The sequence below is a fragment of the Eretmochelys imbricata genome, chromosome 3, assembly GCF_965152235.1.
Source record: "Eretmochelys imbricata isolate rEreImb1 chromosome 3, rEreImb1.hap1, whole genome shotgun sequence".
NCBI lineage: Eukaryota > Metazoa > Chordata > Testudines > Cheloniidae > Eretmochelys > Eretmochelys imbricata.
The window spans coordinates 170,431,210-170,719,567 of NC_135574.1; the positions used below are offsets into that span (position 1 = coordinate 170,431,210).

A 288,358-nucleotide genomic window follows, 5' to 3' on the forward strand; every position below is an offset into this window, starting at 1 on the left:
TATTACCAGGGCTGCTCAGAACTTTTAAACTATACCAAATGAGCACACAAAATGGAGTGCCAGAATTGCCATTGCCCCATCTGCCATTGTGCATGCAGAGGAAAATGCCAATGAACAAACCAACAGCTTAAGCTTCCTATAATTTCCCTTGTTCCTAGTTGTAATAAACTGTGCAGTCAAATGGCTGAGAACAGTGGGACTTTGCCAACAACCTCGCCAACAGGCTGGAAACAAAATCCAACCAGGATTCAGCAGACAGGACACCAGAATTCCACATCTCCCTGCTCTTGTTTATAAAGAAGTCCTTCCCAGAAACAGTGACTGAGGAACAGTTCCTCAATGGAGAGTTGCCAAATTACAGCAGATTAGGATCTGTCCCTAAATGTACAGTAAATGGTTTAACTTGCCTATCCAATTAATAGCTGTGTCTTTCAATTGCAGCAGTCAGAACATGACAGATATAATAGGGCACACAGACCAAGAAGGGGTTAATGAGAGCCTATGGGCCCAATCAGACCCACCCTGATAAACCTGTGTTAGGTGTCAAGTCTGGAAGGAGGAGTTAAACAAGTAAGAGTTCAGCTCACTAGTGGTTGACTGAGAGAGGACTTCTTGAGCTAGTCCTATAAAAGAAGGGCTCGTTGGGGTCAGAGTTCCTTGGAGCTGGTAGGTCTGGTATGGGACCTTTTGTTCCCCATAACTAACGTTTCCCTTTTTGGGGACGTGTAGAAGAGTCAGTCTGGGAAGAGATGGTGAGATAGGCCCAGCTGCAGACAATGGTAGGAAGAAGCTCAGGGATACAGAAGAGTCTGCACAAACATACTTTATCTGCTCCATACAGAGTTCCTGGCCTGGAACCCAGGGTAGAGGTTGAGCCTAGGTTCACCTATTGGCTTCCCCAGGGTGGTGGGGTGAAGACCCCAGAGCCAAGAGTTGGAAAGCCTCCAAAGTCTGAAGTTGGGCTAAAGGTTTGGCATGATGCTGCCAGGCTATTGGTCTGTTGGACTTGGTTTTCAGCAGAAGAGGCAGGACTAAAAGTAACCTGGTTGGAGGGTTGAGTCACAGAAAGAGGCGGACCATCGCAAGGCCAGACTGGGGAGCTAAAGGAAAAGAGGGGTGTGTGCCTGTGGTGAGTAGACTTACACAGTAGGTCAATAATTTCAAGCTCCAAATCAAATTTATCTCTGACCCATATAAGCCAGATGTCTTCTTGCTTGTCTGTGCAAATTGTTGACATCTTCAATGTTGAAGCTAAGGTTAAAGGAAACCCTGTGGATGGGATATAGAAAAGGTCATTTCAAGGTCCCTACTCCAATTTCACGCTCAGTCTACCTTAAAACCTCCAGAGCTCAGGGGGTGTGAAAAATCTACACCCCTGAGTGCAGCGGCTGTGCAAACCTAACCCCCGGTACAGATGCAGCTAGGTTGATGGAATAATGCTTCTGTTGAACTGCTACCATCACTTGGCATTCCTACAATGGAAATATAGGAAATGCTGGAAAAACCCCTTCTGTTGCTGTAGTTTTCATCTGCGCTGCCAGGTTACAATAACATATCTACAGCACTATAGATATGCCACTGGAGCACCCATAGTGTAGACGTGGCCTCTGTTCGGGTTGCTGTTGCACGTTAATAAATCCAGTGTTACCTCTTCTACTGGTAAAAGGTTAAGAGCTACAGTAATAGCACAGAATGTCTGCTTTCAAAAGGGCTGCTTCTTCTTCTTTGTGGAAAGTGTCTCTGCTTTTGTATATTCCACTAACATACAAGCTAATAGTGCTGTTTTTTAAATACTACAGGTCTCAAGCTCTCCTTACTGACCTAACATTACTCTTCAGAAAGTTATCAGATGATCAGTACAATTTTCCCCCAGTAGATTGTGTATATGACTTTTTTTTTTTAGAAGCTATTTCATCTTGAGAGATTGGTGCTGCTGGGTAGACTTCAACAAAACGGAGAAGAGTCATCTTATACTTTCAGTGCCCTGTCTTCTTGTTAACATCCATATCTTTAATTCATTAAAGTACATCCATAGCTTTCTTTGCCCTTTTGTCTAACATTTTCTGATAGTTAAACTGGTTTCTTTTCCAGAAGGAAAAAATAATCTGAGATCTTTAGAGTTAAGAACCAGAAGGAAACTTATTAGGTCTGTTTAACAAGTGCCTGTTTTGATGGATGAAACGGTAAAACAATTAGAAAAAATGGCAGTGTAAACTTTCAACAGAAAGGAAAAAAAAAATCTTAACCAGTTTTTCCACATACAGGCTCCCTGAAGAATATCTCTTCTGGGCAAAATTGGCAGCTGCAAAGTGGTCTGAGTAATATATTTTGGTGAGCCCACAAATGAGTTGTTGTAATAAGGACTGTCTCTCGTTTCAGCTCACACAATTCAATTACAATTCCCCTTGGTTTTCCAGTGTATATGATGAGCAATATTCCATATTGAGTACTTTCATGGTCCCCATTACTGTTTCTTTGAATGCCTCACAACCTCACCGTGAGGTAGGGCAGTGCTATCATCCCCATTCTATAGAAGGAGAACTGAGGCAAGGAGATACTAAGTGACTTGCCCAAGGGCACACAGGAATAGAGCCAGCTGAAACCGGGTGTGGGGTGAGGAATAGCAGCGGGTGTTTCTGTTGACGAGACATTTCAGTATTTCCAAATTTGCTTTCACTCTGATTTAGAACAAAAGCAAATTTGGAAATACTGAAAAAGCATTTACTGAAACTTCTCAGTGAATTGGAGATCCCCCAAAATTTCATGTTGGAAACACTGAAATATAGTGTTCCTGAAACAAAATATGTGAAATTGACGTTCTTGTCCCTTTCATGGCTGCTATTCATTGAAGCAGTTTGGTTTGTGGAGCAATCACTTTAACTGTACGTTTCTGCCAAAATGCTCAGCAGTGAAGTAACAGAAAGTGCTGACATTTTAATCATTGGCTTTAGGTTTCAGGGTTAACCCCACAGTGAGATGAATGAGGCTATTCACACCTCTCAGAACCACTGTTTCATGCTGTCTGCAAACACAGGATGACATTACTGCTTCATTAACATTTTATATTATAAATACAAAATTATTTATATATAGCTCCTTTCTTTACAATGGGATGTGTTATATCTCCCTTTTACAGGGGGGAAACTGAGGCACGTTAAGTGGCTTTCAGAAGGTCACGCTCAATTGACACTCTGTTCATGTTTTCAAGGTTATTTTCACCAACATAAGAGCTAAAATCATTTTCTTAAATGAAAGCTTAGATTCTGCAGTACAAATCTGCAGCAAGAGGTAGAGTTCCAATTTACTTTGGGCACAATAATTGGTCCTTAATACTTAGCATTATAAAATGTGAAAAAACACCCTGAGCGATGCAAGTTTCAGCGCTGTAAAGTGGCAGTGTAGACAGTGCACCAGCGCTGGTAGCTACTCCCCTCGTGGGGGTGGGTTTTTTACAGTACTGGGAGAGCTCTTTAACGTTGGCAGTGAAGACATACCCTTAGGGTATGTAATCTAAGAGTGGAATTTAAGACATCACTCAAGACTGTCAACATAACCACTAATAGTATTACATAATTGAATGACATAATTTGATGACTGTATCAAGAATGATCAAAAGAAGTGAAGAAATCAATGCCATGTTCTTACCAAATTGTTACTATAATAATCATGCAAATAAAATACAGCTCTACATTCAAGTAAAGGAATAATGACAATCGGTTATTATACTCAGCTCAAAATTAACAATCTCAATATGTAGGATGTCTGGAATCTGGTAATTGATTTTTGAGAGTGAATTTTCATCTGATAAGGGTGATTGTGTGCCTGGTAGTGTTCTCCATCCCAACCCTTGTGTCCCCCACCCAACAGATCTCTGGTAGTAAAATCTTGTGTTCTAAAACAAGCGTGTATCAGTATTATTCACCTTTGCAATAAATTGCCTTTAATTCCCATTTCATAACTCAAGCAGTCAAATGTGAATTCCCTTATGCTGCCAAGTACTGAAAAAGGTTCATTCTGAACAATCTGTTGTGTGTCCGTAAGCATCGCCTGTAATAGATGGTTTCTGGATTAACACCATGCAGGTGACGACCTGAATGGTAAAGATGCAGAGCCAGATTCATTCTGCCCAGTACGAAGAGCTGCTATTTGCAGCTCTTTGAATCAGTGAGATCCCAAGCACTCAAGGGGAAATTACACTGGTAGGAGCTGCTGCTTGGGGTCAGCTGTAGTTTCAGTCAGGGACTTTATAGGAGCTCTGCTGGAGGAGGCTTCCAAACAGATTCACTAATCCAATGCAGCCCCTGGCCTTCTCTGCTCCCCAGCTGATACACAAAGAGTGGATGGTATCTCTAAGCCCGCTCTTCCCAGTCAATGTTGTCTGTGGTAATTTTGTATGGCCACAACTTCCCTACCTAGCATACTTTCTGCCTTGGGGCCCGGACAATCAATATTGATAAATGCAAAGTACTGCACATTGGGATTATGTTTTCCAACTATACATCTAAAATTATGGGGTCTAAATTAGCTGTTACCACTCAAGAAAGATATCTTGGACTCATTGTGCATAGTTATAAAACTGGAAGGGACCTTGAGAGATCATCTAGTCCAGTCCCCTGCTCTCATGTCAGGACTAGGTTATCTAGACCATTCCTGACAGGCGTTTGTCTAACCTGCTCTTAAAAATCTCGAATGATGGAGATTCCAAAACCTCCGTAGGCAATTTATTCCAGTGCTTAACCACCCAGACAATTAGGATTTTCCTAATGTCCAACCTAAACCTCCCTTGCTGCAATTTTAGCCCATTGCTTCTTCTCCTATCCTCAGAGGTTAAGAACAACAATTTTTCTCCCTCCTCCTTGTAACAACCTTTTATGTACTCAAAAACTGTTATGTCCCTCTTAGTCTTCTCGTCTCCAGACTAAACAAACCCAGTTTTTTCAATCTTCTCTCATAGGTCATGTTTTCTAGACCTTTAATTGTTTTTGTTGCTCTTCTTTCTCCAATTGGACTTTCTCCAATTTGTCCACATCTTTCCTGAAATGTGGCACCCAGAACTGGACACAATACTCCAGCTGAGGCCTAAATAGCATGGAGTAGAGCGGAAGAATTACTTCTTGTGTCTTACAACACTCCTGCTAATACATACCAGAATGATGTTCACTTTTTTTGCAACAGTGTCACACTGTTGACTCATATTTAGCTTATGGTCCACTGTGACCCCCAGACTCCTTTCTGCGGTACTCCTTCCTAGGCAGTCATTTCCCATTTTGTATGTGTGCAACATATGTGATTGTTCCTTCCTAAATGGAGTACTTTACATTTGTCCTTAGTGAATTTCATCCTATGTACTTCAGACCATTTCTCCAGTTTGTCCAGATCATTTTGAATTTTAATCCTATCCTCCAAAGCACTTGTAACCCCTCCCAGCTTGGTATCGTCCACAAACTTTATAAGTGTACTCTCTATACCATTATCTAAATCATTAAGATATTGAAAAGAACCGGACCCAGAACTGATCACTGTGCACTCGTTATGCCCTTCCAGCATGACTGTGAACCACAAATAATTACTCTCTGGGAACGATTTTCCAATCAGTTTTGCACCCACCTTCTAGTAGCTCCATCTAGATTGGATTTCCCTAGTTTGTTTATGAGATAGTCATGCGAGACAGTATCAAAAGCTTTATTAAAGTCAAGATATACCATGTCTACCGCTTCCCCCCCCCCCATCCACAAGGCTTGTTACCATGTCAAAGAAAGCTAGCAGGTTGGTTTGACATGATTTGTTCTTGACAAATCCACGCTGACTGTTACTTATCACCTTATTATCTTCTAGATGTTTGCAACATGATTGCTTAATTATTTGCTCCATTATCTTTCCGGTACAGAAGTTAAGCTGACTGGTCTGTAATTCCCCAGGTTGTCCTTATTTCCCTTTTTATAGATTGGCACTATATTTTCCCCTATTCCACTCCTCTAGAATCTCTGTCTTCCATGACTTTTTAAAGAGAATCGCTAATAGCTCAGATATTTCCTCAGGCAGCTCCTTGTGTATTCTAGGATGCATTTCATCAGGCCCCACTGACTTGAAGACATCTGATTTGTTTAAGTAATTTTTAACTGGTTCTTTCCCTATTTTAGCCTCCAATCCTACCTCATTTTCACTGACATTCACTATGTTAGACCTCCTATCACCACCAACCTTCTTAGTAAAAACTGAAACAAAGAAGTCATTAAGCACCTCTGCCATTTCCACGTTTTCTTTTATTATTTTCCCCCACTCATTGTGTAATGGACCTACCCTGTCCTTGGTCTTCCTCATGCTTCTAATGCATTTGTAAAATGTTTTCTTGTTACCCTTTATGACTACCTAGTTTGATCTCTGAAAACATCCACTCAATTTGCAGCAGCAGTCAAAAAAGCGAACAGAATGTTGGGAATCATTAAGAAAGGGATAGATAATAAGACAGAAAATATCATATTGCCTCTATATAAATCCATGGTACGCCCACATCTTGAATACAGTGTGCAGATGTGGTCACCCCAACTCACAAAAGACATATTAGAAAAGGTTCAGAAAAGGGCAACAGAAATTATTAGGGATATGGAACGGCTTCTCTATGAGGAATGATTTATAAAACTGGGACTTTTCATCTTGGAAAAGAGACGACTAAGGGGGGATATGATAGAGGTCTATAAAATCATTACTGATGTGGAGAAAGTAAATAAAGTAGTGTTATTTACTCCTTCTCATAACACAAGAATAGGGGTCACCCAATGAAATTAATAGGCATCAGGTTCAAAAACAAACAAAAGGAAGTATTTTTTCATACAATGCACAGTTAACCTGTGGAACAATTTTCTAGAGGATGTTATGAAGACCAAGACTAACAGGGTTCAAAAAAGAATTAGATAAGTTCATGGAAGATAGCCATTGATGGACCTGTTAGCCAGGATGGGCAGGAGTGGTGTCCCTAGTCTCTTTTTGCCAGAAGCCGGGAATGGGTGACTGGGAATGGATCACTTGATTACCTGTTTTGTTTATTCCCTCTAGGGCAGGGCAGGCAAACTTTTTGGCCTGAGGGCCACTTCGGGTTTCTGAAATTGTATGGAGGGCCTGTTAGGGAAGGCACAGCCACCACCCCCCCTGCTTCTCACCTCCTGCTGGCCCCCCAGGACTCCTACCCCATCCAACCCCCCCTGTTCCCTGCCTGCCCCCCAGAACCCCTGCCTGCCCCATCCAACCCCTCCTCTCATTCCTGACTGGCCCCCCAGGACCCTTGCCCCGTCCAAGCATCCCTTCTCACTGATTGCCCCTGGAACCCCTGCCACCCCATCCAACCCCCCTCTCCTTCCTGACTGCCCCCCTCCAGGATCTCTGCCCCCTTTCAATACCCCTGTTCCCCACCCTCTGACCGCCCCGACCCTATCCACACCCTTCCCCCCGACCACCACCCTGAACTCCTCTGCCCTCTATCCAACCCCCCTGCTCCCTTACTTCATTGCCTGAAATGCCAGTGGTGAACGGTGCTACAGCTGAACCGCACAGATCACCAGGACGGGCAGCCACTGCACAGCACTGAGCAGCGGGCCAGGCCAAGGCTTTGCAGCTGCGCTGCTCGGCAAGAGCTCGCAGCCCCACTGCCCAGAGCATTGCACTGGCGGTGCAGGGAGTGGAGGCTGTGGAGGGAAAGGGGGGAACAGCAGGGGAGGGGCCGGGGCTAGCATCCTGGGCCAGGAGCTCAGGAGCCAGGCAGGAGGGTCCCGTGGGCTGGATATGGCCCGTGGGCCATAGTTTGCCCACCTCTGCTCTAGGTCACCGACCATTGGCCACTGTCGGAAGACACGATATTGGGCTAGATGGACCTTTGGTCTGACCCAGTATGGCTGTTCTTAATCCTTCTGAAATGCCTTCATCCCCACAAAACACCCAGATGACCTAAGATACAGGTATTTTGAACAGAAGCAACCTTATAAATGAATTGCTTTGCAAAAAACTTTGAGATATTAGACTGTTTTGAGTTATGCAGTCATTAAAAACACAAAAACCCCACCACACTTTACATTCATACAACCAGAAAAATAACCTTCTAGGACAAATTTCAGCCCAGCATCAACTTTTACTGCCAAGTTATAAAATCTTATAGAGGCTGATAATGGAAATAGTGATGGAGAAAACTTTGGAATTATAAATGGTGACACAATGGGACCTCTGTGCCCAGAAGTTCTGCACACAAAAGGCTGCCAGGACTGGAATCTATAAAATAATATAACATTTTCTTTTTTCCTCATTCAAAACAGCAGCCTCTAGCAGAAAGCTAATACTTGGATGTAATATTCCATTTTACAAAGAACATGCAGAATTGTAATTTTTCTTCTGTCCTCTTTGCTGGTGAAACAATTTTGGATGGAATGTAGGGAGGCTTCCTAATTAGCCAGTATACAAAGATTAGCTGTTTTCTATGAACACTGATGTTGAACCATGCATTACCACCTTCAGAAACAGGAACTCATTGAAAATTAATTCAGTAACAAATGTTTCTTCCAATCCTTAGAAGACTTTTTATTTTCTGAATTTCAAGGTTAAAGAACCACCTGGTCAATGGGGCAATTTCTCTCAAAAGAGGAGCTGAAATCACAACTAAATACTGTTAATTTTCACTTATACCTTTAAAGAGACATGTATGGGTGGGGAGGGAATACAGGAGTCAAAGATCTGTAAAAATGGGAGGTCACTTTGAGTCATGGTGTCATTAAGCCACACAGGATGATAACTTACAGCAAGAGCCAAGACAGAATTCAGAAACTGCTACTTGAGCTAAAGGAGAATCTTTTAGTAATTAGCAATATAGAGTATGGTACCCAGCTGAGCAGTTCTGATTCCATCCAGTGGAGGATAACAGCATACATAAAACTGCCAGCTCATTACAGTATGATCAATTCATCTCTTATGTTTTCTCAACAGAAAAGTTGGATATTGAGACCATCTTTGCCTTACTTCCGGAACAGTAGTTTTTGGATGGCAACAGTCAAACACCACTACCACCCTAAAATGTAGGGCAATACTACCGAAAGCTTCATCAAATTGTCAACTGACATTTTTCAGCCAGCTCTGCTATTGAGTGTCTGTTAACATTTTTATAACATTCATAATTTAATATTTCTTCCTTTTCTCATTGAATTTGATGGTACTAGTCTCACTATAAGCAGAGAAGGATTTGACCTTGAATTTATGTATATGGAGCCCAATTCTGCAAGGTGCAAAGAGCCTTCTATTTCACACTATGTACAACTCCCTTGGTTTCAGCTGACTTTCAAGAAAAAAACCCCACCACCGCCACGAGGGGTATAGCGCCAAGCGATGATGCACTGTCTTCACTGGCACTTTACGGTGCTGAAACTTGCTTCGCTCGGGGGGGTTTCCACACCCGAGAGAGAATGTTGCAGCGTTGTAAATTGCCAGTGTAGACAAGTGTTTAAGCACTCTCCTCTGGGCTACACCAACTCTATCTTTGCATTTCAGATATTTGCTCCCCAGCTTCTGAATCTCTTCAAAATGTCTTCCTGATTATTGGATATCCATGGAAATCCTGGATCCTCTGTTCCCAAAGCAACAGGTCCAGTGTGCTACAGTTTACCAGTTTTATCTTAGGCCACCACTTGTGTTACGCACAGTTCTTGAGTTCAATTCAAGAACAGAAGGAACCTTATTGAAGAAAGACTAGAGACTGAAACAAAAAATGATGGGAGATGGAAACAAATGGTTACATATAAACAAAATCATAACACGCATTCTCAAGCCTAAACTTAAACAAATTATCCTCCTGTCTAACGAAGTTTAGCTCACCCCAAGGTCTTCGCCGCATTTTCAGCCAGCCTGACTGTGATCCCTTTTTTATGAAGTAAGCCCATTGTCAGTTTACTTACTAGGCAAAGGACGCCAAGGTGTCCAGAACTGACCTTTAATGTTCACCTCAAAATAGGGTGTCTTCCCTGCCCCAGCTGTTTACCTCTTCCTGTTAATTTCCTTCTGAAATCTCCGCCAGTTCTTCATTAGCGTTGGTCTTAGAATGATAATAGACACATACTACACAACGATCCACCATGGAGATAAGCATCTCCCACCCTAGCTGGAGGAGTTGTCTCAAGAGACACTGCTTTTAACTACAGAGCTAGAGAATGTCATTAGCAGTAGATATACATAACTCCGCATATTTACTGTACTTATATTGCACAATGTTTATGATGATCACTGTGACATAGGCTTTACATGACCCATTTTGATGAATACATGGGATCCTATACCCCTGTGTACATCTGTGACCTCTGCCAGATGGCATCAAGAGGTCCTTGGGTTACAGCCACAGTGATGCGTGCCTTTATAAATATGTTAATACCATGGGACAATGTCTTTGGTTTACTATATTTGTACAGCGTATAGCATAATGGGGCCCTGGTCCTTTTGATCTCTCGGTACTACTGCTATGTAAATGGTAAAGAATAGGAGCAACTCATATCACATGTAAAACCACAAAGTACTCTCTCGATCTCCTGATAGATGACAATATTCTAGAGTATATTTGGAATACTTTGATAATCTTAACTATCAGTTTCCTTGCCTTTGTGGAGAATTATCATCGTTGCGCCTTTGGCCCAAGAATTTTAGTAGAGAAATTGATCAGAGTCAGTTATATTCTTTGATGCAATTCTGTTTACAGAATGTACACAAAGTCCTCTTTCCCTGAACATACTAGAAAGGAACAATAGGCAGTTTCCTTGCTCATTTTCCAAGTCTGTATTTGGAGTCAGTTCTGTGACTCAAGGAGTTCTGCTCCCTCACAGGGCCACGGTCATGACTGATTCTCTGCTGGCTTTCCCCTTGGTTTTTGTTTCTGTCTCTAACACACATACAGTTTGTGAAACAATCCTCTAGTCCTTGCATTTGCAACTGTGGAATCCTCAGTCAATATTGCAGCAGATTTCTGTCACCTGACGCCTCAGGCAGATTGGTAATCAGACTAAGGCCACAGAATCATTAGGGGACGAGATGACAGAGCATGCCAAGTAACTGAGTTTTAAAGCTTTATTGATAAAATAATAAGACAGCGGAGAGCGCTGGGGGTGGGGGAGATGGTTCCCCACGTCACTCAGAGGAAGGAAGAAAGCGTTCGTGCCCCAAGCCCTAACCCACTTTCATACTCTCACCCGCACTACCCAAGGCTGGCCAAGCCTGGGTGTAATGTAAGAAGAGGGGGTGGTATATGGGAGTTCTTGTCCCGGGTACGGGTCGTCCAGGGTCTGCTGTTGATCTCCGATTTGCCTCAGCTCCTGGGAGGGTTTAAGTCCCTGGGGTCTCTTGGGGGCATCTCCTTCCGGGACCTTTGTTCCCCAAGCTTTGTGTACCAGTTCAAACCAGCCTTCCGTGGCTTCCTCAGCTTTCCCAAAACACACCAGCTTTAGAGATGCAAGACTGTTTTCCCTCTCACTGGCCTTTGCTGTCTCCTAGTTTTTGCAATCTCTGCAGTCCTGTCTGGCTTGTTTCTTTTTTCTCATGGTTAGCAGAGGTTCAGTGAGATATGGATCCAGCGGCAGGCTTCTCGGCTGTAGTGAGTTTGTTCGAGTGCAGTGACCTTGGACTGGGGCCAGCGTCTTATCTTTAGGCTGAGCTGAAGGGTTGAGTTAACCCATTGTCTTCTCTCCCCCTCCCTCTTTGACCTTGTACTACCTGCAAAGGAACCTTTCACTTACACTCACATCTTTAACCCTTCCCAGAATACTTTGCAATACCTGCAACAGCATTAGCAACATACAATGCTGATCTGCCTCCCCAGGGGACCCCCTGAGGGAGTGGGCCATTGGGTTGTGGCAATAGGATTTCACTTCTGATCAGATTTTGTCATGTGTCCTATTGCCTTGGGGGAGTGCTTCTGTTGTCTCCAGCTATCTTACTACATGAAGGGGCTTAATTTCTCCTTACTTTTAGTCTGAAAGAAGGGTGCTTAGCACACTAATTAGAAAAATCAGACTTGGTTAAAACCATAGACAAAGACCTGGTTGATGGCAGACATTGACTGCTTCCAGCATGGCATCCCTATTTTCTCTTTGTGCATTCTCTTTTCCTGCCCCCATCCCTTTGTACACTGACTTCTATAGCCAATCATCCAGCCAGAAAGTCTTTTAGCCCTTCAGAGTGGTAACTGCTTACACTAGTGCTAAATTTGGCCCTGAAATTCACCAAACCATTTCAGGACCAAGTTCTCTTACAGCAAGAGAATAGTGTGCTATTGTCATATCACCAAACTGGACTATAAAACAACTAGCTACATAACAACTTTAATTAGGATTTTAAATTTCTAAAACCTGGCTTAGAACCAAAGGGCACTAAGTGGAAACAGGAAGCAATGCTTGTAGGCAACAGTTGAAGAGCTGTATGCTCCCATTTAGCGATATAACAAAGGTACTGGGATACTGGATGTACATTTGATCAACAAATTACATTTCAATGTTCTCTTTCTGCAATCATTCAATCTGCAAGGAAAAAAAATGAAATGAATAGATACTGAGTCCTTGAGTAAAATTAATTCTGTTCAATGAATGTACTGTGCCATGTACATTGGTCAAACTGGACAGTCTCCACGGAAAAGACTAAATGGACACAAATCAGACGTCAAGAATTATAACATTCAAAAACCAGTTGGAGAACACTTCAATCTCTTTGGTCACTCGATTGTAGACCTAAAAGTTATCATTCTTCAACAAAAAAAAACTTCAAAAACAGACTCCAAGGAGAGACTGCTGAACTGTAATTAATTTGCAAACTGGAAACAATTAACCTAGGCTTGAATAGAGACTAGGAGTGGATGGGTCATTACACAAAGTAAAACTATTTCCCCATGTTTATTCCCCCCCCCATCCATTCCTCAGATGTTCTTGTCAACTGCTGGAAATGACCCACCTTGATTATCACTACAAAAGGTGTCTCCCCCTCCCCCTCCCCCCGCGCTGGTAATAGCTCACCTTAAGTCATCACTCTTGTTACAGTGTGTATGGTAACACCCATTGTTTCATGTTCTCTTGTTGGATCATATTAAAGATCTTAAGATCTTAAAGATCATATTAAAGTTCTGTATTAAAATCACAAATGAGTTTGATTCCCCATAGTTTAAATTCCAGGGTATTACTAATTAAGAGGTCTCTTGGTTTTTGGTACTGTTTCTCTCCCTCTATGTGTGAAACTTGCAAGCTGCTAATTGCGTTAGTACATTCTAAGACAGAGTCCGTTCTCAAAGCAATTCACACAGAGAGAGACTCAAAGCAATACTCTGTAACAACAGAAACAGCACCCAGAGACTCCCCACCCTTTTGTTGTATTAACAATTGTGATTAAAATAGAGATAGAGGATGTATGTGGATGGATGCTTGGTGTGCATAATAACTGAATGATCAGGGAGGTGCCAGCCTAAGAATCCAGTGTCCATCAGCTGAAGAAGGCGTCAAGTGGAAATAACCAGAGGACCCCCGGAGGGCAGACTGGAATCCACCCAACAGCCTCAAGAATGGGAGAACCAAAGAACAAGATAACATCTTGGAGCTGTCAGGAATGTGCTATCTGCTGATTGATTCAGCAACAGCATGATGAAGCAATTCCCATAGACTGGCATAGGAAGAAATTCCTATAAAAATAGACTCTAAAAAGTGAGAACTTTGGGGTCTGATTCTGCAAACCAACTTCCAGGAGCATCAGAGGAGCATCTGACAAGGCCCTGCTCCCTCCTCATGTCCAGGCCACCTGGCCAGTGGCTTGGCATGAGCAACTCTAAGGCTGGTAACTATGATAACAACCTTGAAGAACCTGTGTGTGTGTGTTTGTAGGAATGAATGTGTAAATAAATATGAGATTGAATGGAATGTTATAGCTATAACTAACTGCTTACTATGATTCTTTCTGTATTCACAATAAATGTGGTATTTTGCCTTTTCCCGTTTTATAAGATCCTGCTGGTTTTTATTTTATTGGTATAACACTCTATCTATATAAATCTCCACACTGTATTTTCCACTGAATGCATCCGATGAAGTGAGCTGTAGCTCACGAAAGCTTATGCTCATATAAATTTGTTAGTCTAAGGTGCCACAAGTCCTCCTTTTCTTTTTGTACTTAAAATGTGTGTCATTAAGCACCCGTAACAGCTTTTTAAACAGATGTTGAGTAGGAAAATAGATCAGTTGGGGGAAAAAAGACAAAAGTAAAATCCATGTTGTGTTTGATCCATATACAATATAATTATCTTTAAGCAAAAATGGCTTCATTTAGGACTGCTGCAGGTGTGTCTCTGCACCATGGCTGTGACTCTCCCTGATTCTCAGTTTCGCGTCACAGATGACCAAAAAAAAAAGTATAGAAATCTAATCCTGCTCCCCTTGAAGTCAATAGCAAAACTCCCATTGACTTCAGTGGAAGCAGTATCTGGCCCTACATCTTCTATCCACCAGCAAATGAAAAGGGCTGCAAGTCTGCACCCTAAAACCTCAGGCTGTTACTGTTCTGGGCTGAAACTCTCATAGGATGGGAATTGAAACTGTCTTGGCAGGTGTAATGAAAGTTCTGGAGGACGAGACTGATAAAGGAAACGTACAGATATTTTAATCCTTACATCATAATCCTTAAACCCAAAGAAGAGCTCTGTATAAAATCAAAAGCTTATCTTTTATTGGACCAACTTCTGTTAGAGAGAGAGAGACACACATTACCTCACCCATCTTGTCTCTAATATCTTGGGAAGAACACGGCTACAACACTGCATATAGCATAATCCTTACTCACACTGGGATTACTTATGTGAGTAAGGATTATTCATATGGGGAAAAAGCAGCTTTCTTGCACACTGAAAATGGAATGTTTAGATAAATAACAGTTTTCCCCCCTCATCTAAAGCAGGTGAATGAATGCCATTAGATTGGTTTTCATTAATGGAACTAATCAATGAAAGACAACATATGTGGGTGCAAGGAATATATAGTTCGATGCTAACAACCAGTCTGTGGGGCCAAATCCCGATTGCCTCACACAAATATTCCCACTGACTTCAATGCAAGCACCTGCGTGAGTAAGGTGAACAAGGTTTGGCCTCTGGTCAAAGGAGTGACCTGTACAGAAAATAGTTGGCATCTATTCATGCACATATACAATATCCTATATAGATAACTGTTCAGTCATAATTACCAATTTGCTATATTTGCAGAAACTGTCAATTCATAAAGATTGGCCTGCGTTGTTATTGACATAAGCACCAGTTTTCTATGAAGTATAGAGACATATGGTGCCATTTTTACAGCATTCAACTTAAATGTGAAAATCTAAATATGGGCTCGTAATTTAATTGCTGAACCATTGTTTTCATATTTTTAACGAAAATACCTACATTATATTTAGTCACAAGTCCTTTGAGATATCTGACCCATACATATGTAAAAATATATACAGTACTGTTGATTGTCAACAAAAGATGCATTTCTTCTGTGGCAGTTTCTTTACTGATTTCTAAAGAGGTCAGGCTATTTGTTTCTGTCTTCTGAACCACGGTCATAAATAGGCAGGGCCCTACCAAATTCACAGCTATGAAAAATGCATCATGGACCGTGAAATCTGGTCTGCCCCCATGAAATCTGTTCTTTTGTATGCTTTTACCCTATACTATACAGATTTCATAGGGGAGACCAGAATTTCTCAAATTTGGGATCCTGACCCAAAAGGGAGTTGCAGGGTAGTCACAAGATTTAAGGGTGGTATTGCCACCCTTTCTTCTGCACAGCCTTCAGAGCTTGGCTGCTGGAGAGCGGCGGTTGTTGGCTGGGCACCCAGCTCTGAAGGCAGTGCAGAAGAAAGAGTGGCAATACCATACCCCGCCAACCCTTACTTCTGTGCTGCTGCCTTCAGAACTGGGCAGCTGGATAGTGGCTGACTGAGGGCTCAGCTCTGCAGACAGCACCACAGAAGTAAGGGTAGCAATATCATTCCATGCCATCCTTACTTCTGCGCTGCTGCTGGCCGCGACAACTCTGCCTTCAGAGCTGGGCTCCCGGCCAGCAGCCGCCGCTCTCCAGCTGACCAGCTCTGAAGGTAGCACCTCTGCCAGCAGCAGTGCAGAAGTAAGGGTTGCAGTACCGCAATCCCCGCTTACAGTAACCCTTCCAACCCCCCCACCCCTACCAACTCCTTTTTGGGTCAGGACCCCTACAATCACAACACTGAAATTTCAGATTTAAATAGCCGGATTATGATGTTTAAAATCCTATGACTGTGAAATTGACCAAAATGGACTGAATTTGATAGGGCCCTATAAATAGGAAATAGATGCACAGACAGGTGTGGGATTTTCTTAGGTCCAGGGTTTGTTTTTACCTATGGCTCTGTTCTCTCCCTTTCACTCCAAGCAGGTTCAGTAACGGAGCAATTACAAATTATAGATACTGGAGGCTTCAAATCCACATGTGTATCTACTATTATAGAAAAGTAGAATAGGCGTTATACAAACACTGCTGCTCCTGGGAGTGGAGGAGATAAGGATCCAGAAAGTGGGAGTGCTGTCTCCATGCTGCTCTCTCCCTCCCATCATCCACACCTATAGAACAGGTTCCATAGGGCTTGGGACCAATCTACTGAAGGGGTTAAGCCAGAGGCATCAGACTCTCTCTTGCATCACCCACCTCTGTGTAGCTCTGTCAAATCAATCAAACTTCCATACCAGCATTCACTTACCTGTTTTCCCCACCATCCTATGGAGACCCTCCTTCCGCACAGGAAAATCAATCTACGTTGCTGTGTCTAAGAAGGTCATGGTACCCGGAAAATTAGAGATCTTGAGCACGCAACATTTCCTGTTTAATCAGGGGAGCGCCAACCAATTTCGGGGACCTTTTGTCTGGCTTTCCTGGTTAGTTCGTTTAGAATCACTTTGAAATCCACCCCTTTCATGCCAGAGGAAAGGGAAATGATGTTACTTTATTGTGTTAGACTTCTAATTCTTGTGGGTGGACAACTGTTTATCCCTTTATTCACAGGCTGTACAGTTAATTGCTTCTCAATAGATTAAACCTAGAGACAACAAAAGATCTGATCACCACTTCAGGTTAAGTGGCTCATCTTAACTCTTTACTTAACCCTATGCTCCCCCAGTTTGTCGTCATTGGAAAATTAGTACACATTAGAACAGGACTTTGAGGAGCCATATTGACTAACAGGATGTTAAATACAACTTTGCAGTCAGTGTAGAAAGGGTCAAACTGTGTTTTAATATTGTCAGCTGAATAGTTATCCAAGTAAATAGTACTTGTGACTAGAATTCATTGAACAATTTCAGATTTTTCAAAGAAAATTCTCTAAAATATACACACACACACGTGAAATTCTCTAATTAGCTAAAAATTGAGTTACCAATTAGCAAAAATTAGATGCATTTTTGGGGAAAAAATTCATGAAACGTTGTTTTCTTTCTTTCTTAAAAGAATTCTACTCCAGACAACTGATACAATGTTAAAGACAATGGCTTTTATATGCGGACCACTAAGTCTTGTTTTACATCATGTTGGCTAACATGACTCCTCAAGGTAGTGTTCCAATACAACTTTATTTTCTAGGGCAAGCAAGTCCTAAGTGGCACAGAAAATCTTTTCTTCCACTTTCAGATTCAGGTTTCCAATCTCCCAAGTAGTAACTCAGCATTAAAAAGACAGAAACCTCTTTTTCCTGAAACCTCATATCCCTAGTTGTTGTTGTGATTGTTGGGCCTACAAATTTACTCTAATTGTGATCTCAACAGTAAAACGTATGTGAAAGTTGATAGGCACTGACTTTTAGTTTTCCCCAGCTGCATTCCTCCCACAGTCCACTGAGCCCTTGCTCCATTTCCTCCCCAAGGCTCTGCCCTTGCCCTGCCTCCACTCTGCCCCTTCCCAAGACCCCGCCTTTGCTTCACCTCTTCCCACCCCCGCTCCACCCCCTTCCTGAGGCCCGCACTTGCCACTTTCTGGCCTCCTCCAAGCCCCTCCTCCAGCTGCCAAACAGCTGATCGCTTGCAATCAGCTGTGCCTGGTAGATGTTGAGCACCCAATTTCCGCCCCCCATAGGTGCTCCAGCTCCGAAGCACTCATGGAGTCGGTGCCTATGAAAGTTCATAAGATATCACATTAACCTATAATAACAAATGTTGATGGGAAAAGGTATGAAAGGGAGGCAGAGACTAAATTAGACCAAAAAGGTCTACTGATATAACTCAAGGACTGCGTTAAGATCAAATTTGGTAAACAAGAAGTGTGGAACCAAAAATCACTGAACCAAAATTGGTGTGTTGGAAACTAGGCCTAATTGATGGACAAAATAATGAGGGGATAGGCTTTTCTGTCTGCCATTCCCTTTGTGAGTCCTTAAAGGAGGAGACTTTGAGGAGAGAGCATGCCTACTGGAGCAAGCTTCACCATCATGGCCGCAATCCACACCATCTCCTAAGACCCTGGACCTTTTTCCATCCTTGTTTGAGAAATGTCCTCACCAGATCAGGCCAGAGTGGGGGACTCAGATGACATTGCCACCTCTACCAGCTCCAGCTGAATCCCAGTCACCACCTGGGATGAAAGAGGATCGAATTTTAGCAGCTGCAGCAAAAACCGGTGCAGCCCATTGCAACTAACTTCTTTTCCCCAAAAGGACAGTTATTACCCTCTGTCCTCTGAAAGCTAAGAGACTTTCAGCCAAAGGGATTTTTCCTTTTAAAATCTTTCCCTTTAGCTGGAGAGAGTTAAGAAAGGATGTTAAAATTAAAGACTTAATACTTTACATTTCAAATGCTTTAACTGTTTTCCTTTATCTTTAATAAAATGTTTAAATAATTTTTAATGATGTTTCCCATAGTATTACGTTGGCCGAGGTCTCTATACGAAATGCTGAACTTTGTCCAAACAAACAATGTTAAACAATGACTGGGTTATATTAATACCTTTGGCTCATTCATTCCATCTAAATTAATACATCACAATTTCTCTGTAGCAATCACTCAAGTGGGCACTGTGACACCAGCAAAAGTGACAATGTGTTTTCCATCTTCAAAAGAACTGTGAAGTGAAGTTGTCAGCCAGAGACATATTTGGACTACATGCCTCCGTTAAGGATACTTCACAAGGGAAGTATATCACATCGTGGAACAGGCCACCCAAATACCCAAGAGAACCTGCTTCAATATGGCAGTGGGGGAGAACACAACCCTTTAACTGCATACCCATACTTGAAACCTACAATCCCACACTGGAACCCATATGGTGTATCATTAAAAAATTACAACCCGTACTCGATGGGGACCATGTTTCGAAAGAGATCTTTCCTGAACCCCTTCTTCTGGCATTCAAACAACCCCTCAGCCTTGTCAATCACATCTGCGGAAGTAAGCTCCCAATAGACCGGAACACACCAACTCAAAGTGGCACCAGACCTTGCTAGAACAATATGGGCGGCTCATGCTGCCTCTCCTCTTTCACTGCCCAAAGAGGTGTTCCCCTAGCAAGATCTGATTCTGCAAAGAGCTGAGTACCTCTTGGAATGTATCCTTGTTCCTTACCAGTGAATTCCAAAACTCCCACTGGAGTCAATGGATGTTTTAAGGTACCCCAACCCTGCACAGTACCAAGCACATCTCAGTCAAGGTGCCAAACCCCTCCCAGGAGGTGGTCATTACCTTGCAGGGTTGTGGGCTCAAAGCTTCCATTCTCTTTAATAATAATGGCATGAAAGTAAGAAATTGCAAGGCCTTTACGATAAATTCACTCACGTGGAGGACTCTTTGTAGTTAAAAAGTGTCCCAAACTACGTGGGATATGGCAAAGTTAACCATTTTTGAACATACACCTGAGAATATTTATAAACAAGACCTCTAAAAAGCATTTTTAAGCTATTGAATTGTGAGTCTGATCCTGCAACCCCTTACGCAAGTTCATAAATAAATAGGATCACTCATGTAAATATGGCCAAGGGTTGCAGGCTCAAGACCTTATTGCTGATGAAAGGTGCTAGAGTGAGATCCTTGGGGACTGAAGCTCTATTTAGACCAGAATAGAACACAGGATGACAGCTAGAGTGGAAGTTCCCCTCCTTTCCCCATGATAAAATACCTGACCACTTGTAAGGGTGAAAGGATAGTTCAAGCCTTTTGAAACCTTAATCTCCACTCTGAGAGGGTGGTGGTGGCAGCAGCGGCAGTGGTTGACTGTAATATGAATACTTTTGGGAACTGGCCTGAGCTCACCAAACTCATTTTATATAGGCCACTGAATGGCCAATGATTGGGAACTATATTTGGCCATTGCTAACCTTGGATGGGCTTTAAGGCAGATACCTAGGGATAAGAGGCTCTATACACATTATCAGTCCCCTAAGCCATCCAATCCCCCATGTGAAAAAAAGAGATTTTTGAAGACTTTCTATTGAGAAATTCTAAGAGTAAAATTTCCTTGGTAGAATTTTATGCCTTTGAGGGCTACATTTCACTATTGCATTTTTAAAAAGAGAGACAGTATTATGCTGCCCTGGTTAGCTTAACAGATACTTATTCCCTTTATACAATTTAAAGCAGCGGGGTCAGAAGTACTTACAGTGAAAGAGGCAACCAGGTGACGCCGACAAACACTTAGTGAATTTGCTCTTCTCGCAGAGATGGCGTCTTTTCTAACCATTGTCTACAATAAAATGAAAGCTGCTTCTATGTCATCAATAAAATACACAGCTCTTTAAATAAAGAGAGTTGCGGCTGTGGTACAATCATTTTCACAAAATGTAGAGTATATGGTCTGACGCTTTAGGGTTTATACCATACCAGTAAGGGGCTGTGTCACCACTTGCCCTGCAACTCTGGGTGCCTTAAATATTAGGCCGCTGTAGCTCACAGCCCAGACACCAACAGCCAGACTACAAGCATAGAGGTCACACCCTGACTTCCCCTGCTCAGTTATTTTATGCAGGGTGACTCCAACACCTCCCCAGTTCCAAATTTACCCAAAAACGCCTGCCCTGCAGTGCTCAGCGCTCTCGACGAACTCTGATAGAAGTTATTAAGAGACAATACACTGCAGTGCGTTAGTTTAACGAAGGTTTAACAAACACTCTTATTTCAATAACAGCACTGAATTGGTTTATAGTTAGGGCCCTACCAAATTCACGGTCCATTTTGGTCAACTTCACAGTCATAGGATTTTTAAAGAATAGTAAATTTCATGATTTCAGCTATTTCAATCTGAAATTTCATGGTGTTGAAATTGTAGGGGTCCTGACCCAATAAAGGAGTTGGGGGGGGGGTCTGCAAGGTTATTGTGTGGGGGGGGTGGGGGGTGCGGTACTGTTATCCTCACTGCTGCAGGTGATGGCGGCGGCGGTGCTGCCTTCAGAGCTGGGCAACTGGAGAGTAGTGCCTGCTGGCCCAGAACCCAGCTCTGAAGGCAGAGCCGCCACCAGCAGCAGCACAGAACTAAGGATGGCCTGGTCCGGTATTGCCACCCTTACCTCTGCACTGCTGCTGGCAGAGCCGGGCCCTCAGTCAGCAGCTGGCACTCTCCGGCCACCCAACTATGAAGGCAGCGCAGGAGTAAGGGTGGCAATACCATGATCTCCCCCTAAAATAATCTTGTGACACCCACCCCGCAACTCCCTTTTAGGTCAGGACCCTCAATTTGAGGAACACTAGTCTCCCCCATAAAATTAATATACTATAGGGCAAAAACACACACAAGACTAGATTTCACAGCTGATGGCACACCCCATATTCTTCATATGAATGTTATGATATGAAGATGGCATACCTAAAATGTTTCATGCAAGATGGATCATGTAAGGTATCATTGGAAAGGTTATGTTTTACTGAATATGATTATCCTAGTTGTATAGGAATCATTTCTGTATCTGAAGTTAGGAATACTGACTAACAATTACAACTGTGGTTACACCTGGGAAACACCCACCACACAGTATGCAACCAGCCTGGATGAGCCATTAGGAAAGATGATGGGTCTTTGAAGATGTTGATCTCATCCTCCTGAAATTCCTTCCTGTGGACATTACCAATAAACCTTGTCTCATGGTGCTTTAACACTGCAGTCATGTGATGTCACCTGGTATGGAGTACCACCTTGGACACTGCTAGTATTTTTCCACTGGGGGAAAGATTCCTGCCTTATGTAAATCCTACTTAAGGCTGGAAAATGAGTCAATCAGGGCTCTTCTCCACTGCATCCCTGCCCAAGAAGGAAGACTGCTAAAAAACACCTGAAGAAATAAAATGACAGGTTTCAGAGTAGCAGCCATGTTAGTCTGTATCTGCAAAAAGAAAAGGAGTACTTGTGGCACCTTAGAGACTAACAAATTTGAGCATAAGCTTTTGTAAGCTACATCCGATGAAGTGAGCTGTAGCTCACGAAAGCTTATGCTCAAATAAATTTGTTAGTCTCTAAGGTGCCACAAGTACTCCTTTTCTTCTTGAAGAAACAAAGAAACTAAGTTGGAGAAAAGCAAGGGCTGAGTCCAGGCTGAGACAAGGGTCTAGCCTGTGAAGAGGAATAACTGGAACTCTGTGCTGCAGAAACTCTGCACCCTGCCTAAAACATTTAGAGGGAGAAATTACTATTTGTAACATGTTTCTTTAACGTATTAAGCTTAGTTTGCGTGTTTTGTTTTATTTGCTCAGTAATCTGCTTTGTTCGGTTTGCTATCCCTTATAATCACTTAAAATTTACCCTTTGTAGTTAATTTTATTTGTTTATTCCAAAACTCAGTTTGTGCAATTCATATGGGGGGGGGAGGGCAAAAAGCTGAGCATATCTCCCTCCACACTGAGGACAGGGGCAATTTTTATGTGCTTGCGCTGTACAGGTCTCTATACAGCAGAAGACAATATTATTTTGGGTTTACACCCCAAAAGGAGGTGCGTATGTGATGCTGGGTAATGAGCATATAATGGACCCCAGTATATCAGGTGGCATCCGGGATGGGTCCAACCCATCACAATGGGGGGAGACCAGCTTTCATAGTTCAAGATGCGTTTTTCATGGCCGTGAATTTGGTAGGACCCTATTTATAGTAAAAGAAAAAACAAGTTTACTTAAAAGGGATAGGATTAAGTGATACCAACTACAAACAATTAAGACAGAAAGTGTTACAAGTAAACAAAAGTAAAAAATATGCTTCTAAGATTAAAATTTTTCAGCAAGTCACAATCTCTGCCTATGTATGTTTAACTAAACTCAGTTCCCAGAGACTTCAACACCCCCTTTATGGAAGGATCCCATGCGCTGTGATTTCAAGTGCTCTCTAGGCCCTTGAATCCCTCAAGTGATGGTTACCAAAATGGCTTCCTGTTTCTGCTTATACCTCCCAAAGATCATGGACTGTTACAAGAGGCAGGAAGGCTTCCTGCTGTTCTTCCCTTCTGGTTGACTTCCCATCCTCCTACTGATTTGTATGTAAATGGAGCTCCCATTGTTTCAATTCCATAATGCTCAATTTACATTGGAGACAGGTAGATAGCGGTCTTCCCTCCTGTCTGGGAGAAAACCTGTTTCTCCCTATGATGGGACAGACTTTAAAGCACATAAGTGAGTATCCATATTTCCTCATATAATGTTAATGCACACATTTAACAATATTAATCAGCAGCGTGTCCCAGACTTTCAGAAAAGACCTTACTTGATGCCCTTTTATAATACAGTAATATGATATACCATCAGTTGATTCAATTACTTTTCATTTAAGGTTCAGACCCCCCTGACTTTATAGACCTGCAAACCTTTAAAATGTATTCTCAGATAAAGTTCCTTTTCTCCTGCTAGGATGCAGATGCCATGCTATCCTCTTCTCTGCTTGTTAGTTTTGTTTATCTTATATGTAAATATACCTTCATTGTCTCTGCATGATGACAAGACTGGTCAGACAAGCAAATACACTAGCACATTATGTACTTCAATATTATTTACTGAATGTCTGCTACCCCAATTCCTTTATATAAGGCAGGCTGTGCTTATGCACTGCTTGCCAAACACATTTTAAGAACATAATTCTAGCACATATTTATGATTTTGTACACAGCTTGTACATACACCATGCAAAAGTATTAATGATCAGTGGGTTATTAGTTCTCCAATGATATATTACATGTCACCTTTTGGGTATATATCACGACAATCATGCGTTAGAGGTAGCGAGTATTTCAGGCCTGACAAGAGTTACTGACACAGAACAGTTAATTACCAGTGGGCCTCTGGGTCACAGATGGGCAGGGCCACGTATCTTCTGTTTCTTCCCCCCCCCCCATCAATGCCAGTGATAAAATACTCCCTGCTCTTTTCCATTTTAGTTACGGTAACTGGTCTAACCTGTTTTTCAATATTTACATGGGTTTACACTCTCCACGCAGTGCTCAGATTTTGTAAGTGCTTGATTTTAAATTCCCCGACGCAGACAAGTTTATTAATAGTTGAATAAAATTCATTATAGGATTAAGACAGAGCCTTTGCACGAGCCTTAAATCACAGAAATTGGAAAAATAGGGGAGGAAAAATAAGTAATAAAGCATCTGGGTTGCATTGTTATATTTTAGTTCAGAACCCAATTGAAAGTTCCCAGAGCTCATTTAAGTTTTGTGCTAGTGGATCTCATGGAAAAAGAACTGGATCAGTGAATTTGCAGCCACCTCGTACAACTGAGGTGTGTGTGGAAACTCCTGCCTCTTAACACACACACACAGGCTGTAAAACTGAATATGTCTGCTACCCCTCTTATACCTCAGCTGCCTGGGGAGTTCCTTAAAGGCAGGATTTGCAACTCCCTTACACCTTGTTTAATCACTTACACCTGTGTAAAATGGTATTTACCATTCATTTAGGACAGGTGTAAGTGACTACAGGTGTGAGGAAATAGAGAACCAGGTTCTGACTTCTGAGGCTCAATATTGAAGTACATTATCACGCCTGCTCTGTATGCTTTGTGACCCAGGAATTCTTGAAGTCTGCCCCGACTAAAACCTGGATGGGTTCTCTGAGGTAACCTCTCTTTTTTTGGTTGTCCTTGTCCTTCTCAGGAATCTGTGGAGATTGTCCTCAGGACATTACACCTCCCATGTGCTTGAAGGAAAAGTGTATTCTTCAACCACCCTCTTCCCTTTGCACATATAAATATGCATCTTCAGCTTGCCTTTCCTGCCCATGGAAGAAAAGCCCAGAGACCGACTCCTGAAAGAATGTGAGAATGAAAGAGTGTGGGGAAATAAGGTGGATGAGGTAATATTTCTTATTGGACCAACATCAGTTGGTGAGAGACACAAGCTTTGGACTTTTACATGTGTGGGGGGAACTCATCTAGAGTTGCAGTGCAAATTTGGACTAAGGAGAAGAGCTCACCGGCATTTTTAAAGAGTGGTAATGACTACATGGAACAAGCCTAATCAACCCTCTGAATTAATTGTTTTCTTGCTTGCCAAATTGCATTTCCTTGAGCCTTCCATGTTATTTAATCTTTTGTATCATTCACTACTTGGAGTGTTAAGCAGTAGGATTCTTTTTTGAATTCCAGGTGAGGTGCCAGTGTAGTGTCAGACAGTTCAGAGAAATGTATGCTAAAGTACAACTTCTGCTCTCTGAATACAATTTCTGGGACATCCCCGGTCATCTCCCACTAGCACATTTTCCTTCTAGTGGGCAGGATAGGTGAGGAATTCAGATTTCCCTTTCAAAATGTGGGGCTCTCTCGTTTTTTTAAATGGGGGTGGGATGATAGGTGGCTCTATAGATTTCATGCACTCATTTAATGTGTTGCAGTAGCAGAAACACTGAGTTGCTCTTGTTTTCCATTGGAACCACGTACACAGGAAATGAAAAGTGCACTGTTCAACAACATATGAGAAATCTTAACCTAATAGTTTCAGGCTCATTTAATAAAAAATGATGTCGGCATGCGATTAGCTTAAATATGCACTGAAGACAAGAAAAAAACCCTTATATTTATTATGGCTATTGATTCCTCACCCCTAGCGCCTCCCCCCCAGCTTGAATTCTACGCTACATTTCCCTTTAGATCAGGGAAGAAATGAGATGCCAGCTTGAAAGAGTTCAAGACACACAAACAGAAATTCTGGGACATGAAATGAATGACCCATGATCCTTTATGTAAGAAACCCCTCCCACCCCAAACCAGAAGCTTTTCTTTTAAAAGGCAACAGTCCAAACTAGAACCCAGCTGTTAAAAATGGTTGTTTTTCATGTAATAAATTTCAAATAAGGGAGAAGTATATTTTTGTTACAAAAATATAAAAGTTGTGGAAACACTTCAAAATCAATTTGATTTGTAAACAATTCTTCAGCATTTATTGATTCTGAGATGAGTTGCTAGAAGTCCGTTTTACCTTAGCTTTTCTAGGCTATACTGAAGACTTTTCTGAATGCTTTTCACCAATGAGAAGGGTTATCAAAAACAGCAAAAGAAATTCCATATGCCACCAAATTTTGATGAATACGTTTGAGAGAAGCAAAGGAGATCATCAGTATAACCGAAGGACAGATTGTATCCTGAATAGTGTCCTACAGCTAAAACACACAAACCCAACATCAGGGAAAAAACAAATGAGAAACTAGATGTTCCAGTGAATAAATAGGTAAACAACTTTGATGATTATAGCTACCCAATGGGAGAATTTGTGTTTGATAATCACAATAGTCATTACAATCACTCTTTCTGTAGACCAAAGATGAGGTACAGCATGGAACTAAGACCCTAAACAAGATGTGGGGAAAAACAGCACAGAATGCATTATTATCTAAAGTAATTAAATTCATGTTAAGTAGAAACTATGATCCAGTGGGACAAAGAACCAGGAAGCTCTAATTAACTCCTAACTCTGCTGCTGCCGGAGCTTGACCAAATCACTTAAACAAAACTATAACCGGTTATCTGTAAATGAGTATAGCAATAATTGGCATAATAGTTATAAAAATGGGTGCAACAAAGATGGTATTTGAAATGTTTGCAAAGTTGTTGGGAAATCATATAAAAGCTGCAAAGTATAATTCCTTTAGGATAAACAGCATTATTGATTAGATCAGTTTTGCGATTCAACATTTTGATGGAAATACAGTGAGAGAACACCAACTTTCATTGGAAAGTACTATAATTGTATCTAAAACAAGGGACAATTGAAGTGTAACACAATTATCTCAAAGGAAATGCTGGATTTAAATCCTTCAGGGGGTAGCATACATACCCTTTGTGTACACAAATGCACACATGCTACAGATGCACAAACTCAGACATCTAGGCAGACAAGCTCGTAGATACCCATACATGAGTAGACACAAAAGAATATACACTCAGTCACATACACTGACCCATGTTGATGCACAGCTTCACCCCCCCTGCACAATTGTCATGCACAGACACATATTCGAATGCATCCGTGTACAGGTGCACAGTGTGCTTGTGCATTGGACAACCACTGTCCTGCTCTCACACGTCTACACTCACCTGTGCTGCTCTGCGACTCACCTATATACAGAAACACACTCACCTAGACTCCCACCCACCTAGCCACAGACCCCTCCATGCTTATGCCCACACCACCACCCCTGGCACATTCCGACCCAGAAACACACTCAGTCATAGCCTCTTGCTCTGCTATTGCATATGCTAATGCACTCACCCTCAACATACAATGCACTTCCTGCCCCCAGCCCTCCCATGTACCAGGGCATCACTGCCTCCACGCACCAATGCACTCCTGCCCCCAATGCCCCCCCCCCATGCCAAGGCCCCCCCAGGCCAACGGACTCCGTCCTCGCTTGTCCTTTTGGAGCCAGAACCACGAGGGAAACTTTTAACCCCTCCTCCCCCGATGCGCAGCGGGACACGGCGCTGGTGCAGCGTCCGCCCGGGCAGGGCCCTCCGTGCGCTGGCGCCGCTCGCGTCCCCACACGGGCAACCCAGGAGGGCTGCGGGCCCGGCGGCGCTTTAACCCTTGGCCTGCCGCGCCCCGCGCCGGGCAGCTCCGGGGAGGGCCGCGGCGGCTGGGGTGCGGTGCCCGAGGCGGGGCGGGGCGGGGGGGCAGAGCGAGCCGCTCCCTCCCGGCCCGGCCCGGCCCAGGCGGCAGGAGGAGCAGGAGCAGGGCGCGGAGCGCAGACATGGCGGCCAACATGTACCGAGTGGGAGGTATGTGGGGTCCGGGGAGCGCCGGGCCCGGGGGCGCGCGCTGTGCGCAGCGTGCGGGAGGGGGAGGAGGGAGCCTGGCGCACACCCCAGCCCCCCACGCCCGGCCCAGGCGCCCCACGCCCTCGGGGGGCCCCCAGCGGGGCCCGGGGAGGTGAAGGAGTCCGCCCGCCCTGGAAAGGAGGGAGCCCAGCCCTCGGCCTGCGCAGGGGGGGGAAATGGGCTCAGCCTCCCCCCCCCGACCCCCCGAGCGGGACAGGGGCGGCAGCACCCCGCGAGGGGAGGTGGGGAGCATCCCCTGCCCCCCGGGGGAAGAGGAGCCGCGGGCCCCTTCACTGGGGGAGGGGAAAGGGCAGGGCAGTGCCCCCAAAGGTCAAGGGGAGCGGGCTCAGTAGGCTGCGCACAAGGCGCTCACCTGTTGCCTGCAGCCGGCCACCACCAGGGGATGCAACAGGGGCAGCATCTCCCCAAAGATCAGGGGAGATGGCCTCCCAGGAGGACAGGGAAGGAGGCCACTTCTCCCGCCCCAGCATGTGCTAAACCTATCCAGTAGCAGCCCTCGAGGGGACTAGCCTCCCCAGCCAGGAAGGAGGAAAGGGCCAGGCTCAAACCAACATTGCCCAGGCCTGATGGGAGTGGGCAACCTGTGTCCATCCAGAGGCTTCTGCAGCACACAAACGTCTCACCTTGTTTATTGTTGCCTAGTGTCTTGGGCTACCTGTAAGGAACAGTTTCCATACACCCTCTCCCATCCCCCCCCCGTCCCCAAGTCAAGTTGGGCAGTTGTTATCTTGCCACCCATCAGCTTGGCTCCTGTGGGAGCTGCTGTGTTGGGTGCAGGGTGCATTGGCACAGGGGGAATGGAGGCCAGTTAAAAACAAGCAACAACAGTTTTCCACTCCCCCACAGTAAAATGCCTCATGCAACGTTTACACTCATGTGATGGTGCCAAAGGAAAAGCTGAAGTTAGCTTTTCCATACCATCTCACTGGTCAGTAGCATTCCTCTCCCAATCACTCCCCAAACCAGCATCCTACAATGCATATCAGGGAAAAAGACAAAGGACAAAGACTGGACAGGGCCTGTGAGTGTCCTGGTTTTGTCAAATCCTATGCTAACAAGGTCTGAATTAAAGATAGTAAAAGTGATGAAGGTGAGATCAGTTCCATCCTGTCTGTCCCTCTCAAGGGGTCAACTGCACAAATACAGTGTAGGAAATAACTGCTTAGGAAGGAGTATGGCAGAAAAGGATCTGGGGGTTATAGTGGATAACAATGTGGTACAGTTGCAAAAAAAAAAACCCATATAACCAAACATTGTTATGGGATATATTAGCAGGAGTGTTATAGGTGAGATGAGTAATTCTTCGTCTCTGCTGAGCACTGATAAGCAGGGTGACCGTATTTTCCCAAAGGAAAAACGGGCCACCCCCAGGCCAGCCTGAGGCATCCCTGCCACCCTACCCCTGCCTCCCTCTCACCCACAGGGGGCTGGACTGAGTTCAGGGAGGATGGCCCAAGCCCCCCTGCAGCCCACCCACATCTGCTATCTCCCCACATATGCAATAGTTCCTGTGAGCCCTGCTACCTCTGCCCGCCCATGCGTGGAGCTGCCTGATGCCTCCCTCTGCCCCTTGCACATGGGGCAGGATGGCTGGCCTGAGCTGATCACCTTAGCCCTCACTCCAGCACAGGGCTGCAGTTGCCACTGGTCCCCTTCTCCTCCCCCCACGTTCCTCCACACCCCATTAGGGGTCCTACCCCACTTTTGGCAAAATTGTGCCTCCCCCCCCCCCATTTGCTCTTGCTAACAGATGATCGAGAGCAAGTGTCCAATTTTGTCAAAAAAGTTGGGACGGCTGGGACAGGGCCTAAAAGAAGGGACTGTCCCAACTAAAAAGGGACATACGGTCACCCTTCTGATAAGACCTCAACTGTAGTACTGTGTCCAGTTCTGGGCACCACACTTTGGGAAAGATGTGGATGAATTGCAGAAAGACCAGAGGAGAGCAACAAAAATGATTAAAGGTTTAGAAAACATGAGCTATCAGGAAAGCTTGAAAAAACTGATTTTTTTTGGTCTGGAGAAGAGAAGACAGGGGGAGGTATGTGTAAAGAGTTGTTATAAAGAGAATGAGGATACATTTTTCTCCTTATGCACTGAGGACAGAACAAGTAGTAATGGGCTTAAATTACAGCTAAGGAGATTTAGAAATTGCAGGAGCGTGTGGAATCTCAATCATTTGATGTTTTTCAGAACAGGGTTAAACAAACATCTGTCAGAGATGGGCTAGATAATATTTAGTCCTGCCTCAGTGCAGCTCTCTTCCCTGGATGACCTCTTGAGATCTCTTTCCATCTTACATTTCTATGATTCTGTGATTTAGTTATAGCAACAAGCCCTCTTTCTCCAAGAGGGAATTTAGGTCTTGAGCCCATACACCCTTACTCATGTGAGTAATTCTCACAAGAGACATGAAGTCTGGGCAAGGATTTGCCCAGTCTGGCCCCTGCTGCTTAGATTTTGGATTCTCAACCTGGGAATTCTTAGGGGAAGATGAAAAAGTTTCAGGAGGTAGCAACCACCCTCATTACTAAATGAGAAGGGGTCCCAGAATGGTTTTCTGCTGTAACATGGCATCATGGTATGAGAAAAGTTGAGAACCACTAGCTTAGACTTGCTAAATGATCCCTTCTCCCACTACATATGGCACACAGTGATTACATATCTATTTTTGATCTATTAACCATACATTCTTTTTCAAACTCCCATCCCTCCCCCTTTATTGAAGCAGATATAGGAGATGTAAGATTTTTGGGCAGGTTAATCCCTGTACATTCACTATTTTTCCATGCATTAATTCTACCATGTTTCCATAGTGGTAAATTCAGACATTAGTGCAGGATACAAAGATACTGTAGCAAGGCGATGACTCACTAGTGCAGTACCTCCTGCTGGTCATCTGGGAATTAGTTCTTTCCAGCCTCAGAGTGCCCTCTGCAGGCCAGTGCCTCACCTGCCACTGGCCCCCTATGTCCCTCCCAGGCCCCAGTGCCCCTTTACCTTGGGGTCCTGCCCCCTGGCAGTGCACCCACACTCTGGGTCTTCCCTCCCAGGGGAACACCCAACCCTCTATCCCCTCCTTACTTCAGTGGCTACTGCCAGTCACCATCTAGCCCCCACACACTGGGGTAGACTGCAGTCTGTAAACCACTCATCATCAGCAAAGGGGTTGGACCAGCTGCCTCTGCCTATTCCCAGGCTACACCTCACTAGCCTCAGTACCTTTCCTGGCCTTTAGCAAGGCCTGTAGCCTAAGGGTTTTCCAGACTAGAGCGCCTCTTGGCCCTTCCCCACGCCAGGTACCCTTCCTAGCTCCCAGGCAGCTAGGTCTAGCTCTCTCCACAGATAGAGAGAGATTTTCCTGAGCACCTGGCTCACAGCCCTTTTATAGGGCCAGCAGTGGCCTGATTGGGGCATGGCCCCAGCTGTGGCTGTTTCCCCAATGAGCCTAGCTTTTTTTTTCAGCCCGGGCCCTCTCCAAGGGCTGGGTTTTAACCTCTTCTGAGCCAGAGCAGTGTGACCGCCCTGCTACAGATACATTCAAATATAAATGCAAAGTATTATTTGAATTTTGTGGAGCATCGTCTATGAGACTCTCCAAGAAAAAGTAGGTTTTGAGAGACTGAATTGAGGGAAACGTTACTTTTGTTCATCGTTATGGGTGATATATAAACTTTTGGCCATGAAAAGCTGAAGAGTCTTCGTTGTCCCTTTTGAAAATATTTTTGTAACAATGAAACTAGCTGTCATATTCAAGTACAGAAGAATCCCACTCATGAACATTAGTGACTGGGAGATTTATTGCCAATTACTGTGTTTTGCAAATTATTTACTGAACTGGGGTGTCAGCAAAAGCAAGTATGAGGCATCACAAAAGTACTTTGTTCATTTATCTGGACTACTGTACTTATTAATACTTCCAAATTTGCTAGTAAATGTCAAGTAGCATATTTTATAAAAATAACGATGTCTCAGTAATACAAAACCTCACCATACAGCACACCGAGGTTAAATCGTTTGCTGAGAGGTTGTGGGAGACTGCCAGTTTTTAAAGCAGATTTATAAAGTACGTGGATTAGTGAAGTGCATTGTAAGCTTTGATCCTGCAAAGATTTATTCACATACTTAACTTTACAGTCATTGGGAATATTCATAGTGTGTAATGTTAAACACGTATCTTTGCAGAATCAGGGCCTTAATGAGGTTCTATTTAGTTAATCCCAAGAGTTATGAGATAATTGGTTGAAAACTCAACAAATATTCAAAATGTTGTAATAACCGAGATATGCATCTGGCAGTGAATATGACTGAAGCACCTGCTTTTTATAAGCCTCTAGAGTTAGGGGAATTGTGCATTGACAAAAACAACATTCTACAAATACTGCTTTTGAAATAATTAAATATCTTTCTGCCTTTTGTTACAGATTATGTTTATTTTGAAAACTCCTCAAGCAATCCATATCTGATCAGGCGAATAGAAGAACTTAACAAGGTACATGAATATGTAAAATTCCTATACACTACTTGATAAAACGTGATGTAACGGCCAGACAAGTGCAAATGTGTAATTTTTCTTAAAACCCAAGTAGTATTTTCCCAGCTCTTGTATGATTTCCATAAACACGATTTCTGAATGCTGTGATGTTTTGGAGATTTGCGTGTACCTCATACAAAGATATTACTTGTTGAAATATTGCTATGTGATCTCTTATAATTCTGCATTACATGGAAAAACAGCCAGTACATCGTGATCAGGAAGATTCTGCTTTTTAAAATTCTAAAACCAAACCTTCCACAAGGGTGTGGGCTTGCATGCTCAGGAGATTGGTAATGGCATGGATTATTTCACCTTTCTGATGATCTAGTCCAGGATGGTAGTGACCATAAATTCTTATCATTTATTGTGTGTTCAGTGGCATATGAGAAATGATTTGGGATTCTCAGACAGTTCCCAGTGGATAGATGTCCAGATAATAAAAACTGCAACCCCACTGAAGTTATTTACACCCTTTGTTGGCAGTCTTTGAATAGGCACCAGAGATTTGAATGGCCATGGAGACTCAACTCTCTACCTTCGTCCTTAGGGAAAGTTTTCCTGTGACAGGATTGAGGCTGTTTGAGGTGGGAGTATGGGGCAGCATGAAGGCCTGTCGTGAAGTCTCATGTTACAGAGACTATGTTACTTTTATAAAACCTTCTGCAGTTTATTTACTAGTGTGCTATAAAGAACTATTATCAATACTTATAAGTAAATTTCTCATATCAAAATAAATGATGAAAGTATATTTTGTGGTGTAAAAATCTTAATTTAAAAAAAAATTTTGTAATTCACAAAATTGGTAATCTGCAAGGGGTCTTCCTCTGTATCCATCTTTAGAGCTATCTGAGACCACTGCCACTCAGCTAATACTTGCACCTCACAAATTTTATAATCAGTTTGGACTTCTATTGGAATACAGTATGTTTGATTTACTGTAAATGAAGTGATTCCAATAATGTTCTAAATGTAATGTTTATTACCTTTAAACTGGATTGCCATAATGTAATCTTGTTGGTGGGATGTAGGACACAGTCATTTATTGATTTTTGAAACAGAGTGGTTTCTAGCATTTAGTCCAGATTCCTAATGGGGAAGTATGTATCTTTCGTGTGTTAAGGGCATCTATTAAGAAGAAAGAAAACTGAAAAAAACAGGTTTTTATTTTGTTAATTAGACATTATACACACTTATCTTTTAAAAAAACAAAACTAAAACATGGCAAAACTCTCAAGTCTCACATTAATCTATTTTAAAGAGAGTCTGTAAACGGTTTGGAACACACTGCTTATTTTTAATATACATAGTGAACTATTGCACTAGATTTTGACTCTTATTCCCATAGCATGAAAACATGGGGTATGAACAACGGGCTCATGATTTTGAATAGTTGAAGTTGTTCATGGGTGATGGTGGTCACACAAAAAATTACTGGCATGTCTTTTACAAGATTATGACTACATATGAGCATTGTTGACCATGAATGAGGCTGCTCTCTGTAGGACCCCTTTTTTGTTCACTGCAGAAATTGTGAATGAGACAGGAGGATGAGACAGTGAATAGTGTATAGGGAATAAGACAGAAGGATGCAGGAAGAGAGAGATGAGAAAAATACTTTAAGTGTTAGCAGAATATTGTCAGTCTCATGCTAAGGAGCTAAGCCCCAATAGTGAGAATCCTGCAAGATGATATCCTCAAAGGGGAATTGTAAGGTAAGTAATTTTTCCATCTAGTTAGCTGAAGTAAGCGAATTTGTCAAATAGACTTTAGTGGGTTATATTGAACATAGTTTAAATGAAATTGCCATAGTAATTTGAAATGCACAGTTGCTTACAAAAAAGGAATTAAAAAGAAATGTTAAATAATCTTTTAATATTTATAGGTTACATTAAAATGAAATTGTTATTGGTCCTGTAACAAAATAATACTGTGGGTAATTTTTTGCAGTCAGTATAAATGCTCTGATGAAGTGACCTATAGTTAGTATGGGCTTGCTCCTGGAAACCCTTACTTATGTGAGTAATCACATTGACTTCATCCGTTGAAGTGAGCTGTAGCTCACGAAAGCTTATGCTCAAATAAATTTGTTAGTCTCTGTCATAAATATAAAGGGGAGGGTAAACCCCTTTAAAATCCCCTCTGGCCAGAGGAAAAATCCTCTCACCTGTAAAGGGTTAAGAAGCTAAAGGTAACCTTGCTGGCACCTGACCAAAATGACCAATGAGGAGACAAGATACTTTCAAAAGCTGGGAGGAGGGAGAGAAACAAAGGGTCTGGGTCTGTCTGTATACTGCTTTTGCCAGGGACAGAACAGGAATGGAGTCTTAGAACTTTTAGTAAGTAATCTAGCTAGGTATGTGTTAGATTATGATTTCTTTGAATGGCTGAGAAAAGAACTGTGCTGAACAGAATGACTATCCCTGTCTGTGTGTCTTTTTTGTATCTTAAGGTTTTGCCTAGAGGGATTTTCTATGTTTTGAATCTAATTACCCTGTAAGGTATCTACCATCCTGATTTTACAGAGGTGATTCCTTTACTTCTATTAAAAGTCTTCTTGTAAGAAAACTGAATGCTTTTTCATTGTTCTCAGATCCAAGGGTTTGGGTCTGTGGTCACCTATGCAAATTGGTGAGGATTTTTAGCAAACCTTCCCCAAGAAGTGAGGTGCAAGGGTTGGGAGGATTTTGGGGGGAAAGACGTGTCCAAACTATGTTTCCTAGTAAACCCAGTTAAAGTTTAGTGGTGGCAGTGGAAATTCCAAGGGCAAAGGGTAAAATTAATTTGTACCTTGGGGAAGTTTTAATCTAAGGTGGTAAAAGTAAGCTTAGGAGGTTTTCATGCAGGTCCCCACATCTATACCCTACAGTTCAGAGTGGGGGAGGAACCTTGACAGTCTCTAAGGTGCCACAAGTACTCCTTTTCTTTTTATTGACTTTATTGTGACTGCTTGTGTGATTTAGAAGTGTTCATGTGAGTAAAGGCTGGAGGATTGGGTACATACGATTCTAACAGCTCAGAGTGAGGACAGATCCTGACTTGACTAATTTATTTTATTTTCTAGACTGCTAATGGCAATGTGGAAGCAAAAGTTGTGTGCTTTTACAGAAGACGAGACATTTCCAACAGCCTTATAATGCTTGCAGATAAACATGCTAGTAAGTTGATTGTATGTTGTGTTTGATTTTTAACATTAATTGCACATATTTAAAATTGCAGTTACTATGTTGGCCATAGGAATGTTTGTTTTCCTTTTAGGTGTGAATTAACATGATTTGTGCAGTCACTGTCCATCTAGGCAGACCCCATAACCTATAAAGAGCTTTGCAGGATGCCTCATTTGTTAGTTAACTGGTCATTATGCAGTAAGTCAAAATAGAAACATTTGCTAGCTATACCTGGTCAAACATCTGCATGATGTATTCACTCTTATGCATTTGAATGGTGGTATTCTTCATAAGTTTCAATGACCTAAAGAAAATAATCTTAAACGGATTTAACATTTTCATTCAAACAATATTTTTCGTTTTTGGTCCAGAAAATATATTTGTATTTTCTCTTTACCTCAAAAATAAAGAGTAGGAGTCAAATTTATCCCAGGTATAACTCCACTGAAGCTGAGAAACTTTCATAAGAGATTAATTGGATCCATTGGCTCTTGTGTCATGGCCAAATTATTTTTGTGGATAAGGCACAAACATAAATGTATAGCTGGCATAACTACTTAGTGGCATGTTGGCTGGAGTAACTGTGTTGCAAATGACTCTGAAAATTGTGCATGGACATGAAACATTTCCTCATCTGTAGAATGGCATTTACATATGCAATTGGGATAAGTGTAGGTGTCCAGCTAGTAAAATACTAATAAGTGTTCATCTTACTGTGCTTTCAGAAAAACAAAATAATTGTGGTAGAAATGAGAGGTGCTTTTTGAATGCACACCTGCTGTTCCTTGTAGTTGCTATTCACTCGTCTCTCAATATTATCCCTTGCCCTAATTTCTTGCAGCAAAAGTGTAATTTTTAAGAAAGAGGAAAAATTGTAATGAAAGCATTTCAGATTGGGGGACTGTCTGAGAAATTGATTATTTGTAAAACATGACATTACCCTTGTAAGTATACCATGGTGAAATTTTCAAAATGGCCTAAGTGAATTAGAAAGATGAGCAGGATTTGGCTCCTGGGTTTTTCTGCTCTAGTTAAGTTGAGGAGCTATGTTAATCACAAACCTTGATTTTCAGGCTTGGATATGACATTTGAAATTGCATTGTATTGCAAAATGCAGTGTGTCACTTTTTAGAGCAAGCACAAATAGCTTAAATTTGTAATTTAACATATTTCTCATTGTACCCCAGTAAAACAATTCAAGCTCTTTAAAACACCATTCTGTGAATATCAAAATATTTTACTTCAATCAAAAATGTCCAGACAAAACATTAATGGTTTCCAAATTGAAATTTTTTGCAACTTTGGAAATTTTATATTTCAACCTTTCTTCCAGACTTGGGAAAAAAATGAAGGGGGACAGAAATTCTGATTTTTTTCACTCAGCGATACCCTTGGGTTTCTTCACTCTTTTTTGCTGGTAGAATCCTGTAAACGTAAGATCTGGTTGAAATTTTTCAGGTGAATTGTTTTTTTCTCTACAGATAGACTTTTCTATTTTTTTAAAAAAAGCATGTGTAGGATGTAAATAACCGACTAATAGGTTTTTTGGGTTTTGTGATTTTTTTTTTTTTTTTAAAAACGTTATTAACATTTTTTATGGGAATTGCTAACATTTTTCTCTTGAATCCGCCCCCCACCCGTTTAACAGAAAGTTCCAGTAACTTTTGATCAAAACATTTAAAATTTTGAAAAAATGGATCCATTTTGAACACCACAAAATGGAAACAATTTCAAAATGTTTGTGAAATTAAAAATCAAAAAAACCCAGGTCTAAGACACATTGGAGAACAGAATTTTTAATTTCTTTAAAACAATAATCCTTGAAAGAAAATTTCAGGACACACATGCTAATTAAAAAGTGCTTTATTATATAACTGACATTTTTGCAATTAAACAATATTAGGTTGGCACTGTCCCCTTAAGTTTGAAACACTTGAAAATGGTCTGAAGGGAGGGAATTGAATTTCCTGTCTGTTTCCTTGTATTTCTGTTGGAAGTGAATTAACATGGCATTTTTATTTGTCCACCAGCGTCATGGATGATGTCAATTTAGCTTTGGGAATAGTTTTATTAGCTAACTGCGGTGGCAGAGCTAGAGGGGAAAGCTCTCAATGCTATTACATGGATTATTGAAAAAAATACTGTTTTTTTTTTTTCCCCTTAATTTCTGGTATTTAAAAAAATCCACATAGAATCTAATATGATATTCTCCATTCTGCCAGAATATACAGTAGCAGCTTAAGGTGTTGTTTACACAAACATGTAGTTTGCAGCAAACTAGGGTATAAATCTACTCCACAGTAGCCTGCCATGCACTAATTGTTCGTGTGGACCCTGTGTTTTAAAGTGGAGTAGATCAACGCATATGAAGGAGTTGTTAGTGTATGTTAGCAGGGTCCATGGGAAAGTTAATGTGCAGCAGTGCTGTGTAGAGTCACATCCCAGTTTGCTGCAAACTAAAGGCTTGAGTAGACAATCCTTAAGACTGTGTCACTTTTGAGTCTGAACTGCTTTGCATAGTAAGTACCTTGTAAAGTTGTATTGTCAAAGTTGACTTGTTAAGAATTTAATTGATGTTAAAAACACTTCATTTTTGTGTCCTAATCTATCAGCAATTTAGAACGAGGGTTGCAACACAGATAAAATCCATGCTTGGCAACTTTCCAACAATGAACCTTGTATGCTTGTTTTTTTTTGCAGAAGCATTCTTATCACACTATTCTGTCTTTCTATTGGAGTGTTAGTGTTGTGAGCAGGCAGGGTATAGAGAGCAAGATTATTCTAAATGTCAATTGTTCAGAGAATACGATCCACATATATTTCAATACTCCATTGCAAGAAAGGCACAAACGCTGTCCATCTGCAATGGATGTTTGGCATTGTAATAATAAAAAAGACATGAACCATAACAAACCGTCTAGGTTAAGACCAAAGTCTAAAAAAATTTGGTGCCTAAATTTAGGCTCCTGAGACCATATGTAAGCCCTTAAGTAAAATGGCCTGATTTTTCAAAAATGGTAAGCATCTGGCCCCTCTTAATGAGTACAGTAATCGGTGAAATGATCTTGGGTTTTATAAATTTCACTGTGCCCAGTTCTGTCCTTTTCAGTTTTCAGTGGAGTTAAGGCAGGGTCCAATGAAGAACATGGAGAGAGAGGAAATAAAACAAGCAAGGAGACAGAAAACAGAAGTGGATGAGCAACAAACAAAGAGGAAGGGGAGTGGCCGAAACACACACAGCTTACTAGAGAGGGAGAAGCAGACAAAATGGAGGATAAATGACAAACGGAGGGAAAAGCATGTCCCCCCCATATTAGCAGTTCGGTGTTGTGGGTTGAAAGAAATTGCTACTCCTCATTATTTAGGAGGAAACAGGTGCTTAACATTTAGTAAACCTGTAGGACCAACCAAGAATTATATGAAAGTTGTGGGCTGAAATCCTAATACCAAGGGATGGGAATACACTGGGTTTACACCAGGATTATGCTTTTGGGTGCAAAGGAGAGGGCTCATTTTTGAAGCCTAGTAAGATGGTCTGAATAGGTTTAGTGGGTGTCTGATAAAACTGTGCCAATCTCTACAGTCTCTTATCCTTTTACCTTCTTTCTTTCCCAAGGAGCTGCTGTTGCAGTACTGTAACTGTTCATGCTCTGCTGTTGTAATGCTTCAAACAGCTCTTGTCTTTTTGACCTGCTAGTCAGAATATTAAAAAGTTCCACAATCAGAGACCTTTGCCTTCCACTTCAGTGAGTTTGTCATCAGCCTGATGTGCTCAATCTCTGACTGAATGTCCAAAATTGTTCTGAAAGTGGGTTTTTTTTTAATGTGGTGATGGGGCCAAATACTACATTTAGTTTTTGTTGTTAATACTTTAGTTTTGAAGATTTCACCCTGTTTTTTATTAATATCTGTTTATTGAATTTTGATACTTGGTGTTTGATTATGCCTTACGTTGGTGCTCTAGGATTTAAGTACCCAGCCCCTTTGAAAATTAAACTAAGGCATAATAGTTTTGGTAACTGGAGAGATCAGCAGTGGGACAGAAAAGGGTTTAGAAAAGACAATCTTTAGTCTATCTCGGCTTTCTTTGTCTTTTAATGCCATGTAAATTTTTTTTGAGTTAGCCTGTTATGTTTATTTTTCCAAGTTTTACCTGCTTTTTACGACTTTTTTCGAGTGATGCATTATAACAGACTTCAAGTTTTAACAGCTCTTGATCATTCAAGTTTCATGTGCTGCTTTAGTGGATGATGATATAAAACATTGAGTCTCTCCTGCAATGTTGAGAAGAGGGAATTGTGGGAACAAAAAGGAGAAATTACTGTTTAGTGTTTAGAGTTGGGAATTTGGGTTCTCCACTCAGCTCTGACACTGACTGATGCTGTGATCATAGGCAAGTCATGTATTCTCTCTGTGCCTAGGTTTTTCCATCTGTAGAATGTTGACAATACTTACTGACCTTACATGGATGTTGTGGGGAATAATTATCATTTGTAAAGTGCTTTGAGATCCTTTAATGAAAGGTGTATATACTAGATGTGTGAAGTGAGATGCTGAGGTTATTAATTTATATGGCAATATTCAGAATGCTGTAGCAGCTCTGCTTTTGAATTCTAGGAGTAAACCAAAAGCTATGTGGTATACTAGTATGCATCTCATTTGCTTTACGGTGCACTTTTACTACTTCTAGCATCTCTTACCTTTATTTAAGGATGGGTTTTCTTTTTTTGAGGTTATTTTGAATATTACCATTGTACATTAGATACATGATGGTTGCCAAATGTTCCAGATACATCTAACAGAAATGCAGCTGCTAATAGTTAACTATTTCAAAGGTACAATATACTGGAGCAGCAGTAGCTGGTGGAATAGAAGCTCACCAGCAAAGAGGTTAGCAGGATAAGTATGGTGTATTTTTTTAAAAAATATTTAATTATAAGACAAATTGTGTGTTGATACTCCCTGTAGCTACAGAAGGCTGAAGATGGGTTCCTTTCACACTTCTCACCAAACTGTTGAGTAGCTCATTATTACTACTACTAAAGTTTCTTAACACCCATTTATTGAGAGAAAAGTGAGACTATTTTCTACTGCATCTCAAAACTTCGAAGAACGTGGCTTGGAAAGTTGAGTGTATATTTTTTCAAAAGTATATGAAAGAAAAATGAATCGGAGACAGAGGCAGGTTTATATCTTCAGACTGTGTTTAAAAAACAACCTTCAACAACCCCTGCCTCTTAAACCCCCACAAAAAAAGATGCAGAACACATCACATACAGGACTTTAACCTAGCACCCTTAAATACCTAAATCTTTTCTTTGTTTCTAGTTCAGTATTTTAATGCCCATCTGACACAATTTGACTCAGCATAATTCAAAATATGAACAAGCCACAAAAGGAAATAGATTTTTTTATTCTGTTCCTCTGGCCAGATAATACAGCCAAAGACTTGATTGGGGGTCCTCTTAGAGATACTTGTGAGCTTAAAATAATTTCTTAGAGATATTTGTGAGCCTAAAACAGTGTGGTATCAGAAGGGGTCATAATATCTTATGTTATCTTTGGTCTCTAAGTATCCTAATTATTTTTGTTTGTTAGAAAAGTCCATAATTTTTAGTTGAGGGACTCTTTACTGCTTCATTTAAAGCATGTAACAATATCTTTGAACCAGCAGTTTTTTATGAAGCCTAAAAGTTGATTCCTTTGTGTAATTAGCTCCCCTGAGGAAACCCTCTATTATTGTTTCAATAGCTAATAGTTTAGTTACAGAGGCCCTTGTGAGTGACTGAAAACGTAAAAGGGAAATATCCATTCTTGCATGACCTATAATCCATTTTAGCCATTTTGTTCTTCTTAGATATCAAACCAGGAGGAAAGAATGAACATAATAATTCAGAAGTTGATTTTTTTTATACCCGAAGAATACTTGTATTGTTGCATTCTCAGTGCAATCTGCAGGAGTTTATCAGGGATAATGTATGACAGTTAATGCCATTTTATTCATAGCAGAGTAGAAAATGATACACTATCATCTAGGATGTCTGGAGACATTCAACGCTTTCAATTCAGATATTCTTTCATAAGAAATAAAGCCTAGTAGGGTTGCTAATTAAGCAGACCGTTCTTTGAGCAAAAGATGATCTCCTTTCAAAAACCAAAACCTTTCAAATGTTGTTCAGATTCTAATGGACAAAAACCCCAACAACACAGGAGTAGGGTAATGCAACCAATTCACCCCTTTTGATAATGACATCAAAGTGTCTTAGCCAATTAATTTATTGGTCATCAGAGTGTCTTCCGTAAGCATGCAGTAGCTGTTTCAACTTCACTAATAGAGCATGATCTCCTCCTTTCCTAGAATGAAGAAAATATAAATCCTGTTATCCTGTGACTATGTACCATTCCTCTGGGAGTAAGGGGGGCAGGATGGTGGGTAGGTCAGAAAGCGCTATAGCTCCACACTGGGATGGCAAGAGTTAACAGAAGTGACAGGAAGCAGCTGGAGCCTGTCAATCTTCTGTGGGCATTTATGAGGAAAAGGAAGTCAGAGGGTGCTGGGAGTGGGTGAGCAGTCCTGTGTGTCCCGAGCACAGCAGAAGTTTGCTTCTGACCAAGGAGATGCCACCAACCTGATTTCAAGCCTACTATAAGTTTAAGGCTGTTTGCTTGCAGCTTGCCTGTTTTTTTTATTTTTTATTATTATTGTTCTGCTCTGAGGATAAAAGAACAAAGGGCTGTGTTTGTGCCCTGCCCTCTTCCCTTTGGAAAAAGGGAAGATTTCCAAAGGACTATGGGTGTAGGAAAACTAACAAAGAACTTACTGTCTTTTCCATTGGCTTTGAAAAGGCAGGAGAAGGAAGTCTTGGGAAGCCAGGAATGTTTGGGAGAATTAAATGCAATGGCTGGCTGGGCTGAAACTGGGATTCCAGAAAGTAGGGAGGATTGGGGACCCTGTCTCTCCCCATGCTCTTCCATGTACAAATCCCGTATGGCATCCATCAGCACTAAATGGGTTTTGTACAACATCCATGTGGAAAACCTCATCAGCACTAGTAACATTATTTACCCAAAGCTGCTTTATATGTTTTCCTGGTTTCATATATCCTGGAGTCCCTGTTGTGGATGACTGTTCCTGCAGGAGACCAGTTGCCCTGAAATTAGCCATGGTGAAAATTGGAAGGATCCTATGATCCAGAAAGGGTTCTATGCCAATTCCAAATTGTTGTTGTTAGCCCTGATGAGGTTTAGTGCTATATTACTTGAGCAATGACTCTTTATGGTCAGTAGGGAAAAGTATGCTGCTGTTTTCTGGAGCTGAAGAACACAGCTGTACTCTTTCTTTTAGAGAATGGCTTCAGCTATCATTTGCAGGAGAAGGAAGCAAAGCATCTCATTTCCCAAACCTTCTGGAAAAGAGCACCATGTCCAAAATCCTGGCTTTATGTGATGAAGCAGGATTTTTTTGTAATAATTTCATGAATCCTGTTTGTGCCTCAGTGTCCCCTATGTGCTGCATTGTTACCCAGTGGGTGGAAGGAGACTGCTTTTAGGGCAGGCCTGGACACAGAGATGTGGGGTGTGCCTAGCTGTGTCTGGGCCTTAGTCTCCATATCAATGGAGTATCTGAGAAGACAATGGGAAATCCATTCACCAGGATGTTGACACCTAGCAACTGATGACGTAGAGGGATATGGACTTCTCAGCCTGTCATAAATGTAAAGGGAAGGGTAAACCCCTTTAAAATCCCTCCTGGCCAGAGGAAAAATCCTCTCACCTGTAAAGGGTTAAGAAGCTAAAGGTAACCTTGCTGGCACCTGACCAAAATGACCAATGAGGAGACAAGATACTTTCAAAAGCTGGGAGGAGGGAGAGAAACAAAGGGTCTGTGTCTGTTGGTATGCTGCTTTGCCGGGGATAGAACAGGAATGGAGTCTTAGAACTTTTAGTAAGTAATCTAGCTAGGTATGCGTTAGATTATGATTTCTTTAAATGGCTGAGAAAAGAATTGTGCTGAATAGAATGACTATTTCTGTCTGTGCGTCTTTTTTGTAACTTAAGGTTTTGCCTAGAGGGATTCTCTGTTTTGAATCTAATTACCCTGTAAGGTACCTACCATCCTGATTTTACAGGGGTGATTCCTTTACTCCTATTTACTTCTATTTCTATTAAGTCTTCTTGTAAGAAAACTGAATGCTTTTTCATTGTTCTCAGATCCAAGGGTTTGGGTCTGTGGTCACCTATGCAAATTGGTGAGGATTTTTACCAAACCTTTCCCAGGAAGTGGGGTGCAAGGGTTGGGAGGATTTTGCGGGGAAAGGCGTTTTCCAGTAAACCCAGTTAGAGTTTGGTGGTGGCAGTGGTTATTCCAAGGACAAAGGGTAAAATTAATTTGTACCTTGGGGAAGTTTTAATCTAAGGTGGTAAAAGTAAGCTTAGGAGGTTTTCATGCAGGTCCCCACATCTATACCCTAGAGTTCAGTGTGGGGGAGGAACCTTGACACAGCCTCTCCTTAGGAAAGCTGAACAACAATCCCAACTCAAGAGCAAAGGACTGAAGAGTTGGGGGTTAGGAGCTGGCTGCTGGAAGGTGTCGGTGCTGTCACCTGGAGCCTAAGCAAGGAGGCCAGATTGGAAGAGCTTGAGCCAAGAGGTTCACTGCAGCTCGGCTGGGCTTTGGGCTAACCAGAGTGGACTATGCTTGAACCTTCAGTTCCCTATACTACCCCAAGGAATTCCTATGCTGCGCTCCAGTTAACAAATAAACTCTAGTGTTTTGGCAACACTGAGTGAGTTTCTCTGCAATTACTCGGTGAGGTGCATTACTTCCTGACGAGTGTACTCCATCAGGAGTCTGGCTCAATTGGATTTGCTGAATTGAGCTCATGGTGTGAAGTAGGAGTGCAGAAGGCCCAGCGGTCCATGTAATGAGGCCAAGTGGCTTACCCTGGAGGAAGAGTGAGACCCCTCGGGGGTCTGGCACCATGAAGGGGTTCCTGCTAGAGACTTCTCCAAAGCTGAGTGTGTAGCCCATAATCGTGTGGATCTGTGACGTCTTGTAGCAAAGGGGAAGCTTATGCCAAGGCTCCCAGTTATCCTCTCTAAGGGTGCTTTGGGGGATCATAGAAATAGTGTGTTTTGCTCAGTTTGTTTTTATTCAGGAATGGATGTACTGCTGTATTTCCTCTGGGAGTAGAGCAATAAAGAAACAGTAATAAGGAGCTTCTGCTCTTGACATAATGAGAGTCTTCCTTTTGTGAATGACATTGTATAATTACTAGTTCACTGCAGTGTGTGTGTGTGTGATTAACTAGATTACTGTCAGCTCTAAGTACTTTCTGGAATTATTACCTGCAATGGACATACAGTAAATTTGTTTGGTGGAGAATTTCTTATTGATATGTTATTGTGATTGTTAATGTTGTTTTAAATGGAATAAATGGGTTCTAATCTACAGGTCCTATCTTCTAAGGGACCTCTGCTCTATTTCCAAATTTGCATGCATGAAATTGTGTACCTGGACTTTTGTGGACCAACTTTTTAGGTGCCTAGGATTTCACACATGCAAAAATAGTGGCTGTATTCAGTGCATTTGTACAATTTTGTTTGTATACCTACATCTGAATGTTTGCATGTGAAGAATCCTAGATGCCCTGTATTGAACGAACACACACACACACACACACACACACACACACACACACACACACACACACGGAATTTTAGGCACATAGATTGGGAGATTGCGTCTTTACTATGCCAAAATCTTATAATATTTAAACACAGTACCACCAAATGGATACTTATTAAATTTCGCTTTTAAAAAACAACCACCTTAGTTGGTTTCTTGACTGTCAGGCTGACTGTATCCAGCTGGATGTGTTAAGCAAAGGTTGCAGAAAATTAATTTCTTTAGCTCACTTTTAAGAGATCAGTGATCTTAGAAGTTAGTAGAAAGCTTACTAAAGTTCAGCTGCTTCCTTTAATAACTTAAATTCCCAGTCAAGCAAGCAGGGATCAGATTGGGAAACTAAAATGTGGTGGTACTCTTCTGATCTCTGTCCATGTGAGACATTAGATTGAGATGCCATTCACAGTAGATTGTGCAGATGTAAAAAATATTGTTGTGCAGGTTTCCAAGCCCTGGCTTAATGGGGTTTGAATATACCCATGGGCTCTGATAGGCTTCATGGGCTTGGCTCCTTCTTGATTAGGGAAAATAAGTGGGGGCAGCTTTCAAATTCCCCCCCAATATCCTCCGAATCAGACACCACTTGCAGTAAATTGTGCAGATCTGTGATCTTCCCTCTCCTTTCTTACACGATCACTGAAATAATATTAAGGTCAGCATAGTTAACTGTCTTCACTGAGATGAAGGTGGTAGTTCACAGCTGTGAACTATTTTCCAGGCACTCTGCAGACTCTCAAAGGGTATGTCTGCATAGCAAAAGCTGTGCATAGGCTAGCCTACTCGAATGATCTTGAATCCAGATAGTGCTGGAAACAGTAGCAGTGAAGACTATGCAATGTGGGCTTCAGAGTGGGCTAGCCAGCAGTATGTGTACCCAGGGTCCAGGCTGGGATTTGGGTTCGTAGAACCTGTCTCTGCATTAATTACTCTTGATTCTCATTTTTGAGGTTTACTTCAACCATAACAGGTGGAGACTGACTTACAGCTGAATTTCTGGAGAACAAAAATAATAGTTTCAGAGAGGTGCCGCTGCACAGCAGCTGAGTCTGAATCCTGCTGGCAAGTGATTCTGCATGTGGGATCCCTGCTCCGTTCAGAGCCATTTGCCAGACTGTGGCCTAAATCATATCATATATGTAGGGATGTGTGCTTTTACTGTCTATTCTTGAGATTCAGCATTTATTAAGAAATGGCAAAACTAAACTGAGACTTCATCTATTATGACATAGTCAATTATTGGTGATTTGTATTTTCTACTGTTAAGGCTTGTCTGCATGAAAGATTTTTGTACCAACGTAGCAACACTGAGGTAGTAATTACACCCAATGCAGCCTCCTAATATAGTTGTGATTGTGATGGGGCCCCCAGGGTACAACCTAGACTGTGGGACCGTTGAGCCCTTTTCCCCACCAACCTGAGGTATCCCTCTCTCACACTGTGATGCCCTGTCAAGCCACAAACCTCTGGCAGGTACTGCACTTACACAGACATCCACAGGCAGGGACACACCCCACTAAGTTACATTAATGCTTTCCCCAGCCGCTCATGAATCAATAATAGGATCCAGCCAACTTCCCCCACCAGTTCACCAGTCTTGCACCCCAGAACTGTACTGTCTTGCACTGGTCAGAAGCCTGGATAGAAGGTAGATTTTAAGTGGTTATAAGTAGGAGGCATGGAAATCAGAATTGGTTACTTTAGAAACAAAAATAAATTTGCAGTCTGAGTTCTACAAACTAGACAGGATTTGAATTAAGCAATGTTTCAACCTGACAAATGGTATGATCAGGTCACAGATCCTCAATACACAGGCTGGAACTTTCCAGTCCTGGACCACTCTCTCCCAGTTCAAAGTCTTTGTCCTCCAGCGTCCAGACTGTTTCCGGTGTTGAGTTGTGGGACAAGTGAGGCCAAAAATGGTGATGTCACTTCCTCGCTTTTATAGTTTCTTCCAGCTTGCTGGAAGGACTTTTTGCTGTGATGTGGGGGTCTGCTCCATTGGTCAAGCAGTCTCCATTGTCTACATGTTCTCTCTGGGGGCTTGGCTACTCTTGTGAGTTAGTGCAATAAAGGAGCCCCAGGCGCACTAGCTCACTACCCGTCCACACTGGCAGGGCACGTAGAGCGCTCTGACTCTGCGGCTACAGCGCTGCTGGTACTCCACCTCGGCGAGTGGAATAAAGTTTGCTGCGCCCTTGCTGGAGCGCCGCGGCACCAGTGTGAATGAGGTGTTGCTTTATTGTGCCCTGCTCAGCCTCTGGAAACTTCCCATAATCCCCTTAAGTCAAGTGGCCACTCTTGTCATTGTTTGGAATCGGCTGTAGGAATGTGGAAATGCCCTTTGAAAGCTCCGTTTCTGACAGCCGGCTGCTTATCTGCCCCGAGACAAAGCAAACTATTAGTGTGGAATGCTGTGTGTGAGAGAGAAAGGTGCAGGGGGGGGAGGTGGGTTTGCTGCTGTCTGAACTTACAAGACAACATGCTGACATGGTCTCAGCTCCCCCAAAACCCACTCTCTCTCCCCTCACATACACACAACACACTCCCTGTCACACTCCACCCTACCCCCCCCCCCATTTGAAAAGCATATTGCAGCCACTTGCATGCTGGGATAGCTGCCCCTAATGCACTGCTCCCAATGCCACTGCAAGTGCCGCAAATGTGGCCATGCCAGTGCGCTTGAAGCTGTCAGTATGGACAGACTGCAGCGCTTTCCCTACTGCACTCTACAAAGGCTGGTTTAACTCCAATCACTCTATATCTGCAAGTGTAGCCATGCCCTGAGAAGTCTCCATTGTATACGGTTACTAGGATAGTGGATTCTTTCCTTGATGGGTGTTAATGAACCATTAACTGCTGTTTGGCTACTCCATTGTTGTATCTGAAAGGCTGGTTGTAGGTGTGTGATGGGGTCCCTGGGGTGTCACTGGGATTTTGGGACCACTGAGCCCTCTGTCCCACCAGCTGGGGGTATCCCTCCCTCTCAGTGATGCTGTGTCAAGCCACAAACCTTTGGCTGGTTCCATACTTACACAGACATCCACAGGCAGGGACACACCCAACTAAGTTACAATGAATGCTTTCCCAGCCACTCACGAACTAACAATAGGTTTCAGCCAGTTCCCCCCAGATCGCCTGGTTTGATTATAAAAGGTCAGAGATAGTTACCAAAGAAAATAAAAGGTAAGCGCCCAGTCTAAATCTTAAATCTTATTACACTAGGCAATATTTGGGTCAAGCAGTTTTTCTCACTCCACTGGATGTTGCAGGTAGGTTATAGTTCTTAATACACAGCTTCCCTGTTAGTCCTGGGACCAGTCTCTTCAGTTCAAGTCTTTGTCTTCCCAGTGTTCTTGTTGCTTCTGCATAGGTGGGGAAGGAGAAAGGCTAAGTGGTAATGTCACTTCCCCTCTTTTATAGTTTCTTCTATCTTGCTGGAAAGATCTATGCTCGTGACATGGGGGTCTGCCCGCATTGGTCAAGCAGCCTCCATTGTCTACATGCTCTCTCTGAGAAGTCTTTTGTTATGGTCTTTGGGAGTGTGGATTCCCTTTAATGGGCCATCAGCCCATCTGGCTACTCCATTGTTGTACCTGAAAGGCTGGTTGTGGGTGTTCCTGACCTCACAACATATTTCAGTAATGAACACACAGCAAAATTTCATAACGTCACATACAATGATAGCACATACAATCCAACAGGATATTAATGTTCAATGGATCAAGACTTTTAAAATAATACCTCACAAGCCATACTTTGTACAAAACATATCAATTATATGACAGTGGTGAATATGGGGGTTCCAGGGTACTGCTTTGAGGTACAGTGTCAGAGTAATACACTAGTGTAAAGGATGGCTTTCACTGTTTGAAAAAGTGAAGAAATTCCTAATGTTGACGGGAGGCTCTTTGTTGCCAAATACTATGCTAGAATAAGAATTGTGATGTAAGAGCAGCTGTAGATTTATTTTGTGTACAATAACTTTGAAACGACGGTTAGGTCAATATGCCTTTGCAACTGTTTTTTCTCTTTCTTTCTTTTTAACAGCAGATATCTATAAAGTCACCATTCAACACTTATACTGAATTTATTTCACTACAAGGGTACAGATGTTTTAATATGCTGATTATGAATTAATTTGGAACTGAATGCTGTTGACTTTGAAGCCTTTACTTAATTGCTGTAACATAAATATGTAAAGCTCTTAATGCACATAGAAAACATGAAACAAAACAATAGTTTTCTTTACACTGGAGAAAGAGTGAGAAAGAATCTCTCGAAAGTCTGTAATGGACTCTTAATGGTTACCTAATGATTGGGTGACCATAGGCTGTAATCAAAACTTTATTACTTCTGATCTGACATGCTCACTTCTGGTGTTATTTAGTACAGGTACAATTTACAGTAAAACTTCATTATAATCTCATTCATCAAAGGTGACGTTGAATCATTTTGAAATTACTATAATGTATTTCAGAATAATGGCTTCTGTTGATACTTTCCTATTAGATCCCTCATGTTGAATGCCAGAATACATGCATGATCCCCTATGAATAAAAAAAAATCAAAGATCAGAAGTGAAATGGTATAATATGTCTGTTTTCTTTTGTATGATGTCTCCATCAGCATTCTAAGCAAGCAAAACCCTTGTTCATTCAACAGAATAAGGAGTGAGGACTTATATACAAGAATATAGTAGTAAATGGCATTTATAAACAAGGGTCATAGACAGTAACAACATTTTATTGTATTTTCATGGATTACTTATGAACTTCCAAGAGATATTAAAAAAAACCAGAAAACAAAACAGTCCCTCCCCAATAGAATACAACTTACTGAATTTGTCCAGGCTTCTTATTTAAAGGGAAGCAGTCATTTTGAAATCTAGTTAGATAAATGAATTCAGAAAGTTTAAGTAGTTTAAATTACTGCACCTGCTCCTTAATACTCCTGCCAAGATTTGCCATTCTAAAATATTTTTACATTTCAAAATATACTTTTCTCTCCCCATTGCAAATGAATTAAAGCTAATTTTTAAGAGGATCTAAACATGAAGTGTTCAGTGGCATGGGAATTTCTCTTCGAAGAATAGAAAGTAGAGTAGTCAGGTAAATTTTACAAAAAGTGACATTTTTTTTAATGATAGAAGTCCACAGAGGATTAGACTATACGTGCTCTGGGAGTTTGCCATTTATGAAACTGCTTCTGAAATTTTATTGCTTTTAATTTGATATGCGTTCATGGAAAAAATAGCCTCTTTCTTAACACTGTATTTTAGAAAAGCTCATACCAAAGAAATCTGTGTTACTAGAAAATATTATGTGCAAAACAAAATCATGAGAAGTAGCATCAGACTTCTAAAATACTAATTTGATTTCTTTTCCACAGTGTTTCACATTTTGATTTAAAAAGCAAACCTACAGTAGATCACTGTAGAAGTATAAAAGTCATATTAGGATAGCTAGTACAATGAGAATGTTATGTTTTATATTCACAGCTGAATTAATAGTTTAAAAGGTTTTAATGATTTTTAGACTCTATTCTTTTCAGAATGCACAGACACAAATATAACTCTCACTAATACTAACAGGATTGATGTACATGCGTCAAGGAAAGAATACACTCCAGAGATTAATCCTGTAAACACATCTCAACAATGGGAAAACTTCTCTTTTAAATCCCACACAGCCGCAATAATAGCATGAAAAAATCCCTGAAAATACATGGAAGAGAACCATATTGACTGGATTTTTTTGGCTTGAACTGCAGTTGTACAAATACAGTTTAATGTAGACAGAAAATTGATGATGGGTGACTATTCAGGTCTCCTGTTGTGAAATAAAATAACTATAGAGTATGCACATTCAAATACACATAATTTAATGGAGAATTAATATGATAGTCTGCCTTCTTCTGGATGAAGAGACATAGTAGCTAATTTGCTTTCCTTATCAGTGGAATGGGTTAAAAACTTCAGCAGTTCCAGGATTTATGTAAAGAACCCTTACAAGTTTTCTGATGGGCTTTCTCATATCCAAGGCACCTGTAGCATTTCTTGTCCCAAATTTCCTGTTTATGCATGGCTTCTGTTTTCTTGGAGTACACTTCTGTGATTATGACTTAGGACTCTAAATGAGAGGAGAGTTTTGTGGTGGTAATTCCAGACATTGCTTTTATCAAACAATATATGAAGCAATTAGGGTTGCAAACTTTCTCATTGCAGAAAACCGAACGCCCCTGCCCCACCACTTCTATGAGGCCCTGCCCCCACTCACTCCATCCCCCTCCCTCTGGTTGCTCGCTGTCCCCTATCCTAGCTCACTCGCTCATTTTCACAGGGCTGGGGAAGAGATTGGGGTATGGGAGGGTGTGAGGGGTCTGTCTGCAAGTGTGAGCTCTGGTGTGGGGCCGGGGATGAGGGTTTTCAGGTGCATGAAGGGGTTTCGGGCTGGTTCGTGGGGCCCAGGGGTTCAGGGTGTGGGAGGGGGCTATGCGCTGGGGCAGGGGGTTGGGGTGTGGAAGGGGTGAGGGCTCTGGATGGGGGTATGGGCTCTGGGTGGGGCCGAGCAGTTTGGAATGTGGGAGAGGACTCTGGGCTGAGGCAGGGGGTTTGGGATGTGGGCTCCAGGCAGTGCTGACTTCATGCAGCTCCTGGGAAGCAGCCATGTGTCCCTCCAGCTCCTAGGTGGATTGCAGCCAGGGGGCTCAGTCCGCTGCCCCTCCCCACAGGTCAATGGGAGCTGCGGAGCTGGTGCTTGGGGCGGTGCCTGTGGGAAGGGGCAATGTGCGGAGCCTCCCTGGCTGTCCCTCCACGTAGGAATTGGACCTGCCAGCCACTTCCTGGAAGCCGCTTGGAGCCAGGCAGGGAGTCTGTCAGCTCCACTGCGCCACCAACCGGACTTTTAACAGCCCGGTCAGCAGTGCTGACCGGAGCCACCAGCGTCCCTTTTTGATTGAGCGTTTCAGTCGAAAACTGGACACCTGGCAACCCTATATTAATCTAAGTCTGCGGCTTAGTGAACTCTTTTCCCTCTCCCCTTTCTGGTTTTCAGTTTATCAACATCCTAATGCAGCTTTTATTTTATGACAAGTATAAGTTCATTTGGATTATGTGGTCACCATTTTCAAAACACAGATATGGTGCTTTGCTGAGACTTATCTGAGTTTGTTCAAGAAACAAACGACCCCCAGAAAGCTTCAGCCAGGCTTTGCATTTTGATGTGCTGAACAGACACATTTCCCTATCTCCTCTGGCACCGCCCCAAGAAAATATCCTCTTCTTGAAGTGACTGGAGCTTTGTTGACACTAGAGAGGATAAATCCTCCATATCCAGGCAGTAAAATAATGGATCATATGCCATTCTGAGGGGGAAAAAATGTTTGTACATGTCTTTTTTTTCTCTTTCTGCCAGCAGATTTTGAAAGGCTGTTTCCTTGCCTATTGATATGAGAAGTTAGAAAACCAACTTAGGTTTGCCTAAATTTCTCTGTTGTAATCATTAGCACAGTGAATGGAAATGCCAGTGTAGACTCTGTTAGTAGACTATGGAATCATACTGAAAAATTGAATTTTAGGTGCTCTCAGTTCTTAAAACTCTGCATACTTAAATTTTTATATTTGTTTGTCAAGAGTTTGGAACTATGAATCCTGTCCCTAAGCCAGGGGTGGGCAAACTACAGCCCGTGGGCCGGATCCAGCCCGTCAGGGCTTTGGATCCAGCCCGTGGGATTGCCCCCTGTGCTGCCGCAGGCCCCCGCGCCACTCTGAGATGCTGCTGGCACCAATCCCTGGGGCCCCGGGGTGGTGGTGGCGGCAGAAGGGCTCTGCCCTAGAATGACCTTTCATAGATAGATGCCTATCACAACAGGAAAGACTATTCTTTAACAAGCTTTTATATCTAGTAGAGCTGTGTGGAAAATGTTTATCACGTTTGTTTTTTGCTGGTTCCACTTTCTATTATTTTACAGGGTGTTTTTTGTTTTGTTTATTTACTATTTTTTGCAGTACAAAAAGTAATTTTCACGCTAGAAATAGCATTTCCTGACTACAAGTAACGTTTATAGCTAGTGGAAAAAATAGGCAAGATCTCAGTTCAAAAAGAAAGTTGGGGAAGAGCAATGTGATACCTCCTGGAGAAGTTTTTATGTGTTTGTGTATTTTCTTTGGGTAAAAATCTCTTGTGGTTAAATATCTGGCAGAATAAACATTATTTTCAGAATTTATAATTTTTTCTGTGGTTTACCCAACAAATGGGGTTCTGGTCCAGGACTATAGCAATACAAATAGTAATTTAATGTCTAAATCTGCAAATGCTTGTACAGTTTACGCATATGGTTAGTCCGCTTGCAGTCAAGTCCATACATGTAACGTTAAGCACGTGTGTGTGTGTGTATATATATTTGCAGGATCTGGGCCTCATTAAGTATCAAATGAAATATAGACGGATACTAATAGAGAAGCTATGTTGTCTAGTGATTAGAAGGTGGAGTGGAAAGGCCACAGATTCCCACTGAAATGTCGACATATTATTATCTTGTGAGCTCTAAACCAATCCTCTAATTAAAGACTGGATGCCTTAAGGTATGGGTTAGAGAGAATAAAATCTCACACAGAACCCTACTCTCCTCCATCATCCAACCATAGGTGGGACACAGCACTCTGCCCTGTTTACCTTTCCTAAATTGGTTAGAGACACAGAAGTCCAGATACAACCTCAGATCAGCCTTTTCTGTATCTTCCTGGAACATACTGGTAACAGCCCCCTACTCACAACTATCCGGTGGAAGCCTCTGGTATCTGGTGTGGCAAGAGGTTGGGTGCAGGTTATATCACTGTACAACAATATACTGTATTGCCGTACTTTGAATAATCAACAAAGTGCTTAATTTATTTTGTGTGGCAGCTACCAGGATTCTCCTATCAGAAAGGAGGGGATAATGGGCATAATTTTTTACTATTTTTGGGACTTAGACTTTTTTTTAGGGCTGTCAAGCAATTAAAAATATTTATCGTGATTAATCACACTGTTAAACAATAATTGAATACCATTTATTTAAATATTTTTGGATGTTTTCTACATATATTTTTCAATTACAACACAGAATACAAAGTGTACAGTGCTCACGTTATATTTTTATTACAAATATTTGCACTGTAAAAAACAGAATAAATAGCATTTTTCAATTCATCTAATACAAGTACTGTAGTGCAATCAGCTTTCATGATAAAGAGAACTTAAAAATGTACAAAAAAAACTGCATTCAAAAATAAAACGTAAAACTTCAGAGCCTGCAAGTCCACTCAGTCCTACTTCTTGTTCAGCCAATTGCTAAGACAAACAAGTTTTGTTTACATTTGCAGGAGATAATGTTGGCCGTTTCAGGTGACACTGTAAACAAGAAAGTGAGAACAGGCATTTGCATGGCACTGTTATAGTCGGCATTGCAAGATATTTATGTGCCAGATGCGCTAAAGATTCATATGTCCCTTCATGCTTCAATCACCATTCCAGAAGACATGCGTCCATGCTGATGACTGGTTCTGCTCGATAATGATCCAAAGCTGAGCGGACAGACGCATGTTCCTTTTCATCATTTGAGTCAGATGCCACAAGCAGAAGGTTGTTTTTCTTTTTGATGGTTCAGGTTCTCTAGTTTCCGCATTGGAGTTTCTCTTTTAAGACTTCTGAAAGCATGCTCTACATCTCATCCCTCTCAGATTTTGGAAGGCCCTTCAGATTCTTAAACCCTTGGTCAAGTGATGTAGCTATCTTTAGAAATCTCACATTGGTACCTTCTTTGCATTTTGTCAAATCTGCAGTGAAAGTGTTCTTAAAACGAACAACATGTGCTGGGTCATCATCTGAGACTGCTATAACATGAAATACGTAGTAGAATGTGAGTAAAACAGAGCAGAAGACATACAATTCTCCCCCAGGGAATTGAGTCACAAATTTAACTAACACATTTTTTTTAATGAGCATCATCAGCATGGAAGCATGTCCTCTGGAATGGTGGCCGAAGCATGAAGGGACATATGAATGTTTGGCATATGTGGCACATAAATACCTTGCAATGCCGGCTATAAAAGTGCCATGTGAATGCCTGTTCTCACTTACAGGTGACATTGTAAATAAGAAGTGGGCAGCATTATCTCCCTTAAATATAAACAAACTTGTTTGTCTTAGCGATTGGCTGAACAAGAAGTAGGCCTGAGTGGATTTGTAGGTTCTAAAGTTTTACATTGTTTTGTTTTTGAGTGCAGATATGTAACAAAAACCCAAAACCTCTATCTTTGTAAGTTGCACTTTCATGATAAAGAACTTGCACTACAGTACTTCTAGGAGGTAAATCGAAAAATACTTTTGTTTGCACTTTTTATAGTGCAAATATTTATAATAAAAATAATACAAAGTGAGCACTATACACTTTGTATTCTGTGGTTTAACTGAAATCAATATATTCAAAAATGTAGAAAAGCATCCAAAAATATTTAATAAATTTCCATTGATATTCTATTGTTTAACAGTGTGATTAAAACTGCAATTAATTGCAATTAATTTTTGAGTTAATCACGATTAATCGATAACTCTAATTTTTTTAAATTATGATGTACTAATTTTGTGATTAACAAACATCTGTTTTATCATTAAATCTGAGTTCCTGACTTCTAAGCTTTTTTAATAACTACTGTACACTATTTAAGTAGTGTTTTTAAATTAAAATGTATGGTACTTACAACCTGCTCCAAATATTCTAGGTACTTTGTACACACGTAACAAGACATTTCCCTTCCAGAGAGTTTACAATCTGAATAGAAAGACTTCCGATCAAAAGTTGCAACACATCAGTTCAGCTCCTTGTACCCCACCTTTGACCCACTAATGTGTGCTCAACATTGTTTCCACAATTCCATTAGACCTTTATTTACTCAATCAACAGACTTTGTACTGCCATATAAATAGTTTCAAATGGTGAAAAATGGAAAAATCAAATATATGTACCACTGTATCTGTAACTAGTTTACAAGACTACTCAGAATATATTCTTTTTCCTTTAGGGGAAATAAATGTATCATAGTAAATTTTTTTTTTTTCAGAAGTAGCATTCATTTTTATTTGAAACTCCTCCTCCCTCCTTTCCTCTCCACCCCGCCCCCGCCCCCCCCCGGTTTTCTAAACTGGAATAATTTTTCACCAAATATTTTTGCTACAGTGTTATGATAAACATGAGAAAGTCAATTGTAATTGACATTGTAACTGTCACTTTAACACCATTTAGTAGGACGAAAGCACGTGCAGATAATTAAAAAAAAAAAAATCCGTATATTACTTGTGAATCAATATGGCTTACTGGTTTTTAATGGTTATTTAAAGGTAACTTCCTGAAGTTTCTGAAGGTTCTTTAAAAACAATGGGTCTTCTAAAAAAATAAAGTCAGAGAAGCTATGATATGAGGGAGTAAATCCTCATTTAAACAAAAATAACTAATGTTGTAAGAACAGTGGTGAAAATTTGTGAAAGGTATATTTAAGTCTGCAATATCTAAAACAGATCTATAGTATAAATGAACTTTACTTTAGATTTTCAGTGCTATCTGATAGTAGTATGTATGTAACCCACACAATGATGAGTTGTGTTAGAATAGTTTTGGTCATTCTGAACAAACTATACGATACATGTGACCTAAACTGGCATAAGCAGAGAGGGCTAGGTTGTGGAGCCCTTACTCATGTGAGTAAATGCTCACCAATGTGAGTTGTCTCACTGATTTTTGAATATTCTAGCCCAGAGTTGGTTAAGCAACTTAACTATACTGCAAAGGGTTAACTATCACGACCAATTCGGTTCAATACAGCACCTGGCAACAATCCTCATATACGCTAGGCAAATTGACTAGCTGCTCACCTGAGAGAGCTTCGAATCTGCAATGTGAACAATATTGCTCATATATTTAAAATTTCCTTCTTTGTATTTGTTTTGACGGTAAACAAAGCAATACAGTGTAGTTATTTACCTTTAGCATCCTAGCTGCAAACGCAAACTTGATGTCATTGGTGCTGCCCTTGCTAAACTGAAAAGAAATCCATGCACAGTTGTGTCTTTTCTTTGATCTTTGCAGTTAATTCGTTATTACTTAGTCACAGTATTTTTATATTCTTTTAGCTGTAGGTTCTGTGTCACGTTGGTCACACATGAAGCATGTTTTTATAAATTAAGGCTTAGTTTAGAATAAAGAGGTATGCGAGAAAGGAGAGCATTTAACAATTGTTGAATGTAAAGTTTATTCCTTTGGTCTGGTCTAAACATGAAGTTGCACATGTTTAACTAAACCAATTTAGTTAAATTGATGCAACTTCATGTGTAGATGCTGTTGTATTGGTTTAAACCTTGCTTGGGGATGGTTGTTATAGTAATGTTATGTTATAAGTTGTAATTTCATGTATCTAGTTATGAGGCTGAAAATGTGTCCTCATGGCTTAAAACAAGCCCAGGCAAAACTCTCCAGGAACACAGGGGCAGTTCACACCTCACCAGGGCATGTATGGGACAAACCCAGCCCAGCGTCACAGAAACAAAGGACACTGGCCTAGGCAGCAACAAAGGATCTGTTGGACTCTCGAGTGAGTGACACCCCTTTCCCTTGGTCAGTTAGGGACTGCGATGAGGTAATGCTCACCTGACCCTGAAGGGGGGGGGGGGGGCAAAGCCAAGAGGGAAGAAAGAACATGATAAAAGGGAGAGACTTTGCCATGCTCTTCGTGTCTCTCTCTCTCACCTCCATCTACAGACCACCAAGTGACTGAAGTGCTGATCAAAGGCGAGAGCCTGGCTGAAGGACAACCAGCCAGCCTGTGGTGAGAAGCATCTAAGTTTGTAAGGGCTCTGAAAATGTTAAGATCAGCTTTTATTTTGCTTTTATTTCATTTCACTTCACCAAATCTGCCTTCTGGTACTTTGACTTATAATCACGTAAAATCTATTTTTTGTAGTTAATAAATATTTGTTTGTTCTATCTGAAGCAGTGCGTTTGGTTTGAAGCAAGTCAGAGACTCCCCTTGGGATAACAAGCCCAGTACATATCCGTTTCTTTGTTAAATTGATGAACTCTCATAAGCTTGCAGCATCCAGCAGGCATAACTGGACACTGCAAGATGGAGGTTCCTAGGGTTGTTTCTGGATCGGGAGATGTCATAAACATACAGCTAAGTGTAGCCTAGAATTCCTTCTTACCTGTAGGGGGTTAAGAAGCTCAAATAACTGGGTTAGCACCTGACCAACAGGACCAATGGGGAAAGAAGATACTTTCAAATCTTGGGGGGGGGGAGAGGGAGGGGAAGGTTTTGTTTGTGCTCTTTGTTTTGTGTGGGGACTCTCTTTGGACTGAGAGGGGCCAGACAGAAATCCATCTTCTCCAACCCATCCTAATCCAAGTCTCCAATATTGCAACCAGTATAGGTAAGCCAGGGGAGACGGGTTAGTTTATCTTTTGTTATGCTTGTGAATTTTCCCTGTGCTAAGTAGGAGGTTTATCCCTGGCTTTTGTAATTTTTGTTTTTTCTAGAGGGAAATCCTCTGTTTTGAATCTGATTGTCCTGTAAAATTACCTTCCATCCTGATTTTTACAAAGGTGCTTCTTTTACTTATTTTTTTCTTTATAATAAAGTTCTGTTTAAGAATCTGATTGGGTTTTTAGTGTCCTACAAACCCAAGGGTCTGGTTTGTGCTCAGCTAGTTTATTTTTCAAGCCTCCCCAGGAAAGGGGGTGTAGGCTTGGGGGGATATTTTGTGGGAATAGGAACTCCAGGTGGTCCTTTCCCTGATACTTTGTCTAAATCACTTGGTGGTGGCAGCATACCTCAGTCCAAGGACAAATAGAGATTTGTGCCTTGGAAGTTTTTAACTTAAGCTGGTAGAAATAAGCTTAGGAGGTCTTTCATGCAGGTCCCTATGTCTGCACCCTAGAATTCAGAGTGGGGAGGGAACCCTGACAGGAGATATTGGCTAATGTCATTTGGTTGTACAATCTAAGCAGCTCAAATGCTAGAGGCTGTTCATGAACAGCCCAGGAGTGGGGGTTCTCACAGCAGAGCAGGGTAAGGCTGGCTCCCAGAGTCAAGGATTGGAATGACCTAGCAGATCACCGGTCCAGATAACTTTGCAGGGGAATGTCACACACACACACCTATAATTTTCAGAATAACAGCCGTGTTAGTCTGTATTCGCAAAAAGAAAAGGAGTACTTGTGGCACCTTAGAGACTAACCAATTTATTTGAGCATAAGCTTTCGTGAGCTACAGCTCACTTCAAGTAGCTCACGAAAGCTTATGCTCAAATAAATTGGTAAGTCTCTAAGGTGCCACAAGTACTCCTTTTCTTTTTACACCTATAGTTGGATTTATATTTGTGTATTTAAGGTTTTACATTTGAATGTGATTTAGAGGAATTGGGTAGTGTGCTTTTGTAGTTAATTATATGGTTGAAGTGCAAGGGAGTTGTGGGAAAGAGGAGTCTGGGCTTGTCTACACACACAAGTTATACTGGTTTATCTTAAATTAGTTTAGTAAAAGTGGTGCAACTTTTTTTGTGAAGACTCATCGAATTTAAAACTTGTTTTATCAGTTATTCTTGTGCCTGCAAATTCACTGTGGCAAGATAAACCAATATAAATCAGACTTAAAACTGATATAAAAGTGTCCATATGCAAACTTGCACTGGTTTAAATTTGTATAAAATCACACTTTTAATCCTGTACACCTTTGTGTGTAGTCATCCAGGTCAAAGAAAGCAATAATATGGGTAATATGATGTTATGGCATGTAAATGAAGATTCCCTTAACTGATGATCGTGTTGATGAGAAATAAATTAGATCAACCTCAACTCTAAGTTAGGCAATTTTTTGTCTGGGAATATACAGTATGTTAAGGCATTGAAATTAACCCTATATGTACTGTACCCTTATAAATGCTGTATGCTATATTTATGCAATATGGCCAAGTTGTGGTGGTTGTGGGATTCACAACTATGGGTGTCCATAGTTCTGTGCCTGTAAAATCTCAGGAAAAACATTGTAGTACCATTTCTTTTCTATTTATAACTACTAGTTGGTCATGATTTTGTTGATTGATTGTGTTGCCTTTGTTTTGCTACTTATATTTTACCACTTTGACCCATGATTCAATAAAGCTTTATTGAAGTAATTACTTGCTCCCATCTGCATTCTGCTAATATAGTCTTTTTGGGGGGGAAGGATGGGTATAATGGAATTGGACTTCGCAAAAGCTTTTAGTCCCTGGATAACTTCCTTAAATTATGCGTTCAGACTGGCTGGTAAACTTAAACAGAGAATTTTAATTTCTCTGCTGTTTTTCAGACTGTAGATGAAATAAAAATACCCAAAGAATGCCAAGAGCTTGGACTTGTAAACAGAAGAAACTCTAAATAGAATTGTTGACTTTTTTTTTATATTTGAAGAGGAAAAGACTGTTTGGAACTTCATTGTATATTTTGCTCTTAGGATTTGTTAGCCGAAACAAATATCGCTTCTAACAATGATTCACCTTCACTGTAGTTGTCAAACTCATTGTGTGTTTGAAAGGTTAACCTTTGACATTTTTTCCCATTGTTGTTCTTCATCTTTAATTACTAACTTCATAAAGAAGATTATAATAAAATTTTGCATCTGAAGTAACTCAAGTTTCCCTGATATGCCTATAGGGAATCAGAGAAGAAGTTAGTATTATGATGAGCCCTTGATCGCCATGTAAGAAATTTAACAGTGTGTAACAGACATGAACACTTCTATAACAATTTTAAAATATCATTGAATAGTGCAGTGTCTCCTGTACAATAGGTAAACTTTTGCTTTTTCTCTCTCTTGATTGTTAAAAGAAAAATGTGTCAATCCTTCATTCCCTTTCCTCTTTAATTGTTTTTCAGTAGCATAGAAATCTCTACAAATGTAAACTTTTAAGCTGACTTGACCTCTGGTACATTGTCTGAACAGTAAGATTCTACACAAATTAAATGGAGGAAGTAATTACCATAGTAGTACTGTGGCAACAGCTCGGTATCAAGGTACCTCATGTGCGCTCAGTGGCAGCTTGGCTCTGTTGTATTAGCTAGACCCCGTGAAAGGGTTATCGTCTTTAACGTTGGCGTATGTGGCATTGTGTGTGTTGGAGTGTCAGAACTGAGACACCTGCAGGCTCAGGTTCTTCAGGAGAAATTTGCTTTTAATTACTTAATTGTTTTGTCATATGTAACTAGGGGTGGGTGGTTTTACCTTTTCTGGTGAGGTTACAGAGGTATGTGTGGGGGTGGTGGCTGTAGGGAATGAGCTTCTTTTCTCTCACTTCCCTGCATATGCAGCCCACCCAATAGGGCAGATAGACAGATAGGTAGGGGAACTGGGATTCGATGGAGCTGGAATCACTTAAGGGAGTATTCTCCCCTGCCACTATGAGAAGAGCCACTAGGGAGCCAGAAGGGGATGAGGAGCAGATGCAGTAGGATAGCAATCTTGAATTTGGAGAGAATCATGATTCTACCATGAGAGAACATGCAGGCTTAAGAGTTTAGCATCCGTACTACATGGGTTGTTTGTAAAATATCCATGCTGCTTAGAAGAATAGATAAGTTGGCCTCAGTATTTCCTTTAATTAACTACAGGGAACACGTGAGGAACCCTGCCAATACAGAGGCAGTGTTTGCTGAGTATTCTCAGGCAAGTTTTATAGCAGTAACTCAGGATTAGAGCACTGCTTTGTATGATTTTTAATCCCACTACTGTCCTGCCCTGCAATACCTACTCCCAATCCCCCCAGTGGGATTTACCACGTGCCAAGCTGGTTCCAAAGTATTTTAGATTTATATAGGTTCAAAATATGAAGTATTTTATCAGTTTACTCCATAAAGGCCTCTGCTTTTAAAGATTAACTAAAAGGGCACACATCTTATAAAAGTCTTTAATCTTTTAAAGTGTTATATCAGTACTTATTATTGTTTTAATAAAACAAATTATTTTTATATTTAAAATTTATGCCCCTTTTTTCTTCTGTTCTGTTAAAACAGGGGTTGGCAATCTTTGGCACATGGCCCATCAGGGTAATCCCCTGTTGGGCCATGAGACATTTTGTTTAAGTTGACAGTCCACAGGCACGGCCCCCCGCAGCTCCCAGTGGCCTCAGTTCACTGTTTCCGGCCAATTGGAGCTGTGGGAAGCAGCGGCCAGCATGCCCCGGAGACCCACCACTTCCCGCAGCTCCTATTGGCCAGGAATGGCAAACTACAGCCACTGGTAGCTACATGGGTCTCTGCCTGCGGATGGTCAACATCAGCAAAATGTCTCGCGGTCCGACAGCGGATTACCCTGAATGGGCCATGTGCCAAAGATTGCCAACCCCTGTATTAGAGGGATACTGACAACTTTTAAAACATAGTGTCATCTGAAAATATTGTTAGATTATTCTAACTGAAGTCAATTAGGGGTTTTAATATTTTTCTCTGTGCAGTTTGTTTACATTGTGCATTAGGCAGTTTCGCTATTTTGTTGACTGCATGCTCGTCCCCAGGCCCTGCTATGGTTTTACCAGTAGCAGCAGAGCTGAAGCTGAACAGTAGCGACCGTGGGCAGCTGTGTGCATAATGAAGAAAAGAAGGGGAAAGGAGGTGAAAGAGGAATGGTAGTGTTCCCCTTGTGACCATCTGAAAAACTCCTAAGCACAAATAGAGGAACAGAAAACATCATTTTTAAAGGAATTAAATAACACACATAATATTTAAAAGCATTCATCCCTAGTTATTAGAATGCATAAAATGGCAACCTGTTTTACAATAATTGATGAATAATTTTCTGTAGAATGTCCAAGCAGGTTGCCTAGAGGGTTTAAAAAAAAGTGAACGTCCACAACTGTATTCCATAGCAAAGCTAATTTCATCCTGTCTTCTATCCTTGTGCAGAAGAAGTTGAAGAAGAGTCTGAAACAACAAATGAGGCTGATTTGACTGATAAACAGAAACATCAGTTGAAACACAGAGAGCTCTTTCTTTCTCGCCAGTATGAGTCCCTTCCTGCAACACATATCCGGTAAGAAACTTTAAGAAAGCTTATTTTTTTGTGTGGTTGCAACAGGTTGCCCACTCTACTCCACCCAGCTCAGCCACAGCCACTTTGGAGCTGGAGACTTATATGTAGGGTAACCAGACGTCCTGATTTTATAGGGAAAGTCCTGATATTTGGGGCTTTGTCTTATATAGTCGCCTATTACCCCCCACCCCCGTCCCGATTTTTCACACTTGCTGTCTGGTCATCCTACTTATATGGCTGGGATTATAACCCTGAGCTGTTTGAGAGGACACCGACATTTCAAAAGAAATTTCCTCCAACCTGTTTGTTACTAAATCTAAAAGACACAGTAGCTGGATTTGGCTAAATGTTGCAAGAGCATTTTTGCCATCATATCCTTAAACAACCTTAAAACTTGGGGGAGGGGTTAATTTAACATGTTATCATGTTTCTACTCATACCCCCTTTCATTTTTAAATTACTCTGATACTACTGAGTAAAGCAGAAAAGAGTTGTAGTTGGTTTCGTACTGGAAAATGCTATGAGCATAGGTGCCATCCTCACTGATGCAGGGAGCTCTGTGTTTGTTGGGAGAGAGGATCTAGAAACTAGAAGGGATGCAAGGATAAAGAGACAAAGAGCAAAGGCAAATGGAAGAGAAGGGTACAACTGTAGGTTGGTAAAGCAAAGGAGTTTTAGCTCTCCCACTACATCCAGCCCACTGGAGAAGTCATCAGTAGCTGGAAGCTCATTCACCCTGGTCAAAGGAAGTACTTTCCATTCCTCAAGATAGGGCGTTTGTGGCCTAGTGGATAGAACAGAGGCCTGGCAGTTGAATAGGACAAAAATCTTTCCCAACTCTGTCACAGACTCACTGTATGGCTTGATTAAGTTACCTAACCTCTCTACCTCAGTTTCTACATCTATGGATTGTTGACACAGGAAGTTACAGCACAGCAAGGTAGTAAAAGCATCTTTGTGCATTTGAGCTTGATACATTGTAAAATCTACTACACTAAACCACCAAGGGCACTGTGATACAGAGGGCCAGGGAGCAGTGGGAGAGTGCTAGAGGGGAAATATATAAGCTCAAGGCTAATTAAGGCGTGGTTCCCTGTAGACTAGGGAAGGTGGCTGCAGGTTAATAGGAGCACCTGCAGTCAATTAAGGCCCTGTTAGGAACCTAATGAACTCCCCTGCTTCAGGCAGACAGGGGAGGAGGAAGAAGAGAGGATAGGAGCTTGGAGGTATGCTGTGAGACTTGGAAAATCAGAGAACTGAAGTAAAGGGGATCCTGCCCCAGTAGGGGAAGGAGATTCCCTTCCCCAGCACCTAAGGACTGCAGGTACCCCACCCAAGGGGGAAGAGGGTAAGAACCTGCAGGGGTTGAGAGGGGCTGGGACTCAGAGTGAGGAGCAAACCCAGATCTCTCCCCCAATTCCCTCCTTTACCACCTTTCTGGGCCACTAGTGGGGCCATCGATACCCCAAGAACAGGGGCAAGGGGTGGCATCTTAGCTCCATGCCAAGAAAAGCGCAGGACCCACCAGACTAACATCAGCCATCTTGTCACAGCACTTTTAGCGCATGGTAAGAGTGCCCACATACTCTTAGGGTAGGGTAGTGCGGTGTAAATTCTCATCTAACTTTCTGCACAGTAACTGCCCCTGTAGACAAGCCCTATAAAATGGAGATCATAATGCTTACTCAACTTTTCATCTAACTTTGAAATCTGTACATGAAAGTCAATCTTAAGTATGATGCAGACCAAATACTTAATCTTTCTTGCCTTAGGTACCCCAGCATAGCATGAGGAAACTCACCTTTGAAAAGCACTACATAACTGCACATAATTCATTACGATCAGCTAAATTGATTACAGCCACCACTGCCACTCATAAGAGAGAGCATGTGGAATACATTATAGTTTACCAGGAAAATTTTTGCAATTTATTTTTATTGGGTTGGGTTCTGTTTTTTGATATTTTAAATTCTAAGAGAGCTCCTGCTCTAGAAGAACAAATGACCTTTGTTCACCTGCTCCAGGGCAAAGATTGCTATAACATGAGGAGTAAGTAGAGTAGAACCTCGCTATCACACACTTCACTAGTCACCCCGTAAAAATACTAGAGTATGCTGCAGCAATTACACAATATAGCGCACAGTGGTTAGTGCACTCTCCTATTACCAAACCTTAATTACTTTTACAAGATACTTTCCTGAACAACTACGTGTGCTGTAATGAATTTTCAAAATGAAACTACATTTGTCAAAATAAACGGACATAGTATTGTATTATCCTCGCTTTGAATTGTGCTTGTTAATTTACACGGTTCAAATTCCCAATAGTTCTCTGTTTTTAATGTGAATTACTGAAAAAAGAGGGAAAAAATCGGTGGGGAAGTAGAAGACCCCTCTTCTTTCTCTGCCTCCCACCCCAGTAGCACTCAAACAAAGAGCCAGAGTCTCAGATAGAAAAAATTGTCCTAGCTCCATTGAATGGAGCTGTGCTGATTTAAACCACCAGAGGTTCTGGCCCATCAAATGGGAAAGACCTGTAGTACTGATGAGAGAGGAGAAATGATGCAATGAAATAAAGGTGGTAAATGCAGACAGAAGTTGGGAGGAGTAAGAAGACGAGCCGTGCCCCCTTGGAAGAAGTAAGAGGAGAAAGTTAGAAGTGAGTAACTTAATTTTATTGGTGGTCTTGTCTTTCTCGGTTGCTTTAGGTTCCCAGTCCTAATGCAGAGCTTGAAAACTGCCCAACACTTTCTTCTATGATGAAAGCTATCTGTGTTGCTATGCTCATAAGGAAGAACAGTATTTCACACTGTTGAACATGTACTATCTTTAATTGATTTACATTGAAAACCAACTTTCTAGTTAAAAATTATTAATAATATAACTGACTACACTTCTCTTGCTTTTGTTACACCTTTTTACCCAGTTTAGCTTCACTCTGTTTTGTTCCTTCATGGTGTAACTTCTTTTTATTCTTAAATCACTGAAATGTGCTTTCTGTCTTAACTGTATTTTAACATTTGTTTTGGAATATAAATTGTTTAATTTTCTTGAAATGTAAATTTGGGGAGTGCTCTTGAAAGATTAGACTTTGTCCTGATTCTCATTTACATTAAGGCTCTTTTATGCCCTGATGGTAGACTTAAAGTGGGTGTAACTTGAAGACTTTTTGTCAGTTTGAAGTTAATGGAGTTACAGCAGTATAAAACCATTGTAAGGCCTGCAGAGTTCAAAACTTGGATTTTTTTTATTATTTCTATATTTGTTTACAAATTAATTCAGACCATTTTCCTGAAGCAGAATGAAATAAATGATGGCTGATCCCCCATTTTTAATTTTTTTTTTTTTTTTTTTTAAGTTTGAACAGTTCAGCCATCTAGGCATGTCAGACCCAAAGAGCCATGTTTTACAAGGGCTAGCTGTTTGTTTAGGGTAAGTCTTCACTGCAGTTAGACAGACATCCAAGGCTGGTTTATGGCCCAGGCTAAGGGGCTGTTTAAATGTGGTGTAGACGTTTGGGCTCGGGCTGCAGCCTGAAATCTGGGATGCTCCCACCCCTCAGAGCCCAGGTTCCAGCATGAGCACAATGTTTATACTGCAGGTAAACAGCACCTTAGCCTGAACCCTGCATGGGCCAGCCACAAGTGTCTAATTGCAGTGTAGACATGCCCCTAGTAACGTTAAGGAAGATATACTTAGGGCTAACATGGCCCTCCCTTTCTCACTGCAGTTCTAAACTCTAGTTTGATTTTGGTATTTGTGTGAATCCAAGAATGTTGAAGGGGAGGGGTAAATCATGCCTAACTGCATGTTAGTTAGTTTGACCAGCTAACCATAAGTTACTTATTTGTCAGGCACTAGACACACAGTATAAAAATAGGTTTCAGAGTAGCAGCCATGTTAGTCTGTATTCGCAAAAAGAAAAGGAGTACTTGTGGCACCTTAGCGACTAACACATTTATTTGAGCATAAGCTTTCGTGAGCTACAGCTCACTTTATCGGATGCATTCAGTGGAAAATACAGTGGGGAGATTTATATACATAGAGAACATGAAACAATGGGTGTTACCATACACACTGTAAGGAGAGTGGTCACTTAAGGTGAGCTATTACCAGCAGGAGAGCATGGGTGGGGCGGGGGGAACCTTTTGTAGTGATAATCAAGGTGGGCCATTTCCAGCTGTTGACAAGAACGTCTGAGGAACAGTGGGGGGGTGAAGGTGGGAATACACAAAGTAAAACTATTTCCCCATGTTTAATGACCCATCCAGTCCCAGTTAATTGTATCCAGTTTGCAAATTAATTCCAATTCAGCAGTCTCTCCTTGGAGTCTGTTTTTGAAGTTTTTTTGTTGAAGAATTGCAACTTTTAGGTTTGCAATCGAGTGACCAGAGAGATTGAAGTGTTCTCCAACTGGCTTTTAAATGTTATAATTCTTGACGTCTGATTTGTGTCCATTTATTCTTTTACGTAGAGACTGTCCAGTTTGACTAATGTACATGGCAGAGGGGCATTGCTGGCACATGATGGCATATATCACATTGGTAGATGTGCAGGTGAATGAGCCTCTGATAGTGTGGCTGATGTGATTAGGCCCTATGATGGTGTACCCTGAATAGATATGTGGACACAGTTGGCAACGGGCTTTGTTGCAAGGATAGGTTCCTGGGATAGTGGTTCTGGTTTGTGGTTGCTGGTGAGTATTTGCTTCAGGTTGGGGGGCTGTCTCCCAAGATCTGTGAGAGTGATGGATCATCCTTGAGGATAGGTTGTAGATCCTTGATGCAGTGGAGAGGTTTTAGTTGGGGGCTGAAGGTGACTGCTAGTGGCGTTCTGTTATTTTCTTTGCTGGGCCTGTCCTGTAGTAGGTGACTTCTGGGTACTCTTCTGGCTCTGTCAATCTGTTTCTTCACTTCCGCAGGTGGGTATTGTAGTTGTAAGAATGCTTGATAGAGATCTTGTAGGTGTTTGTCTCTGTCTGAGGGGTTGGAGCAAATGCGGTTGTATCATAGAGCTTGGCTGTAGACAATGGCTCCCGTGGTGTGGTCTGGATGAAAGCTGGAAGCATGTAGGTAGGAATAGCAGTCAGTCGGTTTCCAGTATAGGATGGTGTTTATGTGACCATCGCTTATTAGCGCCGTAGTGTCCAGGAAGTGGATCTCTTGTGTGGACTGGTCCAGGCTGAGGTTGATGGTGGGATGGAAATTGTTGAAATAATGGTGGAATTCCTCAAGAACTTCTTTTTCATGGGTCCAGATGATGAAGATGTCATCAATGTAGGGCAAGTAGAGTAGGGGCATTAGGGGACGAGAGCTGAGGAAGCGTTGTTCTAAGTCAGCTATAAAAATGTTGGCATACTGTGGGGCCATGTGGGTACCCAGAGCAGTGCCGCTGATTTGAAGGTGTACATTGTCCCCAAATGTGACACCTCTCTTTACGTCTCTACATAAAAGAATAAATGGACACAAATCGGACGTCAAGAATTATAACATTCAAAACAGTTGGAGAACACTTCAGTCTCTCTGGTCACTCGATCACAGACTGAAAAGTTGCAGTTCTTCAACAAAAAAACTTCAAAAACAGACTCCAATAAGAGACTGCTGAATTGGAATTAATTTGCCAACTGGATACAATTAACTTAGGCTTGAATAGAGACTGGGAGTGGATGGGTCATTACACAAAGTAAAACTATTCCCCCATGTTTATTCCCCCACACCACCCCCGCACTGTTCCTCAGATGTTGTTGTCAACTGCTGGAAATGGCCCACCTTGATTATCACTACAAAAGGGTTTCCCCCCTGCACCCTCCCAACTCTCCTGCTGGTAATAGCTCACCTTAAGTGATCATTCTCCTTACCGTGTGTATTGTAACACCCATTGTTTCATGTTCTCTATGTATACAAATTTCCGCACTGTATTTTCCACTGAACGCATTTGATGAAGTGAGCTGTAGCTCACGAAAGCTTATACTCAAATAAATGTGTTAGTCTCTAAGGTGCCACAAGTCCTCCTTTTCTTTTTGAGTATAAAAATAGTGTCTAAATAGCTAAGCCTTTTCTGACAGGGTTGTTTTTAAGATACCAACCTATATACTGTATGATTAATATGTCTTTTTCCCTTGTGAAATGTTTTGGCTCAAATTAATTTTACTGTAAACTGAAAAGAGAATTTATTCTATTTAAAACTATTACATGTCTGAGAGTTTAATACGGTAAGCTATTATATTACATTAGGTTTCTTTATTAACTTATAGGAAGCTTAATGCCGCAACATCTGTGGTTTTCTTTACCATAATTTGGTCTGTTCAACCATGGCATTTAAATTGGTCTTTCCGCTGGAATTGCTACCTAAGCGCACATACTAGAAAATAGAGCGTGCGTGCACTGAGTTCCGTAGAATATGGTGGCTACAATGTTTGTTGAATAAACAGAGTGTAGTCTTCTGTTTTGTTCCTTCATGTGGTGTTTCTACCTTTCATTGCTTTATCATGTGATATTCCTACACTTCAGTGTAACTTGTATGAAAAGGTTCAAATGGTTGACTATGTTTGCAGGTTCGTTAACTATTTCATATGATTGATGCACAGGATTAGTGGCGTCTTGCTTGAAATTTCTTCTTTTCTTTTTTATGGTCCCAAGAGTTAAGAGGGAATTGGGGAAGCCTGTATATGCTTAGGCTGTTTCAGGGAATTGAATTAATCTCTGAAACCATTCATAATTGCTCTCCGAACCCAAGTACTTAAAAATATTCCTTCACAACCATTTGAAGGAACATTGTTATTGCTGTTAACTTATTCAGCAGTGTGTATAGAACCTTTTTCATGGTCTTTGTTTGATTTGTACCTACTAATGTTCTGGTTCAGATATAATTTCTTGCTGTAGTGTTTGTTTGGCTTTTGTGTACCTTGTCTCCTCAGAAGTCCTGGGTAAAATAAGGTTAGCATCTCTCAGGCTGCCCTGTACAACAACTAAAAAAAAAAAAAAAAATCTTTTAAAATGTAGTGTAACAAGTGTTGTGTGGAGCCAAACAGTCTGCATGTGGTTTGGGAATAGAAAAATGTTTTAAAACCAATGGGTGTTCGTGAGAACAAGATTTCAAACAAGCAGGCTTGCTGATCTAAATTTAATTAATGTTAAATATCTTTATTGGAAAATGTCAGTTAATTGATAGATACAATTGTATGGTTTTTGTGTGGAGAAATCAATTTGGACAGAAGGGTAATAATGATAATTCTCTTAATCACAGCTACATGAGAAACAATTACCACAACAGTATCAGAAAGAAATCTGGCAAGTTATTTACTGGTCAATATTCTTCTAGGTCAGTTCAGGAGTAGTTTTAGTTCTCCCACCCAGGACTAAAAACCGGCTGCTGTTTCTTGCTGTGATCCATATGGCAGAATTTTGTAGAATTTTTTTTTTTTTAAGGCCACAAGGGACCATTTTGATTTTGTAGTCTGTTCACAAGCCACAGAATTTAATGCAGCAATTCTTGGATCAGTCCCAGCAACTTGTGGTTGAATGAGAGTCTCATCTTTTAGTGAGACATCCAGTCTTGATTTAAAAACTCTGAGGAATGCTGAACCACATCCTTCGATAACCTGTTCCAGTGCAGTCTCTTGTCACAGCAATAAACTAATCCCCTTTTTTTTTCCCTCCTGGATTTTGGGAATCTTTAGTCAGGGAATGCTTGGGTATTCCTGTCCCCAGCTAACATTGTGCTCTGGCCTGGATGGGGGAGAGATTGTTTCAAGACGCTGCAGAATTGGCTGAGCACTGTGTTCAAGCTCTGAAATCAACATAGCTGCTAACTATTCTGCATCTCCACGTGTAACCTTTTTATGCAAATTATTTAATGAACAATTAAATTGCCAATATTTAAATAACTATTAAATAACTGCATATTTGCCAATAATTAACATATAACCGTCAATTTCATCTTAAACATTTTTCCTGGCATTAGTCCTGGTTAAAGTTGTTAGTTTAACGTGCCATTGGCTGAATTATGTTCTATGTTTATCTATAGTCAGCTACAGCAAGACAAGCATCTCGCATGCCCACATCTCATCCCTTATGCAGGGTTGGGGAGAGCTTCTCTAGAGTAACAGGAGTAGCTCAGTCTCCAGCCTCTGTTAACCCTAAGAGGAGGGGGTGGGGGGGTGGGTGTGTGTGTCTGTCTCTCTCTCAAGATCCTTAAGGTCATACAGTCAAGCACTCAAAAGTTAGAGAATTAATTATTAAAGTAACTGCAATTCTATCCCATTTTGGATGTGCATTATGATAAAGTCTCTGTGACCACATACAATTTTTCTCGCTTATGTGATCTGTAGGATTTGAACCCATGATCTTCAGACGCACAGCACAGACCTCTTACACTTGAGCTGAAGAATCAGTTGATAGCAGAAGACTATCTTCTGTGTGGACCAGCCCTTTAGACAGCGTGCATATTTTGTCAGAAGGGCAAAACAACTATTTGTGAGACAGCAATGAAATGTTGAGTATCAGGATTCTTGGGTTCTATTCCTGATAGGATTTTTAAGCACATAGATATGTTACCTTCATTCTGAAAGGTAATGTTGATGAGATGTAACTCTGTCATATAACTTCAATCTCTCTGGTCAATCGATTACAGACCTAAAAGTTGCAATTCTTCAACAAAAAAACTTCAAAAACAGACTCCAAGGAGAGACTGCTGAATTGGAATTAATTTGCAAACTGGATACAATTAACTTAGGCTTGAATAAAGACTGGGAGTGGATGGCTCATTACACAAAGTTAAAACTATTCCCCCCCCCCCATGTTCTTGTTAACTGCTGGATATGGCCAACTGTGATTATCACTACAAAAGGTTTCTTCCCTCTCCTCCCCTCCGCCCCCACTGTCCTGCTGGTAATAGCTCACCTTACCTGATCATTCTTGTTAGTGTGTATGGTTACACCCATTGTTTCATGTTCTCTGTGTATATAAATCTCCCCACTGTATTTTCCACTGAATGCATCTGATGAAGTGAGCTGTAGCTCACGAAAGCTTATGCTCAAAGAAATGTGTTAGTCTCTAAGGTGCCACAAGTACTCCTTTTCTTTCTGTCATATTAGAGTCTGCCATATTATTTAGCTCTGTTTGAAGTAATATTGTGCAACCTCTCAGGTATCATATTTGTAAATGGGTAGGAATATGAGCCCTTGATCAATAGAGCTTTGAGCTTCACAGAAATATCAGCAACACTCAGGGAAAGAAAGCAGACAGGAACTTTTAGTTCCCAGCTTAGTGCACCATTACCAGGTCAAAGGGTATTTTGAGGGAAAGAATCAATCTCTCTTCCCACCTCCCCCCCAAATGTATGAGTTTTAGCCAAGATTCAGGCAGCCATGGCAGTGTTGCCAAATGGGTGAATGTCACATTAGGTCTGTGACACTTGGCAAGTCTGTGTCTGTCAGGCAACTGCTTCCAGAGCAATTGGGAGCAGAGCATGGTGTAAAAGAAGAAATCACAGAGGGATGATACATGAGAACAGCAGTGGTAGATGGGTGAGGAGGGAGTAACATAATTGTTCCTGCAGGATACCAGCGGCTGTAAACTTTACTTATCTTTTGTTTGTCTTGTTCACTGGAGTATGACCAAGCAGCCACTCTTTAAATGAGTATAGGTGCCAGTGTATCCCTATTGGAGCCACTAGGTGAGGGTTGAGGCTCTTTGGCTGAGAAGTGCAGAGATGAGGAAGCTTGCACTGCTACTTCCTTTCCTATCGACAAAAGTTCATGTGCCAAGGCTGGCAATCTTTTATGAAAGTGTACTTCGCTTATAAGTGCTTTGTTTGTTTTTTAAGAGTTGATTAAGAAGATGAGGGAAGTTTAACATTTTCACAAAATATTTGTAAACTTTAATCTAGTGCAACGTGGGGAAAAAATTACAAAGAATCTAACCACTGAGATAGTTCAATTAACTTTTATTCAAAGTTTTTGAGCAAAAACCAGGTACACTGAATTTGTTGTAGTTCAGTTCTGAAATGATGTTTACACTTAATTTAAAGTTTTCATTTTCAACCTCTAATGTTTACTTACCGTCTGTTCCCATTCTGTTCAGCACTGTGCGTTATTTGATTAGACTTTTTGTCTCCTGGGCAGACAAAAATAACATTGGTTAGTACCACTTGAGGCATGTCAGACAGTGCTCTGTCTATAGCTATGTATATACAAACACATGTGGAAGTTATAAATTAGAGTGGTACACGATAAATTTTAGATATGATAAATGAATTTATCACGTGTTTGATTATGTCATGTTTTCTGTGCAGTATCCATCTCCTCAGGAATTACACCAGCATTCTGACCGTGAGAGCTGCTTCCATCACTTGCAGAGAAACCTTCTTCCTAAATGTGGAATTTCCTCCCCTATTTAAAAACTTTGGCCTAAGGCCCAAGACAGGCAAGACAGAGGGTATACTGCAGATACCAAAAATGTGGTTTTAAAGTCGCAACATCTCGTGACCTACAATGTTATCTTGTGATCACCAATCTTGGCATTCACATTTAGCCCTCGAAGGGTTCAGTATAGAGGTTAAAGCTGGGACATTTTTAGGTATAGAAGTTATTTTAGGTCACTTTTAGAAGTCTTTGAACCATGATTTTGGGTTGCTCTTGGGACCGAATGGTTCCTGGTACAATTTCAACAGCCCTCAGGGGCTTTCTAAGTTACAGCAGCCTGTCCCTAGCTTATGGCTGTCGTCTTCAGTACCTGTGCAGGGTGAAATCTCCCATGGCTGGATATGGGACTTTTAGAACCTGCTTGTGCTACTTCAACCCCTTTACCTGATGTAAAAGGGCTGGGGCACAGGTGAGAATCTTATATATTGTAACTTAGGTACCTGACTTAATTTACAGGCAGAAGGATATGAAAAATAGTCTTTTAAAAAAATCTCTGAAATGTAAGATTTTTTTCTTCAACACACATGACATGTACACAAAACATGAAGGTTTGGTGTGATATTAAATTTTTATTGGCACTTACGTGGGATGATGTGCATTACTTATAAGTGGCCTGGACATCCCAAGATCATACTGATAAGTCCTTTATACCACACCTCTCATGTATTCGGAGTGTGTGTGTGTGTATTTATATTGCTTTGCTGAATGATAGCAATTTCAGGATTTGGAATGGGTCACTTGCAAGGCTACATACAAATACACCTCTACCCTGATATAACGCAATCCTCGGGAGCCAAAAAATCTTACCGCGTTATAGGTGAAACCGCGTTTTATATCGAACTCGCTTTGGCCTCGAGCATTTCCTTTATTAATAGTCACTTCCTACCCCATCCCTATCTAAACCCCCCCCACCCCCTACCCAATCTGCCTGTCCCCTGACTTCCCTGACCCCATCCACACCCCCTGACAGGCCCCTCGGGACTCCCACGCCCTATCCAACCCTCCCGCTCCCAGTCCCCCGAGACCCCTTGGCCCCAGCCTGGCACCCTTAACATGCCGTTCTGAGCAGCGTGTTGGAGCCAGACACGTTGACGCGCTGATCCACCCAAGTGCGTAGCCCCACTCCCCAGAGCGCTGCTTTATTGCATTATATCCAAATTTGTGTTATATCGGGTCACGTTATATTGGGGTAGAGGTGTAATTCAACTTGTAGAAATTCCAGTCAATCATACCACTGTATCGGCACCAAAAAAGTTTCCTTCTGTAAACCTGGCTATATCTATCCTTAGCTCTCAGTACACTGTTCCCTGAACCTCACCTGGTAAACTTACAGCAAACAGCTAAGATCCAGTTTACACTACAACTGGAACTATACTATAACCAGTACAGGAGACAATGGTGTTGAAACATGGTTGCACAAGCCTATATGTTGGTTTGAAATGAGAACATGTGACTTCTGATCTTCTAACTTAGTGAGTACTTCACTAGACCCTTCTCTCTGCTAGCGTATCTAAATTATTATTTAGAGAGACAGATGAAGTTAGAGGTGCTGAATTGAATGTCGGGACGAAGAAAGCAGTGGTTTGCATCTGTAAGCAAAGTAAACTATTATTGAGTAATGCAAGGTCTTTTTTTATCTGTAGCTTTTTTAAAGGTAACTTGCAGGACTAAGGTCCTTCCACCTGGGGAATATTTCGCCTTCATCTAAACTGTGTGTGGTGCCCCTCCTTGCTAAACTGATGGGAGCCATATAAATGCTAACAACATATAAAATGAATGGAATGGGCCAAATTCTGCCCTGGGATAGCTTGCACAACTCCCTTTGAAATCAGTGGCCATTTTGTACTCAAAGACAGAATTTGGTCTTTACGGTATCTTTCTGTAACTTGGAGATTTTTTGGAATTGTTCCCTTCTTGACTATTTTCTAATCTGAAACCAGACCAGTTCTACCTAAGACTGAGCCTTTGATTTTTCAAAGTGAAGGTTGGGGAGAGAGAGAGAAGCTGGAAAATCCATATCTTCTTGTATACCTATACTCAGATACTTGCACTTACTAGTTCATTTGGACATTCATAATTTGATTCCCTATGCATTCTATTTTTAAAATTATTTTGATCAAAAATAAATTAGGTAGTTCCTAGTTTACTCATCTTATTTTGGCCCCAGACATAGATCACACTTACACAATTTTGCACCCTGGCTTTGATATGCATGTCTAGACAGTGATGGTTGAGTTTCTGTGGAACAAATCCCAATAGTATTCAACCATCAAGTGTGAGAGACTTGTTCTACGACGTTTCAGGCAGCAGAATAAACTACTGTTGTTTTAATTAGTATCCAGCCAAATATAAACCAATTACAGTGCAAATCATCCCACCATTACTTTTGAGTGTCAGATGAAATTTAAAAATTTAGTGTTCGCTAATGATTCTGTTACATTCGCTAAGAAAAACCATAATATTGGCATCCCAGTGGCAGTTGGCAACTGTTTTGGACATTCTGTGTATTTTTTTTCTCTTTGCTTTTACATTTTAATTGTACAATTTGTGCTCCAAATGCACATATGCCTTCAATCTGTAGCTCCCTATTTGTAATATGGCCTCTGGCATGTGTCTCCAACAATAAGCAGTAGCCCAGACCCCTTAAACTGGGTTTGAAATACCGATGCATAAGCATGTTTGCCACTGGTTTCCCTGAAATTGTTGATCCAGCACCATGTGACCGATGGGTGCTCCTCAGACACCACTATCTCCACAGATCACAGATTGGGAATCACTTTTGCAGTTGGCTGATAAATGAAGGGCTGTTTGAAAGGGATAAGGACTAGTTCAGAGTGCATTATTGCCAAAGAGCTTAAGTGGCTCGAACTCCTCAGAAGTGATTTCAGATTCCATCCTGTCCTCTGCCAGACGTTGTTCAAGCAAACCTTCTTTATTTAAAACAAACAACCAACCACACACTCAAAAGATGAGTATGACTGCACTTAGACTCTCTAGTATAGACATAGCCTATGTTGGCATACCCCCCCCATGTATGCTGACAGAAGCAGGAGTTTTTCTTCGTGTGCTTGCTCATGTCCCTTCCACATTAGGTGTGTGTGCTCACCACATGCACCGGTGCTGGAAGTTTTTTCCTCAGCAGTATCAGTAGGGGAGCAGCTCTGGTGGTGTCTGCAATGGCGTCCGCATGGTGTGGTATAAGAGGTGCCTGCCAGCTCCCACACCCTCCGTTCCTTCTTGCCGGCAGTGACGGTGCACGGAATGTTCACTGCTCTTACAAACGAAGCCTAAGCAATGCTAGTACGAGCTAGAGCTCTTGTAAGGTTAGTGTACATAGTTAGTAGTTGAGTTAGTTAGCCCTTAGCAGTAGTTAGTTTTGTTAGTCCCATTGGGGACTTAGCCAGGGGACGGGGCATACCCCGGTCCCCAGACTTTAAGCCCTGCAATCCCTGCAAATGGCCCATGCCCTTGAGCGTTCCACACAGTAGCTGTCTCAGGTGCCTCAGTGAAGGGCAGATAAGTGTTAAAGGACTTGCAGATTTAAACCTAGGACTAAGAAAGAGCATGAGATCGGACTCCAAGTGCTCCTGATGGAGTTGGCGCTGGCTCCAGGCCCAGAGAAAGGTCCGACTCGGCACTCAGCATCGCGGCATTGGCATGTAGTGCCCCGCCAGCTACGAGCCAGCACTGATCCCTGTCTACGGCCCTGGCCAAGAAGTCAAAGAAGGCTGGTAGGGGATGGTCTCCTACTCTGTGCAAGGGGAGGGACAGGGCTGGGGGCGAGCTAAGACCCGTGGCGGGCGGCTCATCTCCCCCACTGGGAACTCAGGCCTCAGCTCATGTTGAGTGTTGCAGCCCACCCAGTTCCTTGCCTGGAAGCCCAGACACAGAGGCAGGCCTTCATCAGCTTCAGGTGCTGTTGACGCCTGAAGTGTTCCAGGCTGCAAGAGATCCTGACGCTCCTGGTGCTGCCACACCGGCCCCGGCCCAGCGATGCTCAGACCTCATGGTAAGCCTGCCTTGGGACCTGTCCATCTGCCTTCGCCCCAATGGTACCACTCCCCATCGTGGGGGATGTCCCGCCACCATTCACCCACTCGAAGCTGTCATGCCTCAGAGTTAGGGAGGCAGATGCATCGGAGCTCTCTATAGTCACTGGCCCTTAGGCACCGGCAGTGGGATTCAAAGCGGACCTTGCTGGTGACCTGCTGCATACCCACGGAGACATGTGCTCCCTGGTAGGAACTTCGGGGCCAGACCTTTGGGTCACCAGAATGCCAGTACAGATCCCAGGAACGATTGGCTCACAGCTCTGGTCCACCCTGCCAATGATTGCAGAGATGGGTGTCCTGGTACCGGTCTTGAAGTGTGAGGCGTGGATCGCCAGTCTCCTGTCGTGGATCCGCTGAGCGCCACTGATCAGCAAGGTTCTCACGGAGGTGCATGTCCTACTTGGACCAGTCCTCCTCTAGATGCGACTGCGATTGTCACCAGGCACGGAGTCGGCACTCCAGTGGATACAGGTCACCGGGTAGCAATCGCTCTGGATATGACTCCAGCACGGAGCAAGGTTACACATTGGCAGGGCAGCCTCCCAGACTCTCTGTGCCGCCTGCATCGTCAGTACTGAAACCTGCCCCATGACCCCAGGCCCAGTGGCCAGCCCCGTGATACCCCTGGAACCTGTGGGGGTTCATCCAGCCCTCCAAGCCTGCCCACTCTGTGTCAGGAGCCTTGAACAGGCCTGTGGCCTCGATGACCCCACTCCCTTCAGTGCTTGAGGCCCCAGGGGATAAGCCCATGTGGATCAAGGGGAACAGCCTGCTGGACCATCAATGGGTGCTGTGGAACCCGCAGTACCAGCTTCTTTCTCATCGTCACCAGACAAGGCCATCATGGAGCCCCCCTCACCCGGTTCCTCAGAATGACGCTAAGGCGCACCAGGAGCTGTTGAAGAGGGTCATGTCCAACCTTGGCCTGCAGATGGAGGAGTTGGAGGAGTAAGCGGACTCCCTGTTTGACATCCTTTCCTTTACAGCCCCTGCTAGGGTGGCCCTTCCCCTTCACAAAGAGGTATTGAAGATATCCAGTGCCTTGTGGCAAACCCCCTCCTCTCTGCCCCCCATTTCCAAACAGGCAGAGCGTAAGTACTTTGTCCCGACTAAGGGGCACGAATACCTTTACTCCCATTCTGCCCCAAATTCCCTGGTGGTTGAGGCAGTTAACCACAGGGAACGCTAGGGGCAATCTGGAACTACCCCAAAAATCAAGACTCCAGGAGGATGGACTTGTTTGGACGAAAAATTTATTCCTTGTCTAGTTTACAGTTGAGGGTGGCCAACCACCAAGCCCTTCTTGGCTGCTACGACTTCAATATATGGCAGACCGTAGCCAAGTAAGAGAATGCCCTCCCAGAAGGCTCCCGTAAAGAATTCTGGGTGATCCTCGACGAGGGCATGGCTGCTGCCAGGGCAGCCCTTCAAGCGGCATCTGACACAGCAGACTCCACCACTCGCACCATGGGATCCGCCGTTTCCATGCAGCAAGTGTCTAGCTGCTTCTCTCTGGGTTGTCCTCCGAGGCTCAGCAGTCGATTCAGGACCTCCCCTTCAATGGCCAAGCTCTGTATGCGGAGCAGATGGACAACAAATTACATGGGCTGAAGGAGTCCTGAACCACCCTAAAATGTGGTAGTTCTACATTCTGGGCCCAGCGCACAAGCAGTTCAAACTGCAACTTCCCCAGGGGCAAGGGAGCTAGCCCCGGAAGGACCCATCGTACAAAAAGCTCAAGGGCTATAGATGGCGCATGAACCACCCACCCCCACCCTGTGCCCGGTCGGGCTCAACCTGCTCCAAATAAGGAGCTAAAAAGTCGTTTTGAGGGCGAACTACCAATCTATTTCCTGGATCCGATTTTCCCCATTGTTTGCAACTGCCTTTACTTTTTCCTCCCGGTGTGGTCGGCGATAACATTTAGACTGCTGGGTCCTCAGTACGGTGGTGCATGGCTACACCTCCAATTTATTTCCACCCCCTCCCCGTCCCTCTTGAGGGATCATTCTCACAAGTCTTCTTGAGCAGGAGATTATGGGGCTCTTACAGCTGAGGGTGGTGGAGGAAGTCCTGCCTCCTTATCAGAACAAGGGTTTCTATTCCTGGTATTTTCTGATCCCAAAGGCCAAGTGTGATCTGCATCCCATCCTGGACCTGCTAGACCTCAACAGATACCTAACGAAGCTAAAGTTTCACATGGTCTCCCTGGCCTCCATTATCCCCTCCCTGGATCCAGGAGACTGGTATACCACCCTCGACCTGAAAGACTCATACGTTCACGTAGTGATCTTCCCAGGACTCAGACGCTTGCTCTGTTTTATGGTTGGTTCGGCCCACTACCAGTTGGCTGTCCTTCCGTTTGGCCTGGCTACAGCACCAAGGGTGGTTTACCAAGTGCATGGTGGTAGTCACGGCCTACGTCAGGCATCGGGGTATCCAGATTTATCTGTACCTTGACGACTGGCGGGTCAGGCAACTCCAAGGCTCAGGTCCAATGTGACGTTGCTGTGCTGCTCCTTGGGTCAACTACTGGTCAACCACAAAAAGTCCATGTTAGTTGCAGTTCAAAGGATAGAATTCTTCAGGGCCATGTTTGACCCGGGCGAGAGCATTCGTGCCGTTAGGCAGGTTTCAGGCCCCGATGGACCTCATAGCAGAAGTGTTTGCGTTTCCCTTGACAGTGGCTAGGGTGTACCTGCGTGTGCTAGGGCACATGGCAGCTTGCATATATGTGGTTCATCATGCCAAGGCTCCACATGAGGCCCCTGCAGCAATGGCTGGCGTCGACCTATTCCCAATCCAGGGACCACCTGGAAAGACTGTAACCATTCCTCCGGCAGTTCTCATGTTGCTGCACTGGTGGACGGATCCCAAGAAGATCCTGGAAGGAGTCCTGTTCGACAGTCCCATTCCATCTGTCGAGCTAGTGTTGGATGCTTCAGACCTCAGTTGGTGGGCACAACTTGGACATCTCCAGATTCAGGGGATGTGGACCCCGGAGGAGACAATGTTACACATAAATATCAAGGACCTCAGGGCAGTCTGGCTGGCCTGCGGGGTCTTCCTGCCACACCTGTTGGGCGAAGTGGTGAGAGTCCTGATGGACAATACGGCCTCTACATCAACAGGCAAGGAGTAGTGCGCTCGTCGGCCAAGAGGCACTCTGTCTCTGGGACTTCTGCATCAGCTACAACATCCATTTGGAAGCTGGTCACCTCCCCATCGTCAGGAATGCCCCAGCAGATCACCTCAGCAGGGACTTCTCCTCTCACCACGAGTGGTTGCTCTACTCAGAGGTGTCCTGCATGATCTTCCAGAGGTGGGGAACTCCCCAGGTAGATCTGTTTGCCGCCAGGTGAAACAGAAAGTGACGTTGGTTTTTCTCCTGGCAGGGCCCGAGCAAGGGCTCCCTCTCCGATGTCTTCCTCCTGCTGTGGACCGAGGGTCTGATGTACGCATTTCCTCTGATCCCTCTGGTCAGCTGCATCCTAGTAAAGATCAAGAGGGACAAGGCACAGGTCATCGTGATCGCCCCTGTGTGGCCTCAGCAGCACTGTTTTTTGGCAAGCTCATGAATGTGGTGGTGGCCCCTCCCTGGCCCCTTCCCTACCTTTCGGTCCTGCTGTCACAGGATCTCGGTCGGCTCCTACACCCTAGCCTCAAGTCTCTACACCTCTCGGTGTGGATGCTCTGTGGTTAAACCCAAAGGAGTGTATCCAGCAGGTCCTCCTAGGAAGTAGGAAGCCATCCACAAGACTAACTTACCTGGCCAAGTGGACGAGGTTTTCCTGTTAAGTGTCGGAGTGCGGCATTTTTCCCTCACGTTCTTCAGTGCAGTCCATCTTGGACTACTCACTGCAGCTCAGGAACCAGGGTCTAGCGCATTGCGGTCATCTCCACATTCCACCAGCCAATCCAAGGTCAGACAGGCTTTTCTCATGACATGACTGTCAGGTTCCTAAGGGGCCTCGAGAGGCTTTACCCGCAGGTCCGGGCCCCTGTCCCATAGTGTGACTGTAAATCTGGTCCTCTCCAGGCTCACTGGACTGCCTTCTGAGCCACTGGGCTCCTGCTTCCTTTCCTACTTGTCCTGGAAGGTCGCTTTCCTGGTAGCCGTGACTTCAGTGAGATGAGTCTCCGAGATTAAGGCATTGACCTCAGAACCACCTTACATGGTGTTTTATAAGGACAAGGTCCAGCTGCAGCCCCAACCAGCCTTCCTGCCGAAGGTGGTATCTTCCTTCCACAAGAGCCAGGATGTATTCCTGCCAGTGTTCTGTCCCAAGCCACACAAGACTGCTGAGGAGAGGCGTCTGCACGCGTTGGACGTCCAGAGGGCCTCGGCATTTTACTTGTCGCGTGCAAAGCCTTTCCGTAAATTGACCCAGCTCTTCATTGCTTCAGCGGATAGGATGAAGGGCCTTCTGGTTTCTTCACAGAGAATTTCCAACTGGATCACCTCTTGCATAGAGACCAGTTAAGAGCTAGCAAAAGTCCCGCTGCTGTCAGTGGTCAGGGCCCATTCGACTAGAGCGCAGGCGTCTTTGGTGGCCTTCCTGGTGCACATCCTGATCGAGGACATCTGTCGAGCCACAACATGGTCCTCGGTCCACACGTACACGTCTCATTATGCCATCACTCAGCAGGCTAGAGACGATGCTGGGTTTGGCAGACCTGTATTACAATCTGCGCAGCCATGAACTCCTATCCGCCTCCACAGGAACTGCTGGAAGTCACCTAATGTGGAATGGTGTTCTTCGAGATGTTGCTCGTGTCCATTCCACAGCCCGCCCTCCTTCCCCACTGTCGGAATTTCTGGCAAGAAGGAACTGAGGGTGGGGGGAGCTGGCAGCGTCTCTTATACCGTGTCATGCAGGCACCACTCCAGAGGGCGCCAGAGCCGCTCACCTATGGACACTGCTGAGGGAAAATCTTGCTGCTCTGGTGCATGTGGCAAGCACACACACACCTATTGTGGAGTGGACCCAAGCAACACATCTCGAAGAACAGCAGTTACGGAACAGGTAACTGTCTTTTCTGCTGGTATAGGAACATGACCTTCCTGACAACATTAGCGGTGTGCACAGAAGCCACCTTCTGTTGGCATAGCTGCCCCTACACTGGGGGTTTTGTTGGCATACCTATATTGCTGTGGGGAAGAGGATAGCATTTTTTCCCCTGACTGACACAGCGATACCAGTATACATTTTAAGTGTAAATGAGGCACAGAATGCAGACATGCTGGATTAGTGCTCTAACTGCACCCCTCATCCTTTTGCTGGCAATTGAAATAACTTAGTTTGAGCTTTTTGTTTGATATTGTTTCTTCATCAAACAAGGCCCTTCCTAAGGTTTCCTCCCGTTACCTTTCAATCCTAGAACCTGGTTCCTTCAGCCTAGAGACCCACTGCCATCTCCCTTATGTCCAGAGTGGGTTGTCATGGTAAGTCAGCAACAATCAGTTGTCATTCCCGTGCAGGGTCCCAATAGCTACTGACAAGGTGGGTGGATAGGAAACTCTGCCGCCTTGCTAACAGTTGAATTTAGCTAAATCGTTGCACATAACAATGTGGAGGACCTTGGATTTGGTGAACACAACACCATTTGAGTTCCCATTTATGATTCATCCGGATAGGCCATTTCACTGGTTGTTGAAATTTGTGTTCATGTTCATGCATAGGGTTTTTAATGTGTATCCAACTGACAGATACATTACAAATGTAATTGATTTGGTGGCAGTGCAATTTTTATTGGACCAAAGGGGGCAATGAACTCCTGAAAATCTTTAAATTCATTGTTCTTGTCCAGAATATACCCAAGTTGCGTTAGGAAGCTCATGTGGAAGGGTATGGCGCCCAGGACTGCCTTTTCCATTCTTGACTTGATTATTGTTTTGTTTCTTTTGTAATTTCTTGCTGTAGTTTTTGTTTATGTACCTGCTGTTCCACGAGATCCTCATTAAAAGAAGATTCACATCCCATGGGCTGTCTTACTCATCAACTTAAAAACAATAGTTTGTAAGGAGTAATAAAACAGGATTTGACTGGAGCCTTCTAGAAAATAGTTTTAAAAGTAAAGGGCTCTGAAAGAAGAAGGGATTTTAAAAGAAAAGGGTTGTTAATGTGGATTTCATTTAAAACAAGCTTTTTATTTTAAAAAGCCATGGTCTCATTGATATATTGGTTTTCGTCGAATGTTTGACAAAAGTTCATTATTGATTGATGTAAGAAACCAGTTAAGAGATGGTTACCAAGATAATGGCAAATTAAATTTCTACTCATGTAGTGATTAATTTCCTACTAGATCAGTAAAACATTTTTTAACAGAATGTATTACCAGGATGAAACATGGTGGTAGAACATTTTCACCAAATATTGGTAAACTGTACATTGCACTATGTTTTGATTAGTTATCAACCTGTCTTACTTTGTTAAAATAGTTCCCACTTACTACCAGAATAGTGGTGGTACTACCATCAGTAGTACTAAACATTGCTTGCAAAACGTCTCTGGATCCTATCAGTGTAATAAAACATTTGACCATTTAAGTGATCCAACTGGTATGTCCATGTTTAATTTAATTAATTTTTAAAAGCAATTTGGGCAGAATTTTTCAGTGGCTCATAGGAAACTGGTGACAATATTTGACCTACAGAAGCATTCTGGATGTATATACCCTTAGAGTGGTGGTGTATCTCTCTGTTCTTCTTTTGGTCCTCCAAAGGCTTTATGGGTGCATAGTTTCTACCATTTGGGGGTATATACTTGGTGGTAGCTTTTGTTGGATGTGCTTTTTAGGTGAATTAAGGAACTTTATACCCATGACCAGTGTGAATATTAAGTAGTTCTTAATGCTCATTTCTGTTCCTAAGAGAACTTTGTTTTCATGAAAATTAGATTGTAAATCGACATTAAAAGTTAACTTCATCACCAGTACTGAGAGTGGGCCTGTAGGTTTCATTTGATTATCTTTTGAGAAATTAGAGATTCTAATTTTCATATAAGAACAAGATTTGCCTGATGCTTCTGGTGTTAAAAACAAATCTGGGAATGTCCCATGTTGATTAAATAGGTCAAAGCCTTCCAAGGCTGAAAGATTTCTTGAAATTAAGTTTTCTTAAAACAGAGGGACCATATCATGCTATTTGTTTTAATCAGATCCTCCCACTGAAACCAGTCAAACTGATGAAGTTGTATAGTCAAGGATTACAGCTAGATTATGGTGGAAGGGAGACAGCTTCACATCTGAATACTGGCCAGACAATATGACTTTTGTTAACAATTAAACTTTGCCCATAACTTCTCACTGTATTTGGAATGTTCTCCATACATTTGAGCATTCAAGTTGTCTTTCTAACTTGTTCTTTAAATGTAAAATGTTTCTGATTATAAGTAATTATTTCCATTTTGATTTTATTTGTCATCTGAAACCTCTGTCCTTGACACATTAGTCGTAACAGAGGAAACTAACATGGATAATAGCTTTGAGATTTGGATCAAATTAAAGGTATATTGGAAATATTGGAGAGAAATGTGAAAATACAATTAGGTTAAATGAGCCTCTTGCCTTATCTTTGTTTCTTCATTTAATTCCAGTTCTGTGTTTCTAAAGTTTTTATTTTTGAAGTTTAAATGAATTGATACCATTATCTGGGAGTTGAATTGCTCTGTCTTCCCTATTACCCAGCAACAGATGCTGTACAGTTCCCTTTGGAACTTTTATCCATTGAAGTCAGCAGGAGGCGCTCAGTATCTTGCAGCAATAGGTTAAGTACACTTGATAATAGAGACTGGTGCTGCACTCTTTAAAATCAATGGGAGCAGGATAAGACCCATGGAGACTAGAAACTTCATTTTGGAGTCTGAGGTCATGTATGTGCCTGAAATTTTGAAAGCAGTTTGTAGCAGTTACATCAGCAGCGCTTGTGTTTTACATGTTATAGAATGACTGTGGTGGTGGCAGAGAGAGAGACCACACCAACCCCTTTATGATTTGATAGAACACAATGCAATTTTATTTGGAAAAATCAGTAATTAAGTTTTGGTACCCTTTGAAATCATTGCAGTTACTAAATGTTAGTGTAAATGTAACCATAACCGCATAATACAGAGTTTAATTAAATCATCTGATATCAGTGGTTGCCCCATTCTTTTCTCCTACAGACTTGCAGCTGGTTGCGGCAGAATGCACCATCCTAATGGCCTTCTATTAAAGGGGAAAAGAAAGTATGTTCTATATCCATTAGTCTTTGAACTGCTGAAACAGAGGACAGGCCTAGGCCACAAATTTCAGAAGCAAGTTAAGAATCAGAAAAGTAAAAAAAATCCCATTTATTATTGATTGATTTTTGTTTTGTTCATTGGTCTCAAAGGTTCGGCGAGTTCACATAAGAATCCAAGCTTTTGGATACTTAACTGAACAGAGTCGCCAAATATTTTTGAGCTGTTTCCGGTGCTATACAAAAATTAACAGTAGATTAAAAGAATATTATGGGTGTGAGAGAGAAAAGGTGTATATCTTGTGGGAGGTGGTGAGGTGAGCTAATCAGTGTTTGGCTCTGGAGAAAGTTTACTTTGTGCTTCCTACTCAAGGCTGCACTGGAGTAGTCTCTCTCTGCCAAATTCTGTCTTGTAAATCTTTCCCTGTGCCCTACTCTGTTATATATATTTTTTTTATTTTATTACATTACTATGGGCTCCATCCACAGCCTTAAGCTAATACAGTTAGCTCTTCCCTTTTAACCCTCAAGGAGTTCCTTTCTTGTGGAAGCAAAGTTTTGGTTCCTTACTGGGCATATGGCATGGCACCTCAGTTTCCGTGCGTTTATTCATGCTGTTAGAGCATATTTTAAAAAGCCTCGTGTACTGACGTATCCATTGTGGACCATGTTCTAATAAAAACCCCCAAATCTGAGGAAGAATTAGGGAAGTGCCATCATTTCGGTCCTTACTAATATTTTTATCATGGCATGTGAAGAAATGTTTCTGTTTGCTGAGATTTTTAGATGTAATTCTTTTTTAAACTAGGAGATGAAGTTTCATGTAGACTGGTCTTTGAGGGTGGAATAGGTGTGTGTGTGTGTGTGTTGGAGAAGCGGTTTCCTGGTAACCCCTGCATAAATCTAACAGTCATATAATGTTCCTCCAACTAAAACTTCAGTATGGTGGATGCTTCTGGGTGAGCACTATCCTGTAGGCCCCTATTAGCTGACCCATAGAGCATATTTTACTTCATAAAGCTTAGTAGGTATTAATTGGTGTGAAATATTGTATTGCAAAAAGATGAGGCAGCAGGAAGAGAGTAACTCAGAACTAATTTTAGAAAGTGCTTGCTGGTTTAGCCTGATTTATGCAGTATCACAGTCAACATTTTCTTTTGTAGTACCTAGAGATACAGATGTTCTAGTAGCAGCAGCAACTGGTGGAAGTTGTAGTAGTGTTGCATTGTTAACGGCACATCACTGGCATTTTGCTAATGGATCCTTGTATGTGTATTTACGTTCTGTTAGCTTCCCTTTGATCTGTAGGAAAATTGAAGTTACCAGAGCATATATCAAATGCTTGAATACATTATTTTAAAAAACCTGAATTTATTTTCTGTTGGTGCGTTTTTCTGCAGTTATTCTGGAATTGGGCAGGGATTCAGTAAGTAAAACACAAATTAGATTTATAAGAGGAAGCCCTCTGAAAAAAATCTTGGAATTGGATAACTCATCATAAAATAAAGTTCAAACAAGCATACTTTGAATTGGCTTTAAGCAAATCCTGTGAAAACATGAGTCTTTTGAGTGCTTCACAAAATTGGTGGAGTTACAGTATGAATTTTGACTTACCTTTGTTAATTTTCCTCTGCAGAAGTGGAAAGGTGGGTTAACAGCATATAAAGTAATTAGTCTGTCATGTGTTTGCATTTCTTTTAAATTTGTCTATTTATTGTTTGCTTTGGTGTTCTTTCATTGCTCTTCTATCATTTTGACTAAAGCTTTGATCCCACATCCTAGACTATTGCTTATGTACACTTTTGAGTGCATAGATCAGTATAAACTGTTTAGTTTGTTCCTTTTCTACTCATTTTTGTTTAAAAATATGGCAATATACATTTTTACTATATTTTCAAACTAAAAACAGAAACCTTAACTCTCTAATGTGTTTTCCTGAAAACTGTGTACCTTTTTTATGTATACATTTTAAAAAAATTATTAGCTTTAAAAAAATTTACCAGTTCTTTTTTATTTGTGTAGGGGAAAATGCAGTGTTGCCCTTCTGAATGAGACAGAATCTGTGTTGTCATATCTTGATAAAGAGGTAATACACATCACTAAATCTTTTTCGTTTACTTAGACTCTCTAGATCTGAATATTTATCTTCTGATATTTATAGTAAGATTTTAGTAAATGCAGTACAATTTTAAAAAAATCAGTTTTGAATGTCTTGTTAGAGATTTGGTGAAAATACCTCTTGGTTTCATGAGAATTATGGATTAAAGTCATTTAATCCATTGTATCTTTTCTCTTTTTATTATAATAGTCAATTAAATAGTTATTGTCACCTGGACATAAAAATTAAAATATATACTTCCTTCAGACATGTTAGGTGCTTTTTTAAAAAGTAGCTTAAAATATATTATTATAAAACCTTGAACATAAAATGCCTTTTTCAGTGGTTTTAGTTATTTCAATATTAGGCAAACACTTTTTTTGGTTTGAAATCAGTACGAGTTCATCTTCATAGTTGTATACCAGCGCCATTAATGTATTATAAGCATGACTCTAAAAATAGTGCTTAGCTGCTACTCCAGTCAGCAGAGGTAAGGGGCATACTAGTGCTTTTTTGGTGTAGGTCTTATTCAAAAATTGATGGTGTTTTGGACTGAGTTGTAGTTTGTAAAAATCTTTGAGAGGGTAATTAATTAAGGGGGGGGAAATATAATTCAGAAAATGGTTTCCATCAGACATTCCAAATTTTGGGGATAAGTAGCTGATCATTGTACCTTTTTAACGTTGCACATACACTCTTATGAAATGTCTTCCAAACAATTTTATTCAATATAAGAGACTCTGTATGAGCCATTTAAACAGGGAGACAATATTAAATTTACTTAAATCTGTATTCACTAAAATGGAGATTAATATATTTTGTAGCTTTTTATTTGCCTGTCTTGCACCCTCAAAGGGAGCTTGGAAGGTCCGTACAAGTGAATTTGATACTGAAAGAGTAGAGTGTTTTTTTTGTATTTGTAATTTTTAAATGAAAGAAGTTTATAGGATTAAAGTTAAAATGAAACAAATAAATTAATATTATTGCAAATATCTCTTCCTTTTTAGGATACATTTTTTTATTCGCTGGTATACGATCCATCACTGAAAACGCTTTTAGCAGACAAAGGAGAAATCAGAGTGGGACCTCGATATCAAGCAGATGTACCAGACATGCTTGTTGAAGGTAAATATTTTTTGGCCTTCGGGCATTTTGGGTTTTAAAAAAAAAAAACAAACCAAAAAAACCCAACATATCACATTATTATTTCTGTTGAGTTGCAAAGGTGAGATAGGTACCTTCCAAAACAGAAAGATCTTGGCTCCCTATTGTGAGGAACAGAAAAACTACATTAGATATAATGGGGCTCCAAAAGCGGGAAGATTGGGTAACCGGTGAAAGGACGTTATGACCCGGTGAGGGTTTGTGTGTCATGATATAATAAAGACCATATATATATATTTTTTTTAATTGACCATTTGTTTGGTTAAGTTGGCTAATTTCAGGTAGGCCTCACAGGAAAAGGTATCTTAAGCACGCACATTATAGACCCTATAAAGCAACAATACAAAAGAAAAATGTGTGTGCTCCTAAAAAGGCATTGCTTGCTGAACACATGACCTCCCCTTGTTAATTATCAACTTACATCAAGGTTAAGGTGGTATATACTATTGCTTTTCTATTTTGTTGTAGGGTTGAAATAAACATTTCTTCCTGAGAACAACTTGAAAATCATAGGTCGTCTTACCTTGCTCATGTAGTTGGAATTTAAGATTTGTATTAATCTTTTTTTATACATAAACTTTATTTTTTGTTTTTATATGAATTTTACATATGGTATATATTTAAAGCTGATCGGTAATGTGAGGGGTGTGAACGGTTTGCCATCTATTTTTAGTGCACATATATTGGCTTTGGAAATTTTATGAACGGTCTTTGTTACCGAGTTTTATGTTCTGATTAGAGTGGTAGTAAAGGAAGCAGTTTTCCTGAGGAATGGCTAAGATATAAATATGATTTCCCAACAATCTTGGGTGTGTGTTCCTTAATAAGGGAAGAACTTTTATGAAATTCATCCCAGTAGCACAAAGTCAATGGGAGTTCTGAGTGCACATGAAATACAGGACTGCACCCTTAATGGAATGTTAAAGTGCTCTTTTATTCCTGTCCGGTGTGCTGCTTGTTTTGTTTGTTTGTTTTAAAAACTAGTGTTCAAAGTTTTTGTCTAATGAACTATGTAATGGAAGAATTTTTTTTTTTTTCACCAAGAAAGGTAGACTGATTGTATTATAGATGCAAGTGGCAGATGACTGCATTATTATTCTGGTTATGTTATTTATTAGCTACTTGACAAGGTAAAGTAGTCATGGAAAAACTTTTTCAGTGTTGCTTGTGAACAATATACACTTGCTGCAAACATGACTGGAATATGATATAATGTACCTGGTTCTAGGGAACCAGATAATTTGTTTATTATATAAAGATTCATATGATGAAAGAGAGTGTTTACTAAGGATGTGAATAGAGAGCAACTGTGACACTTCTGGGTACAGGGTGAATCACTACCACTTATTACAGCATGAGAGATCCTTGTCTGTGCCCATTGGGGGAAACTTGCCCAAAACTACTGGCTGCTGACAATATCATTGCTGCATTCCAGGTTTCGCAAGCCCTGTTCTGTCCCTCTGCAGGCTAGCAGTTTGCACTGCCCAGCCCTTAGGCTCCCTAAATAAGTCTTTGGGGCAGAGCAGAGATTACCTGTGGCGAAATCAGTGGAGATGGTTAGTCCCAGAGTTGTGCTCTGGCCATGGGGCACAGGCCTCTCCAACCTGTCTGTACACTCCACTTTGTTGTACTTGAGTCCCTTGACTGCTGGGCACCCTCAGTGAAAGCAGATTTGCTGCCTCTGTGGAAGCAGTGCCCTCAGTTCACTAGCTTCCCCTCAGTTCAGCACTCTTCTTAGCCCACAGCACTTAAGGCTTGTTTACGCATACAGTGCTGCAGTGGTGCAATTGCAGTGCTTAGTGACTGAAGATGCTCCCTACGACGACGGGAGAGCTACTCCCATCAGCGTAGGTAATCCACCACATCAAGAGGCAGTAGCTATGTCGATAGGAGAAGCCCTCCTGTTCACATAACATTGTCTACACCAGAAGTTTGGTCGGTATAATTGCGTCACTCATGGGTGTGGATTTATGTGATGTAGTTATACCCACATAAATCTGTAGTGTAGACCAAGCCTTAGTCATGTCTGTAGTAAAATGAAATAGAAGTTTATTTGACAAAGCTTAAGATAAAAGTCCAGATAGAAGCACCTACAAGGACTGGAAACATATGGTTACAGATCAAAGGAAAATATAAAATGCAATTTAGAGCCCATGCTTATTAACAAATTCCTTTTCTGTCTAACAAGGTATTACTTAACCAATGGTCAGTCAATACAGCACTTGTTCAGTTGACAACTTCATGGTTTCACTTTACAACCATAACAGAGTTCTTTTAATATAGGTTTTTGTATGGCACTTAGAACTAGGGCCCTTCCAAATTCACGGCCATGAAAAACACTTCACAGACCATGAAATCTGGTCTTTTGTGTGCCTTTACCCTATACTATACAGATTTCACAGGGGAAACCAGCATTTCTCAAATTGGGGGTCCTGACCCAAAAGGGACTTGCAAGGGGGTCACAGTATTGTCACCCTTACTTCTGCGGTGCCTTCAGAGCTGGGTGTTTGGAAAGCAGCCACTGTTGGCTGGATGCCCAGTTCTGAAGGCGGCTCCCCACTAGCAGCAGTGCGGAAGTAAGGGTGGCAGTACCAGACCAGGCCATCCTTACTTCTGTGGTGCTGCTGGCGGCGGCTCTGCCTTCAGAGCTGGGCTCCCAGCCGGCAGTCACCGCTCTCCAGCTGCCCAGCTCTGAAGGCAGCGCCGCCGCCAGCCGCAGCGCAGAAGTACAGGTAGCAATACTACGACCTCCCCATACAATAACTTTGTGACTTCCCCCACGGCTCCTTTTTGGGTCAGGACCCCTACAATTACAACACCATCAAATTTCAGATTTAAATAGCCGAAATCATGAAATTTACTATCATAAAAATCCTATGACCCTGAAATTGACCAAAATGGACCGTGAATTTGGTAGGGCCCTACTTATATCTATCGTTGCAAACTAAAATTTAAAAAAAAGAGCATCGACGTGCCATTGTGAGAATTTAAAATATGTGTTTGTACCCATTAATTTTTAAAAAAAGCTTAGAGACTTGTATGGTTAGGGAAGTACATAGTATGTATGTATAAGCAAGTATTGAAGCAAGGGGGGGAAATGTGTTATAATGGTCACCTAGTAGTGACCATTAAGGTTTCTTTGTGACGTTGGTTATAAATATATTTTCATGTATACATAACATTCTAAACAGTTCTTCTTTGGGTTAAAAATATTCATTCTTAGTCTCATCTCGAGGGAATTCCCCCCCCCCGCCCAATTCTGTTCACCAACTATACAGCTGTATTAGGTGGACAAATATAATTTTGAATGGTTAAATAACAAACGAAATCTTCAAGATCCAATCCAGTGCTCTAGCTTCTAGTCCACAGGGATCAACTTTGCTACAAACAAAGCATGATAACCTATTGCTGCTATCAGCTACTTTGTTCTCTTAAGTGGGATAGGTCTGTATGATGGATCCACCCCTGCTGATGAACCTTGTGAGTGTCAAGACAATGCCACATGATGGAATTTCTGATTTTTTTTCAGTTTGCCTTTTAAAAAAAACCGAAGGAATTATACACCAAAAAAATGTTAAAAAACATTATTAACGTTGCAATGTCAAGCACTGAAATGTTGGAAAATGCCAAAATTAAGGGTACCTGTGTATCCTTGTGCCTATGCAGTATGATGCAGTCTCTCATTACATGATCCCATACTTTTTTTTTTTTTTTTTTAAACAATACCCCTGCCTCATTCAGTGCACAGGATGGACCCTGCTCTGGGGATAAATCCGGTTTCTGTACAGGACCCCTGCTTCCTTTGTTGCAGACGTTGGAAGCTGTGTAGTGAATGAGGCGGGGGACTGCAGAAAGAGAAGGGACAGTCTCATGGCAAAGACAGTTGAGTGGTGCCCTGGAGAACTGGATTCTATTCCTCACTGCCACAGAGTTCCTATGCAACGCTAGTTAAGTAGCTAGTCAAACTTTTCACAGGTTGTCACTAATTACGTATTCCTCGTTTTCTGGGTGCTTGACTTGAGAGCCTGGGGTCTGATTTGCAGAAGTTCAGAGCACTCATAGCCGCAACTGAAGTTGGGGACTGTTCTTTGATCGTATAGAATGTGATATAACGCTAAATACTGTGGGGAAAAATCAAGTTCTGGATGTCCCAAATTGGACTCCCAGAGTTAGTGGATACTTTTGACCATAATCTCACTGTGCCTGAGTTGCCAGTCTGTTAAATGGTGATAATATGGGTCCCTCATCTCAAAGGAGTGTTGTTAAAATATATGCATGAATACTTATGAAGCACTCACATCTATAAGTGATGAGTGCCATAGAAAAGCTCATGAGGAAATAATTCTGTATTCAGAGCAAAGTTTGAATAGTGTGCAGTAAATAAATTCTGTGCCACTCATTGGACAAGGGGAAAACAAAACAATGAATAGCTGCTCATTAAGAGAGCACTGTCCATTCTGTGTACTAAATGAGGTTGGAGCCTTATAGAATAAATACGTAGTCTGTGGAAAAAATATGTAATCATGTAATTAAAGACTAATCATAAAGGAGGCACACGAGGGCTGAATTAAGACTGAACAGGCAACCTTAATTCTTACTTTTCCTTGATTTTTTTTTGCAACAATAATAACGTTCTTTTAAAAAAAAATTTGTGTGCAATATCAATTTAGCTTAAGTCAGTTCCTTGCTGAATTAAGCTAAACTAATATAAACCAGGTTTAAGTCTGATTAAAAGTGCCCACACTGATTTTTTTGCACTGGTTTAGCTAAATCCATTTGAAATAACACCTTTAGTTAAACTAGTGTTACTTTGGATCTTGACTAGGCCTCAATTAAGCCTTTCTTTCAACAGCATCTTAAAATTTAGGATGTGAACTAAGCCTGCTTTGGAGTGAAGCTGCTATACGTTTTTGTCATCAGGGGTTGCTGCAGTATCAGCGTGAGGCAGACCCACCCTTCCCCCCCAGAGCTGAGCGTCCCATTCAGTGCTCCCAACTCACTCCAGTCTGGGTCCAAGAGACTGACTTTTTAAAATCTAAACTAGTTTCCTGGGAAGCAGCACAGTGCATCAGTGAGCTAATTTTCTGGCCTTATTTCTGGGCTAATGGAAAGTTGTTTGACAACACTAATAGTATTCAGATGAGAAGTGTGTGGTAGCAGCCAATAGGGAGTGCATTTGTAGGGAGATGCATAGAAACCTTGAGTGGGAGGAGACAAATGGCTGAGTGGCTCTAGCATCCACAAAGAGCCTCTGTTTACTTATAACTGCACACTGTGCAGTATGTTATTCCATTACCAAGCTAATATTTTTATATTTCCTAAAGAACATAAAATGTAGGTGCTTTCTCACCCAAAGCCAAAATAAAAAGGCTTTGGACAGAAGGCGGGGAGAGGGATAGCTCAGTGGTTTGAGCATTGGCCTGCTAAACCCAGGGTTGTGAGTTCAATCCTTGAGGGGGCTATTTAGGGATCTGGGGCAAAAACTGGGGATTGGTCCTGCTTTGAGCAGGGGGTTGGACTAGATGACCTCCTGAGGTCCCTTCCAACCTCTGCACTATTCTTCTAGAGAATAGAATATCAGGGTTGGAACAGACCATATCCTCTTTCCCCCAACCCAGAAACAAGGTGTCAGGTGCTTGCATATCTGGACTGTTCTTTGTACAGCCCATGGTCTTTAGCAGAGGTTATGCCTGATATGGTTTGCTTTTGGTGTGTGGGGCTAGTCTGCCTGCGCAATTTGCTGACCTGTTGGCCATGCCTCCGTTACTTTTCTGAGCTTCCCACAACTGTTCCTATATGATCCCAAAGAGGGAGTTGCTGCAGAAATATGTTTGCGGGCCCTGCTCTTTATCCCCCCCAATCATGGTATTGTATATTTATAATATTATATATATTTGCTGACGTTTATCAGTTCTTAGGAGTTTGGGTTCTTATTTATCCTAAAGTCAACAACTTTTTGTTAATGCATGACTGCAAGGTTCCTAAAGCTGCAGCTTTAGGAAAGTAGTACGTTTTAAACGAACGGCTGGCTTGTGCTAGAGAGATCAACATTATCATTTATTTTGCTTAAATTGTTGAATAATGAGACACTCCTTGCATTCAAAGCAATTTATAAACATGATTGCATTAATCTTCACATTGGTGGTGTTATCCCCATTTTACAGATGGGGAAAGGTAAGGCACCTGAGAGGTTAAGTGACTTCCCTCAGGGCTACGGAGTCAGTGGCAGAACCCAATTAGAATGATACTACAAATGGATTCTACCCCTCTGTATCTATCTAAAAAAATACAAATAAAATATGAAAAATTCTAATGTGACAATCAGCATCTCTTGGGAGCAGCGACAAAGGTGTAACAGCACTGTATAAAAGACTGGCTGCTCTAGCCTGTGGTGCACTTCAGGATCCACGTCTGTTTGGAACTCTGAGGGGGCAGGCTAGGATGGAAAGGAAAGGCTCTTGCATAGCTCCAGGACGGAGGTCATAATTTAGGGTTATGCTTGAGAATCAGAGAAGTTGCAAGAATATGAGTAATACAGTTGAAGTGCTGTCATCAATCTGAAATGTACAACAAATCAACACGTGGGAGGTCCCTCCTCCCTTTTACTTCTCAGTGATGGGGGAAAAAGCTTTCCCTCAACACCTTTCCCTGTCCATTCTCCTGTGCACCCTACCTGGCACTGCCCCCTGCCCTGCTTTATCTTCCCAAATCCCTCTCTGCACACCACCTTTGCCCAACTCCTTCCCATGGGCCTTGATACCTGCACTGGGCTCAGTTCCCTTGTTACTCTCTCCCTTCCCAGTATGCTGTGGATGTCCCTGTCCTCAGCTCTGCTTCCTCCCCAGCAGGCTGTTCTTGTCTGCCTGATGCCCTGCCCTGCCCTAAGCCGTGCAGGGGGGAGAGTGCTGTTGCCTGGAGAGGGAGAGGCACATATTATCTTGGATCTCTGCCCTTTGACTCGACACTTAGCTCACCTTTGTATTTTCTTCCCCCCCTCACCTTCCCACTGCTCCACCTGCCCACTCGGGCTGCAGCATTCCTGCTCTGCACAGGCAGGGAGCAGCTTCTCTCTGCAGGAGCTGGCAAGCCCTGGAGCAGCCCCTGTTGGGAAGGTCAGAACTGCAGTCCAGTCCTAGCTGCTGAGGCTACCAATAGTGGCAGCTCTAACACTGGCTACAGCTCAGACAGAAACCCTGGGCTACCAGGAAAAAAAAGTGTAAATGGTGCCTCTCTTGGCGCATGCCCAAGCCTCCCCAGGGAGGTGGGCCCCACAGTTTGAGAACTGACCATTTTTTCCCTCTGTCCGGATGTTAGAAGTTGGTTGGCGGAGTACTTATTTTTGCAATGACAGAGAGTGAGCAAAACCACAAATATAAATATATTTGAACAGGATGGATTGATTTAAATCAAACTGATTTAAATCACTGATTTTGGTTGTGCTAGCAGGCTATGGGACAGAATTCAGATTTTTCACAATTTGATTCTTCATTAATTATCAGTTTTCCACATCTGCCACTTGAGTTTTAAGAGATTCTTTTGAGTCTGTTAAGAAAAACTGACTGGCAGTTACATAAATGGAGCATGATGATGTGCTCTTCCAGCCACTGCCTCTTGAATTTAGTCATTCTCATTTACCTTTACGCAAAAGCTTGGGTTATGGACTATAAAGTTAAAATGCATAAGAATTACAAAATGCCAAGATTAGGATTAAAATGACATCATTAACTTCCCCACAATGCATTCAGTGTGTATCTCTAACCAATAATCAAAAATACAACCTATGCACCATGTGACTGAGTTAATATTGTAATTGCCATAACTGAACAATTTCTATGTCTCACCTAAAGACTTGGACCTGACCTACATTAGAAAATTTGGTCTACATTAGAAAAATCCACACCCTGAGTAGTTAAACTGATCTAAATCCCTGTTCAGAAAGTGCTAGATTGATGGAAGAATTCTTCTGTTGACCCAGCTACTGCCTCTTGGGGCGGTGGATAACTATGCTGACGGAGGGATTCTCCCGTCAGCGTAGACACCGCCTATGCTGAAGTGGTGCAGCTGTAGTGTTTTTAAATGCAGACAAGCCCTCTGTGAAATTCTGTACTGCACCTAAGAGGTGTGGCACTCAACTCATGGCTCAGGATGAGGGAGTTTTGAGGTGGCTTTAAGCCAGCTGTACAGTTTACTAATCCTGGAATGCTCAGGGGCTGGAGATGCCCCTGGTATCACGTAAACCATCTTGTGAGCTTACCTAAGTTGTTGCAGTTTTCCAGGGCTGCTTTATGGCCTTAGGGTTGCCAACTTTCTAACTGGAGAAAACCGAACACCCCTGCCCTAAGGCCCTGCCCCTTCTCTGGGGCCTCACCCCATTCACTCCAAACCCCCTCTCTCCATCATGCACTCATTTTCACCAGGCTGGGGCAGAGGTTTGGAGTACAGGAGGGGGTGAGGGCTCCAGCTGGGGGTGCAGGGTTTGGGGTGGGGCTGGGGATGAGGGGCTTTGGGTGCAGGAGGGGGCACTGGGCTGGGGAGTGGGGCTGGGGGGGTTCCAGGCTGAGGCAGAGGTTTGGAGTGTGGGAGGGGGTGTGGGCTCTGGGGTGGGGCCAGGGATGAGGGGTTTGGGATGCAGGAGGGGGCTCCGGGCTGGGGCCAGAAATGAAGGTTTCACGGTGCGGGCTGGGGCACGGGGTTGGGGTGCGGGAAGCAGTGAGGGGTGTGGGCTCCGGACGGTGCTGACCTCACGCAGCTTCTGGGAAGCGGCAACATGTCCCTCCGGCTCCTAGGTGGAGGGGTGGCCTGGGGGCTCCAAGTGCTGTCCCTGCCCGCAGGCGCCATCTCTGTTGCTTTCATTGGCCACAGTTCCCAGAAAATGGAAGCTGCGGAGCTGGTGTGGGAGGTGGCGCCTGCAGGTGGGGGCAGCATATGGAGCCTCCCTGGCTGCCCCTCCACCTAGGAGCCGGACACACCAGCTGCTTCCCAGGAGCCGCACAGAGCCGGGCAGGGAGCCTGCCTGCTCCACTGCACTACCAACTGGATTTTTAATAGGCCGGTCAGCTGTGCTGACTGGAGTAGCCATGGTCCCTTTTCAACTGGGTGGTCCAGTCGAAAACCGGACACCTGGCATCTCTATATGGGCTGCAGTGCTGCCTGCAATCTCTTCCATAGGCATCGGCATGTCTCCAGTGCAAGGAGTTTCCACAGTGCCTGCTCTTCCTCAAGCTTGAATTCTGGGACTTTTAGAACCCCTGTATGCCTCTCTGGCTCTTTTAGCCAGGGCTTGTCAGGGGGAGGGGAGGGGAAGGGAAGGGAAGGTGAGGATCTCGCCCTCAGGCCACAGAACCAAACAGAGATGGAATATAATTAGACTAAGCCACAGAGATGTGGTCAGGAAGCCCATCCGACGATAGGAACCTGGTCTACTCTGGTCTAATTAACTACTGAATAACAGACATTAAAGACCTTGGCCAGTTGTTCATCATTATCTGTATCAATGAGAAAATGTGTTCATTAGGAGAGAGATACGCTTTGGAGCTTCATTTTTTTGAGGAGCAAAATAATAAAAGCATCCAAAGCCCCAGTGTCAAAGCCAGCAATCTCCCTTGTACTTCTGAAAATATTCAAAGTAAGAAAGGATTAGAAAATATTCCAAGTAAGTAGTACATTTTGCACAGGCAGTTTCACTTTCACTACTGGTTTTCTTGAGGGCAGCCCTTTTATAAATTGATGCATCTGTAACAGCTGAATGATTAGAAAGGAAGATGGAAATTGGGAAGGTTCTAACTACTGCTTCTTTTGGCTGTTGAGAACTTTTTTCCAAGTAAATTTTTTTTTAAAACAATAAAACTTGTCTCTTCTCCAGAAGAGAAGAGGATATTTGGGAGAAACCCCGCCTCATATTCCATGTCACATGTTCAAGTCTGAGAACAATATTAATTTTTTAATGGACTGACAGATTAGGCCTGATCTGCAAAACTTGGATTCAAACCTGCTAATGTTTGGGAGTATTGTGAATCCAGGGTTTTCGGTTGGGCAGTTTATACGGCTAAGAAGACAAGTATGAAGTTCAGCTGTGAATGTCTTTTCAGATTCTGAACACCATGAAAGTTGCTTGGATTAAAGCAGAGGTTCTCAAACTGTGAGTCAGAACTCCAAAGTGGGTTGCGACTCCTTTTTCAATAGGGTTGCCAGGGCAGGCGTTAGAGTTCCTGGGTGGTGGGGCTCAGGTTACAGGTTCCCTGTCCTGCGCTGAAGCCCTTGGGATTCAACTTTGTGTCCCCTTTCATCTCCCCCTACCGGGAGTGGTAGGGCTTTGGCTTTTTCCCTCCAGCCCAGGGCGGCGGGGCTCGGGCAGGCTCAGGCTTTGGTCCCCTTCCTGGGGTAACAGCAATTTTTATTGTCAGAAGGGGGTAGCACTGCAGTGAAGTTTGAGAACCCCTGGACTTAAGGTTTTGGTTTGAGCCTGGCCCATGTAAATGTAAAGCTCAGTTTTGAGTTGCTTGGAGGCAAGTAAAAAATTAAGAACTGTGAAATCAAAGAATCTAATGTTGTGTCTCATATTAGCAGGCTCAGATTAAAGAATTTTGGGGCCCTGTGCAGTATAGAAATTGCCCCCGCCCCCCAACATGCCTTCCTTAAATTAGACAGAGCTTGTGATATAAAAGATAATTGACATGTTAGGCAAAACTTCCTAAGAGGGTCTCCCCCTCCCTCCCCCCCCCCCCGAAGAGAGGTTCTCGACTGGGGGTGGTGGGGGTGTGCCTAACTCTCTGGGAGGATGCAGCGAGCCATCTCATAGTCTGGCGGTTAGAGTGGGAGGAGGTAAGTGCCAGGCTGCAGCACCACTTGTTCAGGTTTGGCCCAGCTGCCCTTCTGTCATGACGTGAGGGGGGCTGGGCCAAACTTGAGTGAATGGCATTCTGTTCTGGTGTGCAGGGTTGCAGTGCCACTCATTCTCCCCTCCCCCCCCCGACTGGAGGTTGCGGGGGCACTGAGTACATATTGGTTAATCTAAGCCTGCCTGTTGGGAGCACCATTGCTAAATTAATTTGAAAAGTACCCCAGTTAGACAGAATGTTGCAAGAGTTATGTCATCCAGTATTTAAAGGTTTGGGTTTAATTCTCCTTTCACATCAGTTTTTTTTATTCCAATGTATTTCCATTGATTTCAGTGTACTTCTAATTTAATTTTGGTCCTTTGTATTACTGTATATTAAACATTTTTAAAGTGTTAAAAGAAATACAGAAAAAATACAGAGTCCTTAGAGGTAGATCCAAAGATAGATAATATAGCTAATAAGTGCTGTTATAGTTAGGCTTGTAAAGATTAGATTTTTATAGGTAAATGTTTATTTTGCCATGCATGCACAAACTGAAAATATGTTTCCATTGATGATCAAAATTCACAGATAGGCAAAGTAAGAAAAATGGCGCTTGAGAACTTATTTGATTTGATTTCCGGATATTTATTTTGTATATTTTGACATGTGATGTTGACAAAGGGTTAACTTTTTGAATGTCCGTGTCTGCTGTCGGTAAATAATTGTCTGATCCCACAAAATAATTACACAACTGTGAAAATAAAAAAGCTTAAAAATAAACACCAATATTATCTATCAAAATTATAAAAAAATAAAAATTGATTTCTGTCAAGCTTAGTTATAGTGAAACATATATGTACAGATTAGAATTCAAATCAATAAAAAATATAGCTCCCTTTAACTCTACCCATTTTTATAAATTGGAGTCAATAATCATGCCAACTGGTTGCATTCTGACATTGGCAAAGTATGAGTATTGAGCCCATTAATAGAATAAGTAATCTGTAGAGAATAAAAAACAATAGGTATTTTTTGTAAACCTACCAACAAATATGTTCTATTTGTCTGAATTCAGCATTGACGAAATAGTAGGTGTCCAAGATTGTACCGTGAACCAGGAAAAATAGATAGTCAAGAATATACTGTGCATTAGATAGTTGACTTAGGTGTGTTTGTACTGTTTGCAAAGCACTTTGAGATCCTTGGTGTAAGAAACACCATAAGACAAAATAATATTGCATTCTCGACTTTGCCTTCCTGTTTTGACCCCCTCTTTTTGGATATTTGTAACCGTCTCATTAAAGTAACTTAAGTACATTTGTAAGTTTGTGTAGCTGAATAGTTCCACTTTTAAACAGTTAAATCGCAGGATTTGAGAGTTTATGCAATAGTATTATCTACTGACCTGGTTTTTAGCAACAAGTCTTCCATCAAGATGTTTTTAATACATTTGGGTGAAATCAGTGGGAGTTTTACAATTAACATCAAGGGAGACCAGATTTCACACTTTATTTAGCTGCTAAAGGAGATTTTTGCAATGAGCTCTCTTGTTCCTATGGATGATGTTCATAGCCCCAACTACTTAAACAAAGGAAATGATTAAAATATATTGCTTCTCTTTCTGCCAGCTGGCCACAGTGTAAGACTAACAGCCTTCATTGATTCATTGGTGTAGAAGGCTGTAGATCATTGTGGTTGGAAAGATCTCTTCATTAATAATGGCTGGAGTCCTGTCTGAGATTAATTTACAGGCATGAACACACTCAGGGTTTAGACAGTCTTCTGAGCTTGATAATGATTGTATGGTCATATTGTTACCTACTTACTCTACAAAGTAATGTACTGCAGTGAACATTCACTAGCTGGCTTTCAAACCACAGCTCAGAGCTTAATTAACTTCCATATATTTTTCTACTCCAATAACTGCATAGATGGACTTATTGTAAGTTCAGTTTTTTTCTGTTTGCTTGTTTGTTTCTTTGACAGTTTTCTGATGTTTAATTTTTTTTGTAAGTTACTGTATAGCTGTGGAAAAACAGATTACCAGATGTGAATGAGATATATTTTTATACCTGAATAATTCAAAATCTGCTTCATTTTACAGAAAAAATTGTCATGTTGACTTATGCATTTAATTTATTTAAGGGAGTAGTCCCAGTGGCTTCATAGACCCATAGTCAATGAGACTATTCACATCTGAAAAGTTAAGCATGTGCTCAAGCCTTTGCAGGATCAGGGCCTACATACATATTCTCTCTCGATATAGATATAGATATATAAAAATATTTTAAAGAGAAAACATTTCCATAGCTTGTGGTATTAAACTTTCAAAAATGACTAGTTAATATACTGAGTAACTGCTTTCTGTAGGGAAGGTTGATATGCATCTTTTCATGACACTTTCCCTGAAATGCCCTACCACCTTATGCTTTTTCATTTCAAGTATTATGTTAAATCCATTACAGTTTCTCTCTATTCAAATTAGAATTTGTAAAAACCTTAAAAAGCCCAGTGGAGGAAAAAGAAATAAATACAAGTTGAACTTGAATTTAGGCAACCCTGTTTATTAAAAATGTACTTAATGTGATTTGCCTTAACAGTGACTAGTTTAGGTAAGTATCTAAAAACAAAAGCACCAGAAACCTAACATTTTAATATTAAGTCTAGAAATGAGAAGATTTTCACTTGGGGTACTGTTACTTTAAAACCTCTATACAGTACAAACCTACAAATATTAAAACATAAAAATACAAACTAAATGGGGGGAGTGGAAACCCACAGTGCAAGTCAAACTGTTCAGGTTCTTTCACAAACGTTAAAAGAGAACAGCAAGGAAATTCGGAGTTAAGGGTGAAATGTCAGACTCCATGTTGTGCCTGCATACTTGTCAGTATTTGTAATACCTACATCTAAGATAAGGCTCTGCCTTAAACTCTGGGAATGCCTTTAAAGGTCGATGTAAAAGCAGGGTGCACCGATCATTGTTTTGGATTCTGTGAGCAGTGGGGCACGTAACTAGGTAGGGATCTTGTGGTGAAGATAAGGTGGGGAGAGTGCTATCCCCAGAGTGTTGCGCTCCTCTTTTCCCTGCTTTGTGGACGCTCCTTCTTGGATGCACAACAGTGATTGGACTCTGCAGGTTATTGGAAGTCAGAAGGGGTTGTGCTCTGACGTTCTGCCCTGCTTGAGGCAGCATGATGGAGGCATTGGTCAAGACCACATCTTTACAGCTCACACCATTCTAAGCCCTATTGGCAGATTAAAACTCTTATATCTCAGGTGGAGTAACTATTTCAACTAGAGCATGAAAATAATTTTTTTCTAGGAATTCAGAAAATGATGATTAAAGCTGAGTATTTGCTACTTATAAAAAAAACCTACCTATTTTAAATTCTCTCCCATTGCTTTACTTTTTTTTAATAAATATTATCAGCAGTTGGTGCATTTTCAGAATTCCAAGATTCACATACTAATGCAGTTAATTAGGCTGTTGGGAATGGGGCGGTTTTAATTCCTAGGTGATTTTTTTGAGGGAAAGATTATTAGGAATCTTAACCTTTATGACTAGAGCCGTAGAGTGTGTAGACAGTGATCAGACTAGATAGGTTTCAGCAGCAATATAAAGATATCTGACTTGCTGTAAGCAAGTGCTGTATTTGTGTCAAATGACAGCTTTTACCGACTGGTTGGCTTAATTCAGATGCATTCCATTCATATACGCACCTTAATTTAGGGTTTATGTAAATGAAAAACTCATTTATATACTAACTGAATAACTGCTGTTTGTACTCTTACACCTGGAAGAGACCCATCTTAATTATGTTAGTTAAGGATAGGGATTATTCTGCAATTAAGTGATAAACGTACTACATTCCCCTTCTTCTGCCCTTCCCCCTCCTTAGGAGTTATTTGCACATAACACAATTTTATTTTTTTTGTAGAGTCAAATGTAAAACCTTTAAATTCTGGGCAATTTCTGGTTTATACTTTCGGTAGTTTAATCACAGAAGCAAAGAAAGTGGAAAGGCACATCCTGTCTCCAGATTATTTATAATGAAAAAAATTCTAAGCTCCAGCCATTAAAGCCAACAAAGGATCACCATATTAGTGTGGTTTATGCAGAGTACTGTTGGAATACCTTACGTACCAGTAGAACGACATGCAAATTTAATCTGAAAGGCGCATTTGCGCCAACCCTCATGTGGGGCTTTTCTTGTCATTGGGTACTAGTGTAAGAGACATTCATATGCTACTTTCAGAATTGTGTAATGGATGCACATGAACACACACACACACGTACACTCTTAGTTATTTCAGAAAAATAGTTGTATAATATTTCATAATCACCACTGCCTTGTATAGTTAATTTTTTAATAAAGAGAGAAAATAGGCATGTTACCTCTTTTAAAATAAGACTGGAAGTTGTATTATTAAATGAATTATTCATCAGACCATAGCAGAAAGGTGAAACTTTATTCTAGATAGTGCAGTTTAGTACCTGGGATCTTTTTCTATCTTCATTTCTAGCCAGACAACTGAGAGAGATGAAAGATATATTTATATTTTATATTATACTTTATATTTTCGGTAAAATAAATAACTAAAAACTAGGCCTGCGGACAATCAGTCCAACAAGAAATATGAGAGCAAGGTTCATGAGCTGGCAACAGACATACAGCTACCTGTTTTCCAGGGTGTTGTGTGGCAGATTAAAACGGCATTCAAGAAAGAAATTTAGGATTCGTTGAAAGCAGTATGCTTAGGGTGACCAGATAGCAAATGTAAAAAATTTGGGATGGGGGTGGGTGGTAATAGGAGTCTATATAAGAAAAACCCCCAAAATCGGGACTGTCTCTATAAAATCAGGAATCTGGTCACCCTAAGTATGCTGCTTGACACTTTTGATACCTTTGATCAGAGGGAAGTATCTGTTAACAAATTTACAATGAAATCAGAGTCTGTATTTCACTTTGACTTTTTTTTTGCCCTCACAATAATAGAATCAGAGCACTTTATCCTCACAATTCCCCTCTAAGTCAGGGAAGAATGGGGAGCTGAGGCACAGAGAAACTAAGACCCCAGTTCAGTGGAGTATTTACCTGTGTGCTGAACTTTAAGCATGTGAGTAGATTTCAGTACTTAAAGATAAGAACATGCTTAAGTATCTTGCTGAATTTAGGCATTAGGTCTCCCATTCACTCAAGGGCTTTAGATCAGGCCCTGAATTAATTTCCCATGGAGATACTCGGTTGTATCAGTCTAAGGTGAGGTCTAAAGAGTTAATGTTGAGTAACTTCATTATTTAATTTCCTTTAATTTGTCTTACTGGAATCCAGGCTTCAACTGCATTTGATCTTCATTCCTTTCTTTTTATACTCTTCTATTTGAAAGTTGGTATTATGGTTGCAGTTAGTTTTTCATCTGTTTGTCTAAAGTGACTAACAGAAAACAGATCTTAACAAAAAATAATTTGTACATGATAAAGAGAAACACTAGAAATAAGGCACTGAATCATTACTAAGGGGAAAATAATTCAGGCACCAGTCATATTTATAACCTATATTAATATAATCCAGCAAACTAGTTTTCAGGATGAGCCTGGCACAATATAGTCCTGAATGCAGAACACTTTAGTACACTGCCCTTGTGAGAATTTAGAACAAATGCCTCCTACAACATAAAGTTTAGAATTCCTTTTATGTCCAGAAATCTCCAGTTTTAGGCTACATCTACACTACCCAGCTTTTAGTGACATGGCTGTGTTGCTACAGCCGTGTCACTAAAAGTCGCAGTGTAGCTGCTGTTTGTCGGCTCTCCTGCTGACGACAAACTTCCATCCCCAACAAGCGGCATCAGCGTTGTCGGCAGGAGAGCACTCCTGCCCATAAAGAGCTGTTCACACCTGCACTTGTTGTTGACGGGTGGGGGGTGTGGTGTTTTGTTTTTTAACACCTCTGAAAGACACAAGTTTTGTCATTCAGTTGCCAGTGTAGACATAGCCTTAATAATGTATGGGTATGCCATCAAGCTTTGACCAGGTAGTCCTGTTCAACCTGTGTACCTTCCAGTTAAAACAAATTAAAAAGTCTCTAAGGTAAAAGCTGTTAACAAATATATGTATTCAATTTTATCCTTGATAGGGTCTGCCAAATTTAAAGATACACAATACAGTGTAAGGGTAGTAACCCTTAATCATATTCTACCACAGAGGAACCTGGGGTGAAGTCCTGGGCTCCACTAAAGTCAATGGGAGTTTCGCCACTGACTCGAATGGACCCAGGACTTAATCCCCAGTGTTGTATTTTTATTGGGTTATTCTGCAGTTTTCAGATTATTCAAAGTTTAAAATTAAAAGCATATACTTTAGTTACATTACGTTTATGGTATGTTGGGTGGATGCATCCACTGAGTGCATGAATCCATTCAATGACCTTTTAAAAAATTCATATCTATCTGAAAATGGCATGATTCTTCTCATAATATAAGTTCATCAAGAGTAAAACCACAGTTCATCCCTCCTCTTTCCATACTGAGTTTAAGTCTCCTGATTATTATGCAATATGTTCCAGCTACGTACAAGGGGGAATCTTCCACATTAACTCCAAATTCTCCTGGCAGCCATTTCTCAAAAACCCTGTGGTGCACTTTCATCCTCTCTGTCCTCCAGTATGTAAATTGTATAGCCTTTGCCTTGACTTTTCAGTTGTTCTTAACATCTGCAACAATACTAATCTGTGATTTCACAGGACTTGTGTGTTGCTCTAATTTGTCCATTTATTTAGGTATCCATTTTCCTTTATGGGGACTCTACTACACCGCGCTCTCACTCTGCTATGCTCTTGCAGTGCCAAAGGGCTGGTAGTACTTTAAAATCAAGTTTATCAGGATAGTTAAGTCTTTAATGGGTTCCGTTAGCTCTTTTCCAGCTTGCATGCCATTGTTGTAGGCTTAAGATGAATTGCAAAGAAAAAAAGAGGTTGCACTTATGAGCTCTGCTCTCTTATGATGCCCCAGAATGCATATTTTTCCACAGCATTTTGCACACCAGAATGTATAAAACAAAATAATTAAAGAGAACAGGATATTTGGGAAACCATGCCATATATGAAAAATATGAAAGTTGCCAGAGCCCTGTGGGTCATCTCCATGGTCTAGCAGAGGTTTTTGTTAAAGAATGGGTAATGCTGGGTCATAACGGGTGAAGCTGGTCTGGACCATTTTGAAGGTTCTACAAAGTTTTCTATTTGTTGTGTGCTGAAGGCCTCTCCTATTCCAGTTAGTTCAGTGAATGGAATTTTTATTTCTGCAGTTTTTGAAAGATTTCTGCAGCAAAGCTAACTTTGCCTGCCTTCACGTATGTTTAATTTTCATTTCCTCATTTTCTGATATAAATGTTTGGCTTAACGTACTACCTTCTTACCAGAAAATCAGGAATGGAAAGGAGTTCATATGTGCAGTTTGGCAGAGGTAACATTGCTGTTGAAAAGCTTACCCTTCTACATTTTCTGAATGTAATCGTTGTATTAGCACTTTTTTTACATTGTGTACGTTTGTACATATGTGTCCCATTTCTCATTTCCTACTTGTGACTATTACAATCACAGATGGCATGAAGCTTAGAAATATTGCGGTTACATACCTTTGCCAACATATAAAGCAGCATTTTGTAGTTACAGCTATAGAGTTTTGTTCCCTTTCATTGAAGTGAGAGGCATATGTATTGCAAAGCTGGATTTTTGGGATCTGGAATGTTTGGGATGGAAACCCAGAGTGTGACATGATTTTCACTCCATGGAGAGGCATACCACATATCAGTATATTTTATATCCTTTTCTCACTTCCATACAGTTGCATTTTCCAGGATGTGGTGGTCAGTTAAACACAGTGAAAGATATTTTTAAAAATGTTAACAGTTTTTGTAATGATAATACATAAGTAATCTAAGAGTATATGTTTCCCACTATATATCTGTCACAAATAGAAAAGCTTGAATGTATAGACAAGTGTGTAACCCATTCGTAAGTTTATAGACAAAAAATCCCACCAGAGTGTCAGAAATCCACAATATGTCTGTCAGTGCTGGATTTTACATTTAAATGTGAATTAGCTCTCTTAAAATGTGTAAAATCACGTGAGGAAGACCACTCTCTATTGACTCTTTATCAGAGGAGGCCCATTTACCTTTTTTGTTCTCAGTACATGAAATACATCGTGCTTGTGAAATGTGCTCCTGATATATTATTTGCATCCTACTGTCTGAATATAACTGGTGTATTTGGTAAGATTAATACCATGCTACCGTTCTCAATTTCTTCGAGAACGGGCATATTTTAGAAAAGCATGTCCTGCATAATATGCTTTTTGGAAGGGCAGTAGAAGTATGTTTACCCATTGCTTTTCTACTTTGCTGTACAAATAACACATTGAGCTTGTCCTTGCACCCATTGTGAAAAATGTCTGAAAGTGCTGGCATTGTTTCAGCCTTATGCATCGCTGTCACATTCTGGGTTGCAATCCAGACCAGTGAGGGGTTGTGATCACCTGCTTTATAACCCTGGGTGCCTGAAATGCTCTGCTGCTGTGGCTCACAGCCTAGGTGTCAACAGCCAGCAGATTAGCATGGAGTATCCTGAGTGTCTGCATGCTGTGAAGCCCTGGTTCTGCACTCTTGCCCCAGGAGCCTGCCTACAATGCAATAGCTCCACTCTAGTCACGATCACCCAGTTATCGTATGCAGGGGTGACCCTAACATACTTTCAGTCCTGAGTTTCTCCAGATCCGTCAGCCCTGAAGTGTCCAGGTCTCTTGTGGAACAATCAGAGAAATAATAATGTTTGTTTGCTCCTCTAAAGAGACAAAATACACAGCTTATCACTTTAACATAAATGCAGTACTGGCATGGCTTAGATTTAAAGTAAAACAAGTTTATTAACAAAAGAAGATCAAGTGAAAGGGATAGAGTTAGAAATGATTACAAGCAAATAAAAATGAAAAATGCTTTCTAGAAGAGACTAAAACTTAACAAAACTACAGTCTTGATACAAGAGAAGATTCTTTTCACAGTAGCCATATTAAAATAATGCTTGTAGCTGTGCTTGACTCAAATGAGTTTAATTGGGAAATTAATATGACTTTTTTGTGTGCCATCAACTTATTTATTAAATTGCAAGAACTATAACTGGTTAACAGAGAATAAGAGTCATTGTTTTAAGAGTATGGACAAAGTAGTGGTTGTGAGGAAAAAGTGGGGCCAGAAATAATTTAATAATAAAGATTTACCAAAATCATGTCAATGGGCTGAGAGTAGTTAGCTTTGTTCTGCAGTATTTTCTATTTTGAGGCATATTCAAAAGAGAAAAATAACATAATAGCATTTAATTGCTGAAGTTGTTTGAGAGGTAACATTAATTTTTGCTGTGGTTGGGGAACAATTTAAAAAAATACAATGGACGGTGGAACCATGGTTCCAACTCTTATCAAGTTTTATTAAACTTCTTTGTTTCTATACTTTTGTGTTGATACTTTTTCTAAGCAAGTTAAAATGCTAATTTTAGGCTGGAAGTGATATTGCAATATTAAATTTTAAATGGTTAACTGCTGATTTAATTCTTTTTATATTTAAAGTACAGTATATTATTTAAGCATGGTATAAGAAGTGCACAAAGAGCAACCTTGTAAATACGTGTTTTATCCCATTTACCTTTTTGACAGGAGAATTAGATGACAGAGAACAGGCAAAGCTGGAAGTAAAAGTATGGGATCCAGATAGCCCCCTTACTGATCGTCAGATTGACCAGTTTTTAGTTGTAGCACGGTAAGCTTGAAATCCTCTAATCCCAGAAAAATACTTTTTTCCTTCTATAAATCCTGTAGACCATTGACTGCTTATTCCCCTATCTGTTGTTCCACAACGTGTTTAACATTCTATGTTTATCTTGCGGTTAGGTAAGAGAAAATCATTAGAATGGAACATGATGCATGTCTATTTTAAAGTAAATTATATAGGAAGGGAATATATTTCTGAATTTCTTCCAGACTTCATACTTTCTCAGATCTTGCCAGAGTTTGATGGAGAGCATTAGCCCCTTCTTAAAATTTTAATGCTCATATTCTCTTCCAACTCCACTTTCCCCTCAGAATAAATTAAGCAGGATTTCAGCACTACCTTTTTTCAGTCTGGTACTACAGTATTTGAAATTGCTGAATGTAACAAAGACTAAGATTACAATTCAAGCAAATATAAACAAATGGAATGACTGAAGAACTTGAAACATTTGCATATAAATCAACTGTCACACACAGTGCAATTATTTTAAGTGAATAGCAGAAGATTTTGAAGCATACCACAGTAATTCAGTACTGTGTCCTAGGCTTCATTAGGGAAAAATTCTGGATGGGTAAGATTATAAACTAGCATACTGTTTAGGATATGCCTACACTGCAGCTAGGAGCGTGCCTCTCAGCCTGGGTAGACCGAAATGTGCTAGCTGTACTTGAATTACGGTGCTAAAAATAGCACTGTGAATGTTACGGCATGGGCAGCAGCACAGGATAGCCGCCAGAGTACAAACCCACCTGAAATCCTGGGTTCATACTGTGGTGGCCAGCCTAAGTCGCCACATCCACCCTGCTACTTTTAGCATGTTAGTTCAAGTAGAGCTAGCACGTTTTTTTTCTGCCTGGTCTGGGCAGCTTCCTCCCAGCTGCAATGTAGACATATCCTTGGAGGCCTGTGACAGAGCCCCGTTGAAGTTCAGATATGCCTTTTTTCAAACATTTTTAGATGGATTTCTAAAACTTCTACTCTTTCAGAAACAGTAAAAAGAAAAGGAGTACTTGTGGCACCTTAGAGACTAACCAATTTATTTGAGCATGCTCAAATAAATTGGTTAGTCTCTAAGGTGCCACAAGTACTCCTTTTCTTTTTGCGAATACAGACTAACACGGCTGTTACTCTGAAACCTGTCATCATTCAGAAACAGTGACATTTTTCCATTGAAAGAGTAAAACCATTACTCTCATAATGTCTCTTTTTCCCTGTCCTATAATAAATGCTTACAGTAAACCTTATTGCTCCACCTACCACAAACTAAGGAAGTAGAGAACTAACTGTCAATGCTAGTGTAAAGGCACCAGCCTGCCGCCTTCCCTCTCAGTAATTTTGCTTCTCTATTCTGAAAGCAGAGTGCAGCCCTACATCTTTTTAGTCTAAGAAGTTTAACTTCTCTTCTTCCCAGCTTTTGTTCGTTCTTGTCTTCTTTCTGGACAACATGTGTCTGGAGAAGGAAAATCAGAGGGAGAGGAAGGCAGAGAGGAGCTCTGCTTTTAATTCCACAGCCTGTGTCATGTAGGGAAATGGGCTTGTGGGTCACACCTTCCTCTGAGCTCAGATGCTAGTTCATCTAGGATCAGTCCTCCTCTGATCAGTAAGTGTGTACTGTTCCTGTGACATATCGCTCCACCCTGTATTGCTTCTTGCTTGCACAGCAGCATATTGCTCTTGCCAGCAAGTAGATCCACTAGCAAGCTGGAGAGATGGAAGTTTGAATCTGAATCCCTTCAGAAGAGCATGCTGCCTTATCTATGCTGAGCAGACCCCTTTCAGGAAGCTGAAGAGATGTAAGGCGGAGTCTGAGCAACTTCAGAAGGGCATGCTACTGTACTTCCCTGCACCTCATGCACTTCTTGGGAGATTACAGAGGGGCTGGGTCAGAACTTGACCCCATTCACTTAGTAGTTAAGTCCCTGTGTGGAAGGTTTCCTTTGTGGTGGGGGTGTCTTTTGGGGATGCCAGTTTTTCTCATCTATTTAAAGTCTTTTAGGGTGCCCATCACTGGTATTTGAGTGCCTTTTGACATTTAGAAAGTTTATGCTGCCTTCCACCCAACCAGTCAGGCTGTTTCGCAGCTAGCAAGGGTTCCCTCCAAGGTCCCTCCACCAATCTAGCCACAGGTTGCAAAGTCAGAGCTCTACTGCACTAAGTCATTATGGGATAGTTCCTTTGTAAATCTCTGAAGACCCAGTTCTCCTCATGTCCAAGCCTGCAACACTGGGGTGACTTTGGATACTCCATTCTGTGTCACTTTTCTTATAGGTGGGACACTTTGAGTTCCAGTGGCTTCAGGTACATCAGAGCTGTAAGAGCCACTTTTAAGTGGCCTGGTGGTATACTTTGGTGGACTGGTTTAACTGAAAGATCTTCTAAGTCTGTAGAGACTTAACCAAGCTACAGTCATTGGGAATCTGCTATCTCCATTGGTCTCCCAATGAGAAATGGATTCCCCCTGACTATTAGGGAAGTCTTCTCTGCTTTTGCATTTAGACATTTGATCTTTGTCTGATCCGAAAAGATTTTCTTCTGATTTACTTTAGAAGATCATCTTTCCAGTCAAAAGAGACTAGATGTGGGACTGCCAATTAATAGCAGTGAGTCACCTTGAGTATTTTCCCTACAGGAGACAATTCCTTTCTCACTGAAAATTTCCTCTGTTATCAGAGCTCCTCTCAGGGGAGCACATTAGTTCCCTAGACAGATACCTTTCTCTATCTTATATTGCACATAGTAATAGGCAGTAGAAGATTTCCCCTTGCTTTACCAGAAGCTGGAGTCAGTTTCAATTACATTACATTTTCAGATGCTGGAGCTTTTAATCTCCCCTGTTTCTCTAATAGGCTAGCCCAGAGGTTCTCAATTTGGGGGTCATGGATACCTTGCACTTCCCATACTTGTAAATGGGACAGAGATCCTGATTAAGTCCTAGCAAAATGGGAGTGGGGATTCCAGTATGGACAAAGGTTGAGAACCACAGGGCTGACTTACATGATCAGATCTATTCACTTTCACTGTATGGTAGTTCAGTTTAGATTTCATCCTTTGTGTATCTACATTTTTTTGTATACATTTGCTTTTTTGGTACATTCCACTTTCGTGAATATATTTTGGGGTGCAGTAAAACTGTAAGTCACCAAGGACCCCCAGGACTTATGACTCTTTCTCCCTTCATCCAGCAAGGATTGGTTAATTTTCAAGAGGGCCATTCTCCCAGCCGTGTGATCGGTCCAGCCGTTTGTAGTCTCCCCTTGCTCATCTCCAACTAAAAGGGGGTTTTGAAGATTAGTTAAGATACTCTTTATGCAGTATAGGTACTTTAGTGGCTCTCTGCCTCAACTCTGTTCTCCAGTTCCTGTTAAATGAAAATTTCATACTTACCATTGCTTAGTTCTGTTTCCCATAAGGAAAATTCACCTCATCTGTATGTTTTCTTATTGTTTGTTACATCCATTTAAAAGTTAGAATGGGGAAAGAGTGGAAAATTACGTACAAGTATTCTATTTATTTTAGTCCTCTTCTTTCCTTCTGTATCCTTTCCACCTACCTTCTGCATTTTGTTCTTAGACACTTCTACCTCAGACAAGAAACAATACTAAACAAGAGAAAATGGAATTTTTCTCCTTCTAAATGGAGATATAATGCCAACTGTATGGATTTGTCTTATGATGAGAGATTAAGTATTGCTTCATCAACTAAAAATGTTCCATTTATCTTTAAAAAGAAATCCATATATTCAATAAAATATAATTAAGTAAAATATTTAAAATGCGCTGTTAAGTAGCGGCGGTAATTGCTACTATTGAATATCGCCAGAACTCTATTCTGGTAGGAAGAAAAGGAGTACTTGTGGCACCTTAGAGACTAACCAGTTTATTTGAGCATGAGCTTTCGTGAGCTACAGCTCACTTCATCAGATATCTGATGAAGTGAGCTGTAGCTCACGAAAGCTCATGCTCAAATAAACTGGTTAGTCTCTAAGGTGCCACAAGTACTCCTTTTCTTTTTGCGAATACAGACTAACACGGCTGTTACTCTGAAACCTGTTATTCTGGTAGGGTAATTAAAATATACTTACTTCTTTAGGGTATGTGGGTTTTCTACTGAATATAGTCAATAGGAATATATGTGATTTCCAATGCTGTTTAGAAAATTGCCTGTTCAGTACACTTAATATTGGGATACTTTGGGATTCTATTCATATAGGGAAAATCAAAGGAATTGAAGAGGAAATTAAACTAATGGCAGAGATGCGGGGTAAAATCGTATAACTGTGGTGGGTTCTCTAGGGGGGAAGGTCATGAGGACCAATCCAGTGTCCCCAAAACAAGAAGATGTTTGTGGTAAGGGTGAGTACGAGTACCTAGTGACAGCCACATGGTTTGGAAATAAGAGAAATGGGTTTACTGCAAGTTCCACCCACTGTACCTGGCATTAACACTGGTCTGTCTTTGTACATTTTATACTGCTGGATGTCATCTTGGCTAAAAAATGACTAATTTGCATATGTAGGCTGAATTTACACTCTTTGTACAGCTCCCCTGCAGAATTTAACCCATTGCCTAAATGTAATTCCTTCCTTCTTGATTGTAAAGTCTGTTGCAGAGATTCTTTCCTCCTTTTCATTGAAATTAGAGAAGAGGGTGGGGCCATAATAGTGTCTTAAGTGATGTCTTATGAATTTAAGCCATTTCCATTTTTCAGATTTTTTCCCCTCTTTAAATGAAAGTGATTCAGATTTACCATATGACCCCTATCCATTTTCTTGGCAAAACTGCTGAGGCTGCAAAGTGATATGTATCAGATATTCCATATAATACCTTGCTTTTCTTTGTTCCAAAGCCTCCAGCCCATTCCTCTTCCCAGAGAAGAATAACAGTGAACAGCTTTCCTTCTGTTCAGCAGTCATTCCCCTAGCACTCTCTAAACTTTTGGAGGTTGAAAAAAGTGTCAGGAAGTAGGAGTAATGTACCTACAGTTAGTTGCTTTAGAAATGACAAGAAAAATTAATCTTCTGGAACAGCAACGTTTTATTATCAATCTACTCTGCATGTCACATTCTGCTCTATCCAGTAGTTGAAAATCTCTGGGGTATTTTTGCAGCTTTAATTATCATTGTGCTGGTAGCATATGTCTGCATTAAAAGAAGTATTCTAAGGCTTAAATAGATTGAAACTCCCTGGAATTAAGGAAAGGAGCTTGTATCTTAACTGGCTGCTTATAGACTGGTTGTATAGGCAAAGATATAAGATGCTGTTTTATAGGTTCATTTGTGACTCTTGGGAAGTGGGGCATTGACACAAAAACAAGGCAAACAAAAGAATAACTGCTTTCTTAATGATTAGGCACTGTCTAAGAAGCTAAGGTGGGTTGAACCCCGTAACTATGCTTAGATCCTTTGGCCTGAAGGGGCTGGGCCTGGGGTCTGCTTCATATATGTATAAATGTATTTTGAGAACTACTGTGAGCTCTCAGACAACCTTGTATAGGCCTGAAAGGTGACATGTTTTAAATGAGCTTGGCAGAATTCAGTTTTTATTTTTGTATAATTGCAACAGATAAATCAATGTTCCTTTTTAAGCTTTTTTAAAATCCATTTAAATTTTCACAGTTATGCAAAAGTATGAGCTTTAAGCATTTTCCCCCCCAATTTTTACCAATGTAAATTTTCACAATTCCAGGAAATTATGCGGGGGCCAGACAATAATTAAATAAGGACAACAGATCTTGAAATTCAAAGAGTTAAAGCTTTATAGCTGTTAAAACACAAATTGTCAACATCACATGTCAAAATATACAAAATAAATATCCTTAAATCAAACTGTAATACGTTCTCAGGCAGCATTTTTCTTACTTTGCCTATCTGTAAATCCTGATTATCGATGGAAATATTTTGTCATCTGTTTGTGCGTGTGTTCAGTGAAATCAGCATTTACCAATACAAATATATGATCCCTCCACGCCTAGTTTTAACTAAACCTGTCAAGATGGTTGTAGAAGAGTGTAGTTAATCTTTACCTCTAACCGCTGAAAGAGAGGAAGGGGAAGGATTGAGCTTTCTGAAAAATATAAACTCAGAACAGAGCAGGCCTTGAACTCCATCTCACCTGGTCTGATGAGACTAAAATTCCTGATGCAGAAAAGGGACCAACAATTACACTGATCTGAGATCCAGAACTTGCTATATAAAATTCTGGGCCCATGCCAAAACACTAGTGCTGACTGAGGAGCTAGTGACTATTTTAAGACTTTGATACCTTGCAAACCACCTGGGTTAAAAGTGATTGTTGTATACTCATAATGAATCCAATTTTCCAGTGGTGAATGACATTATTTTCTAATGTTAGTAACACATGAACTATTGTGCCTTAAAATTACATCATTCTGTTATCACCTTGCATTTTTTTAACCTCATTCTCCTCAAATCTGACCTAGTTTTTATTGACCACCAGCTTTTGAGAACTAGTAAAGCCAGGACCAGTGTTAGCTAGTGCTGAACACAAACTGAAAACTTGGAGACCCAAGAGTTAATCTATGATTCTTGGTAGCTTCTAAATATTGTGCTGTAGTAGAAGTAGCTGGAGGGAGGGAAAGAAAACTGTATTTGGAGTAACTAATTTAATTGTGACCCTGGGCAATTGTAAACATTTGATTTTTTTTTTTCTCCATTTACCTTTATTTTTTCCTATCATCCACTATTTTTTCCTCTTGGCTGAATTGTATAGAGGCGTCTCTCGAACATGAGACGAGCTATTCATGACATCATCAGCCCCATAAGACTCACGTGGCTGCTCAGCTTTTGTGGTGTGAGGAACCCAAACCATACTAACATTTTTTTTTTTAAAAAGCAGGGCTATCAACTTGGAAATCACACTTCTCCCTGAAATTTTTTCACTTAAAATTGTTTTCCAAGTAGCAGGTACAATTACTATAACAAAAAGATTTGAGAAATGATTTTGCATTTGACAGCACTTTGTGTAATCAATTTCATTGTTTCCTCTCAATAGTGAGTCTCTATTTTTATTTTGTGGACAATTCACACAACGACAGGGAAGAGGAAGCCACTTTAAAAATAGGAAAACCTGATTATAAAATCCCAATTGGTAGGGGAACTCTGGGTGAGAAAATTGACAAATATGACATGAACTTCCCCTTCCCTTCCTACAGCTCTTTCTTCCTTCTCCCCTGTCACAGATACAGAAAAAGCCCTCACCTCTGAACCCTTGTTCCTCCAGCTACTACCCTATCACCCTTTTCGCTTTCACATCTAAGCTCATTGAACTTTTTATTGACGAGCTGTATGAAGTTCCTCTCCTCCAATTCCATCCTCAAGCCTCACCATCTGGGTTCCATCCTTCGCACTGAACTGAAACCTCTCTTGCCAAAGTCTCTTCTTCCTAACCAAAGCTCAGAATCAGTACTCCATCCTGATCCTCCTTAACCTGTCAGCTGCCTTTAACACCATCAGCCTTTCTCTTCTTGAAATCTTGTCCTCCGTTGGCTTCCATAACTCTGTTCTCTCCTTGTTCTCCTATCTCTCAAGTCGTTCCTTCAGCTTGTCCTTCGGAGGATCCTCCTGAACACCCCTTCAGCTTTCTGTGGGGTTTCCTTGATCCATGTCTCTTCTCCCTCTTCACCTTATCTCTAGGTAATTTCATCCACAAACTCAAATTAAACTCTATCCTACCTCCTTCTGTTCAAATTAAAATCTCCGCCTGTCTCTCTGACATCCCCTCACAGATGTCTAGCTGTCAGCTCAGGATCAACATGGCTAAAACAGAGCTCTTAATGTCCTCTCCACCCTCAAGCCTTCTCCCCTATCTCTGTTCTCTGTCACTGTAGACAACACCACCATTCTGCCTGTCACTCAAGCTCATAATCTGGGTTTCATCTTTGACTCAGACTTCTATACATACTTACCACCAGGATATGTCTAAATCTTATTGAAGTTGTATGCGCTGTAATTGTAGCTGGGTCAGTTCCAGGATATTAGAGAGACAAGATGGGTGAGGCAACCTCTTTTATTGGACCGCATCTGTTAGTGAGAGAGACAAGCTTCCGAGCCACACAGAGCTCTTGTAAGTTTTTGTAAGAGCTCTGTGTGGCTTGGAAGCTTGTCTCTCTCACCAACAGAAGTTGGCCCAATAAAAGATATTACCTCACTCACCTTGTCACTCTTATATCCTGGGATTGACAGGCTCTACAACTTCACTGCATGCAACAATGGAAGATACTGAATTTAACTGTCTGAAATGGAAACTCCGCAATAAGAAAAAGGAAGCAAAAACTTAACAGTGACAACTACTTCCTGAGCAAATGCAAGAAACAATACATCATCCCCAGGGGTCTCACTGTCTTTAATGGACTTCAGAGAAACTTACTGCACCTCACATACTCCAGAAGGGACCACCTCAAACAGGAAATCATCACATGCTCCCCACACACTGGAAAAAAAACAAACCCAGGAAGATTACCTGGAAGTCATTAAAGAAATCTAAAACATCGATCAAAAAAACCTGACAACAGCCATCCAGCACAAAAACAAAAAGTGGAACCAACTATAACTACTCCACATCCCACAGAATACCACCTCTAGGAGAAAGCATGGCACCGATACCCGCCACATGGACACTACATGACACCCAAACATCATCAATTTATCAAGACTACCCCCCACTGGAGCTGAATTATCTGTACTATCTAACAGTGTTTTTCAAAGTACGGTTTGCAACCCAGTACTGGGTCGCAGAATGTGAGCCACAGGGTCTCCTTGCTTATTCAAATTATAATGATCTGTGCTGTGCAGCACTCTAAATGGCAGCGCAGCAGGGACCTGGAGAGGAGAGAGGTAGGGGGTGGGGAGGAACTGGGTAGTGGAGCAAGTTGGGGTTTGCAGGGCTGCTGCGGGCCTCTCCCCCAGCCCCAGAGCTTGCTGCTGCTGGCAGGGAGAAAGGGATCCTCCCCCGGAACTCTGTGCAGAGGGGGAGAGAGGCCCTTCCCCCGGAGCTAGCTGCTGCCGACGGGGAGAGGGCTGGATGGAGTCCTCTGGCCCCAGCCCTGCAGCAGCCTGCCTGTACTCCGAAGTCCTCATCCCTGGCACCCACTCCAGAGCCCACATCGCCAGCCAGAGCCCTCACCCTCCGCATCCCAAACCTCTGCCCCACCCCTGAGCCCCCTCCTGCACCCTGAACCCCTCATCCCCAGCTCCACCCTAGAGCCCTCACCCCCGAACCCCACCCTCTGCCCTACCCTGTGCCACCTCCCTCACCGCAAACCCCTCAGCCCCACCCCATTAATTTTGTTATGTGCACCAATATGGGGTGATTTGTCACACAGGAACTTAACTTATCAGGTCAGGTTCTCAGCAGGTCAACCACCTTGAACGATAAAGCACAACTGGCATTGTATTTGGTTGCATATCGTGTGGCAAAAGTGAAAATGGCCCATACAGTTGCTGGGAAAAGTTATTCTTCCAGCATCTGTAGATATGGTGCAGACAATTTGTGATGAGAAGTCTGCTGAAAAATGGAAAAGTATTCCTCTCAGTGATAGCACAGTGTCTCGGCGAATACATGATATTGCAGAAAATTTGGAAGCTCAACTGGTAGCGCGGTTACAGTTGGTTATTTTGCTTTTACAACTTGACGAAAGTACTGATATTTTGGATTGCGCAATGCTGTTAGTTTATGTGAGGTACATATCACAAGATGATTTTAAGGAGGATTTGCTGTGTTGTCTGACCCTACCAACAAATACAGTGGGGGCACAGATGTTTGATGCACTGAATGACTGCGTAGTTGGAAATACAAACTGGAATGGGGTAACTGTAAAGGAATAAAAAGTGACAGTTCAGCAAATATGACCGGAAAGAACAGTGTAGTTGTGAAAAAAATCTATGAGGCAGCTGGTAATGACATTGTTTGGAATCACAATTGTTTCACTCACCGTGAAGCTTTGGCGTCCAGGGGTATTCCTCCTGATCTTATGGCAGTACTGAAGAAAGCAGTCAAAATCGTAAGCTTCATTAAAGGGAGCTCACTTAACAGCAGGCTTTTAGAAGCACTATTCTCAGACATGGGAGCGGAACACATGCATTTACTGTTTCACGTTGAAGCAAGGTGGCTGTTGCGGGGCAGAGTGCTTACCAGGGTGTATGAACTCAAGAATGAGATTCATGTTTTTTTGGTGAAAGAGTCTAACGTGGCAACTTTGTCAGTGCCAGTTGGTTAATAAAGTTGTCATACCTTGCTGACGTTTTCTCAGTTTTAAATGAACTAAACTTGAAGTTACAAAGAAGATGCAATGATTTGTTTCGATATTGTGAAAAGATACAAGTAATTTAAAAGTCATTGGCACTATGGTAAGCACATCTGAAAAGTAATGGGCCTAGCTACTACATGTTCCCAGCACTGTTACAACACACTGAGGAGAGTAACACCCAGTGAGGAAAAAGTGAATGAAATGAAAACTATCATACAGTTACATCTCACTGTTCGTTCTGTCTGTCTCTCTTAGTCGCTATTTCCCAATAAACAAGTTTGAATATTTGAATAAAAAACACTGGGTGAAAGATCCATTTGCTTTAGAAAACCCTGAGGCAACAATGGAGTTAAAACTGATGCCTGAGCAAGAGAATGAACTGCTGCATCTCACCTGTGATAACACTCTGAAAACACGGCACAAGTCCATAAACTTGTCATCATTTTGGATCAGTGTTTCCAAAGAATATCCACTGCTAAGTAAAGTAAGTGTGCTCTTGTTGCTGCCTTTCACTCACAATAACCTACATGTGTGAAGTGGGCTTTTCAACTATGACAAGATTAAAAAAAAAAAAAATCCCTACTGAACAGTGAACCTGATATGCGGGTAGCCCTTCCATCCTGTGATCCTGACTTGAATGAGATCATGAGGAACAAACAGGCCCACCAGTCAAATTAATTAAGTGAAACTCAACCTCATCGCCTTTGTAGTGTTTTGTTTAAAAGTAAATGGCTTTGTCTGGTGTTTAGTTATGTAAAGTGGGTTAAGCTGGAATGTATTGCAATATTATGATTTTATGAAAACTGTAGTCAAAAGATAAAATTATGTTGGGTCACAGGCATCAAAAATTTTCTTCAACTGGGTCATGAGAAAAGAAGTTTGAAACCCACTGCTCTAAGGGACTGAACTCCTGATACCATACTAACGTTGAGAAGCAGAAGAATTTTTCCACCATCTCCACCTCAAAGAATTCTTTCACAACAACGACAACACCACTCACAATTACCACATCCCTACTGACAATCATAAGAAAAAAGAATCATCTGACTGGACACCATCGAACGGACAAAACCGCACTCTTGATCATTACATTGATTGCTTCTGGAAAAAAACTGACTGTGAACCCAGACTGAGAGAAGAGCTCTGTGTGGCTCAAAAGCTCGTCTCTCTCACAGACAGAAGTTGGTCCAATAAAAGTTGGTCCACCTTTGTCTAAATCTTACCGATGTTTTCTTCATAACATATCTAAGATACGGCCTTTCCTGTTTATCCACACAGCTAAAACGATCATTCAGGCTCTCCTCATCTCGTGTCTCAGTTACTGTAGTATCTCTTTCTCTGGCCTTGACAAATGCAGTCTTGCCTTACTCACATCCATTCATAATTTCTGCTGCAAAGATCATATTCTTAGCCCTTTGCTTTGGCTATGTGACTTCTCTCTTTGCATCTCTCCACTGGCTCATCCTTCTGTATGGCATCAAATATAAGCTACTTGTCTTCACTTTCAAGGCATTTCATGGTGTGCATATCCCCTCCCTACATATCTCTCATTCACTATCAAGATGTCAACTCCTGCCTCTGATTGGCCAACAATACCAGTCTCCGTCACCCCTTCGACAGATTTTCAAAGAAGCACCTTCATGCTTTTTCACGTGCTGTCCCTTGCACAAACAGGCTGCTGGGGTGCTGAAACCACAGCCTGTCATGCTGAGCAATGTTGTCTCCCTGTTTTGCTTGTACTCCCCTGTCTCTATGCACTTGTCTTCTCTTGCCTTATACTTAGATTGTAAGCTCTCTGAGGCAGGGACCATCTTTTTGTCCTTTGCACAGTGGGGTCCTGGTTCATGACTCGGGCTGCTATGCGCTACATTAATCCAGATAATAAATGTATTTGAAATTAACTTTATTTTTTTTAAACTGTCTATTTTTAAGTTGACTGTATTACTTTTAGTTTTGTGAAATGATTAGGAAGTAATGCATAGTTAATATTAAATAATGAATATTAAGTTCATAAATTATTTGATAAAAGAAAAGGAGTACTTGTGGCACCTTAGAGACTAACCAATTTATTTGAGCATGAGCTTTCGTGAGCTACAGATCACTTCATCGGATGCATACCATGGAAACTGCAGCAGACTTTATATACACACAGAGAATATGAAACAATACCTCCTCCCACCCCACTGTCCTGCTGGTAATAGCTTATCTAAAGTGATCATCAAGTTGGGCCATTTCCAGCACAAATCCAGGTTTTCTCACCTTCCACCCCCCCACACAAATTCACTCTCCTGCTGGTGATAGCCCATCCAAAGTGACAACTCTCTACACAATGTGCATGATAATCAAGTTGAGCCATTTCCTGCACAAATCCAGGTTCTCTCACCCCCCTCCCAAAAACCACACACACAAACTCACTCTCCTGCTGGTAATAGCTCATCCAAAGTGACCACTCTCCCTACAATGTGCATGATATATAAAGTCTGCTGCAGTTTCCATGGTATGCATCCGATGAAGTGAGCTGTAGCTCACGAAAGCTCATGCTCAAATAAATTGTGTCATCATGAAATTATTTGATGACACTTACATTTTAAGGTCCAATATTTCATGACCTGACCATGCTAGAAATATTTTGGCAGACTGGTTCTTCTAAGAACTAGTCCTGGATTAATAATCAGAAAGAAAACTTTTCAATCCCTGCAGTGCTGTGAATAACCCTTCTCTAGCTATGGATATTAAGTTTTGCTGAGTTTCCCCTCGCTTTATCAAACAAAATAAAATCTTTTGAATAGCAGAAACATGCCTAAATCCTAGACTGTGACACCATATTATCTTAAACTGTTTCTTGTCCTTCTGCTGCAATCTTTTTTTAAGTGTCCTAGAGAATACTTTCTCAATTCAGAATACATCAAATAAACAAAGCAAGAAAAACCTAATTAAAGTATTCCTGATCCTTTGGTCCAGCGCAGAAAGCTCTCATACCTATTCAGCAAAGTATGGTATTTGTATAAAGAATTACTCCCCACACGCCTCCCTTTTTGGGCAGAGGGAGGGTACCGCTATTATATGTTATCCAGTCAGGGGCAGTTACCCTATTTTTTAATCTAAAATCACAGTACAAGGTTTTCACTAATGTGGCTTTGTGAATATTTTTCTTTCAGTTTCTTTATTGTTTTGATATTTTGCATTAGGCATAGTGCTGTTAAATGCTACATTTATAGTTCCCTTGAAGTTACCAGATTAAATGGAGTGTCTGTGAGACAAGACACCATTATTTTAAAAAAGCATGTTAATTAGGGATGTACTTGTTCTGACTTCATTGGCAGAACAGTGAGGAGAGCATTTGAAACCCAAGCCTAGAGCACGGGGAAACCATTATAACACTGCAAGTCAGTGCAGGGATATGGTATTATCACAGTGCATCATTTGTTTTCCCAGAGGTATTCAGGCTATTTAATAGGTTGTGTTCTGAATGAAGACAGTACCTGAATTACTCTGCCTACCATTGGAATACTGCTTCATGTTAGTTGCAACATTACAAAATAATTTAGAGTAGAAAATGAAGAATGTGCATACAGTTGAAACTACGAGGGAAAATTAGGTGGAGTGTCAACACCACAATTGGAATTTGTCATGGATACTTGGGCTGTCCCCATTACTTTAAAGAAAAGTAAGAACTTAAACAAATGTAGGTGTCCCAGACCTGGAAGATAGCTTCTGCAGTGCTCCATAACACCTGGGTTTTGTATTAATTCAGTACTGATGAAAAGATAGAGTGCTACATACTTAACGAGCAACACTGCTTCTACACTCCCTGGGTATTTACTGTAGCCCTAGTATTCAAGTAAAAACATACATTTTCTTGTTTTGCATATGTGATGCCATGGTTAATGCATATGTAGGCCAATGGTGAATTCCAAAATGAATTTTGGCAGCATCTAACACTACCACCAATTTTGTATCTTATTTTTTATTTCTCTTACAGCAAGGTAAAGAGATTGAGTCATGTTGGTTGGTGGCATGTTATAGATTTGATTTCAAATTTTTAAGGTGTTAAGTGCACTTTTTGGTCATATTGTAGAAAAGTACAAGCAAACTCATAAGAGAACATTTATGAATTTTATGTTCACCATGTCTGCATTTTTTAAATGGAAAATATAAAAATTAAATGACACCACTGAACCGTCAGAAGTCATTAGCGAAGCACTTGGAACTGGAGTTTGGTAAAGTGCTATACCAGTTTTTGACAGCAGTAGCCTCTTCTGCAAGCACAGAATATTTTTTCAAAGCTGAGAGATTGACTGACTGGGAGTTGAAAAAGCAGGAAAACTAATCTGTTCTCTTCCGGTCTATGACTAAAAATGAGGAGGAAGGCATCAGTTTAAAAATCTGAAGGACCGCCTAAGTAACCTAGAAGACTGTTTGTCTCATTTTCAAGAGACTCAGGCAAGTAGGAACTTTAGTTCCAATCACTTTCATTTGGCATATTTGCAAATTTTCCCAAGCTAACCTGAAATACTCCGTTCAGTTCACTGACTACACTTAATCTCTCAGTTCCTTTGATAATTAGCTTAGTTGTAAATATGAAACATTGATTTGATAAGAGAAGTTTGTGAATTCAAAATATTTAATGGTATTTTGTTTCATAAAAATAAGTTATACATTTTGTGTGTTTTAAATTCCAGTTACCATTCTAACCTAGCTGGACACAAATCATGAACAAAAAGTTAATTATGTAATAAGCACTGTATCATTCATCATTTTCTAACATATTAAAAATGTACAATTAATAAGAATCTGAAATATTAAGCTATATAATTGCTTAAATAAATGTATATAGTTATAAGTTACCCTCCTAGGTAGCAAAAAGATGTATCAAATCTGGTGTAAAGGCTCTATTTAGTTGTGAATCAACATGTTCTTCTTCGAGTGCTTGCTCATGTCCATTCCGTACTAGGGGTGTGTGTGTGTGTGTGTGCGGGGGTGTTGCGTGGACAGTTGATGGAGATTTTTCCCTCAGTGATATCCATAGGACTGGCTCTAGCACCCTCTGGAGCCAGTCCCGCACCCTCTCAGTTCCTCCTTACTGCCTGTGATGGTTGCCTGGAGTGATCCTTCTTGCTTTTGCAAGGCTTCTTTCCCAGTGGTTTGGACTTTTCTGTCGTATATTGTATAGTTAGCGCAGTTACTGTATATAATTCTGTGTTAGTGTACATAGTAGTGTTAATAGTTGTCCCTGTCAGAGGGACATTTGCCCCCAGGGGCTGGGCATGCCCCAGTCCCCAGCTTCAAGCCATTTACCTCCCATGGCAAGCTGATGCCAGTGAGTAACCCACACTCTAGTTGTCTAAAGTGCCTCGGGGAAACTCCGATTAAAGAGAAGTGTCAGATCTGCAGAGGCTTTAGACAACACACTCAAAATGACAGGGACATTTGCCTAAAGGCCTTACTCATGGAAGCAGCCCTTAGACCAGTCATGGAGCTGAGCCACTCCGAATTGGTGCTGAGCACTTCAGCTTCAGTGCAAAATGCTCCACGAGCACCGTACTCTTCACAGCACCATTCTCCACCCCCGGTGCTGAGGAAAAAGCATAAGAATAAGAGCACAGAGAGATGGCGCTCTTTGGTGCAGAAGAGGGACAAGCAGGGAATGACCAGCGTAGTGAGACCTGTGTCCTCCCCAGAGCCACTGTTGGCTCCGGAAACTCTGCCTAGAGTACCAAGTCCGATCTGGAACCTGCCTCCAACTCCTGGGAGTGGCTGTGGACTGCAGACACCTGTGGACCCCTTCAACTGTGGAGGCTTTCCAGGTGGCAAAGGTTCCTCTTGATCCTGCTGATCCCTCACTGCCCACTGCCAGCCAAGGCAACCAGGGATAGAAGGAAACAAGGGGTGGGGAGCTCAACAGCAGCACTGTGCGGGACAAGCCCTCTATGGTCCTGATATAGCAATCTCTGGCCTGTCGCCGGTCCCTGGTTCCTCAAGTGAGTTCTGTGCAGCCATGGTCTTCAAGGGAAGAATCCTCTTAGGTGGAGCGAATGATTTTTCCTTTGGACTCCAAAGACCTACTGGTACCCAGCCTACACACCGGACTTCAGTACCGGCCCCCCGGCCAATGCAGTGACGGTATTGAAACCCATGTGGGTTTGCCCTGGTACTGGGCCTTCCTTCTCACAGCTCATACTTGGTGCCATCCGAGAGGCGAGTCACTGTTTTGTCCCATCTGGCACCAGACCCTGACTCCAGTATTGACCCTGGTGCCAATGCCCAAGAAATGGCCCCAATGGATGTGGTGCAGGTGGAGGAAGAGGAGGCAGCCCTTGTCATCCCCGGATGAGGCAGTTGCACTCACACCTTGTACTCTGCTCCCACCAGATGACTTCATGGCCCACCAAGAGCTCCTGAAAAGGGGTCACCATGAACTTGGGACTGGAAGTCAAAGAGTCTGCGCACAGCCTAATTGACATCCTGGCTGTGGTGACTTCCTCCAGAACGGCCCTGCCCATTAACAAAGCAGTGATGGGACTGTCAGGGTACTATCGCAGATTTTCTTCTCCCCCCCCCCCCCCTCGATTCCCCTCCCCAATCTCAGATAGGACTGAGAAGAAGTATTATGTCCCAGCCAGTGAGTTTGAGTACCTTTACTTGTACCACTCCCTTCGGGGTCCCTGGTAACGTTGGTGGCGAATGAGCGGGACAGATGGGGCAGTTGAGTGCCACCCCTAAAAATAAAGAGGCCAAGAGAGTGGACCTGTTCAGATGCAAGGCTTATTCAATGGACAGGCTCCAGTAACATATCTCCAACCAGCAGGCTGTACTGTGGAGGTACAATTTTAACCTGTGGGACTTATTGTCCAAATTTAAGGATTCCCTGCTGCAGGAGCCAAGGCAGAAGTTCACGGACATCCTAAAGGAGGTCAGGCAATGGCCAGGACCTCCCTCCAGGCGGCTCTGGATGCAGCTGACTCAGCAGCCAGGACTGTGGCATCAGCGATCACCCTGAGGTGCTGTTTGTGGCTCCAGTAATCGGGCCTCCTGTACAAAGTGCAGCAGTCCATCCAGGACCTCCCCTTTGAGGTACCTCCCTGTTCTCTGAACAGATAGACTCTAAGCTTCGTGGCCTCAAGGATTCAAAGGCTGCCCTTCATTTCTTGGGCCTTTACACGCCTCCTGCCTCCAGGAAGCATTTTAGGCCTCAGCAGCCTCACACAGGTTCATAGCACCTCTGAGGCAGGAGCCCTACAAAGGAAAAGGGAAGGGTTATAAGTGATGCCAACTCCTCCCTTCTGCCTCAGCCTCCCAGTCAGACTTGCATAGATATCCCAGTGGGGCCAGGCAGGACTTTGGAAGGTATGCCCGAGGACAGTACACCAGTCTCGTTGCCAGATCTATCCCACCTTTTGCTTTTGGACTGCCTGTCATCCTTCAGCCCAGCATGGTCATATATAACAGACTGTTGAGTACTCAGCACTATAACAGTCAATTACACCCTCCAATTTTCATCCACCCCACCTTCGTACCCCTTCAGGGACCCTTCTCACAAGCAGCTTCTTTCTTCCAGGAGGTGCAATCCCTCATCTGTGTGGGGGCCATAAAGGAGGTTCCTTGAGACTTGAGTGGGAAGGGGTTTTACTCCCGATTATTTCCTAATCCCAAAGGCCAAGGGAGAAGGTCTACAGCCCATCCTGGACCCGCATTGCCTCAACAAATATCTCAAGAAACCAAGGTTCTGCATGGTCTCCCTGGCCTCCCTAATTCTCTCCGTGTTTCCAGGAGGCTGGTACACCAGCCTCTATTTAAAGGATGTGTATTTCCATATCTCCATCTTCCACAGTCACAGGAGATTTCTCAGGTTTGTAGTGGGGCAACGCCTCTACCAATTCACCGTGCCTCCCTATGGCCTGTTGGAATCCCCATAGGTCTTCCCGAAGTGTATGACGGTGGTAGCAGCCTTCCTCAGACGTTGAGGTATGCAAGTCTACCCATACCTTGATGACTGGCTGATCAAAGGTTGCTCGCCGGCTCAGGTCTAGCACAGGATTAGTACAGTTAAGACTAACTTTCAGGTACTGGGTCTGTTGATGAGTGAGCATAAGTCAACTCTGGTCCTGGTTCAGAGAATAGAGTTCATAGATGCAGTGCTCGACTTGCCCCAGGCCAAGGCCTGCTTACCGGAGGCCAAATTGCAAGCCATGTTTGACCTGATCTCCGAGGTCACAACCCACCCACTAATGACTGCTCGGTCTGCCTCAGTGTTGGGTCACATAGTGGCATGTACCTATGTGTTGCAGTATGCAAGCGTACTCCTCAGACCCTCACAGACGTGGCTGGCATCAGTCTACTCCCCAAGCAGACACCACTTGGACTCGATGCTCATGATTCTGCCTCTGGTCCTCGCTTCACTGACCTGGTGGATAGACCCAGGGTCCGTAATGAAAGGGGTACCTTTTTCTGCTCCCCATTAATCGGTAACCTTACTCTTGGATGCCTCAGACCTGGAGTGGGGAGCCCACCTCAACAGTCTCAGGACTCAGGGCCTCTTGTCTCAGGAAGGACTCTTCCTGCATGTAAATGTCAGGGAACTTAGGGTGATGCTCTTGGCTTACCAGGTGTTCCTTCCCCACATCTCAGGCAAAATGATGCAGGTCTTGAGGGACAGCACTGCATCAATGTTTTATATCAAGAATCAAGGAGGGGCTCGATCTTCAACCTTGTACCAGAAGGCCCTCTGGCTGTGGGACTTCTGCATGAAACGTGTCATTCGCCTTGAGGTGTCTCATCTCCCGAGGGCCCGAAACGCACTGGTGGATTGCTTCATCAGATCCTTTTCCTTTCACCATGAGTGGTTTTCTTCACCTGGTGGTTGTCAGTGTCATCTTTCAAAAGTGGGCTCCTCCTCGGGTTAAACCTGTTCACCACCAGACAGGACAGGAAATGCTATCCGTTCCATTTGCAGCATGGACTCCCTCTCCAATACCTTCCTGCTCCCATGGACATACCGCTTAGTATATACCTTCCCACCTATCCCCTTGGTTCACAAGGTCCTCCCAAAAATCAAACAGGACAAGGCAGAGGTTATCCTGATAGCTCCTGTGTGACCACGCCAGCATTGGCTTGGTATGCTTCTGAACCTCTCATGGCAGCTCCACTCATGCTACCACTCCTCCTGGATTTGATTTCATAAGACTATGGACAGTTGCTTCATCCAAATCTCATCTCCTTGCACCTGACGGCATTGAGAGGGACGGGATTGCTGTGTGGCTGAACGCTAAAGAGTAGGCATGCTTGGAACAGGTTCGACAATTCTTATTAGGTAGCAGAAAGCCTTCCACCAGGGCTACCATCTTGGCAAAGTGGAAACATTTCACTTCTTGGGCCCCTGAAAGGAGAATTTCTCCATCCAGATCTTCTCTGCAGTCTATCTTGGACTATCTGCTCTACCTAATGTATCAAGGTCTAGCTTTCTCATCTCTTAAGGTTTGCTTGGCAGCCATCTCAGCCTTCCACTCTTCAGTGAATGGTAGATCAGTGTTCTCCCATGAGATGACAGTCAGGTTTCTCAAGGGACTGGAAAAATTCTACCCTCAGGTTCATGATCCAATCCCCCATGGAACTTAAACCTGGTCCTGTCAAGGCTCATGGGGCCTCCCTTCAAGCCGTTAGCATTGTGCCCCATATTGCTTCTCTCTTGGAAGGTCGCCTTCCTGGTGGCGATCACCTCAGCCAGAAGGGTCTCTGAGATTAAAGCCCTGATGTCAGAACCCCTTTATACCATGTTCTTCAAGGACAAGGTCCAGCTGTGCCCCCAGCTGGCCTTCCTAGCAAAGGTGGTGTCGCAATACCGCTGGGGCAAATGTTCCTTGACAACAGGGACAACTACTAACACAGAATTATATACAGTAACTGCACTAACTATACAATATATGACAGTAAAGTCAAAACCACTGGGAAAGAAGCCTTGCAAGAGCAAGAGGGATTATTCCAGGCAGCCATCACAGGCGGTAAGAAGGAACTGAGAGGGTGCGAGGCCGACTCCAGGGGGTGCTAGAGCCAGTCCTACGGATACCATTGAAGGAAAAATCTCTAGCTGTACATGTGACACCACAACTAGGACATTTTTCTTCCTGTCTTCTTTCCAAAACCTCACAAGACTGCTGAGGAACATCTGTTTCCTACATTGGACGTTAGGCGAGCCCTCGCCTTCTATACTGAGAGAACTAAGCCCTTCTGCAAGCTCTGTAACAGTAGCCGAAAGGATGGGATGTGTCATCCCAAAGAATCTCGTCCTGCATAACTGCCTGTATCTGAGCTTGCTTTGAGCAGGCAAAAAATTTCACCTCTGGCCGTTGTGACTCTCATGGAGTGAGCAGCCTAGGCTTCAGCAGCAGCATTCCTCTTGCAGGTACCAATCTAAGACATCTGCAGAGCTGCAACATGGTCATCGGTTCATACCTTCATGTCCCACTATTCCGTCACCTAACAGGCCTGTGATGATGCCTGTTTCAGGAGAGCGGTATTGCAATTAGCACGTCCATGAACTTCAAGCCCACCTCTGGAGGTACTGCTTGTGAGTCGTGTTAGGAGTGCTAGTGCCAATGTAGGATTCAGGCCTGTATCTTCACCTGAGACAGTACTCTGAGTTTTGCTTGCCTGTTTGGTGTGGTGGTTTTTTTGTTTTTGTTTTGATACACATATAGTCTTACTAATATGTGTGAACAAACGGGTCCTTACTAATATGAGTAAACAAAAGACAAAGCCACTGTGTATGTTGCTTCTGCCTAGCCAGATGGGTTTGTTAATATAATGGGAACAGATAAGAGCCGTTAAAATGTTAGTGGGCATGGTGGGAGTGTAATATATGAGCACTCACTTGAAGACTGCCTCAACTCCTATCTCAAGACAAGGTCAAGCAACCAGTCGGCGGGGGGGGAAAGAAGGGGTAACGGGGGGTGGGGGGGGCGAAGGTAAAACACTAAAAAGCCAGAGAAATGGCTACCCCAACCGTAGCACAGCCTCACTCCTTACCCCTCCCATGGAATACAAAAGAGGTGGGATGAAGACCCCAGACCCATGATCCCCAAAACTGAACATGACCATAAGTTGTAAGGGGTGGGACTGTGGGTGTGCATTTCAGGTATAATTATGCTTGCTGAGGAGGAGGGGACGGTACACTGGGAAACAAGGCTCTGCAGCATCAGAGTCATGGTGTACATGCTTGCTGGAAACTAACCCCAATAAACATGATGTTGCCTGCGCTTCGGCTTCTGGTCTTCTGCGTGACAAGAACCGGGGGAGAAGGTGAAGGGAAAGCCCTCTAACATGTCACCTAACATGGAATGGACATGAGCAAGCATTCGAAGAAGAAAAAACAGTTACTAATCTTTTGTAACTGTTGTTCTTCAAGGTTTGTTGCTCATGTTCATTCCATGACCCACCTTTCTACCACTCTTACCCACCGGCAAGAAGGAGCTGGCAGTGCCTCTTATACCAGAGCATATGCGTGTGGCTCCAGAGGCGCTAGAGCCAGACCTACAGACACCACAGAGGGAAAAATCTCTGGCAACTGTGCACACGGTGCGCACACACCTCGCATGGAATGGACATCTCGAAGAACAATAGTTACAAAAGGTGTTTTTCATGGTTATATCAGCTACCTTTCTTTAGAAAACAACTGAAGTGCACATAGAAAAGTTGATTAGAATTGCTGATTTTAACTTGTCTTGATTTAAACCAATCCACCATGCTTTTGAGTTAGAGAATCGTTTTAAATGTTTATGGTAGTTTGTGCATGGTTTTGATTTTTCTGTGTGGTTGTTTGAGAGGGGGATATCATTTAAGTTTGCTATGACTGTTGGCTATGTGACCAAATTTTTTCTACTGTGACATTCCTTCAGATCCCCTTTCCACAGAAACTATATCACTCGGGTGAAGTCAATAGGTGTGATCCTTTCTTTTGTGTAGACTGAATGAATTATTGTAGAAGGCTGAAATTTGTTTTCTGTGTTTATTTTTCATGATAAATTATTGTTTTGACTGACAACAGTGTTCTGCCACTGCAAACCAGTCCAAAGAACAGGGTCCATTATTATGGATATGTTTCCTGATGCTTAACAAACCCTTTGAATGTGCTGACATTGAGAGTGACAACTATTTACTTTTCTTTGATCCCATTCAGTCCCATTGTTCAGGAACCCGAGAAGCATATAGCATGATTACATTACCCTTATACTAAATGCTTACTAGAGTCTTTCATCTTCCCTTTATTTAATTAATGCTATTTTCCTTGATAATATTTCTGAAGTAGAATCTGAGTACGCATGTGTATTTTTAGACCACTCTGAAGTATTGGTTCTTAAATTAAAAAATTGTTACCTTGAACCACTCAATCACTTTGACATCCGGCTTCCTGCAGATGCTCTGTGATTGCAACAGAGAGCTAGTCCTGCTGTACATGCACAAATATTGTTTTCTGGTTCAGCAGTTTGATTGAGCCACAAATAGTAGATTTAGAGTTTACCCAAAGGGGCAGTGGATACCAGACACCAGCTGAGGTCAATCCCAAGCAGTTGTTATCAGTTTGGGGAGGATTAGTTTGAGCCCCATGTGTGCCCCCCAAAATGTTGATGTGTTTTTTTTAAAGGGGAGGGGTGCAGAGTTGTATCTTAGAACCTCTTGCTCAAACAAATTCAATTTTTTACTACTAACCCTACTCCAGATCTCCATGAGCCGGAAAAACTTTCAAGAGAATCCACCTAAGCATGTGGATTTTATAGCAGTTAGAACAATAAGCTGTTAAACCGTTCGCTAGTCTCAACCTTGTCTATAGTTGTGCTACGCCCCCCTATAATCAAGCTTTGCAGACAAAATCCAAATATGCAGTAATCCCTTTAGAAAGTGTTAAAATGACACTATTCAGTAGTGTGACTTTCCTTAAAACATCATCAGCAAACGTGCTGCTTGAATAGTTCACCTCCAGCCCTGAAATTTATTATGGTTGGCATGTTTGATGCATGACTATTAGATTATGTCATTGCAGCAGCCTCTTCAAGTGTTCGGCATCTAGCCTGGTACTTTGAGTTGAGAATATTGGCAAGAAAGTAAGGTGGAGTAAGTGCTTGATCTCATTTGATTCTTTGTCTGCAATTTAACTTTGTTCTTGAGTATTTCTTTCTTCATGGTCTCATTGACATGTCTCTGCATTATGGCAGAATGCAAGTAAAACAGAGGAAGGGACATACAATTCTCCCCCAAGGAGTTCAGTCACAAATTTAATTAACGCATTATTTTTTTTAACAAGTGTAATCAGCTTGGAAGCATGTCCTCTGGAATGGTAGCCGAAGCATGAAGGGGCACACGAATGTTTAGCATATCTGCTATGTAAATACCTTACAATGCACTACAAAAGTGCCATGCAAATGTCTGTTCTCACTTTCTGGTGACATTGTAAATAAGAAGAGGGCAGCATTATCTCCTGTAAATGTAAACAAGCTTGTTTGTCTTTGCGATTGGCTGAACAAGAAGTAGGACTGAGTGGACTTGTAAAACTTCAGAGCCTACATTGTTTTGATTTTGAGTGTAGTTATGTAACAAATCTACATTTGTAAGTTGCACTTTCACGACAAAGAGATTGCAGTACGATACTTGTATGAGGTGAATTGAAAACTACTTTTATCATTTTTACAGTGCAAATATTTGTAATAAAAATAATATACTTTGATTTCAGTTATAACACAGAATACAATATATATGAAAATGTAGAAAAACATCCAAAATATTTAATCAATTTCAATTGGTATTCTGTTTAACAGTGTGATTAAATCTGTGATTAATTGCAATTAATTTTTTTGGGATTTTTTTTTTTTGGGTTTACTTAACTGATTAATCCACAGCCCTAGTTATAGTATATTCAGTATATCTTCTACATTTCTCTTTAGTCTGATGTTGACTACTTTGGCTGAGATAGATGCGTCTATTTTGTCATGATTTTCCTCACAAATTATCATCAGAGTAGGGCAGTTAATAAATAAATCAAAACAGTCAACCACTGAATTCCATCATACATCTTGGGGGAGAATTAGTTTGGATCCTCTTGCTCTCATCTGTGAATTTGAAGCAAAGTGGGTGTAATGAAAATATTTTGCAATTTCAACGTTTTCCTTTGTTCTTGGAATTGTACTTAAGTCTTTGCCTAAAAGATGCATCAGAGGAGCACTATATATGTTAAAGATTCAGGTTGCCTTCATTGTCATCTTGTAAATTTCTTCTCATCTTTGTTACGTTTGCAGAATTGTCTGTGACAAAGCAACACATTTGATGCTTGAATTTTGGTTCACAGTTTGTTATAGCTTTTACTGCTTCTAATTTTAAAAATTCTGTTATACGGGCATTTCCTGATGTATCTGTTTCTGTGAGATAGACAGCCGTATCTTCTGTCGTCACACAAGTACGTATTATTGTGTACATTGCTCCACCCATCAAGACTCTGATTAACGGTTTTTTCCCTTCAGTGTTTTTTGCCCGTTGTTTGTATGAGAAGGAAATCACTGTGTATCCAGTAATGTCTCTTCTGCTGGGTGGAATGTAGTCTGGTTTTAATAATTGAACTAATTCAATGAAATATTTTGTTCTAAACAAGGCAAAAGGAGAATTTGTTGCATAAATGAACTGAGCAATCATTTAATCTATGGAGTATTGCTGGACTTTGCTGGTCTTGATTATGAACTCATCCATGGTTTTACTGGATGATGGAAAAAAAATGATACAGGTCATTTACTGCCTTGTGTAGAGACACAAGGTGGGTGAGGTAATATCTTTTATTGGACTAACTTCTGTTGGTGAGAGAGACAAGGTCTACAGCTACATGGATCTCTTCCTCAGGTCTGTGAAAGGTACTCGGAGTGTCACAGCTAAATACAAGGTGGAACAGATAGTTTAGCTTAAGTAGTTAGCACATATTGTAAGGGACCATTCAAGGTGAAGTGATACTTTATATCTGACCTATCAGTTCTCTTCAAAGGAAGCCTGCTCAACACTTCCAAAAGATGAGCCTAAGAGCTACGGATGTAAAATGTTAACTGGTTAACCAATAAGCATTAGTCTTACCAGTGAACCCACCTTAACCGTTAACCCCTAGGCCGGCCGGCCCCAGCAGTCCTGCGCCGGCCGGCCAGTTTCCCACCCCAGCAGCCCCACGCCAGCTGGAGCAGTCCCGGTCCCAGACGTGCCCCCTGGCCGGCCAGCCCTTTAATCAGTTAACTGTTTAAATGATAAAAATATTTCATTTAAACGGTTAATTTTTAAAATATTTACATCCCTACTAGGAGCTTAAATTCATAACCTTGATCGACACTAAAAATCATGGTTGTAATAAAGACCCTGGATTTATGGCTTATTACAACAGTCTAACCACTAATCCCCCTTTTTGTCTTATGACTACAGGGCTGTTAACAGGCTACTTCACCTTGAATGGTTTTATAGGGAAAATAATAAACCATAAAGATTATCTAAATCTTTTTAAAGCCTTATCTCTAGCAACATACCAAACAGCTTGAAAAAAGCCCCCACATTTTTTCAATGTTAAAATTCATAATGCCTAATAAAAGCTTAATTTTAAACAGGAAATCTTCACCTAGGATGTTAGTTTTTCATTGATTAGTATAATCAATTTCAGAGGTCCAGCAGCAATTGATAAATACTCCCTGTGATGGGGCGGCCTGGCCCTGCACAGGGAATGAGAGGGTCAACCCTTCCCTGCTGGCAGAGGAAGCCACACCCCTGAGGCTCTGCTGGGCATGCTCCAACAGAGTCAAGTATAAAAGCCTGCAGACCTGCTCTGTCAGAGCTGGCGGCTGAGGAAGGAGGACACCCAGCAGAAGCTCCAGCCCAGGAGCAGTGGCGACTCGTACAGGAGGGAGCTGAGGGGCCAGGAAGTGGGACCAGAGACTGGCAGCTGTGGGAACCCCAGGGAGTCCCAGGGGCTGAGTAACCTGAAGACCCTGGTGCCACAGGGACTGTTTGGAGAACTGGTAGGAAGTGACCCAGGAAAGGGAAGGGAGTGGTATCTCCCACCACTCTGAGGGCAGCGTGTTGCGGTAGGATTCCCCGCCGACCTGGGGCGGATCACGCTATCAGTGACAGGGCCCTGGGTTGGAGCCCGGTGAAGATGGGTGGGCCTGGGCTCCCCTACCGGGGGTCTCTAACCCTCCCCCCTCTTTTTCGGATGACATAGTTCACCGACCCCTCCCTTACCTCAAAGGAGATAGATGAACTCCGGCCACTGGGCCGCACTATCCTACGAGGGGAAGAGGACTTAAAGGGATTCTGGCCCTCAGGCCACACTGCTTTAGGAGTGGACTATAGAGACTCCAGCTGCTAGGCCGTGCTATCCCACCAGGGGAAGAAGATTTAGAGGGACTCTGGCCATTGGCCATACAGCCCTAACTACCAGGGAGGTTGTAGAACCGGCGTAGAAGCCGGGAGGTACAAAACCCACCACACTCCCACAACAAACTAGCATACCAGTTATATTTTGAACACAAATATTTTACAGTTCATAGGTAAGTAATCCACCCAAACCCCAAATTTCTGACAATTATCTAAGTTATTTCCTAGCATAGTAAGATGTGGTAGGCAGTGCATCAGGATGGTGCAAAAATAAGTTTACTAACCAGTTGAACAAGATTGTTCAGACATGTCCACATCATCATCATCTTCAAAGACATTGCTTTCTGAAGAGCATTTTTCTTAATGTTTCATTCTGACAATCAGGTCCTATATTTCTTTTTTGTACTGTTTACATTTGGCATGTGTTCCTTTTTTATCGAGAGTTACAGGAATATTCCCAAATAGGATCTTATTTACAGCCTGCAGCCATGGCAGGTTTTTTTGGTCCAGTTCCCAGATGTTGAAGTCAACACTAGAGGGGAAACAAGCAGGGAGAACTGGAAGTCCTGGCACAGTCAAGGAATTATGGTGTGATTGGAATAGCAGAGTTTTGGTGGGATAACTCACATGACTGGAGTACTGTCATGGATGGATATAAACTGTTCAGGAAGGACAGGCAGGGCAGAAAACGTGGGGGCGTTGCACTGTATGTAAGAGAGCAGTATGACTGCTCAGAGTACAGGTATGAAACTGCAGGAAAACCTCAGTCTCTGGATTAAGTTTAGAAGTGTGAGCAAAAAGGGTGATGTCGTGGTGGGAGTCTGCTATAGACCACCAGACCAAGGGGATGAGGTGGATGAGGCTTTCTTCCAGGAACTAATGGAAGTTACTAGATCACAGGCCCTGGTTCTCATGAGAGACTTCAATCACCCTGATAGCTGCTGGGAGAGCAAGACAGCGGTGCACAGACAATCCAGGAACTTTTTGGAAAGTGTAGGGGACAATTTCCTGGTGCAAGAGCTGGAGGAACCAATTAGGGGCAGAGCTCTTCTTCCCCTGATGCTCACAAACTGGGAAGAATTAGTAGGAGAAGCAAAAGTGGATGGGAACCTGGGAGGCAGTGACCATGAGATGGTCGAGTTTGGGATCCTGGTACAAGGAAGAAAGGAGAGCAGCAGAATACGTACCCTGGACTTCAGAAAAGCAGACTTTGACTCCCTCAGGGAACTGATGGGCAGGATCCCCTGGAAGAATAACATGAAGGGGAAAGGAGTCCAGGAGAGCTGGCTGTATTTTAAAGAATCCTTATTGAGGTTGCAGGAACAAACCATCCCGATGTGTAGAAAGAATAGTAAATATGGCAGGCGACCAGCTTGGTTTAACAGTGAAATCCTTGCTGATCTTAAACACAAAAAAGAAGCTTACAAGAAGTGGAAGATTGGACAAATAACCAGGGAGGAGTATAAAAATATTGCTCAGGCATGCAGGAGTGAAATCAGGAAGGCCAAATCACAGTTGGAGTTGCAGCTAGCAAGAGATGTTGAGAGTAACGAGAAGGGTTTCTTCAGGTATGTTAGCAACAAGAAGAAAGTCAAGGAAAGCGTGGGCCCCTTACTGAATGAGGGAGGCAACCTAGTGACAGAGGATGTGGAAAAAGCTAATGTACTCAGTCCTTTTTTGGCCTCTGTCTTCACAAACAAGGTCAGGTCCCAGACTACTGCACTGGGCAGCACAGCATGGGGAGGAGGTGACCAGCCCTCTGTGGAGAAAGAAGTGGTTCGGGACTATTTAGAAAAGCTGGACGAGCACAAGTCCATGGGGCCAGATGTGCTGAATCCGAGGGTGCTAAAGGAGCTGGTGGATGTGATTGCAGAGCCATTGGCCATTATCTTTGAAAACTCATGGCGATCGGGGGAGGTCCCGGATTACTGAAAAAAGGCTAATGTAGTGCCCATCTTTAAAAAAGGGAAGGAGGAGGATCCGAGGAACTACAGGCCAGTCAGCCTCACTTCAGTCCCTGAAAAAATCATGGAGCAGGTTCTCAAGGAATCAATTTTGAAGCACTTAGAGGAGAGGAAAGTGATCTGGAATAGTCAGCATGGATTCTCCAAGGGCAAGTCATTCCTGACTAATCTAATTGCCCTCTATGATGAGATAACTGGCTCTGTGGATGAGGGGAAAGCAGTAGACGTGTTTATTCCTTGACTTTAGCAAAGTTTTTGATACGGTCTCCCACGGTATTCTTGCCAGCAAGTTAAAGAAGTATGGGGTGGATGAATGGACTATAAGGTGGACAGAAAGCTGGCTAGATCGTCGGGCTCAAAGGGTAGTGATCAATGGCTCCATGTCTAGTTGGCAGCTGGTATCAAGTGGAGTGCCCCAAGGGTCGGTCCTGGGGCTGGTTTTGTTCAAATCTTCATTAATGATCTGGAGGATGGCGTGGATTGCACCCTCAGCAAGTTTGCAGATGACACGAAACTGGGAGGAGTGGTGAATACGCTGGAGGGTAGGGATAGGATACAGAGGGACCTAGACAAATTAGAGGATTGGGCCAAAAGAAATCAGATGAGGTTCAACAGGGACAAGTGCAGAGTCCTGCACTTAGGGTGGAAGAATCTCATGCACTGCTACAGGCTGGGGACCGACTGGCTAAGTGGCAGTTCTGTAGAAAAGGACCTACGGGTTACAGTGGACAAGAAGCTGGATATGAGTCAAGTGTGCCCTTCTTGTCAAGAAGGCTAACGGCATTTTGGGCTGTATAAGTAGGGGCATTGCCAGCAGATTGAGCGACGTGATCGTTCACCTCTCTCTTCGACATTGGTGAGGCCTCATCTGGAGTACTGTGTCCAGTTTTGGGTCCCACACTACAAGAAGAATGTGGAAAAATTGGAAGGTGTCCAGTGGAGGGCAACAAAAATGATTAGGGGACTGGAACACATGACTTATGAGGAGAGGCTGAGGGAACTGGGATGCTTTAGTCTGCAGAAGAGAAGAATGACGGGGGGATTTGATAGCTGCTTTCAACTATCTGAAAGGGGGTTCCAAAGAGGATGGATCTAGACTGTTCTCAGTGGTAGTAGATGACAGAACAAGGAGTAATGGTCTCAAGTTGCAGTGTGGGAGGTTTAGGTTGGATATTAGGAAAAACTTTTTCACGAGGGGGGTGGTGAAGCACTGGAATGCGTTATCTAGGGAGGTGGTGGCATCTCCTTGCTTAGAAGTTTTTAAGGTCAGGCTTGACAAAGCCCTGGCTGGGATAATTTTAGTTGAGTATTGGCCGTGCCTTGAGCAGGGGGTTGGACTAGATGACCTCCTGAGGTCCCTTCCAACCCTGATAGTCTATGATTCTAGAGGCTGCACTCTGAATAGTGTTGTCCGTTCTTCCCACAGCTTCCTGCTTTCACACCAGTGTTGCTTGTTTCCGATTGCACACTCTGCTCGTTCTCTCTTGTTATTTAATTCCCCAATCTGACCCCCAGAAAAACAATAGAACTAACTATCCAAGACTTCTACTCGTGTAACCCACATGCCTTTTGCACTGCAGTGTTTTATTTGTTTAGAGATAGAGAAGTAGGTAGTTGAGAAATTAATGGATTTCTCTTTGTATCTCTGTGTACATGTGGAAGGAGAAGATCAAGGCCATTTACTTGAAGTGCCCAGACCCATCCAGAAGCAAGGGCAGGTAGTTACTGGGCAGATCAGTGTTTTTCCATGAGCTGGAGAGTAAGTTTCCATGATGGGTGGAGTCATAAATATTCATAATTTGAGAACTGAGCCAATCGGAGCCCAGGTCAGGAGAAGCAATGAATTTAGGAGTATGACATGACCAAGCTGGGCTTAGTGGATGTCCTGATGAGATACATGATGATGATGTCTCCTGGATCAGAGACTGGGTTCCAGTACATGTGATGACTTTGCCAATATCTTGCACCGAGTTGAACAGCCCGTAAGTCCCCCACAGGATCAAGCCATTATTACACTGCATGACCTATTTATAAAGCTTGACCTCAAAAGCCAGATGTTTTCCCCTGTTTCTTTTTTTATATAGAGAAGTAGCTTTTAACTCACAAGCCTCTATCAAAAACTTGGGAATTCAGCATATTTATTTATTATTTAAATGTTTTAAGAGATTATATTAACTCTGAGCTTTCCCATATTTTGCATTAAATTCAGATTTCATTTTAAACAGGTTTATTTTTAAAAAGCAAAACTTACTATAATTTAAATAACATTAAAATATCAAATTTAAATAATTGTTTTTTATCCACGCTGCCCAAAAGACTTGTGTAGAACTTTTTCACATTTACTGAAATGGAAAATCCTGGTATAACCTGAACGGTGGTAGATGTGATTATTGCAGCCCATTCTTTACCATCTTCTTTCCTGCTCATGGCCCCTCCAACCCTTCCAGGGGCATGGAGGGCTGAGGATGAGGGCAGAGCTGTTAGCTGAGTGGCAGTGACGAGTTAAAAGAAACCTTCCTTTCTACCCTCTCAGGTGACCCTGTCATGCTCTCCTTGTCACCACATCTTCCTCAAAAAACAAGGGAAATTTACTGCTCAGCACCATTAATGTAGATTAAGAGCCTCATACCCTGTTGGAGTATCAAATATATTATACTTAAATCTGTAAAAACAGAAAATACAAAGTTACAGTACACACCACCCTGGCCTGCAACCTTAACCCTACCCTCTTTCATTGGTGCCCCATACCCTCTTATTATGATGTTACCAGTCCTTGGCACTTGCGCTCAGGATTTCTTCTGGAGTATCACAGGCACTTAACCTTTACCCGGTCGTGCACTGTCATGCATGATGCTTAAAATCTGTCCATGTGAACAATGCTGAAATTTCCATTAGCCAGGCTAAGAGGGGCATTCAGCTTATTACCTAAAATCATGGGTGGAAAATACAGATTTTAGGTGGTTGCAAGTTGATGGGCCCCTTGTTGCCTATGTAATGGAAGCATTAAGCACATATTACTAAAGTCGATGAAATGTTAATAATTTTCTTTTGCATCTAACCTGTGAGATGACTGTAAAACTATCTGAGTAGCACTGTGACATTTCATCTTCTGATATTTGCTTGCTAGTCAAGTGCTGTTTAGTTACTTTTTTTTTAAAAAAAAGTAATTAAAGTCCAAGCTAACCAGAGCCCCTGAGTTGACAATAATGAGACATCAGCACATTGGAACAATTGAGGATTTTGTCTGATTAAACAAGATTATCTTCAGTTCTCATACGATTAAAATGGTGAATTGTTTTTGTACTTAGTACACTATTGTTTGAAACAGAAATCATAACTTTTTTAATAGTTGCTGTCTTTCATTATTAAGTCTGAAAAATGTTTAAAATTGTAATGTCAGCGCTACAGTGATGTTTATGTGCTGATAAATCATCTTTTAATAAGATAAATGTGTGAATTTAATTTATCCATCTTTTTTCTTTTTCTCCCCCCTCCCCTCCCAGTGCGGTTGGCACATTTGCTCGAGCTTTGGACTGTAGTAGTTCTGTCAGGCAACCTAGTTTACACATGAGTGCAGCTGCTGCTTCTCGAGACATCACACTGGTAAGAGGTTTGCTAAAAATGCTATAATTGTACTGTTTTGCAGATGGTAGGAATTCAGCAAACCATGTTGCTTCAGGTCTGCTTTCCAGCAGATAAGTGGTCACAATATAGCTGTTATATTAAATAATTATGTACAGTATCTGCATGAGTTTACTAAGACTCTGCTGTTGCTCACATTGAAGTTAGTAGTACAGTGCAGATTGACTTCAATGAGAGTAGGATGAGACCCTAAAATTACATTCTTACCACATTTGTTATTTGTAGATTTGAACTATCCAGTTACTTTTTAAAATCAAATCAGTGTTTGTGTCTGATAAATATGAATGAGAATTGGTAAAAATCAAGCTGTGTTTTTATCACCTTGTACAAACCAAAAGCAGTGAGAGATAAACAGCTTTAGGCTAATTAGGTCACCAAAACCCTTGAGACATAAAGAGTTTTTTTTTTTTTTTAACCATATTGCCTCTTGCTTACAGAAAAATAATTGAGGTGAGTGTTTCACTTGATACTATTATTAAATTTTTGTTTAAAAAGGTTAAGTTTGAATGTGTGTTTCAATAGAGTCTATGTAGCACCCCTAAAACATTTATATTTCCAAAATATCGACTCCCTTAAAAAATAAAAATTATGGCTATAACAGCTAAGGCATTCTTTAGGCACTTATTATTATCCCATCTCATTTAGAGCCCCTACCCAGCATGCTTTTTGCCAGTTCCTGCTCCTCCTCTGACTCTCAGTGCCTTTTGTCCCCAGACTTCATAATCCGTCATTCTCTAGCACCATGCCAGTATGCACCCCTTTCCTGCTGTATCCAGAGCCTCCCACGTTTTGAGACTGTGGAACACAGCTCCAAGCTACCTCTCCAGGTGTCCTCATTTCCCCAAACACTGTAGGAAGTGGGCATGGAAGTGATCGATCAATTTAAATGCTCTAATTGAGAGAATTTTGGAAAAGGAAATCTGTTTAGCTATATGGATGTTTGTTGATGGATATATGTAGGTGGATAGATATACTCATCATATACATACACACACACACTTATATGTACCTTTAAATTATTCCTGTGGACTACGGTAAGGAGAGAAAAGGAGTACTTGTGGCACCTTAGAGACTAACCAATTTATTTGAGCATAAGCTTTCATGCGCTACACGAAGTGAGCTGTAGCTCACGAAAGCTTATGCTCAAATAAATTGGTTAGTCTCTAAGATGCCACAAGTACTCCTTTTCTTTTTGCGAATACAAACTAACACGGCTGTTACTCTGAAACCAGTAAGGAGAGAGGCTTTCAGAGATGATACATTGTGGAGGTGGAGCCATCAGCCTTAAGTCTTTGGTGAACATCTTGCTGTTCTGTACCATTGCCCTTTACATGATTTTTCTTCCTATTTTGCTAGTAAAGTAAGACTTCTTAATCTACCCAGCACAGAGGTGTGTTGTGAGGATTAATTCATTAATGCTTGTCTAATGCTTTGCAGATGAAAAGCACTGTATATATACTGAGCCATACTAATAGTGTGTTTGACTACTTTGGCAGCCAGTTCTTTTCTATCTTCTTGTCTAGATAACAGACAAAACAGCTACTTTTTAAAGGAATGTTTAATAAATTGGCTTTGATAACATGGACATTTCAATGGCAGTACATTGCAAATAAATGTTTTCATTAATACAACGTGGCTGAATTCAACACATATTGCAAATGTATTAAATTCTGCCATGTTGTATTAATGGAAATATTTTAAGACCACAACATTTTTTTTGTATTTGTTTTTTAGTTCTCATCTCTAACGTTCCTGATAAGTAACTCCCACCAGCATAGATAATCTACCTGCTCAGCTGGAATACGTGATTGTTCTTAAAGCACATTCCCTTGCATTTCCTTTCAAATTTGGTTGTCACTTCATATTTTCTCAATCTCTGTTTGTGATCTGACTGTTTTTCTCATACATTTTCCTATTTCATATTAACTGACTTACTGACTTCTCCCCATTTCTTTCCTTCGCGCTCCCTGTAGCTCCCTGAAATTCAGTCCTCCCACCTTTTGGGTAGTGAATTGCATTGGACCAGTGCAGTCATGGAGGTCAAGGGACTGGTTTTGCCCCAAAGTGTATCCTCGTAAAATCCAACAGTATGTTATTAAATATACAGTCTGGTAAATGTGAGAACTGGATAGTGGATAACGTACACTCGAAAACATGCAAAGGAGGACTCTCAGTTATGAAACCTGTCAAATAATTTCATTTATGCTATACTATAAGCTAATTGAACTTTATAAAAATAATACACTACTGGTCATCTTGTCCTTTCTTGTATACGTTATACTTATGTGGTATTCTAATAGACATCAAAACCAAACAGAAATTAAATTTGGAAGCATTTGATTCTACAGGTAAACATTTTACTTAGGAAATCCAACATACTAACAATCCTATAAGTCTGTATCTTAAATATAATATTCAAAAAAGACACAGCTTCTACTACAATGCTACATGCCCCTGTATGTGCATACTGCTTGAGGGGATCAGGGACTGTAGCATAAATAACAATATAATGAAAGCATTCTGAGACAGCAGTTCTAGTTATTTGGCTAAAATAAGGTAACATAATATCCCAAAGTCACTAGTAAGGGGTTCATTGTTGTAAATACTTGATTTAGGTAAAGTGTATTTGTTGTAATCAGAAAAACGTTTCACCATACCCAGTTCTCAGATATTATGATCAATTAAAAAGGAAATGATCTGAGTCTAGATTACTGTAACACAGTAAAGGAAATTGTAGTGTTCTAAGATAGAATTTAATATCTTGAATAATACTTATGCTGTAAATAGCTCTTAAAGATACTGTCTTATCTTTTTGTTTCAGACTTTCAGATGTTACTTCAGTGACATATTCCCATTCACTTTACATTATTTACACTATCTCTTGCTATGGAATAGTTTTCTAGTTCAGTGTTTGTACTCATTTTATTAATTTTTTATCTTTAACATTTTATTGGATTGAGTATTTTCTGTAAGTCCCACAGAACATAGATCTTTCTTACTATACAGTTCAGTGGTTAATGCTGTAAATTGTTCCCCACAACAATTCTGTTTATAGTTTAAAAAGTACATATTGAAACCAGGCCACTAAATGGGTAGATTTAGTGTTCAAGACGTGGTATGAAAGTTTGTGCCTTGGGAATGATCCATTAACTTCCATTACACCTAATAGAAAATGTGTCTTATAATAAGACACTAGAGGAGCTACCATATTTGTTCGTATTCACTTGTCTTCTCTCTCAATGTTTTTAAATCATTCTCCTTTTCTCCTTGTTGGTGCATGTGCTTTTTTCCCTCCTAAGTTAGGAAAAGACATATTCCTCCTCATAATATCGTTTCTGTCACATTCCATTGTTAATTGGTGAACATGTTTTGAGCAGCACTTTAAAGTTGATACGTTCATTAGCAAAGGTTGTAGTGTATTTCATTTATCACGTGGAAGTGATGTGATGTGATGCGGGTATATAATCCTTAGTACATTGCACTGAATGTGTTCTTAATAGCAATTAGTCATTGCATCTCAAGTTTAATTAACGGGGATATAGCAATGCCTTAAGCTCCCATGTGTTTGCTGTATTCCTAATTGGTTGTGTCGCTCGGCAGTGATTTAAAGAAGATTTCTGTAAACAAGAGGAAAGGTTATAACTTCGGGTGGATTGTGAGTTGTTGGACAAGGTGCAGAGGTCCTACCAGGTTATGGGCAAGTCAGGGTTATTGTCACGCTTCCCCATCTAAATGCACAGGGGATGGTAAAGAGGAAAGACTGGAAAATGCAGATTGATTAGACTCCACTTTTAGAAGACAGGAAACTATACGGTTAACAGCTAGGATGCTGGAAGGGGAGGATGCCTTAGAGCCAGGGGTATTACACATGCTGTCACTGAAGGCTTGATGTGTGGCTGAGAGAGACCAATGAGTTTCGTTTCTTTGGTTGTAAACATTGCAGTCTGAGGAGTAAAAGCCTTGAGGAAGAAGATGGGAAACCCAAAAGGCTTTTTTTTTTTTTTTTTTTGGTTTCTTCCCCTGCCTGATAACTCTTGTACAGTGCTTAGATAGATGGAGATAGGCATTTTAGTGAAACCTAAGCTAAGTAGACAGAATTGCTCTGCTTGCTTCTTATGGTGGAATTAGCTCCAAAGCATCTGTTACTTTAGTAAATCAGGAAACAAAAGATATTCTAAGATGTTTCCTGAAAGTAACAAAGCATAAAGAGCGTTACCTTTGAATTTTACATGTGAAGCGTCTCATTTTGTGAGCTGGGGGCTGGAGCACTTGACCTCAGCAGGATCGGGCCCTAAGACTTTTAAGTTATTATTAAATTATAGCAAGAAGATACTATCACCATCTTCCTTGGAGAGAGGTGTTCCCCCTTCTCTCCCCCAGACCTGAGGTTCCTATTTGCGGGAGGTCCCAAATACTTCTTTCCATCTGACTGGCCTTCATTTATGGTGAATCCCAGCTTGGGTGTTTCTCCCTCTGGTCCCCAGACTGCTCCAGATCCTTGGAGAAAGCAGACAAAAACAGAAAGACCACAAAAACATTTCCCTCTTTTGGTGGTCTTAGGCTTGCTGCAGCCTCTTCAGGCTGCTTCTGCCCTTGCTAACCCCACCCACCTACCATCATATAGGAGTCTACCTGAGCGGGGGGGTGGGGGCTATAGGAAAAAAAGCAAAGGCATTACTTGTGGAGCTTGCCTCAGCATCCAGTGATTGTTTCAGAGCAGCTGAGTAGAGAATGCAGTTATTTCTTCAGTTGCTTCGAAGTATCTTTGTTACCAATATATAAATACAACAAACAAATCAGTGTTTAGGTAGCCAAAGATGACTAAACCTTTTCCTGACAATTAACATTAAAAGAACAAGATCAGGACTACCATTTGCTCACTCAGTTGTCACTCATCAGTGAGATGGATTCTGATTGAGCAGCTGCTTGGCAGAAGTGCAATCTCTGCTTTCCACGAGAGTTGAGATTTAAATCTGAACAGGTAGATCAGCCTTCCACGGTGTTACATATGCTGTTAGTTTCAAACTTTCAGGTTGCTTGTTTTACTCTTTGTCAGGATGAATAAGTAATAAGTCAGTAGTTTAACTCCCAAATTCTTTTCTTTGATCAGATTACTATGTGTCTTAAGATAGCATGATACTAATTTTATCCATTACAGGGACTCCTCAAGGCAATTTGTGGTCAGGGCCAATGTAAGTACAATACTAAATAATAAAGTACACCGTAGAAGAAAGTGAATCAAAGGAAGGCATTGCTTTTTGAAGGTTAAATTAATCAAGCAGATCCTGCCACCAGTAGTACTTGAAGAGGCATCTTCCCAAGGCATACTGAAAGTCCGGGGAAGATCTGTACTGTTCATAAGAAGTAGCAAAGTATTAGTGGTATTTATATTGCAGTAGCGCTTGAAAGCCTCAGCTGAGAATGGTGTCCCATTGTAGTAGGTGCTGTACAAACACATACTTATAGGAGGGGAAACTAAGGTGCAAAGAGGTCAAATGACTCACTCAAGGTCAGACAGCAGGCCAGTGGCACAGCTGGGAATAGAACCTAAGCCGCCTGTGTCCCAGTTCAGTTCAGTGCCCTATTCACTAGCACACATTTCTGCCTAAAGATGTCATCCTTCATTTGTAAGCTAAGAACTATACCAGTGCTAATATAGGGTTGTCTAGAAAGAAACATTTGTGGGGGGAAGATTGGGCAGGGTAATTGATAAGCGTACATTTCACTTTCGGCTAAGAACCTTCACAAAAAAATTAAAAACATTTTGAAAAAATGTGAACAAACTGAATCTTGTGTGAAGTAGATAAATAACTGAAAATATCTTAAATAGTCAATGATCTCTGTTGTTTTCAGAATTATTGCCAATTTAAAATCCAAGCAATTCATTCCAGCCTGTTATGAAAACTTCCACAGAGATAAGCTTTGAGGTTACACAGAAGAAGATGAAAAAGATACTAATTTAAACCTCTCTCCTTGATAGCAGTAAGGTCCAAGCAGTGACTTTTTCATTAAAACCTTTGGGTTTACAAATTCGCATCAGCATGTAAGCACATCAGTCCATTCTGCCTCAAACTCTCAAGCTCTCACTGGTGCATTCCCTGAGATGGCTACCAGTTTAAGTGCTGAGGTCCATGATGGCTGCAGTGTGGTCCTTAGAAGCTACTACAGAACTAATGCTGCTCTGCTGTGTTCATATTTAGCAGTCTTTCCTCTTGGAAAGAGGAAATATTCTTCTACACTTTTTTTAAAAAATAAATCTGGCCCTTTCATTCCTTCTTTAGGTTCTGCCTGACAAGTTTATCTTAAGAAATAGCAGCTGTGATTTTCAGAGTGAGTCTTTACACCGTCAGCACCTCCACAGCTGCCTCAGCAGCAATGGGGCTGAGTCCTGGAGATCATGTGCATATGGGACTCTGAGTCAGACTATAGATTGTACACTTTCTGTGAAGAGGATCTGTGATGCATTTGTTTATTTCTTTACTCATCTTCCTCATCACTTATTGGTGATGTCCGCGTACAACAATTTCTTGAGACCATCTGAGTGAAGATTGCAGCTATCTATTCAGTTGCTTCCGTATTCTTCTTTTACTAACAAAAGCCCTCACAATGTTTAGCACTGCCCAGCATAATTTTTCATTAACAAAAGTCAGATACCAGGGACAAAATCTTCTCATACACTTCCCTGTGATGGTGATAACGAAAAACTAATGATGATGTCCTCACCTGTCCAGCAAAAAATGAGACTATTGAGCAAGGAGAATTTGCATCTCTGGTTTAATCTTTGGCCACTGAAAGCAAAATGGTCAGATCCTCAGTGGAACTGCTGAAGAATGTGTGCTAATTTATAGGCAATTTATTAAATACTGTAGCTTTTAACAAATATTATAGCATTTCCATCCCCATATCAAGTACAGTGCAGACATTCTTCTGTCAGACAGCACTTAACAGGATAAACTCCAAATTTATTGTAAGTTAAGGCATGTTTCCCAGCATATAGAATATAATACTTTTATTAGTTGTGATCCTGGTTGATGACTCTTTAATTCACCAATTTAATTCTTTTTTCTTTCTTTCTTTCTTAGTTCCATGCAATGGATACATTACATAAGCATAACTATGATTTGAGCAGTGCCATTAGTGTTCTGGTACCACTTGGAGGACCAGTTCTATGCAGAGATGAAATGGAAGAATGGTCAGCATCGGAAGCTAGTTTATTTGAAGAGGCTTTGGAAAAATATGGCAAAGACTTCAATGATATACGACAAGACTTTGTAAGTACAGAACTAATGCACGTTTTTCTTCCCATGTTTAAATGTGTTTTGGCCGTGAGAGCTCTAATTGTTTTCTATTGATCTGAATGATTAGCTTAAGGACGAGACGCTTTTGTACTACCAAATGGATAAGTGTATTATCTGGATTAAAAAAATAGTCTTTTCTTGTTTAGTGACACATCTTGGAAAGCTAAATTCTAATTATTTTGACTGGGATTTTCTCAGGATCCTGTAAGAAAGTAGGGTGTCCAGATTCCACTGAAATTCAGTGGCAGTCCTAAATCCCTTAAGAGCATTGAAAATCCCAGTCTTTCCTTCCATGTTTAGCAATGAGGGAAATCCTTACTCAGACCGCTTTTAAAAATACTCCATAGTGAGCTATTTTGATACATTACGCATTTGATACTTGTGAATGGTGAAGGAAATACTCCCAACTCTATGTCTGCTTCTGAAATATTGAAGTTTTGTGCAGCAAAGCTTTAATTTGCTGTGTCCTGATGCAGAGTAATGGGATGGAGTTGATACCAATCACCCAGGCAGTTGGTGATTGGTAAATTAGCTTGCAACTCTTTCAATTTTTTTTTTGGGGGGGGAGTAGACCCTCGTCTATCATGAGAGTACTCATGTTGGATTGTGGTTGGGAAAAGGTTAAATATATGCAAAACAAAGGAATTTAGTAGGGCTGTCGATTAATCGCGGTTAACTCACGCGATTAACTCAAAGTTAATCACAATTTTAAAAAAATTAATTGCAATTAATTGCAGCTTTAATCGCACTGTTAAACAATAGAATACCAACTGAAATTTATTAAATATTTTGGATGTTTTTCTACATTTTCATATATATTGTATTCTATGTTGTAATTGAAATCAGTGTATATTATTTTTATTACAAATATTTGCTCTGTAAAAATTTTAAACAAAAGAAATAGTATTTTTCAGTTCACCTCATCCAAGTACTGTAGTGCAATCTCTGTCATAAAAGTGCAACTTACAAATGTAAATTTTTTTTGTTATGGAACTGCACTAAAAAACAAAACAGTGTAAAACTTCAGAGCCTACAAGTCCACTCAGAACTACTTCTTGTTCAGCCAATCGCTAAGACAAACAAGTTTGTTTACATTTACAGGAGATAATGCTGACCGCTTCTTGTTTACAATGTCACCTGAAAGTGAGAACAGGTATTTTGCATGGCACTGTTGTAGCTGGCATCTCAAGATATTTACATGCCAGATGCGCTAAATATTCGTATGTCCCTTCATGCTTCAACCACCATTCCAAGGGACGTGTGTCCATGCTGTCCAAGAAGTAGGACTGGACTTGCAGGCTCTAAAATTTTACATTGTTTTATTTTTGAATGCAGTTATTTTTTGTACACTTGTAATTCTACACTTGTAAGTTCAACTTTCATGATAAAGAGATTGCACTACAGTAGTTGTATTAGGTGAATTGAAAAATACTATTTCTTCTGGGTTTTTTTTCAGTGCAAATACTTGTAATCAAAAATAAAGTGAGCACTGTACACTTTTTTTATTCTGTGTTTGTACTTGTAATCAATATATTTGAAAACGTAGAAAACATCCAAAAATATTTAAATAAATGGTATTCTATTATTGTAAACAGTGCGATTAATCATGTGATTAATCGTGATTAGTGTTTTTAATTGCTTGACAGCCCTAGAATTTAGTTATAACTGAAGCATATGAATAAGCTGCCTGTGTCCATGCAGGTTTAACGCTCCTTAAGTCTCTGTTATGAGATCTCAATTCATTCAGTTCCTTGCGGATGGCTATCCAAGATTCTTTGCTCCCCCATTATGTTTTACCAGCTAGCACCTTTATTAGCAGTCTCTTCAAGGAAACCAAGTATTAAGTGTACATGATGGAGTTAGAGCTGGGCAATTTTTTTCAAATAGCTTATTAGCCCAGAACTGCAGTTTTGGGTTGACCAAAACTGTTCATGAATTTGGCAAGTATTTCTGGCTGGGAAAAAAACGGGGGAGGAAATTCCAAAAAAGCTGAAACATTTTTGACTGTTTTTGAAATGACCTTTCATTTAGAAATTTAGCTTTCCTGTTTTTTAAAAAAAAAAAAGTGAGGGGGAAGGAAGGAAGATTAAAAAAACCCACCAAAAAATGAAATGTTTAATTTTGTGTCAAATAAAACGTATTTCTCAACCAAACACAACTTTTTTTCTGGTTTGGCCACGAAACCAAAATATCAATTATCTGTCCAGCTCTGCTTGAAGTCCCTCCAAAACAGGCATGTGGGGTAGTGTGAGGAAGCTTGTACTTCCGCTGCCAGTGCTGTACATGGAAAGAAGACTTCAGTGTTGTCAGATCACTTTCACAGTTCTAAAATAAATATAAGTGAATATTGACGACAAGAGAAGGATATTGTGTCTCTGAGGAGCTGCCTTTTGAACAGATGTGAATGTGTTGCTACGTGATTTTTGATGTTCTCAAGGAAGAAAACGTCTACTGGATTCAGCTCATACTTATGGCAGAAAATGATATCATGTAAGAAGCGGTTCTGTTAATAAGTTAAAATTAATTACATTTAAGAAAATTATTGTGATACTGGCAATAAAGAATAAGGGGTTACACTTCGTATTAAGTTTCCATTTATAAAGAGTTAATAAATGGTTAATAGATGTGTTAATACATGGTTCCTCAGTTGTTACAGAGTTCAGCTCAATCGGTTGCTTATTACAGTCTGTAACACCTACTGATGTGCTTACCAACCACCTGTGACACTACTCTCTAAAATAGCTAATAAAATGTATTAACCCCTTATAAGTAGAACCTTAATGTAAAGTATGGCTGAATAAATGTAAACTTCATTGTTGGTTTCCTATGCTTATTCTTTTGTTCTCTATGTAATTTACTATAGGCTTGGCAGAATTTGATTTTTAATTTGTATTATTTTGACATATGTCACTGTTTATTTGTAAGCATCTTTTTACTTTTATCAATTTATATTTTCACAGTTGTGGGAAATTATGCGTCAGACGATTATTCTTTGGCAGTAGACATTGAGATTCAAAAAGTTAAAATGCAAATTGTCAACATTACATGTCAAAAAATACAAAGGATATATCCTTAAATCAAACGCTAATAAGTTCTCAAGAAGCATTTTTCTTATTTTATCTATCTGTAAGTTTTTATTATCATCGATAAAATATAATTTTTAGTCAGTTTGTTTGTACAGTGAAATCGGTTTTTACCATTTACCATTAAAATCTAATCCTTCCAAGTCTAATTATATGGTGTTACACTAGTTAAATTCTGTTTATACCCACGTAATTGACCACTCCCATTAATGCATTAGAACATTGCAGAAATCACTTCTGATCCATAATGCACAAAATGCTGGAAATTTAAAACAGCCGACTGAAAACTTTTTAAAATGCTTCTGGTGGACCAAAGAATGAAAAAAGGCAAAAGAGACATTGTTCTTGTTTAAATGAGGATAGTTAGAGAATGAAATCATTGTTGGGCTCAGCTGAAGGCATATGAACACTGCGTCAGAGAGTGAAACCTGACGGGAGCACAGATGAGTTATATGCTCCGAAGTTAGAGTGGGGATTGCCTCCTACCCTCAGTCATGTTCTCTGCTTTTAGAAATGTAGCCCTGTCACCTTAGAGTAGCCTTAGAAGGGCACATCTTTCACATAGCTATTCCTGTAGCATTAGTCAGTTAGATTTCCAATGAGAATTATGTATAACGCCTAATATTTCCAGGCTTTCAGACATTTTAAAGGCTTCTGACACTCAGTGGGCTCTGACTTTCGTTTTTATATGAAGATATAGGAACTGATTTCATAAGTTTTTTTCCAAAGTTATTCACATACACTATCTTCAGGAGTTAAAAAATAAGAAAAATATATAAAAATAGTATAAACTGTATTTATTTCCTGGACAGCTTTTGTAGTGTAAATTAATAGCCTTACTAGAAAAATTCCTTAAATACCTATTAACCACAGGAGAGTTAGAGGTAAGCAATGAAAACCATAGTCAAAAATGTTTACATTAGTAAATTTTAAGTGCTAAATGTTTCCATCAAACCTTGAACCCGCTCAGTCTCAGGCTTGATGTGTTCATGAACATGATCCCCTGTTCTCAAAGTTTATAGACACTGGGTAAGGTTTTTCACATAGCTGCATCCTGCAAATCCCTGCCAGCCCCTGAAATAGTTTTGTGTAGTCAGACTTTCTGTTTTTTTAACACTGTAATCTTAAAAAAGGGAGAGAGCTTCTTAAAAAAACAAAACTCGAGTTAGAAATAAAGACGTCGTCTTCTAAAAGAATCTGTTGCAAGACTTAATGTTAAATAAAGTAATACTTATCTGATGAACTGTGGCTAAGAATCCCTGTGTGCTTATATATTTTGACTCAAAGATGATGTAATAAAGGTACATTAATATAAAAGGAAAATCTGGAGCTCTGTTCTAAGAAGTCAGCTTAGACATGCTGATCATGTGGTATAGGTTAATCTTGATTACCTGTTGTGACAAAGTGGTTGGTTGACACTCAAAAAGCATCATAATTAACGTAATGACCACTTGAGTCATTACATCTTGAAGGTATACTGCTTTTGGAATAGTTCTGAATTTGCAACACTTGGCAGCCTCAATTGCCACTCTTATACAGTATGGCTCTTTAGAGACAATGCATTTTGCAACCTTACTTACTGTTCAGTAGTTAGTAATAGTTAGCATTGCGTAGTGCTTGACATATTCAAAGTGTACAAGAACTAATATTAGTAAGTAAGTTCATAACAGTAAATTAATTAGAGTAAAGGAATTTGCCTTACCTTTTCAACAGACCATGAAATTTCAATTGTATACTATTTAATTTTTACTTTCCTGATATTTTTATAACATTCCAATATAGGCTTTGAATAGTAATTTGTCAGGCTGCTATCTTCTCATCAGTTTCTCATCAAGACCTCATTTCTTGCTGTTCTCCTGTTTTCCTGAGAACCTTTAACTTATAATGAACATAAATGTACTGGATTGAAAGTACATTTGAATTTCTTCACACCTCAAGATAGTACAATGGGAAGAGAACAGAGCCTTGTGTTCCCCAAATGAGGACTATTTCCCTGGTCCGAGAGTTAAGACACTCGTTGTGGTGACTTCCCTAGTGCTGTTATAATTTAAGGGTTTGTCGTCATTTTCATTGTAATGAAATTTTTTTTCCAGAGATTTATAACTCTTGCTTCTCAAATGTCTTGGTGGGTGAAAATAAAAGCGGTTTAAAAAAAGAATGTGACGGCTCTAAATCATTAAGAGTATAGGACTGTGATTTGAGGTTTAAAAGTGCATGTACATTTCCAAGCTAAATATTTAAAAATCCCGCTTAGCGTTTTCAAACTTAACAAGGGTTCTATCTTTACCCTGGGGCAGCTAGTGAAATTGCAGATCAACTCTATACGTCCTTGTCATTGCTGCCTCACTGCCAATCTACCTCTTACATAAACATCACACAGCTGTTTGCAGATGGTAATTTTTCTTTCCTGTGATCAATGCATAATAAAATTTGGTAATGAAAATATACAGTTCTGTAGCTGTTTACAACTTCTGTGGCAGACGCAGCCATTGAAAAACACATTTATCTTGCCTTCCTCATAGTTTTCCATAAAGTGGTTACACTCTTCTGGACAAATAGAGAGTCCTCTTCACCTGTCAGTCAGGCATGTGGGTAGCCAATTGGAATACAGGGTTTTCACACCCAGCATGTCAGGCAGGCTTCCTCAGTTGAGAAGAGCTGTAGAAAAGGTATGGCTTCCTATGTTATCCTGTGAACGCAGTTGCCCACTGGGGCACTCTGAATGGCTGTTCATATTGGTGTTGCAACATCATGGAAAACTATTAGTAAGGTTTAGAGAAATGTACTTTTTGTTGATGTGGATGCCACCAGTATCAACAACGGTGCAACTAGCAGTGACCATACTCAGAATGAATAACAGTGGAGAAGCTAGGATTGGCTAGACTAAAGTAATAGGAAGGTGGGGCTAATCAACATTTACTTGAGTGAGTGCATCTCCGCTCTCCCTTTGGTGCTACTGTGGTAGGACCCCTCTGAGAATCCACCGCCTGATGGCTGCATCATCTAATATGTGTAAATTCTGTCACATATTAGATTCTGTCAGTAATGTCTCAAAAGGTATGGACCCAAGTACTGGATGGTTGCTCAGCAGAGCTGGTCCATTGAGGTCAATCTGTGTGCCTTCCTGGATTGCTTGGAGTTCTCTCAAAACATAGCATTTTTTTAAAATGTATTTTATTATTTTTTTATTTACTAGAGAAGCTGGAAGAATGTTGAAAAGAGAAACGTGTATTTACACACACACACACACACACACACACACACACACACAAAATTAATTGCAAAATAATTTATGCTTTGTTTCATTATCTGGTGTATATATAAAAATATGGCCAACATTGGAAGAGTGTCGGTCAAAATGGGCAGTGGAATTAGGAGAGGTAGGAGATGAAAATTTTATAATCCTGATGCTTACTGTTGAATTGAAACAGTAATAAGATTTGTATTATGTATTATAACCTCTTACTTAACCTCTTATACATGAGTCAGTTTTTAAAGGGAGATTTCATCTTTATGCCAACATTGTAAAATGGCAAAGGGAACTTTAGAAAATAGACCTTGCATTGCTGGGACTTTGTAACCTTAATCTCATAACTGGAATGCAAAGATTACAATTAATGCATGGCTAGATTTCCTAATCTATTGTCTATATGAAATATCATAAACAAAATATTAATATGTTTTCAACTCTTGTGGGAAAAGTCCAACATGTATTTTAAAATAGGTGTAACTAATTCCTTGCTTGTAATACAGAATTGTTCTGGTGGACTAGATAATTCTGTGGGAGTTATAAATAGTTGCTCTATTCTCTCTCTCACACACATAAACATCCTTACTTTTCTAATGACAAGGAAATGTACATTTGTGAAAGGTGTATAAGAAGATCTGTTGCCCAGTTTTGCACACAGATCTAATAGGTCTGTTGTCCAGATTTTGCAGAGATTTACTGAAATTTCAGCCTCAGCACCAAATTTGCTCCAAATGGGAGCATCTGCCCCTTTCTGGGCCCTTCTGTTTCTACTTAACTGCTAGTGTAAAAAGCTTCACAACGGCTAGCCTGCTGGTGCGCTGAGTCCATAGCCTATCATGCAGCCCAACATTGTGCGATTATTTCCTCGTACTCCCCCATCAGATTGTCGGTATCCCTCTGTTGTCTCTTGTCTTCTACTTAGATTTATAAACTCTTTTGTGAGCAGGGATTGTCTTTTTGTTCTGTGTTTGGTGCAGCACCTAGTACAACAGGGTCCTGGACCCTGACTGGGGCTCCTAGGTGCTACAATAATACAAATATGAAATAATATAATAAGTATATATTCATGATTGATTTTGGTCAATTTCACAGTCATAGGATTTTAAAAATCGCAAATTTCATGGTTTCAGATACTTAAATCTGAAATTTCATGGTGTTGTAACCATGGGGGTCCCAACCCAAAAGAGTGTCATGTGTGGGAGGGGAGGGATTTGCAAATCTATTGTAGGGGGTGATGGTATTGCCACCTACTTTTGTGCTGTTGCTGGAGGCTGCTCTGCCTTCAGAGCAGAAGTGAGGGTGGCATGGTTTGGGGGGGTCCTCACTTTTAGGAGGCAGGGCTGGCCTTACAAGTGGGTGACATGGGCAACCGCCCAGGGTGCCTTGGTCAGGGGGTTTCCGCGGTCAACACCCGCCCCAGCCAGCCCAGGGCCTCTTTAACCCCTGAGCGCCGGGGTGCTGGGCCTGGAGTCACGGAGGGGCAGGACTTTGGGCACCCTGACTGAGTGCTTCTACCATGTGCCGGCTCCAGCTGTTGGTCCTGGCCAGGCTGGTGAGGGACAGGACTTCCTCTTGCCCTGCATGGGCTGCTCCCAGGACCAGCTCAGACCCACTTCCAGGAATCTCTTCTGGCTGCAGGAAGCTCTGTGGCTGCTGGTATGGTATTGCCACCTTTACTTCTGCGCTGCTGCTGGCTGCAGCGCTGCCTTCGATGCTGGGCTGCCAACCAGCGTTCACTGCTCTCCAGCTCTGAAGGCAGCACAGAAGTAAAGATGGCAATATTGCAAGCACCCCCACAATAATCTTATGACCCCCTCCCCCCCACAATCTGCTTTTGGATTGGGACCCCCAGTTTGAGAAATGCTAGTCTCCCCCTTGAAATCTGTATCGTGTAGAGTAAAAGTACACAAAAGAACAGATTTCACAGGGGAGACCAGATTTCATGGTCTGTGACGCATTTTTCATAGCTGTGAATTTGGTAGGGCCCTAAGTATGTGTTTCAGGCAGAAACTGGGGAAGGTCATGGCATGACAGCCCACCCATATCATTAGCACAGGCATTGCTACCAATAGTGGGACAGCCAACCTCTGTGATATTGGCACTGAGCTAATGTTCTGTTGGTATATTTTCACATGTGAAGTTCCCGTGAGACTCTTAGTCATGTGAAAGTGATTTGTTCTAATTGTGATGTTCTCTACCTGTCGTTTAAAAAAGAAAGAAAAAAGTGAGAGAAATGTACTGCCTGTGTGTTGTTACACTGGATTCTGCATTGGCCATATAGAACCAATGGTTTAGGCATGTAACTTAAAAATAGCCATTCCCGTAAAGGTTTTACATTGTTTAACCTTTTTATTTGCATTAATTCTGAATCTTTCTAACATACAAAGAACATTTACTCCATCTTTTTCTAAATAAGATGTGGATATTTAAATTTCCTGACACACTTTTTGCTTGTATTTAATTCATGCCAAATGTTTTTCAGCTCCCTTGGAAGTCGCTGACTAGCATCATTGAATATTATTATATGTGGAAAACTACTGACAGATACGTACAACAGGTAATTGTATGGCTATTTCAGTATGAATGGACCTGTAATATTCTGTAATAGTCTTAAAACAATGGACTTGTACCAAAAACTATTTATACATAGTGTTTTGTAGACATTTGCATATTCCTTTACCTTTTTAAAAAGACCTATTCTAAAACTATTTCTGAGATTGGGAGTTTTAAAATACCTAATTTGGTCTGATCTGGTTTTGCTGCAGTTTCATTTTCCCAGCTTTAGTTATCAGTCTAAAAAGGTGTTTAACAGGGTTGAACAGTTGCATGTTTAAAATAAAGTGCTTTGTTCCCAGAGCGATTGTACATTTTTTTTCTTTTTTTAAAAGAGAAAATTCTAAAATGATGGAATTTTTCATCATATGCATTATCCTTTGAGACTTTTATTTTAAATGGCTGAACGAGGCATTTTATGAGCGAGGTCACATAAGGCAACGCTGAAGAGGAGGGAAAAGGCTATCCACAGTGCTCTGCTTTAGTTCATCTAACTGTCTCATGAAGTGCAATTATTTCGCCTTCCATAGCTGCTGTTATGGGTGCTGTTTTGTCGTTTTGATTTTAAGATGTTGATGAGCAAGGAAGTAAGTTCTAGTATCAAAACTGAAGCCATGTCTTTCTGTTACGGTTTGTCTTTACCACACAGAAGTAACAGCGAAGAATATACATGAGGCCAAATTCTGAGCAAGAGTCAGAGCTTGCACGAAAGAGCTTTGCTCTGCTTAGACAGGTTGCAGGTCTGAAGGACGGAATCTTCGACATGTTTAGTTCTCTGCATAACTGAGCTGTGGCTTCTGCTCCGACGCATGGGGTGGGGGAGGGGGCTGTGGCTTTCTTTAGTTCTGTGTTTTTGGCCCAGTGGTTCTGTGCTGTTGACCAGATGCACTGGCCACCCCCTGCCCCACGGTTCTTCACGTTCCATGAAAAGCTCAATGGCACACAATGAATGAGAACATAAGAAGAACATAAGAATGGCCATACTGGGTCAGTCCAAAGATCCATCCAGCCCAGTATCCTGGTTTCCAACAGTGGCCAGTGCCAGGTTTCCCAGAGGGAGTGAATCTAACAGGTAATGATCAAGTGATCTCTCTCCTCCCATCCACCTCCACCCTCTGACAAACAGAGGCTAGGGTCAACATTCCTTACCCATCCTGGCTAAGAGCCATTAATGGACTTAACCTCCATGAATTTATCTAGTTCACTTTTAAACCCTGTTATAGTCCTAGCCTTCGCAGGTTGACTGTGTGCTGTATGAAGAAGGACTTCCTTTTATTTGTTTTAAACCTGCTACCCATTAATTTCATTTGGTGGCCCTTAGTTCTTATATTATGGGAACAAGTAAATAACTTTTCCTTATTCACTTTCTCTGCACCACTCATGATTTTATATACCTCTACCTTTATATACCTTTATATACCCCACTTAGTCTCCTCTTTTCTAAGCTGAAAAGTCCTAGCCTCTGTAATCTCTCCTCATATGGGACCCATTCCAAGCCCCTAATCATTTTAGTTGCCCTTTTCTGAACCTTTTCTAATGCCAGTATACCTTTTTTGAGATGAGGAGACCACATCTGTATGTAGTATTCAATATGTGGGCATACTATGGCTTTATATAAGGGCAATAAGATAATCTCTGTCTTATTCTCTATCCCTTTTTTAATGATTCCTAACATCCTGTTTGCTTTTTTGACTGCTGCTGCACCCTGCGTTGACATCTTCAGAGAACTATCCATGGTTACTCCAAGATCTCTTTCCTGATTAGTTGTAGCTAAATTAGCCTCCATCATATTGTATGTATAGTTGGGGTTATTTTTTCCAGTGTGCATTACTTTATCCACATTAAATTTCATTTGCCATTTTGTTGCCCAGTCACTTAGTTTTGTGAGATCTTTTTGAAGTTCTTCACAGTCTGCTTTGGTCTTAACTATCTTGAGCAGTTTAGTATCATCTGCAAACTTTGCCACCTCACTGTTTTACCCCTTTCTCCAGATCAACTTATGAATAAGTTGAATAGGATTGGTCCTAGGACCGACCCTTAGGGAACACCACTAGTTACCCCTCTCCATTCTGAAAATTTACCATTTATTCCCACCCTTTGTTCCCTGTCTTTTAACCAGTTCTCAATCCATGAAAGGATCTTCCCTCTTATCCCATGACAACTTAATTTACGCAAGAGCCTTTGGTGAGGGACCTTGTCAAAGGCTTTTTGGAAATCTAAGTACACTATGTCCACTGGATCTCCCTTGTCCACATGTTTGTTGACCCCTTGAAAGAACTCTAATAGATTAGTAAGACATGATTTCCCTTTACAGAAAACATCTTGACTTTTGCGCAACAATTTATGTTCTTCTATGTGTCTGACAATTTTATTCTTTACTATTGTTTCAACCAATTTAGGTACTGATGTTAGACTTACCAGTCTGTAATTGCCGGGATCACCTATAGAGCCCTTTTTAAATATTGGCGTTTCATTAGCTATTTTTTAGTCATTGGATACAGAAGCTGATTTAAAGGACAGGTTACAAGCCATAGTTAATAGTTCCGCAATTTCACATTTGAGTTCTTTCAGAACTCTTGGGTGAATGCCATCTGGTCCCGGTGACTTGTTACTGTTAAGTTTATCAATTAATTCCAAAACCTCCTCTAGTGACACTTCAATCTGTGACAATTCCTCAGATTTGTAACCTACAAAGGACAGCTCAGGTTTGGGAATCTCCCCAACATCCTCAGCCATGAAGACTGAAGCAAAGAATTCATTTAGTTTCTCCGCAATGACTTTATCATCTTTAAGTGCTCCTTCTGTATCTTGATCATCCAGGGGCCCCACTGGTTGTCTAGCAGGCTTCCTGCTTCTGATATACTTTAAAAACATTTTGTTATTACCTTTTGAGTTTTTGACTATTTGTTCTTCAAACTCCTTTTTGGCTTTTCTTATTACATTTTTACACTTAATTTGGCAGTGTTTATGCTCCTTTCTATTTACCTCACTAGGATTTGACTTCCACTTTTTAAAAGATGCCTTTTTATCTCTCACTGCTTCTTTAACATGGTTGTTAAGCCACGGTGGCTCTTTTTTAGTTCTTTTACTGTGTTTTTTAATTTGGGGTATACATTTAAGTTGGGCCTCTATTATGGTGTCTTTGAAAAGTGTCTATGCAGCTTGAAGGGATTTCACTCTAGTCACTGTACCTTTTAACTTCTGTTTAACTAACCTCCTCATTTTTGCATAGTTCCCCTTTCTGAAATTAAATGCCAGTGTTGGGCTGCTGAGGTGTTCTTCCCACCACAGGAATGTTAAATGTTATTATATTATGGTCACTATTTCCAAGCAGTCCTGTTATAGTTACCTCTTGGACCAGATCCTGCACTCCACTCAGGACTAAATCAAGATTTGCCTCTCCCCTTGTGGGTTCTTGTACCACCTGCTTTGAGAAGCAGTCATTTAAAGTATCGAGAAATTTTGTCTCTGCATTTCCTCCTGAGGTGACATGTACCCAGTAAATACGGGGATAATTGAAATACCCCACTATTATTGAGTTCTTTATTTTGATAGCTTCTCTAATCTCCACCAGCATTTCATCGTCACTATCACTGTTCTTGTTCAGATGGTCGATAATAGATCATTACTGTTATATTTTTATTAGAGCATGGAATTACTATCCATAGAGATTCTGTGGAACATGTGGATTCATTTAAGATTTTTTTCTTCATTTGATTCTACATTTTCTTTCACATACAGTGCCATTCTCCCCCCCCCCCCCGCCCCCACCACCCCCCACAACCTTTTTCTGCCCTTCTCTCTAGGGAGCAATGTTATATACCTAAGCGTATAAGATTAACAGTAGCTTTAGTAAATAAGAATGTAAAATGCTAAATTGCTTTTTCATTTTTCATGCATCTGGCCGTCATTCCCGCAAATTTAAGTTACACATAAAATAGTATGTATAATTATTTCATATAAGAATACATATGATCCACTTCAGTAAATAAAGAAGGAAAACTTGGTAAAATGTCATTCCCACACAACCCCAACGCCAGTACTGAAATTTAGCTACCACATACTGCTTATTTCTCTCTTTTGTATTATCCTCTGTGTAGGCTCAGGTTTGGGGGGGTTTTGTGGGGGTGTTGTTTCCCTCTTCCCCCTGCAAATGCCCTTAAGATTTATGGGTTGCTGTGGTGCCGCTTCTCTTCCTTTACCTAGTTTTCCTCTCTTGCTCTGGTGACCTAATGCTTAGGGATTGTGAGGGGAGCCCTTTTTCTTTTTGCCCACCCGTGAGGGGGGTGTGTGAGAGACAGAGACTCATGGTTGTGTCAATCTATATCATTTTAGCTATTCTGTGGTCTTAAGTCTCACACCAGTTTTTGTATAGAAATTGTATAAAATTTGTACCTATGACGTTTATCAAAGAACAATGTTTTCTTCTTCCAGTATTCTGCAATTACTGTAGTACATTCCTTGAAAAGAGAGGGTTTTCATAGTGACTTTACCTTCTCCCTAGAGAGATGAGAACATTAGATCTATCTGAGCATGTTCTCCAGGCCTTCCTTCTGTTCAGAGGATTTTAAAATTTACTTTTATTTTATTTTGCCATAGCATCAGAGGGGTTCCACTGTGACATCTGCCCCTGATTATGCCTTAGTTTCTCAATGCATAGTGCCAAGAGGATCTGTTTCATTCAAGGACATGGCACTGATCCGACAATCCTACTTTTAAGTTGTGATTTTCTGAACTGAATCGTAATACTCTACTAAGTTGAATCTCTGAGCCAAAAATGAATTCTTGTCTCTTCTTTCTGTTTCGTCTGTCACAATGAAATACCCTTCTTTTTCACTTCCTCACCCAAATATAAAGCTAAGACTCGTAGCTGAAAATGCATATTTATGTAGAATTTGTGATTATTTGTGATTATTTGTTGTTTATTTTCAAGGTTTTTATTATTTATTTCTGTGCTCTCCAGGCAGCCTGGTTGCATGCCACAGGCCTCAAGTACAACAAATGTCCATGCAGGCCAGCTCCAAGCATTCTTCCCCACACATGTGACAGGGATGGGGGGAACTTGTAGCAAGCATCAGAAACTCATGTCCAAGGCTCTTTGAGCCTCAGCCTGTTCTCCAGCCTGCCCAACGTTTTGGCTCCCACTGCTTTGTGGCTGGCTGCAAGGTGGACTTCAGCCATGCTTCACCAAACTCCTGCTATCTGTCTCCATAGAGCAGTGCAGGGAACAGACAGTGCAATCCAATTAACTTGCTTTTGTAGGGAAACTGGAAAGCAAGAGGCAGATGATGAGCGGACACAGTAGGACTGGGAGATATGAAACAAAAAGTTATATGTTTGACTGCAGGAAAATAGCAAGAATGCTAGATTCTCTGGTATCTTAGAAAAATGCCAAATACCACAGTTGTGGAATCCAGATGGCCCTGACTAAGATGAATGGGGCAGTTCACACCTTCAGAGCTATTTTTCCAGTCTGTGCCAACCTAGTCAGTTATACTGTGCTTACATTATCCAGATTATGTCAGGCACCATAAGGAATGAGCATTTATTTCATGAAAGACGTGATTTTAGGAGTGTAATTCTGCAGCAAGGGATGAATGCTGCAAAATTGTGAAATATATGAGCCCTCTGAATGGTAGTTTGCAGTGACAATGAAGATACTTTGTCTATTGAAAGATTTCCCAATTACCTCTCAAGGCCACCCATTTATCTGTTGATTGTCACTGCTGGTTCCCATATGTTGGGTCCCCATTTCATAACAGCACATTCACTTACTGCCACATCAGCTGGAAAGTCAGACTATAAGTATTGTTGGGTAAGGACCCATTTTTGCTGCTGCTCCTCAGCTCTGGCACTGATATGTCTGGTCTAGCTTTTGCTAAGCACTTTGTTCCTAGCACATCCCCTCGTCTCTGCAGCCTACACTCTTTCTGCAAGCTGCATCTGTGTCACAGTACTTCGTGGGGTCCTGGCTGAAGAGCAGTACCTTAGTGGTTGAAGCAGTTCCTTCAGAATCATACCAAACACTGCAGCATCTATAAAATAAGCTGCTGCCATCTGTGTCAGGGCCTTTGTGTTCAGCCTGCCTCTTGAAACCTTCCTCCTGAGAAGAGACTCCAAAAGAGGAGCCTCCTTTCCCCCCAACTTATCTAGGTAGACACTGGCCCGTCTAATATGGGTGTCAAGGCCAAGGCAGAGATCTGTAGAAGAACACAATAAGGTATGAGGTACTGGGAGTCCCCACCTCCATGCCAGCTTCAGCCTGCTCTTCCCTAATTCCTTACCTGGTATGGGGATAGCACTTTTTCTCTCCTCCAGAAGCCACAGGGTTTCATGGTTGAGCAACAGGTTTGTACTTCCTCTCACCACAAGAGATCTTTCAGGCAGATGAGGCCCGATTCCTGCTACCCCTCTGCCCTGGGGCACAGCCAGGTCTTCCTCCTGAAGGATATCCCAGGGCACTTCCTTGGGTGTCAGAGCCTTCCACAGTCCATGAGAGCTAGGAGGAGAAGGAGCTCTTCCTTGAGGGGGGAAGTCCCTCCCCCATTGCAAGAGGACGTCGGTGTGTTTGCCAATGAGATCTCTGGCTCTCATGGAGCAGCAGTATCTGAAGTCCTGGATATGTCTAAGACTGACACCCATAAGCAGAAAGACCTGAGGAAGGGTCTGCTTCAGTTTTCAGAGAACCCTTCCTCCAAAGTTTGTTTCCCACTCCATGAGGACCTTGCAGAAGTGGTGTGGAAGTGAGCCATGGGCACAGCTGGTGTCAGCAGCAGTCAGAGCCAGATTTAGGGGCAGACGACCCAAGCAACGACCTGGAATGCTGGGCATGGAGGGCGCCAAACTTCTGTTCAGGTTGTGAGGGCAAACACAAAAAAAGTGATCTTTTGAACTAAAGAACTAAGGTTCAGGTTCTAAGGCTATCACCTACTATAACACTATTCAATATTGGTCCACCCAATGTTGGTGCACAGTTCAATTTCTTGATGTTAGTACATTTCAGTTATTCTTAAAATTAAAAAGTTTCTATAAACTTAGAGAAAATTATTTTTTTATTTGCTTATATATCGCATGAATAAATACAGATTTATAGATCCTGGTGTGCAAATTTATCGTTTTATATGACAGGGATAAATCGTGCATCAAAGTCATGAAATTGGCTACAAATGCAATACAAAATAAGATATTCAAAAGTTTAACAAGTGGAGGGGAGGTGCCAAAGACGCCTGGGGTGCCATTTGGTCTGTCTGCGGTGCCCTGTTTTGTACTGGGTTTTCAAATGCCTTTATGACACTTAGAGATCCCTCCTGCACTTAGTAATCTAGAAAGTCAAGATCAACTTTTCTGATGGGAGGGGTAGTCACCTCAAGGTGCCCTTTATAGAAAATTGGAATCCAGTTTCCGAGGGGAACCAGAGCTGATCACTGAATCCATTTCAGCTGGTTCTCTCATGGTCCTTTGTTCAAATTATAGAATGGATTTTCTGGGCTGGCAGGATTTTTGCAAAGCTCAAGTAAACACACTGCATCTTTAATGACAACTTTTTTGGCTCCTTATAAAGAGATTTGGCAAATGTTGTCACTCTTTTGCCATCTCCTGTAGAAATTTAATTGGCTGTTTTAAAAGGAAACAGACTCAGTTCCTTTATAAACTTGTTTTTTATAGATGTTGTAGGAGAAGCTAGGTACTTTTTATATGTTTGAATCTCTGATATTAAATGTATACATGTAATATATGTAGACAAAGGATTCATTGAATCCTTTCAGTGATGGTGCAAGTCATTGGATACATCAACTGCAGGTTAGGCTACTGCAATAGCCTATACTATACTGCTCTTTCAACCTAACATTTCAAAAACTGCGATTTCTCACAGTGCCTGGGATGTTTCCCATGTGAACTTTATTTACTCTAAAAACACCAGTTGGCTGCTGTTGTGATTGATGGCCCGTGTGGTTTTTTTGCACGGTTCTATGCATGTGCATTTATATCTTGATTGATCAAAAACTAGAGAATATTATGGTACCAAAGGGTTTAATACTTGTCACATTCACAATTTTATATCAGGTATTGCATTATGATGTGTAATCAGTCATGTGCAATGTTTTGTTTGCATGTATTATGAGGAACAAAGCCAAAGTCATAAACCTCCCCATATATGGTGATATCAGACAGTGAAAATAAGGCAGATGAAATCCCTCATTGAAGTCAATGTCAAAACTCTCATTCCTGTGAAGCCAGGTTTTTACCCAATATGCAGTGTAATTTAATTGGTGATTTCTAGAACATGCTCTTTTAGAAGATGGGGAAAAACAAAATATTTTCTGTTAACTTCCAAGATTCCATGCCTTGGTTGTGCTGTCTTGTATCCTAATACTGTGGAATTTTCAGTAATAAATCATATTATCTTCTGGGGTTTCTTTTACAATATAAATCTCACAGCATCAGACATTATTTATGTTACCACATGCCCCATGAACAGCTTTTGTTTTGTCTGTATGTCTGTGAAGATAAGCCAGATAGTCACAAATAAGCTATGAATGCTAGTTTGAGTATACAGCACATTCTTAAGTTTGAGAGTTATGTTGGTAGCAAATATAAACAAAATCATAATCAAGTAAATTCAACAGAATATTTTAGCAGTAACAAAGTTGCCATGCTGCTCTTATGTTCTTGGGCTGGAGTATTCAAAAGAGTCTAAAGAAGCTAGGCACCTAACTCCCATAGGCTTAATTGAAAATCGCAGCCTTGGCCTTGATTGAACAAATACATGCTCAATCAAAAGTGCTGTAGATGTGTAGTTTCATCATGTACTCCTCATTATTTTCCATTTCCTGTACTCTTCTGTAATTCTCTTCGGCTTGGTCTGCACTTAAAAGTTAGGTCGAATTACTATATCAGCCAGGGCATGAAAAAACCACACTGCAGATCAACATATCTATCCTGATCTAACCCCCAGTGTAGACACACGGCTTTGTTGACAGAAAAATGCTTCTGTTGACGTAGGTACCATTGCTCGGGGAGGGGGTCTTCCTGTACCAATGGAAAAGCCCCTTCTGTCAGTGTAGGCTGCATCTAAGCTGTATAGGGTTATGCCGGCACAGCTGTGGTGATGTAGCTATGCTGTTATAGTCTCTGTAGTGTAGTCATACATATTCTCCTACTAAAGTGAGCTAGAATTATGTATTTTATAACGTGAATGCTGACTCCTGGCTGTTGTGTGCACTCTCCCTTGCTCGCTCTCTTTAGTATTGTAAAATTAGATCTGCTGTAATATTTTTTGTTGGTGTTTGTGAATTTTTTATTGAGTGGAATATACTATGCTTTAAAAATAGTAAAGAATTGCAGTGATGTTTGTTTTGCGTTATTAGGGTCTACACTTAAGGCCTCTGCGATCATACAAAAGCCAAGTGGAAGTTGTCTTTAAATATTTTGTTTGCAGTGATAAATTAATAGTGTATTAAAAATACATTCATCTTTTCAATTAGAAACGTCTGAAGGCAGCTGAAGCAGAAAGTAAATTGAAACAAGTGTACATCCCAACCTAGTAAGTATAGCAAATGTTTATACTTTGTCTCTTTGATTAATGTGACCTAATGTATAGATTAAAAAATGCACATACCATTGTCAGAAGACTAGTGAAAATGGACCTGACTTGATGATGCTCTGGATATATGTAAGTGTGCTAGATAAAACAAATACATTACAGTAACTTGACAGATACTAAGATTTCGATCCTCCTACAGCTTATTATTTACATACGATTTTGATTGTGGATGCCTATAACACACACCCAGCATGATTAAGGCAAGGACTGATGATGATGCTCTCTTTGTGAGGCCCTTGTATTTAATTCATCCCTTTGTTCTTGTCCACCATTTTCCTTGAATAAGATAAATAGAAGTAAAACCAAAGAGAACTAGACTGGTTAAAATGCTGTGTGGATTGGTAATATACATAATGTGCCCTTGTTGCCATTTATAAAGCAGATTTTGCCAAGTAATCTCTTTAGAATCTGTATAGAGTGCTGTTACATATGTGAATAAATGCAACATTTCAAAGTTTAAGCAATTGTTTGTTAAACCAGATACTTCTACTTTACAATTATAGTTTTATCTTGTCAATACAGTATATTCTTAAACCAATTAGGGTGATAAGAGAAGAAAGACATTATGACCTTAAATGATAAGGCTATGGACAGCTTTAAATCCCTTCTCTGTGAACTAAGCCCTATTAACAAACTCTTTTTATTTTTGTGTTTTAGCCTCATAATGTTTTTAGTTATTTAGCTTTTTGTATTTAAATTTCATGCTAAAGGTCTGTTTTTGTAAACATGTGGTTTATGGGAATGAGCAATAATTCATGTCTTTCACATTAATGATTTCCTCAGAGCTGTGGGACTAGCAAGGATTAGGGGCAAAATTCTCCTTTAAACTCTGCACCACTATGTTCTACTTTCCATATGTGTATGGATTTCCTATTGACATAATTGGTAATTCTGCACATGTGCAGAGAACAGAATACCGGGAAAAAGTGTGACCTCTGTAAAGTCCTGTGTAAACTACATACAGTACAATTTCATTTTATATAGTGTCTTTCATGCAAACTCTCATCCAAGGCGGTTTTAATAGTACAAGGTAGCGGATAGACTGCAATAGATTTTAGCTTTTAATGAATCCAACCTTTAGAAAATGTCTCAGTGGGTGTTATTTAAAGCCTAAACCAATACTAATAAACTAAAAAGTTTAAAAATTATGTTAATAATTTTGGATGATGGATCATTTATAACATCCTAAAGTCAGAGCAGTATTCTGGGAATAATCATATGAGTGTGCAATCATTAGCAGTTGGTATTCGTAGCGCAATTATTTTACCGTTGATGGTTTTGGCAGGTAAATAATAAAAATAAATAATTAGCACTTACATAATGCTTTCACATTCAACATCCTTGCAGCATATTTATTGAAGTCAATACAGAGAGGTGTAGGTTGCACCTTGGATGTGTAGCTTTGAGCCCTTTCGCACTGCGGGTGAGTAATGACCCTAAGGGAAAGTAGGCAGTGTTCCCACATGGGAATTGTCATACTGGATCAGATTTAGGATTGGTTTAGTCCAGTATCCTGTTTCTGACAGTGGCCAGTAACCAGTGTATCAGAAGTAGCTGCAGGAACACCAAAGTGGATAAATATGAGATAGCTGTAGTACGGTTGCCTGGTTTGTGGGGTATTCTGGTCTTGTACAGCTCCCCTAGTACATGGGAGGTAGTTGCCAGATCCCACCACTCTAAGGGTATGTCTACACTATGAAATTAGGTCGAATTTATAGAAGTCGGTTTTTTAGAAATCGGTTTTATATATTCGAGTGTGTGTGTCCCCACAGAAAATGCTCTAAGTGCATTAACTCGGCGGAGTGCTTCCACAGTACCCAGGCTAGAGTCGACTTCCGGAGCGTTGCACTGTGGGTAGCTATCCCACAGTTCCCGCAGTCTCCGCTGCCCATTGGAATTCTGGGTTGAGATCCCAACACCTGATGGGGCTAAAACATTGTCGCGGGTGGTTCTGGGTATGTATCGTCAGGCCCCCGTTCCCTCCCTCCCTCCGTGAAAGCAGCAGCAGACAATCGTTTCGCGCCTTTTTTCCTGAGTTACCTGTGCAGACGCCATACCACGGCAAGCATGGAGCCCGCTCAGGTAACCGTCACCCTATGTCTCCTGGGTGCTGGCAGACGCGGTACGGCATTGCTACACAGTAGCAGCAACCCCTTGCCTTGTGGCAGCAGACAGTACAATAGGACTCGTAGCCATCATCGTCATGTCCGAGGTGCTCCTGGCCACATCGGCCAGGAGCGCCTGGGCAGACGTGGGCGCAGGGACTAAATTTGGAGTGACTTGACCAGGTCATTCTCTTTAGTCCTGCAGTCAGTCCTATTGAACTGTCTTACGGTGAGCAGGCAGGTGATACGGATTGCTAGCAGTCCTATTGTACCATCTTCTGCCGAGCAGCCATGAGATGTGGATGGCTTGCAGTCCTCCTGCACCATCTGCTGCCAGCCAAAGATGTAAAAGATAGATGGAGTGGATCAAAACAAGAAATAGACCAGATTTGTTTTGTACTCATTTGCTTCTCCCCCCCCCCCGCCCCATTTAGGGGACTCATTCCTCTAGGTCACACTGCAGTCACTCACAGAGAAGATGCAGTGAGGTAAATCTAGCCATGTATCAATCAGAGGCCAGACCAACCTGCTTGTTCCAATAGGAACAATTACTTAGGTGCACCATTTCTTATTGGAACCCTCCGTGAACTCCTGCCTGAAATACTCCTTGATGTAAAGCCACCCCCTTTGTTGATTTTAATTCCCTGTAAGCCAACCCTGTAAGCCATGTCGTCAGTCGCCCCTCCCTCCGTCAGAGCAATGGCAGACAATCGTTCCGCGCCTTTTTTCTGTGCAGACGCCATACCAAGGCAAGTATGGAGGCCGCTCAGCCCACTTTGGCAATTAGGAGCACATTAAACACCACACGCATTATCCAGCAGTATATGCAGTACCAGAACCCGGCAGAGCGATACCGGGCGAGGAGGCGACGTCAGCGTGGTCACGTGAGTGATCAGGACATGGACACAGATTTCTCTGAAAGCATGGGCCCTGCTAATGGGGCAGGTTCATGTGGTGGAACGCCGATTCTGGGCTCGGGAAACAAGCACAGACTGGTGGGACCACATAGTGTTGCAGGTCTGGGACGATTCCCAGTGGCTGCGAAACTTTCACATGCATAAGGGCACTTTCGTGGAACTTTGTGACTTGCTTTCCCCTGCCCTGAAGCGCATGAATACCAAGATGAGAGCAGCCCTCACAGTTGAGAAGTGAGTGGCAATAGCCCTGTGGAAGCTTGCAACGCCAGACAGCTACTGGTCAGTTGGGAATCAATTTGGAGTGGGCAAATCTACTGTGGGGGCTGCGGTGATGCAAGTAGCCCACGCAATCAAAGATCTGCTGATATCAAGGGTAGTGACCCTGGGAAATGTGCAGGTCATAGTGGATGGCTTTGTTGCATTGGGATTCCCTAACTGTGGTGGGGCCATAGACGGAACCCATATCCCTATCTTGGCACCGGAGCACCAAGCCGCCGAGTACATAAACCGCAAGGGGTACTTTTCAATAGTGCTGCAAGCTCTGGTGGATCACAAGGGTACGTTTCACCAACATCAACGTGGGATGGCCGGGAAAGGTACATGACGCTCGCATCTTCAGGAACTCTGGTCTGTTTCAAAAGCTGCAGGAAGGGACTTTATTTCTAGACCAGAAAATAACTGTTGGGGATGTTGAAATGCCTATAGCTATCCTTGGGGACCCAGCCTACCCTTTAATGCCATGGCTCATGAAGCCATACATAGGCAGCCTGGACAGTAGTCAGGAGCTGTTCAACTACAGGCTGAGCAAGTGCAGAATGGTGGTAGAATGTGCATTTGGACGTTTAAAGGCGCGCTGGCGCAGTTTACTGACTCGCTTAGACCTCAGCGAAACCAATATTCCCATTGTTATTACTGCTTGCTGTGGGTTCCACAATACCTGTGAGAGTAAGGGGGAGACGTTTATGGCGGGGTGGGAGGTTGAGACAAATCGCCTGGCTGCTGGTTATGCGCAGCCAGACACCAGGACGGTTAGAAGAGCACAGGAGGGCGCGGTACGCATCAGAGAGGCTTTGAAAGCCAGTTTCATGACTGGACAGGCTACGGTGTGAAAGTTCTGTTTGTTTCTTCTTGATGAAACCCCCCGCCCCTTGGTTCGCTCTACTTCCCTGTAAGCTAACTACCCTCCCCTCCTCCCTTCGATCACCGCTTGCAGAAGCAATAAAGTCATTGTTGCTTCACAGTCATGCATTCTTTATTCTTTCATCACACAAATAGGGGGATGACTACCAAGGCAGCCCAGGAGGGGTGGTGGAGGAGGGAAGGAAAATGCCACACAGCACTTCAAAATTTATTGAATGCCAGCCTTCTGTTTTTTGGGCAATCCTCTGTGGTGGAGTGGCTGGTTGGCCGGAGGCCCCCCCACCGTGTTCTTGGGCGTCTGAGTGTGGAGGCTATGGAACTTGGGGAGGAGGGTGGTTGGTTACACAGGGGCTGTAGCGGCAGTCTGTGCTCCAGCTGCCTTTGCTGCAGCTCAGCCATACACTGGAGCATATTGGTTTAATCCTCCAGCCGCCTCAGCATTGAATCCTGCCTCCTCTCATGCTGCCACCACATTTGAGCTTCAGCCCTGTCTTCAGCCCGCCACCTCTCCTCCTGGTCATTTTGTGCTTTCCTGCACTCTGACATTATTTGCCTCCACGCATTCGTCTGTGCTCTGTCAGTGTGGGAGGACAGCATGAGCTCAGAGAACATTTCATCACGAGTGCGGTTTTTTTTTCTTTCTAATCTTCACTAGCCTCTGGGAAGGAGAAGATCCTGTGATTATTGAAACACATGCAGCTGGTGGAGAAAAAAAGAGGGACAACGGTATTTAAAAAGACACATTTTATAAAACAGTGGCTACACTCTTTCAGGGTAAACCTTGCTGTTAACATTACATACATAGCACATGTGCTTTCGTTACAAGGTCGCATTTTGCCTCCCTCCACCGCGTGGCTACCCCCTCAACCCTTCCCCCGCCCCGTGGCTAACAGTGGGAAACATTTCTGTTCAGCCACAGGCAAACAGCCCAGCAGGAACGGGCACCTCTGAGTGTCCCCTGAAGAAAAGCACCCTATTTCAACCAGGTGACCATGAATGATATCACTCTCCTGAGGATAACACAGAGAGATAAAGAACGGATGTTGTTTGAACGCCAGCAAACATACACTGCAATGCTTTGTTGTACAATGATTCCCGAGTACGTGCTACTGGCCTGGAGTGGTAAAGTATCCTACCATGGAGGACGCAATAAGGCTGCCCTCCCCAGAAACCTTTTGCAAAGGCTTTGGGAGTACATCCAGGAGAGCTGCGAATACCAGGGCAAATTAATCCTTTCACGTGCTTGCTTTTAAACCATGTCTAGTATTTTAAAAGGTACACTCACTGGAGGTCCCTTCTCCACCTGCCGGGTCCAGGAGGCAGCCTTGGGTGGGTTCGGGGGGGTACTGGCTCCAGGTCCAGGGTGAGAAACAGTTCCTGGCTGTCGGGAAAACCAGTTTCTCTGCTTGCTTTCTGTGAGCTATCTACAACCTCATCATCTTCTTTGTCCCCAAAACCTGCTTCCATGTTGCCTCCATCTCCATTGAAGGAGTCAAACAACACGGCTGGGGTAGTGGTGGCTGAACCCCCTAAAATGGCATGCAGCTCATCATAGAAGCGGCATGTTTGGGGCTCTGACCCGGAGCGGCTGGTTTTCTGGTAGGCTTGCCTCAGCTCCTTAAGTTTCACGCGGCACTGCTTTGGGTCCCTGTTCTGGCCTCTGTCCTTCATGCCCTGGGAGATTTTGACACAGGTTTTGGCATTTCGAAAACTGGAACGGAGTTCTGATAGCACGGATTCCTCTCCCCATACAGCGATCAGATCCTGTACCTCCAGTTCAGTCCATGCTGGAGCTCTTTTGCAATTCTGGGACTCCATCATGGTCACTTCTGCTGATGAGCTCTGCATGGTCACCTGCAGCTTGCCACGCTGGCCAAACAGGAAATGAGATTCAAAAGTTCGCGGTTCTTTTCCTGTCTACCTGGCCAGTGCATCTGAGTTGAGAGTGCTGTCCAGAGTGATCACAATGGAGCACTCTGGGATAGCTCCCGGAGGCCAATACCGTCGAATTGTGTCCACAGTACCCCAAATTCGACCCGATTTAAGCGCTAATCCACTTGTCAGGGGTGGAGTAAGGAAATCAATTTTAAGAGCCCTTTAAGTTGAAAAAAAGGGCTTCATCGTGTGGATGGGTGCAGGTTTACATTGATTTAACGCTGCTAAATTCAACCTAAAGTCCTAGTGTAGACCAGGGCTAAGCTCTTTCCAGTGACTTCAGTAGTAGTTCGGTGCTGAGAGGGGGTGTGAGAGCCAAAACACTAACACTGGTTTATGGCCTAATCCTTCAGTCCTTACTCAGGAAGAACGTGTTGAAATCAATGGGAATATTGCTTGAACAAAGAACTACTAAATCAGGCCCTAAATTTCTTTGCTTCATGCCCTTCTCCTCAGCGAATTTACTTTACTTTAAACTAATAAAAGGTTGGAATTTTTTGCTCCTCCCAACAAATGTAGTTAAGAGCAGAATCTTCTTTTTTACTTAATTGGTATATGCTCGTGTAATGACACGTTCACTCCATCAGAAATGTACTTCCTGGTTAGAATACCATCCTTTTTATTTCAGACAAGGTGGGGAGGTAATATTTTTTTATTGGACCAACTTCTGTTGCTGAAAGAGACAAGCTTTTGAGCTTCACAGAGCTCTTCAGGTTCGGGGAAAGTAATCAGAACGTCACAGCTAAATACAAGGTGGAATTGGCGACTCGTGGGAGGCACAAAAAGGGGATACCAGTTGTGGGGGGGCACATGACTTCCCCATATGACCCCCACACATGACTCCTCCCCACTCGGGGCCCCCACAATCTCCCTGTCCGCTCCCCATCCCACGTTACCTTGGGAGGGCGGGCTCTGTCTTCCCGCTGCGCTGGTTCCCCTGGTATGTTCGGCTGCGGCCCCAGAGCCTCTCCTGGACACTGCCTGGTGCAGCACCGCAGCTGCCTGGGAGAGCACCCAGTTGCGGCAGCAGCGGGCTGCCCTCCTCCCACTCTCAGCTTCTGGGGACAGCGGCCAAGCAAGTCAGAGTCCTCCGCACCATGCTCAGAGTTGGCTCCTGTCCCCAGAAGCTGAGGGTGGGAGGAGGGCAGCCTGCTGCTGCCGCAGCCAGGTGCTCTCCCAGTCAGCCACTGCGCTGCACCAGGCAGCATCCCAGGTCGCATGGCTGGAAGAGGCTGTGGCCCCACCCCTTCCTCTCCCCACCTGGGCCGGCTGCTGTAGGGGCACATAGGCTGACCAGACAGCAGGTATGAAAAATCGGGACAGGGTGGGCGGGTAATAGGCACCTATATAAGACAAAGCCCCAAATATCGGGACTGTCCCTATAAAATCGGGACATCTGGTCACCCTAGGGGCACTTGACCCTTTGTGCCTCACCCATGAGTCGCCCCTTTTGCAGTCATAGGGCAAAGGAGGGTTAGTGAGTTACAGATTGTTGTTTTGATACATAAAACCAGTGTCTCTGAGTCCATGATTTTTAGAGTTTAGCGAAGTTATGAATTTAAGCTCCTAGGGTTGTCTTTTGAAAGTGCTGTGCAGGTTTCCTTTGTGGATGAGGGCTGAGAGGTCAGATATGGAGTGATCGCTTTGCGACTCTGTTCCATCGGGTGTTCTGCTGTGACGCTGGGAGTACCTTTCCCAGACCTGAAGAAGAGCTTTGTGTAGCTCGGAAGCTTGTCTCTCTTTACAAGCAGAAGTTGGTTCAATAAAAGGTATATCTCAGCCCCCTTATCTCTCTCATAGCTTGGAACTAGCACAGCAACACCCTACAAACAATAGCTTTCAGTTTTATCTTTAAATGTTCCTTATTTTGAGTTTAGCATTTGGTGTATGCATTAATATTTTTTTCTTTGTGAACGTTTTGTGCCTTTTCTTAGTACAATATTAGGTTGAATAAGAGAGAGAATTTTATTTCTGCTTTGGCAAGTAGGTCTATGCGAGGCTACCCATTTTCACATGTAAAAATGAAAGATGGGCAGACTGGTTCAATAATAATAATGCTGCTTAGCTCTTATATACCACTTTTTTTAATCAACAAAATAATAACAAATCCCCTTATGCTTTTATGTAAATTGGTTTGGTAAATTGGTCTTCTCCAAACAAGCCCTTGTTTACTTCCCTCCCCACTCCACATCCCAAAATTATTTTACACATGCCAGTCATTTTTGGACCCTGTCTATTAGAATCCACTTTTTAAACTCGGTACTGCTTTAGGGCTTCCTCTATATATTCAAATTTTGTGCTTTCTGACGCTTTAGAGGTCCACTGTGAACTCGAGACTACAGTTATTGGGAAGTCCCCAAGCAGCACAAGGTTTAAAGAAAAGAGCAGAGGTACTCAGCAAAGAACCTTCTGCTACTGGAAGAAAGAACAGGTCTGTTTCTACCATCCTCTGCTCCTTTGGCTACTATGGCCAGTTGGGAGAGCAAGTTAGATCATCAAAGATATTGAGAGCGAATGTCTCTTTCATTGCTAGCAAAAACAGATTTTTGCTGGTAATTCAGGAATTTAGTCATTTCCACTATTCAGTGGACTTTGGGGTTTGTGGGTGATGAAACTATATGAAATGTATCACTTTTACAGGTTATAAATCTTCACACATTTGTCGCAGTGGAGAATTCACCAATTTTTTTCAGCACAGCCTTGTCTTGATGTGTGAAGATAAATTTTGGTTTTCTGGAAAAACATCTTTGTTTTCTGTGCAGTGGGATATCTCCAAAGCATTATGTGTTGCAGGGAGGCTAAATGTACTATGTAGAACTCAGTGATGACCTGTGTTCCAGCATTTTACATGTAGACCTTAGTCTTGCAAAGCCTTTCATCAGCTGTTTATATAATCAGCTTGTTTTTGTCTGTAAGCTAAACAATTTATTAGAGAAACATAGAAATTTTGTTACTCAGAAGAATTTGTTACAGATGGTGTAGTTCATAAACCAGAAACATAGAATGAAATCTAGCTCATGTTAATTAACTGGTTATTAAAATATTTTCTGAGAGATTACTTTTTATTTTATTTAAAGCAACAAACCAAATCCCAATCAACTATCCAGCAACAGTGGGAAACCAGGTGCAGTGAATGGAGCTATGGGAGCATCTTATCAGGCACAGACCTCACTAATAGGCCGGGCTTGTGAAAGTTGCTATGGTAAGTAAGATTTTTTTGTGTGTGTGAGTTTTAAGAGTGCAGATGTCATCTGAACATTTGTGGCGCGGTTTTTTGCCAGTATTAATTTGCACCCTTTGATAAAACAGATGCATTTGTTGAATCTGTTACCACATTCCAAGCAAAGTGTAGGTTGATTTCTTTTTGATAGTTAGAATTGAGAAATGCTGCATATTTAACTCTTAAATCCGAACTACACCACTATAATAGATTAACTTCAATATTTTAGACCAAGTTTATGACCTATTTAAAAACTGTAATAGTTGGATGGATTGGGAGCTGGACTCAAGGTAATGTGCTGGAGTTGGTACAGTGATCTTTTCTCTTTGGAGCTCTGTATTCAAATCCTGACTTTGGTCACAAGTGCAAATGCATTTTGTGAGTTTAGGATGGTCCCTAGTGGACTTTTCTAAATAGCAAACCTCACCACAGAACTTGGCACAAATGAGAGAGAATATGACAAAATTTGGGACCGGTAGTGGTCTCAGCTCAAAAGAGATTGAGGACTTAAAAAGAGATGAGATATATTTTTAGAGTTGTGACTAAGCTTATATAAAAAGTGCCCTCGCTGTTCACCTCTCTATCATGAACACCAAATGCAATTTTAACAATGTTTCATACAGAAAGCAAAATTAAATATATGGTTGACTGTCTTCCAGATGGGAGATTTCTCTGTGCAAAGCTCTTCATTTAGGCCAGTTTATAGGACTACTCAAAAGTAGATTTAATGGGGGCTGGGATCAGGTCCATAAACATTAGTTTTGTATGATACATAAAAAAAACAAAAGTTTTGACCTATTCTGGGTTCAGGGGCATTGTTTTCTTTTGCTTCATTGAAAACAGAGGAAATAAATTAGTCTTTTCCTAATGTTTAGGGATCTCAAGTTCAAAATTGATAGGGAAGTTGATTATTTTTTCCCTTAAATTTTTTTTAATTGTTTTATAAGACCTCTAAATCACCTTAAAATAAGTTCTGTTTTTTACTCTGATAGATTTGTAGTACTTCTTTTAATAATGCTCGAGGAATAGTAATAGCATATAGTGTTCTTAAATTTATTATATGTAATGCAACATACATCAATTCAGCTGTATTTTTTTTTCTCATTCTTAGCCACACAGTCTCATCAGTGGTATTCTTGGGGTCCCCCTAACATGCAGTGTAGATTGTGTGCATCTTGCTGGATTTATTGGAAGAAATATGGTGGCCTAAAAATGCCAACTCAGACAGAAGAAGAGAAACTATCTCCCTGTCAAACCACAGAGGTAGGATTATGTAGGCAAATGTTTCTGCTATAAATGTGACACGTTTCTCAGAAGTTACTGTGATTTTTAAAATGTGGCATGTAATGTTTCTCGAGCCTGTGCTGAGAAACGGAACATTTTATACTTTTTGTGGTATTGAGTTTATTAATATTTATTTCGGGTTTGACTGTGCTCAGTGCTTTACAAAACACAGAGTGAGACTTAGGGTTTTACTGGCCCATTATGTTTTACAGTCTAAAGGACCAGGACAGCAAACATTTACTCCTTTGTATAAAGTTACTCCCTTGCAAAATCCGCCACACGGTACTCAGTGGAACCTGAGTGAAAGTCACATCTGAGCAGAGATCCAGCACAAGATTTATGCATTACTGAAGTCTGCTTTTGAAGTCTTTAATGAATGGTGCATAGGCCTTGAGCTGTCTTTTTACAGAGATTAATTTCACCCTCCAACTTTCCTTGTGACTAGGGTCCTAAATTAAAAAAAAATAAAAAGTCCTCCTTCATGCATCTCTGGTGGGTGACCAATGTCACCTTATCAATCAAATGGTGTTGGTATCTATAAAATGCCAAAACTCAAATCTTTTTATATGGTATTTCATATTCCTATCATTAGTCCTCTGGACTTCTCCAAATTTTGAGTGAATTCTGTGTGGTTATTTCTGATGCTTAAATACAAGCAAAATGACCTGCAATGTTTCTTCTTCAATTGTGTGGGGAAATACGCTAATTTCTTCATTTCTCTCTCAATTTTGGTAATTTTATTAAAGAATTTTAGATGTCTTTTGTTATATTTCACCATTGGTAACGGGATTTTTGGTAGCTGTTTGAGACTCTTGTGGTGGTTTTTGTTGCGTTTTAGTTGTGTGTATTTTATGATTTTTTACAGGATCCCCGTATTAGAACTCATATGTCACGCCAGGCTACACAGGGTACGCCAGTCCGTAACACTGGTAGTCCAAAGTCTGCGGTGAAAACGCGCCAAGCCTTCTTCCTTCACACGACGTGTTTGACAAAACTTGCCCGTCAGGTCTGCAAAAATACCCTCCGGTTGCGGCAGGCAGCAAGACGTCCCTTTGTCCCTATTAACTGTGCTGCCATTAGGGCAGAATGTAAGATGTTTTTAAATTCCTAGCTTAATGTGCTGTGCTTCCAACCATTTTCTGTCTTTCATTTTATTTTCTTTTTCAATAAACATTTCTTGTCTACAACTCTTTTTTTGTTTTATTTTTTCCCTCCGAGATCTAAGTTTACATTTGTCCAGTGTATCACCAACAAATTTAGACAAAGACTATCTGTTGAGGAAAGATTTCAAGCCAGTTTTATGAATGAAGTGGGTATTGAAAAGGGGATATTGCAAATGAATTAAGAAAGAGCATCATCTTCTCATCCACCTATATCACATACTGTCATAAATGTTTTTGCTAGTATCGGCAAATCTTATGGGAAACTGGTGTGCATGTTCTGTAACACACAAGCCATATTTCCTACAAGATACGGTGAAATATGAGTTTGCTTTTAAAGCATTTATTTTTTGTTTTTCACAACTAAAGATACAGGGCTAGATTCTGCTACCCTTGCTCAATTTGATTTCAGTTGGACTATTAAAGGAGTAAGGTACTGCTCATCACATAAGAAAGATGGCAGAATCTTACCTTTTTATGTCCATTTAATATTTTTAAGCTCTAAAGATCATGATGGCCACACTTACTGTTTCACCAATGTTTTACTTCTTTCATCCATTCTTAAATTTTAGTTTTACATATATTTCTATACTGTTTTTGTGCTTTTTGTTTTATAAGAACACAACAAAACATAAAGAACCTTGCTGCATTAATAACTTAATGAAAGCATATTTAGCCAGAGTGAACTTAAATAGCTTTTTGGAGGTGAAAATATGAGAAATGGTTGAGAATGTTACAAATGAAAAGGTAGTAAATTAATGGCTTCTGTATGCTCCTGTGTGTTTAGAGTGCAGTCCAACATCCGCTGAAGTTACTGGATACTTCACTGGGCTTTTGATCAGGTCCTAAATGTATAATTTAACGCAGATGCCACATGACTAACTTTCTCAACTTCCATGGGACAGTATCTTCAAAGCTTGCATTTGGTGCCCCAGTATGGAATACACTACCACATCATCTCACGTAACATCAGATCTAGCAGAGAAAGAGCTAATAAGATTAGGTCAGCCATCCTGGCACAGTTACTAACATTTTTATTGAAGAGAGAATTTTTGAGAATTAGAATTGATTTTATAAGTCTAGTTACTGGATTAAGACAAAAATAAGGAATAATTTTTCCCTGGGGTTTTACATTGGGATGTTAATGTATTACTCTTCATGATAAAGAAATCATGGGTTTAAATCAATTCTTGGGTTATTTTTACTTTCTCTCCGTTTCCCACACTCCAACAGGATCCAATCCTGCAAACATCCAAAACTTGATAAGATTGCTCATGGGAGTAAAGTTACTCACCTGGGTAAGTGTTTGCATGATTGAGCCTAAGCAACAACTTCTGTTTGCTTTACTCATGCCCGTCTCACTGGGCCTGATTCTCCTTTTCCTTAAACTGATGTAAATAAGGAGCCACTCCACTAAAGTCAATGGAGTTAAAAACATTGTAAGAGGAGAAGCATTCACCCATTGTGTAAATAAAGCAAGAATGATTTCGCTTTGTGCTTCAATTTTGGTAGGAGAGGCTGATGAAGGCTGAAATGTGTTTACTTTTTTTTATCCTTAATAAAGATTACAGCAAATCACTTGAAAGATTCAAGAACCAGTAGAATAACAACTCATTGATGAGAGCAAAAAATGTCTCTCTTAAAATTGATGTAAATTGGCACCAATTTCTAAAGAAAGCCTGGGGGGGGAAATTTGCTGTAGAATTGGATTCACTTTTGATAGAGAATTTTGAACCTTTATCCCTCCTTGTTCTGCTTTTATCCTCTACTTTGTGGATTTAACAGGAGCTGTAGAATTTCTTCTTGTTTGAAGAAACAAAACAAAATGGTTCATCTCACTGTTAATCATCATTCTAGAAGGGACATTACTTTATACACAATTCAAATTTTTAAAACAAAGAAAATGAAAAGCAGAACTTCTGAAAAGGAAATAGCCGTTCTTCCGTCAGACTAAGAGTGTCTTGAGTGCTTTGTTCTTTTGCCTGAAAAAGTGTCATTACAAATTAAAATCATGGCCTGAAAGATCTTTTTTGTAAACACTGACATTTAGTGTTTGTTTTTATCTGAAGGAAAAATTGCATCTCTGTTCTGTCTGTTGTATTCTGCCACCCTGATTGGCCCTGAAAAGATTTAAAAAACCCCACAGTAACTGATTGTTTGTTTGTTTTTTGAACAGGACTTAAAAAACCATCAAACCATTTGATATAGTGGGGTTCAAAGAGTGTGTGTGTGTAATATTGTTTTTACATTGTATTTCTCCAATAATATCTTCTGTGCATAAAAGAGCATAGTACTCCTCATCCACAGATTGCTTGTCCATGGAACTGTCTTGCGCATCATTAAATCTTATCTAATAACAAATAGGCCACATAATTTTAAGTTGCGATAAAATATGAGTTTCTTGCAGTTGTTTGTTCTTCCTTACGGTGACTTATATGTGTTTCTCTGTGATAGTGCACTTGATTGATTCTTATTTTACAATTTAACAGTCTCTGTTCTGAGCCTTTGATTCATTGTTTTTGAAAGAAACTGTAATGTCATTCACTTTTATGTGGGGGCATAGATACATTGATTAACAGCAGTTAATGTCTGTGCTGACCATGAATGAGTCACCAGCTATAATATTGAATAACACCCTTGTACGGTACTGCAGCTGTTGTGATCTTCTGAGGCACTCAAGCTAATATCCTACTGGCCAAAGTAGCAGGTTGCTGGTGGAAAGGCATTAAATGGCTGAAGAGTCTTGGGCTCTGGAATTTGCTTTCTCATCATGGTTTGCCAAAGCTTGGATGTAATGACCCTTCTGACACTCTGCAAGACTCACCTGTTCATGTGATTTTATTTTTATTTGTATTGTGGTAGTGTATTGTAGTCTAGAAATTGCAACAGAGGACACACTTGCTAGGCACTGTACAGACACACATTAAAAAGTTTACAATCTAAACAGACACAGGTGGAGGGCAAACAAAGGTGAAAGCCAGGTACAGAGGTAGATTGCCTGACTCCTAATTCCATGAACTGTCCACTAAACTGTACGGTTCTCTCAAGTTTCAGAGTAGCAGCTGTGTTAGTCTGTATCTGCAAAAAGAACAGGAGTACTTGTGGCACCTAAGAGACTAACAAATTTATTTGAGCATAAGAGCACGAAAGCTTATGCTCAAATAAATTTGTTAGCCTCTAAGGTGCCACAAGTACTCCTGTTCTTTTTGTTCTCTCAAGGTTTCTTTTCAGGCAGGGTGGGAATAGGCTGTGTGTGAATGGTGAGGTGAGCTTTTGCTGAGAGCTGTAAAAGAAGCCATATTTTGCTAAGGATAGCATCTGTGTAGGATCCTCGCTCCTAAGTCTTGGCTTATTGGCAGAGGATAGGCAGAACTCCTCGGTCTCTAGTGAGGATTTTTTTGCCCCTAAAGGCAGAAATAGTAGTCAGGTTCACAAGTCAAACTCTTCCCTTCTGGTGGTCAAGAAGGTTTTGTGTGTCAGTGTGTGAAATGTAGTGAATGTGTATTTAATTCTTTTGTTGAGTTTTGTCTTTGGAATTGTTTGGAATGTCCATAGAATTTAGATATGCATACCTGTGAGAAATTAAACTAGAGAAAAATATGCATTGCACAAGGGTGATCCTTAAAGGCTTCCACCTATGAAGTGGGGAGATTGACCAGCACCTTTCAAGATCAGGTTCTAAATCAGCAACTTTAAATATTAATATTCTGTCCTTTTGAACCTTTACCCCATCCCAGGGCTGCATTTGTCTTTTGGAGAGATTGTCCCCTCAACTCTGCTTTCTCTTCTGAGGCATTGCAGCAGCTCATGCCCCTGCAGGCTTCAGGGACTGAGTTAGGCCTAGAGAAGCCAAAGGAGAGGCCTTTATCTCTGCCCCCCACCACCACCATAGAGTTTCTCATTGAGGAGCTTGGCCAGCTCTGTGAGCAGAGTGCGCTTCATCCTCACAGCCAAGAGTGGGCTGGTCACCTCCTTCCCTTCTCCTGGGTAGGAAAGAAGCCAGGCAGGATTGTAAAGATTGGCTCCACTAGGCTATCTCCATCAGCTGCTATGAGAGGTCATCGTACCCTGATGTCCAAGTTATTGTTCCCAGCTTCCACTACAGGTTGCCAAGTTCTCCTCCCCCCCACCTCCACCTCCTGTCCCCAAGAGCTGATGAGAGGGACAGCAGCCCAGATTTGTAAGAACAAGCAGGCAGTAAAAGGCCTCGTGACTCTCCATTATATTCTTTCTACCCTCCTGGCCTCGGTTTCATGAAGCCAGAAGGTGTCTCAGTAAGCATAAGTCCAAATTCATCCTAGTGTTACTGCCACAGGTAGATGTGGCCATTTGTGGGTGAGAACTCAACATTACTACCTGGGTGAGACTTCTATTTCAAAGAATGGCCTCCTCGCTATCCAAGCCCTTCACAGGCAGTCACAACCAGGCAGGTTTCACTTCAGCCCCTCCTTTGGGTGTCAGAGCTCTCAGGCGGCATCAGGTCAACAAGAAAAAATAAATTAACAAGTGTCAAACTGACACCCAAAGTGCTTCTGCATGCTTCAACAAGCAGTACTAATGTGAGTAGACACGGTTGCAGGTATAGCTCGTCTCAGTTTAAAAATTCCCTCGTGTAAGGTCTTCTCACTGAAAAAGACAGAGAGATACAAATCTGTTTCATGCAGATATGTGGGGGTTTGGGCCTTGAGAGCAGATGCTCAAGCAAATGAGTTCTCTTAGGTGTTCCTGGGGAATTTTATGGAAAGCTGAAGCTATTCAGAGTCATTGGAAAAGTAGATTTACAATCCTGGCTGCTGCCAGATGCTGTAGAAAGGATTTTGATGACAGATGGGACCATTAGATATGTACAACAGGAGAAAATACCTCTTTGCAAGTGGTAGCTAGAACAAGTGGAAGGTGTTGAGGTGAGGTATGAAGGTGAGGCAAGGTCTCATCGGCCTTTTTTTCCTCAGAGCTATCCGCATAACTCCCAACCAGCCTTATCTGGAGTTAGACCCTGGTTGGTGCCAGTCTCTTTCAGTTTGGGAGCAAATGGCTATCTATAACTTTGGTCAAAATGAGGTCACTGGACATTTTTCAGAGGGATTACCCTATGTAGCTGTGCATGAATCACTGGAACAACTTTGGCTCATTCCCAATTTCGAGTAACCCATGGAAATGCCAGGATATGAACGAAATCATCCATAACCTACTTCAGAATGAAGCAATGCAACCTGTTTCCCATCCTATTTCTAGCCTCAGAGTATCAGGAACAAACAGAGCAGGGCTCTGCCTGAAACATCTGAATAAGTTCCTAAAGGAGGCTTATCTGCACATTTCCATTTTACCATCTCACAGACATCTAAGTTTTGCATATGAATAGAAGCTTCCTCCCACCCCAACATCAGTCATTACTGTTTGATCTAAAAATGCCACCAGGATCTCCTCCAGGGTCATGGCAATATTAATATTGGCTTTATGAAAGAAGGAAATTCACTTTTATCTCTTGCCAGACAATTTTTCTGATCAGTGGTCTGGACAGAGAGAGAGCTTCAAAAAACTACAGAAACCGTCCAACTCTATGTATCTTGGATTCATGATGCATGTAGACATGTGGTTCCAGGGAAGCCAGATATAGGCCTGGGTGGGGGATGAATGTTGTCAGGTACAGGTTCTCCATCTCAGAAGAATGTTAACATAAAGATGAAGACCCATGTAAAGAAAAATAAGTGGTGTCACAGAACAAAAATCCAGGTTTTATTGGATTAATGATTGCATTAATGAACCAGGCAGAGCAATCCTTATGTCAGATGCCAGCTGGGAATAATGCAATGGGTTCATTCAGGTCCCAATTCAACTCAGGAAATGGGTACCAGAAAATAAGAGAGTGCAGCATCCATCCGGTAGAACATAATGATTCATTGAGGTTTTGAAGCATTGTTCCTGCCAGGGATAATAGAATAGTGCTGGTCATGACAATCAACTTGTCTGATGGGGTTTTCATAAATAAACTAGGGAGAACGCAATCAGTTCCACCCCACTGTAAGATGGAGGATATATAATATACCTCGTTCCTCTTTGAGTACTTGCTCATGTTCATTCCATGCTAGGTGTGTGCGCATGCCGCATGCACTGTTGCTGGAGATTTTTCCCTTAGTTGTATCCGTTAGGTTGGCTCTAGTGCCCTCTGGGGCCCTCGGACCACACACTGTCTCAGTTCCTTCTTGCTGCCCATGATCATTGCTGGAATGATCCTTCTTGCTTCAGCAAGGCTTCTTCCCAGTGGTTTTCAGACTTTTTCTACATTCATAGTTATCATAGCGTAGTGTATATAGTTTAGTTAGTTACGCTATTGTACAGGGACTTCTTTTCCCCAGGGGCTGGGCATGCCCTGGTCCCCAGGCTTCAAGTCTTGTGCCTCCTGTGGCATGCCTATGCCCATGAGTGACCTGAACTCCAGCTACTTAAAGTGCCCAGGCGAAACTCACATGAAGGACAAGCGTCAGATCTGTTGGGACTTCAGACTCTGCACTAAAAAGGACAGGGACCTCAGACTGAAGGCTAGCCTCATGGAAGCTGCCCTCAGACCTGTCTCAGAGCCGAGCCACTCTGATTTGGTGCCGAGTACTTCAGCATCCGTGTGAAGTGCTCCACTGACACCAAGCTCTTCCAGGCACCGTTCTCCATCTCTGGTGCTAAGGAGGAAGCACAAGAAGCAGCACACCGAGAGAGGGTGCTCACCTGTGTAGAAGAGAGAGATAAGCAGGGAGAAGGCAGTTTAATGAGACCCATGCTGGGCCACTTTTTTTCCCCCAGACCCATGTCAGCACTGTTGACTCTGCAAAGGGTGTTGATTCTAGTGTAGGACCCTCCGCCAACACTAGGAAGCCACCGCGGTGCCAGGGGACTGACAGTACCATCGACCCTGGAGGCTTTTCAGGCATCTAGGGACCGTCTCTCTTCCAGTCCTGCCTACTCCATTGGGGTGCCCACTAGCTCCAACATCCAGAAGCAGGAGGGAACGGAGTGTATCAGGCACTTTCCCGCCACCAGGTCCCTCAGCAAGCACCACCTGATCCCAGTGTCCTGATCTCTGACACACCACCAGTTCCTGGAACCCTGGCACCATATGGAGGCAGAAGCGGGTACTGCTCCCCTGTGGTTGCCGAGAGAAGAATCCTCCTCAGCCTCTGAAGGTAAACCTTATGTACCACCAAAAACCCACCATTGGTACCCAGCCTACGTGCCACCAGCTTCAGCGATGGTTCTACAGTGGGCACCTGTCCTATGCTGTGGCCCTACTGGAACCCCTGGAGGTTTCCCTCAGTACCAGATTCGTCCTCCCACCGCTCCTACTCGATGGTCTCCGAAAGACCGGCTATGGCTCCTTTCCACTCAGCACCGGACCAAGACTCTAGTACCAACGTCCAGGAGATGCCTCCAGTGGACACAGTCAAGGAAGAGGAAGGAGCTCCTCCTCGTCCTCCCCAGACAAGGCTGTCGCAGGTCCCAGCAGCCTGCTTCCATATGATGATTTCAGGGCTCATCAGGACCTTCTGAAGCAAGTCGCTACTAATCTGGGCCTGGAAATTTTAGGAGCTCCAAGAGACATCGCACAGCCTTATTGATATCCTGGCTGCTGTAGCTCTATCCAAGGTGGCCCTGCCCATCAGTGAGGTGGTGTTGGGACCAGTCAAGGCCCTATGGCAAACTCCTTTTCTGGCCCCCACTTCAAAGAGGGCAGAGTAGAAGTAGCGGGTTCGAATATTTGTACTCGCATGCACAAGTATGGGGTCCCTGGTGGTGTCTGCAGCGAAAGGAAGGGCCAGTCAAGTGCTATGTGAAACTGAAAGACACCAAGAGACTGGACCTTTTTGGGAGAAAGGTTTATTCCATGGATATCCTCCAACTATGCATCTCCAACAAGCAAGCTTTGCTGGGAAGATACAATTTTAATCTGTGGGACTCCCTGAATAAATTCAAAAACTCACTGTCCCAAGAGTCAAGATAGGCATTCGCGGCCCTCTTGGAAGACGGTAAAAATGTGGCCAGGACCTCTCTCCAGGTGACTCTGGACGCTGCCAACTCAGTGGCCTGGACAGTGGCCTCCACAATCACCATGAGGTGCTGTTCCTGGCTCCTGTCCTCCAGCCTTCCTCACGAGGTCCAGTCTATCCAGAACCTCCCCTTTGAAGGCTCCTCCTTTTTCTCAGAGCAGATGGACACAAGACTTCATGGACTGAAAGACTCAAGGGCCACTCTACGATCCTTAGGCCCATATCCTCTGTCTGCTTCCAGAAAGCACTTCAGGTCCCAGAAGCCTTCTCTGTTCTCAGTGCCTCCAAGACAGGAGCCCTACAAAAGAAAAAGGAGGGGTTATAAATGGCACCAACCACTTCCGCCCACCTCAGCCTCCCAGTCGGGGTCTTAGAGATACTCCGGTGGGCCCAAGCAGGCCTTTAGAAGATTCACTTGAGGGTGCTGTACCAGTCACCATTTCAAATCCACCTCCCCTCTCATTTTTGGACCATCTGTTGCTCTTCAGCCTGGCATAATCATTCATATCATCGGACTTTTGGGTCCTGAACACAGTGACAGCCAGTTATACCCTGCAGTTTCATCACTGTTGTTCTGTGATGTGTTGCTCATTTCCATTCAATGACCCACCCTCTGATTCCTCTGTCTGAGTTACCAGCAAGAAAGAACTGAAAGGATGTGTGGCAGGTGGCGCCACTTAATCTGGCACATAAACATGCAACTCCAGAGGCTGCTAGAGCCAGCCCAATGGATACCACTAAGGGAAAAATCTCTGGCAACGGGACACACGTCACTCACACACCTAGCATGGAATGGACATGAGCAACACATCTCGAAGAATACCAGTTACGGAAGGTTAATAACCGTTTTTTGGGGGGATATTCATATTTAAAAGACGTTCCTGCTTCCCACCCTGAAAGCACACTTTTGTGAAAATCCCATTGTAATAGATCTGTAGACCTTAGCATGATGAAGAAAAGGAACACTTATTTGTGCTTACCTGAAAAATTTCTTTTGAGCAATAAGGTCCTTGGGCCTGCCCTGACAAATATCATCCAGAATAGAGACAGAAACTGACATCCCATGATTTGGGTTGGTTTCATTAATTTCTCATGCTCTGTAGTATGAGAAATTGCTGTGCTTTTTCCTCAAAGTGTATTTAACACAATGTGTGGTTTAGGAAAGTAGAACTGAATTATCCTGGCTTTGGAAATTTAGGGGGTGCAGCATTGCCCTGCTAGGAGTGACTGACAAGTCTGGTTCTGTCACAAGCATGCCAAAGTACCCATTGTAATGGCTCTGTGGCTCTTATTACTAGGAGAAGAGATTTTCCTATTCTGCTCACATTTATAGCAATGTAAATCGGGAATAACTCACCAGAGCACAACGTAGTTATGCTGGATTTACACAACTGAGAGTAGAATTTATGCAATTTGGCAATAAATCTGGATAGTTCTCAAATGTTATCAACATTTAATTGCCAGATATACAGCTTTAAATAACAAAAGGTCTGTACCTGGTACTTCATGATGTGGACTGCTTCAATAGCAAAAAGATGTACATTCTGCTTCATTTTTATTTCTAATAGATCAGAACCTAATATTGATTTACCTACCTTTCTGAGTGGATAAAGCATACGCTGTACACTTACAAAACCATTGCTGATTAATTCACATGGGGTGCTTGTATCAAGAATTTAGATTTTCTACCAGTGACCTTACTGGCTACATCTAGTCTGAAAATAACTTTTTTTAATGTATTACATTTTTATGTTGCCTTAAAGTATGAAATATCAAAACCAGAAAATTATTATTTTATTTATGTATAGAACACGTTTTTGTCATAGTGGCCGGGCACTTACAGTTAAAGAATATTAAAATTCCATAAAACTGCTTTTAAAAAAGGCAAATAAGTACATCTGATATCACCCCCAGAGACTTACTAGGGCTCAAAAGGATTTAATCCCAAATGAGACAGCCCTGTCTCTGGGCCCAGAGATTTGCAACCTCAGGAGGAGCTGACAGCAAAAGCCTTGCAGGAGATCAACTCCGAGGACAAACACCCAAGATTGCACAGTTCCAAAAATGTGTATATGTCCATCTCCAGACTCCTTACAAGACTGTGATATTGGTTGACATGACAACTAGGAAGAAACCAGTAATATGCAGAGCAGTCTTACCAGAGAGGCTGCCACATTTGCCTCTTTGCCTTTCAAGCCACCATAATTTGCATTATCAGTGACAAGGCCTTTCCATTGTGATTACATCAGGCCCTGGCTTTAGTTAAAGCAATGAAGAAAGGACATGAAGAACCAAATCCATTTTGAGGGTTTGCTCTTCTTCCTCTCTTTTGTATATGATAAATCAGATGGAATAATGCATTTCTTCTCTTGTTCCCACCGATGTTTGATGGCCACCAAGCATTCACATTTGGCCTTGGTCACAGGATGTAGATTTCATACCCCCTGATCCATGCTCCATTGACCAGCATCAGGTGTTTTGGTGGGACCCTGAACATGGAGGTCAGAGATCATTGTTCTGGGCAAACTCCAGCTATTAAGTCAAGAGGCAGAATCAGTAGTATACACCCAGGCATAGCTTTCCCTGAGGAAGGCTTGTTCCTTTCAGAGTCAAAGCCTACTACCATTCCTGAGGGCTGCGTTCCCAAGTAAGCCAGCCTCCTCTACATCTCCTTGTCCATGAGCAGTGGTGTTGTCCTGCCAGCCAAGATAGGTTGCAGCCCAGTTGGGTGTAGTTTTGATTTTTTTTTCCCCTTGAATCCTGGAGTAACTTGTGAGCCATAGAAGGAGTCATGACCCCTTAAGAAAACCATAGCTAGATGTTGTACATAAGCATTTAAGGTAAAGAGTATGGTGAATGTAGGATTGAGGGTACTGAAAGGACAGAAGAAGAAGCAAATTTGCAACTGAGGAGAAAAAGCAAAGAGCAGCTCGCAAGAAGAGAAGCGTGTCTACATGGGATTTAATAACTACTCATCAGTCACTCTACCCAGACAGGAATAGAGATTAGCAGCTGGCTTAAGAATCTGAATAGTTGTAGTGGTGGAATGTCATTAGCATGTGGATGATGGGAAGAGACAAAGCATAAAAGGAATCCAGAGAGTGGTAAGTTTTTGGTATTCAATATGCAGTGTCAAAAACCTTCAGTGGTCAACTAATAACTGGGTTCCAAAGTATGTTCAAGAGAAGTCAGAGTATGGAGGCAAAATAATGATCAGAGAAGGCAAGGGATGAGGACAAAATTACTTTGCTGGTTTTAGAGCAAACGTTTAAATGAATTGGAAGGGTAGGATTTGGTCTTTAAGAGTCTGAACCATTTACTTGCAGCTCTGTGACCCATCACTATGGTCAGGAGGCTTTTCTCATCTGATCGGAAGGCGTGGGAGTCGAGGCCACTATATGTGATGGTTATAGTGACTGTTGTTGCCATTTTCATTGTTTTCTTGGTATTGGGTGAAAATTCAAGGGAATTCAAGTGGACACTGATTAGGCAGCTCTCTGAGTTTGTTTTTTGGGGCAAAAAGAGAGGCACACTCAGATGTGTTCTACATCTGGATTCACTTGACCTAAGAATGCCAGGCTCCATTTTTTAATGTAAATTTCAGCTCAGGACAGTTTCTTTTTGTTTTGTTTTGTTTTTAAATTCCTTCCTCAACTGTTGTGTGTTACGAGACTCTGTAAAATAGTTGCTGGGTTCCACCCCAAAGGTGGCTGCATGTCAGTGGTGGATGAAGTGTAGTTTGTGTATTACTTTAAATTTGTAAAACACTTTTTGGAATCCTCTTCTTGTTTTCAGGTGATTTTGGTAACCTTCATCAGCTTGTTGGTTTTCCTTGAATTTTATAATGTGTGGAGGAGTCTGTTACAAGAGATGGCTTTCCTGATTCACAAGAATTTTCCAGATTTTGAACATTTTTTCTGTCCCAAATTGGGAGGAAGAGGTGAAATCTTGAAAATTTTCACAAACCAATAATCCGAAAAATCGTGTGAATCTGGTCAATCAAAATGTTTTGTTTCTGTTTTCAACCTTTTATTGTTTTTAACCTTTTTAAAAAGTATAAATAAACTGACATTTTGAAGTGCAAAGTTATTTAAAATGAAAAAGCAGAATTTTTTGTTTGGATGTTTTCTAAAGAGGACACTTCAACAATTTAGAAATTATTTTTTCAAACGTTTTTGAATTTTGAGTTTTGCCAGAACCGACTCTCTCCCACAAATAGTTTTGGTTTCAAAGCATAGGCATTTTCTAATGACAAAAATGTTTCTTCGGAAAATTCCTGACCTGCTCTATTTGTTATGTACTATGGGAGTTTGCTGTTGACCTCAGTGGGGTCAGGACTTTACCCCTTATGTCAGCAGAGGCCTTTCAGAAGATGGTATTAAACATTAAGTAGCACAGTGGGACCCTGATCTCAGGATATCTAGATGCTACTGTAATATGAATAATTAATAATAAAATAATTGAGAGAAGACTAGAGGTTTAGATTGATGCCTTTCCTCAGAGATCGTTTGACTGAAAATTCAGTCAAAGGATGGTCGGAAAACACTTAGCCAGTCAACATGCAGCACTAAGAACTGAGGTTAAGAGAGCTAGCTAGTGCTTGTGTAGGAAACCACATTTCCTCTATAGAAAGCTCAAGAGAGTGGAGAGCAGTGCTAAGCGAAGAGCATAAAGGAAGAACTGAGGATCAAAAGAAGCCTTACTTCACAGAAAATATGTATCAGATCCCAGCCTTCTGATGGGCAAAGATTCAGTGTCGCTAATCAGAATAGAAGACAATCACAAGAGTAAATCTGTTCTTACTGTAGCTGGAAATAAAAATCATGCACTATATATAATCTTAGTTGGAACTAGAACTTAGAGTTGTAACTGTTGATGCTCTGAAGATTCACAATAATGTGTTTCTGACAATAGATGTGGTCAGTCATAATATAATCTTAAATATAGGCAATAGCTATGCCATCTCAACTTGTGAGCTTGTCAGGTCTCATAAACTAGCAGATTGAACTTGGTCAGCGCTTGGATGGGAGGCCTCTCTGAAAACCAAAAGTGGGGTTTGTAATTCAGTTGACCGCACTCTTCTTTGAATCTGAATTGAACCAGCGGCCCAGCATGATTCATGGAGACAGGGGTGGGAGCAGAAGCAGACTGTGCTGCTGGAGATGCTGTATTTCAGATGACATATAAAACCCAAATCTTGACCATTTCTTGTTGTTAAACATCTTGGGAAACTTTTCACAAGAGTAGGGGTGGCTGCTCTGATACCTGGCCAATTTCCAATGTGAATAACAATTGCATTCTGTCTATTTAAGGCTTTATCACTTTCATCAGATAAAGTATTTTCTTCATTTCCTAATCTTGATTTATTGTCTGGGTGGAGTGAAACGGCTCCTATATGTAACTTGTAATTCTGTAATTCGGTGCTTCTGTGCAATATAAAATAAATGATCTATAAAATGATTTTGGGAATAATTATGGGTAATTATGTATAATCACACTCTCCAACCCATTTCAGCACCTCTGTTGACTTTGTCACTGGTGACCATTGGAATCATTGGTGTTCAAATGTTAGGGGTGTCTTACCAGTGCAAGGATTAAAATTTATATTATGGCCAAAATGTTCAAATCCTGGTATTCTAAATCCATAGTGAGCCACCTGAATAAAAGTGCTCTGATGTTTAGCTGGAGGAAATTCAGGTGCCCAACTTTAGACATTTTTGAAAAATGTGTGTTTTATTTATAAAGATAGTGGGCCCTATTCTCATTTACATGATTGCCTCTTTGTAGCATTGTGCAGTACAAAAGGGGCCTTAGTGTAAATGTAAATGAGAAGCATCCCCCTCCTTTTTTAGTTTTCTCTATATCTCTTATTTTGCAGTACTCTACTGTACTATTTTATTTTATTTTTTTTATAAAAGCTGGTAGTTTACATACACAATAATAAGTTATACTTCTTTTACTTGGAAGTTAAAGGCCACTGCTTTTTAAGTGCTTTTCGATGAAAGAAGAAATCTCCTTGCTTAACATGCCAACTTCTTGAATGTTTCATTCTTTGAAATGGCAAATAAGGAGGCGGATCATACACTGTATTTTCCAACTCCGTTTAAATGAGCAGATTGGTTTGGTCAACAATTTGACCTACCTTCTTTTTCTTACATTTGTTTGTGAAGTCCATGCATTTCTTTGAGTCTCCAAAAAGTCCACAAACCCTAAACGATCTTTTTCCTTAAAGAATGAACACCTCACAATGGCACCGGCTCCAGCTCAGCAGCCAGTGTTTACAAAAGATAAAGCTCTGAAAAGAGAACAGGTTTCAGTTGAAAATTTTCAAAGGTTTTTTTGTAACAGTGAATAGAATGGGTTGAAAAGCGTGTTTTGAGGAAATTTAAAATGGGAATCGAAGCAAACATTGCCATTTCATATTGAGAAGCCTATTTCCTGGATAATACAGCTGTTTTCATTTAGAAGATGTGGTTGCTGAAGCATTAGCACTGGAAAGTGGATTCCACTGAATCACAAACATATGTCTTGTAGACTACCTTACAGTTGAGTGGGTTAGTTTAAAAAGATTTTCTTCAGGCTGTTGTTAGCATGAGAAGACTGAATCTGAATGAGATGCAAATGAGAACCTTTTGCATTACTGTAACGACATTCATTGTGCAGAGTGAGGTTAGAAGTGTAACTGCAAAGGTGGTGTAGCTATGAGATTCTGTAGCTAGAAATGAGGGGGTTTTATTCTTAATTTGACAGAGCCTTACATAACAGTTATCGTGAAATATTTAGTACCAGGATTTGTGGTTTAGTTTTATTTTGAATATTCTAATTTAACAAATGTATTTTAATAGGTTTTCACCAAACCTTAAAAGAACACCTGACTCTAGGGGAACTTTAATGTTAATTCTATTGAAACGTCAATCTGTCTTCCAGGAGGAAAGAAAAGAAAGACTATTACCATAAATAGCAATAAAAATCCTATAAACATAGACCCCAATCCAGCAAAGACTTATGCACATGCTTAAAAGAGTAGGGGTGAAATTCTGGCCCCAATGTGAGTTTCCCATTGGCTTTATTGGGGCCAGGATTTCATAGTGGTAATAATCCCAATTACTTCTCTGAGACCACTACTAAGGCTTGATCATGCACCAGTGAAGTCAAATGGGAGTTCGGCAATTAACTACAATGGGAACAGGATCAGTCCCCCAGTATGCAAAGTTAAGCGCATGTTGCAGGATCAACCTCCCTTGTAAACTTCAAAAGGCCATTAAAAGATGGACTGATTTCTCTGACAACCCCAGCAGCCCTCCTCCTGGATCCTGCCCAACTTCTTGACAAGGAACAGGTAGGCATTTTTGAAAGATGAGCATTAAACATGTCAGCAATAAATGCCTTTTATAAACTGTTGGCTTTTGAGTTGAGTATTTTACACAGCTTAACCAGAAATCCATGATTCAGGAACAGAGGAACAGGGAATCAGCAGCATATGCCTATCTTGTGAGAGGTAAATATGTAGAACACTGTTTTAAAATGATTTTTGACTGTCTTAGGAAAAGGCTATTCTCCTGCAGCCACTGCCTCTCTGTGGTGGTCAAGCAGTATGACAGCAGGACTGTAGTTGGGCTGTGTTTCAGACCTGTGTCCACAGTCTGGCACATGGCTTCCTTACCCCGATTCAGTGACATTTTACAGACAATGCAAAGTTTGTCTCACAATTACTTCACAGTGGCTGCTTCCCCTCCCCAAAGTAGCTGTAAAAATATCTACTGTGTTTATCCTACTAAGGGAGTCAATAAATCTCTTTCTCTTCTCTCATTTAAAATATCTCCCGTTTAACAGTTTTAAGTTACTTCATAATGTTCGCTGAGTTAGTCCTATTGCATTTTTTCACTGAGAAGAGCATTTGTAGTTTAATAGAAAGTACTCTGTGTTCTTGGCTTTTAGAGTATTTGAGATCTGGAGCCTTTGAGCTTCCCAGATATCAGCTGTCTAATGAAGCTTGCAGTAGGAGCACAGAGAATATAATCATTTCATTTCTCCATGTATGCTGCTTAAGATACTTTAACAATTATGAAGATTTTACAGCCTATTTGTTTAAAAATGGTTCTGAACTTACCTTTATGCAAAATCGAAGTTTGAAAACAAATGTTCTCCTGGCAAAGTGCCAGGTGAATTTTTCATAGGATTGCATGGAATTTGCATATGAAATTACAAATTTCTGGAAGGTGCAATTTCACGTTTTTTTTTTCTCAAATATAAATTGACCCATATGGTACCCCTGACCACAAGGCTGTTTGTGTGTTTATCATTTTGTGCTAGGATAAAATGAATAGGAAGGAATTCTTTATTTAAAAACTAGACACGCGGCAGAGGCAAAGTAGAGACTGGATAAATGTTTGAATTTTGGAGTCAGATACTCAAATCCCTATTTTTAGCAGATTGGATCACACACATGTATGTGTAGATATATAGTGTGTGTGTTGGTGTATATACCTGCATATAATATGTATTTGTGTAAGAAGCAGTGGGAGTTTGGGATGTGCAAAGTATGCAGAAATTAGCCTACTTTTGCACTATACGATATACCTTTACGTGAGGCACACTGAAAGCACCATATGAATATTCCTAGTGCTACTGGAAAAGAGACCAATCAGTCTTTCCAATTATTTTTTTAAAAAAATATGTATTTGGCTTCTATTCATTCAAGTCAATGATAAAAATGTTCATCTGTATTCTTGTCAAATTTAAATGACAAGACTCGAGAAAGTTTAAAAGAAATAAAAAAGAGTCTCCGATATACTATTGGCCCCATAACTGATTCTTTTGTCGAAAAGCTGATGAGTTTTGAATCCCATTCCTCATCCTGTGACAGCTAATTATGCAACACTTGGGATATTGTGCTGAGTACTTTGTTTTTTTTCTCTGCCTGAAACTTCTTACAGTAGGTTATGAGCAGTCTGATGAGTACTTTTATGAGCTAATAAACCTCCTGCATGATTCTGTTCTGACTGATGGATGAAGTCCTCTGTCTGGAACGAGGTAAATTTAACATCCCAGCTAATGACTTTGATATAGGATACACAAAAATGCAGAATATAATGAATAAAACTGAAGGACCTTCTCAAAAGTGCAAACTGAGGTAAAAATATGTGATATAATAATGATGAAATCCTGGCCGGATTGAAGTCAATGGCAAAATTCCCATTGACTTCTTTGGGGCCAGGATTTAACCCATAGTTTCTATTTATGAAAGATACATTTTTCTGTTGATAAATATCATTATTGGGAACTTGTTATAGCAGGTTTCTTTTAAGATTATCCTTGTAACAATCACCTACAGTGTTACATTTTACTTACTAAGAACGATATATAACACCATAGTACCGGGGTAGCATAGGCAGAGTATTTAGCGAGTTCCAAATCTTAAATAATGATCCTTTCTCACAGTGAAGTTAATTCACAATTTCAGAGCCAGACAAGTCTGTAAAAAAACTAATGCAACGAGGCTTTCTGTTTAATTAGACCATTATAGGTGTCTGTTAATGCCCAGGACTGTTTTTGTTGTTGTTTTTTATTCATTTTTTTAAAAATTGCTTTTTCATCTTCATGATGCTTTCATCTGCACAGAGTTGGTCATTTTCCAAAAGATTTTGTAGCCACCTGGTGTACTAAAAATAGGTTCTCACAAATATTATCTTTTCGTGTTTACATACATGAGCGTATGTCCTGACTTTGCATCCTAGTCTTTAGTACATGTGCATCAGAGGAATACAAGGTAAAAAGAAAGTATTTTTCTTTCAGTCAGTAATATGTCATACTAAGAATACACAGAGGAAATGTACAGGTGTACCGTAACTATTTGTGTACTAGCCTATTAAAATTAAATTAAATTTTTTTTAAAACTCTCTACATTTTTTTATCCTCAGATGCAGACCGACATTGTGAAATAGTTGGAAGTCCTCTGAAGATCAAAAGCACTAGAAAACCACTGTCTTGTATCATTGGGTATTTAGGTGGGTATTTTCCCTTTGAGGAAAGTGAGTAAAGTGAGATGTCAACATTTTAACCGTATTTAAAAATCCTACTCACCAATAAGGGAACTCATAACAACATGGCAGCGGTATGAATAAGAAAATACATCTGAGCTTTTAATAATGTGCTATTGTAATGGTTTGAGTTTGCAATATTTAGTTAGACTGCCTTTAGTCATCAGTGTAAAATGGCATATGTAGCATGTGAAAAATAATCTGGCAATCTGATTTTTTTTTTAAATTTTTACCTCAGTGGTAACGAGGAGTCCGGTGGCACCTTTAAAGACTAACAGATTTATTTGTGCATAAGCTTTCATGGGTAAGAAATACACTTCTTCAGACGCCTGGAGTGAAAATTACAGATACAAGCATAAATATACTGGCACATGAAGAGAAGGGAGTTACCTTACAAGTGGAGAACCACTGATGACAAAGCCAGTTCAGTCATGGTGGATGGGGTCCACTCCCAATAATTGATGTGTCAATACCAAGAGAGGGGAAAATTGCTTTTATACTGGGCCAGCCACTCCCAGTCCCTATTTAAGCCCAAATTAATGGTGTTAAGTCTGCAAATGAATTGTAGCTCTGCTGTTTCTCTTTGAAATCTGTTTTTGAAGTTTTTTTGTTGAAGAAAGGCTACTTTTAAATCTGTTATTGAATGTCCAGGGAGATTGAAGTGTTCTCCTACTGGTTTTTGTATATTATCATTCCTGATGTCTGATTTGTGTCCATTTATCCTATTGTGTAAAGACTGTCTGGTTTGGCCAATGTATATGGCAGAGCGGCATTGCTGGCACATGATGGCATATATCACATTGGGAGATGTGCAGGTGAATGAGCCTCTGATGGTGTTGCTGATGCAGTTGGGTCCTCTGATGGTGTCGCTAGAGTACATATGGGGACAGAGTTGGCAATAGGGTTTGTTACAGGGATTGGTTCCTGGGTTAGTGTTTCTGTGGTGTGGTATGTAGTTGCTGGTGAGTATTTGCTTCAGGTTGGGGGGCTTCAGGTTGTGGGGCAGACTACAAAAGCAGCTTTGCCTCTCCTGGAACTGACACCTCCTCCTCTATTATTGGGAGTGGACTACATCCATCCTGATCGAATTGGCCCTGTTAGCACTGGTTCTCCACTTGTAAGGTAACTCCCTTCTCTTCATATGTCAGTATATTTATGCCTGTATCTGTAATTTTCACTCCATGCATCTGAAGAAGTGGGTTTTTAACCACGAAAGCTTATGCCCAAATAAATCGTTTAGTCTTAAGGTGCCACAGGACTCCTCATTGTTTTTGTGGATACAGACTAACACGGCTACCCCCTGATACCTCAGTGGTGTCATTTTCAAAAGCACTCAATGTTGGTCTTGAAAAGGAGCAGAGTTAGGCCAATATTGAGCACTTTTCAAAATTCCATTCTAAGATGTTACCAATTTTTTCTAACCTACCAACCCGCTTAGAAAGATGTAATGTTATCCAGTACAAAAACAAAAAAGAGACTGTATCAGCATGTTATGACATGTTTGGATCACAGCTGATAGGAAGAAAAAGTGGAAGAAGGGGGTACTGGAGAGAAGGGAATAAAGGCGATTCCAGTATTTTTAGCTTAATATTAATAAATCAAAAACTGTCATCTTCAAAAGCGGCCACTGATGGCAATTAAATATTTATGCATTCACTACAGAGATAGTGAAAGCCCTTTGAGCTATAGTATTCCATATAAAGACATCAATCTAATTCTTAGAGGAGCAAGGAAGTAGAGATAAGCATTAAGAATAAGCAGAGCAACAAAAAATGAGCCAAGTATTACCCTGGTGTAAATCTGAAGTAATGCTATGAAGCCAATGGTGTTACTCTCAGTTTATACACACAGAACCCACAGTCCTGATACAGACTAACATGGCTACCACTCTGAAACCTGTCAGAATAAATAATAAAGGTCTCAGGATTTTTCGCACATTAATAAACTGATGTCTAAAATTGACAAATAGGAATTTTTAGGAAGAGTCCTGGGCAGATGTTCTTTATTAATCTGGACATCTTTTGGCCTCAAAAGTACCAAAACATATATTCTTGCCCCTCAGTAGTGGCCTTATGCTTATCAAGGGAAAAACACAGCTGCTTGTTCCCTATATAGCTGCAAATTCAACCTCAAGCAATCTAGTTTCTTACGCTGAGTTGAATTACCTGGGCCTATGTGGGAAAACGGAGGACAGCATATTCCCATGAAGTATTATCTCCCTGAAAGTGGGCCTGCAGAGTGAAAAGGATGAAATTATTATGAAAAGATTAATGATGATAATATTCACTCTGATTTACTTTTGCTAATTTGTTTATTTTGATTAAAAATCTGAACAGTACAACAGATGAAATAGCTCCACAAAAGGTAGCTAGCAGATGGCTTTTAGTGTTGCTGTCTGTGCATATTTGAATAAAATAAAGTCTGACCTTATACAATCTCTAGGATATTGTTTTGCTTCTAAAATTCATCCCATGCCATATCTCAGAGGTCTGCTTGAGCAACAGGTTTGCTTTTCATTTTTTTCATACCATTCCATCAAATATTTGCTAGAATACATTTAGTTACGCCTCATAGGAAATCATTTTTTCTCTTCACTCCTTGAAAGAATGTCGAAAGAACTTCCACTTACCATCTCATTCTGCGTCCTGGCTTTCCATTATCCCTTTTCTGCTTCTTGAGGAGTGCATTGCACAGCAGGACTACGCATTAAAGATCGGCCCCTCCTTGGAGAGATTTGGGATTACTTCCTGTGCAATCAATTTAGCTTTCACTGTGTGTAGGGAACAGAAACCCTGAAGTGAATCTTGCTTACTTGAGTGTCTTATATTGCCCATTAGTGCATTCCTGCTCTTCCACGTGGCAGACCTAGGTCAACATTTGTACCTGTGGCAGTTGAGAAGAGATGAGTTGGAGTGGCAGATGCTCAGTACCTCTGAAAATTAGGCCATTTATTTAGGTTCCTAATTTGAGTCAACTTAAAAAATGTTGTCCCTAATTTTATTTTCATTTTTGGTATTTTGATTGCCTTAGCAGTATTTCCTGAGATAGATAACCCCTTTGAGGGTAAGGTTTCTAATTTACTATAGCCCAAATCCTCAAAGTTATTAGGCACTTAACTGTCACTGAAGTCAATGACAATTAGGCACCCTAAATACTTTTGAGGATCTGAACCTCTGTGTTTATGCAGTGTCTAGCACCATATCCAACCTGGTTGGCTTCAAGGCATTAGCACAGTATAAATGTTAATAAGTGCTTGAAGTATTAATTTACCTTACTTTTGATCTCTGAAATGGAAATATAAAATGAGTCATGCTTAGTGGTTATGTGTTGTGCTGCTATGCAACTGACCTAAATGAGATCCCTAGGATATGACCCAGTATTGATTTTCCAGGTAATCTTAATTCTGGCATTTCCTAACTTTTGTGTGGTTGACTTTATAACCTGAGTAATGTTCTTTTCACATAGTTTTTGTTGTGTGTAATTTCCTAGGTTTTTAAAAAGGAAACTGGAAAAAACAAATTCTATCATATTGTCACCCACATGGGTCATCAGCAGGGTTAGAACCTTTAGATCCATCGCGCAGACCTCTGCCACTTGAGCTAATGGATTAATTGATAGTAATAATAGGTTGCTATCCTCTCTGGACCAGCACTAGAGGGGCTGGGACACTTTGCCAGAGGGTTTCACAGATATTTGCTGACAGTAGAGGAATGATGAGACTCAGGAATCTTAAGCTCCATTTCAGGCTCATTTCAGGCCCCCGTCCCCAGCAGAAGCCGCGGGATGGGAGAAGCCCCCGTGCACACGCACACCCACCCCACCCCCAAGACCACATCCCTGGCAGAAGCCGCCAGACAGGGGAAGCTCCAGCAGCTCACCCGCCCATCCATAGCAGAAGCTGCAGGATGGGGGAAGACCCAACACTCATCTCCCCTCGCCCCCATCCCCAGCAGAGGTGCGGGGAGTAGCTGGGAAGACCCAGCACCCGGACCCCCGCTGGGGCCCTGGGACTGGAGGGGCTCTCACTCCCCACTGCTGCCCTGGTGTGGCACAGGGACAGCGTATCTCCCATCAGTAGGGAGGGGCAGAAAGGAGAAAATGGGTTGGGGACCACAGTTGTGGGGGACAGAATGAGGGGGATCCCGGGTGGAACAGGGGTAGGATTGCCAGGCGTCTGGTTTTCTACCAGAACGCTGGGTCGAAAAGGAACCTTGGTGGCTCCTGTTAGCGCAGCTGACTGGGCCACTAAAAGTCTGGTTGGCCGCAGCACCAGCGTTGCAGGCAGGCTCCACACCTGGCTGCACACATCTCCCAGGAAGCAGCCAGCATGTCCCTCTGGCTTCTAGGTGGAGGGGCGGCCAGGGGGGTTCTGGCTTCATACACTGACCCAGCCCACAGACACCACACCGAGGGTCAGCTCTGCAGCTCCCAGTGGCTGGGAACTGCAGCCAAGGGGAACTGTAGGGGCGGCACCTGCAGGTGGGAGCAGCACACAGAGCCCCATGGCTGCCCCTCTGCCTAGGAGCCAGAGAAACATGCTGGCCACTTCCGGGGAGCACCTGAGGTCAGCGCCGCCCAGAGCCCGAACCCCCTCCCATGCCCCAACCCCTTGCCCCAGGTCAGCATCCACTCGTGCACACAAACTGCCTCCTGGAGCCCACACCCCAACCCCTCAGCCCCAGCCCAGAGCCTCCTGCTCCCCAAACCCCTCATCCCCAGCTCCACCCCAGAGCCTGCACCCCCAGCTGGAGCCCTCCCCCCACTCCAACTCCCAGCCCAGAGCCCTGTCCCACACCCTGAACCCCTCATTTCTGGCCCCACCCCAGTTCTTCTGGCCCAAGGCCCCAGGAAACCTTAATTTTGCCTCTGGGAGTGTATCACTAGTGGGGAGATCCTGCTGCCCGTTCCCCATAAGCATTATTCTTTCTGCACCATTCGCTCCAAACTGCCCTTGTCCTGCTTCTGTCTCTAACCCACCCGGGCTCCTCATCCAGCTAGGCCCAGTCTCCAGCCCTCCTGAGGCTTCTCATCCCAGTCCCAGTCTCCTTTCCCAGCAAATCCTTGTCTCGCCCTCCTGGAGTTCCTGTGTCAGCCCTCGCCCAATCCCTGTCCCAATCTTCTTCGTGAGCCATTCCCACATCCCAGCTCTTCCCACGTCCCCATCTCTGTGTCCAGCCAGCCCTCGCCCCACCCCCAGCTCCTCATCCAATCTCTCTCTCTCCCCCTTCCCCGGCTCAGGTCATGCCCTGCCCTCCAGCTCATGTTTTCCTTTTCCACGCTGTGTCTTCCCTCCTCATCCCAGTCTCCTTGCCCAGCCAGTCCCAGACTCCCCCATCGCAACTCCTAAGCCCAGTTTCCTTTTCTCCACCCTGCCAGCCTCCCTCTCCCTCCCTCTCCAGGCTCCTTATCCCCTTCAACTTATCTCCCCTCACTGACCCCTCAGTCCGGCTTTTCTCATTTCGATCAGGAAGCTTCCCCCTCCATCCTGTCTGGGTGCAGCAGAGGGAGTCATTGCGAGCACAGGGGAGAGAGCGGCTGCCTGCTCTAAGTTCAGGTGCCCTGCCTTGGCCCGCAGCTGTAAGCAGGGAAAGTGCAGCTGAGCCCCAGCAGGCGCATGCTCAGTGTGGACCGACACTTCAAAAAATGTGTCAAACTCTGATAAGTCTCTGCTGAGCAGGTGTCAACTGCAGTTTTTCAAAGGCTTCTAACTTGGCAAATGTGTGCAGATTTTCATGGGGAAACCAAGGCACATTGGTGACACCTAGCTATGCCCCTCCCCCACGCGGATACATTTTAAGACTGTTGCAAAGCATGGAGGCAATAGAGCTTTTTAAGAAAAGTTCATCCGAATTTTAACCTGGGGAAAACAATGTAATTTTCTTTTGCTTCTCTCTCAGAAATAGCCTAACCGTTTTGGCTGAAATTAACCCTCTCCCATCACCCCTCAGAATAGATCTGCCTGAGGCAGACACTCAGCATGGAAAATTTCAGGCCAAATGACTAAAGTTTGGCAAAGTTATAAACACCTAAAAGCAGGGTTATAATGGGAGGTGTTGGGCAACTTTAATAATATGAACTGCTACTAGACCCAACTGTAATATAATATACACACACAAACATATTATAAGGGTTTTAACTGAATAAATGTTAGAAGCTCGTTTGCCCTAATCTGAGGGTCAAATGTGATTTTTTTTTTTTTTTTTTTGTCCAGCACAAAACTTCAAAGGAATTTGATGAGATGTCTTTTCCCCTACCTACTGAACACACGCAGTTAAGCAATCATGGTAGTTACCTCAAGCAGCCCAGATGTTTCACATTAGGGAGAGCCATGGTAGCAAAGACTTGAGACTGAGTCATTGTGTAAAAATTTGGAAAAATTCTAGGCCTGAAGAAATTGACTTTGAGTTCACTGGAAAATTAAATGTGCTTTTAATAGATAAAATGAGTAGATAAAACGTTCGTAAATATTTCATTTTAAATCTCCTCCCCCCTCAACCCCAACAGAGATTCATCCTGCAATGAAACCTAATGTAGTCCGGTCAATGCCAAGCCTTCAAACCCCAGCTGCGAAACGAATGCTCGCAACCCCTAATCATTCATCCCGAAGTATTTTGGGGAAAAGAAACTACAGCCATCACAATGGACTGGAGGGTATGTAAAACTGGGATTTTTTTAAAAAAAGTTAGGAATCTTTTTATGTGAACTAACAAGTATTGCATCTGTGAACTGAGAAAACTGAAATTTTGGCTATTCAGTTAAGTATAAGATACACTAGTAGTATATTACAGTACATTAAGGAATGGATCACAAATTTCTAAATAAAGCAACAGACTACAAGCATAATAATTGTCCTAAGGATGCAGCTTTATGAATGTTGGTGCCCTGTGTAGTTAGCACATTCCCCACAGTAATAGTTTTTAAAATTCACTGGGAAGAATAGAATCTATGCATTCACAGCTCTGCTTTGAATATAGATCAGAGTTGTACATTGGTACCAAAATTTGTGCAAGATATATTTGGCATATTTGTGTTGTCAGTTTTAAATGTCATGACTGTGGTGCGTAATGCATTGGAACTGGTTATAGATCTTAAGCTCTATCTCAACAGATTACGTTGGTTTTGCAGTCCTCAAGCTGATGATATTTTTTGCATTGTTTCCTAGTAATCTGCACTGTTTGCATAAGTGATCAGAAAAAGAATAAAAATAAGGGGAACAAGTGTAGCAATGGAGATTCTTTGCACTGTTGTTGAAAAAATATTTTTCAGTGATGTCCTTGATTGAATTTTGCCACGTATTTATTTATGTACAGCTAGAAGAGTTGATTACACTTCCTGCTGGTTTACAAACACTGTTGTAATTATTGTATGCATACAGTGTATATAACTTGGTTGAAATATTTGGCTGAAATTCTCTGAGCTGCATTTGGTAGGGAAGAGGGAAAGATAACTTCTAGCCATCTTGTGGCCCAAGATTCTGGGGCTCAGGATCAGTCCAGTTCCTTCTGTAAATTAGAACAGTTTATGCCTTGCGGTCCTTTAAGCCCGGTTTCCAGCTGCTTTGCTTCATGGTGTAGTGCAAAGCAGTCAGAGTGGACATGAAAATTGAGCAAATATATTGTAAAGGTTTGGGAGTAATTATGAAGGTGACTCAAAACTATTTTAAAGTGTTCTTGTACTCCAAAAAGTGACTTTGCTATGGTATCTTTCTGGTGTTTACATCATCACCATAACCTTAAGATTCTGCAACTGAAACTAAATGGACCATTCTATCCGACATGCAAGTCAGAATAGAATCTAGCTCATTCTCCTTTCATTGTGTTGGCTCTATTTAGCTAACAGGAGTGAAAAGTAATACAGTATATTATATTCAGTAAAATAAGCAGATCTGACTGAATACAAATGAATAACAGATCAATGGAATAAAAAAATCCATTTAGTCCTCTTTCGGTGTAGAATTCCACTGTATGCTTTTGAACTAACATACGTAAATCTTCAAATACCATAGATTACTGGCTAGTTGATATAAAAGTCCATTCTGCAATGAAACTGGGAAGCATGAAATTCTGCCCTCTCCAATGTAATGAATCCTCATTTTGGTTTATCCGAGCAAGGCAGTGAGGAGGTAATATGGAACTGGATTTATGGAATCACATATGGAAAAAAAATGAAAACACTTTGTGATTATTATTATTATTTTGCCTCAGAAGTGGCATGTTGGAGGGGAGGGAAATTGTCTCTTCATAGAGAGTGTAGATATTAGAAATGGAAAGAGATGTTCGACCATTAAGTCTCTCCCCCTGCCATCACAGAAGTAATTGAAGAAGTATTTTATGGTCTATTTGACAGGCTGTATTCTAACCTGGAGAGCCATCCCACTCCTTTTAATCTGGTCCAATCCTGTTCTCCCATCTTTGACTACATATGTTGTTTGATCCACACCACCTGTTAGCCAGTACCATCCTGAAAACAAGTTCTAGAGGGAGCTATGTACCTATTTTGTCTTCCTGTGTGTTAATCATTTAAAAGCCCATAAGAAATAGATCTTATTAGAAGGCTGGTACACTCTGTTCATATGCATAAACATAGGATTTCCTCCTGAATACTCACTAAGGAGGATTACAAGATTTACCAAAGCCTCTCTTTGCTAAATATTAATTATATACCTTCTAATATTTGCACTCTAAGTGAATATGGTGCTGCATAGCAGATTGATGGTACCAAAACAGTCCCTGTCTCAAAAATTCTACTGTCCAAAACAGACAGACCAAGACAAGACAGAATTTACACATGGATGGATGTTGCATTAGAGTTTGAATGATTCATAGAGTAGATGTTTCCTTAGATTTTATTTGGGAGTTTGGCATAAGTTAGCAGGGAGGCTGCTCTGGAAATATGGGCCGGGGTAACGAACATCATGAGTTTTTCTTATTACAGTGACACTTGCTAAGTCACAGCTACATTTTGTGTATGTTCTAGCGAAAATGTCATCCTGTTTTGTTTTTGTTTTTTTTTTTACCCACACTTACAAAGCGCTGCCTTAAAAAAATGGATGATGGATAAAATATTCTGGTTATTCATTTATCTGAAGCAATTATACATAGATGAGAAGTATTTGGATCTTAATTCAGTGTGCAAATAGTCAAATAATGCCACTACACAGTAAGCAGATAATCTAACTGCTAAAACGTGCTATCCAGTGGGGCAGGGCCACAACTGTGTGAATCTTATTAATATAAAGAGTATTATGCATTAAAGTGAAGTGCACTGCGCAGGCCAAATGCAGTCTGACATAGGAAATGATGGTCTTGTTGTAAAGCACTGCATTGTTTCAGGAGACCTGGATTATATTCCTGAGTCAGTCATAGATTCCTTGTGGGACAGTGAGCAAGACATTTATCATGCTTGCCTCAGTTCCCCATCTGTAAAATGGGGATAATGATACTTCCCTAAAGCACAGGAATGCTGTGGCAGTAAATTCATTAATGTTTGTGAGGGACTCGGCTTGTGAGGGTGTCCACAGAAGGACCTACATAAATAGCAAGACCATTTCAAAATATGTTTTGTTTCTTTTACTAAAACAGTCTCAATATTCTCTTCAAAGTAAACTTCCTCAGAAAAATAACTACCATAGAGCACCATCCATTCTGATGAGCTTGTTTGACTGACAAAGCACCAACATGGCTAATTGTGCTAGGGTGTCCTACGTGGGATAATACTTAATTGGTAAGCAGGACTTTAGTAGAAAGATTTATTCTACGTTTTAAAATAACTCGCAAATTTTAAATTTGTCATTTCCTTGAATTATTTTTGATGGGGAGTAGATCATTTCAAGGAGAACAGATATTTCTAGGTTACAGTGACCATCTGTACTCTGTAGAGTTCTGTTAAGATAACTATCTTAATGCCTGTTCTGACATACTCTTTAATTAGATCTCTGCATGCCATAGCACATGAAGTCTGTGGAATAGCTACTGGGGCATCTGACGATATACAAAAGCCCCGAATGCAGTGACAGAAAAACAATTTCCACAAGTGATTAGTGTACACAGAATCCGTTTTTCTTTTTTCTTTTGATGGACAGCCTAAAAGGCATTTTCTAAGTAATAGAATGTAAAACTTCACAAACTCAGTACCCAGGATAACCTTCCTTTGTACCTTCTTTATAACATTCCAAACTGTTTTGGCTCTTCTAACAGTTTGCAACAGGTTTCCTTAAATATTACTCACTCACTTAGGGGAGGAAGCGATGGTGTCAAGAAACCTGATGTCCTCAAGTGGATTGTATCAGACAAATCATTTTCAATAAAAAGGTTCCTTGATGATATAGTTTATTATAGAGGAATCAGATTAATGGAGTTGCACCAAGTTAGGCAACTGGACAGATTGTGGCCTAGATAACATGTGACTGGCACACTAGAAGGGACAAGATATATGGACCCGAATCAAGACTATTGCTGTTTGTTTTGGAGAGTCATGGTGTCATACCATGGCTATCTTGGGTTGGATTTTCCTACCATATTATCATTATTATTATTATGCAACCTAGTGTGTGCTAGTGCCTTGTAGACATAGACTGAGATAAAATCCTGTCCAGGAAAGTTTACAATCTAAAATCTATAGCTAACCTTCTTGCTGTGTTCCAGATATTTCACAGATCTTGCATATGACATATTTTCCATTCCAGTGTCTTTCATTGGTTCCTGACGGGTAGGTTTTAATGACAGAAGGGACCATTATTATCATTTAGTCTGACTTCTTGCATAACACAGGCCATAAAATTTTACCCAGTAATTACTGCATGAAGCTCATAACTGCTGTTAGAACTATAGTATATCTTTCAGAAAGAGATCATCCAGTCTTCATTTAAGGCTTCATGTGATTTAGAATCAATCACATCTCTAAGTAAGTTATTCCAATTGTTAATTACTCTCACCGCTAAAATTTGCTATTTATTTCTGGTCTGAATTTGTCTAGCTTCCAATCATTGAATCTCACTATGCATTCTTCTGCTAAATTAAAGAGCCCTCTGCTCTCAGAAGTCTCTTCCCCTCTAGGTACAGTAACTCCTCACTTAAAGTCGTCCCGGTTAACATTGTCTCATTGTTACGTTGCTGATCAATTAGGGGACATGCTTGTTTAAAGTTGTGCAATGCTCTCTTATAATGTTGTTTGGCAGCTGCCTGCTTTGTCCACTGCTTGCAGGAGGAGCAGCCCCTTGGAGCTAGCTGGTGGGGGTTTGGAACCAGGGTGGACCAGGAGCTCCCCATCAGCTCCCTGCTCCCCTAAGTTCCCTGTGCGGCAGCTGCCCGCAAGCTATCAATTTGCCTGCAGTTCAGTTGTCCCTCCCCCCACTGCCATGTGCTGCTCCTGCTCTCTGCTCCAGAGCCTCCTGTTTGTTCTAGGGGGAGAAGGGGAGAGGAGGGCTAATGTCTTGGTGTCCCCCTCTCCCCTGCTCTTGCACCCCGCTTACCCCATCTTCCGTAGAGCGGGTGGGGACACACGGCAGGGCTCAGGACGGAGGGAGCTTCCAGGCAGCAGCTGCCGTCTCAGCTTGCTGATTAATTTAACAAGGCAGTGTATTTAAGAGTGGGGTCAGCGTACTTAAAGGTGCAATGTGCATCTCTCTCACACTCACTCACACACACACACTGTGTCTCTGTCTACCATGCTGTCTCCCCTCCCTCCATTCGTGCTGCCTTGTAGAGTATGAGGGTACACATTAGCAACAATGGGTTAACCCTTGAGGGCTCAGCTGAGTTTTAGTTCATCATTTAGCAGTAAGGCATCCCCTGGGAAATATCCCGCCTTCTGACTTCACCACCTCAACCAAGCTTCACAATCATCATCGCTGTGTTCAGTATTAAATTGTTTGTTTAAAACTTATACTCTGTGTGTGTGTGTGTGGTTTTCCAGCCAGTTATGTACCAATCTTATACTAACTCCATCTAGGTTGCATTTCCCTAGTTTGTTTATGAGAAGGTCATGTGAGATAATCTGTTACTAAATATATTTATTAAATATAATATAGACTTGTCTGGTGAAAAAAATTTCCCTGGAACCTAAACTTCCCACCCCCATTTACATTCATTCTTATGGAGAAATTGGATTCACTTAACATCATTTTGCTTAAAGTTGCATTTTTCAGGAACATAACTACAACGTTAAGAGAGGAGTTACTGTACTGGTATTCTGTGATCGAGTCGCCTCTTAACCTACTCTTGGATAAATTAAATAGATTGAGATTCTTAAGTCTGTCATATATAAGGCACATTTCTTGGATCCAGGATAATAAGCCTTATGAATGGGGGGAAGTGGTAGATGTGGTATATCTTGATTTTAGTAACAGATACTGTCTCACATGACCTTCTCATAAACAAACTAGGGAAATGCAACCTAGATGGAGTTACTATAAGGTTGGTGCATAACTGGTTGGAAAACCATTCCCAGAGAGTAATCATCAGTGGTTCACAGTCAAGCTGGAAGGACATATTGAGTGGGGTCCTAAAGGGATCAGACCTGGGTCCAGCTCTCTTCAGTATCTTCACTGATGATTTAGATAATGGCATAGAGAGTAAACTTATAAAGTTTGTGGATGAGACCATGCTGGGAGGGCTTAAAGTGCTTTGGAATTCAAATTCAAAATGATCTGGACAAACTGGAGAAATGGTCTGAAGTAAGTAGGGTAAAATTCAATAAGAGCCAATGTGAAGTACTCCACTTAGGAAGGAACAGTCAGGTACACATATAGAAAATAGGAAATGACTGCCTAGGAAGGAGTACTGCAGAAAGGGATCTAGGGGTCAAAGTGGGTCACAAGCTAAGTATGAGTCAACAGTGTAACACTGTTGCAAAAAAAGCAAACATCATTCTGGTGTTAGTAATTCTTCTGCTCGACACCGTGCTGATTAGTCCTCAACTGGAGTATTGTGTCCGGTCGCGGGCGCCACATTTCAGGAAAGATGTGGACAAATTAGAGTCCAGAGAAGAGCAACAAAAATGATTAAAAGTCTAGAATACATGACCTATGAGGGAAAATGAAAAAAAATGGGTTTGTTTAGGCTGGAAAAGAGAAGGCTGAGGGGGGACATAACAGTTTTCAAGTACATAAAAGGCTGTTACAAGGAGGAGGGAGAAAAATTGTTCTCCTTAACCTCTGAGGATAGGACAAGAAACAATAGGCTTAAATTGCAGCAAGGGTATGTAATGGGTTCCCCCCAGGGTGCCACCTGGAACTGGGGTACCACTGAGCCCTCTGACCCAGCAGCCTGGGCTCCCTCTCACACTGTGCTTCAGTGACAAGTTGCAAAGCTCTCCAAACTTGTACTTTCACCAGCATTCACACAGGTAAGGACACACCCAGCTGCAGTCACATGCAGGCTTTCTAACCACCAGCCTAGGACCCCAGAGCAAACCTGATCAGTATCTGGTCAAACCTGGTCAGTATATGGGTTTAATACCCGGTCCGTCTCTCCCTCAGTGTGAAGAGGATGATGCAAACTTGTGGTAACCAAGCTGAGATTTTCCCCAGACCCTTAGTCAAATGCACACTGGTTTGGATTAAAACATGAAATAAGTTTATTAACTATAAAAAGATAGATTTTAAGTGATTATAAGTGATAGCAAACAGATCAAAGCTGACTGCCTGGTAAATAAACAAAAATGCAAACTGAGCAAGTGATAAACAGGCTGGCAGATTCTAAAGGCACTAGCTGCCTTTGCTTTGCAGCTTGGGTTTCCCAGGTTTTCATACACAAGCTAGAAATCCCTTTAGCCTGGGACTATCACTTCCCCCTGTTCAGTCTTTGTTCCTCAGATGTTTCCAGGTATGTTGTTTTAGGGAGAGTGACATACCATCATGATGTCATTTCCCCCTTTTATGTCTTCTTTCCACTTGCTGGAAAGCTCTTTTGCTGTGATCTGGGTCAAACAGTTCCCATTGTGTAGTACTATCTCGGAGAGGTTTCTATTGTACACAGTTCCTGGGGTAATCCTTGGGCTTGTGTGCATTTTCTCAGTGAGCTACGAACATTGTTTGGCCTTTTTACTGTTGTACCTGAAAGGCTGCTTGTGGGTGTTTTCAACCTCACGACATGTTTCAGTAATGCATACATAGCCAAATTTTATACTTCCATATGCGGTGATTGCACACACAATCCAATGAGTTATTAATGTCTAGCAGATCAATACTTTTAGAATACCACCTCACAAGGCATACTTTGTGCAAAACATATCCTAATTATATGACAGTGGTGAATATGAGGGTGTCACAGGGTGGTTTAGATTGAACATTGGGAAAAACTTCCTAACTGTCAGGGTGGTTAAGCACTGGAATAAATTGCCCAGGGAGGTTATGGAACCTCCATCACTGGAGATTTTTAAGAGCAGGTTAGACAAACACATGTCAGGGATGGTCTAGATAATACTTAGTCCTGCCATGAATGCAGGCGACTGGACTAGAAGACCTCTTGAGGTCTCCTCCGGTCCTATGATTCTATGATTCTGTATTTTCCAGACCTCAAATCATTGTAGTAGCTCTTTTCTGAACCTTTTCCAATTTTTCAACATTCTTATTAAAGTGTGGACTCCAGAACTGAACACACTATCCAGTAATGGTCTCACAAATACTGTATTAAAAGCTAAAACCACCTCCTTACTGATGCATGATATTTCCCTGGGATACATCCAGGGACTGTGCTCTCCCACTTAGCAATGGCATCACATTGGGAACTCGTGTTCAGCGAGTTATTTATCATTATCCCTAAATCCTTTTCAATGTCACTGCATTCCGGGATACGACCCCTCATCTTGTAAGTGAGACCTTATATTTGTTCCTAGATATGTTACTTGCATTTGGCTATGTCAAAATGCATGTTGTTCAAACAAGCCCACTTTAACAAGTGATCTGGGTCTGTCTGTATAACGGGCCTCTCATCATTACTTAGTTTGCTAGTACCATTATTATTAACGGCTCCACCAATTTTTGCACCATCTGAAAATTTTACCAGCAGTAGTTTTACATTTTCTTCCAGATCATTGATAAAGACATTGAAAAACATTGAGCCAAGAACAGACCCCTGTGGGACTCCATTGGAAACCTCCTCCTTGGATGATTATTCCTCATTTGCAATTACTTTTTGCGATTCATCAGTCTACCAGCTTTTAATCCATTTCGTATGGGATTCATTGATTTTATATAGTGCTGTTTTTTTATGAGGATGTCATGTGGGACTATGTCAAATGCCTGACAGAAATCTAAGAAATTGTGTCAATACAGTTACCTTTATCAGACAATTTTATAATTTCATCAAAAAGGATTTCAAGTTTGTTTAACAAGACCTATTTTCCATAAACCTTGTCGATCGGCATTAGTTATACTGCCAGTCTTTTAAGTCTTTACTGATTCTGTTCCATATCAGCCTTTCCATGATTTTGCCTGAGATCAGTTAGGGCCTGTAGTTACCCGGGTCATCCCATTTACCCTGTTAAAATATTGGCTTGTTAGTTTTTTTTTCCCAGTCCTCTGGAACCTCCCTAAAGTTCCAATATTTGTTAAAATTCAACTGTAATATTTCAGCAAGCTCCTTGACTGTTTCTTTTAATACTCTTGTGTGCAAGTAAAAGTTGGTCTTTAACATTCCCCCTGGTTACTGATGGAATAGAAAGTATTTCCTAATCACTGTAAGATATGAGTACACCATACTGCTTCTTTTCAAATACAGATCAGTAACACGGTGCATAATTCGAGAAGCTTGGGAAGTGTGTCTGGCTTTTGTGTAGTTGCCACTACAATATTATGCTATTTTTGAATAAAAAATTAGTTTTAATATTACAGTATGTAATATACTAAACAATATCTTTGATTACAAAAGACTATTTAGGTTTTTTTAGTGTTATTGTGTGGCACCAACTAACAGCCAGGAAATATATAGCTGGGGGGTTGATATATTCTGTTTTTTAACTTACACTTTAGTGAAACAAGCAAACAAAAATGGGCATAGGTGCATACACTGAAGTCTTATCTTTTAATGCCATTTGCCATTTTCTTATCCTGGTTTGCTTTTGTCATTACTATTAGAAAAAATGTTTCAAGGAAGCCACAAAAACACGTTTACCCAAGATATGGTGCAATTTACGGCTCTGAAGTAAACACCACTTAAGCTTATGTAAATTCATATTTAGGTCTGACATGTTTTAAGGCATTGCTGTTCACATGGGTAAGCCCGCATGCTGTTTTGGGGGAGTTCTTATTATTTAGCTAATAATGGATGTAGTGGTTCAAAGGTGTATGGTGCAAATATGAAATTAGGCTCCTTTTTAAAAAGCTATGTTGGAGTTATAGGACCATCACCTCTTCCACCACTTAACATCTAGAGCCTTTACTTCTTTTGGCTTGGGGAGGGTGGGAGGGAGAAGGATAGTGAGAGGAAAATGGTTCGTACTTAATTTTTTTTTTTTTAATGTAATACTTATAAAAGGTGCTGGCCTGACATTCCTCATTCCTTTATTCAGTTGTGTATTAAAGTAACTGTTTGTACAGTAACAGTCTGTAATACTGGCAGATACAATAAAAGCTTCTCTACGCAGCTCTGCTATTATGCATTAACCTTTTCTAGAGGGGTTCTCTGTAGGGGTGGAAATGTAGTTCAATCCTTGGGCAATTTTTGGTCTCTCTGCTGAGACTGCTAAGAACGGGAGCTGTTAGTGTCATTTGGGATGGCGGTGTTTGTGATGAGGACATTTGCTCAGTAGGAACTGGACTGAGGCCATCAAACCCATTGTGTGTGGGCGACTAACAGCTGAACTATGGTGTATTTTTCATGTATCTGATCCAGATTTGAGCCATTAACCTAGGCTCCATATCCTACACTGGCAGAAACAGCAGCATTGTAATGTTGAAAAAGTCAGGATGAAAACAGTTACTTTAAGTATTGCATTAGGATGATAGTAATTAAAGAAGAAAAATACCAGTTAGATTATTGAATTACAGGATGCCACCTGCAACTGGGGTACCACTGAGCTCGCCTGACCCACCAGCCTGTGCTCCCTTTACACTGTACTGCTGTGACAGGCCCTCAAGCCCCCTCCAGCACACATACCAGTGGGGACACACCCAGCTGCAGCTACACACAGATATTGAGATCAGCTCTGCATGGGAAGGCTCAGCTAAGGAACTGCTCAGTTACTCAAGTGCACACCCCTCTTTGGAGGGTAAACCCAAAATTATACCATCTTGCGCTGCACAGAGAACTATACAGTCTAAGCTACCCCTCCCTCAATATGGAGAGGAATATACACAGCTTTCTACCCCAAGTTATGATTTCCACACACTGGTTTTAGACAAAACAAGTTTATTAACTACAAAATATAGATTTTAAGTAGGGTTGTAAATCGCAGTTAACTCATATGATTAACTCAAAAACATTAATCATGATTAAAAAATTAATCGCAATTCATCGCAGTTTTAAGCGCACTGTTAAACAATAGAATACCAATTTAAATTTATTAAATATTTTGGATGTTTTTCTACATTTTCATATATATTGTATTCTGTATTGTAATTGAAATCAAAGTGTATATTATTTTTTATTATAAGTATTTGCACTACAAAAATGATAAACAAAAGAAATAGTATTTTTCAGTTCACCTCATACAAGTACTATAGTGCAATCTTTGTCGTGAAAGTGCAATTTACAAATATAGATTTTTTTGTTACATAACTGCACTCAAAAACAAAACAACGTAAAACTTCAGAGCCTAGAAGTCCACTCAGTCCTACTACTTGTTCAGCCAATTGCTAAGACAAACAAGTTTGTTTACATTTACAGGAGATAATGCTGCCCTCTTCTTATTTACAATGTCACCAGAAAGTGAGAACAGGCATTTGCATGGCACTCTTGTAGCTGGCATTGCAAGGTATTTACGTACCAGATACGCTAAACATTCGTATGCCCCTTCATGCTTCAGCCACCATTACAGAGGACATGCTTCCATGCTGATGACGCTTGTTAAAAAAATACTGCGTTAATTAAATTTGTGGAAGAACTCCTTGGGGGAGAATTGTATGTCCCCTGTTCTGTTTTACCTGCCTTCTGCCATATACTTCATGTTATAGCAGTCTCAGATGATGATCCAGCACATGTTGTTCGTTTTAAGAACACTTTCACTGCAGATTTCACAAAATGCAAAGACTGTACCAATGTGAGATTTCTAAAGATAGCTACAGCTGACCCAAGGTTTAATAATCTGAAGTGCTTTCCAAAATCCGAGCGGGACGAGGTGCGGAGCATGCTTTCAGAAGTCTTAAAAGAGAAACACTCTGATGCAGAAACTACAGATCCCAAATCACCAAAAATGAAAATCAACCTTTTGCTCGTGGACTCTGGCTCAGATAAATAAAATGAACATGTGTCAGTCCGCACTGCTTTGGATTGTTATCTAGCAGAACCCATCATCAGCATGGATGCATGTTACCTGGAATGGTGGTTGAAGCATGAAGGGACATATGAATCTTTAGCACATCTGGCATGTAAACGTCTTGCAATGTTGCTACAACAGTGCCATGAGAACGCCTGTTCTCACTTTCAGGTGACATCAAAACAAGAAAAGGGCAGCATTATCTCCCATAAATGTGAACAAACTTGTTTGTCTGAGCGATTGTCAACAGTGTGTCCTTGTTGCCAAGAAGACCAATGGCATTTTGGGCTGTATAAATAGGGGCGTTGCCAGCAGATCGAGGGACGTGATCGTTCCCCTCTATTCGACATTGGTGAGGCCTCATCTGGAGTATTGTGTCCAGTTTTGGGCCCCACACTACAAGAATGATGTGAAAAAATTGGAAAGCATCCAGCGGAGGGCAACAAAAATGATTAGGGGGCTGGAACACATGACTTTTGAGGAGAGGCTGAGGGAACTGGGATTGTTTAGTCTGCAGAAGAGAAGAATGAGGGGGGATTTGATAGCTGCTTTCACCTACTTGAAAGGGGGTTCCAAAGAGGATGGATCTAGACTGTTCTCGATGGTAGCAGATGACGGAATAAGGAGTAATGGTCTCAAGTTGCAGTGGGGGAGGTTTAGGTTGGATATTAGGAAAAATTTTTTCACTAGGAGGGTGGTGAAGCACTGGAATGCGTTACCTAGGGAGGTGGTGGAATCTCCTTCCTTAGAAGTTTTTAAGGTCAGGCTTGACAAAGCCCTGGCTAGGATGATTTAGTTGGCTATTGGTCCTGCTTTGAGCAGGGGGTTGGACTAGATGACCTCCTGAGGTCCCTTCCAACCCTGATATTCTTTGATTATATGATTGGCTGAACAAGAAGTAGGACTGAGTGGACTTGCAGGCTCTAAAATTTTACATTGTTTTATTTTTGAATGTAGTTTTTTTGTACATAATTCTACATTTGTAAGTTCAACTTTCATGACAAAGAGATTGCACTACAGTACTTTTATGAGATTAACTAAAAAATACTATTTATTTTGGTTTTTTACAGTTCAAATACTTGTAATAAAAAATAAATATAAAGTGAGCACTGTACTCATGAGCTATAGCTCACGAAAGCTTATGCTCAAATAAATTGGTTAGTCTCTAAGGTGCCACAAGTACTCCTTTTCTTTTTGCGAATACAGACTAACACGGCTGTTACTCTGAAACCTTTGTATTCTGTGTTGTAATTGAAATTGGTATATTTGAAAATGTAGGAAACATCCAAAAATATTTAAATAACTGGTATTCTATTATTTTTAACAGTGTGATTAATCACAATTAATTTTTTTAATCACTTGACAGTCCTAATTTTAAGTGATTATAAGGGATAGCAAACAGATCAAAGCAGATTACCTAGCAAACAAACAAAAACGTGCTCTGAGCTTAATATATTAAAGATATTGGATATGAGTAGCAAATTCTTATCCTAATTGTTGATTAAACAGTTTGCAGAGATTCTTGAGGGCAAGCTGCACTTGCTTGCAGCTGAAAACCCCAGGTATTCCTTTCACAGGCTAGAAATCCCTCTCTCCTGAGTTCAGCCCTTCTCCCACAGTCCAAACCTTGTTCCTCAGGTGTTTCCAAGTGTCTCCTTTGGGCAGGGAGTCAGTGAAGAACAATGATGATGTCACTCCCCATCCTTAAACAGCTTTTGCATATGGCGGGAACCCTTTGTCTGCCCTCTTGGTTCCCACACCCAGTCAGTGGAAAAAAACTGGTATTCAAAGATGGAGTCCAGATCCAGGTGACTTGGTCACATGCCCCTGTAGGAACACAGAAGCCATGACTTGGAGGCTGTTTGTAGCATTCTCAGGAAGGCTCCCCAGTGGGAGATTAGCATCTTCTAAGACCTATTGTTCTCCCAAAAGCCATTCCCAGCCAGCCATCTATGCTGATTGCATTCTGCTTAGTGGGCATTCCCCAGGTGTAAACACATTTGCAGTAGATCCATAGACAATATTCCTAACTTCAGATGCCAAAATGATACATGCATACAAATAGGATAATCATATTCAGTGAATCATAACCTTTTCAATTATATCTTGCATGACCTATCTTTCATAGAATACATCATAGCTATGCCATAATCATATCATAATAATATCACTATGAAGAATATGGGGCATAATGCCACACTGTCTTCTTGCAAGGGAAGGATATTGTAGCCAGATAGAGGATGTATGTTTCTTTTCTGTACAAAATATTACTTGTGTGGCTTTCTGAATAGACTTCAAAAGGTTTTGTTTTGCTGTGTATTTTTTCTTTCATTTTTATAATTTTCATGGATGATAGTGGCTCTTTCCACAAAACAGAGAAGAAGTAATTGAGTTGGTGTGGGTACAGTTCTCCTAAAGTTTTTCATGTCTTCTCAGATGCCCTAATAATCTGGTAGCACATCTCTCATACAGGAACCAGCAGATTATCTAAGAAACAGGCAAGACAGAGCAGTCAGGCCCAGCTGTAGCCTTGTAGAAATGACCAATGAAATGGGGGAATTCAGAAGATTGGATATTATGACAAATGCACTGTTTTCTCATGGGAGCATAACCTCCTGAAGGCAACTGTCACAATTTCAGGTCCCCAACTACAATCGGTACTTTCAATTGGAAAAGGCTGGGAGCCAGGGGTTTGGAAGAGCTGCAAGAAAACACAATGAAAAGAAATCCAAATTTTAGGTTGAGAACTTGGAACTTTGAAAAAGAATGTTCCAAAGACAGAACTATATTCTTCCATAGATTTGTTTCTAAAGCCAATTCTCAGACTTGTGAACAATAATACCACAGTGATTTCAAAGGAGTCCACGTGTCTTAAATTCATTTTAAATAACACTGTAAACATTTGATATGAAACACTTAAAGCTTTAAGCTGGCTTTATATTGTTGCATGCACTTATCATTTCTTTATGGTAAGTCTTTTAATTCTTCTGGGTGAGGGCATTGACTTCCCGTAGCCTGACCCAAAATGTTTCTGATTTATGTAATGCATTGTGCAGGATTACTTTTATTGCAAACTTCACTTTACAGGGAAATTTAAACTTTTCACCTTTCTAGAGAATACTCAACTTCATGTGCATAATCTTCATTCACCCCAATTCTTCATTCTGTACTTACTCATTGGATGCCAAAAAAAACCTGTCATCATATTGTCTGGAAAGATGACAGAGTCTTTTGGAGTCTTCCTCTAGACACATTCTGCTGCTTTTATCTACTCTGGGAGATGCAATCGCTTTCCTTCTGTTGCTACTGCTGCAAAAGCCCAAACAACTTAGATTAATTAAAACGTTCCTTGGTAGCTCAGAAGAGCAGTCCCACCCAAAAAGCAGAATTCTCTCTGCAGAAAGTCATAAATCCTGCAATATGCTTTGTTGATCCTGATCAATGAAATGAGGACAATGCCAAGAAGATTCAGGTGTGTAACAAGACTCTGGCGACTGTTTTCACCGGTGGTTACTATAAAAAAGACTCACTACATATTTTGAATCTAATAATATTTCTTTTCATGCTACAGGATTCCAAATCACTTTTAGCAATCCCTTCACCCACCAGCTTCTTAACTATGAGCAACAACAGTAGTTCAGGTTCACTGCAGGCTGTGAAAATCCCCCATGGTAGTGATGGTTTAGTTATTACTGCTAATTATGTGTATGTTTTTTTTTAACTAAGATCTTTTACATTTTTCCCCATCTACTGGCAGGAACTTCTCCACTTTGACATGGAACAGAGCCAGAGTGTCCCTGGGACATCTGGGATGTTAATGACAACTAACAAACCAAGAAAATCGCTCTTTACCTGATGGACTTTGCATCATTATCTTGGCTTATGGGTAGAGAGAGAAAGTAGCAATGCCAATTTTCCAAACCACAATAGAATTTAACCACCAATCCTGACCCTAATTCTCTCTCCCTTTTCCAGAACGTTCATGCTGTATTTCAGACTGAGATGTCCTCTTTCCTTCCTCCCAATCAAGAGTTGCCTCAGCTCCTGGAGGAACAAATATTGAGGTGTACAGCTGAGAATAAGGACTATACTAAGCTGTTTCCTGCTGCAGTTGACTAGGACCCCAAGTACAGCCAGGTGGGGAGGTGACATAAGCAGTTGACAAAGCAAGAAAAGGACAAACCTCCAAACAATCTATCTGCAGTTTTTGATGACAGTCTAATCTCTCTCTCTCTCTCTCTTTCCCTCCATATCATTGCCTATTCAGGAGTAAGACTCGTATGGGGTATGAGTGGGGAAGAAATAGTCCTTTCATTGCTCCCACTTTTTCTGTTGGAAGCTTGCACTCTGTATGCCAAGCACAGGACAATGTAAATAGTATCTCTAATTGGCGAAGTATTGAGAGACTGGACACTTTCTTGTTCAAGTTTTTCTTGCTTCACGGAGAAACAGTAAAAGTTGCATGTATCTGCTTCATCCTGACTCATCGGATATATAATCATATGTGAAAATATGTATACAGGAAAGGTTTTTTCACAATATGATTGAATTTCTTATTTAGAAATGTACTAGTGTATTCTATCTGTGGTGCAATCTTTCTGTCTTTTTTGTTTGCAGAAATCTCTCTCATATCAGACTCTCAGTTTTGTTTTTCAATGACATTCTCCTGAGATGGCATTATCTCATGTAGAATGTATATCAGGAGCAACCGTGTACAATTATTATTAATTTGAAGCTTAATTTGCTAGTGTGTGTATTGCTGTTTATATGAGTATTTTATTGTCTTTGTACATAGTGTTGTTCTACTTTAGTTATTACAAACATCTTTTTTTTACCTGTCAACTGGGCACATTTGATATGTAAATTATTACAACTCAATAAACAAGGAATCTCACAATACTATTTTTGTCATCAATTTCACAGTAGAACCAGACTGTAAACCTGCCTGTGATTAACTTTAACTTCTGCACCAATCTTCCTCAAAAGCGTGAAACAGAACTTGTATGTCACATGCTCTTTGCCTGGTTTCTTTAAAACATGTTTTTGGATATGCTCCTTCCATCTTCCTCATGCCTAAAATGTTTGGGGGTATGTTTCTTTTTGTTGTATGTGCACATCTCCCATTGATGTGAATAGAGATGTGTGTGCATGGAGAGCAGAAAACAGATCTCTTGGAATGAGGATATCATTGTGTAACTTAAGTAATGACACTGCTTCACTGTTTAAAAGAACAAATTACATTTGAAGCTATATATGCCCTTGGTCTGAGCAAAATGAAGCCCTTAAATCAGTGGTTCTCAACCAGGGGAACGTGTATCCCTGGGCATATACAGAGGTCTTTCAGGGGCTACATCAATTCATCTAGATGTTTGCCTGGTTTTACAACAGGCTACATAAAAAGCCATAGCACAGTCAGTACAAACTAAAATTTCACACAGACAATGACTTCTTTATATTGCGCTATACACTGAAATGTAAGTACAGTATTTATATTCTAGTTGATTTATTTTATAATTATATGGTAAAAATGAGAAAGTCAGCACTTTTATATTTTCATGTCGGATTTTGTAAACAAGTAGTTTTTAAGTAAGGTGTAACTTGAGGATATGGAAGACAAATCAGACTCCTGAAAGGTGTATAGTAGTCTGGAAAGGTTGAGAGCCACTGCCTTAAATTATGCTGTTTAAGTTTTCCATACCGTCTTTTACTCTTCCTATTGCTTCAGTGAGGGACAAATGCCATAGGTTACTCCAGGTCTGCATCTGCAACGTCTTGATTTACAAGCAGTTCACTCTGTAATGGTTGCCCTTGGTGATCAAGTTCAACAAAATTAGTACCTACTTACCAATGTGCTAAGCACATTCTTTTCCCTGTCCACTTTGCCTCACGTTCCAACCGCTGACAAAAACGTTTTCAGTGTTGCTTTCACATTTTACTCAGCACATTCTGGAAAACCTGTCGAGCATATCAAGAGTAGGTGTAAAACTTCCAATACTTTTCCAATCAAATATCTGAGTTAAAGTTGTTGACGAGGTGGACTTCCTAGACTACTTCACTTTATGGTAGGCCAGAGGCGGGCAAACTTTTTGGCCTGAGAGCCGCATCGGGTTTCGGAAATTGTATGGAGGGCCACTTAGGGGAGGGGCGCGTGGCCTGGCCCCCACCTCCTATCTGCCCCTCCCCCGGGACTCCTGCCCCATCCAACGCCCCCTGTTGCCTGACGGGCCCCTCCGGGACCCTTGCCCCATCCACACACCCCCATTTCCTGTCCCTTGACCGCCACCGGACCTCCGCCCCTAACTGCCCTCCGCCGCCCGATCCAACCCCCTGTTCCCGTCCCGACCCCTATCCATACCACCACCCCGAACTCCCCTGCCCTCTGTCCGACCCCCCATACTCTGTGCCCCCTTACCGCGCTGCCTGGAGCACCGGTGGCTGGTGGTGCTACAGCCAGGCCACACCGCTTCCGCCACCACGCAGCACAGAGCACCAGGTCAGGCCGGCCCAGGCAGCTCACAGCTCTGCCACCCAGAGCGTTGCACCAGCAGCAAGGTGTGGCTGCGGGGGAGGGGGCTAGCCTCCCCGGCCAGGAGGGTCCTGCAGGCGGGATATGGCCCACGGGTGGTAGTTTGCCCACTTCTGTGGTAGGCTCTATACAAACACAAACAAACAAACTGTCCCTGCCCCAGAGGTCTTATAGTCTAAAAAGTTTTAAAATTTGCTACTATATGAGCTGGAACTTGGCATAGTAACAGTATATTTTAGTACCTTTCCAGTGTCCCAATTTGAAAGGGATAGCTTAAATATTAGCAGAGAAAAGGAAAATACCCTGAAGCTTTGAGTGCAGCAATTAGCCTATACTCACTCATTTTCATTGCCATAAGGGAGGACCCCTGATATCACTCTTCAGTGCCCAAATTATCTACTCAAGAGACAAAGTTCAACTATGCAACCTTGAGTCACCCCAGTGTGTCACCTCTGACATCTTTTCTAGACCCAAGCTGCCTTGTGGAAAATCTTGACAGCATTCTATAGTTGTTCTATTATATCTCATATTTTTCTATATTTGTCTTGAGACATTTTGCTCACTACATCAGGGTTGCATGAAACCATGATCTTTTCCCCACAGAGTTAATTTACTCTGTTTGCTTATTCCCACTCACCACCTCCATTCCTCCAACCCTGATGTTAGGAGTAGCATTTCCACTTCAGGTGGAAAATAATCAGCAAGAACCAAGATCCTCTTTTCCTATTTCATCCCTAGTAATAAAGACAAAAAGAACCAAAAAGATATAAAGGTAAAATGCTTTTCCAAATTTCCCCATTAGACATTAGCTTCTCCTATTTATAGAATTTTAGAGTTGAAAAATTAATTTTAGCTGATAACAAGGATTTTTGTAAACACTTGTAATGTTCATAAATTCAGACTAGTTGATGTAAGAATGTAGGTTGTTTCCATTGAAATGTGCAGCCAGCTTTTTCCTGAGTCTAATCATTAATAACTATCAGTTATTTACATACTCACAGATTTTACAGGGGTATTTTGATTACCTGGAGAATCTTGTCTTCTCTGATTTTTGTGTGTAAAGAATACTACCAATACAGAGTATATTCTCAGGAGATTCAATTAAGCGGTACATTTGTTTCTAGGTTTGACTAGGCATTAGAAGCATGAGGACAAGGGGCTAGATCTTGCAAGCCCTTAGCCATGTGAGTTGCCCTTAAGTAAATAAGGATCATTCCCTGCATTGTTCTAGCGTATTACTTTAATTTTAGAGTATAATGGTGGTTGCTATCTTTTTGTTTTAGCCAATCTGTTTTTCAGATATTTATTTTATCTTTTGGAATGGGAGCTATTCCCATGCATTCTGACATTCTCTATTAATAATGTTAATTCACCTGCCAAAGTGAGAAAGATACTTAACTATGTGCTTTTCTGTGGCTTTCATTAGAGAACTATGTCTTTGGACCTCTGAGATATTCCCTGTTTTCTGAATTAAACACCGACAGATACAGGACTTGAATTGCAATACTGAGTTAGTGGTATGGTGCATTAGGTACTAGAGAATAGTGCTGTGGTTCGTTGAGCCATCATGCCATCCATTTACAGGCAAAAATACTGATACTACAGGACGGAGTTAGGAAATTGGCAGATTGGCAGGTCTCATTCTCAGTTAGAAACTTGAACATTTTATTTTTGTAATGCACGTCTGTGACATGAAATGCAAATATGTGAAGTGCAAATATTATTTTATGCTGCAAATGTGACTCTTGCAGATTGATCACTGGAGGTTGAAAGACAGAGAGCCATGGTGGATGATGGGGTTTCTAGATGTAACGTGGTGATGACATGTTACAGCAAAAATGTGGTTTAAACTTTAATATTATTATTACTTCTATTACTGAGAGCATGAATCTTAATAAAAATTTAAATATTATGCTACAATACTCTGCTCTGCTTTATAACTGGTGAAATAAATCATTTTCTCAAACCAATATGCAGTAATAAACACTACAACCAATTTATTTTCCATAACAAATTGCTGATAACCAGAACCTCATTCCTGGAATAGCTGCTTTCAATTGGTATTACTGTCTGGAAATAAAGTTCCAGGACATGTAACCTCAGTTGTTAGACAATAGCCTTAGTACCATATTACTTGTGGATTGTTTTCTGGATTCCAGTTCTGGAGTTCCTGCTTGCAATACTTTCTTGGGTGATTAGGTTGTCAGCTGAGCTAGATTATTTCTTTGACAGTGCATTTCCTGTTAATTATCTCTTAACTATTTCATTACTTGCTAAAAATCACACTACCTTCAAAAACAAAATCTGGTGTGTAATTGGGGAGTACCTAGTCCCGTCTGATGTTGAATTAATTGAATCAAATGTTCCATAGGAAATGCTGTGATATCACATTTTGTTTGTGTATGTGCTTATGCATTTGGGATTTTTGCTAGTCCAGTTTGTTACAGGTGTCATAATATTTATGGGATTTAGATTGTGCCCCTTATAAAGTCAAATTTATTCCTGTTAATATACAGGTTGGTGTAATATTTTAAAAGTAACACTGAAGAGCACTCACTGTTCTGCTCTACAGACTCATAAGACGTATTTACTTTTCCAGGAATTGAAATATTCATACAGCTCCTATGGTTAGAGAGTATGGGCTTGTCTACGCTTAGTGCTGCAGCACCACGGTTGCACTGGTACAGCTATGCGCTGTAGGATTTAGCGACAATGCTGCTCACACCGACAGAAGAGCTTCTCCCATTGGCAAAGGTACGCCATCTCCGCGAGAGGCGATAGCTATGTTGATGGGAGAACCCCTACTATCAACATAGTGCTGTCTACACTGGAGTTTAGGTCATTGTAACTATGTTGCTCAGGATTGTGGAAAAGCTACATCCCTGACCGCCATATTAATATCAACATAAATTCCTAATGTAGACCAAGCCTAAGAAAGAACAGTAAATGAAATAGTTTTACATTCTCTTTGGCTTCATTTCGTAGGAAGTCTTTCTACACAGGACCTCTCCACTGATTATATAAATCACACTCTGGGGCTAGTTACTAAGATGGAATATCTCTGCTCCAGCAAATGCCAGACTTGTTTTTTGCATTCTGATATTAATGGAGCATTTGGTTCGCTCAGATTTTATGTGGATGTTAATCAGATCACCAGCTTTTGTGGTGGGTTTAAAGTATCATTTTCTAAAAATCGCCCAGGTAAACGTTTTTGAAGAAAATGATATGTACGTGGGGTTTTTTTTCTTGTGTCCATGTTCCAGTGATCAGAATGACATTAATTTAGGAAAAGCCCAGCAAATTACTAAGGAGATACACATTTGGCCCCAGTTGTTTTGAGAATTGTGAAGAAAATGTGGATAATTTGCTTGGAGGCAATACATTTATGGAAAGTATGTAAGATTTGAAATGATTCTTTAGCTAACCCCAGAAGTATTTCTCCCATTTAGCATTGGATGGTTTTACATCTATGATTATGTAGCCCTTGTTTCGTATGTACATAGGGCCAGATATTTGATTTATCATTCTAGTTTCAAAACCAGTTTATCCTAAAGGAGCAGGACTTCAGTGTACAGCTTCTTTGTCAGCTCTGTGGGGTCAAAGCTATGCATCTCTAAGAAGAATTAGAATACATCAGGAAACTGGGCAGCTCCCATTTATGCCTTAAGTATTCCAAGATAATAAAACAACTTTATTTATAAATTGTTGGCAGTACTGAAGTTATATGGGCAGCAAGTTATTTTGCTTGTCTGCTGGGAATGAAGTGTGCAGTTCTGGGGTCAGGGGATCAGTTTATGTGCATGTACAGTTAGCTGTAAATCACAGACCAAATGGGGACAGAGATTCATCTCACGGTTTCTTTTTGTGTTTTAAGAGATTGGGGCTTTTTAGTGTCAGTTGCTGCCATTCTTGCAATGCCCATTCTTGAAGTCTGCTGAAGTTAGTTTTCAGACAAGTTTTAAAATTTTCCCAAATCCCAGCATTTCCAAAGTTTCAAACCTACTCAACCCCGTCAAATGTTCTTTCAGAATCAGGAAATGTCTTAAAACCAAGTGTTTCAAGTTTAAGGCTAAGCTGTAGGAAATGCACATCTTATCTGCAGAAATAAGGACCACAGATGAACCCAGCCAATCTCTATGAATGATTTTTATTAGCAGTTTATCCAGTCTGGTGGTAAGAATCCTTGACAGCATTTTTTTTACTTTTATTTTTTAAAGAGAAAACGCATGAAAAGAGGCACATTCCTTTTCAGGTTTGCTCTGGTTGTGAATTGAGGCCATCGTTGCTCTTTACATAAAATTTGGCAAAACCCCTTGCTTGTGGGCCTGTCTAAGCATTCTGGTTAAAAGTGAAATAACATCTTTCACCAACACTTTATAAACATTAATAGAGAAGTCGCCAGACCTGGGAAGTGTATTAGGCTCTTGCTCTGCCTTGAGAACCACATGGGTGGACAACTGCACCTGTGCAAAGCCCAGTTGCAGTTCAAGGGCTCAGCGTAGGCTAAGAGGCTCACTGATGAAGTTCTCAGTACAGAATTAAGACCTTGCCATTTAAATTCTCAAAAACTCCCAAACTTCTGTTAATGAAACTGGAAGTTCAAACCTATTTTATTAACCTCCAAAGATTTGGTGAGATTTATAGCTTTCAGATAAACTCTGTTCTTCTCAAGTTCCCCTGATTTGGAGGTTAAAGATTTGTATGGATCACATGTAAGATGTCAGTCTTTTTGAATGCTGCCATTTAAGTGAGGGCTCTTTGTCGTAATTGTCTAGTTTAATTGTCAGCCTTACTTCCTCTGGTGAAACTCTTGCTTTTAGCTAAACTGATGAGAGATTAAGTGAGTTCATGTATTAACTTCAAAGTCCTGCCAAAGAGAATGTGGGGAACATCTACATCTCCCCTAATTCTAAAATCTCAGTTCTGTTTTGCAATATTTTTTTTCTTAATAAACAGCCTTTGCAGAATCTGTTAGATACTTCTACACACTCCCTATTTGTTGAATAGTTCCGTCCTTTGCTTTTTATTTGATCTATGTACTGTAACTCTGGTTATGTTTCGGTATCTCTGGCAATCAAAACATAAGGAAACAAGTGGAGAACATATGAGAAATAAGCTGACACAGCTTAAAACAGGCACATAGTACATGGTACAAAGCATGGGAAATGTTACTAGGAATATTTAGTGTCTGTACAAAAATAACTATACAGATCTTTTTTCACTTTCAGTCAATTTTATTAATTGGGTTATTATATATTAAATTCCTGTGTTGAACAGCAATTGACCACTGCAGTATTGTCAACCTCAAAAGATCAAAAATCATGAAATTGGCCAAGAAATAATGAATTTTAAAAAATCAAAACATAGTTTTTAGTCTGTTTTGACTTCTCAACTCCCCTTTATTCCTCTGCCAATGAATGTGTGATAATTTTAGGTTGAAAGTTAACCTTTAATCCATGCACAGATGCACACCTCTCCTTGGCTGCTCAGCTGGAGATGTCACTTACCCTCTCCTGACCTCTACGATAGAGGAACTGCAATCCATTGTCTTGACCCAGCACCACCAACTCCCCACGCTCCTGTTTCATACTTCATATGGCCCTGGGGCTTCTCTGCCTGCGTCCCAGCAGCACCACTTTCCTGGCACTCCCATCCCCTGTCTCGAGCTCCCCCATGACCCTCTCTCTGCTTTAGGGCTATACATGGTTAGGCAGGTTAGGTCTGTGTTCTTAGCCCATTAATAAGAGGTTGGGGCCTGGTCTTTTGCAAAGGGTCATGTGATTACTTGATGAGCATCTGATTTCTGTGAAGGCTGGAGGCAACTCAGTTGGCGTAGAGAGCTGCCAGAAGCAGAGGGGCTCTGGCAGGAAGTTCCTGGGTCAAGTAGGGAGAGCTATAGGAAGTAGGTGCTCCTGTGGCAGGGCCTGGAGCAGGTGACTCTCAGGCAAGTGGCTGGTAGAGTGGGAACCTGTGAGGAACTGATAGGCCCCTGCCGAGTACTCTGGGTTGTGGGGAAGGACAATCCATATGCTGAGTTTGTGTTATTTGGAAGAAATAAAGCTGATGACCTGAGAAAAAGAGCCTGAACCAGATTCAAGAATGGCTAGGGTGGCCACTCATACATTCCCGGAATATCAGACATTCTAGTACTTCTGAGAATGGAATGGGCCCCCCCCCCCCCCATTGGTGAGCACTTGCCCCTGCCAGCATGTCTTCACATGCACAATGCATAGGAAGTCACGCCATGTGCAGGGTGTCAGTTTGAAGAGTGCGTCACTTCCCCTCCACTGGCATGACCTCACACGTACCATCTGTGCGAGGTCATCCTGGCGGGGGGCAGAGTGGCATGCTCTTCAAAAAGGCATTTCCAGTCCACTACCGGACAAAACCGTGTCTAGTTTTGTCTGAATACTGGAGGGGGACGAAGCACCCAAAAAGAGGACTGCCTGGTTTAAAACTGGATGAATGGCCTGCCTCAGTGTGGCATTGATTATTCTCTGGGCTGGAGAGACAGGCCAGCTGTGTACATGTGTATTCTCTATTGCAGGTGTTCTACATACTAGAAATATCAGTCCTTCCTAATTTAAACATCCCTCCTCTCAGACGCTCAGTTGTTTGTCAGATTGAGTGGATGGTTATGATTTATCTCAGGCAATAGTTAGAGTATTGAAATCCCCAGTTATGCATGTAAAACCCTACAGACAACTGCACATGTCTAAATAAAAGGCAGATACATTCCTGTCACTATAATATCTGAGTGAAGTGAGTGTTATTTAATAAAATGCAGTATAATGCATCTTTAGTTGTTAACTGTGTGTGAACTAGCAGAAAGACAAGGAAGTGAGGTACAGTAATATCTTGCATTGGACCAAGTTTTGTTGGTGAGAGACGCAAGCTTTTGAGCTACACAGTGCTCTTCCTCAAGTACCTTTCCAAGATATTACCTCAGCCACCTTGTCCCTCTAATATCCTGAGACCAACATGACTACAACACTGCATATGAACTAACAGTTTTGCTGAGTTAATTATCCACTCACCTCTCTTTCCATTTCTAAGAGAGAAGAGAAAATCTCTTTAACCTGTTCTTGTTGTTAAGCTTCAGGTGTTCTGTTTAAATTAAGTGAATTTCATTAAAAAATACAGTTGTAGCACCAGATTTAGGGTTTTTTTAAAATGGTTGAACTTTCTAATTGGAGAGAAATTGCATTCACTTGTTCCATGACCTTGTAAAAATAAACTCTGGCACAAAAGCAGTTCAAACAGATATCTGTTGGAACCTCTCAGTCATACCCAGTTGCACCTGGGAAGCCAAAACAATAAATCTAAACCATGAAATAATAGAGAATAATCATAATCAGTAAATACAATTTGAGCAGACAGCTGTGTTCTCACCTCTATATTGTATCACTATCTTGGTGGATGACAGGGTAGAATATATTTAGATATCAGGAGACAAATAATAGACTTATGGAGTCTTCCATCTTTAAATTACCAGTTTGAGTCGAGCCTGGATGAGTCATGACTAAAAAATTTTTTCTATATCGGATTGTTTTGGGGAGACTATATGAAATGAATTGGTGGTTTTCCAGTCCAATGTATATCAGGCAAGTGTAAACATCACAAAACCACCATCTTCTGGAGGTAATTGATAGCCTTGTTGCCAAATCAGCAAAGAAGCCAAGGGTAACCTTATCCTAAATGACTGAGGAGCCTAAGTCCCATTTTCATGTCACTTAGGAGCCCATGTTCAAAAGTGATTTAGGTTCCTAAGTCCCTTTTGAAAATTGGCCATAAGTTACTTAGACACTTTTTTGAAAGTTGTCTTTTAAATAGTGTGACAAAGTTCCTGCTCTACTTTGGTGGGTCTTGCGCTCATCGGTGGATTTGCTCACCTTGGAGCTTCACGGCAGCCCTCAGCTTGGCCGTTTTTCTGAACCCACAGTCCAGGTCGACTCCTCCTGTGTCTGACCAGGAGTTGGGAGCCTGCCCTCTACTCCGGGTTCCAGCCCAGGGCCCTGTGGAATGCAGCTGTCTAGAGTGCCTCCCGGAACAGCTGTGTGACCGCTACAACTCCCTGTGTGACCGCTACTTCCCCATGGCCTCCTCCCAACACCTTCTTTATCCTCACCATAGGACCTTCCTCCTGGTGTCTGATAATGCTTGTACACCTCAGTCCTCCAACAGTCCGCGTTCTCACTCTCAGCTCCTAGTGCCTCTTGCTCCCAGCTCCTCACATACACACCACAAACTGAAGTGAGCTCCCTTTTAAAACCCAGGTGCCCTGATTAGCCTTCCTTAATTGATTCTAGCAGCTTCTTGATTGGCTGCAGGTGTTCTAATCAGCCTGTCTTAATTGTCTCCAGAAGGTTCCTAATTGTTCTGGAATCTTCCCTGTTACCTTACTCGGGGAAAAGGTACCTACTGAGCCTGGGGCTAATATATCTGCCTTCTATTACTCTCCTATAGCCATCTGGCCCGACCCTGTCACAATAGGTGACTCTCAAACTCCTAGAGATGATTCATCAACATCATGGTTGAGGCATGTCTGCAGAATGCTGTGTTGAAGCTTGTACTGCTGCTGTCTGCTGTCCCCATTTCTGAGTCTGAGTCTAAATCAAACAATTTTATTCTCCTGGACTATCTAGCTCGTAGCTTTCTGAAATAAATAAATAAAATATAAAAAGAGTAAGAAGATAGAACCATATTGATTCATTAAGTATAACTGAAATTTGGAGACAAATAAGAGGGATTAATAGGAAAAGGTTGGTAGCATGAAATGATAGATTATAAAGGCTTTTATTGAGTAAAACGTTGATTTTATTTCTTTTACATGGTGAAACAATGTACTAAAAAAACCATAGTACTAAAAATAAACAAGATATTGTGCTTTTTCTCTTCATACTGAAACTGAATCCTTGATAGCACAATTAGTTGAATTAATTTGCTGCAATTTGAGATATTGCATTAAGATTAACAGATACAAACAAAAACAAACCCGTACTAGCCTGGGGTGACATTTTTGATCAAATAGTACATTTGCAGAAAAATGCAGTTTTTGGGTAAATAAAAAAGTGAAAATAAATTTGAAACGGTCAGATGGTTTGTTTCAACATTTTTAAACAAATCGTTTCAATTTTTCATTTTGAAACATTTTGTTTCAAAGTCTGTTTAAAACAAATTTTTTAAAAGCTAAAAAACTTCCCAAAATATAAGTAAACAGAACAAAACAAAAAAGCAGAAATTGTTTTGACCTGAAACTAATTTTTTCCCTTTTGTATTTTTCTTGTCAGAGGAACCGCTCCCCATTCAGTTTCCGTTTGAAACTAACTAATTTTTTTCTTTGGATTTTTTTGGGTTCTGTTCCATTTTAATCAGAACATCCCAAACTTCTGTACGATTCTGAAACTCTGTGTGGGAGAGTTGGTCTACCCCTCTGCACTGCCTGGTGCCTGGGTGTCCAGTCCTCAGCTTGCCCTCTGATTCTCCAAGGAACACCTTCCACTCCCGTTTCAAATAACATTCATCCCCTTGGGTCCTGGTTTAATACAACAAAAAATGTTCCATTCCTGCTCAGCAGGTCTGCATATGTAAAGCATCCTTCTAGCCCTCCATGATTGGTCTTCTCTGTCTTGGGTTTTGGGGTTCCTGCCACAGCAAATTTGCTTTTCCCTGAATTCTACTGCAGGCCCTGCCTCCCACTACTTCTTACACCTCTGCCACTGTGTGTGAGCAGCCTCTTTTGTAGCAGGTGCTGCTTCTGGGCTGCCATCAAGTGTGCCCTAGTGGTCACAAACAGCTGCAGCCATGCCCAGAGAAGAAATTAACCTTTCCCTGCCAGTCTAGTGCATCCCATTACACTGCCCTTACTAAAGTCAATAACAGTAAAACTTGACTTACAACTAGGCCATCTTATTAGGCTTTCCAAACTGTACCTTATTATCACGGGCCAGATCGTGACTTCCTTACTCCCCTGCACTGGCTCCCCATGTCATGGATAACGGTGTGGAGGAGAGGAAGAGGCATTGCAGAGCCACAGCTCTCCCTCCTGCACAGATAGGCAGAGAGTGGGCAGACTGGGGGAGGTGAATGCGTGGGACTTTGATGCCACCTGGCCATCACAGCTGCACTGGGGGATGTATGCTACACCAGGTGAAGAGCTGACTCGTGGTACATCTCCCCCAGACCAAGTGGGAACAGTTACAATCCATTAGAAAGGCTGCTCCTTAAGCTGGGCAACAGCATACTGCCCCATATTATATTCAGGACTTGTGGAAAGTCACAACTTAGTCCCCAGTGGTTTCTATGGGAAGGGGAGCAGACCCTTTATTTTTGTGCCAAATCCTTGTGAACATTGTTACTTTTTATTTTATTTTATTTTATTTTATTTTATTTAGACTTACACTCACATCCTCGACAAATGAGTACCTACCTTGTTCTAACTATCCCTGGACAAGCCTTAAAGACCCCATCCACAAAACAAACCATCCATGTAAGCTCTCTCCAGTCATTTCCAGCCCTGGGATTCAAAAAGCAAACTACCATCAGAGAGCACAAACTTTGAAGCAGCAGTAAAAAAGCAAAATGCCATCCTGGATTTATCAGTGTTGCCAATTCACTCATGGTTTTATTGTGCATCTCCTGCTATTTGGTGTCTTTCTTTTACACCCTCACTCCTGGAGTACACTGATTGCAAGGCAATCTCAGTTTTTTAAAGTGAGTTTCTAGCCCTCAGGGTGGTGGAGAAAATCTTGAAGATGTGACCTGAGGGCACCCTATATAGGTGCAAAAACCAGAGGGTAAATAGAAAGAAACCCAAACGTTTTTTAAAATCTCATGATTTTAAGCTAATCGCATGATCTTTGGGGCCTGACTTGTGATTTTTTTAATGTTTGGAGTTAACAATACTAGAATGTGATTGGTACCTTTTTGTACAGTACGTTCCATTATTATTGTACTTTGTCAGTACATTTGGCATTTTACTTAGTTGATAATGACAGTTTAAAAAGAACCAGTTGGCCTGATATAAAGCATAACAAACTACTAGTGCAGTGCCAAAAGGTGATACTTTAAGTCAAGACCTCATGAAATACCATGCCATGGCAGAAACAGCTTTTTATTTATTGAAGCTGAGCTCCTCAAAGGGGCCAAAAGGAACTGGATACCCATTTCCCATTGAAATTCAATGGAATTTAGGCAGCTATCATCCTTCGACTCCTTTGAAAATGCAGCCAGCGTGGATTTTTTTTACCTTACTACAGCTTATATAGCCCGGTCTCCTAGGCCTTGCATAAAAAGCAGCTGTCAAAATGTGCTGTCGTCTCTACATTTCAAAGCAAAAATGAAAGTGAAGTGTCAGCTCATTATTCTGTTGAACTTATGAAAAATCTATCTACAGACTTCTTAATGTTTACAGCTCTATTAATACTGTGCATGCTGCTGTATGAAACATGGCTTAAAGTAACCTTTGTTCTGTATTAGGATCTGTAAGTAGTTGTCTGTCTTTATAGCAAGCACAAAAGTTTAAACCACCTCATATTTAGGGATGCACTTCCCCTCCCCCCATTTTATTTGTCATTTCCTAAAAATTATGGGCTTAGACAGTGCCCTAGCTTTATGCAGCTGTGCAGGGCAGTAATAAGTAATAATAACCCCCCCCCCCCCCCAACTCAGGCCATATAAGAGCTCCCTACAATCACAGTCATTGTTAAGGGAGTGTCAGATATGCGCCTGAGATGCTTCCCCTGGAAGAAACTGGCCAGGGAAGGGAGAAGGTAATGTCATGGTTCCACCGTCTGTACATGTCAACAAGCAGAACTGGAAGTATGTTGGATTCTGAAAATTGGTGTCCCAAACTAATCCCTGTCTTCCCACACTCTCCCACTAGCATATCTAGGAACATCTCCAGTGCAACCCAGGGGGCAACATGTCTTCTGCATTTCCCCTTAATTCAGGCCATTTCTGATGGGTTCAGTGTAGCCCATTTGACATGAATTCTTAACAGAACCATAAAGAATATGATTTTAAAAATCAGCATTCCTTAGCATTGTTTTGTTAGAAGGCGAACTCCTGAAAACTATTTCCAGGATGAAAAGAAATGTACACAAACCTCAATCTTCATAGTCGTCATGTAGGGATGGTGACCACCCCCCTCACTCACACCATGTAGTCCTATCCAAAAGAGTGTGACTGCTCCTCGGTCAGAGTAATGTCAGCATAGGCAAGGTCCCAGTAATTATTATTGTTTGGACTGGCACAAGGATAATCATTACGTCCAGGTTAAATCACCATCAGTTGACTCACAAATCTTATAAAGAACCTGTTTGATCCAGACTGACAAGATTTATTTTTCTTTTCTTGTGGAATCATGGGTCTGCCATTGTGAGATGTCACTCTGTTAAGAACTGTACAGGCTCCAGCTATTTGGTGGTGTTGCTCGGCATTCAACCAAAGGTTTCACTCAGAGGGGTCCATGAACTAGATAGTGGTGATGGTGTTCATTTTAGAGACCCCTAGCAACCTGTGCTTCCCAAATTCTAAATTGTATGAGAGTGTTCAATTGCAAACTGTATTGTGGCATAATACAACACAACTGTAATTTGGAGATTATGCTAATTTAAAACAAAGTAGGATGGGCCAGCTCACATTAACTCTAATAGGAGCAGGATGGGGCACACAATAACTCTGGGCCTGATTCTGATCCAATTTTACACCAGTGTAAATTCGTTGATTTCAGTTGAGGGGTTCCTGCTTTATACCGGCATAAATGAGATTAGCATTCAGCCCTTGAAATATAGTGATTGTAGTCTACTTGGTAAATTTAAAAGTTGGAATCCATTTCAAAACTTTCAGGAAAAGGTTCGTCTTGTTTCCTAATCGTTTTTGTTTGTGTTTTTTTTTAATCACAGGAATAGTAGAATTGTGTTACATATTGTTGTATATTTATGGAGCATGGTTTCTCGTTATGATGTCACACAGCATGATCAGCAAAATCAAACTGAAAAAAGAAAGTAAAATTCCCAACTTTTGCAAGGTGGAGGATGAATACTTTTCAATGATGAACAATTGCTTTATTTTTCACATAGAGAGTTGATGAAAGAGGAAAAAAAAATTGGAATACACTGCAAATCTGCCTTATATTGTTAATGGTAATATTCATGCTCAGTTCCTGAGAACTCTTCCAATCTGTGTAGTTCTAATGTGCCTAGCACCGTGGCAGTTGGGCACCAACAGCTGAGAGACCTTTCAGGAATCTTAGAGTTTATACAAATAATTTGTGGGGGGTTTGAAAGTGTAGAGACAATGTACTAATGTATTGTGTTGTTTTTCAGAAACCCCCAGTCATACAACAAGAACAATAATGGTAAGTCTCCAGGAGCTCTATTTTTTTTTTCCTTTTAAGTTTGGAAAGCTGAACTGAGAACTACAATGTTGTAGGCTGCTAGTGTATGATATCTCTGTTAATATAATATTGTGGTATTGTAGAAGAAAGATTTGACTTTGGAGTACCACTATCCACTGGCAACCTAGAAAAAAAAGAAAGATATTGACTGTTTTTCAAGACACTGAAAAAGAATAGTTGTGTGTGTATAAATATAGGGAATACACAATGATGTACAGTGAAGGTTCTATCACTCCTCGTTTGGAATGGTCACATTACTCATGAGTGGAGAAGGTCTGACTGTGTTATACCGATGATTCCAAACTATCTCCCCCTACATGCATCTTACATATGTCATGTATGTCACAGAGCAACTAGTTAAGAAAGCTTTATAGGGTTCAAAAATATATTTGAACTATTTCTTGTATCCCTCCGCCTGTGAAACCAGCTACCTAGGTTTTTTACCACGAGTTTAACTGTTCAGGACTCAGAGGGAGAGAAATATTACAACCAATAAATGCAGCGACCTAAAATAGTTTCTCTTTTCTCATAATCTCATATTTTTAGATCTATTATAGTGGATCCCACTGGGGAGCTAGGAATATTCTCTTCCCAAATGTATGAAACTTCCATTATGGGATTACGAGAGTGAAAAATTTAATTGAGGTTTTTAAAGCAAATCTTACTCTCAACCGGGAATGATTTATAACCCTCCTGGGCCTCAGGCTGGAGAAATGTCATTTTTGGCAGGAGGAAGTGGCTGTTTCAAGCAGCTCAAAGTGCAGAATGTTAGAATAAGTCCCCAGGGGATGGATTAATTGGCAGATAATGTGGCCACAGGTTACATTTGTTAATCATGTGGCTGTGCAATTCATCATACGCCTTTCCAATATACACTTATCTCATATATAAGGGACATGTAAATTCCTACATGAATTATTTACCTGGTTAACTTAGCATTAATGTCACTTCAGTACATTTGCAATCAACATAATCACTAAAACTCCAATTCAAATGGATAACTGATTGCAGAGAGACACAAATCTCCAATTCATTTAGCAGCCTATAGGTAAGCCCTACTGCCTCGCCATACAGGATATGCTGTACTCCTTGTTTTTAAAGAATTTAAAAGGTCTATCACGCTTGTAATTGTGTGCATGTCTATGCAGAGAGAAGAGTTTTAAAGATAAATGATTTTAGAAGTACGCCTTTAAAACGTGATTCTAGGATTAAGTCAACTAGAGATATCTCTCCCATAAAATTAGGGAGGGATGTTCAAAATTGTTCAGCATTGGTCCAGCTCTGCTTGCACTGAAGTCAGGAGCAAAGCTAGGCCAATGCTGAGTGTATTTGAACATCCTACCTTAGTCTTTTTCTTACTAACTGTTACTTGATATGGGCCCAGGCCTTGTATATGATTTCAGGATATCTCCATATTGGGAATGAGACTGGAGAAAAATCAAAGACCTTATTTTCTTAGTCTCTAATTGTTATAGTTATAGAAATGCTGTGTTTCCATAACATGTCAGTGTCCTCTTTACCATACGAATTTTGGCCACATTTTGGAGTAAAGAAGCCTATTTAAATTCCTGTAAGAATATTTTACTGTACCTAACATTAATGTCTCATCCATATCAGCCGAGAATCAGAAATACACCGCAATTCATTGTACAGATTACAACATCCAGATTAATGTGCCCCATTCAAAGCAATATGCAGTAGCTGTCCATTCTAGCAGTCTTTAAATAAATGAAAATAAGATTAACAACTGATATGCTATTAAAAGAATGTGAAAATGATCCAGCAACAAATCTACTCATTTTTGTAATTAAAAACATGAATGAATGAGAAAAGGAAAACCTCAGAGCCTGCAATGAGTAGAGAGAATACAACACCATAGACAGAGAATTTATCATTCCGTTTCTGTACATTAGGAAACTATATGAAAATAAGAGAGTCTTCATTCAATATAATACAGTATATGCATATACAGTAAAACACATACTATCACGAGCTATATTTAAAAAGCTACTGCACTGAATTACTATTCTGTACTAAATTCCAGCTCTTTTGAATGATTATGATAGTTATAAGCATAATACAATATAAAGTTGGTGTGTGGTCGTAAGTCAATTGAATGGCAGAAATACAATGGCAAACAAGTCTGAATAATGGCTAACCTGCTTTAATTTGAGGAGGCTTTTCTCGTGCCAAGTCAAAATAATTCTGTGTGCTTTTAAATTGCATTTGTAGTCAGTGAAATGCCATAAATAAAGGCATTAAATCTGACCTCATTTATCTGAGGACAGCAAATTTATGTTTAAGTCAAATCCAATGAGGAATAGAGTGGGCTTTTCCTTTTTTCTCTTAAAATTCCCATGGAGCCTTAATAATATTGAAACCCCCACCCCCCCAAAATATATTTCATTTGTGCTTAAAGATTACAGTGTCCACATATTTGTTCTTTGTTTCAAACCCTTGTTTGTACAGTCAGGAACTAGGAGTGATTTAATGATATAAAGGAATTTGTTTATATTAATGTTTTCTATACATTTCCGGCATAAACAGCAGCTTTCCTTATTGTCCTAAGGACAATCATCTGGGTCATTCTCTTTCAGTAGCTAAACTACTGGTGTAAGAGATATTGACAAAGAGAGCTCCATTTTAAAACAGTGCTTTAAAAGCTCAGTTTATCCAGAGAACTTAAGGCTTTTGTATAATTCCTACAAAGTGGCTATGTACTATGCAGTGTTTGAGCATAGAAATAGCACTGATTGTTCAGGAAGTCATCAACCATTTCATTATCGGATCTCTGTCATTCAGTGGGATGTTAGTCTGTACATTCAACATTATAACAGACCTATTTTAGTCATATAATTCATGGATGTTCAACAGCAGTCAATAAATTGCAGGCACAAATAATAGCATTCCGTTTTTTAACCACCTATCATTTGTGCCTACATCATAGGGGGCCAAACTGTGCCCTCTTTAAACATTTGCCTTACACAATCAGTGTCAGTGCACAGAGTATATAAACAATTCTAAGAGTTGAAAATTGTTTTGTGACAGATGTGAGTAGCCCAACTGTTTCAAAGCAGAACCAATCTCTGATTCTAAATTTGACAGAACTGCTGTTGTGCTTTATTTTGTCTTCAATGTAATTTGGTCAATGTTGAATTAAACCAATTAACATGGGTTGGTATCACACACACCTGAGCACGCCCGCTCTTTTCTGCTTATTTTTCTTTCTGCACTAAAAAAGCTTCTTTGCACTCTGATTCCTTTTCAAGATGGGCTGTAAATGCTTTTGTATTGGGCTAAGAGGCTGCTAACTTAGTGGGATTTTTTTATTTTTATTTTATTTTTTTGGCCAAGGAGTGGGAAAGGATTACAGGATTTCATAGAGTCATAGACTGTAAGACCAGAAGGAGGGACCCTTATGATCATCTAGTCTGACCTCCTGAATATCACAAATCAGAGAAGCTCACCTGTGAATTTCTGCATCAATCTTATAACTTCTTTTTGAGCTATAGCATCTCTCTTAGATATACAGCTAGCCTTGATTTGAACTGAGGATGATGCTCTTGTAGCTAAGGGACTGGACTGTAAATCAAGAGATGTGGGCTCTTTTCTAAACTTCTACATAGGCTTCCTGTGTGGCCTACAGAAAGTTCTTTAATGTCTGTCGCTCAAATTCCCCGTCAGTAAAATGGGGACTATAAGATGTCCCTGCCTCACATGGGTACTGTGAGTGTGTGGATACATTCATGACTGGTTGGTATTCAGATGGTTATGCTGAGGAGCATCATAGAGAAGCCTGTAAATAAATAAATAAATACTAAACTGAGGTCTGTCAGTGGCATAAAATCCAAAACTTTCATTCCTCTTACATGTGGCCCAAGAAATTAAGAAGTGATAAATGCACAATAAAATTCATTTGTATAAAACTGTCTGAAAAGCCAGACCTCTGAATTCACTGCTCTCTGTCTCAGTAGCACTCAAACACCAGTGAAGGAGATGCCAATACTAAGTGTGCAAGGAGGTGGCTGGCTGGCCTGAACTGGTTCCCAGGTGACTCCTCCCATAAAATACCTCTCTTGTTAATTCCTCTGGGCCCCGTTAGATTCCAGGAGACATGAGCTTCATTCCAGAATGACTCCAATGGGACTTAAGCAAGTGCTTAAAGTTAACCACATACATATGTGCTTTCCTGAATTTGGCGTCTTAGATGTAATCTGTTTGGGGTAGGGGCTGTATCTTACTAAGTTTGCATAATAGAGCTTTGATCTCAATTAGGGCCCATATGTGCCACCACAGAACAAAAGTAATAATAAAATGTTCATTCCCATGCTTTCCCAGCCATAAGAAGCCTTTAAATTCTTACTTTAAGAGAAGGTGGGCGGTGCTCACTGGTTTTTTATCTAGCAGAGCTTGTACATTAAAAAAACTTGCATTTGTGCTGAATGATTTTGCAAGTAATTTTAGACTGGGGCTGCTGCTGTGGGAAGGAGGAGTCTTATCAGACAGGAATACATTGCCACTTCACTCCTTTCTGAAAGGGGACGTTGTACTCAATGAGCCTGTAAGCATTTTCCTGTAGAAATGGGGAAATCATGCACCTACCTGATAAGTTTTGTGTGGCAACTATTGCATAGTGCTTTGAAATTCTAGCCATGCACCTTTGTCTTTGAGTGGAACTCAAGCAGACTGGTGCCTACACCGATCTATGATTATTTAGCAGAGGATTTGCACGTGGGAAAGATGTGGCCACATGCCCTCTCTCCACAACACCAAGTGCCTGATCAAAAGCCTATCGAAGACACTAGAAAGATTGCCGTTGATTTCAATGGGTTTTGGATCAGACCCAAATGCATTAATTCTTCTTTGAGTAGTGTCCCTATGGGGGCTTCTCTGTAGATGTATCTGCATCCCTGTGCTGCTGATCGGAGAATTTTAATAGCAGTGTCTATTTGGCCCACGCATGCTCTGCCCCCTCCTTGTGGTCAGCCAAGAGGCTAACCAGCATTGAGCAGTGAACCCTCCTCAGTTCCTTCTCAACCACCCCTGGTTAGAGATGGAGCTTTAGCTGTCTGTTAGCGGATTGTTACCTTCTATAGAATATCTGATTATTTCTGTAATCTTTTAGATCTTCCTTTTCTTTTTCACTCCTTTATGTTTCATTTATATATTTAGCTAAAAAAATAACCCTTTACTTCATTTTTTTTTTTACCCTCCCTCGCACTCACCCCCCATCTGAGAATCCCCCCTGGACAGGATATGCCCAGTTCACTGGGCTTCAAGAAGTGTCTCAGTTGCAAAGAAATCTACCCCAGTGACTGACGAACAATCTCAGTGCCTCCGCTGCCTGGGAGAAAACCACATCCCACAGAAGTGTGGTTTATGCCAACCATTGAAACCCAAACGTAGAAAGGAGAGAGAACTGAAACTAAAGTTTCTCCTAATGGAAGTGGCCCTGCAACCAGCCTCAGAGCTGCACCAAGACTCCGGAAGGTGGGAATCCTCACGGCAACCCTCTACATCTATGGAACATGTTGGGCTCCCTAAGGACCCGAAGGGCACAGGAAAGGAATCATGGGTGCTGACTGGGCACAAGAAAATGAAAGAATCCACCTGTGGAAGGCTCCTTCTGTGGGGACATTGATGTTGGTACCATCGTCAGCAAGCCAGGATGGCATGGCCAAGTCCTTTGGTGCAGACATCTCAGCACTGCTACCAGTACTGATGACTGCGGCATCTCTGGACTTCTAGTACGTGACAGACCTTTTGGTGTCTCACACACCGGATTCACTTCTACTCAGTACTGGGGGCTGGGTGGGAGAAGATAAATTCTGTGTCTTTCGCTGGCATGTAATATTTTATATCGGCCCTCTTGCATATTGGTGGGACTGACGCCGGGATCTGCCATATGAATTTGGCAGGGTCCAAGAGGGCCTCTTAATAGGGAGGGCTACTGTGGACAATTCAGAGATGTGTAGAACGTCCAATAGTTTGTGGTATGACTCGGTCACCTCTTGTAGTGGTAGTTGTAATGCACTTAAAAGGCAAAGGCTTTTACACTCACTACTTCCTGATACCCAAGAAAAATGGAGGTTGGAGACCCACACTGGACCCCAGAGCACTCAACGAATTTGTCAAGGCTCAGAAGTTCAAGAGGGTCACTTTGCTGATGATTATTGTAGCGTTAGAAAAAGGAGACAGGTTCATGGCCCTCGACCGCCAGGATGCTTAATTCCACATTTCGATCGTACCATGTCACAGAAGATATTTCTGATTCTCACTAGGCCAGGAACACTACCAGTACAGAGTACGTCCTTTTGGCCTCTCATCGGCCCCCAGCGTTTTCTCCAAAGTCCTCTCTTTGGTGGCAGAGTAGGGCATTATGATCTAATCTTACCAGGACAATTGTCTCCAGAGGATGTGTTTCTTCATTGAAGCCCAGAGAGTTACTCTGGATCTATTCAAGAATCTGGACCTACAAATCAATGCACAAAAATTGACATTAATACTGGTACAGAGGAGCTGATCTTGACTCCGTCTGAGTGAGTGCACTCCTCCCACAACACAGATTCCTCAGTCTCTCCGGGAGTCCATGCTTATAGAGACAGTACAATCCAGCCCTCAGATATCAGCCAGACACTGCCTTCAGCTTCTGGGGCGCATGGCCACGGGCACATTGGTGATCTCTCATGCCAGACTTCATATGAGATGCTTCTAATCATGGTTCGGTTCAGTTCAGTTCAGTTTACAGACTGAACAAAGACATAGTGCTGTTGATGCCCACCAAAATTAAACAGTCCTTGAATTGGTGGAAAGACCCAGCAAATACATTCATGGGAATCCCATTTGCTCAGCTCCTGCATCACTGCTTCTCACCACTGATGCACCCCTCATAGGATGGGGTGCCCATCTCAACGATCTCACAGTGCAGGGCGAATGGTCTCCACCCAAGACAGGCCTTCACATCTATCTATCTCAAACTCAGAGTGGTCAGGAACACGTGTACTCATTTCCTTCCACCAATCAGAGGTACACACACAAAGGTCATGACAGACAATATAGCATGCATATATTACATAAACCGTTAAGGAGGCATCAGGTTACCCTCCCTTTGTATGGAAGCACTAAAGTTATGGAACTAGTGCATTTCTCAGTGTTACGATATCAGTGGCTTATCTACCACGAGTACTCAACACAACAGTAGACAGTCTAAGCCACAAATTCCCGCACGACCACGAGTGGGAAATAGACTCAGTGATACTCTGTGACATATTCCGACGATAGGGGACACCGATAATAGACTTGTTTGCTGCTTACCAGAACAAGAAATGTCCACGGTACTGCTCCAGAGGGGGCATCAGCCAGCACTCCATGGGGGATGCTTTCCTCCTCTCATGGGACAAGGGCCTTCTTTACGTCTTTCCCCCATTCCCTCTATTGCTGAAAGTCCTGTTGAAAATAAAAAGAGAACAAGCAAACATTATACTGATCACTTCCACGTGGCCCAGACAGACATGGTAACCTTACTTGCACTGTGCCACCAATGACTCTTCCAACCACTCCTTACCTCCTCTTGCAGAACTCTCCATCCCAACCTATGGATACTACGGCTCAAAGCCTGGTTTCTTCATGGTTCCAGCACATAAAAACATCATGCTCTGAAGGACGTACAGGAAGCGTTATTACCCAACAGGAAAGTGGCTACCCATCGTACTTACCTATAGAAGTGGACTAGATTTTGGATCTGGTGCCAGTCCAAGAGAGTCACCCCTTATCTGGCCACTCTACCTGTAGTCCTAGACTATTTGCTGAATCTCAAGAAATCGGGACTGTCTATTAGCTTGCTAAAAGTACACTTAGCAGCAATAATGACCTTCCATCAGCAGGAAGAGGGGCACTCAATTTTTTCCCACCTGACTACGAAGAAGTTTCTCAAAGGCATAGCAAACCTCTTTCCCCAACCCAGACTTCCTACCCTATAAGGGCATCTCAATCTAGTATTAAAAGGACTGACCAGACCACACTTTGAACCCCTGGCTACTTGTTCTTTAACTCACCTTTCCATAAAGACAGTGTTCTTGATTGCCATTACCCATCAGTGTTCTTCCCTGACAAAGTCACGCGTAGACCACATCCGAAGTTTACCCCCAAAGTGACTTCTGCATTTCATGTGAACCAACTCATTCACCTTCCAAACTTTTGTCCCAACCCTCACCAAAATAATAGGGAAGCCATCCTCCATACACTCAGTATAAGAAGAGCCTTGGCCTTTTATTTGGACAGGTCAAGAGTTTTTAGAAAATCTCCAAGACTCTTCCTCTCCAGGACAGGTCTAGAGACACAGCGATTTCAGCTCAAGGACTCTCTAAATGGGTCTCGAACCCCATCTACAATCAGCACACATTCTACACGATCAGTTTCCTTGTCTGTCACTTTCTCCAAGAGTATTCCTATATTAGAAATCTGCAGAGCAGTTACCTGGGCATCTGCACGTACATTTGCAGAACACTATGCCCTCCTGGGGGACTGCTGTCGTGTGCCAGATTGGGCACCACGGTACTATCATCCATCACAGACTCAACTCCAAAGCCCCAGCCTCCAGTGGGGGATGGTGCTTGGGAGTCACCTACAGTGGAACACCCATAGAGTCACTTTTCGAAGAAGAAGAAGTTACTCACCTTGTGCAGTAACAATGGTTCTTTGAGATGTGAGTCTGTATGGGTGCTCCACAACACATCCTCCTTCCCTCTACGCTGGGGTTCTCATCATACACTCTATGGTAGAGAAGGAACTGAGGGGAGGGGGCAGCACATGTGCAGGCTGAATGGACACTGCTATCAAAACTCTCCAATCGGCAGCGCAAGGGCACAGATACATCTCCAGTGGAGCACCCATAGGGGAACACATCTGTAAGAACCATTGTTACTGCACAAGGTGAATAACTTCTTCTGCAATATGCTGTCTTTCCACCTCTGTGGTGAGGGGGGGGGTCTGATGGGTTCTTTGTCAGCTCTTAACTATGAGCATTCTGTGTTTAACATCACACATCAAATACGGGGCCCTGTGGATGGATCTTCCATTCCCTGCCACCTCCATAGCTGTAATGTTGATGACAGTTTCATTTTCATTTCAACCCATCAAGACAGGTGGGTTCATAGTCAACATATTATAAACAACAGAATAATTATTAGAGAGACAAGTTGAGTGAGGTAATATTTTTTTATTGGACCAGCCTTCGGAGTCTAAAACGGGGCCCCAATTCTAAGTTTGGGGGGGATGGTAGCATTTCTCTTGCCAATATATACTGACTGAGTTCAAGGTATGTAATCGAAAGAAGACAGTTCAGTTGCAGTGCACAGACCAACTCTGAACTTTTTCTTCAGCCCTTATTAGGTTTTACCTGAGGTAGGACTTTGAGATTTAGTTCCTCACGCACATTCCATTATCTTTCTAAAATCCCCCAAAGAGGAATTTTTCCATAGCATCTTGTCAGCGTAGACCAAAACATGCCCTAGAAATACAGAAGATCTTAGTGCACTCTGTAGCGCAGGCTGAGATATCTAGTGAGAAGGGAACTATAAAACAGAGATTTGTTAGATGACTCATGGGCAGCAAGCGCTAAATAAACCTCTTGCTGAGACACTGATCTGCAATTTTCCCTCAGTATCTGGAATTTTAGTGCAGTGTAGCTTAGTGATGTAAACACTCAAAATCAAAATGCCAGCTGCTAGTTGCACACGAGAGTGTTGTGATTAAATTAACATAACTTTCTCTATGCATGTTTCCTGACTGAACAGGGGTTCTGCTCATGTTAATGTCATCAGGGTATCATTATGGTCTTTTTTACCTAGGTTTTTAAAATACTCATCAAGATTTATAATCCTGTTTGTTGCAATTGTGTACTGCAGTGAATAAAAAGATGTCTGTAGTATTTAACATAAAAGCTTTGCATGAAAAGGGCTGTTTGTTCTGTGGATTGATATTAATACACTGTGAAATGGTATTAAATATTGTTTTTATATCTAAAGGCAAATATCTTTTATTGGAAGAACTGAACTATTCTGGTCATTGAAAGGATTACAATTCTCCTGGTTAATTAGAAATTCAAAATATTATGGAGTTTACAGCATTAGGAATGATAATCTCTCTTTAAGCACATTGTAGTTTACTCTTTCAAGGTTATGAAAGCAGTAGTGAAAATAAAGGGGAGAAAACTGTAAACATTACTATGCATCAGGAATGGGATGGAAAGTAACACTGAAAATATCATGTGACAGTCTTATACTCTCACCTGGAATAATGTATTTAGTCCTGATCAAAAATTATAGAGTAGAAATAACAAGGGGTTCAGAAACAGGTAATGAAATTTATAAGACATGAAAAGACTTTTTTCAGAGACATGGAAAGACTTTTTTCGACAAATCACAATTAGTCCGTGAAACTCATTGTCACATGATATAACTGGGGCCAAGATGGTTTCAAGAAAGGATTAGATATTTATATGGATAAAGAGTACACCCAGAGTTACATCAATAAGGATATTTTCTGGAAAAAAAAAAGCAAACTTGGAAGGGTTTCAAACCCTTATGCTTCAGGTCAGGTCCGGCCCTAGACCAAATGACACCCCAGGTGAGGAACATCTTCAGTTCCTCCGTTTGTTAAACTTTTGAATACCTTACTGTTTATTGCATTTGTAACCCATTTCACAACTTTTATGCACGATTTGCATGCATTATTTATCCCTGTCATATAAGATGATAAATTTGCATGCGAAGATCTGTAAATCTGTATTTATTCATGTTATATATAAGCAAATACAAAATTTCATTTCCTCTAAGCTTATAGAAACTTCGTAATTTTAAGAACAACTGAAATGTACTAACATCAAGAAATTGAACTGTGCACCAACATCAGGTGGACCAGTGTTAAATAAAGGCAACAGTCTTATAATGTTAATCCTAGTCTTTTAGTTCAAAAGGTTACTTTTCTCAGCTTTGCCCTCGTGAACTGAAGTACAGTGTCAGAGAGATCCAAAGACTGACTGGCATTTTCAAGTAATAAAATAGCAAGTGATGTCAGTCTCTCCTCGGCCATTGTCAATCGAAGATACGTTTCAATGAGCCTGAACTTCAAAAAGCTGATCTCACCACTTCATGACTGTGAAGCAGAATCCTCAAAGCTATCCACATATTAGAAAAAGGGTCCTTCAGCTCTGTATCATGAATGAATTGGAGAACTGGGCATGGAGAGTTCTTCCCATACTGCAGATTGTGATGGATGTTGTCCATTTCGACATAGAGGTCTTTATCACTGACGTCCGAACATTCCCCATGTGTCAGCATCTGGTGAAGGTCCGTACAATTGTTAAGAGTGTTTTCCTTTCCACTGGCTGCTTACTGAGGTCATACAAAAAACCCCAGGTCTTTTCGTGGTGCTTCTTATTCTTTGACGGACACTCGCGCTGTGTCAATAAGCGAGCAAAAAAACTCTTGAATTTTTCTTCTGAGCTTCCCATCACCTCATCTCTGCCCTGGTATCCAAACTCTCTCTTCTTCCAATGAATATGAGTTTCCTTGAAGACCGGCTCAGCACCTAAGTTTTCTGACATTTCTCTGGCAGCAGTGATGGCATCTTCAAATCCAATGTCTCGGTAGGCCACAACGAAATCAAGGCAGCTTCTCATCAAAGTAGAGTGGTTGCGATGTCCATCGACTGAGTTTGTCATGCCTTGTTTACAACATTTACTTGTAACAGGATATCATGCCAAACCACAATTGAGACCAGAAATTTGAAATCAGTGATCTGGTTTGCCAGACTGCACTTTGTGTCAAATTCTGGCCTCGGCTTTACTGAACTGCACCAGTTCCACCAGAGTGCCATAAACCTCAGTCACTTGGTACCTCGCTGGCCTAACGCGGTCAATACAGCTCTTGCAGTGAGTGTCACTTCGTGGCTCCATGGTCAGATTAGTAACATTTTCTGTGAGGATCTTCCACCTGATAGTTGATGTTGAAAACACGATGTTTATCCTTTGCAGTACTCCAAAGAGAGACGCTGAATCTAAAGAAGATGACACTGCATCTGACACAACTAGGTTGAGGGAATGGCAGCCACAAGGCATGAAGAAAGCTCATAGATTCAGCACAAGGATCCTTGCCTGAACACAGCTGTTTCTTCCCTTCATATTCATGCCATTGTTGTAGCCTTGGCCATGGCAGTTCTGAAGTTTTATTTTACTCTCATTCAAAAAGTTCATAAATAGTTCAGTTAGGCCTTTTCCAGTAGAGTTGTCCATAGACCAGAAACATATCCTTAACTTGGATACAGCCTTCCTTATTGTCAACACATCTTACTGTAAATTACATCTTTTCACTGTGACACTAATGTTGGGAGTGCAATCCATTATTACAGCATAGTACTTCGCTTTTCTGAGCTGCGGCAATATGTTATCAAGCACCTTCCTTGCCATAAGGTCAATCAATTCATTTTGAATTATTTTGCCACAGTAATGGTCCATAGCATCTTTATGAATTACTTGATGTAGGTGCTCACGTATGACATCGTCATATTTTCCAAGGAGCTCTACTAAGACGAGGAAATCACCATTATGTTCCATGAACAACTTATCTAGCGAGCCCCAGAAAGCCAAATGATGCTTTGTAAGAAAGAGAGTAATTGAGATCAGAGGCTCCAGCACATTCTTTCAGTGCTGGGTTTTTACATTAATAATGCACTGTTTTTTTGCATCAGTGCATTTATTCAGCTTGAGCCTGGACTTGATCTCCATCCATTTGGAGCAGGCTGTAAAATGGCCGGATGACTTTTCGTGTTGCTTCAGAGCATCAGTTATCAGTGAGTGTACCCAGAAAGCACAAGCGACAATTTGGCATTCTTGTCGGATATTTTGCATCAAAAATAGAACTGAGATTAGACAGAGACCTTCCCTTTTGGGTTCCTTGTACCTTCCTTTAAGTCATCTAATACAGACCATTGTAAAAGGAAACTGGACTAGATGGACATTATGTCTGATTAGTAAGGCGTTTTCTATATTCCTAGTATAAATTTACTATATGGAAATTGTAAATTCATACTGTTGTTATTCTTTAGCATATACAGAATTACATACAAAACAGCTACATTAAAAGAACATTATTAAGGTTCCAAAGTCAAGTACGCAAAAGCTGGAATTAAGGTAGCCTTTGTGACCTTAATTTGGCCTCCTTATGCATAGGCATAATAATAATCTTTAATTACATGCTCACATTCTATTTTTCACACAGGACCCCTTCCTCATTCAGTGCACAGAATGCACAGTGCTCACTGAATGAGCAACTGTCCAATATTTTTGTCCTAATTGTTCAATGTGTCCCTGTGGCTTATATACCATACACTATTCAAATCTTGCTCTGAATACGGAATTATTTTCCTCATGAATTTTTCTATGATGTTCATCACTAGAGTATGAGTGCTTCACAAACATTAATGAATTAATATTCACAACTCCCCTGCAGATAAAATATTTGTGACACTGCACCCCATATTCTTCATAGTGATATTATTATATGATTATGGCATAATTATGATGCATTTTGTCCAAGATGGGTCATGTAAGGTGTCACTGGAAAAATTATGATTTGCTGAATATGATTATCCCCCTATTTGTATACATGTATCATTTTTGTATCTGAAGTTATGAATATTGACTATGTATCTGTATTTCACACCTGGCAATGCCCACTAGGCAACATGCTTTCCAGTCTATATATCTGTCTGGGAAGGGCCTATTCATGGTAATGGGCCATTAGGAAAAACAGGCCTTAGGAGAAGCTTATCTCCCACCTGGTGAGCCTGCCTGGGAACATTCCAGACAGCCCGTAAGTAATGGCTGCTATGATTCAGAAAGGATATGTAACCAGACCACATGACAATGGACTCCATCTTAGGATGTCAGGGTTTTTTCCACAAACTGAGTTTGGGACAAAGGGTTCCAATTGTAGAATCATAGGACTGGAAGGGACCTTAAGAGGTCATCTAGTCCAGTCCCCTGCACTCATGGCAGGACTAGATCATCCCTGACCAGAGTTTGTCTAACCTGCTCTTAAAAATCTCCAAGGATGGAGATTCCACAACCTCCATAGGCAATTTATTCCAGTGCTGACAGGAAGTTTTTTCTAATGTCCAACCTAAACCTCCCTTGCTTCAATTTAAGCCCACTGCTTCTTGTCTTCTTCTCAGAGATTAAGAAGAACAGTTTTTCTCCCTCCTCCTTGTAACCACCTTTTATGTACTTGAAAACTAAAGCTATATAAGGCAGGGAGTGTCCTCATTGGTTGTTCTTCAATCCCCACACAAGAAGACTCCGGGCAGCACATGCGGAACAAAGACTGAACTGGGGGAAGTGCTGGATCCAGGCTAAAGGGATTTCTAGCCTGTGTATGAAATTTGGGATTCCAAGCTGTAAAGCAAATGCAGCTTATATCTTGAGAATCTGCCAGCCTGCTTAGATCTTCAGCCAGGATGAGAATTTGCTAATTCATATCCTATGTTTCTAGGATCTTAAGCTTAATTTGTGTTTTTGTTTATTTACTAGGTAATCTACTTTGATCTGTTTGCTATCACTTATAATCACTTAAAACTATCTTTTGTAGTTAATAAACTTTGTTTTTGCTTTATCTAAACCAGACAATTTGTGTGACCTGCATGGCAAATCGTAGCTCAAGGGGAAAAGATTGTTACATATTCCTCTCCACATTGGGGAGGAGGGTGAACTCTATGAGTTTACCCTGTGCAGTGCAAGACAGTATAATTTTGTGTTTATACTCCCATGGGGGGTGGGGTCCTAGGCTGGAAAGCTGGTGGTTATTTTGGCTGTAGCCTCTCTGTTGGTTTGTTCAGAGGCTAGTCAGAGAGCCTGCGTGTAACTGCAGCTGGGTGTGTCCCTACTGGTGTAAATGCTGGTGGAAGTGTGGGATTGGGAGCAGGTCTGCAGCTTGGCACAGCAGCCCCACAATGTGAGAGGGAGCCCAGGCTGGTGGGTCAGAGGGCTCAGTGGTATCCCAGTTCCAGGTGGCAACCCAGGGGGAACCTGTCACAGTATTATTCCCATTCTATAGAGGGGGAGATGAGACATGCAAACATTAATCACAAAAGTGTCTCTTGGTTTTGGATGCCCAGTCTGAGATGCCTAAGGACTGATATTATAGAAAATTTAGAATTGTATAACCCTTTGTATGTTCAGACCACAGCTCCCATTGACATCTGTAGTAGCTATGAGTGCTCAGACCCTAGAGGTCTCAAGTTGGACATCCAGAAAATGAGAAACTCACAGTTAGTGGACACCTGTACAAAGTTTGGTTTAAGTGGCTTACCTCGCATTACGTAAGTACTCTGTGGCAGACAGCGAAATAGAATCAATTTCTCTAGGGCATCAATCAACTGCCTAAAACACTAAACCATTTTTTCTCTTCCTGCAATCCCCTGCCTCATTCACTATACACTTTCCAACTTTTGTAACAAATAAGGTAGAGGCCCTACAGACAACAGTCTCCTTCCACTACGCATCCCTCATCATTCCCAGAACACCATCCATTCTGTGCACTGAATTGAAAGTCTCTCAAATGGTTGTAAGAATTTTTTTAACATGGGCAAAACAACGTATTTTTCTTTAATCTCGTTCTGAGGAACGTCTGAAACATTTTTGCTGAAATTTTCCAATATAATTCAGCTTGAGACAGACACTTGACAGGGAGAATTTTCATGTTTATGGTTAAAGTTTGGCACAGTTCTGAGCAATTGAAAATGGGGCCTTATCATGGGAAGTGTTGGGCAACCTCAACATAGGTGGCAACACCTGTGCTGCCTGCAATAACACCTACCTCTCTGTCGTCCCTCATTATGAGGGACATCACTCATTTTAGTCCCAAAGCTATCTACGTTCCACACAAATGTGGCATCTCCTCACTTTTATTGTTGAAAATTATTTACATCAGAAATGAAGAATTGTTAAGCTAAGGTCACAGAAATAGTTACGCTAAAAGAATGAATCTCACAGGAATCTTAATTTTTTCCTGCAGGAATAACATTTTCAGTCCTTTCATTTGAGTCTTTGTCATACGTTTTGTCCTGGGCAGGCCCAGAGGTGTGACATAATTTGAGTGCAGTAAATCAAATATGAATGTAGGACTCATAGTGAACTGGTATAGCCCTTGTTCATTTTAAACAAAAAAGGTTATTTTGGAAGTTTATTTTATGACAATTTTATGGTCTTCTGACCCTGACAAATTATTCTTTTGGGGGGTCTAATACACTGGCATCACTATGATATATTGAGCAATTTATGAGCTGTACCTTGGAAATCTTCACTCATCCAGCCCTTCCTTGCACAAGGTCAAATGGCCTGTTTCTGTACGTAAGAAACACTCACATAAGGAAGGGTTTGCAGGGTTGGTCCATTTAAAAATTATTAGCAGTAATTACAGGCATGGGAGGAATGCCTTTATTATTTCTACAGTGATTACCAAAGAAACCTTGATGAGCTCCAGACATGCTGAGCTCTTTTGAAAATCTGGTAATTTATTTTGGTGCCTAGTAAGAGCTGAGCTGTTTTGAAAATCTGGTCTTTGATTGTGGGTACTGAACACTTCTAACAATTTGGCCATTAGATACCATGGTGCTGGGCACAGCATAGAGATGTTTTTAAATCTTGGCTATTTAATTTAAGTAGTCAAATAAGGACATTACTGAATTTCAGATACAGCATTATTCCTGCTTCCTCTCTGTACTTGACTATCTAGTAAACAGCAATCCAGTTTTCACCATTTACAGGTTCCTTTTCTAGTGACATTCTTTCACAATGTGATTTACAAGTTACGCTCCAGAGAAAATTTTATTTTCCCCCTCTACCATCACAGGTTTCTAAAGGCAATGGGACCCACAGCTTGCAGCTTCCGGCATTCTGTCCCCAGTACCAATTATTTTTTCATCCTATGGGACATTGATTTTTCACTACAATCTTCAGCTCAAGTCAGTGTATTGTATTATGAACAATACAATATATATTAAATTGTAGGCAAAAGGGTTGCAGTCAGTTCTAGTAGGTAATGAATACTGAATGAACTCAAAATAATTGACCCACAAAAGTAACATCAACATTGAACCTGCTCCTGCTCCCAGGCTGGTGAAGGACTGGGTTGGGTCCTTTGGCTTTCTGGGGTTTTTTTCCCCCTCATGATGCAGTAAATGCAGGGTCTTGGGGGTTTATTTAAAAAGAAAGTTAAAATGAGGACCCTACAATTGGGTAGTGTGTTTGTTTAAAGTTGGGAGCAATAACTGGAGTTAGGGCCTAAAAATAGGTAGTGTGTTCTGGTGGCTAGGACACTGGGTTGGGATGCAGTTCTATTTCTAGCCCCAAGACTGACCTGTTGTGTAACCTCAGACAATTCATGTCACCTCCCTGTGCCTCGGTTTATCAAATGTAAATTGGATGTAACTCTTTGCAGAATGCTTTCAGATCTACAAGTGAAAGACTCTCTATAAAAGCAAAATATGATTTTATTAGTATTATAATTATTTTACTATTTAAAGGGCTTTATTTTTAAACTTCACTGTTCTGGTAAGTGTGGGCTGCTTTCTGTACCTGTAGAGGAAAACTACTTATGTTTGAGGATGACTGTGCATTATCATTTACAGAAACAGCAGTACTGCATTGACACCGTAATTCTGTAGAAAATATTTTTCCTTTTTCATTATCATTTCAGCATACTACTTCCCATTCACACATGACTACCAACGGTAAGGCCTTGCAAGTTGGCAGGAGTGCCATTAAGCCAAGCACCATTCCAGTGATCAAGAGACAGAGGCAAAACTGGCTAGATGCGCCCAGTGGTGATTACTTTATAGCTACAGAAGAGACCAGGTAAGATGAGGGAAATAAAAGTTGGAGAAAGAGTTTCAATGTGTTCATGTTACTAGTCCATGAAAATCTAGTGTTTGAATAAACAGTTTTCATAACCATTACTCTGGATTTAGCATTACAGAGGAGAACAGCGCCACATCAAAACCAGGCACCTGATCCTACATCTCTTATGCACATGAGTTGTCTCATTGAATACAGTGGGGCAGTTTATCTGTTGCAAGATTGAGGTCCAGTTAATTGTAAGCATCAGTGGATCACACAATGATATTTAAAGAAACATAAAACAACATGGAATCCATTATGAATTGTTCAATACACTTTTGTGTGTTTATATTAGAAAAGACACTGAACAGATTCATACTGCATATATTATGCAACATGTCCCAGAAACTGAAGGGAAAAATATAGCTGACAACCTTTTTCTCAGCACAGAAATTTTCGTTTGCCATCAGAAAGCAATTGGTAAGACAGCTGTCTTTTTCATTCTTTCATTTAGTGGTTAATGGGCGACATTGATGGGTTTTTGCTTGTACTGAAAGGGAGCTTTCATAGACGAGCTTTCTGAGGCTAATTCAACTCTGGCCATTGTTTGATTTAACTTTGTATTGAAGCAAGGGATCACAGCCTGGTCCGCAAACCGTCCTTGCTCAGACTGTTATTGAAAGCCTTTCATATCTCACCCTTATTTAAAGCAGTAGGATGTATTATAGCAAATGCCATCAGTACACTGACTGCCGTGCAATTCCTCGACTTTTTCTCAAGACTGGAAAGTTCTATGGGTAGACAAAATTTTCAAGTTGTGAAATCAATGCAGGTTAATTTTATATGTTTATTTCTATATGTGGGTGTATATTGTTTTCCATGTTGTTGTAGCAATGGTGTTCCACGATATGAGAGAGACCAGGTGGGTGAGGTGGTAATTTCTTTTATTGGACCAACCTTAGGTCCTGAAAACAAGCTCTGCACACATTCAAATGCTTGTCTCCTTCTCTAACAGAAGTTGGTTCAGTAAAAGATGTCACCTCACCCACTTCATGTGTGCAGATGCACATTCCATGGATATGCTGAGATATTCCAGTTTGTAGTTGCTCTTTTCTATCTGGTAGAACCACTTTTACAATACAATGTACCCATATTTCAGAAAATCAATTAATACATTGAAATTAATTGACAAAAATTAAAGGGGGGACTGGATGGCTGAGGGAGTTGATAATGGGATATTGAGCCTTTAGACTGCCCATGCTGTACCCATTATGTGGATGACAGGGATTTAATCCCTAGAGCTGTGGATCCAGCACCTTTCTGCAAATCAGTGAAGGTTTAAAGAAATAGACTTTCTTTCTTTATACAGGGAACACAATACAAGTCAGATCTTGATTATCTTACACACTCCTAAATCCCAACTAAGATGCTCTGAAACCAGGAGTAGTCTCATGGATGCAAGACCTGTGTAAAACCAGTGCAGTGCGTCTATGTTGTGGGGTTGGCGGTGCATCAGCACCCACACAAACATCCCCAGTACAGACAGGCTCTAAGTGTTATGTATGGTAACAGATTACTCTGAGTGTTTACACGTGTGTATATACCTGCATTTTGCATTTGTAATATACTGGGCAGTAGGTAATACCGCTCCGTTAGCATTCATCTCCCAAAACTCCATTAGCCATCATCAGGAAATAGGGTTGCCAACTTTCTAATCAAACAAAACCAAACAGCCCTGCCCTGCCACATGCCTTGCCCCTTTTCTGAAGCCCCATCCATGCCCTGCCCTGTCTCCGAGGCCCCGCCCCACGCCCTCAATCCCCTCTCCCTCCATTGCTCAATGTTCCCCACTCTCACTCATTTTCACTGGGGTGGGGAAGGGGATTGGGATGTGGGGGGATGAGGCCTCTGGGGTAGGGCTGGGGATCAGGGGTTTGGGGTGCAGGAGGGGGCTCCAGGCTGGGCCAGGGGGTTGGGATGTGGGGGGTGAGGGCTCTGGCTGGGGGTTTGGGCTCTGGGGTGGGGCTGGGGATGAGGGATTTGGGGTGCAGTAGGGGGGCTCAGGGCTGGGGCAGGGGTTGGGGTGCAGGAGCACTTACAGGGTCCTAGCAGTGCTTATGGTGCTCCGAGGAAGCAGCCACAAGGTCCCTGTGGCCTGTACGTGCATGGGCGGCTGGGCGGCTTTGCGTCGTTAGTGCTGCCTTCATGCCCACAGGCACTGCCCCTGCAGCTCCTATTGATCGCGGTTCCCAGCCAATGGGAGTTGCGGAGCTGGCCCGTGGGGCGGAGGAGGTGCGCGGAACTTCTCTGGCCGCCCAGCACCTAGCAAAGCAGAGAGAGGGTGGAGCAGCAACCAGCCTGATACAGAAGTTTCTAGTGACAAAAGCTCAAGCAGTCAACAACAGCCATGGGGGTATGTCTACACTGCAAAAAAGCGTGCGTTCTGAACTCTGGTTAGCTAACCCATATTAGTTAACTTGGGTTAAAATAGCAGTGAAGACACGGTAACTCCGATTTTAACTCAGGTTAGCAGTTTGAGTTCAACTGCAGGCTGCCCTATAGGCTTGAACGCAAGCTGTTAATCTGAGTTAAAAGCTGAGTTGCAGCATCTTTGCTGATATTTTAACCTGAGTTAGCTAGATTAACGAGTTAAGAACACTCCTTTTTTTGCATTGTAGACTTACCCTTGGGTGCATTGCAGATATTGCACTTGCAAGCTCCTTTAATGTGAGCATGGGGAGGAACATGAAGAAGGGGGATATGTGGCAGTTTAGGTCATGTAGGGATAAATCCAGTCTTGCCATGTCATGAAAAAAAACCCATGTTTCCTTCAAACATTAGAGAGTGAGTCCCCAGTTCAGCAAGGTACTTAAGTACTTGCCAAACTTTCAGTCCATGGATCATCTCATTGAAGTTAGTGTGATGACTTGTGTTGAAGTCAGACACATGGGTTAAGCACCTTGCTGAATTAGGGTGTTGGTTATTTTATTACATGTTTCTTTCCTGCAAAACACAACAAGGGAGATATGCTTGTGATATTGGCTACCCGTTTGCAAAATTGAATTTTTAAAAAAAGTTTGATTCACAGAAGTGCAAAATTGCTGTCATTCTGCTGTAACTTTAAAATCACTTTTTATCTGCCTATTTTCAACTGTTTAAGGCTGAGTTTATTTCCCCATAAAATATAAAGTAGGGAGTTTGTTGCCAGACCTTTAGCTAGAGAATATCCTGCTATAATCATGTTTGATGTTGTAACACTTAATATTATGAATGTTGAAGAAAATCAGTTGCTGGTTCAATTTATTTATTTAATTTTACCAACCAAAGATTCGTGACACTGTTCTCTTTTCTTATTTCCCCCTTCAATTTCCTTGTCATCCTGTTATTAAGGAGAAGATATGCATACATGTTTTCTGTCCCTCTTTAGAACAAAATATTCATCCTTTTCCCTCTCTATGTATTTGAAAACTCCTCCTTACTCATATTCCAGTAGAGTTAAAAGGTGTATTACTGTAAGTGGTTTTCTTTGCATATTTCCCTATGACAGCTTTCAGATATTGGTAGTTCAGCATAGTGCAGGGCTAAATATGCAGCATAGAGAGAGTAATACAAGAAACTCAAGGCTTAGGTCCAGCCTAAAGGTCAGCATGTTCCTAAGCGCTTTGCGGAACAGGCAGGGACTGCTGAATTGGACTGTAGTGCATCCCCCCCAGATCATGTATCTGCCAACAAGTTTCGTAGGAGCTGTGGATGTAACAAAAACTTCTTGGAGATGGGAGCCCCAAGATACCCTATTGGTAGAATGATCTGTACGTTCTCCGGGGGAATCAGCCATGCCGCGCAGAGGTCCCTGCTAATCCAGGTATGCGAAATTCACATCTCCCTGTGGCAATGTTCAATGACTCTATCCTGCTAAGCCTGTAAGGCTCCAGTTTTGCTATTGCTCCTACATGGGCAAACCCCTCTGCCTGTCAGAAGCCCCATTAACTCCAGTGGGTCTGTGTGCGCACAGGAGTCCACCCACATCCTACTCAATCCTACTCTGATTTTGTCTAGTCCGTCCAAATGAAAAAGTTGGAGAAAGATATTAGCAATTATCCTGCCCACACTCAATAATAAAAGGATTAATAAAATAGGTTTTATGGGGTCAGAATGTAACTATTAAGTAATAAATGAAGTTAATTGCAGGATCAGGGTAGTGCTTAAAATAGTAAGAAACACTGGTGAAATTTCAAGAAAGTTCGCTTTGGGAGTATGACACTATTCTGTGATAGCTTTGCCATAGTTAATACTTTTGTAGTATTACTTATTCTTGACCTTTTTGAATGAAAAAGGAATTAAACTGCATAAGATATTAATTTAAAATCTCTGGAAAAAACGTAAATAAAAGCCTGATTCTTGAAAAAGTGTTTCTGCACAGTGCCTGGAACAAGCATTCTTTTGAAAGCTCTAGTTGTTTTACAACTGCTCATTACGAGACCTTCAATTACTTTTTAAATATATTTGGATGCAAGCTGTTAGGAGAATATACTATACCTATCACAGTGTTTCCATGTGGTGTACGCTAACTCAGGTGTGGTATAAAGATAACTTGCTGTTTTCTTCCTTCTCATAAAACAACCATAATGTAGATTCTAGTCTGGGCTCATTTTTTAGATTAATGTGGGGAATGAATATATTTCGTGAAATTGGATTCATAGTACTAAGTTACCACCCACGGATTTATATATTTGAACATATAGTATAAATCATATTACAGCATCTAGAACTTTAATATACACAACTCTATGTAACCAATTCATTTTCATTGAATATATAGCATACAAACTGTAATCTGCAAAGAAAATTAGTAATGTAGTTGTGGATGATCAAGAAAAATATATCTGTTGCTTAAAACTTTTACTGCCAATTGTTTGGCATACTGTATATACAGTATGATTATATGTGCATACAGACTCCGTATATACCACTACACTCTATGTGCATGCATAATAAACATATTTATATAGAGAGACCTGCCATACCATGTTGAAAATGAAGTTTTTCAGCACTTACCATTTTAAGAACCAAAATGAACTGATTGGCTGAATGGGTTACAACAGATTTTTGTATTCTTTTCCTTGATGGGCCAACAGAATATTTGTATGTAGAACTACTGCTGAACGAATCAATGCTTCTTTCCTTTCAGTGCTGAAGCCGTTAGAAATCTTCTCACAGCAAGTGTATCTCCACTGGGAATGAGTTAACTAAAACTACAACATGATCTTCAGCTGTTAACAGCAAACATTGGCTTCCCTTTTACTAATAGGACAATTTATCCAAGAGGTATTACAGAGCCAGCACTGCATCATAGAAGCTATTTATACTGCTAGTGATATGATCCTCCTCCAGAATAAAATGCTTCTCTAGATACATTCCAAATAATTAAAATATAATAATATTATGTATCCGCTTTAATTTGAGGCATCTGCTTTATGTTAAAAACAGAAAACCTTAAAAAACAGAAGGATGTGCCTTTTAATGCTACTTAATCCTACTCTGATTTTGCCTAATCCATCCAAATGAAAAGATGGAGAAAGATATTAGCAATTATTCTGCCCCACACCCAATAATAAAAGGATTAATAAAATAGATTTTGTAGGGTCAGAATGTAACTATTAAGTAATAAATCTGAAACTTGAGCTTTTACAACTTTCACTATATGAACAGAATATCTTTTATTAGCTTTTTTCCTTTTTCTTAGCAGAATCACATTAGTTAGAGATGGAAGCAACCTACTGTATTGAGTCCATCCCTCTTATACCTTTAGAATACACAGTGTATTGCCTTGATAAAGGACATAGAATCATAGGACTGGAAGGGACCTCCAGAGGTCCTCTAGTCCAGTCACCTGCACTCATGGTAGGACTAAGTATTATCTAGACCATCCCTGACAGGTGTTTGTCTAACCTGCTCTTAAAAATCTCTAATGATGGAGATTCCACAGTCTCCCTAGGCAACTTATTCCAGTGCTTAACCACCCTGACAGTTAAGAAGCTTTGCCTAATGTCCAACCTAAACCTCCCTTGCTGCAATTTAAGCCCATTGCTTCTTGTCCTATCCTCAGAGGTTAAGGAGAACATTTTTTCTCCCTCTTCCTTGTAACAACCTTTTATATACTTGAAAACTGTTATCATGTCCCCTCTCAGTCTTCTCTTCTCCAGACCAAACAAACCCATTTTTTTTTCAATCTTCCCTCATATATCATGTTTTCTAGACTTTTAATAATTTTTGTTGCTCTTCTCTGGACTTCTTCCTGAGAGGAGTACTTCGCGTTTGTCCTTATTCAGTTTCATCCCGTTTTCTTCAGACCATTTCTCCAGTTTGTCCAGATCATTTTGAATTTTAATCTTATCCTCCAGAGAATTTGCAACCCCTCCCAGCTTGGTATTGTCCACAAACTTTATATGTGTACTCTCTATGCCATTATCTAAATCATTTATGAAGATATTGAAGAGAACTTGACCTAGAACTGATTCCTGTGGGACCCTATTCGATATGCCCTTCCAGCTTGACCTTGAACCACTGATAACTACTCTCTGGGAACGGTTTTCCAACCAGTTATGAACCCACCTTATAGTAGCTCCATCTAGGTTGTATTTCCCTAGTCTGTTTATGAGAAGGTCACGTGAGAGTGTATCAAAAGCCTTACTAAAGTCAAGATATATGTCTACCACTTCCCCCACTCCCCTCATCCACAAGGCTTGTTACTCTGTCAAAGAAAGCTATTCGATTGGTTTGACATGATTTGTTCTTGACAAATCCATGCTGACTGTTACTTACTACCTTATTGTCTTTTAGGTGTTTGCAGATTGATTGCTTAATTATTTGCTCCATTATCTTTCTGGGTCCTGAAGTTAAGCTGACTGGTCTGTAATTCCTCAGGTTGTCCTTATTTTCCATTTTATAGATTGGCACTATATTTGCACTTTTCCAGTCTTCTGGAATCTCTCCCATCTTCCATGACTTTTTGAAGATAATCACTAATGGCTCAGATATGTCCTCAGTCAGCTCCTTGAGTATTCTAGGATTATTTCATCAGGCCTTGGTGGCTTGAAGACATCTAACTTATCTAAGCAATTTTTAACTTGTTCTTTCCCTATTTTAGCCTCTGATCCTACCTCATTTCCACCGGCATTCACTATGTTAGACATCCAATCGTTACGATATTCCTTATCAAACGGACACCACCCTTATTTTTATTATGCATTCACATCTCATGACATACATATAGCATTTCAGACCAACACGCAATTTTGTTATGTATTAATTATTTTTAAGGCACAAAAGAAAAACTACATTCCCTAGAAATAAATATTCCACCAAACCCAAACCCTTAGGAAATGCTTGAGAAAAGAGATGACTCGTTTAAAGGCCAACATTCCAGTTCTCTTCGAGCAGTGGGAGAAATGAATTCGAGTCTCTACTGGGAATATTTATATCATTATGCCTATATCACCTACATCTTTGCAACGTGGCGTTGCATGGGTTTCACCAATGCAACTAATCCTAGTTTGACACTAGCTACATTAGTACACATATCCCCAGTTTATATGGGCCCAGTGAACGCCCTACTTCAAGTGTTGAATCTACTGCCTCTTCACTGAAGCTCCTTTGCTGACTTCAGCTGTCACAGTGGCATGGGTGGGGTGGGGGGAGTCTGAAGTAGCTAGGGCAGAAGCTGTATAGGGCTTTATAGATTTGCATTATGCATTTTGATTTGCACTCAGTCTTAGTCACTATTTTAATGGAAATCTCTTTTCCTATATATATCATTTCAATTTTGGAACTGGTCACGGGCCTTACTTAGTAAATTTTACACAGGTTTTTTTTTTTTAAATGAGATTATATACAACCTTTTTACCTTTCACTTAAAGATTTTCAACTCTGTTAGTAAAGATAGGCACAATTTCAAAATTTGCCCCAGAGTTTGGATCCCACTTTAGAATCCTACCGAAACTGGATACAGCTTTTGAGCAGTGGTTCATCTCTAGTTTGCAGGGGATTCTCACAAATTAGGCCCTAAGCCTTCAATTGATTGCATACGGGCGTAGCAGTGCCCCTCCCTGCAATCAGCTGAAGGCTTGGTAGCGTTACTGATGAACAGCAGCTATTCCCTGTTCAGACAAACAAATCAATATAAATATATTTTCCAAGTTCCTTTAACTCTGAAATATATTGAAATTTGTCATACATTATTGGCAGCCTGAAAAGGCACTGATTATAGCTAAGGCTACGATTTAGTAACGACTATTCTTAGTAAAAGTCATGGACCAGTCATGGGCAATAAACAAAAATTCATGGCCTGTGATCTGTTTATGACATACTAAAAATGTGTTTAAATCGGGGGGGGCGGGAGAGCATTTGTGGGGGAGGCTGCTGCTGGGGGGAGGGGGACCTCTCCTGTGGAGGAAACCGGGGGCCAGTGGCACCAGTTGCTGGGGGCCACAGACCATGGCTGCTGCGGCCGGCCAGCCGGGGACCACGGATGCTCCGGCCGGCTGGGGATTGCTGCCTGGGGGCCAGAGCAGTGGCTGGTGTGGATGTCCCGGGGGCCACCTGAGCGTGACTTCCATGACAGACACAGAGCCCTAATTATTACCACTAAGCTATATAGTCATTCTAACTCCTTCTTTGGCTCAATTAATGTTTAATTATTCAATTATTTAATTAAAGTGGAATAACTTCAACAATAGAGATTGAGGGAACCCTACATCAAAATATCCCATACCCCAGTAGCTAGAAGAACGAGGAGTACTTGTGACACCTTAGAGACTCTAAGGTGCCACAAGTACTCCTCGTTCTTTTTTGCTGATACAGACTAACATGGCTACCACTCTGGAACCCAGTAGCTAGGGCACTCACTTGAGAGATGGTAGATCCAAATCCTTCACCCCCTCAGGAGGTTTGAAGGGAGGGTCTCCTCTTCTCCTCCTCCATGCTTCCCCCTGTTTTGTGTGAACTCACTTGAGGGGCCCAATCCACTAGGTGACCTCTGAGCTTGTGATTTAGGTGGCTGAATGCCTGTCTTCCCTCAGTTCATGGAATATAAGCAGAGATAAGCACCTCCTAAAGCCCAGACTTAGGTGCTGAACTCCATGAGAGGGGCAGGGTTTTGCAGACACACCTCTCACTGGTATCTCCCATTGGTAGCTTAGGTGGCTCCCTGCCAAGTGTGCTGGCTTTGTGGATCACATTCTAAGGCACCTGTCTCTCCCCATTCATTGTAAGGGGAGCACAGACATCTAACTGATGGCTTATGGTTTGCAGTGTTGTTCCTGAGATTTTTTAGGAGCCTAAAAGTTTAGTGCAGCAACGCTCTGTGTTGCAATGCCTAAATCCCTTTAGCTGGGCCTTAGTCTCTCTGTGCCTTAGGCCTTGTCTACGCTACAGAGTTTTGTCATCAAAAGTTATGTCAACACTCAAAAAGCGCTATAATAAAAATCAGTATTGCATGTTCACACTCGCTCCCTCTGTCAGCAGAGCGCATCCACACTTGGGGCACTAGCATTGACAGTGTGAGCAATGCACTGCCAGTACCTATCCCACAGTGCAGCTTGACACCTTCTGCCACTAAGTCTTTTGGGAAGGCGAAACAGATCATGGCACATCTTGGGACTGGGCTCAATATCCCATGATGCATTGTTTACCATCCCAGCATTCCATGGGCTTTCGGCTTTCTTTCACTGCATTTTTCAATGGCCCTTGTTTGCTGTGCACCCTGGCATCCTTGTGTGAAGGGATGGATCCTGCACTGCTCTCCTGTGCTCGGATACCTGTCATTAACACATTGCAAATGGCACTGCAGTTAATCATGAAGTTCCTAAATGAACAAGACTCCCAGTTGTCTGACATGGTGTGTGATATGGATAGGAGCAACTTTAGATTGCTTTTGGCATTCACGGAGCAGCTGCATAGGTTAGACCGTCGCTTTTGGACTCAGAAAACAAGCACTGAATGGTGGGATCGTATTGTCATGCAGGTCTGGGATGACGACAGTGGCTACAGAACTTTTGGATGAGGAAAGTCACCTTCCTGGAACTGTGTGTGAAGCTCTCCCCAGACCTCTGGCACAAGGGCACCAGAATGAGAGCTGCCCTATTGGTAGAGAAGTGTGTGGCAATCACTGTCTGGAAGCTGGCAACTCCAGAATGATACTGGTCAGTCACAAATCAGTTTGAAGTCAGGAAGTTGACTGTTGGGCTGCGTTGATGCAAGTGTGCAGGCCATAAATTGCATCCTGCTCTGAAGGACTGTAACTCTGGGAAATGTGCGTGAAATAGTGGAGGGCTTTGCAGAAATGGGTTTCCCCAACTGTGGAAGGTGATAGATGGCACACACATTCCAATTTTGGCACCAGACCACCTTGTGATGGAGTACATCAATAGGAAGGGGTACTTCTCCGTGGTGTTGCAGATGCTTGTGGATCACTGGGCATTTCACTGACATCAATTTAAGGTGGTCTGGGAAGATGTATGACACACGCAACTTCAGGAATGCCAGCCTATACAGAAAACTGCAAATGTGGACTTTCTTTCCAAACCAGAAGATTACAGTGGGGGATGTTGAAATGCTCTTAGTTATCCTGGGAGACCTGGCATACCCCTTACAGCTGTTGCTCATGAAACCTTACACGGGAAACCTGGACAGCAGTAAGGAGTGGTTCAACAACAGGCTGAGTAGGTGCCGGATGACCATGGAATGTGTCTTTGGCAGATTAAAGGCGCACTGGTGATGCCTTTTTGGCAGGTTAGACCTCAGTGAGGATAATATACCCCTGGCCATAGCCGCGTGCTGTACGTTGCGTAATATTTGTGAAGCTAAGGGTGACATTTTTGGTCATGGGTGGAGTATTGAGGCAGACCACCTGGCTGCTGATTTTGAGCAGGGACCAATGCAGCACACAGACAAGAAGCATAGGGACCAGGGCAGAATCCATAGGTGGGTGGGTTAGAATTACTCTCTTTATAGCAAGACAGATTCGCAGTGTTTAATTTGTCCACTAAACTAGATATCAGATAAAACCCTGGCATATAAACAGAGCTGTGAAGATATACAATGGCAATCAACCTCACATTGTTAAGACTCAGATCAAAATTGGGCACATCATAATGATTTTAATTTAAAGTAACCCTCGTTTATTGGATTCTTCATTTAGAAATTATATTAGAAAGCTTAAATCTGTTCCAAGTCTATGCTTTAGTGCCTTCATTTATTTTCTTTTTTCCTTCATTTAATATATTTTTGAAACTTTCTAAGGTCTTTTAAATGGATGACCCCGGAGTCATTAATGCAATTGAGGCTGGCATAGAAACAAGTGATACTTATCACTCTCTCTTTGTATCTTACATAAGTAACTACAGAACTTTACAGAGATTTTAAATATAAAATACCGGAGAGAACAGAATGTCTGCAAAAGCCAGCAGCGAAGATAGTTATCTGCTCTTGTCAAATATATAACGGGGACAAGGCTGGTTCGTTTTGTAACTTATGCTGTTTTAAAGGTGAAAGTATTCAGATGAAGAATACAAATGGAGTGTTGTGTTAGTGGTTAAAGCAAGCACATAGGAGTCAGGATTCCTGGGTGTTAGGCCTTATCCCTCGGGGGGGGAGGGATAGCTCAGTGGTTTGCGCATTGGCCTGCTAAACCCAGGGTTATGAGTTCAGTCCTTGAGGGGGCCATTTAGGGATTTAGGGCAAAAATTGGGGATTTGTCCTGCTTTGAGCAGAGGGTAGGACTAGATGACCTCCTGAGGTCCCTTCCAATCCTGATATTCTATGATTCTATGATTTAATTACAAATAAGATTAGCAAAAAATGAAACCAGCCTGTGGGTATGCACCTTATCCATCATACTGTGTATCACTTTAGGGAAGTTACATTTATTTTTGAGGGGGAGGGATAGCTCAGTGGTTTGAGCATTGGCCTGCTAAACCCAGGGTTGTGAGCTCAATCCTTGAGGGGACCATTTAGGGATCTGGGGCAAAAAAAATTGGGGATTGTGCCTGCTTTGAGCAGGGGGTTGGACTAGATGATCTCCTGAGGTCCTTTCCAACTCTGATAGTCTGAATCTATGAGCCTTGTCTACACTACCAAGTTTTGTTGCCAAAATCTGCCTTTTGTTGACCAACCAGAGTGTGCATACACACTGCAATGCGACTTTTGACAGGAAAGATTTTGGTGACTAAATACATCCACCAGAACAAGCGACTTATTTCTTTTGCCTCCATGTTTCTCAACAAAGTGCCAGTGTAGACACAGCACTTGACTTCATCATCTTAATTGGCCTCCAGGAGGTGTCCCACAATGCCCGTCATGACCTCTCTGGTCAACGGTTTGAACTGCACTTCCCTGCAGCCAGGTAAACAACCATCTGCCCCTCCCCCATAAAAGCCCTGGGAATTTTTGAAATGCCATTTCCTGTTGGCTTGGTGTGGAGAGGTCTCATCACATCTTCCCAGGTGACCATGGTGGGTTATCACACCAAACCCTCTCTTGCTTGGACCACTGAAGAGCTGTTGGATCTGCTCAGTATATGGGGAGAGGAGGCTGCGCAGTCCAATCTGTGCTTCACCCATAGGTATTGGGATATTTACAGGCAGATTTCTCGAGGCTTTTGCTAAAAGGTCTATGATTGGGACATGCTGCAGTGCAGAGCGAAGATAAAGAAGCTGAGGCAGGCGTACCATAAGGCGAGGAAGGCAAACTGTCACTCAGGGGCTTCACCTAAGACCTGCCGGTACTATAAGGAGCTCAACGGTACCCTTGGTGGCAATCCCACCTCCATCGCCAAGAGGCCTGTGGATACTTCGGAGGGAACAAAGGTGGTGGAAAGAGAACCTAACCCGGAAGATGAAGTTATTGATGAAGAGGTGAAGTTAGATGAGGATGTGCAGCTCCTGGCGGGATTGCCTGCTGGGGCAGGCAGCCAGGAACTGTTCTCCACTCCATAGGTGCCTAACCAGTGTCAGCAGTTGCTCTCCAGAAAGCAAGAAGCAGGAGATGAGCCATCTGGTAAGTGGATGTGACTTGTGTAGTGCGTAGGTGTGTTCAGGGTATAGAAATGTGGGATGCTGGTTGTGTTTCTGTGAGGTGGACATTTCCCTATGTAGCTAATTGGTACAGTGGAACAGGGTGTGATGCACGCTGAGCTCTCCTGGGAATCCTTCAGAGAGATCTTGAGGAAAGTTTCCTGGAGGTGCTCGGCAATCCTCTGCCAAAGGTTCTGTGGCAGAGCAGCTTTGATCCTTCCCCCATTGTAGGAAACTTTCCCGCATCATTTGGCGAGCAGCATAGGGAGCAGGGCAGAAGTCACAAGCATGGATTAGATGTACTCTCATTTCCCTGCTCACCCTAAGCAGTGAGATGTCTGCTAGAATGATCCCTGCCTGTGGAAAAGTGCAGGAGAATTTTAGATTTTTTTTCCCATAGAATTCTGTACCACAACCCTTGCAAAGATTGTGTTCTCTTTTCCCCATGTGGAGCACCCCTCACCCCCTACACACACACATACACACCATACTTTGGCTGTTCACTGAGATGTGTGCCTGGCTAGGGACAGTGAGAAACTGATTGCAATGTTGCAAAAGGAATATATAACTGGAATGTTAAAATGCTGTGTGTGAATTTAACAATCCCATTTCTGTGCATTGTACTCTGTGCCTCACCAGATATGGCCTTCTGGAACACTCCACACACCCCTGCCAAGTGTCTCCACCAGATAAGAAAGTGTCCAAGATGCAGCAAAGAAGACATGTTCTGGGAGGTACTGCAGTGCTCCAATGCAGAAAAAGGGAATGTAAGGAGTGCTGGGAAGCCGAACGGCAGGATAGAAAAGAGAATTAAGTGTTTGTTAAGGACGCAACTGAGAAGATGATTAAAGTAATGGAGAAGTAAACGCAGATGCTGCAGTCCTTAATAGTGCTGGAGACTGAGCAAATATTTACTTAGAATCATAGTCTCATAGAAGATTAGGGTTGGAAGAGACCTTAGGAGGTCATCTAGTCCAACCCCCTGCTCAAAGCAGGACCACCATCAACTAAATCATCCCAGCCAGGGCTTTGTCAAGCCAGGCCTTAAAAACCTCTGAGGATGGAGATTCCACCACCTCCCTAGGTAACCCATTCCAGTGCTTCACCACCCTCCTAGTGAAATTGTGTTTTCTAATATCCAACCTAGACCTCCCCCACTGCAACTTGAGACCATTGCTCCTTGTTCTGTCATCTGCCACCACTGAGAACAGCTGAGCTCCATCCTCTTTGGAACCCCTTTCAGGTAGTTGAAGGCTGCTATCAAATCCACCCTCACTCTTCTCTTCTGCAGACTAAACAAGCCCAGTTCCCTCAGCCTCTTCTCATAAGTCATGTGCCCCAGCCCCCTGATGATTTTCATTGTCCTCCGCTGGACTCTCTCCAATTTGTCCACATCCTTTCTGTAGTGGGGGCCGCAAAACTGGATGCAGTACTCCAGATGTGGCCTCACCAGTGCTGTATAGAGGGGAATAATCACTTCCCTCGATCTGCTGGCAATGCTCCGACTAATGCAGCCCAATATGCCATTAGCCTTCTTGGCAACAAGGGCGCACTGCTGACTCATATCCAGCTTCTCGTCCACTGTAATCCCCAGGTCCTTTTCTGCAGAACTGCTGCTTAACCAGTTGGTCCCCAGCCTGTAGTGGTGCATGGGATTCTTCCGTTCTAAGTGCAGGACTCTGCACTTGTCCTTGTTGCCCTCCCCTGCAGCACATTCAGAACACTTTTCTATGCCCCCAACCCCAAACTCCACCCGCACAGTCCTTTCCACTTTTCGGGACTTCTTGGTTTTCTCTTCACTCCACCCCCTCAGACAACTTTAACAATGATAGCTGGACCTACACACAATTGTGAAAGTCAGTCCTTCCCTGGTTCCTCCTTTTTCAGCAGCCATCCGAGTGTTTGTGTGCTGTTTCTTGTTCAATAAAAGCAAAGTTTTTTTAATGGTGAATCACCTTTATTTTTTTCTACAAATTGAGACTGCAGGCACTACCAGTACATGAACAGGTGTTATCAGTGTTTCTTATAGGACTATAAGGCCCAAAATGACACCATTGCATCCTAGGAAAACTAACACTGGTGACAGATATATACATTACTGGTGCTCATTGTCAGAGTGCTGCATCAAAGCCTCCTTGATTCGAATTGCCCCCCTCTGGGCTCCTCTGACAGCCCTGGTATTTGGCTGCTCAAAATCAGCAGCCAAGCCATCTGCCTCAACATTCCACCCTTGAGCAAACCTTTCACCCTTAGTGTCACAGAGATTATGCAATGTACAGCATGCAGCTGTGACCATGGGAATATTATCCTCATTAAGGTCTAGCCTGCCATAAAGGCATCGCCAGCGTACCTTAAATATGCCAAAGGCACATTCAATGGTCATCGGGCACGTATTTATCCTGTTGTTGAACCGCTTCTTATTGCTGTCCAGGTTTCCTGTGTGAGGTTTCATGAGCCACGACTGGAAGGGGGAAACAGGGTCTCCCAGGATCAGTGTGGGCATTTCAGCATCCCCCCCCTGTAATTTTCTGGTTTGACAAGAAAGTCCCCACTTGCAGCTTTCTGTACAGTCTGGTGTTCCTGAAGATGCATGCATCATGCACCTTCCTGAACCACCTCACGTTGATGTCAGTGAAATGCCCTCGGTAATCCACAAGCTCCTGCAACACCATGGAGCAGTACCTCTTCCTATTGATGTACTCTGTCACAAGGTGATCTGGTGCCAGAATTGGAATATGTGCGCCATTTATCACCCTCCACTGTTTGGGAAACCCATTTCTGCAAAGCCCTCCACTATTTCATGCACATTTCCCAGAGTCACAGCCCTTCATAACAGGATGCAATTTATTGCCCTGCACACTTGCATGAACGCAGCTCCACTGGTTGACTTCCCCACTCCAAATTAATTTGTGACTGACTGGTATCCACACAGCAATTGTCACACACTTCTCTACCAAGTGGGCAGCTCTTATTCTGGTGTCCTTGCACCACAGGTCTGGGGTGAGCTCCACACACAGTTCCAGGAAGGTGGCTTTCTGCATCTGAAAGTTTTGTAGCACTGCACTTTAGCTGCACTGTTCTTCATCCCACACCTGCATGATGATATGATCCCACCATTCAGTTCTTGTTTTCCAAGCCCAAAAGTGATGGTTTACCCTATGCAGCTACTCTGTGAATGCCAAAAGCAATATCAAGTTGCTCCTCCTATCCATGTCATGCAGAATGTCTGGTGTCTGTGAGTCTTCTTCAGTTAGGAACTTGACGATTAACTTCACTGCCATCCACGATGTCTTATGACAGTTATCAGAGCATAGGAGAGTAGTGCAGGTTACATCCCTTCTCACAAAGATGCCGGGGTGCACAGCAGAGAATGGCCTTTGCAAAAACGCTGCAAAAGAAAGCCAGAAGCCCATGGAGTACTGGGACACAAAGCAGTGCATCACAGGACATTTAGCCAGATCTCCAGATGCACTGCAATCCACTCTGCCTTCCCACAACACCTAGTGACAAAAGGTATCAAGTTGGACTGTGGGATAGGTACTCACATGCTGTCGACAATGGTGCCCCCAGTGTGTACACGATCTGCCAACAGAGGGCTCAAGTATGAACATGAAATTCTGATTTTTATGTCGTCGTCTTTCAGGTGTCATCATCACTTCTGTTGACAGAAATTGGTAGTGTAGACATGGCCTTTTTCTAACCTCTGTCTCTGTCTTGCTGGAGGGTGTCATGGAGTGTGGGAAAGTCAGGGCCCTGCATCCCCCACTTTCTGCGATTCACCATGACTCTCAGCCAGCTGGTAAAAGAGAAGGTTTATTAGATGAGACGAACAGAGTCTAAAACAGAGCTTGTAGGTACAGAAAACAGGACCCCTGAGTCATGCCCATCTTGGGGAGTGGGGAGCCCAGACCCAGGTTCTGGGTCTCCCCCCGTCTTCCTAGCCAGCTCCAAACTGAAGCTCCCTTCAGCAGTCTCACCCAGCCACACACCCTGGCTCCTCCTCCTCCAGCCTTTGTCCAGTTTCCTGGGATGAAGGTGTCACTTGGCCCCAACCCCCTCTTGGGTTCAGGTTACACAGGGCAGCCACCATAGGTTATGTGCTGGCCGTCAAGTATCATTCCTCAGTGAAGTCACACCCTTATATCCTACCACCATTTAGCATCAATGCAGACAGTAAACTAGTAAAACTCCCGTGCAACATTACCAGGTTAATACTCTCTACTTGCTACTCCGTCACAGAGGGACATAGGCGAAGTCACTTAAAATGAAAGCTCTTTGGGTCAGTTTGTTCTGTGTTTGTACATTGCCTTGCACAAGGGGGTCCTGGCCCATGACTGGGGCTCCTAAGGACTATGATAATACAAAAATAATTATAATAATAATATTAACCTCTCTCTCATTTCGTCCATTTGTTATGGACAAATGACTATTTACCGAACTCACAGGGATGTTGTAAAATTAGGGCCATGAAATACCTGGATGAAAGTAGAATTGTTAATGTCAGAAAATTAAAACAATAACAGTCTAGGATTACTATGAATTTATTAATACAATAATAAAATACTTTCCTTGTCTTTCAAATGGAGATATTTTTTGAATTTAGAATATCAGACCAACCTATGGCAAAAGTCTCCTCTCTTGCCTGTAGTGTGTTTTTATTCTGTATTCTGCAATAGAAGTTCTATATGGAATTTAAATGCTGGTTATGCAAGAGATCAGTGAGGTGGATCATTGCTCCAGCGTGCAGCTCAATAAGGAGAATTTTGCCCTTAATCTTCTGGTAAATAATAAATAATTTTGATTCTCAATCCTTTCCAAATGACGAAGAGCCTCTTATTCACAGTGCTTACATATGGCATTATATCAGACACAGAATACCGAGACGCTCATCCAAAAATAGCCAGTCAGAACATATATTCTTGCAAGAAAAGAATATGTATTATTAATGAAAGAAAAACATTATATATTTCCCTGAACCCCAGATGAGATTATAACCTATGACACTGTAAAATGTACTGTACAGACCAATAAAGCCCAGATAAAACCAATTATCCTGAAGTAATCACACAAAGCAAGAAAAAGAAACAAAAAAGAATTTGCTCATAAAAATCTTACCCTGCAACGCCCCCCAAAAATGTTTCTTGTATTGCACATAGGTCTCTTAACTAAAATCCTACCCAACATTATAATTGCAGAAGGTCAGGTAAATATCATTTCAGGTAGTGGTGGGTTTTTCTAGGGGAAAATACTGACAGGATCAAATGTCTTCTCCTACAGAGCTAAACGCTCAAGAAAAGTGAAAAGCAGGATTTTATTATATTTGTATTGAAAACAGAAACTAAAGATAGCAATGGTGTTTTGAACATACAGTCTTCTTCAGAAATGATTTGTAAAGCAAAGTGCTAGATTAAAATGAGTCTTACTTTAAGCACATGTGTGATCCTATTAAAGTCAGTGGGACTCCCCACATGATTGAAATTAGGCACTTGCTGAATCTGGGCCTAAATGATTAAATGTATGAGTTGAGATTTTCAGTGCAGTATAGTGGAAATCCTTAATGGACAAGGTGTGTCTAAACCAGGCCCACCAACATCAATTCCGGGACCTAGGGCAGAACAGTCAATGGTTCCCCCGCTGGTGCCCAGTAAGATGCCGGCTGTGCTTCTGGGCGTGCTCTTCTGGCATGACCAGGGCTGCCTGCCTGCCTGCCTTTGCCACTGCTGGTACCACCCCTCGCATGCCTAGGAGCATAGGCACCGACTGCAAGATTTCCAGTGGTGCTCGACACCTTACTCCATCATAGGCCCCTTCCCCCAATGCCCCACCCCCGCCCCACCTCTTCCCACCCCTGTTCCGTCCCCTCCCCCAAGGGCGCTCCATATACAACTAGTGCCTCTCCATAGTTGGGGGGCATGATCTAAAGGGCAGGGCACATGCCGCCCTCCCTGCCCAGCCCAGGGCCACCACGCTCTCCCCACCCCATGTACCTGGGGGGTGGGCACTTTGTCCTCCTGCTGGGCCTGTCTCCCCTCCCCGCAGCATGTTCTGCCATGCTCCCTGGTGGGCAGGAGCAGGAGGGAGCTGCTTTTACCACCAGCCCCTCCTAATCGCTGCTCTGAAGCCTGGGCCTGGGCAGGGAGCGGAAGTCACCTTCCCAGCCAGGCTCTCTCAGGCAGCCACCACACAGGGTTGCAGAGCAGAGTCTCAGTGGCTTGAACAAGGGGCTGGTGCCGCCCCTTCCACTCCTGGCATCTGAGCCATGCATGGCCCAGGTCTGCCCCGCCCTACCTCTTCCCATCCACTGCTCCTTCCCCTCCTCCAAGTGCTTCCAGCATGCCACCAAACAGCTGACAGCGGTGGGTGGGAGGCACGGGGGGGAGATGGGGATGAGCTGATTGGCAGGGACTGCTGCCAGCTGGAGGTGCTGCGGGGGGAGGAGGGACCTGCTGGTGGGTGCCTAGGAGCCCTGTGGCCTGCCTGAACAATTTAAAAGGGCCTGGGCTCCTGGCCACCATCACTGCTACCGCAGCAGCAGCGATGGCCAGGTGCCCCAGGCCCTTTTAAATCGCTCAGGCTCCTGGGCAATTGCCCCCTTTGCTAGCCCCCCCTCCCAGTGGGCCTGGTCTAAACCCATTCTCCTGCAAAATGTCAATCATGGTACCTGGCGCAGAATGGGAAACACTGTCAAGTGCTTAAAGCACAAGGCCTAGGAATCAGAACTCCTGGGTTCTCGTGCCACTCCCGCTCCTGATTGATTAGTGGTACTGCGCTCTCTTTGTTCCTCTCTAAAACAGATGTAACAATCACTGTCCCACAGGGATGTTGTAATGATGAAAGATGCTACAGTGTCATTGTGAATTAATGTGCTACAGTAGGAGTATTTCAGGATGAATCAAAAATAACATTTTATTCCAATTTTATCTGACTTATTGAGCGATCTTCCCCTCGTTTTGTTGCTAGGCTCAGAAAAAATGTCCACTATCATGTTGATGCTGCTTTGGGTCTAGCTTTGAATCATGTTTTTGTTATCTATGTCCAGAAGGACAGTTTTTCTGAGAAGTGGATGAGCATGAAAAGTGATATTGGTAAAATGCAAAATTAGAATCTTTATATGTGAGGTAAAAAATGGGAGAAATGAGATTCATCACCCGGCTGACACAGTATAAATTATTCAGTGTACAGAAATCAATTTGGGGCTTCCTTGCTCTGCAAACCTGAACTGTAGACAGCTTTCCAAGCTCCATGGGGTGGGTATATATTAGTAAATTCAAGGTAATCATGTTTTTTAATGAATCTTCCTTTAGTAGAAAAAATTCTCGGAACAATATCTGGAATTTGGTAACTTATCCAAACTGAACAAAATGTTTCTGTCTTTTGAGATTCACTTATTGTTAGTGGCAAATGGAAATGTGTCTAATGATCAACTAGGCTAGGATGGAACAAGAAGATTGGTGAACTGAACTTAAAAAACTCAAGAACCTGCTTTCCGTGTTCCAGATACTGCCTGAAGAGGGGTATGTATCTGTAGAAAGTTAAGCTGCAGGAAATGATTAAGCACCAACAAATAACAGGAGGCCAGATTCTGCTCTCCCTTACACACTGGTGTAAATGGAGAGTTGCTCCACAGAAGTCTATAGAATTCATTTAATATGAGTAGGGAATCTGACCTTGTGCATAAATGGAGTGGGGAACAGGAGTGAGGGTTAAACTTTGATATTAAAAAAGCAAATCACGTTTTTAATTAATGTGTTTATGGCCTTTCATCAAACTGTTCAAATGAGAGCAAAAACACAGTGCTTTCTACCACATATTTTAAATTGCCAGGGTTAAATGAGAGCAGTTTGTTTTCTTTCTCTGTTTAGCAAGATTTATCATATCAAATATTTAAATTTTGTATCACTTTCTTTTAAGTTAATTTGTATACCCTGAACATCACTGTAACTGACATTGCAGTCAGAGACAACCCCCATACTGAAGTCTGTTAAGGAAGCCCAGCTGAATAATCAGACCACTTCCTGAACTACTGGCAAGCTCAGAGGAACACAGAAGCTACAGGTAAACAGAAATATAAAACCGAGACATGGGAAAACAGTAAATATTAGAACCAAAGAGAGTGAGCACTCAAGTGCTAAAGTAAAGGTCCAAAAATAAATTCCAAAACCTCCTAGACTTATAATAATACTTTGCACTGCAGTAGTGCCCTCTGAGGATCTCAAAACACCTTTAAAGTATTAGTGAATTAAGCCATTTTCAGGGGAAATTTAAGCACAAAAGGTTAGGTGACAATCAAGGTGGTGCACAAAATCTGTGACAAAACTGGAACTATATTATTATTAATAGCATTGTTTATTATTTTTTATTACTTGTATTACAGTGGTGTCTAGCGATGCCATTATTCTAGGCACTGTACAAACACATGGTAAGAGATAGTCCAGACGCAGGGTGGCAGGGGAAACAGAAAAAGAAAAATGTGAATTGATTTGCTCCACGTCACACAGCAGATCAGTGGCAGATCTGGGAATCAAACCCAGCTGTCTTGAGTGCTAGTCTGTGCTTCAAACACAGGACCAAGATCCTTCCTCTCCACAAAGAAAAGTTACAATGAAAATGTTACTTTGTCTTTAATATCTATAGCTGATCATTAGAATAAAACTATCTGAGCAATGGGTAAGCAGGTTTAATGATAACCTGCTTTCTGAAAACATGACATAATGCTAGTAAGACATTCTGGTTGTATCTTTCCAAAGTGACAAGAATGTCTCTTGACTATTGTTCACAGAGAATAGTTTCTCTCCATAAATATTGATGTAAAATCTGAAAAGAACTATGGGGGGAGGAAGGGGAAAGAAGCTTCTGTGGTATTGGAAAAGAGTCATCTCATACATTTAGAGCAAACTCTTAAAATATTTAAATGATGTTAAGGCCTTTGAGCAGCACCTCCAGACATAGACTCTTGAATCTCATAAATTGCATACCATTCAAAGTGTCATCTGTACTAGGCTGTCAGTGTAACCAAGAAGGCCCCATACGAACTGCTGTCTAATAGCCTGATACTTATCAATACCCCTCACCCCTTGCTCTTAGTTAGAGCATTTCATAAAGCAGCTTATTTAAAAAAGACAGCATTTAAGGTTTATCAGTCTTGACACCCTTTGTGCCTTCTAAGCAATTTCCTCCCAGTTACTCTCATTTTTTGAGTTATGTGCAAAACTGACCTGAAAATATTACTGTAATGTAACAACTAAATGACACACACCAGGCCAATTTCCTATTGAGGGTTTCGTTCATTTCCATATATACCTCTAGTTTCTATTGGACTAGAAATATAATTCTTTTTAATTAGAATTTCTAATGACATCTTTAACTCATCACACTTCAAAGACTAATATAAAAATCAAAGGGAAAAGCAGGGGAATGGCAATCACACTTTCATAACAACTGTAAAGGATGTTATCACCATTAAAGATATTAAATCCATTCATCCACCATAACTACCACCAGACGATAAAAACCTTACATTTCTTAAAAAAAATAAATTGACCTAGGCACATGAAATTGAACTTCAAAGGTGACTCTTCCCTTACGTCACTCCACTGTGTGTGTGTGTATAGAGAGAAAAGGTGAAATGTTGTGAGTGGAGGACGGACTGTAAGCCTTATCTCTGAATTTCGTATCTTATGTCAGCTAGTGCCACAGCCTTAACATTGTTGTTAACATGATGTTTATAAATGCAGGAGGGTTATAAAGTGTGATGGGTGAATCTCAAAAGCTTTGGCTGTATTTAGATTTCAAACTCCTCAGAGCTTTTGGCCATCAGTAAAATGATCATCTAAATGTTCATGTGCTTAATCAAACCTATTGTGGTTCCTATTCTTCTCATCTTTTTTAAGGAAACACAACCCTTAAATAATAATAAAAAATAGCTCTGGATGTGTTTACACAACTCTAGTTAACTAGAAATACTGGGCCGGCTCCACAGCTGGTGTCAAGTGACATAATTCTGGTGACAACATTTACTTCAATGGAGCTGTGCTGATTTACACTAAGTATCTGGTCCACTATTACGACGTCTTGCTTGACATAATGAGGCTAAAACATGTATCCTCTTGGTTCTGCTTTTCCTTACACTGATTTTACACTGGTGTAAGTGAGATCAGAATCAGGCCTTTTGACTTTATTTTTTTTTCATTGACTAATGATATCAAAACAGTGTATCATTTTAATATAATTACATGTTATGTCAGTTGTAACTCTATAACATTGGAGCATATTCATTGATCTGTGTATTGAATCAGGTGAATTGTGCTTGTGAATGAAATACAAAACATAGGATTATAATTAAGCTCCTCTCTCTGTTCTGTTACTGAAGGTTGTGTTGGCTTTTAATCAAGTTTTACAAGAGTGAATTTTATGATGCATTGTCTTCTGGGATCTTTCTGACAGCTTGTAAGGTTGCCATATTAACATTTCAAAATGGCAAATTATAATCTGATTTCTAAATATTTGAGACAGAACCAGTGGTATCTAGTTGAGCACTAACAGTGTTAGTCCTTTATATTCAAGCTTTGAAAACAAAATAGAGGCCCAATCCTGCAAGTACCTAGGGGAATGATCCTTATTTAGGTCAATGTGACTTCTGTTGTGAGCAACAACTTCTCACAGCACTAAGGGATTATAAATTCAGGCTCTATATTTATGCTAGGAATGGACACTTTTTAAGGGAGACAATTTACATGTCTAGGCCTTACTATTCAGTATTCACTTCCTTCCCAGTCAATCAGAAATATCTTAAGGCTTAAAATTACGCTGCCTTGTCACATGATAGCCCTTTATTAACTCTTTGAAGCTCATATATTTCCAGGATGGTGTTAAAATAGCAGGTTTAATTTTTCTGATTGTGTTTTTCCTGGTCTTTGAGCTATACAGATGTCTTGCCTGATACCGAATAATCCTGGATCCTAACCTGCTATATTCTAGGGCATGAGAGTGGAAACCATGGTAGTGTATTGTGGCTTATATTGTTTTGATGTCGTTATGATAACTAAATGTCTGTGTGTACACATTAAATAAAATAGTCAAATGGTTTTACCTGTAAGACACCCTCTCATGTCTAAACCATACTTCATATAATACTCTAGTACCCTCTGTTTATTGTTGGCTGCTTGTTTTATTTTGGTCACTATGTTCTGCTTTATAAATGGACATGGCCAAAGCCCCATGTACTCTGCGGCAAATTTTGCAGCAGCTTCAGATAAATCTGTAAAAATGGACAGTTTTATTGAATTCAATATGAAAATGAATAAAGTCAGTTCAATAGCTCCTGTTATTTATTTTGATATTTAATTCAATTTTATGTTGGACTCACATTTTCAGTATGCCACAGATTGTCATATTTAGGTTTCAGAGTTAACAGTCCATTAAGATGAATGTGGGCAATTCCCTCCTTTAAACAATTGTTTCAGGTTCTCTGCAGACTCAGGCAGACATCACTGTACTTTGAGATTCCAATAAAAACCACAAGGCCATCTTTAGTGAATGTGTTTGATTTATAATCTGCAAATATGAAGTGAATTTAGTGCTTGTGAAAGGTGCCAGATTGACAGATCTACAGAACAGATACCATGCAAATAATGCCAGTGGAGATTGCTCCAAACCCACCCCTTCTGCATGCTCCATCATTTCTTGGGGGGTGTGGTAATGCTCACTCTAAGCCATTTCAATCCTGTGCTGAAATCACAAACAAGGATGCAACTGAGTACCAGTTCTGGCACAAGGTGTTGGTTTTATTTATTTATTTATTTATTTTAATGTAAACACTTAACAGACACCACCAACTTACTCTTCTTTGGCCACTTAAAGGTCATTGGCTGGCAGTAGCTCTGAGTCACAAACGACTGGATTCATTCGGGTTACCTAGAAGTCTCCATATCCCAAAACTAGCATGTCCACTCTGATAGGGTTTAAGTAATGGAGCATTTGGTTTTTATTTTTGATAGCGAGCAGCTAAGAAGAGTTTAGGGCAGAAATTTACCCTTCTCTCTCTCTCTCTCTCTCTTCCTTCCATGCAGAAAATTTCGTAAACAGTTCACCCGGTCACAGTTAAAAAGAGCTTCCAGAACACCTTGTGCTCCAATCACTGTGACGACAAAGTCCCTTGTGAACCACAGGCTAGTATGGACGGAACCAGCAACCATCATGCACTGAAGATATAGCAGCAACACAATCACATCAGTTTTTTACATTGCAAATGCCGATGTGAAAAGATATTCTGAGTCTTAACGTATATAAAAAACAAATACTGGGGGGCCAGATTGCAGCTGACTCCTGTGTTCTGGACGTGACACAACTGCAGCCCTTGCATTCTCCTTGTGTGCAAGGACTGTTGCTGGCTACCAGTGTTAGCCTGTCTCATTAGGGGCATGCAGACAGTCCCACTCTTCTCTCCACACCAGTCGTCAGAGTTGGCTGATCACTGAGTGGGAATACACTGTTCCTGTTAAGGGGTGTGGTTGCTGCATGCTTCCCCTGTACTTGCCTATGCCTTCTGGAGCTCGTGGTGGGGGATTGGTGCAGAACTACACCACCTGGATCATTGTTTTTAAAGCACAGTTTAGCTAATAGGGCCACATTTTCAAAATTGGCCATTGACTGTGGGTGTCTGGATTTTCAATGTTCAACTTGAGGCACCTTGGGTCTGATTTTCAAAAGTATTGAGTATCCATAACTCCAACTGAGGGCAAATAAAGGAGATGTGGGTGTTCAGCACTTCTGAAAGGCCAAAGGTCTCTAAAATGGGGCACTCATTTTTCAAAACGTTGGCTGAGTAAGCTTTGGTGTGATCCAGAAAACTAATGTGAGTGGACCTCCCCTGGACTAGTTGCATGTTTAGGGGCTACTCCCATTATTTATTTATATATGTATGTATTATTTCAATTTATAATGATGTAAAAGCACCTCTCTGGGTGCCTTTGATATAATTCAAAATAACAATTCAACAACAAAAAACCTGCAACAGATCCCTGTTGAAACTCCACCCCAACACAAATTGGAGGGATTTTTTCCCATCAAAACTCCTTCTCCAATAAACAAATACAACCTTAGTCAGATGGGCAAAAAGATGGGTTTCACAGCATGATCTGAAATTCACAGGTCCCAGACTGTTTTGGGTGAAAGGTGGAAGCTTGTTCCACAGCTGAGGGGTCATCCTGGAGAATGCTGTATCTTTAGCACCAGCTTTGAGGGGACTTCAACTTATCTATTTCTGCAGTCGGGAACAGCTGCAGGATGGCATAGAGACAGAGGTAGGTCTGAACTGAGTCAGAAAGGGAAGATGCCAATAATTCACCAGACTGGCAGCATCAAGTGTTGGTTTCTTGACGCAAGGTCACCCAGATGCTTCCTTAAGAAAAGTAGGTACTCGGATCTCCCAAAGGGAGGTGATGACAATCTACACCAGTGCTGCACTTAGTCCTTCACCACTGTTCACCAGACAGGAAAGCAGACAGCTCAAATCAAATGTGTTGTGTTCACAAAATCTGTTATTTCCTCACAACAGGAGGGATTCTCAGTAGGTACTGGAAGGAGACAGCCTGTTCTCATTAGCGAGAATTGCAGGAGCCAGCCTTTATAACCAGCAGAAGTGGAAACACCTTCTGTGTAATGAATTCCTTCCCCCTCAAAGTTACAAAACGTCATTATTTAGCAAAGTACATGATTAAAACTATGAAAAACTTGCACAGGAAAAAGCTGTGTCTCCCACAAACATCCCTGAAATCATATGCAGCAAATTCATTTTCAAAATGTCATGTAAATGTGTGGTTTCAGAGTAACAGCCGTGTTAGTCTGTATTCGCAAAAAGAAAAGGAGGACTTGTGGCACCTTAGAGACTAACCAATTTATTTGAGCATAAGCATCAGATGCATCTGATGAAGTGAGCTGTAGCTCACGAAAGCTTATGCTCAAATAAATTGGTTAGTCTCTAAGGTGCCACAAGTACATCTTTTCTTTTTATGTAAATGTGTGGTTGTGGGCTTTGTGTCTGGTTTCCCTGCCTTACTGAGTTTGAACTAGACATTTTCTTTTACAGTTTCAGGGTAGTACAGTGTCCAATGATTATTTTCTAAAATCCTGTGTATTCTGTGTGTTCTCTTCTGCTTTTGAAGTAAATATTTGTATACTTGTAATAGTCTGGGGTGAAGTTGATGGTTTTTCTCTCTTCCTCTGAGAGAAAACTCTTAACATTGTTTATTGTTATGTAACCAGCTGCCTGATTCAGTCAAACTTTTGTTTCAAGAAATCTGAGGCAATATGGTTACTCCTTATATACTTTGCTTTTGGCAATGTTTGTTGATAAATGTGCCTGGGGAGTTATTTTAAAATATGCTTTAAGAAGAAAATCTTCTCCAAAGCATACAGCTCACTTAGTCTGGGAGTCATAGAACTCCACAGGAAGTCATATCCTGCCCCCACACTTTGCTGAGCAGGAGTGGAACCATTTCCCAGGCTAGAATAGACTTCACAACTCTCATGTCTGGAGAACCTGTTCATTAGACTTATCCCAGCCAGTCTCACCTCCAAGGTCCGTTATGTGCAGCTGAACAGAGGGTCCCCAGAGAATCTAGGCTCTCCATACTTTGTGTACGTCCTTTGTCCAGCCTCCTTGAATCTTACCTCTCCCAGAGGGCAGTCTGCAGCCACACAAATGAGACAGGATTTGCCTGTCAATTTTAAGCTTAATAGAAAATGAGAGGGGAAGAGAAATTGAAAGATGTTTGATTATGCTTGCATTGTAAAGGGTTATGCTTCAGCAGGAAATTGTGGCACATCCAGCATGATACCATGCAGCGATACACTTCCTGTTGACTCAGACTCTCTCACGCTCCAAGACAGGAACCAGTCGCAGAGGCTGAGAAAGCGAATGCAGCCAGGCTAGGTTACAGCAGCATCAGTACTCTGTTTACATTAACAGTTATTTCTTGTTGTTAGTTAAATAAAGCAGTCATCCTAAAGCCTGTCTTCGTCATCTCTGATGAGATACAGTAGTTACAGTGTTGTAAAACCACACAAAGTTGAAGGTTTCAGAGTAACAGCCGTGTTAGTCTGTATTCGCAAAAAGAAAAGGAGTCCTTGTGGCACCTTAGAGACTAACCAATTTATTTGAGCATGAGCTTTCGTGAGCTACAGCTCACTTCATCAGATGCATACCGTGGAAACTGCAGCAGACTTTATATATACACAGAGAATATGAAACAATACCTCCTCCCACCCCACTGTCCTGCTGGTAATAGCTTATCTAAAGTGAGCATCAGGTTAGGCCATTTCCAGCACAAATCCAGGTTTTCTCACCCTCCACCGCCCCACACAAATTCACTCTCCTGCTGGTGATAGCCCATCCAAAGTGACAACTCTTTACACAATGTGCATGATAATGAAGTTAGGCCATTTCCTGCACAAATCCAGGTTCTCTCACTCCCTCACCCCCCTCCAAAAAAGTTGAAGGTAGCCTTTTTGGTCTGGAGAACTCATTATAAAAACTAGGATGTTCACATTGCCTATTTCAGCTGTATAACTGCTTCCTTCGCCCCATAATATAGTGGGCGCTATTTTCAGAATATTTAAAAACACCACTGTCCAGTGCAAGGCGGAACAGATTGTTTAGCATAAGTAGTTAGCACCTGTTGTAAGGGACCATTCAAGGTAGAGTGGCCCATTAACACCTCTGCAGTTACAGGACAAAAGGAGGGGGTTAGTGTGCTACAGATTGTTGTAATAAGCCATAAATGAATGGCTCAGCAAAACAATAATAGCCACTGATGCAGAACAAGTACACAGGCTCAAGCTAAAGGAACCCAGGAAGCATGAGAGAGAAGGAGTAACTGAGAATGCAGGCATCATGCTCCAGCGAATACACTGTGGAAAGCAGCATGAAAGAAAAATGGTCAGCTTATGGGCAAGGGCGTATGCTCCCATGCTGCAGCAACCGCAGGAATAAAATATAGCAGTACATGCAGTGACCGAGGGGATGCAGAGACTTCCAGTGAACAGGAGGAGATCCTCAGCAGATCCAGAGACTCTTAGTGTACATGATCTTCAGAAGAAGGCTGCCAGCCATTCAACTGACATATTGCAACTATGGTATTATATCAACAACTACTTTGATTCCATCTGGACTGTGGAGCCAGCTATTACGTAATTCCAGCAACACTGATCAACATTAATATTAGACTGTGTAATTTGCTCATGTCTTGTACAATAAAACCAGCCTGAGGCCAGGGGGTAAATTCAGGCTGTTGACAAGAAACTCACAAAACAAGAGATGTTAACGCCTGGATTTTATAGTAGTTGATGCAGGAATACCACCCACTGAGGGGCAGCAGGGCAATGCAAGCCACAGATCTGATTGCAGTACAACACTACTATATCCTCAACATGAAGCAGGAAGAACAGTTACTGTGGGTCCTATCTAGAATTCTAACAGAATATAAGAGCATATTTCAAGGAAATGGACACCCAGAGGGTGAGTTACAATTAGAAATAGACCCCCATATGCAGCCCATCAGACTGCCAAAATGCAGAATTCCACTAGCCTTGATGGAGTCATTGGAGAAGGAACTGGCAAGCCTGCAAAGAAGATAAAACGAGCACAGGGTAGACCAGCAACCTAGCAGTGGTACATGAAACAAAAAGTAAACATTATCCTGCAATATTTGCAACCCAAATATTTCAGTATGGTATAAATACTAAAGAACTAGAGAGTGAAACTGACTAGTCAAGTGAAGTTGACTTTTCGTCCAAGCTGAGTGACATGCTAAGAGTGATCAAGCAGCATAAGTAGTGAAATGTGAAATTAAACTTTTAAAATTCTTTCACTTTTTATTAATCTAAGATGAGTAAATACATTTTTACAAATATTATTTTTAACCTGACAGTTTATCTCTAATTATTAGTAAAACTTAAATATTATGGAATATCTGCATAGTATTCTCTGATATAGTCAAAAGATAAAATTTCAATTGTTCTCTCTGTGCAACATTATGATATCAGGCAGAGAATTTGTTAGTGTAGTGCAAAATACTGTACAGTGGAAATTGTGTTTATGTACTTATACATCCCTCGTCATTTCTGTTGTAATGAAAAATTTTGAGTCTGCTGGAGATTTCAGCAAAATAATCTCTTTTCATGTTCTTTTGAAGGTTCTTTATATAAAACAATGTCTTAAGAAACCAGTGAGTGGGAGTCAAAAAATCCCAATTACAATCACACAGTAGAACTCAGTGTAGAAGGCAGAGCAGAATTTATGTGAATGTTAAGAATTTTTGCATTCAAATGATGCATATTGGGATACCTAACCCAATTTTGGATACATGTTTTTTTTTGGATAAGTGAGTTTCAGATAAATGAGGTTCTACTGTACATCATTCAGTGAGTTTGCATAGTCAGGGCCGTCCCTAGCTATTTTGATGCCCTACACAGCCCCCCCTCCATGGGGGATGGGGCCTGGCCACTTCCTGCGAGAAGTGGAGTGACCCGGCCCCAGCCTGCTCTGCTCCCCTGGCTCCCAGGCTTGTGGGGATGGGGGAACCGCTACCCTGCACTTGCCGGCGGTGCAGCTGGGAGCCAGGGGAGTGGAGCAGGCTGGGGCCGGGTTGCTCTACTTACCGGTGAGTGCAGGCCTGGCTGCTTCTGGAGTCCTCAGGGGAGTGTGGGCGGGAAGAAGTAGGGCGTGGGCGGAGCAGGGGCGTGGGCTTTGGGGAAGGGGGGCAGGGCTGGGGCAGAGCAGGGGCGGGGCCCTGGGGAAGAGCCAAGCAGGGGCTGGAGCAGCACACAGCTGCGTACTTTGCGTATGGGTAAGGACGGCCCTGTGCATAGTGATCTTCTATCAACATCATTCGAAACACAACTATTGAAATACAGTATTGAAGGCGAAATAAAACAAAAAAGAGAACCATTAAAGAAATGACAATGTGTTAAATTTCTTGTTTACATAGAACTGAGTGTATAATTCTCATTGGAATGGTAAAACTGATTGGCATTTTATTCTTTATATATAGTATCTAGCAAATATATGCCTGTGGTCTGAGAGTGTGGGACAATCTAAGACAAAACACATTTCTTGCGAGATACTTCACGGGAAAACAAATTTGCTTCTGAACTCAGTGACTCTCTCAGCCTTTTTTTTGGCAAACCCGATTTCCTACACGGACATCAGCTGTGGCACCCAGTACCCTAACATGCAATGGAGCAAGTCAGAGCCTGGAATTTGGAGAGTGTAAAAGCCCATTGTAGCTTAGAGCATAAAAAATTGATTGGAGGTGAGGAAGAGCTGGGAGCAGAATAGTGGCTCCCTCAGTGAGGTGGAGAAGGAAGGGCCTGAAATACCAGCAGTGATACTGGAAGACCATTAAGCAATTTTAGCACAGAGATAAAAGAACAGGAAAGGAGTTTAGACACCAAAATTCCACGAACAAGCTCTGAATGTTGCTGGAAGCATATGGAATGCCCAGGGTATGTTGACATGCCTTGAGCAACTGCGTCTGCAAGCCAGAATTGATGAGAATCATGCTGCAATGCTACCAATCCTCTTATTAATAGGGCAGCAACCAGTATAGTTGTTTCCTAGGTAGACTTGGGTAAATCAGACCACCTCCCTACTGCCAGGCTTTCAATATGGAACCTAAAGTTTCCAGAACAGTTTGCTTCCACTCTGGGCACACCCTGATTTCCTGTTTGTTAAGAAGCTATTCCAGATTAGGGAGAAACACAAGGCACATTGACATTCGCTATGTGACCACTGGTTCTGACCTCTAATCCTCCCCTCTGCACTCACTTCTCTTGAAGTGACCTGGAGCTCTGTGTATGGGCTGTCTCTGCATTAGGTTGAATTTCATCGTGCGCCAGATTCTGACTTTTAATACACACAGATTCATAGATTCCAAGGCCAGAAGGGACCATTGTGATCATCTAGTCTTCCTGTATAAAAAGGCCACCAAACTTCCGCCCAAATAATTCCTAGAGCAGATCTTTTAGAAAAAAGATCCAATCTTGACTTAAAAATTGTTAGTGATGGAGACTCCACCACAATGCTTGGTAAATTGTTCCCATGGTTAACTACCCACACTGTCAAAAATTTACGGCTAATATCCAGTCTGAATTTGTCTAGATTCAACTTTCAGGCATTGGATCATGGTATACTGTTCTCTGCTAGACTGAAGAGCCAATTATTAAATATTTGTTCCCCATGCAAGTACTTATAGATGGAAATCAAATCACCCCTTAACCTTCTCTTTGTAAACCTAAATAGATTGAGCCCTGGAGTCTATCACTATAAGACATGTTTTCTAGTTTTTTAAGCATTCTTATAGCTCTTCTCTGACCCCTCTCCAATTTATCTTTCTTGAGTTGTGGACCCCAGAACTGGGCACAGTATTCCAGCTGCAGTCACACCAGTGTGAAATACAGAGTTAAAATAACCTCTCAACTCCTTGCTGAGATTCCCTGGTTTATGTAGCCAAGGATTGCATTGGCCCTTTTGGCCATAGCCTCGCATTCAGAACTCATGTTCAGCTGATTGTCCACCATGATCCCCCAATCTTTTTCAGAGCGACATGCTTATATTTGAAGCCAGATGATGGTTCTAAGGGAGAAAAATGTACTGATGGGACCTTAGGAGCATGAACCAGCTCTGGGTGGCAAGCCTCCAGCTCCTTTTTGTCATGTCTGCATTTAGTGAAAATTTCAAGTTTAGTTCATTAATCCTACTTTGTACAGAACACAAGTGGCTTGCAGAGGGATAATCACTGGGATTGGAGAAAGACCTGAGGCTCAAGACATCCCTTTATCCCTAGATGGGGCAGGTGGAGAGGAATCTCCCATTACCTATATGGAATATGTATTAGGGCTATCACTTTAGTCTCTTCATAATTCTTAAATTCAGTATGGAAGTACTGATTTCAAATGTAAAACCTTGGCAATGGAAGAACAAGGACAAAAAGTGCCATCCTTTCTACTCTGACAGGCTGCCCTATCTTTATGGGGTTTGCATCAGCAAGCTTGAAAAACAAGCTTCAATCTCAGGCTTAAAAAATGCAAAAAATATTGAAGATGCCATTTTGCTAGGAGCTAAGCTCTGTTTTGATTTGCTATGTAAGCAGAACTTTTAGACATCCTACGAATGCATTATACATTTTTCCAGAGACTGGTTTAGCACCATGATATTTTGCCACGAGGTCTGATGTACTAGTGCCTTTTTAAACAGTCAGATAATGCTAGCATAACTGGACATGTATCATTTACACTAGAACAAAAATATACATCATGCCAAAGCCTGAATAAGGCCTGATTCTCATTTACACAAGCCTGCTTTACAGGAAAATGATAAACTCAACAATTTATAAACAGAACAGGAAAGACATGGGCTAGAAGGCGAGAAGTCAGCAGAGCAATCTGTGATAGAAGAATGCCTATGAAAATGAGAAGTTATGATCTACAAGACAGTAATCAGGCCTGCACTTTTATATGGCTTCAAATGCTGGGTACTGGGGACAAGACAGGAGCACATCTTGAATACAGTGGAAATGAAAAGACAGATACTTGCAGTTACAAGTATGGCCCATGTTTGGAACAAATGAATTAGGGGAAGCATGAAGGTGGTATCAATTATGGAGCAATTGAGGGAAGCCATGGTTAGATGGTTTGGGAATATGAAAAGAAGATCAGAAGAATATATAGGGTGTTAAACTTAGATATGCAGGGTAAGGGAAGGTTGGAAGCCCCTGAATGAGCGGGATGGCTGTCTTCAAAAAGATCTGATTAGCTGCAGAGT

The 288,358-nt window shown here is 41.5% G+C and overlaps 1 protein-coding gene across 1 annotated transcript; it reads left to right on the forward strand.

Moving 5' to 3' along the window:
* Positions 1-28,119: 28,119 nt before the first annotated feature.
* Positions 28,120-180,173, forward strand: MTA3 (metastasis associated 1 family member 3). Its single transcript, XM_077811966.1, has 14 exons — positions 28,120-28,221; positions 32,706-32,773; positions 35,880-35,973; positions 63,632-63,758; positions 88,476-88,539; positions 89,559-89,676; positions 110,247-110,349; positions 142,472-142,571; positions 149,693-149,881; positions 158,724-158,798; positions 168,280-168,338; positions 177,573-177,697; positions 178,827-178,978; positions 179,865-180,173. The coding sequence occupies exons 1-14, from the start codon at positions 28,194-28,196 to the stop codon at positions 180,108-180,110; spliced, it is 1,548 nt and encodes a 515-aa protein (XP_077668092.1). The 5' UTR covers positions 28,120-28,193; the 3' UTR covers positions 180,111-180,173.
* Positions 180,174-288,358: the final 108,185 nt, after the last annotated feature.

What these genes read in the sequence shown, in the direction of transcription:
- MTA3 (XM_077811966.1), top strand. Translation starts at nt 28,194, where the DNA reads ATGGCGGCCAACATGTACCGAGTGGGAG. An exon ending in GCTTGCAGATAAACATGCTA is followed by an intron (nt 35,974 to 63,631) that starts GTAAGTTGATTG and finishes ATCCTTGTGCAG; the next exon opens with AAGAAGTTGAAGAAGAGTCT. An exon ending in GGCTTGTGAAAGTTGCTATG is followed by an intron (nt 177,698 to 178,826) that starts GTAAGTAAGATT and finishes TCTCATTCTTAG; the next exon opens with CCACACAGTCTCATCAGTGG.